General features: G+C 41.9%; 4 protein-coding genes and 1 long non-coding RNA gene across 10 annotated transcripts; 2 read left to right on the forward strand and 3 right to left on the reverse strand.

Annotated features, from left to right (window-relative positions):
- Positions 1–9,922: 9,922 nt before the first annotated feature.
- LOC148057243 (uncharacterized) lies at positions 9,923–15,149 on the forward strand. The gene is made up of 3 exons (XR_015701907.1): positions 9,923–10,419; positions 12,450–13,262; positions 14,170–15,149. It is a non-coding gene; the product is annotated as an uncharacterized LOC148057243 (long non-coding RNA).
- A 777-nt stretch (positions 15,150–15,926) lies between these two features.
- Positions 15,927–21,417, reverse strand: TRIB1 (tribbles pseudokinase 1). The gene is made up of 3 exons (XM_087746080.1): positions 20,979–21,417; positions 20,254–20,546; positions 15,927–18,171 (listed from the first exon to the last, which is right to left on the reverse strand). Exons 1-3 carry the CDS (start codon positions 21,279–21,281, stop codon positions 17,703–17,705), a joined length of 1,065 nt encoding a protein of 354 aa, XP_087602206.1. The 5' UTR covers positions 21,282–21,417; the 3' UTR covers positions 15,927–17,702.
- A 4,748-nt stretch (positions 21,418–26,165) lies between these two features.
- Positions 26,166–164,554, reverse strand: NSMCE2 (NSE2 SUMO ligase component of SMC5/6 complex). 3 transcript variants are annotated; one of them, XM_087746164.1, is made up of 9 exons: positions 164,307–164,554; positions 163,183–163,241; positions 161,046–161,193; positions 134,904–135,010; positions 101,091–101,244; positions 35,390–35,490; positions 34,963–35,069; positions 31,520–31,705; positions 26,166–27,889 (listed from the first exon to the last, which is right to left on the reverse strand). In XM_087746164.1, the coding sequence occupies exons 1-8, from the start codon at positions 164,422–164,424 to the stop codon at positions 31,546–31,548; spliced, it is 954 nt and encodes a 317-aa protein (XP_087602290.1). In that variant the 5' UTR covers positions 164,425–164,554; the 3' UTR covers positions 26,166–27,889; positions 31,520–31,545. The 3 variants fall into 3 exon arrangements, with proteins under 3 accessions (XP_087602290.1, XP_087602280.1, XP_087602300.1); XM_087746154.1 differs by lacking the exon at positions 26,166–27,889 and having other exon boundaries at positions 31,328–31,705; positions 164,307–164,553; XM_087746174.1 differs by lacking the exons at positions 26,166–27,889; positions 163,183–163,241 and having other exon boundaries at positions 31,328–31,705; positions 164,307–164,444.
- On the forward strand, positions 164,452–202,724 carry WASHC5 (WASH complex subunit 5). 4 transcript variants are annotated; one of them, XR_015701908.1, is made up of 31 exons: positions 164,452–164,583; positions 165,498–165,798; positions 168,098–168,243; positions 169,312–169,396; positions 169,668–169,768; positions 170,631–170,823; positions 172,824–172,976; positions 175,555–175,668; positions 176,777–176,948; positions 177,822–177,949; positions 178,804–178,933; positions 180,079–180,191; positions 180,827–180,993; positions 181,629–181,704; positions 182,404–182,514; positions 182,632–182,772; positions 184,284–184,364; positions 185,035–185,136; positions 185,773–185,952; positions 186,505–186,629; positions 187,034–187,196; positions 187,932–188,034; positions 188,145–188,224; positions 189,278–189,381; positions 189,860–189,989; positions 190,106–190,202; positions 190,610–190,763; positions 191,045–191,132; positions 192,410–192,515; positions 196,695–197,650; positions 200,370–202,724. XR_015701908.1 is itself a non-coding variant. In XM_087746115.1 (29 exons), exons 2-29 carry the CDS (start codon positions 165,613–165,615, stop codon positions 192,464–192,466), a joined length of 3,480 nt encoding a protein of 1,159 aa, XP_087602241.1. In that variant the 5' UTR covers positions 164,452–164,583; positions 165,498–165,612; the 3' UTR covers positions 192,467–192,817. The 4 variants fall into 4 exon arrangements, 2 of the variants coding, with proteins under 2 accessions (XP_087602241.1, XP_087602231.1); XM_087746115.1 differs by lacking the exons at positions 196,695–197,650; positions 200,370–202,724 and having other exon boundaries at positions 192,410–192,817; XM_087746105.1 differs by lacking the exons at positions 192,410–192,515; positions 196,695–197,650; positions 200,370–202,724 and adding an exon at positions 192,072–192,352.
- A 3,331-nt stretch (positions 202,725–206,055) lies between these two features.
- On the reverse strand, positions 206,056–224,800 carry SQLE (squalene epoxidase). Its single transcript, XM_087746138.1, has 11 exons — positions 223,769–224,800; positions 221,434–221,686; positions 220,964–221,144; positions 218,217–218,313; positions 214,346–214,459; positions 212,528–212,699; positions 212,143–212,238; positions 211,411–211,553; positions 210,203–210,299; positions 209,570–209,657; positions 206,056–207,932 (listed from the first exon to the last, which is right to left on the reverse strand). Exons 1-11 carry the CDS (start codon positions 224,051–224,053, stop codon positions 207,740–207,742), a joined length of 1,719 nt encoding a protein of 572 aa, XP_087602264.1. The 5' UTR covers positions 224,054–224,800; the 3' UTR covers positions 206,056–207,739.
- Positions 224,801–288,358: the final 63,558 nt, after the last annotated feature.

Genomic DNA, 288,358 nt, shown 5'->3' on the forward strand with positions numbered 1-288,358 from the left:
GATAGTCAGGCCAGATGATGTGAAAAATGTTTAATTTTAGCAGATGCTGCCTCACATCCTCCGTTGTTCCAGATGGTAAATGCTGTATTCCATCCGCAACATCATATGGGATGAATATCCCGCTCCTTTCCAAATGCAGAGCAGAAATAGCTATTGAACATTTCTGCCTTTTTTTTTTTTTTGCACCACTGTTTATGATTTTACCATCTGCATTTAGCAATTGATCTATACTGCCATGGGGATGGGTTTGGGAGAGGAGGCAGCATTGTTCCTGACATGATTTTTTTGAATGTTTTCTGCATTTATTTCACTCTGCTGGCTGTGGATAGTCTATCAATCCTTTGTTTTCCTTTTATCAATCACTTGCATTGTTTTAACTTGGAATTTATAATAATTGTCGTTCTATTTCCTGCGTTTTTTGCCTGCTTTATACATCGTTTCTTCATGTTATATTGATCTTGCTCCATCTTTTTTAAACAGGCTGTTTCTTACCCCGCATATCTATTTTCCATCTCCATGATATCATGGATTTTTGAACATCGAGTAGAATAGTCTTGGATAATTTCCAGTTTTCTTTAACAATTCGCATTTTACATTTATGTTTGCAGTCAACTATGCCAGCAACTGTTTTAAATATGTGCACACACATACACATACACGCACACATAAACACAGCGCAACCTTGAAAACTCAGACACAAGGAGACCACAAAAAAAATGGTCGTGTTAGCAATAATTTGTATGAAGTGGGAACACCAAAGAACAGACTTGGCAATGTGTTGTAATGACACCGAAGTGAGAGAGTGCATTTAACCCACCCTTGATATGGTGAGCAGGCCTTCAGTCATGTCATTACTAAAAAAAGTCAGTGATCTTTGTCTTCAGGATGGTGCTCTCTGCTGCTCCGTAGAGGTCTCAGTTCCATCAGTCACAGTGAAGTAATGTGATGTACCAGCCTGTGTCTCCAAGAAGTGATGAAGTTTGTCAATGTGTGCTTGGGCTTCTGACAATGATACATGTTCTTCAGGTCTGCTGACTTCAGCAAGGGCACCAGCATCACTTGGATTTTCTCCTGAAGAGGCTACAGCTAGAAATTTGACCACAAGGTCACAAGGGCTTAACTTGCCCCATGGCTACTAATGTTTCATTGGCAGAAACCCAATCCTCGATGCAATCTCTTCCAGCCTTACCAGGCCATATGCTTGTCTATGGCTTAACTGTTGTTCCACTACCACCACAAGCTTTGCCAAATCCTCCACCTCCAAGATACCATCTTTATGGACAAGCCCAGATGTCTGAAGCATCAAAAGCCATTGATGAAGTGGAGATTGTCCAGCACTACAGATGTGGAGATCCTCCTCCCCACACAGGGCAGCAATAACCTCCGCTTGGGTTTGGGGTTCAACCTTGTGTGTATTTCTGAATATAGAAACGAATGGGTGTTTACATTCACAGACGTGTGTGTGCACAGTGCATACATACACTGATAATTAGCGCTTTAATCTGCTTGCATGAGATAAATATAATTTGATTATGATCTGTGGTACAAAACAACTTCTAATTTTCAGATTGAGTGATTAGTCCTTCCATTTCCGTCAGAAAGAGGCTCTCTTTTGAGTTAGCCAGAGCTGTCTGAAGTTTAAGAAATGAACCCCTATTTTTTTTAAACTCTGGGGAACTGCTCTTGGCTGGATGAAGTGACCCAGCTAACGGTGAATTAAAATCCTGGTGGGGTTTCCTCCTCTGAGCTGTGAAGAGGTGACTGGAGGACTGAATGCCCTGTTCTCTTGCACAGTGAGGTGGTCTTTTCACAGCCACCCATCAGTATCTCATTTCCAGTTTTATTAAGTAGAACTTCACTCCATAAATCACATCTCATTACTTGCAGTACCAGAAGGAAGACATTTCCTGCTGGTACTGGGCACAAAAGCTGTGCAGGCTTTTAGAGCTTGGCAGCTGTACAGAGCCCAGTCCTGGTGCAGAAGCACAGAGGTCCTGGGTTTCCCAGGGCATCAGAAGGGGTCTGACTCTGCACCTCTATGGCTGATCTGAATAGGAAGCGTGAGTCGATGTGGATGATGTTCAATTGATTCAAATCAAGAGAGTAGGATGAGCTAATACCAGTATGAGAGGAGGACAACAGACAAGCTTCTCCGACATGCCTCATCTATGCACTTGCCTCAGTGCCCAGAACATCTATGTACCGTTTGGGGTTGGGTCTGTGTATGCTTTTCAGGTTGAACATTTACCTGTGCTTAACAACTGTGTGACAGTAGCTGCTGCATTCCCTAGTACAGCGTCCCAAACAGCCCCCTCAATAGTACAGTAAACAGTTGCTTTGTCTTTTGTCTTTATTAGTCCCACAGGAGACAATATTGCCTTTGCTTATGGCCCTGTGCTCTTGCTGGTACCGCTGTCTTCCTGCCAGAGCACGTATTAGTTCCTGAGCTCAGGGTGCGTACAATGTGTTTTGTTATGTGTTGACACAGACGCACACACGCTGGTTTACCCTAATGACGTGGGTGTCTCTGAAAACTGAGAGCTAAATTCCAGGCGGCCATGGGGGCTACGCAGGATCCAGAATATTACAGGATGTCTCCCTGCATGTCAGAGCTGATTTCAGAGGGACAGGGAGGCCAGAGCAGGGGGGAAAAACAAAAAAAAAAAAAAAAAAGAAAAGAAAAAAGATGATTTACAGGCCTAAACAGTCTTCTGGCATTGGTGGTCATGATCGAGCTTTGCCTTGCCAGAGGATGGACTTTGCCTAATTGAGCTGCCCATCCTGAGAGCACGAGGGTATCTGAGCTGCATTTGGGTCCTGCTCCAAATCCCTGGGTCGCGATGACACGGCCCCTGCACTCCGCTAGCTTTGGTTTCATCATTCCCCGCATCTCCTGGCGCAGGCAGGCATGGGCAAGCAATTCTTGGCAGCCGCCTCTGGAACCACATTAGTACTGTACTATAGGATCTACTGCCACCGAGATGTCCTCGTCTTCATCTGGCCCCGCCAAAGGGCAGCGCTGCCCTTCCTCCAGGAGGGGTTGCGGTGGTCAGCAGCGCAGCAGGTACAGAACACGAAGCCTAGCATCCGGAGGGGATACACATCTGCTGCAGCCGGGAAGCCTGGCTGTCTACAAAGCAGCTTAAAAGGTTATCCTAGGTAAAAGAAGGCAAACAAAGCAAACTTGTGGGCTTGTTTCCGTGGATACTTGCCTGGAAGTGGAGGCATCCTTTAGAAGTCTTCATAGCCTCAGTGCCACAGATTGTTATGAATCACTTGGGACAAATACATCCTCAAAGCAACAATGACTTTTTAATCCATTGTAAGTAGCTCATGTGTTGATGTTTTAGAAAATAACATTGCTTAATGTGTTTATACTTTCTGAAGGATGATGCAACAACATCTCTTTATAAGGTAACCAGCTCTTGTGGAAAGACCCATATGGCAGGTACAGCATCCACGGCACTATTATCCAGAGCATCCTGTTATCGTTTGCACAGTTTTTCTTTCTGGTGTTCAGACATATACTTTTCTCCCTGTTACTTTTTTTACTCCAGCAGATACGTGCATGGCACCCGTTTATAGCCCATTCCAATTTTGCTTGCCGCAGGGGCAAAACTTTTTTCAGAACCTCCAAAAAAATTTAGTAAACTCCCTTATGTGTGTTTATGTAGCCTTTCATCAAAGACTATAGAAAGAGGCCATGTGGTCTTGTGGCTAGATCAAAGCTAGAAAGCTCCTGAGATCTAATCTGGGTTGAGCCAATGACTCACTGGGTGGTTTTGGCAAGTCACATGATCTCAGTTTGCTTAAGTCTATCCAGCTGAAAAAAGCAGGCGAGAAATACATGCTGAATCCAATCTGAGCTTTCCGGCACAGATGTATTTACAGGAAAGAATCTAAATTGATATACCACACATGCAGGCTAGAGTTAATACTCCATAACAAAGATGCCAGGCTCTCGGTAATACGTATTGAATTTGGACCTACATCTCTTTCTTTGCATTTGCAGTTCTCAAACAACCCCAACCTATGCAGGATTACCTGAACAAAAGGCTGTATATATGCATGAATCCTTGGGATCTTGTGCTGCAGTCACACTTTTCACTCCATTCTTTAACCCACCTCCAATAGTGGGTATCTTATGTTGTCCACTTCACTGGCAAAGGAGTGTGCTCAGTTCTTTTTTCCATTATTTTATTACCATTTTACCAGATCTCTCAGGATGCAGCATGTGAGTGCACAGGCAATTACCATCATGCATGCATGCAACGGCATTTTTGCTTTGCACGGGCCTGCAGCGCGTAACGCTGCTCCCAGGCTACCTCAGAGTGGGAAAAGCCCAGCTCAGCAGCTGCCTGATCCCAATCTCCCATTAGTATTTATCCAACAATTCCTCCTGGAGAGATTCTCCACTGCCAAATAATTTCCCTCACGTGTTTTCCCCTTACACCTGTTTTGAGGCTGAGACCATTAGGAAGGCAATCCTGATCCTAATCTATATTGTAATCCTTTCAGCCAAGCATGGGATGGAGTGAGCAATCTGTTTGCCTGACAGTCGTAATATCTGGAGGATGATTGTGTGCCCAGAGTTATGCTGCCATGCGGCAATGGCGTTGAGTCACAGGCAGGGCGGCAGGGGGGAAAGTAAAAGGCTAAAAGTAATAAGTTCCTACACGAATCTGAGATTTTCACTATTACTGAAACACTCCTGTTCTCTGCTCACGCTTGCAAGCCCAGAGAGTGAGTCGAAGAGTGCTTCCTGGCTTTCAGTAGGCTGGCCGCAACCTCGGAGTCATCCAAACACGTGCCCCGCCACCTCCTTTTCTCCCCTCCCTGGTCTGAATAAGCCCAGAGGCCAAGCTGCAGTCGGTTATTGAGGCAAGGGGCAACGGGAGCAAAGGCCTGGCATCACCCACATACTTATAAAACATGACCAGCAGCCCAGGCACCCCTGGCGTCACCCACAAAATTCCCACTCTCAATTGCTCTGGTCCCAGATCTCCCCTCCACATCCACACTCTTCCTCCCCCTGCTGCCACAGCCCCCAGTCTCACCCTCATCCTCCTCTGTGTGCCCTGGCAGCCCGGGGCCCAGCGCCACGAGGGGCAAATTGCTTCACGAGCCAAAGGTTGCCCAGGCCTATGTTAAATGCACAACCAATGATGGGCATCACAAGGGAGAAGCCCCATTCCGACTCAAAGCACAGGTGGGTTCTCGAGCATACACCCACACAACACAATGCTTCCAGCACCAAAACATCTCAGAAAGCCGAGGTGGGGTGTCCCCATGCCTCTTAAACCTCCGTGGGCTAGTTTTACTGCCAAAATCACCGTTTTTTTCTCTTATTTTCACAGTCCTTTGCAAGTGAAGCCACAGCTGAAGAGCCCAGAGGGGTCTCATACGTGGAAGTGTTAAAAAAATTGAGCCAATCTTTGAAGAAGTTTTGGGAGGCAAAAAGAAATTCAGACCCTAAGTTTGAATCTCAAAAACTGTTTTGAAGCACTAAGGAACTACCTAGATTCATCTGCAGTAGAAGGGAAGGGGGATTTGAATCAGAACTAAGCAAAGCACTTAAACACATATTAAAACCCACTCCTAGTTAACACCCTGCAACTGGCCATCCTGCTGATTTTATTCTAAACCTGAAAGAAATGAGGCATGTATTTGCCCCAGGGGAAATAAAACCAGTTTTCCCTGAAAATACATTTGTTTTTTCCTAACGGGCCCAACAAGGCTGCGAGTGACTTCTCAGTGCCGGGCTCGTCCTTCCCATCGCAGCAGCTGCCGCCGCAGCCGGACACCCATCCCTGGCAGCTGCTGCCCGGGTCGGATCCACAGCCGTGGGACTGCCCCGTGCAGGGTCACAAGTCAGGATCTGAGGTGAAACAAAATGTCAGCAGGCTCCAATGGTGTTGGCATCCGTAGTGCTCTATTAAATATATTAACAAGTAATGGCATAGTAAACTCCAAGATGCAGCGGAGTAATTAAAACAATAAAATCTTAAAGGTTGAAATGATACCTTTTGTTGTGGGTGGAAGGTGAGCAAAAAAAAAAAGAGCTTTATATCTGCATCAGCTCTTTGAAAGAGATTCCTGAAAAGAGCCTGGGAAGTGGTACCCTTTCCCTGCATAGCAACAAGAAGGGACAGAGAGGGTGTGAGTCCCCAAGGTAAAGCTCATGCCCCTGCAAGGGTGTAAACTTCTGCTTCTTCCCATCTTCTTATCGCACCCCTCGGTCCCCCGCAAAGCCTCTCCAATAAACCTTCGACACTGGGACTGATTGGATCTGAGCAATGAGCAGTCCTTGCATTTTGCACGTGGCTGAATTTCACTCTGGTGAGTAAAAAAAAACCCAACGGTTGAATTTGGTAAAAGGAACTACCATGCCTGTGTGTTGAATATGGGAAGAGTCACAACTTCTGCCCCGGGTTCGTACAGCTCTGCCCTGGATGGCGAGCCCAGAGCAGCGCTTTACTTTGCACAAAGTGCTGACACCAACAAATACCATAATAGTGGAAGTAACTTTAACAAAACACTGCTGACTAGCACAGCACTTCTGAACCCCAGCCGCCTTTTTTTTTTTTAAAAGCTGTTTTGAAAGTTAATTGTTGAGCCTCACAAAAAAAAAAAAAAATTGGAATTGGGCAACTCTTTATGCCAAGGTTAAATTGGGTCAAATCCTGAAATCCTGACTTCAGGCCAGATTCTGCAGTTCCCATTGATTTACACAGGAATGTTGCATGCACTGGAGAATTTCTCCCTGGGTTGCTCCGCTGGGTGAACACTGAGTTCAGATCTCTAGGTTTGACCCAGCACGCAGCAAGCAGGCTGGCAATGCTCGGGCTGCTGGGCAGGCCAAGCCTGACTTTGCTCCAGATTACAGTGGTTGGGTTATAATTCATGCCAGAGCAAAACTCCTGAGTATATCCTGAATATAGTTGCATTATAGTTCATGTCAGAGCAAAATTTCTGGATCTACCCTTATGATCCAGCTGGAGATTTTCTGCATGTGGGATCTGTGGGACCAGATACCCCATGCACGGAAACTGGCTCATCCCTGCAGAAGACGCGGTGGGGCTGCCAGGGTTTAATTGCAGCTCTCTGCTTTCTCAGAGGCATCTGGTTTGAGTGAAGCCTTTCTAACTTGCACCAACGGGGTAGGACCCACAAGGGCTCACAGCAGACAACTCAGCGACGTGCTGGTCCTTCCCATCCATGGCTGTCTTTGCCTCCCTGGCATTTTTTGACACTTTGCTAGCAACTGGGATATGAGATGGCTCCATTGGTATCATGCTGTGTGTCCTTGTCACCAGGAGTATTCTCAGCTGGCCCATAAAGGAAAACTGCAGCTCCCTTAGGCTGCCCAGCATAGCAAGCAGATATGAGAAGAGAAGCTGTTCTTGTGTGTTTTCAGAGCATGCATTTTCTATACGCACAGAGAGTGATTTATTTCTCCTTACTATGAACTGCTGCAGCAGCCTGGATCATGGCTGTATCATTATCCACATACTTTTTTTGTTTTGCTTGATTGCTTCCCAGCTTAACTCCTCCCTATTAGGTCTTTAACTGAAGAATTTCTCCCTTTGCTTCTGAGGGCTACACACATCCTTCGGCGGCTGCAAACGTACCTGAGGAAAGCACATTATCCAGTGCATTGGTACATTGGCCTGTTGGGTGTGTTATGTGATGGTCACTGAAAGAATCTCAGTGCTGAACTGTACTTTGTCTATGTTTGGCATGTGGTGAGACTAAATAATCCTGTCTGTTACAAAGTCACTCCTGCTAGTTGTTTCCAAATGAATCAATAACCCTTTTAAAGCCACAGCTGCGGGACCGTGGTCCATCTACTGCTGGCTTTTGAACTGCCTACAGTCATACCCGGCATTTGTTACTCTATGCAAGTCATCCCATTGACTCCGAGAAGCGCTGGGGATGTTCAGGGCTTTGTGTTTAAGTGCCAAACCATGGACACGTTTCCACTCACCCGCTGCTGGGAGTCCATTGCAGCTGGAGTGCTTTCCAAAATGATTCATCTTGACCTTTGCTTGAAACACGGAACAGCTTCCTAGAAAAGATGAACCCGATTTCTGGAAGAACCACTCTAAGACTGCAGTGGAAAATTTCCAGAAATAATTAAATGCAATCATTTGCAGAGGGGTCAAAAGATCTGGACACCTGTTTCCCGGCAAGGCGGCAGGGGGGCCGGCTGGACCATCGCTCAGCTGTCCCAGTGCCTGAGCGAGATTAGCACCTGGGTAAAGAGCAGCTGACGGGTGCTGAAGATAGCAAGACCGAGGTCAAGCCGATGGGAAGAAGAGAGGTAAAGATTGTATTGCTTTTCCAGAGGCCTCTGCACAGCATAGAATCATAGAATGGTTTGGGTTGGAAGAGACCTTAAAGATCATCTGGTTCCAACCCCCCTGCCGTGGGCAGGGACGCCTTCCACTAGATCAGGTTGCTCAAAGCCTCGTCTGACCTGGCATTGAATACTTCCAGGGAGCGGGCATCCACAGCTTCTCCGGGCAACCTGTTCCAGTGTCTCACCACCCTCACAGCAAAGAATTTCTTCCTTTAATCTAAATCTACCCACTTTCAGTTTAAAACCATTACCCCTCCTCCTATCCCTACACTCCCTGATAAAGAGTCCCTCCGCATCTTTCCTGTAAGGCACGCTTTAAATACCGGAAGGCTGCTCTAAGGTCTCCCTGGAGCCTTCTCTTCTCCATGCTGAACAACCCCAACTCTCTCAGCCTGTCCTCATACGGGAGGTGCTCCAGCCCCCTGATCATCTTTGTGGCCCTCCTCTGGGCCCACTCCAACAGGTCCATGTCTTTCTTATGCTGGGGCCCCAGAGCTGAACACAGTACTCCAGGTGGGGTCTCACCAGAGCAGAGTAGAGGGGGATGGATGTGGATCTGCTCAGCCTTGCTGTGCCTTCTTGCTGCGGGAGATGGGCAGCGGCTTGGGATGTGCGTGCTGGGAGCTCCCGGCAATTCCTTCAGCTCTAAGGTATGCAGATGCCAAAAGGCAGGCTCTGAGCCGCCTCTACAAGCCCATCTCGTAGCATTTGCATTGAACCTCTGACAACATGATGGGAGACCTGGTTAGCTCCAAACCCCCTTCTCTGCACCACAGGTGCAGGGATTTTGCTGAGGGAGGCTGTCAGCAGTAATAAGCAATCATCTCCTCCATCAGCACGCAGCCCGAGCTCCCTGCGCCGCTCTGCCTGCAGCTGGGTGAGGCTTCTTCCTCTCGGGCTCTGACTCATGCCCACATGCGTGAGCAGGATGTGCATCACGGGCCAGCCCCGGGTCACCCGCTCAGCCCCCCGTGCCCTGCGCCAGCAGACCTGCCTGCGTCCAGCAGCCAAAGCCCTGCTGGCAACCCAAGCCATACCAGGCGCTGGGGACTGAAGCTGGATGCGACTCCAGCATCTTCCCTCCAGCACAGAAAGATGTCCCAGGGTGGACCATCTCCTGGTCATGGCTATGAACAGTGGTGCTCTCTCCAGCAAGCACGGCTTGCCCAACAAGCCTGCAGGCACGGGGGTCCCTCATGGGCGGAGCCCAGGTCCCATCCTGATGTGTCAAAAGCACTCTCCCTGCAAAACCAGCCTTGCCCCATGCTGGAGAGAGATTTTTCAGGGCTTTCGCTAAGGTTGGCACATGCACATGAAATGCCTGGGTCACAGCACGGCACGAAAAGGTGCTCCCCCTCCATCCGAACCACAAATCCTGCTTTTCCCCGTGCACCCAGAGAAAAAGAAGAAGAGGACATTGAGAAAAATGTTACCAAGTCAGGAAATCATTCTGGCGGAGGGGGAGCAGTTCCTCTAACCTCACACATGGGGAAAGAAAACTATGTGCTGACTTTGCCTTATTTTTTAATTTATTGTTTTGCCAGCTGCTCAGATAAAAGGACAAAGCTCTGCCTGCTGTAATGAGGCAGCCAGTCAAGCATGCCTTTGCAGCACAGAGCATCTGGCTGGGACACTGGTGACGAGCGGGGAGTAATCCAAAGAGTTCACAGGACACATCCTTTCAAATCCCTCTTTGCAACAGCAAGGACTGGACACTTACTCGTTCTTCCTCACATGAAAGTTTGAAATCTCCTGGAGATCATTAACTTCAGCAGACAGGGCTCTTACATATTAAAGATCACAAGACCCATGATAAAAAATCCCATACGTTCACTGATTAAGCCTTTCTGTCTGCTGGGCTTGAGTCCCCATCGCCCCAGGCACCGCTGCCGCCTCCAAAGGCCGCTGCCCTGCGTAGAGCATGGCTGCTCTGCGTCGCCTCCAGTCCCCACGGGGAGGGAGGGCAGCACAAAGTCCCTCCAAAACGGGGCCAGCTGGTCCTCTTCAGTGGTTCGTCGTACTCTTGTGTTTTGGAGCATATCCCCTTTCCAAGCAAGGTAATTGTCCTGTTTTCAGCTGGGATAGAGTTAATTTTCTTCCTAGTAGCTGCTATAGTGCTGTGTTTTGAATTTAGGATGAGGATAACGTTGATAACACACTGATGTTTTAGTTGTTGCTGAGCAGCACTTACACTAAGTCAAGGATTTTTCAGCTTTTCATACTGCCCTGCCAGCAAGGAGGCTGGAGGTGCACAAGAAGCTGGGAGGGGACACAGCCAGGACAGCTGACCCGAACTGGCCAAAGGGCTATTCCAGATCATATGACGTCATGCCGAACAAAAAAATCTGGGGGGAGTTGGCCAGGCAGGTGTGGCTGCTGCTCAGGAGCTGGCTGGGCATCAGTCAGCAGGTGGTGAGCGATTGCATTGTGCATCACTTGTTTTGTATATTCTTTTATTATTATTATTATTTTCCCTTCCTTTTCTGTCCTATTAAATTGCCTTTATCCTAATCCACGAGTTTTACCTTTTTTCTGATTCTCTCCTCCATCTTATTCAGAGGGCGTGAGCGAACGGCTGTGTAGTGTTTAGCTGCCTGCCAGGTTAAACCACGACAGTAATTTAATGGAACAGCACCAAGCTCTGCTCTGGAATTCACTGCTGCAGGATTTTGAGACCCCAGAGTACATATAGGGTCAAAGGCAGCCAAGCAACTGTTAGATAGGAAGGTCCTCGGAGAATGGTTAAACACCAAGCTGGGCATCAGGGGGCCACAGTGTCACAGAGTCATAGAATGGTTTGGGTTGGAAGAGACCTTAAAGATCATCTAGTTCCAATCCCTGTGGGCAGGGACACCTTCCACTAGACCAGGTTCCTCAAAGCCCCATCCAACCTGGCCTTGAACACTTCCAGGGATGGGGCATCCACAACTCCTCTGGGCAACCAGTTGCAGTGCCTCACCACTCTCACAGTGAAGAACTTCTTCCTAAAGAAGTTCTTCCTACTCTAAATCTACCCTCTTTCAATTTAAAACCATTACCCCTCATCCTATTACTACACTCCCTGGTCCCTCGCCATCTTTCCTGCAGGCCCCCTTTAAGTACTGTGTCCTTCTGCTGCAGCGGGGACATCACAGGGGGAACCGGATGGGCACCTGCCCTGCTGCCATGCACATCTGTAGGCATCTGCCAGTGCTTCTCCTGGGGCTGGGTGGACCTGTTGGCCCGACAGCATCCTGCCTCCCCCCAGATCCAGGCAGCTCGGGCACAGGCATGAGGGTGGAGAGGAGCAGGGCTCACCCCTACGCTTGCCAGCCAACAATTTCACACAAGCACCAGGGTTCGTTTTACCCTATCACCTGGTGTTTGAGGGCCGTTGCACCCCTGGTTTGCAACCAAGCCTGCCGGCTGACCTTTGTGAGCCTTATTCTGCTGCCTTTACTCACAGGGGGAAACACTTGCTCACACCAGGCATCCCACTGCCTATCTGCAAAGTCATTGTCATTGGGCATGAGAGTCTTGCGTGGCCTTTTGCCCCAAATTATGTTGTTATACTTTGCCCCTGGTTGCTAGCACGGCAAAGCAAACTCGCAGTATTAGAACCTCAGCAAGACTATGAATCTGACAAGTCGAGACTTGACGGGGATGTTATCACAGGGCCCAACAATGGTTTTACACTCAATTACATTTATGGTTTCTGTGATTCATCTAAATGTTTATGGCTTTGTCACTACCTGGAAGTTAAGAAAAGAAAAAAAAAAAAAGAAAAGGAAAAAAAAAGCCCTGTAATGAACAATTTGCTGGTGCAAGACGCTGGGTGACACAGGAGAAACTGAGCAACTACCTCAGGTGGTGGGGAAGAGTCATTTTCTGTGGTGACCAGAGCTATATTTGATTTCTTAGGCAATGTCAGCTTTTGCATGCTACATTCTTTGGCTAATCGCCAGCACGATGTGTAATACTTTAGCCACACTGTTGTTACTTAATCCTTTCCTAATCTGCAATTTGCGCAAGAGGAGTAAAATCTAAGCAAAGCCACTGAGAACATCTCCACTAATAATTTATCAAACTCGACTTTTGTTGTTGGCAGGAGATGGTAGTCGGTGGAGGTGAATGTTTTCCCACAACAGCACTGTATGATAAACACGGGGCAGCTGATTCATGCCGCACTTATTTTCTGTCATCCACCCTTCGTGTCACCCTGATATTTCTTCGAATGATAAGCCTGCGTGTGTGCTCACAACACACCGCTGAGGTCCCAGTTTCATCTCTTTCTGCAAATTACACATTAATTAACCATTAATAACAGTGGGAGTTGCATGCAGAAATCCACACCCGCCGTGATGAGACCGTGCCCTCGGTGAGCAAGTGCCGTATTAATCACCTGCATTTCAGCGCCGGGGCTGCCTCCGCAGCGCTGCGAGACGAACGTCCCTTGAGAGGAAAGCGCACGGGCGCTCGCCAGCCCTAATCCTGCCGTAAAGAAAAGCGTTACCTCTTGCTCTATGAATTTTATTTATTTTGGTCCTCTGGGCAGTGCTTGCTGTTGTTAGAAACATGATTGCTTCATACAGTTATGTTAATGTTTGCATTTGACAGAATGTAATTGATACTTCTGCTGCTCTGGCTTCAAAGCCAAATTAGGAAATGAAGTGCTGCACATTAGCTTGTTTAGCTGTTTAAATACTGTAAATAAATACATACAGTGCAATGAAAACTAATGAGTTTTCTTTAAGGCATTTTCTAAATAGCCGGCTTCATAAAAAAAATAAAAAAATGTTCCTGCTGTGAACTCATATCCTGAAGGATTTGTTGCTTTGCTGCAACAAAAATTGATCCTGGCTGAAATCTGAACTCGATTTCACCTGGAGACCAGGATTTTGCAAGTTATGGAGGAATCACGGTAAGAACTGTTGCAAATTTCACGGTACTTTTACCAACAATAGTTCTGAGAGATGTTGCATTTAACAAAGCCATTTTTTGCAAGGGATTAAGTCAGACCATGGTAATATGGCAAGCTATTCTTCTCAGCGCTCGCTAGGAAAACATTGTATTTGTAAGAAGCATTTGCATAGGATATTTCTTTGTGCTGCTAAATCTGTGCAGTGCTGTAACACTAAATGTTGGGATTTTTCACTGAGAGAATGCAACAGAGTGAAAAAAAGGGGGGAAAAAATCTACTTTTGTATAAAGAGATAATCTGAAGAGATTTGCTTGACAGAACGCACTCAGCACTGATTGAATACAACGTGCTTTTCAAGTTCTCTCTCAGGCCTACCCTCAGCGCATTAAAGCAGAGCTAATGAAGACCGTGCACAGGCTTTGCGATCCAGCCAAGCACAATGGATCTTCATCTTGCACATCCTTATAAAAAATTGCTCTTTTCCCCCTTTTCTTTCATAAATAATACAGTGATGAAGCGGTGCCTTTGACTGACTTGAAGGTGTTCTCCTAAAATCAGGGTACTTTTTAGCATAGGTAGAACTGAACCTCTACCATCTTAATTAACTGCGAATAACCTCAGCAATATCACCTGCTTGGCAAAGAGATGTTGACCTTAAACCTGAGCTTGCTGAGCTGGCTGTTTTACCTGGCGCTTTAAGAGGAAGCTGGCTTATAAATTCTGCTGTGCTACTTTAAAAAGAAAACTATTGAACTGATGCCTAAAATGCAGCCAAAGTATCAACAGTTGATAAAAATACGTAAATATATAGGATGTAAGCTCTATCCTGACTGGGAGGCGGTTTGATGCTGGTTTAGGATGGAGCCCAGGAGGTAGTGAAAAACCTCCTTTTTTTGTGTGTTTTCAGCAGCAAACAGAGGAGGACTGAAGGCTCCCAGCACTTTCCAGAGAGGCCAGCAATATCTTGCAACTTCAAGATGAAAATGGTGACCAGCTCTGAGAAATACGTAAGAGATTCAGACAGTCCTCATCCGAAAGGACCATTTAAAAATAGACAAATTATGACTCTCTCACAAAGAAATGTATGCATTGCATAAATCAAAGTTCTCACACCCACCATCAAAGTTTAATCACTTAATATGCTGGTTCTTTCAACACGCTCTGAAACTTTGTATACAATAATACAAACGATGGGGTTACGAAGCAATAGCAATTTATTCTGCTGTACAAACGGATGTTGCATTATAATCCCTAAAGCAACACAGAGGCTGTTTGCAGATGTTACTACAATTTGGCGTTTATTTTAATTGCTCTACAGTGTAGCTCATGTGAAATAAAGTCATGGGATGACCTACACATTCACCTACTCAGGGTGACTTAACTACACGGGAAAAAAAAAAAGGTGTTTTGAAAGTTTTCAAGGTTTCACCAAAGCACGAACCTCCTGCAGTTGTTTTAAAAGGATGCATCAGGGCTCCTGTCCAAGCCTGAAAGCATGGTAGGGCAGGGGGTAATTTAATCAGCCAGGCTATGTGGCACATGTATTTTTACAAGTCTTGCAAGAATAACATCAGTAAAGTAACTTGAGATATTTTGGTGTCTGACATTCACTCAGCAAGTGCTAAGAAAATATGCTTACTGCACAGATTGCTGGTTTCTCGGAGTGGGAGTCGAGGTGCCTAATGACCGTCAGCGCACTTTGCTTTTTCATTGACCAGGTCCCTGTTCCCTCCTTCTCTCTTTCCACTCCCTTTCTAAAAGCAGAGCCTATTTAAAAGTTGCTCCTGCTCAAAGAGCTGCCTGGAAGCAGTTGCTCTGGTGAACAGATTTCAAGCAAAAGGACAAAGTTAAACATGAGGCAAAGTATAAATAAAAATCAAGACTCTCTTCCTCCTCCTCTCTACTTGTGAGCGATGATCTCACCGCTCCGGGTGGATTACAAGGGTGGCTTGATCTCTTTCAGGAAAGCACATTCTCTAACCTCGATACTGCTGCTATTTATACTCCTCTCTTCTCGCCACAAAGAAAAGCAGCTCTAATAATCTCCCTTTTTTAACGGGCACGCTGGGTGGCCGCGGCACTGCCTCCCGGCAGCGGGGTCAAGCCCCTGCCCACTGGCTCCAGCTCCCCGTGCTCTCGAGAGCCTGTGCTCTCGACCGCTGCCTCTGCTTCTGGCTGCTCACTTTTAGACACCTGAGATGTGATTTTCCACTGGCTTGAGCATCACGTTGCCACGCACACAGGTGCAGGGTGACAGCCTTGTGGTGCCATAGCATTTTCCGCTCCTGGGGCACAGATGGAAATGAATGCACGTGCTGAAAGGCAATAGGGTTTCTAATGGTGAGAGGCAGAGCTGTAACTCCTCTCCCCCTTGTTTATCAGATGAATAGGACACTCCGTTTCACATAGCTCTGGGGACATCTCGGGCCCCTTCCACCTCCCAAGAGGCAGGAGCCATCCCCTGTCCCCACTCATCTCCATGGGGATTCAACCCCAGGCAGCGGTGGGGAGTCAGGGCTCAGCCCCCAGCGGCTCAGGCACGATGGAGCACACATAGGGACCGTAGATGAGCTGATCCTCTCTGAGGCCAAGCCCCATTTTTTCAGATTAAACCAAACATACTCAAGCTGCGTTCCCCTCAAGACACCGCAAGAAACAGGGACAAACATTATGAAACCAAGTTTATTAAAACTTTCTACAAGTCAGACTTTATCATCTAGGTTTCCACATACATATTTACAAGTTGGACATAGTGTTTTTAGCTTTTCTGGCAGAGTTTTCTACCAATATATACAAATGTACTGTTTTTCATAGAAGGGTTAAACTGTATCACAGATACAAATGTCAAGCAATCATGAGAGGTTTAGTGCAACGGAGAGCTGGAGCGCCCTGCTCTTAATGCTCATGATTCTGTCAAGTTAGTATTGCCAACAATAATTCACATTAAATTGCTCTTCGACACCTCTTATTGGGACAAAGTACAACAAAACAAGAAAACAAAACCCCAAACAGTAAGGTATGTACAAAGTACACAGTCCATGAGGTATACATGGTATTCTCGCAACGCGTGGTGGGACTGCAGCTTGCCGGGGGTTTACCCTTAACATGACTTCACTCAAACTGTGCCGTGTTGGGGCCGTAAGTTACCCAGCCCACGGCCATTTCAGAAGCCGCGCTCTCGCCTAAGGCGAATGGACATCTCTTTGCATAAGCCACTGGACACAAATGTGAAACAAAGCAGAAATTTTAGGCAGGACTAAGCTTTACTTACCCCCAACCGAGGAAGCTAATGATTTAGATATATTCATTATCCACGCACATTGGAAAGACTATGAATAATCATGCAAAAAAAAAATTTAAGGGGAAAAAAAAAATGTAGCCAGAGGCAAACAACATACCTGAATAATCAACTAAGGGCGTATGGAGATTTTACTCTTAAGACTAACATTTTGGGGAGTGGATCGGGGAAGAGGAGAGGGGATGTGATGTTTTTAAGAGTTGAGCCTGTAGGAAAACACGACTGTGTTTACATGTACTGTACAAGATATCCCTTATCGTTTTCCAAGGGAAGGCGCCCCAGCCGATAGTGTTACGGTTTGGTAAACGGATATGTTTTGGCACTCAGAGCCAACGAGACCTGCTACTTGACAAGCTCGCTGAGGGCATAAAGTTATATAGGCTACGCCATGGTAACACAAGGCTTAAGTCTATTTAAAACGCTTTCCCAGTCAGCCAATGGAATCGGAGGGGATCCGGCTGGGAGATCCACCAGCTTCTGCTTTGGAAAGAGCCACAGCAGTGATTTGTCCTACGGGTGGATCTAGGAGCTTCATGCCTCTGAAAGCAAGATCAGCTGGAGGAGCAGCAGCGAGCAGGCGGGTGGCCGTGGCGGGCGAAGACCTCCTTCCCTTATTAAAGTGCGCTTACAGTCAGAAAGCTACTTTGCAAGCCGGCCGGTGTGGCACGCCGAGTCGATTCCCCTTTTTACCCATTTCTGTCAGATTTGCTCAGTTAGAGGCGCACCTCGTGCCCCCCACCCCCTCAGCATCGCTGCCAGGGCTCCGCACCCCCGTAGCCACCGTGGGAAAGCAGAAGGGGCTGCCTTTCTGTCTCACACCTCACCAGCCATAAGACTCCGCAGCCAAGATGCGGCCAGTTACACCGGTGGAGGATGCGGGAGGCAGGAGAAAAGCCAGGCGGCTCTCGCAAAGCTGCTCGGGTCCTCCAGGGCCGGCGGGACGGACCTACCAGCAGAGCAAGAGGATGAAACTGAGTACGCTCAAGGGAGCGGAGATCTATGGGTTGGCGCTTATTTTAAACAAGGTCACTTTTCTGACCATACTGGCACTTTAAGATGCTGTTGAGTTTGCAAATGTGGAAAAATGAAACTCTACGAAGATGCTGGAGGTGAGAACCAATGAGTTTTTTGAGATTTTAGGGTTAGCAGAAGAAGGAACTAATATCGTCACTGTCTCCGTGGTATTCTGGAACGATTTGATCCGAAGTTCCCGTCTCCTGGTCTGTATATCCAGGCTCCAAGACTGCCTCGAACCAAGGGTGAAGCAAGATCTCTGGAGCAGTGAGTCTTTCAGAGGGCTCCCGCCGCAGGAGGCTGCGGATGAGGCATCGGGCTTTGGGGGAGACGTGGTCAGGAATACAGAACTGTCCACGCCGGATTTTGGAAAACAGAGTGCTAGGGTCCGAGTCGTGGAAGGGATAGCGTCCCACCAGCAGGGTATAGAGCATCACTCCCAAACTCCACACGTCGGCTGATTTTCCAGAGTAAGTCCCCGTCGTGTTTAGGATCTCAGGGCTGACGTACGCCGGGCAGCCGTGCTTGTCTGAGAGCGCATCGTCTTCACCTTTGATGATGTGCGTGTCTTCCAGGCTCTCCAGCCGCAGCTGAGTCCTAGGGAGAGCAGGGGAAGAAGCCACAGGTTAGAAATAGCAACGCCCAGGCACAAGCGAGCACGGTGAGCCCCCCGCCACGGCAATCCCCACTCCCCTTCTCACGCAGGCATAAAGAAAAGGAGAGGAAACACTTTTTAATTTGCAGCGAAGAAGTTGCCTGGACTCCTGGACCTGTGCAATGGAAGCACAGCTACGTGCATCGGGTAGGTGCTCAGCGATGCCAGCTTATTTTATTTACTGGGGATTTTAGCAACACAGAGGGCTCTCGAGGAACACCGGCAAGTTACCTTCTATCTACACAGGCTGCACTGCGACTGCAGGGGGTTAATCAGCTACAATGCATCGTACACGCCGCTATTTGCGGTTCAGGCTTTGAGCAAACAGCGTCCAGCTGCGTGATTTTGCAAACTGCAAAGTCCAGCTCCCTTCTGCGCTTGCGGGAATCATCGGCTCTCCTGAGTTTTGTATTTTATTTTCTAATTTTATGTTTTAATAATTATTCTTTTTGGCTTTCTGGAGGGTACCACCGCACCCTCCACCTCCCAGGTGGAGATGGGTCCACCCTGACCTCCCATTTTGGGGGGAAAGGGGAGCTTCGCATCAGCGAGGAAGCCACCGTCTCGCCCTGGAAGGGCTCTGCGCTGCCTTGCAGCCCGCTGGGGTGTAGATGCGTTGGCTGCAGCCTGTCCTCAGCGTGACCTCGTCAAATACCCATTGGTTCTGCAAACGGAAAATATGACTCAACGCGAACCGTGGGCCCAGGATTGGCTGTGGGAGCCCTGAAACTGCACCTGTGCCGGAGAGCCCGAGTCCGCCTGCCATTGCTTAACCCTCTTCTTGCCAAATGGGATGCATATGACACTCGCCTGTGCAACGCGTTATTTCCAAATGAGCGAGACTGTGTGCAATGTAACATTTCAACAAATGTTTCATCTTCTCATGGGCGGGAAAAGCTGCAATAGTTTCCTTCAAAGGAATTACTTTCTTTGCATGTCAACATATGGTTGTTTCTGTTTAAGAGGGGCAGTGCTGGTTAATTTTCTTATCACATTTATAAATGATATCCTGAAGAAGCGTTAGCCCAGTTAAAAAAAAAAAAAAACAAACCAAAACAAAACGTGTTTTCTTCTGCTTCAGTAATATTTCCTCCAGTTTCATCAGATTAAGCACAACTCCGCTACAGCCCTTACTTGTCCACGGGATAAGCAGCTAGTCAGTCAGTTTTGCTGATTAAAAATGTATTTCTGGCTCTGCCGCATGTGGTGGGGCACTACAAGAGCAGCAAACACTCCAGGGAAATACTGAATTATTTCCCTAATCTAAATTTAACAACTAGATTCTGGATCTCCTTTCTATAAACCTAGGCTTTAGGCTAAGTTTTACCCAAGTGCTTTTCTTCAGTGCAGGATTCCCAAGGCAATATTTAACTGCGTCCCACCTTCCCTCCTGTGCATGCCCACATCCGCAGGCACAGGGGGCACAGAAAGCACCACCGCCGGCAGCGGAGGAGGGATAAAAGCCTCGAAGGACACAGCCGGTCTTTCGTTAGCAGCATAACCCTGATCAGCAGGGGATTTCAGCGAGGAGACCCCTCCTGAGCACCCCTCTCCCGACGGTGGCTCTGCCGCAGGGCTGCTCTCCCGGGCGCGAGGAGGGACCAGAGCTCCGGCTCCTCGCACCTCCTGCTCCCTCAGACGGGCCGTTCCCCCTCCCCGGCCCGACGCCTCAGCCTCCCTCCTCTCCTCCTCTCTGCCTTTTATTCATTTTACACTGAATGAGTGGCACACATGACATCTTCTGGCGCTAACGAGCATCCAAACATTCATCCCTTTGTCTACCAGTGGGTTTCACTGAACTGGAGAGCTTCCTCCCTTTCATCCGTCGAGATCTAAGAGCCCCAGTGCGTACCGGTTAGATCCGTGACCTACTACGCATAGGTGACGGGGACCGACTCGGATCGCTCGCAGGTGATGCCCAGCTGACACGGCCGTTTCCACTCCCTGGGACGCTTTTTGTGTCTCTGGATGTGGCATTCCTCCCTCCCCACTCACCCCAGGGCTGACTGGTGACAACCGCTTACCTTTCTTCATTAGAGAAGACAAATTTCCTGAGCTTGAGGTCACCAAGTACGATGGCCGACTGGTGGCAGTGAGCTACAGCGGAGACGATCTGCTTGAACAGCCGGGCAGCCTCCTCTTCCCTCAGCCTCTTGCAGCTCCTCACGTAGGAGTGCATGTCCCCAAAGTCCTTTTCAAAGAACACATAGGCCTTGGTGTCCCCGAGGATGACTTCGACGACCCCGGTGATGTTTCTGTGCGACGGCAGCTGGATGTAAGGCCGAATCTTGTCCTGGTAGTGTTTGAGGGGAAACACCTGTAAAGAGGAAATTAAACCAAAATTCGTTCTCAAGGGCGTTGAAAGCAGCCGCTCGCATAGCAACTCTCCCCAAACAGTGACGAGGGAGCTGGAGGGGAGCCAGGGCTCGGCAGGACCGCCGTTCAAAGCGGTTACCGAGACCCTTCCTGGGCATTTTATATCGAAAAGGTGGGGAAAAAAAACCCACCAAACCACCATCCCCAAAGCCTTTGGGGGAAGGTCCTCCGAGGTGAGCCGGGGTTACAGGTTACTTCCAGCGCATGTAAATCCCCACCGGTGGCGGGCCGGGCGTTTCTGACCGGGGGGGCAGCGGGAGGATGTTTTGCAAGGCTCTGCCCGGGTCGAGCGCTCAGAAACAGCGGGAGGATCCCCCCCCCCCCCCCCCAGCTCCTCCGCTCCCCATCCGCGCCCGCGGAGCTCCGCGCTCACCTTGCAGCGCAGCTCCCGGCCGGAGCTAACGCTCAGCGCCCGGGACACCTGCTCCCGCTCGGCCAGCGGCAGCAGCAGGTACGAGGCGATCAGGCTGGGACCCGCCGCTCCCCCGCCGGCGGGAGAAGCGGGGGAACAAGGCGATCCGGGAGCGCTCAGGCAATCCGGGGGTCCGCAGTCGACCAGGCGAGGGCACTTGGAAGCCGGTGCTTCTTCGGCGGGGCCGTCGTGGAGAGGTTGGAGCCGCTTAGCCGGAGCGCTGCGGCAGCGGGCGGCCGGCAGGAGGGACGCGGGGCGGCTCATGGAGGGGAGCGGGAGCGGGCGCGGAGCTAGAGGCGGGCGGTACGCGCTTGGCGCATCCCTTCGTCGTTTTCCCCGCCGAAACCTCGGGCCGTGTCCACCATCTGCTGCCGACTCCGCGCTAAAGTAGTTGGAGGGTTTTTAAAAAAAAAAAAAAAAAAAAAAATTAAAAAAAAAAAAAAAAGTCGTTCTCCTCCTCTTCGCCGTGACGCACGGGGAAATGGGAGGAGGGAGGCTCGGACACGCCTGCTCCGCTCCTCCTGCTCCTCTCCGCGTCCCCGGGCCCAGCGGGGCGCGCAGCCAGGCGGGGCGGCGGGGACCCGCCGCCCCGCCTGGCTGCGTGCCCCGCTGGGCCCGGGGACGCGGCGGGACCCCCCCTCCCGTGGTCCTCAAACCGGTCTGGAGCAAGGACATCTCACGTCCGAGTCAGACTCCTGAGGAAGGCGGGGGGGGGGGTCACGCCTTGCTTTCGGGGTTCGCCCCTCGCAAGCCTTCAAGCCTCCGCCGCCCGCTCGTAAGCAGAAAAATAAATGCAAGGAGCGTTTGCTAGCAAAGCCAACCGATTAAAAAAAAAAAAAAAAAAAAAAAAGTCAGCGGCACCGAAGGATGAGTGTCTTTTCTGCAAAGGCAGCCCTGGAAATGGCAGCGGAGGGTTTATCCAGGACCGGCGTGCGCCGCTGGGAAACGGTGCCAGAAATTTCAAATGCCGCCGTGGTGCTTTCGAGACAGCATCGCCTCCTGCGATGTGTAAAAACAAAAAGTTAAGCCAGGCTGATTGCGGAGAGAAAGCGAGCCCGGCTCCATTCCCAGGAGCTTCTTTATGTATTTGCCACGCTTCTCCCCAGCCCCAATTCTTGCTTCTCGCTAATCACTAAATAACGATCGTTCATCCCAAGGTTGGGAGCATGAAGCTGTTGTGTATTTACCACCTTTGGTGTGAATTTTGAGGCTGTCCTACGCAGGGACAGGAGTTGGACTCAATGATCCTTGTGGCTCCCTTCCAACTCCGGACATTCTATGATTCTATGATTCGTTCACGAGCGTTCACGTGCACCGTCAGAAATACTTAGCATTGGGTGTTTCCCATGTTAAAACTATCTGCTCTCCGAAAAAGGAATAGCATCGAGAGCAAGCAGCAGCCAGCAGCTGCAGTGACCTGTGAGGAGCGGAGAGTCAAGCTCAACAGCCACCATCGGGCTCAGAAGTGGGGGTTTAAAGGAATAGTAAATAGATTTGCAGCTAGGACTGTTAGTAAACGGAAGGAAAATGAGAGAAAATGAGACAACAAATCATCCCTGGAAAAAATGCAGACAGCTGTAGTTTTGACAAGGGTGCTTCAGAAGGAAACTCTCCAGCTTCTCTGTTTACGTATATGCAAATTTTCTGTAATTCAGTGCTGAGGCTTCCCTAATAACACAGGGAGCCTGCCTTTTGTTGTTCCATAGGGTCAGGTCCTATCCCGGTTTGCTTTCCCCAGCCCCGGTCTGTTTAAGCAGCAGAGGGCCCAGGACGGGCCCCCCGGCTCCGAAGCCCGTGGTGCCACGCGTGCAGGTATTCGCTCAGATTCCTGGCAGATAACTGCACGGCAAACCCGTGCATGCCTTCAGCTACTTCTAGGGTATTTTAAGAAACACATGAAACTCTTGTGCGGGATGACTCATAGCATAGCAGTCCCATTAATGCATTTAAACATAAAATGCATATGCCATAAAGGGATATCCCAGGGCCCGCGTTTTCCTTTTCTTTTTTTTTTTTTTTCTTCCCAGAAATACAATTCCGTTAATGTCTGCAGATTGTTTCTGAGCGATTCACCACAGCTCTCAAAGCACGCTGTTTTATTTCGTTCCTCTCATAGGTAAAACATGCACGAGTATCCTTCAGGCCTTTGTTTTTCTTTTCCTTTCCTGGAAGTTTTATGATCGGGATGCCGCTGCCGGGGGAATTTCGCTGGTGGGATGCTGCATGTGTGGGCTGCTTCCTACCCCGAGAGAGCGCCAGGTGGGGAGGTGTCAGTGCTTTTGGGGACAGGGGAAGGGTGTAGACACATCAAAATAGCCATGGACCTACGTAAATGTACTCAACGGGCGTTATTAGCGGGGAACAGCATCCCCGTAGCTCGCTCAGAGTGAGATGCAGCGTGAGCAGGAGTGAAGGTGTCAGTGTAAAAACCAAGTGGTGCACCTGGGGTAAGTACCCGCCTTTGGTCCTCACCCTCCCGAAGATCCCCCTCTCCCAGCTCCTGTGCTCACTGTCCCCGCTGAGGAGAAGGGCCAAACTGAGGATCCATTTGCACACATTGTTGGAAGCCGTATCCTTCACCTTCCCAGCCTCCCACTCATTGAAAGCCTCTTAGAGGCCACGGCTGGTCACCTCACGCTGGCCCTATGCCACCAGGACCAGCACAGCTGCTTGGTTGAGGCTACTGGCAGCCAAATGGGGGATGGCACCCACTGGTCCTTAAGAAGGGCAAAAAGCCCCCCTCGTCATCCTGTCCCCCCAAAAAGCCATCTGGGGTGTGAGAGGAGAGCAGGGCACAGAGGCTTACACAGCATTGCACCCCGCAGTCCTGCCACAGGCTCCTGGTGTCTGGGCAGCCTCTTCCCACAGGGACTCCCCGGATTTCGTGCGCTGTGGGGGTGTCCCTGCTAACTGGAGCACCGAAACTGGGCCTGCAGTCCCCAAAGGCCAGGAAAAGATAACCCCTGGGCAATTCATCCCAGAAGTGCTGGTGGGTGCCCTCTCCCAGCCGACCGTACAGACCAAACTTGAGTTGTCTACATGACATGATGAACCCAAGCTTCAACCTCCCAGGTGTCAGGTCTTTGCAAAATGGGGGCAGTTCTTGGCAGCAGGAAACCTTCATTGCTTCTTTAAAATGCCTGGCATGCTTTCAGGTACTCAAAGCATTAATGTCATGAATAAACATATAGTAGCAATTATTAACCAAATTAATAATGCTCACTACCTTATTCTCAGTCTTATGTTTTGGGTATGGATTACAAGAAAAGGCCCACATCCAGATTCCTCTCCATCCCCACCAAATTCATGCCAACATGCAGAGCAGAGAAGTGATTCCCACTTTGGCTTTTCTGTTTTTTTCTAATTTTGGCTGATCCCCAAAATGCAAAAAAAAAGGGATGCCAAGGATGGTGTCTGATGACCTGCACGGCATGGTGCTTCTTGGAGGGCTGAAACTTGTCCTCCTTACCCATCTCCACCAGTGCCTGCATGCAAGCCTGGTTTGGTTATGAACCAGTGCAGAGAGCAGGAGGAACTCCAGGGAGAGATTTGTGAAGAACAGAACTGTTGGAGCATTTCAGTATTAGAAGATTTTTGCAGAATATGGGGCTACCACACTTGCCATAGCAGTCTCTTGTTCATTGTAGGTCACACCACAGGCATCCAGGCATATCTCCTGCATCAGTCTCCTCCTGAAATCAAAAGCCATTGGGGGTCTTCCTTCTATCCCCTGCACAAGCCTTCATCGTTCCATCTCCCCCTCCCCCAAAAAGAGATGTTTTGGGGGCTACCTGCTTAGTATACAGGAGATGAATACTAGCGTGGCAATTCTCAGCTGTGCTTGCGGCGAATTTGAGTCTGAATGGCTTTGCAGCCCTTCCAAATGAACCGAGGCAGTGTTAGGCGTCTCCGATGGCTAGCACTGTAAATCATTGTGGAGCACAGAGCAGTGCAGAATTATGCTTATAGACTTAACTTGGGGGTAAAACACTGACTCTATGGATGAGTCTTGCTACCCGAGTGCCAGAAAAATGAACCACTGTGAGCCAGCAAACCACAAGGAACCAGACACCCAGCGGTGGATGCTGTGACAGGGGCCTGGTACCAGTGAGGTGGGGCAGAATGTGACCTTTGGGAGTACAGATCAGAAGCCTTTGTGCTTGGCAAAGGACAGCAGCGTGCAACCAGCACCTTCCAAATGCTAAGGAAGTCTGAGGAGCTCCCAGTCAAAGGACATTACAAAATCATTACAAAAAATAGATCCTGCCTTGGAAAAGGATGGTCAAAGCAAGCAGGACTGCTCGCCATCGCCTCTTTTCCTGGAGTCCCAGCTGCTAGGCGAGGAGCTGGAACTGGAGCAGAAACAAGATCCCATGGGATGTGTATCACAGATCTGGCACGTCCCAGCAGAGGGAAGGGTCTTGCCCAGCACAGATTTGCCAGAGCTGTGGCAAGCTGAATGCTGCTCTTCATATATTTTTTCTCTTTTTTAAAACAGACAAGCAGCACTATTGCATCTGCTAGATGAAGATTTAAGAATCCAGAATTCCTGGTGGTCAGGCATTGACATTCCCTTTTCCTGGCATGTTATCTTATTTAAGGGGATTTTTGTTATGTGGTATTCAAGCACCCACCTGTCTCTCCCTCAGCCAGTGCCTACACTCACCTGATCAGCTGCTTTTCCTTAGATGCTCACAGAATTATCTCCGCTGCTCCAGTTCTCTGACCCTTTATCTTTCTAACTAGAACAGCCAGAGGCAATGAGAATTGTGTAACCATCTCCCCACTTCCCAAGTGCTTGGGACAGGTCTGGTAACTTTGATAATATGTCTCATGGGATACACAGAGTAAATCTCTATTAGATTAGGCCACTTATAAATAAACTGGCTGCTTGCTATGGGAAGAAATTAAAAAGTCTTCATTTTAGTTATCGGATGAGAAAGGCGTGACACACAAATACTTCAGCTAATATTAAACTATCAGGCAAATGATGAAAAATAAATACCTTTATTTTACAAATTATCTCAAGCCATGTAATGAAACTTAAACTACCGCTAGACTGAAAGCCAGCAATTTAAAACCAGCAGGTCATCCGTAATCTACTAGTGTACAGAATCACCCTGCACGGACAGACTCAAAGAGTAGTTGTGTGGCCAGGTAATAAAGAAAGAACTCAAAAGTAATGGTTTTTTATAGCAGGAGTGGCATCTGTGATAAACCCACAACCATCCTTAGACACTGTGGAACTCAGCGGCAGTTCGCTGTTAAGATATAAAACACATGACGAGCACGTAGTGACATCAAAAGGAGCGCAACGTAATGGTGTTCAGATGTCTCCCCTCAAGCCCGCACAGAAGCTGCTCTGAGCATTGCTGTTGCAAGGAACTCTAAATAATTCCCTTTTGATAAGCCAGTTGTTATCACATCCAAGGAGTCTCATGAGCAGCACCTCCTGACTTTGTTCCTTTGCAGACTAAAGAGCATGAAGGCTTCTTCTGTTGCTTGAAAGACGTGTGAAGGTTCAGGTTTTAAACCTCAAATCCTGTTTTTACTTCAGAAGTTGATTGCACAAGCGGACAGTGAATGAGCGTCTCTCCATTTCCCTTGCGGTCAGAGAAGATCCTATTCATACTGAGTTTACAAGCAAACACTTCCTTTGGTAAGCTTCCCATGCAATTCAATTCATGTGCGTACTTTCAAGCTCTGTCTTCGGGTCTGGACTATCATCAGAATAAGCGAGCGAGGCAGGCTCTCTTCTCAGCCCACCGCAACATTTTCTGCAGCATTTTGAAATGATGAAACACACTGTGTTTTCTGTTCGTTGCCACAGTCATGGTAAGTCGCTGAGATTACTCATGCATCAAGAGGCTAAGCACATACATGGGTATCTACTGTACGATGTACACGCATCCCAGAATTTTACTTGCTTAACAATCAACCTAATGTTTTTACTTCTTATAGTTACTGGCTGGCAGCCTAGAATCCGCTGGCACCTACACACAGGATTGTCCTCTGAGCATTGCTGTGACCACATTGTGTCTTTGAAATAATATGTATTAACAGTAAGTACTTTATGACCAGAAAATAAATCATTATTCATGAAAGACTTGGAATTTGCAGTCAGTACTAGTCTGTACTTGTAGTGAGGAGCCATCAGCTTAAGGCTTTGGCTGTAGCAAGAGAAAGGAAGACCTGTCCTTGGGATATTCTAACATTTTCCACTCCAGGAAGCCCCTTTCCTAGGTGCATCTTCTTCACTGTATAACAGAGCACTATCCGTTACGGAAATGTTCAGTTAATGGACCGCACAGTACCTCAGGATCCGTACATGGAGATTTTTAGGGAAGGCGGAGATTAACGTTCACTTGAAACAGCAGTGGAAGTTAATCAAGTTGCACAGTGAATTCTAAGCTAGTTTTGGCCACAATACCAGACCTATTCTTGAGAAAAACGTCATGAGGTACTTGTGACCACAGGTAGGTAAGACCTTTGTCATCAGCCGCTCATGAGGAAACATGAGTATGTCCAAGAGGACATTGTCTAAAATAAGGCAGTGTGTTGGCCTTGGCTGTTGAGTCATCGGTATCACTTCCTGCAGCCCCTGCTTTTGCTCCGGCTGTTTCTCAAGAGAGCACTGACTTAGCCTAGTCTTTTTGATTCTTCTAGAATGAATAAGATCACAGCTCCAGAGCAGTAATGATGAATATGTCCTTGATTCAGAGGAATGTGCGCTCCTTTTAGCACAAGTGTGCTAAATCTTCCATGAGATGCCTGCCTGATTAGTTTTTATCTTTACACGTCATGGCTCCACTGACTTGAAAACTTCAGAGTCTCTAGTTGTAAAACGGAGAATTCTGCTTCACGGGGAGAATCTGTTCAAGTGAGAGAGCTGTGTTAATGGCTCGTGCCTCGGGGTGCCACTGAAAGCTGTTGCGTATAGATCTCTCTTGCCTTTATTTTAATGTTTGATTAGACATTTCTTTAATCGCTCAAAATACTACGTGGAACTTCTGTTCTCTGGCAGAGACAGATTCTCGCCAGGTTTCAGTGACAGACCCTTATCAGCTACATTGAGGTTTGCTGCATTTGTAAAGCACCCCTTATGGAAAAGAAAAAACACCACCTCACCTCTGGGTTTCTTTCCTTAAATACTGTTGCAAAATTTCTGACGTCAAACAATGAGACACAAATTACCCTGTGAACTGTTAACATATGCCTGTTTACATATGATATCTTATAGCCAAAACAGATTAAGTTTTGAAGGTTTAACTGCTGTTGGGTTTCCACTTCTGTGAATCATACAGATCAGCTTATTCATCACAGACATTTATTTTTATTCTTTAACTCTTTCAAGCTACTTCTGTCCAGAGCGGAGTTTATAGGGGACACGGGACACATGGGAACAGAGAGGTCACAACAACCCCCAAACTTTGCAAATGAAAGAGCAAAAGAGCTGCCAGTAACTACAGCCACCCGAATGAATCAGTAGCGGATTATAACTTCCACCAGGTCAGCTGACAGGCACAGAAGCCTTCCCCAATTGCCGAGGCAAGTCTGTCCTTCCACCTAGTAAAGTGCCAGCTGCAATTCATGCTGATGACCCAGCCTGTAATCTTTCCATTTCAGAAGGAAAATTACTTGTACGAACCAACAACAAGAGAGAACCAGCCGTGAAAAATCAACAGGATGGCTCAAATCCCAGGTTCAGAGAAAAAAAAATTCACTCATCATACTAGGATTCCTTGGATGTTATGATATAGCTTAAATTCAGAAATGCGAAACATTTTGGGGAGTACTTCATTGATTGCAGTAAATACAGGCAGTTTTCTCTAGCAGTTGAATCTATGATGTGGTGCATCACTGATTTTGACGGGACTCAAGTACTCTCATCAGCAATCCTGACATAAGTGCATGAGTATCTGTCTTTTTCTGGATAATATGGCTGTGGCCATACTTGAAAAGAGGTCTCTCTGATGATAAAAGAAAGACACCTACCTCTATTTAAATACACATGCCTCTTCACCTCATATGCAATTGTTATTAAAGCTAAGCAGGTAAGTGCTGCCAAAAATCAGTCCATTTCTTTCAGCTGAAGACGGAGAAGGATTTCAGAATTTAGGCTGCACCTGCACTTGCTGTTGAGGCGCTCTGATTCACGGATGCTGCCTGGCTCAGGCTAGCAAAGGGGAGAAGGAAGATCGTGTCTTTTGAGGCAGGAATGTGAACATTCAAAAATACCTTTCCACTTAGAGTGGCAATGAGTGAGTGCTTGACTATTTGTTCTCTTCATTTAAAGCGTTGCTTCAGATTTGTTTGTTTTTTCTCCCAGCTGCATCATCTTAAGCAGGCAGTTCGCACTATTACCTGTGGATTAGCTAACACAGACGGATTGAGTGCAGCTTCCACTAGGGCCATCAGCACTGCTACGGGTCAAGCCTCTCTCTTTAACGTATGACAACAAGGTGTAACCAAGGCAGCAATCTCCCTTATGGCATTACTCACTGGACCATGAGGGTAATGACCATATCAGGAACTGTAGCTATCCAAGGGTATACCGGTACAAACACTGCACGTAGCAAACCAAGCCTGCTGCCAGCAGTTTGTCGGTATGAATTAATCTGTGTGTAATTCAGTATTTATAATGTTATGTGTTATTGGAAGGCACGCTCAATCATCCAGACACCTGCACGAACTAAATTTGAGGTGCAACACTGCGGCCGTGTAAAATGTGTGTACATCTTTGCATCTGAAAACTTGGGAGACTGATTACCACTAGGGATTGAATTAGATCCGTGAGGACAACATTAATGCACCCCTGTCAGAAACTGCAGGGATTGTTTAACTAACGCAAGTGTCTGTTTCTGAGTGTTCTGCTTATAAGTGGTGCTGGAGTAAATTTAACCACAAACTTAAAGATGAAACAAAAAACTATGAACAGTTTAGGACATTCCCTCCCCCGCCTTTTTTTTTTTCTTTTTGACAAATGCTATGGTTAACATCCTCCCTTGTGGTATTTAACTGAAAATCGGTGACCCATCTTAAAAACTATAGGTTTGAGACCTGAGGCGTCTTAAAAGGGACCTGATTTTTACACATAAAAACACAAACAAGTACATACTGCTCAACTCTTTTTCAGCTATTTCAGCTGGGCTTCCATAGACAGAAGCACTCATGATCACTGCTCAGTTTTGAAAAGACGGACCTTTGGGGTTAGACCACATTATGAAAATTACCCAGCTAATGCCCATGAAGTGTTTTGAACACAAAAGCTCAGTGCAAATAATAATGGTTCAGTTCCCTTTTTTACCTATGAAATCAGCTTGCAGATTAATATTCTTCAATTACAAAATAACAATTTCAGTTTGAAGTGGTTTGCACTCTTAAGTGCAATTGGGGTTAATAATGGTCTACGAAAGGAAAGCTGTTAGCAAACAGTAACCCAGAGTGAAAAGCTCAGCATTTAGGTACCTTAGCTACATTTTACTCTAAATGTCAGACTGTAAATTCAGAAAAATGACGTAGGAAAATGCCATCTAACCCGCTAAGGATCCCAAAGCTCAGAGAAACCTATATTTTCTGCTTCACATACGCCAAGAGATAATTGCCACCTGACCACCAAGGCAGCTCCTTTTACCTATGGCTATTTCTAATTCATATATGTAGTGCCTTATCTGCTAGATGTGTTCAAATCAATTTAGGTAATAGATACGGAGTGTCACAAAGCTTAACTAACTCCTTTGTTGGATCTGTGCCCAAATGCATAGATATCTCAAGCTTATATAAAATGAGATTAACTGCTTTTCAGTTCAAGGCATATGGATACAATGGATTTGTATTATCTACAAATTAGTTATTGGAATAAATTTATAAATAACTGTAGTCTCCTAACCTACAGTATTAAGGTAAAGCCCCCTGGGACTTCCAAACGCAAAAGCCTGAAACAAAAGCTTCTGAATCTCAAAAGAAAAGCATAGGTTAGGGTGTTCAATAATTATAAGAACAAGGGCAAGATCGTCAGAGGTGAGTGGTAATTTTGTGTGTCCACACACAGGGTGCAGATGTGCAGCCCTTCCTGCAAATTAAGCTCTATTAAAGTTTCTTGAGGTTTGCAATAAAACACAGACGTGCTCCCAAGCAGGGTATATGACTTGGGTGAGTCCTTGGTCAGAGTACCCTGCTCCGAGTATTCCCAGCAGTTACGGAGACAGTAACAGAACTATCTGCACTATTGAGCAAAGCACTCGCTATTACATGCTGGCAGAATCTGCACCTCTAATATGCTGAAAAAATTAGCACACTGACAAGGAAGGTTAAATGCTGCAAGACATGTTTTATTTATCAAACGCGAGCTTTCAGAATTTCAGGAAGGTTAAAAAAAACAAGATAAACTGGAATTCCTCATACTTGGCAGTTTAAAAAATTATTTCAGTTACAGCTGAGACCTTCAATTTTGCCTATAAATGAAACACTTTAAATAACAATCAGTTACACAACCTACTTACAATCAGCAGCTTATCTCACAAGACCTCTAATAACAAATTTCCTTTGTGGCAGCAGCGTATCCAGCTGACTTCTCCAGTGTTGACCAGCTTTGTTTATTCTGACTGTCAATCGCTCTTTTAAGTGCTTCATCTGGCACAAGATCTGATCCTTTTACATCAGCATGGCTACAGCCAATTTTAGGGCATCTGTTAAAAAGAAAAGAGAGACTCCATTAAATCGGAAGAATTGTATTTGTCAGATATAGGCCTTTACATAACATCTGCTGGTTTATTGTATTTATCTGGGATTCACTCTCTCTGTCAGTTCCTCGTTACCTCTTTCCTCTTCACTAGCTCTCTGTGGAGAAAAATAAATCCATTTATCTAAACTGGTGGGAATCAGCAGCTGAAGAAAGGAAGGAACACAGTGAGAGATGGAGCCTCTCACCTGTAGATCACTCCCTTGCTTCAGGTACACAAGCTGCCTGCATCAGTAATGATACTAGTGTTGCATGGACATGGTTCTGTGTTGTTTTCTCTCTTTGCAGACCTCTACAAACTGCAGGTAACTACCTCTTACCTTATTAATCTGCAGTGGAGAAGTATAATCTTTACTGATAGATAGATAAATAGGGAAAATTATTTCTAGGAAAATAGATAAAAGAGAATGAGACTTGCAAAGGCTGACTGGTGAATCAGTGGGCTATCTAGTTGGTGTAAAAATTTACCTGGCCTTTTATGAACTGAGAAAGCACAGAAAGGAGAGATGGGGTCAAATTAACAGCCTCTAAATGATAATCAAATACAAAAAGTCTTACAACTACTTGAAACAGCCAGATAAAGACAGCAGGGTGAAAGATATTCAAGGACCAAAGGTCATTTTCCTTTGGTGGTGGCCCAAACGTGCACTGATGGTATTCAGAAATAACGCTTTTCCTGAATTTTCTCTTTGATTAGGAGTAACTTTTGTCTGAGATGCTGAACTTATTTACACTCAGTACTCATAGCTTATACTCCAATTTGTCCACAGCTTACTGTGTTTGTCATGGATAAGTCACTTAATTGCTCTGTGCCTCAGTTTTCCCATTTATCACCTTATTAGAGCAATAGCTTGCCAGATTAATGAATAACAAGTGCTCAGAAAGTTTCCCACGTTTCCTGTAAGCATAAAGTATTAGTATGTCCTTCCAGGCAGTGGAAATAGTGAGCAAACCAAAACATGTAAGAATTGCCTAAAGGAGTCTATAGCAAGTCTATCAGCACAAAACCGGTGGCTGTGCGTACGTCGGCTGAAGAGCTGACATTCAGCCAGTGCACTGCCAAGGGCACCGAAGGGATCCTGTGGATTCAGACTGGAAAGTACGTGTGAGGAAACAGCCACTTCTGGAACTCCAGAGTGAGCAACAGCTTTGATTTCAGAATTGGGGATAGAGAGGATCCCCCTAACCACGACTCTGCTCTATCATGATACCTGCTTCCACTTGAATATTGCTGGCAGGAGTGCAGTCGAGTAGCAACACCACGAGAACAGGGTACTCAGATGGGGAACTTGTTGCATCAACACGCCTGTCTTCCCACCACAGCTGACTATGGTTTTTCAAAACTGACTGCATTTTCACGAGAAAGGTTAAAATTACAGCAGGTCAGTGAGATTGGGCAGAGAAAACCAAGCAGTCTTTCTCAACTTAGTTACAGAGAAGCCGAGTTATTGCTGTGCTTGTGCTTTTCTAGCATACTGGGATAACTGCTGTAAAAATGGTAAGGTTGAAAGCTAAAAGCTCAAAATTAAGAACTGCCAGGATTCAGACTGCACAAGTAACTTCAGTTTGGGTATAAGGTAGCTTTTAAAGCTAAACATTGTACAGCTTACATGATTTTTTTTTTACTCTATATTTTCTCTAAGTCTTTAATTTCTTAGAAGATAACATAAAAATTCAGTCATGTGACCCTATTAGTTTTTCAGCAGCGCTGAAACTTTTGATTCACCACAACAGTCTCTACTACCATGACATTTTCCTGATGGATTTAACAATACAGAGAATTATTTAGATATGTAGATAAATTCAGTTCTGTATTGCAGAAGGTATTTTTGTCATGGTTTTGGGCTGTTGAGCACATCCTTCCTATCCTGTCCCTATCTTCCAGAACTCTCACTTTCTTCTCTCCAACTTGTGAGCTGTTTCCCAACTCCTGTTCATTTTTCCAGCCAAGTTTCTGTCCATCCATGTTGCTGGTTTTGTTGTTATTCCCAGTACATTGCACCCACTCCACTTTTTCTCCCTAGACCTTATAACACAGGCAAGGTACTTTGGTCTTGTTCTTCAAGCCGTCTTGACACTGAGGTAGTGGCTGGGCATCCCAACTGATGCTTGATTTCATAGCAGTGCTTTTCTGTAGCCAGGAAGGAGCGTGGAATAAAAAGTCCCTCTCCACCTTTGTATCCCCGTGGCGGAGTATGCAGAGCCTAACAGAAACGCAAGAGCAACGGATGGAGGAAGTAATCTGCCTGGGGCATTATCTTTGGGGAAATCAGGTTGCTAGTCTCTGACGGACCTTCCTGAGCATGTGCAAACTGCACATTTATTAAAAAGTCCACAACTGGTAAGTTTCCATGAGGTCATCAACCCCAAAGCATGAGGCTCTAGCACATATGGTGTAAAAACAAACATGAAATTAATGATGAAGTGGTATGTCCTCTAAACTTACTCTAAAAAGAGTTTGAGCCCCTTTTCTTCTCCTTTTTTTTTTTTTTTTAATCAAAACCATCCTAAATTTGAAACTTACTGGCAAGAAGTTCAGGTTTAAAAATTCAACTGTTATATATTTTCACTAAAAAAAAAATGTCCTGTGTAGAAAGTGGCAGGCTGCTTTCACGATACAAAGTAAGAATTATTTAATTGCATTGTAGTAGGAACTGCACAATCCTGTCTGATCATTCTTAAAGCTCTCTCTGTCTGATCATTCTTGAACTCTGTACTACCTAAAGACTTGTGTTTTAATATTTCTCACTTCAACACTCATTTAAGTGTTTTAATATTTCTCAGTTGTACTGGAATATAACTGCAGAAGAGGATGCACAGAGGAGACTTTTTTTTTTCTTCCATTACATTCAGGGCTTGCTAAATAAGCAGTGGGAACAAAATGAGTAACTACATTTTAGGAAGCTGAAGTTTCTCTTTGTTGTTCATGGCTATACGAAATCTCTTTGCTTCTGTTGCGCAGGTACCACGAGTAGCTGTAACTTCCCCACACGCTTCCTGAGTATTTCCTTACACATTGTTTTCATTAAAAAGAAAAGCTCCTTCACGTGTACAGTACTAATGAGGAGACTGTGACTTGGGCAGACACTGAGGTATTACTTCCTGCAGCCTTGCCAATCCAAATACATTTCCTTGAACAAGTGGAATAAAATTCCACTTACACAGCAAAGCAAATAGCTTTTCCACACATTCTTATTAGCTTACCGGACTTTTTTCTTTTGCTGCTTTCGAGTCTGGATAATTTTTAGAATGGCGTCTTCTTCATAAGTATGTCCACAGATTTTGTTTCGAACTGGCCTCTTCATTTCCATCTGTAATCAATAAGGTTTGATTTAAAGGCACTGATAATGCCCATGAAAATGCTTCTTATGAGATTTTATGTAAAACAGCAGGAAGCATGTTTGCCATTCATACATGGCATTCCACTCAAATTACAGGGTCAGGTCCTGCATGGTAAACTGCATTCCTACTTACGTGGGTTTTTTTCTCAAGCAATGTTGTTCATCTCTGATAATGCTTGTGATTTATACTGCCTGATTTTTAACAAGTATTGCAGATTTGTAATGAACAATCCAATGAAGAATACGAAATAACTATTTCCCAATCGATTATCGTAGCAGTGATAGCATACCTGTGTAATGGGGCAAATAAAGTTCATCTGACTCTGAGTCACGGCTATGTCTTCATCGATTTGTTCAATGGCCTCATTATCATTATCTGATTGACGACAAACTATAATGGGAAACAAGACAATTTTCATTTCATATTTAATATAGATAGCCAATACTTAAAATAAGCAAATAAAATCCAGCATTTGCCAAGCATTATCTCACAATGCTATCTAAGATGCCACAACATATTTTTGTACCACTCCCTGAACAAGATACTGCAAAAAATACTGTACTATAGTCTCTGTTAGAAATTGTGGATTTTTAAATGGTAACCACTGTTTTGTGTGCGTGTGTGTGTGCCTATTTATAGCCAGTGCTAGAAAGGAGGGCTGGGAGAGAAAGCAAGCTGGCCTGAATATATGCAAAGCCTTTGGTATTCTCTGTTCAAGTTCACCAAAACCCAGGAATATGCAGATGAGTCCTCAAAATCTCACAAAGGACGAGGTGGAGCTTTTGCAGATTTGGCAGTCCTACCCTCAAGATCAGTTTGTGTTTGAATGTCATAAATGGGCTTGCTGTATAGCCTGCATACAGAGTGTATACTTTACAAGGAATTTGTACTATTTATCGTAATGCATGATTTGTAAAGTGATGCTGCTGTATTTTAACAAGACTATAATTAGTGAAAAACAAAAGCCAAGAAAGTGTTATTTGAGATGGACAATAGAAATGTTACTGAAGTAACCTTAAGGAGGAGGGGCAGAATGAAATACTGATCTCCCAGGGATCACCTGGTGGCCCAATGCCAGGGAATGAGGGGCGGACAAACAAGATTAAGCTAGAGAAGATGCAGGTCCCCGCCTTCACCAGAAGAAGAAGGCAAGGTGTAAGCAACTCTGCGTACCCAGGGGCACGCCAGCCCAGGATTCCATGCAGAGACTAATTAGCCAGAGTCAAAAGCTGAGACACAGGAGCAGCTAAGGAGGATATGTATTGCTAAGTATAACCTTAATAAATGTATACGTGTTGTTTTATCTTTTCCTAACTTTGTTCTGTTATTGTGAATCTAGGCTTTTAGTTGAATGTATTTGTTTATCTTTAAATCTTATCTGGTAATAATAGCAAGCTTAACACCTGCCTTAACTTTCCATTCCTTTGGGGTGGTTCTGCAATGTTTTTGCAGCAGTGCCCTGGGGTGTAGTCGTCAAGGAGTCCAAGCCGAACAGAACATTTTTCTCTCTAGCTGCACAAGCTAGTTTGCAATGTAGCAACACAAGGTTCAGAGAGGATGAAATCCTTCAGTGGCCTGCGTTGGCTTTGACTGCCAAGGGGGCAGTGAGAAACACAAGTGAACACGGAGGGTTTAGAGTCACTTCATGATTTGCTTTCTACAAAGTCTCAGCCTTGGTTGCCTTTGCTGCTATTGCACACTATCAGCCAATCTTTGCATCTTTGCATCCCTGCTATTCAGTCTTCCACATCTGTTAAGGACCAGTGTTTCCTAACGTATGGTCAGTCCTGCATGCCTGTATAATGCCATCACCTTCCGGATGATAACAGCAGACATCACTCTTGGAGCAATCACAATCTCTCACACCCAGTCTAGACTGAGCACACTGCCATGTGAGCCAGCACACCTCTGGTTGAGGTACTCTTGGCATCGGTATTGCAGCCATCGCTCCACCACGGCACCTCTCGGTATGCCGGTTTTATTTGCATGTTTTTCCTTCCTCCTTAACAGAGCTTGCCCTTCTCTCCATTCCAATATACCAAGAGTTTTCCAAGCATTCAGGAATGTTTCTGACCCAGGTACTCCTGCAAATACTTGGGCAATACTCAGGCAAGCATCAAGGGTATTTCTGTTTCTGAGGCCTCATTCAATCAATAGGGTGTGGATGCAGGGGGAAAAGGAGCTCAAATGTCCAATGTCAATAATAATTTTAAGGCTTTCATCTCCAAGAATATTAACATACCTTTATCAGATACTGACCCCCTAACAAAAGTAAACACACTTGCAAATCAGAAGGAAAAAGTGGGCACAATTTAACTGTAAATACCAAAACTGCAATGATATAGACATCAAAAAAAGACCTGCATCAGTTACCAGTTTTCAGAAAAGAAAGCCTTCTTAGATTGCTTTTATATAAGGTTTATTCTACCATAAACACATAGTATTTTGAAGAAAATACAACGTTTGGGGGAAAAAAGTGGGTTTTTTTAATGAAGCTTTTGAAATACAAAGCAATGGGTGAAATCCCACTGAGACAGCAAGGATAAACAATATTGCAAATATTGGTAGGTGCCAGCTTTGGCATGGGCTGCTTTATTTAAATACCATACTGATTTTTTTCCTATGAGTAATGCCAACAAAGAACAAGAGATTCAGAATTTCCTTAAATTCATGTATCTGCAAATTTTGACATACTGCAGCTCTAATCTTTCCTGCTGAAAACATCTGGAAACTCACATTTTTCTGTGTTGTACTTTGTTTCAACTCATGCGCTTGGCATGTAGCTCCAGCGTACCAGTGCATCACATCGGTCAGTGAAGTCAGAACGCAGCAGTACGAGCAAGATCTAGGAGAGGTGATTGTTTACAAAGGATGATTTTCTTTTTTTTTTTTATCAATATGTAAATGCCAAGGAAGGTGGGTAAAGTTTTAAAATGTGGGGCTGTGCCTGTGATTTTACTTTTAAAGCTCAGCACTCCAAGTTAGGCAGGTAAGTGGCCTCTTCTGGAAGAGTGTTCACCCCGTGCAGCACCTTCTGACTTTGCTAAGGCGTCACCACTTCACTCATCACTTCTGTGTGTGCTTACTTAGGTATCGACACAAGAATTTAGGAGAGTATGTTGAAGCATCCAAGTGTGAAAGTATGAGCTCAAGCTTGGGTACTGATGCTTGAGTCTCCCCTGAAGGCCTCGGGTCTCTAAATTATGTGAGCTGAATCACAGGCTGGGTTTACCTCCTTCTCATACTGGCTTTGGAGGTGATTTAGATGCCTCATGTTTAACCATTGAAATTCCATGATTTGAGACCCACTCCTTGTAGGTGGGATATAGTAATCTTCCTGGATTCAAATCATCCTCTTGCTGCAAGCTTATCTTAAACACTTCAGGTTGCACTTCATTTGCAATGATTTTGTATACAGTCTACCAGGGTGGGGCCCTGGTTTCAAGAGGTTATCACAGCACAAATGAATAATTATTTAAAATATTTCCCTTTCATAAACAGCTAATATTTTTAATAATAAATATGCAAGACTGGGATGATGCAAGTGATACCTCAAACATGTCAATAGCAAATTAGCATAAATCAGATAAACCACCCACAGATTTGTTGTTATTGCTTGATGTTCTAGATTACAGGAGGAGAGAGGAAAATAACTTTTTTCAATTACAGTAAATTTTGCAGAGATTACGCAAGACACACATACATCCTGGTCAGTAAGATGCTCTAAACTGTAGATCTATACCTGTAAAATCATACTGGAAGATGTTTTTATTAAGGTCAAAGGGATTTTTTACCAAATGAAATGTATAAAAGATTGGAGGATCTAACTTGCAAGTCTGACTGTTCTATAAAAAGAAGAAATAAAAACACCAACTCATACATATTTCAGCTAAGTCAGGTTACATTTCTGTAAAATTGAGTTTTCCTTGCAAATTAAAACCAGATGCAGAAATGCTAAGTTATTGTTCCTGAAATTCAGATATTGCCTTAAGTAACAGAAGTACATACATCTATTTTGGTAGTCTGAGAGATTACATTTTAAGAGCCTTAAGAGTTTCTAGCTTTCCATTCCAGCTAATTGAAACCTGTTAGGAGTATTAGCAGCACATTTTCTATCTGGCTATCTCAGCCATGATGTTTACATCTAATTAGTGCCCACTGTTGTAACAAAACTGCATTCTCATAAAGGTATCTATTTTTGGTAACACATGATAATGAATTTTGCAACTGCCAACTGTTTTTCACTTATTCAATTTTAATTAAAAGCTGGTAGTACTTTATATCTCTATCACTTTAATCTCTTGATAAAAATGTGACTAACATGCCTTAGCTCAGTTTTCACTGCTGAGAGAGACTGAGAACTTTTAAGCCAACTTTGAAAAGTAAGAAAACCATAGTGTGGTGACATTAACTGCTATATTGTGAATTATATTAAGCATCGGGAGTCTACGTATTAAAAAGGCATTAGAGGAAAGATCCTCTCCGTTGTCACTGTCACTTCTGTGACAGACAGACTGCTGTCTGCTCACTGCTTCCAGTGCCAACAACGTCCTCTACCTTTCTCTAACCTGGCCCTGAGTGAGTACATGTTGCAATGTAAACTTAATTGATTTCTTTCCTTTTGTGCTGCGCTGTTCTGCCTTCTCACCTGCCATCAGTCAGACGCTAATCCTGGAAATCAAAGGGTAACGTTAAGCATGCAGGATTGAGTCTTTGTAAGCCTGAGCCACTAGACAGACAAGGTCTTGGCTCCCAAGAGGGTCTATTGTACTGCTGACTCTATAGAAATAACAGCAACTCATCCAGGCTGGGAAAAATCCTATCTCTGAGAGCTCCAACAAAAACATGAATGTTATGAGGGCAAGTCAAATGCCAAGTGTTCCTGCCAGCAGGACTCAGAAAACAATGAAAGGTGGGGGAGGTGAAGGACATCCTCACTTCCAAGAGTTGTATGCGAAGAGTCAGGAGTCTAGCATTAGTGCTCTGAATTTGGGTTAGACTTCAGATCCGGAGATGCAGACCAGAGCAACTGCCCAGTGTCCTGCCCCCGGGACGGATCCGCAGTAAATGCAGTAGGAGGAGTGAAAGACGAGGGGAAGCACAGAGTAATACCTTCCTGGCAAACTTTCCCAGTCTCTAGCAATTTGTGGCCAAGGACTTCCTGAGTCAAAGGTAATATCTTTGTACTTAATAAGCCCTGGAGTTTTCCTCCAATGAATTTGTCTAAACTTGGAGAGGGGAATTTGGGTCTGGACTTTTCAGCTTGATTAGAGACAGTTATCTTTGCTAGAAATGTTAGCAACGGTTTAATTTTCCTTGAAACTTACCGCAGAGGCTGTAGGTTACAGTTTAATTTGATTTTTAAGAGGGAAAATAAGGTGTGCAAGCTACAGCTGCAGTCAAGAAGTTCAAAGGCTTTCTGCTTTTGCCAGAGGCATGCGATAGTTTAATTTGCCAACCAAGCCAAACTAGGCTTTGCATTAAAGTACATTACAATTTGATTACTTGCTGGTGTTGCAATGCACAAGTTGATCTGAGGAAGGTGGCCTCCAACATGTTGCTCCAGATTGCAATTGCAAACTTACTTGCTCCTGCCCAGGCCAAGCAATTTGCGGGTAATTTACTGACAAGTCCCTTGTATGTGCTGTTTTACACATACATGTGTGAGACGTACATAGACATGCATTTGATCAATCCAAAATAAAATGACAATTCTGTAAATATAAGCCATTCTGATTTTCCTGGAGTGTGAAAGGCAAATTAGATGAAGAAATTAGCAAATTGGTAGTTCCTTTACATACTAAGAGTGGGGAAGGAAAGGACAGTATCCTGCACTAAACAAGAATCCTCTAAAAACTCCTTTAATGCCATCAAATTCACAGCGCTTGCTTATTTTACAGTATTTTGTCCCACTAAGCTACAGGCCTTTTAAAATACACTGTTCCAAATGGAAATACTGTTCCCGTTTTACCCTTTCACTACAGGGTAGAGCTGGTTGATGCCAGTTTTCCAGAATGACCTTAAAATGAAGAGAGACTATGATTTGATGGAAATGTTATGGGACAGTCGTTACAGAAATTTAAGTACGTGAAGGAGACGGAAAGACACTTGAAGCGAGATACAATTTGCTGTTTAATGTATTAATAAATAAAATGTGACTGCAAATCCCACCTAGAAAAAAAAAAAAACCAAACAAATAAAACAAACGCCAGAGGTGCCCTGTGAAACCTTCAACTCATGCACTATTTGAAGTGAGAAGTAAGACATCTTTGCCTTTAGATTTTGGGAGATTCATACTGTTGTGCAGTGGGAGCTGTGTCCCTAGAAATGTGAACAGAAAGGATATCTTTGATTATAAACCACACAACTCGAACAGTTTGGTTGGCAAACACACAGAGGGAGCCTTTTTGCTCCCTCTGTTCTTGCAAACAAACATGAGAAATCCACACTTCAAAGTCCATGGATGACATTTCAAACAGCAGTTTCCTCATCACTGCAGTCTGGACTAGATCAGAAGAAGCTCCTGGGGGAGATGAAGCTTACCTAAAAAGATGTTACGAAGGCTCATCAGTAAGCTCAGAGGAGCCACTATTTCTGGAAAATCTAAGAAGGCCATATTCTTCCATCTTAACTATCATCTGCCAGGCCGTGTTCTTCCATCTTAACTATCATCTCCCACAATGGTGTGCAAACTTAAGAAGCAAGTTAAACACCAAAGGCTTGCTGAAAATAAACCTAACTGATAAACAGATTGCTTAAATGACCAGGAACCCTAGGTCTACATGAAAGCGTGCCAGGCATGTGACAACAGAGCAAAAGTGTTAGGGATGCCACAGTACAAGCAAAGCAAGACAAAAACTGGAGTATCTTAGGACAAAATATATCAGACACAAGCTACTAAAGTGCAAATATATGTAAAGAACATTTTTATTACTTGGATTTTCTCCTGCTCTTCAGAAGAAAAAAGGCTGAACAATCTCTGCTTCATACAGTATACTATATAAAGGCAATTTCCATGCTTAGAGAGCATTATTTCATGTATCAAAGATTAGAAGAATATCACACACATTTAAAAAATGAAGAAATTCACTTCAGACACATGAAAGAAAAAGTTGCAAAAGATGCAACCAGAAAAAAAAAAAAAGCCTACCATTTCATTAGAAGATGAACCACTTTCCATTACTAACATTGTGGTCAGAATCTGGGAATCTGGAATGTCACTGATGCAATGCTAACCATCAAATGACATGAACATGTAGGGCTTGCCTACACAGGGAAGCTGTTGCAAAATAAGCGAGGGTGTGAATGTAGAACGCATTAGCTACTTGGCATTAACTCACTGTGTGGACGCTCTTATTCTGCACTAGGAGTGCCTTTTGGCTGTTTAGCCTAATCTGCTTCCACAGTGGACTCAAGAAAGGCAGTGTTAATGCTGGACAGGAATAGCGAGAGGAAAGCCGTCGGTATTGACAGCAGTTTGGAGCCACGTCCATTTATGCATGAGTCTTTAGCAGTCTTTGAATGGTCTCTTCTGTAAATTTAATTCAAATTCCCTCAGAATTCCAAATATTCTCTACATATTAGCTCACAAGCAGAAACCATGCCTATGACATCTCCAAACAAAAAGTAATGGTGTCATGTATCTTGTCACCTACATGGTTGGAGGCCGCTTTGCCCATTTCAGTATGTCATTTGTGCATTCCTGTAGTCATTCACTTCTGAAAAGTTGAACTGGTGACAGATTTTCAGGTGCAACAAGCTTCTGCCAGAAAACACTCCCAGACAGAACTGTTCCAGGGTAAGAGAGGGGCAGAAAACAAAAAGAGCAGTGATCAGGCAAGTGGACCAGGCAGCGTAGCTTCCTAGCAGTCCATTCAACAGGCTGCTATGGAGTTAGTGAGCAGAAAAGCCCCTTGCTAGCCCAAATGATCACACCCCTAGAAGATTACCATTCTGATAATCATTTCAATCTGTCTCTTCACATCCTCCTCAAAAAACTTTTTGACAAAGACGTCACTGTACTTCTTTCCTAAGCAGATGTTGAAAAACATCTTTAAAAAGTCACCAAAATAATGCCCCCAGCCCCAGTGCCAGACGCACATAGTTTGCCATGTGTTGGGACATCGGTAGGAATATTTATGAGGTATAGGGTGAGAGGGCATAAAGCTATAATCCCTGAACATTAACCTCTTGATTTTGTGATTGGCGAGGATCGCACCGACTCAGCAGCTGTCGGAAACTGCAGAGAGCACAGGAAAGGGCAAACTCTCACCTTCGGGAATCGGCAGGTTTGTAGTACAGGAAAGCAGCTCCGCAGCCCCCTTCACCCAAAGGAAGCTGGAGAGACAGATCTGCCTCTTTTACCAGGAACAGACAGATGTACTGTATCGCTCTTGCATAAAGACATGAGTACAAATAAGAAAAAGTGAAACTGAAATGGTGGGGACACAATATTCTTTTCTCCACCCCCTGAAGCCCAATGTTGAAACACTTGAAAGAAACTTTTAGGCGAGATATTTTATTTCAAAATTAGTATTAATGAAGAGAGCAACATTTGCAATTCTGTTCTTAGTGATGCATTTCAATCCTTCAGAGCACTTTGTAAAACTCTTTTAACAACTTCAAAAATTAATTATTTACTTCATTTAAAAATGTATAACATCAAGTGATTACAATTCAATGTGCAGTGAAGCACTATATATACATATCCACCTAACTTATCGGAATTATATTATTAAGATGTATAAAGAGAGGAGTTGTGTTCATTTCGCAAACTTTTTCTGTAGAAATTAATTTCTTCTGTATTTTACATATAAACTTCACCACTCCAGTTATTCTGAATTCTGCAGCTTTGCACTGCCTGAAATGCCTCTGCTGAAACGGCCTCTGGGATGGGCAAGAAGCCTCAGCTGTCTGCATGTCATGGTCATTACTCCAGCACCATCTCGGAGCTTGTCCCTGCTGCAGTCACTGCTCGGGGCACTGCCTGGGTACCCGCTCGGGGCTGCATCTCCCACTCTGCTCCTGCCTTTGGTCATCAGCCTGCGGCCCCAACCACCTCCTCAGAAGAGGAATTTTCCTAAAGCAACGAATCGTTTGTGGAAGTAATAACACCTAATTCTTTCTTCTCTTGAACACAAAGCCCTATAAAGAAGGTCAGTTTTACTACCATGACCATTCCACTGGTGGAAAACTGAGGCACAGGGCAGGAATACGTCCAGAGCCACTAGCACATTCTGTGTGCTAAACCGTTGTCTTTCCCATTAGACCACACTGCCTTCCCCCTGAGTAACTAAGGCTATGAACAGTTTCCAAATACATTCTTAGTGAATGCATCAGTTCCATGCTAAAAGCAAAAAATACAATACAGAAACCAGTATCTTTTAGTAATTGCACAATATCTGGTTGTTTATTCTGAGAAAACTAACACTTGCACTGAAGAACACATGATCATTTTCTGGTAAGTCGTATATATAAAATAATGCTTCTTTGCTAAACTACATGAGAAAAGGAAAAAAATCCACATTTGATATCATATGGAAACAAGTCAAGAAGTAAAACTCAGTTTGTTTTTTTTTTAAGGAGAAACTTACAGCTCTGCCATTGCTCAATCGTAAAACTGCAAGGTTTTCATTTAGCTTAAGGCAGAGTGACATATTGCATGTGTGCGTACTAAGACATTCTGCATAAACTATGCTGTGCACACTGAGCAGATCTTCATTATAATAATCCTCGGTAAGCTGTTCCCTAAAAGAAATAAAAAATGTTGCTAATCCCAATTTGCACAGCGTCCTCCAAAACAATGTCACAGAGGGCTTGTGTGGCTGAACATAACGCACTCATCAGTTAGGAACAGCTGAACAGCTATTTCTCTCAACCTGTCCTGTGATGTAAGGTTAGGCTTCTTGAATGGCAGTCAGTAGAAAAAATCTAACGCTGAAGCCCTGAGCTATAAATAGTCATGGATTATAACTGCAGCAGCCTAGTAGCTTCTGATGGTAATTAGTAGTTAATTTTAAATCTGATCGATATTTATTTTAAATCTCTTTCTGCAGATTCTCATTTGCCAGGAGTGTAACTGGCAGAGTGCATCTTCATTAATGCTACATGCATCAGAAAATCATTACCATTCTATAGGTGTCATTTATGCAGCAACACATGCATTTCAGACTTCACCTTGACATTTTTGCCTGGTGCAGATAACAGACAATCTGGAAATGACTGTGCTTTATGGGAAATGTACTGGGGAGACTGAGGGGCTTAACTAAGGTCAAGCACGAGGCAAAGTCTTTTATACCCTCAAGGTCTCTCTATGTCTGCTTTCCCCTCCAGATCAGATTTAATAGGGTAGTGGAGCAGGACCGAGAAAGGACTTGAACGCCCTCAGCACAGATGCACACAGCAGCAGAAACAAGAATGGCTGAGCAGGACAAGCAGAGCAAGGGAAGCTGATGTTGAATTGATGGGACAGCAGTTGCAGTGTCACTTGTGCTTCATAATAAGGATAAGGAGCACATATAGCTAAATCACATGGCATTCTGCACAGTCTTCATCTTTCTAGCAAAGCAGTTAATGTTACGCTCGCTATTTCAATCTTATAGTTATTACCAGGATGGAGTAACATTATAGTTGTCCTCTTAAGAACTATTAACTTCCCTTGCACTCTTTGGGTGGCACATCAGCTCTTGCAGAAATACATACAATCCCCACATGTATGCTGAGAAAGATCACGATTTTACATCTCAAAATAAACAGCTTAATATAAGTGAAACAATCAAACTGCACTAATTAAGGAAGGAAAACAAAACAAAATACAACAGAGCTACACTAAGGAATCACCAGTTCAAAACAATGGAGATAAGGCACAGCCTGTTTTTGTCAATGCTTCTTTCACATCAGAAATCAAGCACAGCCCCGCAACCCAGAGTTTAGGTTAGGTCAGAGTTACTGAGACTTTCTGGTTTGTACAGGTAATTAAGAGTCCTCCTTTTCTACACATTTGGCTACAGCTAGTAAAAAGACGTGGGAACTGGGTTCAGTGACTGGAACGAATGGAAAACCTTTAAGGACAGAATCAATATATAAAGGGGGATCATAAGAAAGATGGAGAGAGACTTTTTACCAGGGTCTGCAGTGACAGGACAAGGGGAAATGGTTTTAAACTGGAACAGGATAGATTTAGATTGGATGTGAGGCATTCTTTACTATGAGGGTGGTGAGACACTGGAACAGAGAAGCTGTGGATGCCCCATCCTGGAAGTGTTGGACAGGGCTTTGAGCAACCTGATCTAGTGGAAGATGTCCCTGCCCGCGGCAGGGGGGTAGGACTAGATGATCTCTAAAGGTCCCTTGAACTCAAACCATTCTATAATATTTCCCTGATTCCAAGCTTTTATTTGCAGATTCCAGCACTGGCAGTTACAGCTCTTCCGGATCAAATACTACCTTGATATGGCGTGCATGCCAATACAAGAACATGTAACACAATTTAGGAAATTATTTGTTAGATTAAGAAGTTGAAAAGCGCTATTAGTGAAGACCATAAAGGGACTATATCATTAAAAAAATGCAACAATAAAATATGCTAGTCACAGACAAATGACACAGTTAAGCTCTCCCCATGACAAAACACACTCAGCCTTAACTGAAAAGTGGCTGCAACCAACCTTCCTAGAGGTGTCCTGCTAGTTTTTTCATTGCAAAGCTGATCATGGTACAGCATCCCATTTCATATAAAGGAAAAATATAAAGTATCAGAGGGAACATACTTGAATGATAAATAATTCTAGCCAAGGAGACAGGGGAATCTGGAAAACAGCAGTGAGTCGCATGCCAATTTTGTAAACATAGGAAATGATTGCTTCAAAACTTTCAGCTGCTTGAGGTGCTGTCCACCCATATATGACAAACCTAACAGGGAAGAGTCACCGTGTTAGTGACACCCACAGGTATGTGGAAAGGACAGTCATTTAGCAGTAAGCAGAGTTCCTTGGGAAGTGACAGTCTTTGCAATCACACATTCCTGGGTTACTACATTTGGCCTCTGGCTTGTACAGCACAGGAGCTCGATTATCACTGACAATGCTGATCTGGAATTTCAGGAATGGGTTGTAGTGGGTCCTGGGAAGCAAGCAGCATCTATGAAGCGAAGAAGCACTCTATACCTTTGCCAACAGAGAATGTTATGTTGCTCCGAGATGTTGCAAGAGCATACAAGCAGTGTGGGAAAAGTGCAAACAGAGCTGGTGCAGTAGGAACTACAAACGGCATCGCGTTATTTACCACGGGGGCAGGAAGGCGTATGGAATTCCACACCACTCGGCGCCCGAAAATATTCTTCAGCAAATTATTAAAAAATTTGACTGTAAGCAGCTAAAGGATAACAAGGTAGTAAGAGGCAGTCAATATGTTTCTTGCCAGATCAAATTACGTCAAACTGATCTAACCTGCTTCTCTGATAGATTAACTGTCCCTACTGGATGAGAGAAGTCAGCTAACATATATATGCTAATTGTAAATACAGTTTTTGATGTTCTCCAGATGACATTCTCCCAAGCAAACTAAAGAAATTAGTATAGATCTTCACCCAAGTCCGAGAAACAACATAATAATTAAGCTTTCTTCTGATTACAGCTTCTTTTTTTCTAAAACAGATCACTGGTGTAACAAACATTACAGTAATGCCTAAAAACCATAACAGACATCAAACAAGATTGTACAAGACACTATACGCATTCATGAAAAGACAATTTCTGGCCTTGCAGAGCTACAGTCTAAACAATCAGGACAGATGAGGAAAATATCTTACCAGCACTGTCAGAGATGGGAAACCGAGGCAGAAAAAGATTAAGAGCCCCATTTTCAAATGAGCTCAGCACATTTGTTGCTGAGCTCGCTTGAACTTCTGGCCACAATCAACATCATGGAAATCACTAGATATTGAGCTCCTTTGAAAACCAAACTTCAATATGAAAATTTGGCCCAGAGGTCTTTTGAAAATCTACATCAAGAGGCTTACCCAAGGTCACCCAGGAAGTCGGTGGCAGGGCTGGGAACTGAACTCACATCTTCTGACTCCCACTCTGGTGCATAACTAATGTCGCTCTGTGTTCTGTTTTAATTAGCTATGGGGAGATCTCAAACCAGAGAACGCTTTTGAAATGAAAGAAAAGAAAACGCTCGCAAGTGCATTCAGTTTCCTTGCAGAAGCATCAGCACAATGGGCTGCCAGCGACTCGCAAGCAGTAGCGATTTCTAGCTTCTTTAACAAGCTTCTGTTTTCCTTGGAGAAGATAAATTGATTGTTGTTTTCTTCTCACATATAAAGGCATTCATTGGAGAACTGTTCATTTTTTCTCTAATAGTTTTTTTTTACTTGCACTATGCCTCTGACCCATACAAATATTTTTCCAGTGACAAATGAGGATAGAAAAAGGAAGCCTGCAGAGTGCAAAGGCTCCTAAGGATTAGTAGACAACCTCTGGGGCAAGGAGTGGAGACTTATGCTATTGCTTATTATTACTACATTTTTCCTTAGGTAGAGAGAGTTGTTTGAAGTGGTTTCCTTGCTAATGCAGTGGCAGAGAAAACTATTTACTTCGCATGTATATGTGGTTGCTTCAGTACCTCTCTTGCTGTTCCTGTGGAACACCTAAGATGCACTCTTTTCAGCAGTCCACAAGTCCTTTCTGGAACATCTAGATTCTCCATATTTTCCCTGGCTTTGGCAGCATCCATAGCTCTCTAAGCATCTTCCCTGAGAAGTCTTTGTTGGAGAACTACTGCAGCCATCTCAAGAACAACAGAATATAGAAAATTGTAACAAAGGTGGAAAACAAGCCAAAGATAGAGTTGGTGTCTGTAGCAGCTTCTTTTAGCCCAACGCGCTTTGCTAAAACCTAGATGTGGCATTATTTTGTCAAAGACAGAATAATAGGTTAGCACTTCTATTCATATTTTTGCCATCAAAAGCTTTAGCCTACTTTCCTGTAAAAGACTATGCAGGTTGATACGTCGGAAGAGCTCTTCAAAAGGAGAAGCAGGTCATTTCCTCAGCTCTCTGACCCTGATACGCTGTCTGTGACCACAGGGGACTTCTGAATTCACTTTGTTGGACACTGGGAATCTCACTGATAAAAGCCGATGAGAATTTTGCCCAGTTTTCCTCAGACAGAAAGTTACTTGGTGGATAGAAAAGGAAATTCTGGCTCATGCTGACGGCTGGAGATTTCATAAAAGAGAAGCTGCTGGGTTCATTATTCCCAGATTTCTGTCAAAAGCAGAAAAATGGCTTTCTTTCTTCTTTCCAACTTTCAGTCTTCTTGTACCTCTTTGGTGCTATTTTCAAATCTGCTGCCTGCTTTGGGGTGTGTTTCCCTTGGGCTCAGAACAGTATCTTACTTCTCTGTCAAAAGCACCTTACACTTTTCTTCTTCATAATTTTCACTCCTACAAGTTTATGTGTCCAGCTGCAAAGCTGCGTAAGTTTAAAAACAACTTTATCTAGAAAAGTGAAGAAACACTTCACTAAAGACAAAACATATAGGCATGTGAAGCAAACAGATGGTGGAGTGAGAGAGACGGTGCACAGGCAGCATGTTTGCTTCTACAGATTAGCTGGGCACACAGTTTCTATTTCTAGAGCATTTTTCGTTTCTTTTAATCAGTAAAAAGATATTATTAGCTTTAGTTTAGCACTGGGTCAGGGATTACTAGTGTTTCTACAATGGAAGTCATTACAGGGAGGGAAGGGAAGGCAAATTTATTTTACAGGGCTCCCTTCCTTCTGGAGAGTGTTTCTCATGTAAGGCATGGCACAAGAAAAAGCAAAGGGACGCTTAGGGGAAAATAAGCGAAGCTGACAATGGAGGTCGGCAGCGCTGCGCAAGCAGAGGGGACGCGGGCGACTCCATCGAGTCGCACCGTGCGCAGCTGGGTGCGGCAGCAGGCTGAAGGTCCTCACGGGTGAAGCGTTCCCAGAGCCTGCTCCTGCAAGAGTCCTATCTGTCAGGTTCTTTTTTTCCATCTTATCTGGCTCTTGTTTTGCTCCACACCCTTTCTTGTATGGCTTTCTCATTGTCTTGTCTCACTTATCTTGGATCGCAAGCATTCTGGGGCAGGGAACGCATCTTTATATAGTAAAGAGGCAGTGCTCTTATGGCACTACACGCATAATTAATAATAATTTGTTCAGTATATAAAGTGAAACTTCTCAAATAAGCATTAAAAATCAGCTATGTACAAGAGGGGATCTCTTCAGTTAATGAAAAACATTACTGAAAATCTTGGGGTTAGCCTTAAAGTGTTTGCTTAAAACAAACCACGACCACTGTTAAACACGCAGGTTGCACATGTTCTGGAATGCTGATTGAGCAGGCTTATGTGGGATTGTCCAAAACCTTTGCAAGCTGATGAATCTGAATAATTAAGCTCTCCCTTATTACAGGTCTCCAAAGCACATAATCAGGTCTCCACAAGAGTAAAGTTCACTCCAGAGACAAGTATACATCTTTGACTAATTGGGTGTTTTGATCAGCTGGATTTGGTAACCTGAGGCTGCATTTGAGATACCAGTATTGACCATATACAATACTATATGCTGCCATATAAGTTATGCATTCTGCTGTCTGCATACTGACCCAGCAATAGATCTTACAATGTACCTTATTTTACTCTATCTCTTTTCACTTTTGAAAAGTATGAATTTCTAAGGACCTTTTGAAATACTTTCTCCTCTTCCAATAAAATCACAAATGGAGTCGGGTTTTTTTGGTTTGTTCTGTTCTTTTTAACTAGGGAATTTGACTCTATATTATGATCCTGACCATGAAATGAGGTCCACAAGGGCAGTACCAGCAGTCTTGTTAATCGCGTTGAACAGTCATCTTGTTGTCCCTAAGCTCACTGAAGGATGGAAATCCCTCTTTACATATGCTGCTGTCATGGCTATCATCCCGAGAAGAATTTTGTCTAGTCTGTTGATTGCACAAAATTTAGAATTTAAGTAAGTAACACTTAGACAAAGCATATCCATGCATGAAAAATCGAATACAATTACAAATATCAAATAATACAAAAATGCTTTTGAAGATGCAGGTGAAATTTTACTTGGAAGAACATAATTAGAATCCTGTTCACACTGATCTAAAACCCTGAAAAAGGAACAGAAATCAGGCAGCGCTAACATACTAAAACTGGTGTAAACCAGTAGCATTAGCACCGCCCCACTGCACTCTTGCTTTAATCCTGCAAACTTGTCTGGCATAGGTAGCCGCAGGCATCGTTGCTAATATGCAACATCATAAAGATCTAGTTATTGGGTGCTTGAACATTTAAAGTGGGTTGAGCATTATAATATTGTAAAAACAAGTTTCTAACTGAAATCTTAGTTAGCAGTACAACATCACTCGTTTCTTTCCAAAATGAATTAATTATCTTGAGATAATGCACAGCTTTAATGCTCTATGTAAAATTTTTTGAGATAGAGCACTTACTTAACCAACTAGAAGCAACTTATACCCAAATATGATTTGAAATAATGAAAACTTCCTTATCAGAGGCCAACATCAGATTTAATCCATTGAGCAATAGTTGTGATTAGTACACAAACAGATGGGTGGAAATGCAGAGAGTTATTAACATTTGAGAAATTAGGAAACCTTATAATCAAAACATTATTTTACAAATCTATTTAAATACAGAAGAGGAATATGTTCAGGCAGGTCTTCTATTTCAGACATTTTGTTTCCCTTTGAAACTTAAAAAAAAAGAAGAAGCAAAAGAAGACAACAGACATGTCAATGGCTGAACGGATGGGTGGGTCTTCCTGGGAAATGAATCATATTTTTCATTCACTTTTATGAAAGTCTTGCTTCAAGCATGCCTATAATTACTATTTGTTGCAATGGCACACCAGTCTGCCATGCAGTACAGTTTACAAGTTACTTGTTTTCTGAGTGTGCGAATCTGTTTTGGGGACACAAATAGCAACGTGGGTCCTTCCCTCAGCATGCACACATGGGCTGGGAGACCTGATAAAGAAATTTGAGTATAGGATGGTCCGGAAGGTTCTTTGTTACAATAGTCCGAATTGCTAACTGCAGATGTATAGTAATTATCAGTACAGACTGAGACAACTATCTAAATCCTGTGGCTGAAGTTAGCTCTGCCTCAGAAGCTGTTACTACAAGGACACTAAAACCAACCCAGATTATGGCCTGTCTTTGTCAGTCTTGATGTTTTATATAACTTTCTATTAATGCCTTGCTTGGGTACCTTCTATATAAATCAAAAGTGATTCTTTTACAAGCCATTCCACCAAAGATGCCCAGCCACTGTGCTGGCAGAGCGAGCACCGAGTTAGGTGCTAAAGAGTCTTAAATAGTGCTTCAGGAAAGTCAGCTAACTATAAAAGGGATCTACAACTACCACCAACCCTGAAACTGCTAAAGGTACCACACAGCACATGCTGGACCAGTGTGCAGCTGGAGCAATGAGTTGAAAATGAGAGCCAAAAATCCAGAGCATGACTTTACAGCTCCAAGAGCAGGGCATTCAACTGGGAAGGAGAAAGTTTTGAGCTTCTCCCTTAGCTCCCTGGTTATTTCTAGTATCTGTGCACATGCTGCCGAATGTAAAATGCAGTCCTCAGTATCTTGAGAGCAGTACCGGTGCCAACACTTAGCTGCATGCCCCAACCACTAAAATGCAAAAATATTCCTTTTTTCTTGGTCTCCTCCTGCCATCCCTGTTGTTTTTGAAGAGAAGAGGAAGACAGGGGTCTACACCCAAATAAACAAATGCAGCGTCTCAGTTCAGGCTTTTGGATTGCTCACTGGAGACATGGAAGTGTCTCTCACGGGAACAGTACATGGCACAACATACTAGCTGCATCCCTGAACAAGGTACCTGTGTCTAAAGGAAAGACACTGTTTCATCTCCATGTAGCAGTCCAGATCACTTACGTGTTCCAAGTATTCTGCTGCTTAAGCTTCTTATGTGTTGTAAATCCTATCCTTGAAGGTCTGTTTTCATTCATTGTACAGAATGTGTAGGTGCCTAACTCAGCATTAGGCATTCTACCACATAACTTCATCTTCTGATGTTTTTAAGAAACATATCTCTAAATCTACAAATGTCTCCCCAACCACTCTTTCTTTTTCATCTGACTCTTTCAGGATCTAAATCCTTAATGGACTTCATGGAGTCTATGGCATATCTCTCTTTTAGCATAGATCTGTGTGTTCGGTGGCAATCTCATTTAAAGTGCAGATTTTGTGTGCTCATTACAATGAAAAAAAAAAGAATGAGGGGAAAAGTAATAACAAAAAAGCTTATAATCCAAAACTACACTTGCTGAGAACCTAATTGTGGAAAAAATCCAACAGCTGAGCTATAGTGAACATTTTTTACCACGCTGACCGATTCATTCAATTATCCTTTTTCCTTTCTGCAACTACAAATGCTGGAACATACTTATTAAAAAAGATTTTTTCCTTTTTCAGGTTATCTGTGTTTTATATATTCAAAATGTATAAGCCATTTAATGTAAAGCTTTAACCCTTGTCTCCTTTTAGGCTGCTTCATTAGTATGCAAACAACGCTAGATCCTTTAGAGGTAGCCTGAAAAAAATGCAAGCCTTTCACAGACTGTATTTACATAACTCTGCTAATTTAACATTTCTGTGTCATAGAAAAAATTCCTGTCTTTTATTTTGTCACTATACTTTTATCAGTTAGTGACCTCAACCACTCACATAACTTCAACTACTATCTGCAGTTCATACATTTGTCTTTCCTTTTCTAACCTCCCTCTTTTCAGTTGGTCCTGTATCTTAAACCATCTCTCTCCCATCTCATTTCACATACCTCAACATTGAGATCAACACAGAAAGGGCAGAAATATAATTTTTAGGCCAGAATCTACTACTAGATTTGCGCAACAGCCTACAAAATGCAGAATAAGAAAGTAAAAAGTATTTAAGCTCTTTAGAGTCCAACACCAAACGTGAATTAGAGAACCCACGTTGTCTGCCTGATCTTGAAGAGGGCTGCCAATGATACCAATGGGCTATTCTAGAGCCTGGTGATGACGAGAACACAGGGATGCCTTTCCAGTGATGGTCCCTTACTTCCAAGAAAGTCACAGAAGTATCTATTAATTAGAACTCCTTAGAACTGGGAATCCAGTGAGTGAATGTTGGTTTTACACCACTGGAGAGAGAGTACCCCTTACATTTCTTCTTGAACCCCTATACGTCTTCTAGTACCTGCCTCTAGTCATGTCTACATTAGCATTGTCTTTGAAAACCTATTTTTCTATGGGCACATTAGCCTGAGCTGGGCTAAAAATCCTGTTATCAGTATTTGCACTACCCAGTTTAACAAACTGCTTCTGCCCCTGCTGCGGTCACAGCATACCATACTCACTTTGACAAAGCCAACATCTGTGTCTTTCAACTTTTTCTCTCAGCTGATGACAAAACTAATGGGAAAAGGGAAATAAAGATGAGAGATACCGTTCAACAAGAAAATATGGAATATAAACTCATTAGAGTCAGAAGTGTATAAATACAAAACCTGTAAGAAAATGAAAAGTATCTGTAAAAATAGAAAACCTATGGAAGAAAGACCAACACTGTGAAATTTGTCTAACATATTATTTGCAAACTGATTTTTAGGCACCTGAACAAAAATGTTCTGATTCTCGAGGTGCTCATTATGCATAATTCCTTTCACTTGGGCCTCAGTGTTTCTAAGAAATCAGGACACCTACTCACATGTCTAAACACTGGGTCAGTTTATGCCTGTAAATGCCATAACAGTGAATCGGCATCTCTTCTAAGAAACGGTATTGCTAGTTACCTCATGCATTGAATGAAACCTTATGTTAAAACTGGCCTTCAGATTAGAACATTAGTTATCTACAAGCTCAAAAGTATCTATCCATACATGATTTTCCTGTCTTCATACAAAATGTTTCAACAAAAGTAATTCTTTATCCACATATGAATGCAATTATTTACACAGGAGGAACACAAAGTCTGCTACCAAAAGACCTTCTTTACTTTCCAGAAGTCCACATTTTCTCAAGCACAAAACAAATCCCTTTGTGCTTATTTTTTTGGGCAAGAAATAAACACAAAGACTAGAAAATAGCAGTATTCTCTAAAGACATAATGAAGTCATACATGTCATTAAAGTTTAGTCAATCTGCTCGAAATCCTCTAAGGCAAATACATTCAAGGTTAACGCAGTCAGCTCTGCTCTTCTACTGATTATATGACTTGATGTCCTCTGAGAAATGTAGATTTGACCTTCAAATTCTGCAAGTAACTAGGAATTTCAAATTAAGCATACGTAGCTAGTTTTTGACACCAAGAAATCTTTTTCACCTTTTCAGTAAAGTAGCTGGGTAGAATGAAACAGACCCCCGGTCCTGCTTTTGTGTTTTCCCAACAGCAATTTTCAGTTATTTAAGTAGCTTTTAAAGCACCTTACCTCAGTGTTTATCCATCTTTCTCCCATAAGTCTGGAGCTGCTGACCTAATAAATCTGGCTTTTTAATATTTCTAGGCTAGAAATATACTATACTGTATCATACATTTTACTCCTTACATTGACCCTAATTTGTCTTGACCTTAATAATCAGACTGCAACAACTGTGCAAATACAAAAAATCAGAATAACTTACACAGTTCAATTTGCAAAATGAACACACACACAAAAAAAAGGATATGAGAGCTGTAAAGCTAATGGAAATGTATGAACTGTAACAAGGTACACAACTATTACAGAGTCCTGAATTCATCAAATCATTGCAAACACACTTCATGTTTTCAAGAAAGGCTTTTGGTTGAATAGCGGACTTTGAGACTCAGGGAATTCTGGCTTCAGCTCCTAATCCTACTATAGAATGGTTTTGACTTATTCAATAAATAATCAGTTTCTCTGAAACATTTTTTCCCCTAAGTAAAACTGGGGGCATAAAAGTTTCTTTCCTCACAGAACTGTTCTCCTGTTGGAGAGAAGTTTTGGGCATGAATGTGCTAAGTGTTGAGATCAAAAGCAAAAAGATTAGTTGTCCTCAGTTACAGAGAGGGGTATAGAATAAGTTTTAACAACCAGATCTTTAATAGCTTACTAATTCTAGTGTTACTGAGAATAAAACAAAATCTTTAAAAGTAAACAGTTACAGTTACCTAAGTATTTTTGCAGCGCAAGAGCAGATTAACAGAAACTACTGATCTCAGAGAGCTCAAGATCATTCCTAAAGTTCAAGGGAAAATGGCAAAGAAAGTTAAGTATCCCTGCCATATTTCTAATAGCACAGTTAAAAATGTTTGAACTTCTTCCTAGCTTTTAAATACTTTAGTTCGCAGCACAAATTAGCATTGTTTGCTCTTAATGATTTTCTCTCAGAGGATCTGCTCTCTTCCTCCTGCCAATTGTTTCTGGCGAAGCTCAGCAAGGCCATAGAGCAATCTTTCTTTGCCATTTGTGGAGGCCTGCCAGAAGAGGCCAAACAGGAGTTAAGACTTGATTTAAACAAGTCTCAGTTTCCGTACAGCTCCTTGATTAGCTCCTTTGGCTAGTTACCACCATAAATTATATCAGAGAATTATGCTCTGGAGTGGGCAAAGTGGGGGAATGGGAGGGGGGAAGGGTCACTATGTATTTTACCTGATAGATACATGAAGGATTTCAATTGCAGGACTAAAAGTGAATTCATTTGTCCTGCTCAGATTGTGAAAGGCCACTTCTCTAGAATTCCAGCAATTCCCTCTAAAACTCTCTGCCCCTCTAAACTCTCTGCCCTTCTAAAACTATTCAAGTAACAGATGACTTTGTAAGGGTTCCTGGACCTCCCTAAGACCTGAATACTTTTCAAGAATGATGCTTCATCTGAAATTAATTAAACCTCACACTATCACTTAAATTAGCTACCTTTCTTCCCAAATTATGTTTTCAAAATTTCATACCTTGAATCCTTTGCATCACTTCCCAACAGAAGGCAGGCTCTCTCATGATGTGAACATACTAACAGAAATTATGGGCAGAATGATAGCAATTTTCAGCAGATATAATGCTGTTGAATTTTAAGGGTTCAGACAGAAATTTTCTGAGCCAGCTGCCTGACTCCGGCTGATACATATGTTTTGATACCAAATGCAGCAAACATGGTACAAGTCTGTTATGAGATTAAATTAGGCCAAGACACACAGTAAGAATTACAAAGATTAGCAAAATTGTGTTGTAAATGATGATTTCAAGAATCTCCAGCATCAGATATTTGGCAATGAAACAGAGATTATCATGTCGTGGATTTGACAGTTGGCATCCCCACACAAAACTGGGCATGTTAAAAGCTTAGCAAAAAAAAATAATTCTGTGCATATCTTACTAAATTATTATTACCTAGGAAGTTAAAATTTCTAAGGATTTCCTCACAAGCAGGAGCTGACGTGTAGAAGGTTCCACTTCAAAGATTATTAAAGAAATTATGTTTCTGAGGGACTAAGGAAAGATGCTTTTATGTACTTAAAGTTGGAGAAGAGTCAGCAGTAGGATCAGTGATCCCTCCTAGGGATCCCTGCTGGAACCAATTTTATTCAACATTTTCACTAATGACCCAGAGAAATGAGAAGGTGGTGAAATCTCTGAGTGTGAGGATGCTGTTAAACTCTTTCAGGTAGTCAAGTGTTGCCCTGATAATGAGGAAATACATTAAGACTTTACAGAAGTAAGTGGCCAAAAAGATGACAGAAGAGCTTCAATGTAGACAAATGTAGGTGATTAATCTAGGGAAAAATAATCATCTAAACCATGCCTGCACAGTGCAGAACTCAGACCTTGTAGTTACAAATCAGGAAAGAGATCTTGGCGTTGCCACTACCAGTCCTGAAGCAGCTCAATGCACAGGACAAGTCAAGGAAGACAAGAAGCTTCTGGGCATCACCAGAAATGGCATTAAGAACATGACGCTGAGTGCATTCCTGCCTGGACATAAAACACTGGTGCTCCCACATTTAGGTTACTATGTGCAGTTCTGTTTTTTGCAACTCAAGGACAAAGTGGAGTTACAAAAGGTACAGCAAAGGGCAACTAGAATGATCAAGGAGAGGGACAAACTGCTTCACATGGAGAGACTAAAAATGCTGAAACTCTTCTGTAGCCTAGAATGTGAGTCTGCAGAGATTATGAGTGAATGAAAACAGGAAACTAGGAAAAGGAGCAGGAAGGGAAAGGGAGGCAGTTTTGTGTAACAAGTAAGATAAGTGGCAAGAATGCACAAAGAGGATGAATTGGGCAAGAATTAGGATGGTAAGATGAAAAATACAGTAGCAGCTGGGCTGAAGGAGAAGAGGTGGGAGTGACAGGCACAAGCAGGGGCTGGGTTGAAGAATGTCAGGAAAATCTGGAAAGGGTAGCAGGGAGAAATATAGAATCATAGAATTATTTAGATTGGAAAAGGCCTTTAAGATCATCAAGTTCAACCATTAACCTAGCACTGCCAAGTCCACCACTAAACCAGGTCCCTAAGCACCACATCTACCCATCTTTTAAATACTTCCAGGGACAGGGACTCAACCACTTCCCTGGGCAGCCTGTTCCAGTGCCTGACTGCCCTTTCGGTGAAGAAATTTTTGCTAATATCGAATCTAACCCTGCCCTGGCGCAACTTGAGGCTGTTTCCTCTCGTCCTATCGCTTGTTACTTGGGAAAAGAGACCAACCCCCACCTCGCTACAGCCTCCTTTCAGGTAGTTGTAGAGAGCAATAAGGTCTCCCCTCAGCCTCCTCTTCTCCAGGCTAAACAACCCCAGCTCCCTCAGCTGCTCCTCATAAGACTTGTGCTCTAGACCCTTCACCAACTTCGTTGCCCTTCTTTGGACACGCTCCAGCACCTCAATGTCCTTCCTGTAGTGAGGGGCCCACTACTGAACACAGTACTCGAGGTGCGGCCTCACCAGTGCCGAGTACAGGGGGAAATATCCAAGGCTGCAATAGGAGAGTTTCTAAAAATATAACATTTTTTCCTTGAGTCTGAAATTAAACTTGAAATTCCAGAACCTCAACACTGGGAAAATCTCTCACTAGTGGCTGGTCAGAAAACAGAACCATAAACTGTTGCTTCTGCTGGTATTTCTTTGCCTTAGTGGCAGGGGATACCATATACACAGATGTTCCAAATTAGCTGATAACACGCAGGCTCACTACAATGAAAATAAGTCAAATTTTCTAGTTTTCATTCTGAGTCAGAATAAAAAGTTCGATTTTTTGGCTCAACCAATTCTAATCTCAATACATCTGACATGAGATCAAAACCAATACAAAAAAAAACCCCAACCCCAAACCAAAAACCAAATAAAAAACTGCCAGCTCTTGTATTTCCTAAGTTTAAGTGCTAAAATTTTCATCTTGCAAGTCTTGTAAGAGTGGGGTAGGGTAGTGGGCTAGCAGAAGGTTGGTAGGTGGAAAAGAAGGGAGGAGTAAGGCATAACAATGAGACATATTTCTGAAATTTTATAAGGCTATTTCTGTGACATTTCAATGAATCATTTTCCAACATCAATAAAACTTACAAAATACTCAAGCCTGTTTATAAGCTGTTGCAATAATGGATAATAAACTAACAAGGGATTCGTTACATCCCTAAGAGGGAGTTGTCTAACTCCACATATGCTACTCAGTATACTGACTTCATGGAAATACAATAGCTTTTGTTCAATTTTAAAAAATGCAAATATTAAGACTTAAAAAAAAAACTTTTTTTGAAAGTATCTCCTTTTTCCAGTTGAAATACTAGTACCACTAGTGGGAAGCACTCCTTAACCCCTGTAGAAAAGTGGGAAGCTCTTTATAATTCTGATAAGATCAGTTTTACAAAAAAGTATGTTTACACACTGCTTACATGAAAGATGTCAGTTTACAGGAAAGAAAGGGAAATCCCTGCTGATGGAATTGCACAAGATGTACCAATTACAAGGTATAACGTTATGACATAAGGAGATGTTTTTATTTTGGTTTCTGATGACCATATGAACCGCAAAGACAAGACTTTAACAGGTTGCACTCCGCACATGTAACTGGTGTCAGGAGGCAATAAACTCACTACAGCCACCTTATACGGACAGATAGTTTTAGCATTGGTATGAAAAGAAATGGGTATTGAAAAAGAGAAAGAACACTTGTAAATATAAAATACAAAACACCAGACATAACATTACAGAATCGATCACTTTTTTTCTCATCAGAAAAACAGAAAACAGATTTACTCTGATGAAAACTGTGACAAATCTAGTTCTATGAGCTGCTTACGTAGTCTTTAATAAAAAACACTCCTAAATAGAAAATAACACTTTTGCTATAACATACATGGCTGAGAATTTTACTGAAAGCAAAATCAAAAAAGCATGGAAATTAAAAATGTTGAGCTATGTAAATATATTTGTGGTTTCTCTACACATTTAGAATTTACCCTTTTGACCTCATGTCTAAGTAAATAAATGTCTTCATTCAAGATATTATCAAACTAAAAATCTTCTAAGTTGATTAGCCACATCCAAATATAATTCCATTCATATTTATTCATATCTATAGTTTTGACTTGAATAATAAAATATTTCATAACAGCAAGTGTGACTAAATACTTCCACCTTGAAGTGCTGGAATTGTGCAATATTATTCAAAAAAAATCTTGCTAGAATATTCCTTGACACGACTTGTGTCTTGTCCTTTGTTTTAAAAACATGCAATTAAAAAAGTATTCATATAAATCTTCTTCCAGTCTTAACTGCCCCTGTATGTTCACTTAGAAAGACATTATCCACCTCAAGTAGCCAGCATAAACTCCTTTCTGTATATATTTCTCCTGAAATTATGGTTCATTATACTGCCTATCTTTGGATTTTGTATTACATTTTTGTAATACTTGGAAACCAAAGAAGAGAGTAGGAAATACCATATTATATCAAGAATATTCGTTAACAGGATAACTGTCTAAAGTATTTCATTTCTTTGTTAACTATTTCTACATTACATAAAACTCTAAGGCAGCAAGAGACATCTATTCTGTCGCTACAAAGAGAACGACAAAGTCAATTAACTGCTTCTTCCTGTGATTTTAATGACTACTCATCTAAAATTCAGTGATGTAAAACATCAAATAAATCTTAATAATAGCTGCACTGTATTCACTACATGAGAGTTCTCCAGTCCTCTGTTCCCATTACCGTCCAAGTATTTCACAACCATTTTGAATAGATGAATGGGAAGAGCTATCTAACTTTGACAAGGCTATCATCTCCTACGAGGATAGCTTAAGATCTGTTTAATGGTTTTGATGTTCTAAATGCCTTAGACATAACTTCATGCATCAGTTATTTCACAACTATCCTCTCAGGTTTTGTTTTGTTTCGGCTTTTTCATATTAAAGGCTTCTATGTAAGCTTATATTTTTTCATTAAGTCAACAATTTAACTTTTAGCCTTATTTTCTGCCTTATTTTAGCTTATTCCACTTATTTTAGCCTTATTTTACATTTCTTATTTATCTTTTCAGAAAAAAAATATTTGAGTTGTTCTTCCTGTAATGCACATTTTTTGTCTCTCTTTCCTGCACTGAGATTTTTTAAAATATAAAGCACAACAACATTAGACTACTTTAACACAATGAAAAAGAAACTCACTGATTTTACCATTCTACTTGCAGAATCTAAATTTGGGAGATTAGTACTTGTCCACAAATTCTCAAGGAAGTTATGAAAAGAGAGAAAGCTACAGAATCTCTACTACAAATTTATGGTTTTGCTCTTAAAAACCAAGTGCATTTGACCTTTGAACTTGAAGCTAAATGCATTTTTTATATTTGTTTTACAAATTTTGAATTGTTTTACTTGCATCTTCTAAAGAATCACAGTGGAGCACATCAGGAGTTACATGTTCACTTCTCAAAAATATTTTTAAAACATCACTCTTTCCTTAAGATAAGCTGTCACAAGTGCATTACAAAACAGCCCTTTAATTATACTGTTTCATACTGTAAAAAAAAATAAATACAGGGGGTGCCCGTGTTATTGGCAGCACAAGATAGCTGCAGAGCAATAAATAGATCAGTCTTTAACATTTCATTCTGTCATCATGAGTCAGAGTGTGGTTCAATGTCTCATTCACTAGAGCCATCAAAACCATAATTACAGAAAGATCCATTTCCTCCTAGGCCTTTCCATGCCATTGGCCTGTATTGCTGATGCTGCACTGACTGGTGGGGTGACCTTCAGAAAATCACTTTCCCTTTCAGTGTCTGAATTTCCTCATTTGAGACGCCTTTGTTGGTAAAACACATCCAGACCTGCTGATTAAAACCAAGGTATATATGCAGTAGTAATTAAATAAAAGCCAGTTATCTTGTACTTATGGTGCACAGGCCTGTAAAGTCATCAGCACACCCACCAGTCTTGACACAATGGTACTCATGATAATGACTATTGTTATTGTTAATACATGAATGTCAAAGAAGCTATTTTCTGTATAGATGCCAACAAATACTAGATTAAAGTGAGGAAATTCAACATCAGGTAAAGAAGGATACTAAAAGCAATGGACTTCTGCAAGTTCATTCATCATCTGCTATGTGCTCTCAGTGAATCTGCTGACAAGGAACTAATTTTACTAGCTTTTTCCTGTTCCCAGCCTTTCAAAGAAACTCCAAAATATATTCAACATATTTAATGGAGTTGTATGTCCAATCAAAAGAAAAAAATACAAACAGTAGCAGTGAAAGAAAATAACCAAGTAATGGGGTTTATTGCTGGTTCTCATCCTAAAAAGCCCATCAGTGCACGGAATCGCATAGTGGCAATAGTGATGGACAAAGGTGCAAGGGAGAATAGAAGAGCAGTAGCTTGTCCTGTTGCCACCCAGGGAAGATTTTACAGATGCCCTCCATTACACCCCTAGAGAAGATGATCTTTTTGCATTTAAATATATTCTGCAGTGCTAATACTTTCTGTACAGTAAAATGACAAAATTGCTGCTAGGAAAAGGCACTGCTGGATATTTAAGCATATCAAAGAGAGCCCATATTACAGAAGATGCAGAAAGGATGTGAAACCTCACTTCCAAGTATTTATGAAATAAAGCATGCTTAATGAAACTTCTGCTGAAAATGAGTAAAAGGCACATGATTACGCTTTGCTTCTCTATTTCAATATAAACTCTTCAATCTAACGAGTTGACTTCAACTGAGAAATTATTTCCGTGACCCTTAGTGTTCTGCCTTACAATTTCTTATAGGATACTTTTACTTGGTTAATTTAGATTTGGACCTTCCATTCACCATTTTCCACCTTGTTTTCAGAATATTACTTCAAAATAGGACTCAAAGTGTGTAATACTAATTACTTACAAAACCAAACAAAACCCATTTTCATCGCCTTCTCCTCCTCCAACCGTTACAAAGTAATAATAATGAAAAAAACCTCAAACAAAAAATTAGTGGAGGCCATCAATATTTCTCCCAAGGAGTGCCCCAAAGCAGGCACCAGTCTTGTTGCAAAGGAATAGTTCAGAACTCAGAAGATCTGAGCATTATCACATGCAATTTGGGGGATTTTGCTTCATAGAAATTAGGAATAGTACTGAATTTCTCAGTGTCTGTTCTGCATCTAGACTATAATCTAGTCTGAGCAGGGATTATTTCTTATTACAAGTATGTGTAGCACTCAGTCTGATGGGATACGCATCTCAATTAAGACGAATGGAATTTATTCCTGTGAAAATCATGAATGAATACATAAATATGAATGGTACAGCTATGGGAACAGATTGGTGGGTGGGGAGGAACTTGAAAGTAGACGCAATAGGAACAACAAAGCAATCACTCAGTAAAACCCTCCAACCAATACTGAAGATTTGCCTAATAACTATGCAGACTGCAAAATACAGGTAGGAGGCCTTAGTTTCTACAGAGTGGAAGTATAAATACGCACATGAACAGTGCAGTACACAGGGCTACTGACATTGCTCGCAGTATTTCTACAGCACAATATACACAGTGTTTGCAGATTTTACAGTAGAAATCAAGATATTGGATTATTTTCCGTTGTTTTTCATGTATAAGTTACATCCAATTTTTTAAAAGGACAAGGTTGTTTTTCTCTCTGTAACCCTCCAACAGTTCTCTTATTGCAGCAAACATCTACAAATGTCAGTTACAGGTTCACTTATTTCCCTGCTGATTTCCTGTAAAACTGGTGAGTCAGCATGTCGTCTGAACCTGTTACTTCGGGCACTGAGAGGACATCCAACACTTTTGCAACCGTGCTCCAGCTGCACACTTTCTACCTCTTTTTCTGTGAGCAACGTAGAAGTCATCGCTGAACTTGGGGTGTTCGTTACCCTGTTACTAAATTCAGCCCTGCACGTATGAATGCATGCACACACACCTTGCTAACTGTGCCTGAACTATTAGTCATCTTTATTCACTATAGCTGAAAATACTTTTTTCCCTATTCACTATAGAAGAATGCTTTTTTCTCTCAATAGTTCTGATGTTAACTACCCTTAGAACACGGTCCTCCAATAATTCTTTTTGAATGAGATCTACTTTTAAAAATGTAGCTTTCTTTTCAAATGCAACCCAGAATCATTCATGTGTTAATTTTTGAGCATTTACTAGAAATATTTGTAAGACTGTCCTTTTCACATATTTATGATGAACTCTTTCAGTCTGAATAGCTGACTATTTAGCATCACAGACTAAAATCATTACACCCTTAAAAAAACCCTTCTCACATGACTTCTTCCTATTTGGTCTTTGAATTTCTGTAAACGTTTGGCTTCTGGGTTTTCAGAATATCTTTTATTTCCTAATATAACTACATTGGTTTCTGGAAGCTACTTTTAAAGTTTTTTGGGTTTATTTGAGGAGGTATTCAAAATACATACTTTAATTCTTGTTTTTAATATTGAACTGCTCTAAGCTTCTGCATTTAAAATTAAGAGAGTGCTTCATTCGTCAGGTTTAAACAGAATCTACTTGAATACTGTAAAGCATATCTCTATCTGAAATAAGGAGTAAATTGTACTCTCTAATTTGTTTTCTTGGCATGATTCATCACTTTACGGGCCCCTCTTCCGTCATGTCATTTCCAGTCTAGATTTCTTCATACAACAAAGTTGTTTTGTGCCTTTAATAGTTTTTCCTGCCTCTCTCTGAATTTTACTTTAACTGCCTTCTCTTTGAAGATAAGATCCCTGCAGATGAATACAGCATTCATGGTGAGGATACATAATTTGTATATAATCTCTCAGTTTTCTCTATTCATTTTTAATATGATCCTTTTCCTCTTGCTGTACTGTGATGGGCCTGATTTTGGGGACCCAGAAAAGAAAGCACTCATTGTTTTGGGCCCTTCTTGTCCATTTGTTAGTAACAAAATAAGGCAACATCTAGCTGGAGAGGTTCAGGCTGAAATTATTTCTGCTTCTAAAGAGCTTGGGAGGAAAAGCCAGCAATCAAGAAGGCTTTATGCAAGGAAGCTAGTATGTTGCTGGGATCAGTTCCTGGGAAAGTCAGAGCTCTCCTTCACAGAGTGATTCTAAAGAACACAAGTGCAGAACAACAAAGCCATCTGACTGTAACATCTACTTAACCTCACGAGCCGAGTCTGTGGTTTGAAGTGTATTAGACACTGACTTAAGTAAGAAAATCCTTTACAGAAAAGAACTTAATTTCTCCTTCTGAAATGCCTTGATTTTCTGTACCAAGTCCTTTGGAAGAGGAGACTGCTGCCTGCCAAGCAGAAGCACCTTGTTCCACTCCTTGTGCTTGTGCCAGGCCGTGGGACCCGGGCCGACACTGCCCAGCTGTCCTTCGGGCAGCCAGAAGGTTTTGAGTCTAATCACACATATGCAGACTCACAGTTCTCCTTTCTGTCGGTATTACTCCTGAACTTATCTGTGCTAGCTTGAATTAATCTAAGGTAATGCTTACCATAGTTCACACAGTTTTTCTACCCTGGTCTAAGTTAATAATTTCTTTTTTACATTTACTCAATAAAATAAGCTATTGTGTTATGACCTTTTTTCTGAATGGACCCCTAAGTCACCTCAAACTGACTCTCCTCCATGACAAAATGTGTTACTTATTCCTGTTCTTTATTTTATCCTTATTCCGTAATTGCTTTTTGAAATAAAAGGCTTCTCATGTGCCATAGAAATGGACTTAATTTTTTCCAAATCTGATAAAGACTTTATTATCCACAACAATTTCAGATTTTGTGCCACGGGTCAGGAGACCAGACTAATTCCGTAGTTCAATAGTACTCTATTGAAATTATTCTCATGCTTAGAAAATTCAACAATGTTAACTTGTTCACCACCTGAACAGAAATACTTTAAAGGCTTTCTGAAAGCTTTACGGGTTCTGGCACTCTAATTCTGAAAATTATGTCTCTGTTCATTAGCGATAAATTTCATTTCCACAGCTTTACTCCTGGTGAGCAGGCATTTTACCAGGGCTCCTTGTGGCCGAAGATACCATGCAGCAAGCACTCTCCAGGTATATGTTCTGCTTTGAGGTGTGTATAGAGACAGACTGACAGGGAAAACAAGGAAAGATATGGTTGAGAAAGGATGATTTGGAAGAAAAAATATTTGCCTGTGACAGAAGAGAAGTGGATTCAACGCTCTGTTCTGACACACTTTCTGAAAGCTCCTGTACAAATCACTTCAACCCAGATCCACAAAGAGAACGATATGCCTAACTTCCACTGAAACCCCTGAGAGTTAAGTCCCCAAAAATGTTTTCGTGGAAATCAGTCTTGTTTTTCTGGGTCTCCAGTATCCATCTGCAAAACAGATATTACTACAAAACAGCATTTCTTCCGAAGCAGCTCACATATTCACCATTAGTATCCACAGTATAAAAGAATTTAAAGATGGTACTGACTGTGTGGGATATCACACAAACAGACAGGAGAAAAAGAGACCTAGAAAAATACATTTCAGTCCCAGAGCTGTACTTGTCTTTAAGATAAAGAGCCCAGTGTCTCAGCAGTCATGGTTTCTCTGACACACACTGCTGCGCTAGGAAGATTCCAGAATAGCAAAAACCTTAGTGGCTCTACTAGCATGGGAAAAAGATAACCAGCAAGAGTATAGCAACCTACCCTTCCTTTCAAAAATTAATAGAAAGAGGAAACATTTCTACATTTGAAACAGAATCAAAGATTTTCTGCCAAAATATTGTTGTCATTAAGTTGTTTCATGCATTTGATTTATTGCCACTTCCTGCTGTTCCTATTTAAACTCTCCAGCAGGTATGTATTCAAACTCATATGAAGTGTTCCAACAGCCTCTGTGTCATGGCTATTTATAGTAAATATTTACTGATAGATACTTTAAGAGAAAAATAAAGTCCTACACATTACAATTATTTGGAAAATACTGATCAAATTCAGTTGGAACAACACTTCAATATAGGATCTGAGGTTCAAGGCAGAATTAGACTGAGTCACATTTTGCTTATTTTTAGCACCTATTTCATATTGCCTCATTATGAATCTACAGTGCAGTTGCATCCTAGCATGTCACAGAGATGTGAAGCTAAGAGAGACATTTTTGCTGCATTGAGTTATCTCATTAGGTATGAAAAAAGTTTTCTCTATATGAACTCTCACACTGGTGAGTGCAGTTGTCATTTGCTCAACTTATTTACAATCTATTCTAATAGACAGTGTAAAATGGGTCTTAGGTTTGATGACAGCAAAAGTTTTTGAAAAGCCATACTTTGGAGTTTGGAGAGTTTGGAAATTCCATGTCCTGCTAGAAATTAAAATGTGTGTGTTATTCAGAAGTTCAGTAACATACAATAGAAATTACCGTGCACGGTGTTCAATAATCTGCTGAACAGCTGGAATTTTAAGGCTGCAAGATTGTAAATTAAAGAGCGCCCAAGCAATTTTTCAAAGAAACACATTAATACAGCAAGCTTGTGACAGTGCCAAAGCCCCTTGCTTTATGGCTTTTCAGGACTTACACCTCATTTCATAATTAAATTGTCAACTGAACGTATTTCATGCTAAGTATCTCAGTGCACTAGAATTGTGATCAAGCTGATGATTTAAGAAGACATCACAAGAGACTGCCTCAGTGGCAGGCAGCATGAGTACACATGCCTCCACAGATGAAGCTAACGAAGGTTTCATGTATTAGATATACTAATGTGAAGGTAACGGATACCAGTACAAAGGGTTCCAAAGAAACATACACTGCCAGAATCCGCTTCATTAAAAAGAAATGGTACAACTCTATGGTTAACCAGTTACTCTGGTAACGGTTAGTATAAAGAATCCAAACCCGAGTCATATATTTAAATGTGCGTGCAAACTGGTGAGCAGCTGTGTTGGTGAATCAACGAATTACGGGCAACAGAAAAGCCCATCTGTGAGCACTGATGCATAAGGTATACGCTGATGCAATTACAAGCAAAATAAACCACAGACAGCACAAACTGGGTAGTGAGAAAAAATACATCCTAATAATCCAACACAGAAGATTTTCTGTGAAAAGGGCATGGTCCTAAGAGATTCTGAGATCTTTAGCTTGGCTTTGTTACTTGTGAACACATAGCCTGGATAAACAGGGAGACAAAGGCAGAATGAACCTCCTTATATCAATGACCTTTACTCAGCAGCAGCACTTTAGTTTTCCCAGGGTTGAAAATAAGGTAGCTTTAACACAGCCAGCTGGCAATATCATCCACACATTACTTCACGGGAGGTGCTGAACTTTCAGGTTCTTCTGAGTAAAGAGAGACACGTCTGTATTTCACCAGCATACTGATGAGTCTCCTTTCTAAATTCTGAAGTGGTGGCTCTACAATCATATTAAACTACCTGGGAGGCAGAATATGGACTTAAGGGCTGCTATATTTCAAAACAGTTGATGATGACATACAGTTGTCTGCCAGTACCTGTTAAGCCCTTTCTCAAAAGTGCAGTGAAGAGCAAGAAGAATAGCCTCCAACATATCAGCAATGTCCCTCATTCACCAAAGCAATAAATCACAATCAAATATTCTTTTAGACATTCAGTAGAAATGTGATGATGAGGCAACCTAGATCTGAGAGTGAAGATTAATGCACAACCAATGCACCTAGTACAAAACACAGAGGAAAGCCAAACTTGGCCCAGAACCTTTCCAAATGCCATTGATAGGCAAATTCAAACTATTCTCTACTCGTTTTTTCCAAATGGATGAAATCTTGGTATTACTGAAGTCAAAAGCAAAACTCTCCATTTAACAGTGCCTGTAATTCATCTGCAGGAAATTAACTGTCAGGCTTTCAAGCATTTTTCCTCTTGGGTAATACTTGAAACATTCATCAGCTGTGCAGCAGTGCAGCATCTCTGTTTAGTTTTCCTCTTGGTAGATGAAGGTTGCAGCAGCTTCCATGTTGCTGCATTTATCAACATTTTGGGTAACAGAATAATAATCTTTCTACTTCCCCTATCAGGATGGCCTTTTTCCAGTCTGAGCTCTTCATGTTTCTTCATCTGCACCTGTTAGTAAGCGAAAAGCTGCTTTGGATCGCTTGAGTATTCTACCACTTTCTGCTTAAGAAACATGATTCTAGGAACAGACAAGTCAGCTGTCAAGAGATTATTTCACAGATGCACTTGGCATCATGTGAAGCCATTTTCAGCTGGCAATAGCTTGAATAAACATGTAACTCCACCACAGAAAAAAAGCAGGCTTAGGAAAAAGCGATGATGAAATCAAGAGTAAGCAATGTGCACTGCTGAACTGTTTTTTGATGTTCAGCATGCCCTTCCAGAAGTCAACGCATATCTCACTTTTGTTTAGCCCTAGAAGTCTGCGCTCCGTTTATGAGGCACCAAGAACAGAGGCAAAAGGAGAATTAACAGACCAAGGCAGGGAACTACGTAAGGGTATCAACAACCTAGGCAAGTGGCACAGCAAAGTATGTAGGTTTAGTGCCTTGTTTCACCTATCAAACTCCGTGTTTTATAAGGCAATAAAAATATTTCCTTGATTACATATAGTTGGACATTCAGCTTTGCTGCTTATGTCAGGAATATGCTTATGCTCTGATTTCTGTTGTGTTAACAAGTATGAGACTCACAAGCCTAGTAAGCGTAGAGAACACGGAGCATTTCACGTCGAACAGTCTATTGTCTTGCCAACCACAGTCTACACTACAGATCAAGTTTGATTACAGACAGGTGACATTTCTCACAAGGATGTTTTGTGTTTTGTGAGCTGAAATATTTTCTGATCACTCTGTGTAGCTGGAAGAGAATAAGAGAGATTACTATTTGTTACTTTCCAGGTTCATTTGTATTCAAGCAGCACCCAAACTGTGCAAGGTGTTTTACCTGGAATTTTTATTCGTGTTCTCCCAGAAGAGCTCCCAATCAAAGGAAACACAACAGAAGAAAGATCCAGCTTACAGAACATTCAATTAAGCGCTTTTGCTTCAAATAAGAGGCTTATTCACAGTGCTGTAAGAAGAGACTGAAAATGCATGCTACCCCATGTGGATACCGAATCCATAGCTAATCCTATATAAATGGACCAAAGCGAATATTCCAGAATTAACAAACAATGTGCATTTTCTCTTGCACATCACATTCCATTAAGTATTTGTACTGTAAGCTGCTTGGAGCAGGGACCTGTCATTGTGAATTAGTCCATAAGAACTATGTACATTAGGGACTGCATTTAAGACTTTTTCTTCTTTTCAAAGTTCCAAAGTGCAGATTTGATTTTACAGTTCTCCTACGGACTAGAGGCTAAGGGAAAGAAAGCAAAATCCCATTTTAAATAATGTAACTGACTACTTGGGTTTTATCCTATTTTTTTATTTTATTTATTTGTGATTTACATTAATGTAAATGATAGGACAGTAGTTTTTAGTGGTCACACCAAAAAATCTCCAGTCTCTTCCAGCTAGACTACCTGCATAATACCTAGAAAAGCTTTCAGAATCACATGTTCAGGACACATCCTGAGCTATATCTTACATTCACAATTCTTACAGTCATTAAGGGGTAAAAACATCTCTTAGATCAAAAGATTTTGTTGAATCAAATACTTGGTTGGGGACTACAGAAACAATAATTATTGGAAGGACACATTTTGGTGGAGTTTGGACTATATTTTTCTTTTTCTTAGAAAGTGAAGACAACATAAGAACAAACTTCCTTAAAACTCATGAAGAGGAAGTTAAAATCTTCCAGATGCCCAAATTCATAACTAACTTGAAAACTGATCTTTGAGGACAAATAATAAAAGTCATTAAAACATCAACAAAATCTTTTATGCCCTTATTGTTCCTCCCATACTGCTGACCGCACTGACTCTTTCAATATGCAACTCTGAAGAAGCCAATCCGAAAGGAAAATATTTCTGAAATGCAATTTAAAAAAAGAAAAGAGGAACCAGACTGGGCACACACATTTCAAAAAATCTGACCTTGCATGTAAGTTTTGAATCAAAATCTGTTGTTTAATAGCTTTCACATGAATTACTTCCATACCCAGAGCAGAAAACGCAACTGAAATGATCAAACTACGATGTGCCTTTGCCCAGATATTTTCTTCTGAGATGTGTAAGAGGATAAAATAGCATGTACCAAATGCAAAGTTCTTTGATGTACATGATTGCTTATCTTGTGAAATCAGCCGCTCGTGTAAATGCGAGTTTCCACACAGACATAGTTGCAGCAAATCAGACTCTGTTCTAATTTATGCAAAGAAAGGGTTCCCACTCCTGCAGCTCTAACCACGCTCCCTTTACACTTTCCAACCATTCCTTCTCAAGCAACTCCAGCGTTCATATCTCCTTTGATACCATTTGTTTGCCACAATTGCAGCATTTAAGTTAAGATTCAAACCCAAACACTCCCCAAAGGAGCTGAATACCCTGAATTCCTATGCATACACATATAGTTATGAATCCTTTACCTGAAAGGTTTTGGGCCAATACTATCACGAACAAAAGCATTTTTTAAGAAAGAGCTCAACTTTGAGTGTATTTTGCTGCACCTAGAACTACTGCAGGAGCAAATATTTTGAAGAACAGGTGTCTGCACACCTGGGAAGTTGACAGCCAAACCTTAGGCAATTAGCAAGTACGGAATGTAATTTTCCTTTAAAAATGTCAAAATACTAATTTGGACAATTAATCTTAAATATAATGGTCTTTTTACATATATCTGGTTATGCTGTGTAAAGCACTTGTGTATTTTTAAATTCGGAAAGTTCCCTCTGTAGTTTAGGTATGAGGGCATCAAGCAGAATTCTCCAGCATGTCTGCTGTCCTGCCAATACTGTCGGTGCCAATACCTGGATGGAATAGTTGCACAGATGAACAAATCATCTGAGACAGGACTAAATGTAACAGTCTTTACTGTTAAAATATGGATAAACTCTGACCTGTAATCTTTCCAAAGTTTGCTGTTAGACTCTTGCCAGTGCTACAAGAGGATCGACCCTAGAACACCCCATCCCAGAGGATAACAATATGCTGTATCAGCCCCAAGACTTTGCCTCTCCTGTGGATACTCAGGTTTTTCTGCTACTTTTCTGCTGTATCTGAGAAGAAGAAGCTAAAACACTCTATTGTATACAGTGCAATAATATAGTAGCAATTTAATTAAAGAAGATTAATTACTAAAGAAAGAGAGATCTATACAGTTCTTTCATGTCCCAGTGTAAAGCTATTTGACAAAGCTAGTATCAAGTAGATCGAATTAATGATATTTTGTTCTCAAACATACACACAAACGGACCACATTCAGCAGTTTTACTGGAAATAGCAGTGTTAGTAATACAGCAATATAGGGTTTATAATTTTGCTAAATGGTACCCACTGGGACTGAAACTGACTGACTGAATTTCAGTCAAAAAAGTGCATCCAGAGCACCAAAATCACAAAGCTGAGGAAAATTATGCAGGTTTACCTCCATAATTCTGACAATTTGTTCTTTGGACATCTCGAACGTCCCTTTGTGCTGAAGCACGTACCTGAAGTTAAGCTCACGTCATCTCTGTGTTGGGAATAAATTTTTGTCTTTCCTATAAGAATCTGTCCATTTTACCCAACAATAACTTTCTGAAAAGCTGAAATCTGCACATTCTCTTCTGGGCTTCTGGGCTTAGTAATATTGATATTTCATCTAGACTGGGCATGAGTCCAGAAATAAGAAAAGAAGATGATCATTCCCCTGCCTAAACTAAGTGGTCTAAGAGGAGGAAGAGGCTTTCTGATAAAACAGGGTAAGGCACAAGCCTTGGGGAGGAAAGAGGAAGATTGGGAAAAGCAGCCTGAAGGGGATGAAACGAATAGAAGACTGGTAGGGAAAGGAAAAGAGAAGTTAGGAAGGGAGTTTCCTTATTCCAAATTTAGAAAAGGAGTGATTCGAGATGACCTATAAAACCTGACGTAAGAGTGCAGTCTGCTTTGCATAATTGCTGAAGTCAGTGGGAACTGCGTGGCATATAACAACTCTGATAAACCAAGTCCTAGGCTTCTCAAAAGCTACCAAAAACATTTATGGTACTCTCTCTGAATTTCAGACTCCCATCTGTCAAGTGGGAATAATAACAATCCTCTCATATGGGTAATGTAAAAACAAATTCATTAATGCTTGCAGATACTGTAGTAATGAGTATCATAAAAAGGGCACAACAGAAGTACTAACTCTGCATTAAGAACGGGGTTTGATTAGTCTGCAGTAAACAATGAATGGGCCTTTTGTTCTCTGTCTATGTTTATATCTTAACAGAATGAAGTCTTGGTATTTAATAACTCATAGACTGTAAGCAATACCTGTAACAGAAGTAAGAAAAAGGCACTGACCATGTAGCCAACAAGGCAGAGAATACAAAATACTGAATCAGAACTGAGAGGAAAAAGTAAACTGTGACTGTGTAACTTAAAGGTTATCTGATTGCTTATGTGTGGGGGAAGGAGGAGGGGATAAAACAATAATTTTAATTCAGACACTTAGTCTGTAAGGTTGCCTTTGCAGCCTTCATAATCTCCTTTTGACTCCACATTATGTGTATGCACATATTGATGTTCATGCAGGCACTCACAAATCTTCCACGCTGACACTGTGTGTACACCTATATCTATATATTAAGGCATTTTCAGTTACACCAATAAAATATATCTAGAGCTAATATATTCAGTGTTACTGCATAATGACGTTAACAAATTCACTTATAGCATAAATTATTCATGTACAATAGCAGCTTGAAAATATATTTTTCAATTCTTTTGAACTTAGACTAATCTTAACACAACAAATGATGAAAGTTCAAACAAAAGCTAATTTTGTTTAATGAACTAACCAAGGAGGTATTGTGAAAGTATTGTGCAACCAAATGCTAAGCTAATTACTGTGAGATCAAATAACTGTTGCCATAGTTACTGGACAGTGTTTTCCATAACCACTTTTATCTCTTCAATAAATCTTTGTGACGCAACAAATACAGAAAGTTGACTGTAAAATGACTATTATGTTTTGAACAGCATTTAGTTATGACCGACCTGTCATTGTGCTTGCATTCCCGTGTTTGTCAGAGGATAATAAAAGACAAGTATCTGCTCAAGTTAACAGAGAAACAGTTATAGCTATAGCTTGGCTTGGGGACTGCAGTTCAGGTGGTTGCTTTTAGCATAAGACATTTTCTTTTGTGTATCAAACACATTTGTGTTGATTTGTTTGTCCTTACACTATAAAGTATCAAGAAGGCCAGCTTGTTGTCTCTTTTTTCCCCCACCGGAGTATTATTCTTTTATGTTAGTTCACATTAGATGATGCAGTGAACTCTACGGTAACTGAAAGCTAAAACCAAAATTTGGGTCATAAAAAAGCTGAATATGAAAGTCAACATCAAAAGAACATCAACATCACGGAAACAAACCCTGCTGCTCTGATTGAATGCCCATGTAAGGGAGTCTAGTCTGTATCATGTCATCGACTCAACAGCTGGCTTCTGAAAAACTGTCCTGAATGAATAAATACTTTACAGTATCTACATTTTTATGTACACAGTTATGCCAGGGGATTCATGACTAAATCTAATGCTTGGAATTACACAGGATGCTGTAGAAAGTCCCACAAGCCAGATGTGGCTCCAAATATGCTTCTGTCTTAAATTCATGAGCAACTCATTATCAACTAAAGCTAGTTCTACAAAAAAATCATCAACTCATTATCAACTAAAGAAATTCTACAATGAAAAACATGAAATTGACCAATTTCATATGTTTCAAGAAAACACTGTGGATTCATACACCTTTTTTCATGTCACCAGCATGTTTCTGATTTTCTGATGGGTTCCTGGGGGAAAAGGAACTTCTCCAAACACAAAACAGTCTCATTATACTAGATGTCCCAAAGTTCCTGCTGCGGACTCAGGAATCTGGCCATTGCAAGGCCCACAAGATCCTACTCTTGCCGAACTTTGTGGCAGTAAGAGGCAAGGAAGCCCAAAGGTCTAATTCAAAGGTGTGTTGCATGGGGGAGACTCTGTTGCCATCGTAGTTTCTCAGACTGCCCTAACAAGGGACTGTAGGTGTTCAAGAGTTGGAATACAGCAGGCCAGAGAAGCAGGAGGTAGGTCTTGCAAGAAGAGGCTGCGTTAGAGCAGTCTTAGGGTTCTTGAAGCTGGAAGTGCCATTCCTGCCAGTTTCATAGTAGTTACATAAACAAGAACACCACAGTTCAAGCCAACGCCGGTACACTGTGTATCATTTCAGAGCAACAACTTCTCCGTTTTTTCCCAGAAAGTCTGTTCAAAATTTTCAATACATAGGGAATTTTCTATTTTAATCAGTTCAATAAACGAAAATCCTGGGTTTTGCCTTTTTCACCATATCTGTCAAGCACAAGGAAAAAAGAAATCATAGAATCATGGAATTGTTTAGGTTGGAAAAGACCTTTAAGATCATCAAGTCCAACTGTTAACCTAGCACTGCCAAGTCCACCACTAAACCAGGTCCCTAAGCACCACATCTACCCATCTTTTAAATACCTCCAGGGATGGGGACTCAACCACTTCCCTGGGCAGCCCGTTCCAGTGCCTGACTACCCTTTCAGTGAAGAAATTTTTCTTAATATCGAACCTAAACCTCCCCTGGCGCAGCTTGAGGCTGTTTCCTCTTGTCCTATCGCTTGTTACTTGGGAGAAAAGACCGACACACCCCACCCCCCCCCCCGCTACAACCTCCTGTCAGGTAGTTGTAGAGAGCAATAAGGTCTCCCCTCAGCCTCCCTTCCTCCAGGCTAAACAACCCCAGTTCCCTCAGCCGCTCCTCATAAGACTTGTGCTCTAAAGATGGAATGAGACGGAATTTACAACCCAAAGAAATTCCAGTTCTAAAATAAGCTGTAAATAAAAAAAGTTACATGGATTTCTGTCAAGCTTAGATCTGTGCAGACTCCACAATGTTTTTTAAACTTTGCAGCTCATCTAATAAAGCTCAAACCACCACCATTCCTCTCTGAGGCACTCGGACGGCTCATAGAGGAGACGAGTGGCACGGGCCACCTTTGCATTCCCCTGGTATTTGCTGCTCCTATGGCCCCTCAACAGCCTCACGGCATCTGGGCAGTTCAGATCTGAGCCTAGAACTGGGAATCAAAACCCTGTGCCATTTGTCTTCTGTGACTGCCTCTCAGCTGAATCAGAATCTAATGTATTGTGTTAAATAAGACAAGAAAATAGATGTATAAAAAAGCATCTGATCAGATGGTTATCAGAGGAATGAGGTAACTGAGAAGGCACAGCATAGAAAATAATAGCTGATAAAATGAGATCTGAAAACAGCAAAGAACAAAGAGGACATCAGTTCTACTGAACTACAGAGGAGATTTTCATAGTGCTACAAGGGACTCTTAACGCTGAATTTTGGATCACAAGTAAATGATTCATGCATTGCTGGGTATTTTTTTCCTCAGTCTAGTAAGAAGCTTCATTATTAATTTACCTAAGTTTGAATGCTCAACTCAAGCTAACCTTTAGCATGCTTTTCAATGTTTCTGTAACGAAGCTGCCATCCCAATATCACATGCCTGCAATATAAACTGACACTTACTAAAACTCTTTTTCAGGTAGAAAATAAAACACTGCATGTGTTCCAAGGATAACTGTATAAAGAAAGAGACAAACTGGTTAGTTACATTCAAGTCACCTTGAAAGGATGAAATTTTAGAAAGCTAAAAAACGTTGAACAAATAAACAATAATACACCCTGTCAGCAGCCTAAATCCCCACAGTCCTTACTCAGGGCAGATGTATGCTTTGTTAGAGAAAGGATCAGGTTGCAAGAATTGTATCCACAGGAATTATAATATCAGCTAATTTTACAGCAATTCTATATAGTGGTGGAGAACGTTCATTTTTTTAATCTGGGGTATGCTGGAGATGGAGATACCTACTGCAGCCAATATTTTTTTTTTTTTAAATATTCTTCATCTGTTCATTTGACTAGAAGACTGTGCAGATCTAATGCTGTGATGGATTTTATCTTTGCTGATGTTAAATTGCAAAGTATTCCATTTTTTGAATTCAGTCAGAAATTTCACGAGGTGAAAAAATTTAGTCTGCAATCCCTGTTCATGGGAGCACATTTTGCTTTGTGAGCCGTGCTGCAGGTCTGAAGGTATTTCTGTACTTTTTGCTTCTTGCAACACCCAAACCCACAAAGGTACATAGACTTACACAGTGCATCTCAGAGACAGCATCTCTTTCTCTATGTATCCCAAAGACCTTGATTAAACTTTGAGCACCAGCTTTTAGGGCATTTTGGAACTTATTTCTCCAATAACTTGACAGAACAAACCCCTTACGAACCCAGATGATTAGACTGTATAACCTCTGACGATACAAGCCACTCCATGATGCCAGACAGCCCTAGAAAGCAGACAGCCTGTTTCAGGGAGCAAAAGAGGTGAAGTGAGGAAGAAAAGTTGAATAGTAGTTGAAAGAAGGAATTCAGACTTCAGTGGTTGGGGAGATTTTTAGATTTAGGTCAACAGCCCCACTCGGTGATTCCTAAGCTTTTCTTTCATAACCCCACTTCTAGGATTACAACCCTATTTTCACTGCAACTTTTGATAGTGTCCATACTTGCGAATCACTGCTCTTAATAGTAATTTTGAAGTTTTCATAAAATTATATGAAGTTATTCCAAAGCACTGGACACGAGAGAAACAAAATACACAACTCCTAACTCTCCACACACCTGCATCACTTGTTTAGCGGAGTTTCCCTTGAATTCTAGCAGTGTAAATGAAGGGGGGAGACAAGGTTATGCATCTCTCATATAAACAGAAAACATTCTTTGTACCATTACATAAAACTCATTTTGCAAAAGACTTTTTCCTAAAGCTTTTATACTCTTTTACTTATTTCCTCGCCTGATTAGCTTTTAACCAAATGTAGATGTTTTCCCTGACCTATTTTCAAAGCCAACTAATCCCTAAATCCCCCAGTTATGCAATCTTGAAGGATTAAATGTTTGTCATGAAAGAGTCTGGATTTGTTTAGACTGAATAAATTTCAGTGGTTTAAATACAGTTCATTGATTAAATTACATTCGTAGAATGCTGGCTCTTGTCACAGGGAGTCTGCCAAAGTAGCTCTATTTAGATGTATATGATATAAGCTTCTGCTCATAGTTAAGCCCACAAAATATTTGCGTGTGGTGCATCTTGGAAGAGAATGAGGCTCTTTTTATATAAAACACTTGTCCCATCTCCACAGAAGTATTACAATTATATAATATCTATAGTGCAGTAGCACCCGAATGCCAGCCTGGGCAGAGCAGCATTATACTAGGGAAAATGACAATCTCTGCTCTGAAGCATGCAACCTAAAAGGCAAGACAAACCAGGTGGAGGAGACAAACAAGTGGGTTGGTCTGGGGGTGGTGGCAAAGACGGGGTAACAAATAATCGGATGCACAGGATTTGCAGCCAATGAGGAAGAACAACCACAACATGCCATCTGCCCACCCGCAATTAGATTAGAGTTCTCTCTATGCAGTACAGCAGAGCAGTTTTGAAGAGACGCTTGGAGGAGGACAGGACTTTGTCTTGGAGCTTCTCCTCTGCTTAGTAAGGTGTCATGAGAGAAAGGATGAAGATGCCCAAGGAGAAGTGGAAGATTAAGACTAGCAACAAAGGCAGGTGTCAAGGACATAGTGAGATAACAGGTCACAGACAGAAAGGGCTAAGTGGTCGGAAAGGTATATTCTGCTTGTTTAGGTTTTGCTCACACAGTCAAAACATGCTTTAAAAGTCACCTTCACGGTGGTTTAAGCTAGCTGGTTTTACTTCTCATTTACAATGGACTGGGAACTGCTACTTCCAGTTACACTATCTTAGTTGAAAGGGTATAACCTCAACTTGTTGGCATTGAGCAGTTGCTTTGTACTTCTTAGAATGCACTAGGACCATTTGCAGTGAAATGAGGACTTCTTTATTGGAAGTGTGAACACCAAGAGAGTGATTTAAAAGAACTGAAAATTTATTTCTTCAGGGTTATATATGAACTTCTCTAAATGAGGAAGTCAAGAATATTTTTTTTTCCTTAGACATAATGATCCCTGCTCGGGTTTCTATTCTTTCTTCCAAAACAGTATGTCTGTCTCTCTCAGGACAGGAAAGGAAACCAGAATACACGAACTGCTTTCATGAACTGCTGCTTTCACCTATTCTAGCAAGCGCTATTTTAAACAGTTGAAATAGAATGGTCATACACAGTTCAGCTTCAAACCTTCTAAATCTGTAGATTCAGAACTTATTCAATGTATCTAGATTTGCGCCCTTCAATTCTGAAGTGAAGAACTTGAGATTTCATTTTCAATTCATCCCGATAAATCACTCCATTATGTGAGCAGCAACTATGGATCAAATTATGTGAGCAGCGACTATGGATCAAAAATAAGTCATGAAATTCAGGTTTAGCAAAAACAGTCATTATAGCATTGCAACATATCTACTGACTATAAAGATGCAAAATTAGTACTTTCCACGTTCCATGACATTTTCTGTAAATACAGTCTTTTACACAATTACATGGTCCCTTCTTTCTGGAAATGTAAGTCATTTTCAGTTTCTACTAGGACAGGAAAAACAGCTCACTGAACTTGAGGCCTCAGTATTGCAAAATTCTGTACGGATAAGCTAGCTCTTAAAAAGAAAGTCACACTACTTGCTCACATTATGGGTGGATACCCTGAGTGGCTGCAAAGTACGACTGCAACCACTACCCTGTAGCAAGCAACAGATAACCACAGCTTTACAATAGGTACTGACAGCAGCAGATTTGCTGTATTTAAGACAAAATCTGGGAGAAATTCACAGCTGTCACAGCTGTGTGTCTGTGTTTGTAGCACCACAAAACAAAAATACTGATCAAGGATGAAAAATAACTGAGTAAAACTGAAAGTAGAAAAATAAGACTACTTTTGAAAATAATGGAAATGAAGGAAATGAGGGCTTGAAAAATAAAAGGAACTATGTTAGTACATCTGTCTCGTGCTGGGCAGCCTCACCATGCAATCTCTGAACAGCTAATACTCATCAGAATATGGCTTAATCAAAACAAGTTAAAAAAATCATTAGTGGTGGTGAGCAAGCAGATTTAACACAAAATCTATTTCTAGCAGAATTAGTTCACAGAAGTAAATCAAGAATACAAGATTAATAAAAATAGCAGCAAAGACATTTTTTTGTATTTTATTTTCTTAAGTTTTAAAGCAGGTATTTTGAATCCACTGAGGTTTTTTTCTAAACCAATGCAGTCACAATACACTGTCAAAGCAGTTTGATTTATTTACTATTACACAAACGAGACCGCACATTAAACAGCTTTTACTGTAGGCTTCATACAGAAGAGTTAAAAAGCCTTGCTGGATTATCAGCTGAATTAGCAGAAATCACCCGGAGCACTCCTCCTGTTGTTCTTACTTCAACAGCAGGCAGGATTTAAGAGCAAGGTTATAGGACTTGTCATTAGAGATCTCTCAATGTAACTCAACGCTGATGCGTGACCCTCCATGTACCTGGTGACACACCACAAGGACAGTGGATATCTAGATCCTCAGTGAGGACAAACCAGATTGAACATCTAGAGAGGGCTCTGGCACCAGGCTGTTTCTCAAGGAAAAGACCTTCTAGGACAATCTTCTTAAGCTGGGATCTGGCTAGACAGCACTGCCACTGTGAGAGCAAAACTTCAGAACACATCCATCAGCCATTGACCAGAAAAGGAAAGACGGCAGGACTGTAAAGCAAAGAAGTGAGATACAGGCATTGCAAGGAAGCAGTGTGAGATCGGGCTCAAATCAGTGAATCCTCCATGGTTGGCACAATGCTTGACAGGAGTAGGTAGTGGGCACAGTTACAGAAGTCAATGTATACACAGCATGTAATATATACACGGTATCTTAAAAACATTGGTAAAAGGGGAAAATTCCTGCTTAAATTGACCACACTGATAACTATAAAAGACTATAAACACAAGTTTTAAGAATAATGGTGCTGGGTCAAGTCCCACTGTGGCCATGGGTACAGACCTACCTAGCTCATATATTTTGCATTCTTTAGTGTTTCTGGACAGACTTTCAAATAGTTGATAGTATGTTCAAACTTAATACATGTGTTTCTAACAGCACTTCAAGTACGTCGGTATTTCCTTTGATGTGTGCTTAAAATACTTATTTCTGAATGTAAAACTCATACATCCCATCCAGGAACAGCAAGCCATTTGTAGATCTACTCTCAGACCTCAGCAGAATATTGTACTTCTGCTAGATTTTGGAGAAAAAGCAGTCAAATAGCTTCCAGGTCAGCTCTTGATGTAAAACTAACCGAGAAGTAAAACGACTGTCAATGTCAATGGTTACAACAGGATATGTGGAAATGACATTGTCAATGGTTACAAAAGGATCCCCGCGCACAATGCCTAACCAGTTAGAAGATGCAATTTCTCAAGAACAAAGTGCACTAACATCTCTTTGCCACGTTTACAGTCATCAGGGTTCACTTAAATATTCATTTTCACCTGAAATAATGTTGAAACCAAGCATTAAACCAAATGTGTATGGAACTTTTGGAAAAAGTTCACTATAGAGTGGGGATGACATATGCTCAATGACGATGACCTGCATAAACTCTAGGCATATTTTATGATGGTGTGAAGTGCTTGCTATGGCACACATTTCCTGTAGTGTCTCCTAAGACTTAGTCCATGCAATATGCAAGGTTTTCCAGATTAAACTCTACTGCTCCATATATGAAACATCCCTTATTATTTAATTTTTGTTTATGAATCAATTTCTACAAGGGAATTACATTTTGGTGTTACAACACTACCATCAATTTATAGACAACTGCCTAGAAAAAGAGCAGAACAGAAAGCGTTATTTCAAGTTAGATCTTTTGTTCAAGTCTTTGGTTGCTTATTTTAAAGACAGTATCTAAAAACAATTTTTTGCCTAAAGACTGCCTTTCTATTTTAAGTCTTAAACAATCTGTTCCATGAACCACCTGGAAAAATTGTTGAAAAATAGCTGAAAAACATCCTTTCATTATAATTCCTGGAAAAACTGTGACAGTCATTATCTATCACGAGACTTTTGTATTTACAAAGAGTTAATTTAAATATCGTGTTGATCTCTCCTTCCTCCTCCAAGCAGTACTGAACAATCAGAATTCATTACGTTGCCTATTATAAATCAAATGCCATTATTTCTTGGTTTTATAATGAAGACAGACAGCAGAAAAACTACACCAGAGTAGAAAATATCACCTGGTAAAACTGAAATGACATTTTACATAAAAAACTCTTCTCTGTCATTTATACTTGGATCAGACCTGCAATACAGAGCACTAAATACTGCACTGCAGTTTTCATGATCCACTCTCAAAGGCTGACTGACCCAAAGAGATAGTATCAGGGGTTATATTACTCAGCCACACATCCTAATGAGAAACCTTCCCATTCCTGTACCCGCAACCGCTGACAGGTTGGCTCAGACACACCTTTCTATGCATCATCCAGGCAGGTCAATGAATTCTACAGATGGTCTGAGAATACCAATGCAGAGAAGTCAGGGAATACTGCAGCGCCTTACGTTTCAACATGGAGATGTTCTGCGCTTTTATGCAACTGCTTCTAAGGAGGTTAAGGAGCTGTAATTAGCATACATCACCTCTCTGTCAGTGGAGCTAATCAGGCTGAAAAATCCCAAGCGTCTCCACTCCTGAGCAGTCCTGCTTCTTGCAATGGAATTTTCAAGCTTTCTTGCTAATTGCTTACACTGCTTTCAGACTCGCTGGCACCACCGAAAGCTTCCTTCTGGTGTGGAAATCGCGGGGGGGGGGGGGGGGGGGGGCGTTCGTTATGGAAGTGACCTCTCTGCTAGGAGTCTCATTAGAACCATGGACTCTGCTCAAGACATCTATTGATACTAACAATACAGCCAACTTTGAAGCTAGTGTTATACATTCAATTTAATTCTCACTGAATTTCAGGGGTAATTCCTCCCCTCTGTCTATACTGGAAGGTCAACAGCTGTTTGAAAGCAAAGTATTCTAGGCGTCACAGCTGGTACCACGCTGCCAGCTGCCAGCACAGCTGTAGCTCGGGCTCAAAGCATCCAAATTACGATCACAAACAGCAGAGGTTATGTGATCTGCTGGTGGGTTGCGGTTGTGAGGTGCTCAAATCTGCTGGCACCTGATCAGATCAGACCACATGATTGACAGCTTGGGGTCAGGCTAGCAGCCTCAAGCTTGCTCTCTCTCAGGTTGTTGGATACTGTCTTCATTTATCAGCTTCAGAGCGATTTTTCATTGAAGTTATTTTGAAGATTACAGAACTGTTTCACACTATGAAGTAAGAGTGTACTTGTAGCAGAGTGCTTCATGTTATTAAAATTCAGACTCCAAAATAAGTCACTATGTAGGGAATGTCATGAGCACAAAATAAATTGTAACAACCAAGAACTAAATCAAATTTAGATGACTTTTTATATCCTTCTTATATCATATCATGTTAACATTATTTTACTTTTGCTTTGTAGCCATTTTTTCAACTGAATAATTTTTAGAAATTAGGGCTTCCTGAGTTCACCATGGGAAAAAAAAAAACACATACAAACTAAATGATAAATAATTTTGTTGTGTTGTTATGTCAGAAGGATGATACATAAGTTGCTACACCAGGAAAACATACTTTTAATGTTAGTCTCTCAATATCAGAAATTACTTTTTTTTACAGTTAACCGTATTGCCAATGTAAATGCAAACCTTAAGTAGATCCACACATTATAAGATTAATAAAATGGTAGAAAACACAAAAAGCTTCTGAATATTTTACTAGAGGACATAGTTTCAAAATGTCAAGGACAAAATTTGCTATGTAGAAGTAGGGCACTGCACTATATCCTCATTCAGTTTTTAAGTTAAAAAACAACAAAACAAACCAGCAATCTCCCTTCTTTATTGAAAGGTCACTGTAATGCAATAGGACAGAGTAAGCAGTTGTGAAATTAAGCCCTCCAGAACCTGGTTGCAGCTTTGGAATGTGACCATTGTTGTGCAACGGAGTTTGTCACCATCATATGAAAAAGCCATTGGGAAATAAATCTTTTGTTTACCTGCTCATCACAGATAACCATCGACTGATTCACATTCTGTAGTGTTTTACTAAGGTCTAAAACAATACCTGAATTGCAAACATGATCTTTTTCTTCAAACAACTCTATTCAAGCAATTTTGGAATAAGCTTCACACATCTGACATACAGAATGTTTTCTTTTTTTTTTTTGTCTTCCTCTTTAAAGAGAAGGTATGTCAACAGGTTCACAGCCTATTAGAAGCTTCTCAGTTCTTGCTACCTATTTTTACCTGCTTAAAAAAATACAATGATGATGCCGTGCTAGATATCCAGTGCAATATTAATCATGCTGATGTCTCAAGCAGAGGCTTGACCTCTGCTCAGGAGGAACAAGCAGTAAAAGCAAATTAACCCACATGTAGAGACATCTGTATAAGCAGAAGTATGAGCACATTGTTCTAATTACAATCTTCATTCTCTGGAATTTTGGAGAATCTGATGGCACATCTACATAAGTGGGTGTAAACAGAGCTCCTTCGCCCATTCCCTTGGGTGAACTGATGCAGACTAGTGCTGATTCAGAATTTGTATAGCCACATTTGCATGGCACTGAACCGGCTAGATGTAGAGACAACGCATGCAGAGGAACTCAGTATGTCTGCACATGTCTGTAGACACTCATCCTGACCTGCAGACTTTCCCCGATATACAGAGGGCAACATAATAAAGATGATAATCAAATATCTCAATCAGGGAGCTAAAGAGATACTCCAAGTTTACATATAAACTAAAAATATGGCTCCAGATTTAGATTCCTAAATGTGGATTTAGGAAATTAACTTTGTCATGTGCAGTGTTGATGCAGAAAGTTACCTTTCAGTATCTTAAAGTTCTCAGCTGGCACAGCTGATCTGAAATACACTAGCTAGTTATGCCTTCAAGTAGGAGTTTCTAACTTGCTTAATGAAAAGCATGTCTCTTCACTCCCATCATCTTTGGTGACTTGACTCCCCCAAGACTAAGGACTCTCATGACTTGGAAGACCTTTTCAATCGCAAACATCTGTGTGCAGTTGCTGATCTGTAGTTAATCTCAGGGCGAATTTGTCCACTAATACTTCACAAAACCACCTGCCACCATAAGTATAAATGGCTTGCCATAGATTTTAAGCATGGAAAAAACAAAAAACAGAAGCAGTGAAATCTGCTAGACTAATGGCTTTTGAAAAAGAAAAGAATTTGGCAGCTGTTTAGAAATGAGCAATTTAACATTCAGTCTCTTCTTCTCAAAAGGTGACAGTGATTAACAGTCAGTCCAATGACGCTACGGGATGTTGTATGACTATGCTTGTGAATCAACCTCAGACAAACTGCAGCAAAAAGGGCTATTTTTAAGATTAAAGGCTCACAGAACAACCTTAGTCAGTAAGGTTGGTTTTATAAGGGCACAGTCACAGAAAAAATAGTGCAACAGACAAAGAACAATTTTTTCTGACCATCTGTAGCTCAGCTATGCAAGTACTACATTTAATGGCAAATTTGCTTAGTAATAACTATATTATTCGCAACTCATGGGGAATAAGAAATTACATCCTAAGCATCCCATCCATTATATATGAAAAAGAGTTCCTCAGGTTAGATGTACCTGATAAAATCAACGTGAAGGGTGGGGGAAAAAAGCCTCCATTCTGCTGTTGAAAGCAGTGCTGAAACTGAATAGATCCACAGAACACAATTTGTTAGTCCAAAATTCCTATCACTTTTCTATTGACAGCTCACAGACATATTGGTTCCTGTACCTCAAACACACTTCAAGACCTAGGAGATGAATGCAACAAGATGGACGTCCTCACAGCCTGTAGTGGTTAAGTGGATATGAATTCTTTCAGCACTGTGCATGATTTCCAGCTTTGCATAATGTGTCCTGTTTGTTCTATCATATGAAAATATTAAAGATAATCATCTTGGATTCATAACTGGAACAGAAAGTGATTTAAGAACTGAGAGTTTCATCTGTCATTTTAGGATGCACATGTAACAGGATGTTGGTTTCACTTCAACAGAGTATTTCTTATGTATTTACGGAAAACCGTTAATACTTTGCAATGAAGTTCACATGCAGTGCTAGACTATTGTGCTCCTGTGTGCTTAATCTAGAGCTCAGCACATGGTCTTCTGATATGTCCTAAAGAGAAAGACTCCACGTCACCGCCCTGCCCACACTCTCTGTGTCAATATGTGTGAACGTGTACACAGAAACACACGCATATGTGAGGGGAATAATTTGCTATAGCTTAATACAGGCATTACTTACACGACGTGTACAGAGATGCCCAAGAGATATCATGCCTTAGGCAGCTTCAATCTTTCTGATGATCCTCAGAGCACAAAAACCTCCTACACAGAGCTGTCTTTTAAAAGGCATAGTCTTACTCCTAACATAAATTCTCATGTCTATATTCTGCATAACATGTCTGGAGGTGTGGCTGAGGTACAGCCTATTCAGTAGCTGTGAAGAGATTGCTAAAGAGCATATACCATGAGTAACTACTGAAACCATTTTAATAACAGTGATTTGGGGGTCACTGTCGAAGAGGTAACACAGAAAAAAATCAAAACCCTGTTCTACTTTACACTGTTTGATATAACACAATCATTTTTTTATTCCAGGTTTAGGTAGATAACATGCTATCATTTTTATATGATTGTTAGTCAGGAAAACTTAAAGAAAAACTACTTTAACCTTATTTTAGTTAAGTTTACTGAACAATTTTAAGTTTTAAACAGAAGAAGTCTCTTCAGTGCAGCTACGTCTGTACTTTTCTTCACAAATCTGTTTTGAAATAATGTAGAATAGTGCACATCAGGAAATGCATAGGATGCCACTGTTAAGCTTAATTAATCATTCTCATTTCTCTCTTGAGTCATCATAATGAAATTTTTTAATAGAGAAACGACTTCAAGAGGAATTTTTGAAGTTGGTATTCTAACAGATTAGACAGAGAAAATGCTTTAGCTTATAAAGATCCTGCAACAGCATGTATTATTAAATGCACAAATGAATCTACTGTACAGTCTCTATTTTCATCATCTGTAGTTAAAGGAAGAGATACATAGCAAGCTTTTTAACCGTACCCAGGTATGTGGGATTTTACTTTTGTAGATGTTTTGAACTTACATTATTAATATTTTAATTTGATTTGTCGTACCTCCTTTAAACACATGCAGAAGGTTGTATGCTGATAGCATAAGATTTTTCTTCAATTATTATATTTTTTTAAAAGTAGAAAAAATTACAGAAAATATTAAAGGATTTTGTTACCTATTGTTCTAAGAAGTGGCTTTTAGTTAGAAATGACATTTAGCTAGAACCAAAATTCTAGCATACTGAAGAGTGATATTTGGCCCTGCCAGTGCATTTCAGGATATCATTACATGGTTGCCTCAGCAAGTTGCTTTTGGTTTCAGCCCTCTCTCATTACCCCTTCCCATCTGACTGAAATCAGCTGATCTTTTATAGGCATTCCCACAGTCAGCCAGCAAGCAAGCTACTCGCTGTCAGATACAAAGCACCATATTTAGGGTGTGCCTTTTAAATACAGAGGCCAATAGGAATACAGTTGCCTCGTTTTGTCTGCCCCTTCAGAGCTGAACCGCCTTCCCCTCATAAAACCTTTGCCAACCAAAGCGAAAACGTTCTCAACCTACAGGCTTAGCTTTCTGATTCCACATATGCCTTTGCTGAAAATGCAAATAAATAAATAAAAAAAAAGAGATTTAAAAATGTTTAAAGTATATCTTACATAAACTGGAGAAAATGTAATTAACTTTTAGCATCCATGCAATCATTTTGTTATTGCAGCTAAAAAATAATTCTCAGAATACAGCTCTTCTAGAACCTCCAAGAAAAATACTCTTTGTTTCACCATTTTCTGATTCATTCGACTTTGGAAGCAAAATAAACACATTGCTGTGTTTAATATTGTTGCACAAGAGAATTCACAAGAATGAAATGTGTTCAAAGTTCCTAGAAAAAAATGTAGCAATGCAGGCTGCCAACTTGTTCAATGTCAAGCTCTAGGCAGTATAGCAGGACTAGCAGTAAATGACTCATAGTGAGTCACGCTTTAGCTATTTTTGCTTTTAAAGTAATGCCAGGCGCTGTGTTAATATTCAACCCAGAGTAAATTTAGCAATGCAAGAAAACAAGTGTTTCCATGGTTGCTCCTTCACAATGTTTATGGTATATACACAGCCATTAGGCACAGGAATTAAGCCAAATGAAGAATATGGAAATGTTCCTCTTTCATTTACAACTGAATTTTGCTACATTGGGTTTCGTGACTCACTCAGCTACTAGATTTTCCAACTCTAACAAAAATGTAAAGCTATAACTAGCACACCACCAACCGTACTGTTAGTGGTCAATAGCCACTACTTTCCTCCAAATTATGGCTTGTGCTGTGTACACAACTGAGCGGGAAGCATACTGGCGTATCAGGAACTGTGCAGTCAAAAGCAAGTGTAAATGAACCAAACAGTTTATCAAGATGATGAAGTTACGTATATTTTTTTCAGGACAAAAAAGACTGACATGAAGGCCTCACTAGTGAAACTAAGTACATCAATCGCAAGTAACATGTTCTGTGACACTTCTAAGGAGGAGCTGGCAGGGAGGAAAGCTGAAGAGGAGCACTGAAGGGAGGAAGGAGGTTGTGGCATCATGTGAAAAGGGAAAGCAGCTGCAGAACAACGAGGAAGGATGCTGATTCAGGCTGGGGAGCAGCTGGGTAAAATGAGAGAAGTGGTAAAGAGTACGACAGAGCTGGAAAATATCTGTCCGTGACATAGCTGTGATGTGACAAAACCCATATGCAGGCATGATTTCACTGGAGCTATCTGCACAGCCGTGTTTTCTTAGGTGAGCAGGTATTTGTGAAATTGAGGAATACGATCCCAACTATGTAGACATCTGACATGGCATAACAAAACTGTGCCGGAGAACAGGAAGGGAGAATTTAATCTGGGTTGTAGGGGGAAAAAAAAAAACACACACAAAAAATCCAAAGCAATGGATGCTGCAGCAAAGGTTAGGTGAATAACTTACTTTGCCCACACTAATAACAGAGCTGCCAAATGATTACGTATGATTGCTTGTTAAACTTTTTTGTTCACGTTTTAATACAGTGATTTATTCATTAGTCTTAAATTGCAGTAATTACTATTTTTACTCTAGAGGCTGATAAAGCAATCAGGAAGCTTTTACATTTTTTCCCCTCAAAGAAAACTCTTCTGCATGAAGTCGTCTTCCATGCTGCAATAATCATGGCTTTTTTTTCCCCTGTTTTCCTATCTGATTATAAACTAGCCACTTAGTTTATACTGGAAGTTTATAGATAGATTCTGATGAACAGCCTTCCTGGAAAGACTTCTTTTGATTTCATTAAGTCTTGGATTGACCCATAAACTTTCAAATAGGGAGTGAGGGAGAATACTTACGTTTGGGCCAGATCCAAAGAACTGAAGCAAACTACAGACTAACTAAAGTCCAAAATGATGAAAAATCCTGTTCAGTGGCCTCCTAACCCTGAAGGCATCTGACTCTGGTAAGCCCCTCCCAGCTTCTCCAGGGATCTGAAGTTCTGACTTCTGTACTTGCCCAGAGCTGCCCCAGCCTGAGTAACAAGGAATACGTTGTTTGTCCTGCGACCTCTTTGGCTCCTGCAAGTAGGCACAGCTCCATCCAAGTGGAAGAAGAGAAAGTGGTGATGGAGATGTAGAGAACCCAGTTTCCCATTCCTTGCTGAGTGAGTTAACTACTGGAGCACACAGTCATGCACCCTCTTTGCACCCTTCCTAGCCCCCTTCCATTTCCAGCTGCGCAGGGTGCAGATTTTGCTGCAGCTGAAGGGCTGAAGAGTGCCCTCTACAGATCAACCTACAGCCGAGGGGTTGCTGAAAAGCCTATGAGCAACTGTATACTGTCAGATATAAGGTCCATCCCATCCAACAGTCTTACTCTGATGATGAATAATAGCAAATCCCTATAGAGGGCATGAAGCAGGGGAAAGCCTACAGCGATGCTTTCCTGGTATTCTTGTCCAGCCTCCGGTAATCTGATCAGGGGCATTTGGAGGATCCAGAGAGGAGCCAAAAGTGAACATCTTCCCTGTAAGGGATTTTTCTTACATGCTTATTTGTGAATTTATTTGCATCACTTCCTGGGCAACTGCTGTAGACACAATGCTATGATATAAAACATAAGCACTCTCACCATCACTCCACTAACTGCTGCTCTCCCTCATGAGGTATTTTTGGTGCCTGCTGGAACACCTGTTAAGCAACTTGCCTTTAATCCTGAGATCATTCACAGCAAGTCTGGTAACACAACAAATCTACATCCATATTTGAGATGATAAGACATGATAAACCTATCCACACTTGTAAAGTCAGATGCTGTGTCTCAGAGAGCTAATAACAGCTGAAAGACGACAACTTAAACCACTCCTCAGTTGTGACAGAGCATCTGAATGCTCCAAGCCTGTTTTAGAGTAAGTGTAAATGCCATCGAAGGTGTTTGACTTCTTTGACTTTGTGCCAATGGTGACTGAAAGCAACATATCTTAGGTTACCCCTAAGAGACAGTACACACAATTACCACTTCACCTCCCTGATAACATCAGTAATCGTTTGAGCGCCTGAAATTCCCAGATCCACAGATTAGAGCCATGGTCCCTTTCCTCTCCAGCTACATAATACAAACATGTGCTCAATCTCACAGTAAAAGCCCTGATTCATTCCCTTTGCATTACTTTATAGTTGGCACATTTTTAGTCATCTTATGCAATACTGTGATTGACATATAGAGGTAAAGCACGCTATGCTGACAGAATAGATTCCTCACTGAACAAAGTTTTTCATGTAGATGTGCCCTAACCCTCCTTGTAGGAGCCAAGGCACTTACCTCTGGACTCTGGCATCCAGTCTGAGGTCCACAAACCTAAAAGATGGGTTCTGCAGTCCTTTAGCGCTTCTCTGGCTTTCTTCCTCCATTTCAGCTCAACTTATTTAACAGGTTTGGGGTAGTGTGAAGAAGATCTCCAGTACATTTAATGGCATAAAATTCAAGTTGGAAAGAAATCATGCTTTACTGTGAGGTCATTGGTACCTACAGCTTCTGAGAGGGAAATTAAACAATATGGATTTAAAAAATTATGGTAAGCAGCCAATGCACATGAACTTCTGATAAGGAATCAGAGGATGTTTATTAATCTTGCTGCACGTTACTAATTTGCATGTTACTGTATGTTGCAGGTATAAATCAGGGAAATTCCATTGATTTCAGAAGCTATACTGACGCTTACCAAACCAAGATCTAGCTCAACCTGCAGCTCTTCTGAAAGACACACCAAAGAGCTACACGGCAAGTAGTTTCAGGAACAAGAAAAACACCAAGTGTTCTCCTTTCTCTGAACTGGGATACTCTAAGTTACCATGCGGTGTGATATGCATTGATGGATTATTATTTAGTCAGCATTATCTCAGATCTACTTCCCTGTTCTTCCTCAAACGCTTTTTGTGCTGGCACTCAGTCCAAATGCATTACTTGGAGTAAAGTTCTACTTGAAGGAGCATTTCCTTTAATCCCGGTGCATACTGGTGGCACAAAGTCCCACGTACAAATGATTAAAATGAACATATAGGGTAAAAGGTAAAAGGGTAAAAAAGGGTAAAAGGGTAAAAAAGGTAAAAGGGTAAAAAACGGGCAAAAGGGTAAAAGGATAAGAAAAACCCTACTGTCCCTCCAGGAGTAAGATAAATACTCAAGTAACAGAAAAAAATGAGTAAATAAAACAAAGTTCCCTACGTTTAAAGCTCCACTGAGCTTTATTTTCCTCCTTCCTCCTCAATATCCTAACTTCAAAATGAGAACATGTCAACTGAAAAATTGTAAAACCGAGATGCTCTCCCTTTCCTCTTTCTTAGCTTTCTTCTCCTTGGACTGTTCTTCACTTGTTTTCCTGTGATCATACTTGAAGTTTAAGCTGTAAGCTCATGGCATAAGAATGGAATTCCTCCATCCGCTATCTTTTAAATTTGTCTGAATAGCATGCAAAAGACATAATGGCAAGTAAAATTGTACTGAGCTGGTAGAGGCAGTCCGTGCATTTTCACTGCTCAGATTTTTACAAGAAAAATAGTATGTATTATTACACCATGAAACAAATGAATGAAAACTCTTAGTGAAACCGTTCATGTTTTATTACCAGAAAGCAAATTTTCCGTATGGTATAATTCCTCTATTGAAGTTTTCAGAATTTCAGATACAGGCAAGCTTTAGCATCTATCTCTATGCGTCTTACTCATCCAAAATCTATAAAATGTTTCTGATGAGTTCAAATGTGGTCACAAGACATGAGATTTTATAAGTTTCCATGTTGCACAAATGGATTACAAGAAATACAGGAACTGACTGAATTGAACTAAACACCATTGAGGGAGAACATCTATATGAGCTCGGGCGCAGTGCTGGCACAAGTACAAATGAGCAAAAACTTGGTCAGACTTGCTTTGCCTGAAAATTTCTCACCATCTGAGCAAGGTTCTAAGGTTTTTCATCACTCTTTCAACAGAAGTAAAGGGGAAAAAATTAATGTATTTTAAGATAGCATTTTATTAGATAATGGGATTGACTGCAACATCAAGGGAACAGAATCAGCATCCAGAAGCTCCCTTCGTGACCTATATGTTCTTAAAAACAGTAAAAATGCCATGCTGGTAGCCATCAATGTGCTCATTTAAGAGAGAATTATCCCATGACAGTAACAATAAATTACCTAAAGTATTAGCCCTAAGTGTATAATAATAATAATAAAAAATTATTTCTATGAACACACCATTTCCTTTCTAGATTTTATATACTCAGTGCTGATCTGAAAGCCAGGCTGATATAAAAGCAAGAATTATATCTTGCAAAGACTTTTGCAATTGAATAAAATGTAGATCTTTTAAAAATACATGTATAGATCAGATGAGTGACACAGAAAGAGATAAAGAGTTTACCCTCAAGTATTCACTGATTGGAAGGGCAGATATTTATAACAAGAGAGACCTACATCTGATGCTCTTTCTGATTTAGACACCTCCCTCAGCTGAGTGCCTTTACCATAGGGCTAAAGGATCGGTTTCTCTCAGTATTTCCTTCTGCAGTTGTTTCCATTTTTATATATAGTTATATATTATATATATAGTTAAATACACACTGAACAGAGAGAGAGGGAGACTGATTCCAGACCTACAGGTCAATCACCTAGCAGGCCCAGAGTCAGTCACGTTCTGATTTTAAATTGCTGAGACTATAGGAGTCTCCTATGCTCCAGGTTACTCACAATGGAGAAGGGCTGTTTGAGGGGGTGGGTTGATTCCTCTTTCATTTTAACTATCAATTCCACGTCAGAGTTCTAAATGCCAAAGCAAGAACCTTCTTATTTTGATTAATCACATCAGAAAGGCAACCATTTCATCAAAGAAACCTTCACCAGATCCATTGGCAATTGATGTTCTTCATTAATCCACTAACAGAATTATTGTTAATGCAAGCTTCTGCCTGTTATCCTATCAACGTCGCTAATTTTTGACCCGGAAAAATTGTCCCAGATTGCAAAAGAAAAGTTCTGATGGTTTCATTCATTCTAGAGTTAGTCCTTCTTTGCAAATTAGCAAGGACACCAACTTTCCAATAACTCTGTGAAACAGAGGGTTTGGCTGTCAGACATGACCAGCACCACTTTAACTCATTCAGTTTCATTCCCAGGCCCTGATCTCCTAATCCTTCAAAACTACAGTGGGTAGCTCACTCCTGAGCAAGCCAACTAGTTCCTCCAGAAAATATCCAGACAGAACAGTCCCCAAAGGACAAAGCCATGCCAAATTTCTCTCTCATGGTAGTCCTTTAACCCTACCCAAAAATCAGATCTCATTCACACAAATGCCTCTAAACATATTCATGCCACTCCTCGGGGGCCGTAACTTGCTCCCTCAGCATCACGCCATGGAAACATTACTCTGGCAGACTGAAACACAGTTATGTTATTATTTCCAGCTCTTTGAACTGAAAAAATCACAAAAGATAATAATGATGTTCTAGGGACACAGGAGTGCCACAGGAGAAGCAGGGCAATTGAGTGTTTTGCAGTGCAGAGTGGACATGGCTACTTTGCTCCATAGGGTACTAGCCCGGAGCAGCATGGATATGAGCCAGTCCACATTCATTAGTCTCTCCCTGAACAGCCCACAAACACAATATATACATAGATGAATTTCAGACATAGGTATAAGGTTCAGACCCACAAAGATTTTAGGCACCTAGCTCCCAGTGATCTAATCTGAACCTAAATGACTTGATCTAATACAAGATGACTGTAAAAAAGCAAAGAACTAAACCGAGGTCTCCTAAACCGCAAGCGACCTTCCTAAGTCCTAGATCATCTTTCAGTTCTTTACTAGTCTCTCTATAAGGAATTTTACATAAATGAAAAGTGCATATCCCACACGCACCACTGAACTGTCATAACACCAATCCCACTTTCAGTTAGAATTTTCAACTTTTGTTCTGAAGTTGTTTTCCCATAATTAGTCAGCAAAGGGATTTTAAATTATTATTTTATATTAAAAAATACAAAGAAAAGTACACTGATGTTATTTTTCAGCTGATCCTCTGCCAACACATCTAAGTATAAAGATGAAAATAGACCATAAAAGAGGTTAGGTACTACTGAAGAGAAACTCAGATCTGTAAATCAGTTATGTGACTCTGCATAAGTAACTTCAGCTATTTACTCAAGTTTCACCTCTGTTATATGGTGAGGAATAAAATTAACCTGCCTACCTCAGTGTGATGTTGTGAGGATTAATTGGATGAAACTTGTCAAGCATTATACTACACAGTGTCCTGTTGCAGCTTGTTTTCTTATCCTATTAAAAGCAAATCAAAGACTTTAGTCTTTCCTGGAATCTCCAGATAGACTGTTTTATGACTTTAAAGAGAATTCTTTTCACAGTGTCGTTTTTTCTATCTCAAACTGCATCTAAAACAACACTGTTTTACATCATTATCTCTCAGCAAATGCATGACTTAAAATACATGTATCAACAGGGCATAATGGTGTCTACTTGAACATTAAATGTTAAATTTAAGAACTTCTCCTTTGCAAATATTTGCTTATTGATAATGACTATGAATCTCTCCTAGCAAAATGTTAAATCACGATACATACATTCTCCTTTCAAAACCTCTGAGACTTTTTTTCTTCAATGGAGAAGGCAAGGATGAGGCAACTGCAGTGCTGCTACCTTCCAAACTACATTACAGTGACTGGTTTCCTATGACAAAAAGTTGCCTAAACTACTATTGCGTCTCAAAATTATTTGCTCCCTATCAAAAAAATATTATCTTCCTTACATTCGCCAAATTCACTCCTTAAATTGTTTGGCATAACCAGCAATATTGTCATTCACTCAAATGTTAGCACTTTCTACAAAATGACTGCTGAAGCATGCATCTGCTGGGTGCTCGTACAGACCGTAGTTATCAAGGATTCCAAAGTGCATGTTATCAGCTGCTATAAAAGGGCTATGAAACCTGTCATCCTTTGTGCACCAAATGTGAAACTAAATAACCTTCAGCAAATACAGCAGTGGCAGCTAGGGTCACAGGAGTAGAGATTACACCTTCTGACTAGCTCTTTTCACAGAGTATCAGAACTTAAACTTATACATAGAGATTAAAGACAGCTCTTACTTTCATTTTGTGAAGGCAAAATTCTCATACTCAGTGCCAGAAGATGCCTTTGATATATATATACTGGCATGAAATAAAAAGACTTGGTAATACAACTTTAAACAGAAGGTGGGATTTTAAATTTACAGAAGATACAAAATGCAAAGTTACAATTCCTGCAGTAACCATGACTGAGTTCCTATGGGCTCAGCCCTGCAAGGTGCTGTACTGCGGTTACACTCCAGTGAGGAACTGAAACACGCCAGCAATCTCACTCATTTCAAAGGATCTACTCATGCAATTTAATTTAAGCAACTTGCTTAATCAAAAGGAGATCACTAGGCACTTTGCAGGTCTGGGACCCTTAAGTGTAAGGAGAGCATCAGTCACGCAGGGTTAAGGTCACAAAAAATTTTCCTTACAAACCGCACATGCAATTATTTAGAACTTTCTGATATTACCAGATTTAGTGAGTATCCTTCCAAGTGCTCAATTATTTGGAATAGACAACGTAGTCACTTTGGGGTACAAGAAATGGTTAAAAAAATTACAAAAAAAAAATTAATCAACACTTCTTTTCTACTGCTTACATTCTAAGCAGGTTTGAGTAGAAGAATTAAAACGTTTTCCATTAAAAATAAGAAGTGGGAACTTAGGAATGTAAGATAGTTCTGAAAACAGATTTCAGAAAAATCACTTGCTGTTCACATAAAACCTGTCTGACAGTGTTTTGACACATATCATCAGAGGTGGAGATTTTGCATCATTTCACACAAATTCCAGCTAAAGTAGCTGCATAATAAAGGCTCACAGATTGAGAGAAAATGCCCACAAACTGTCTGAAAGATGAGCAGAACAGACATTGCTCTGAAGCATGATATCATCCTTACTGCCACAGAGATGCACTTTCCCAATTTCATTTCTGCACCTTAGCTGCTGCTGAAGTTCAAAGCTAAGAAGGTCTCCTTCCTGCAGGACCGCCTAGAGAAGAGGACAATCTGAAGGCGATACAGCACCTTTCTCCTCCTTGAGTATTAGAGCTACCTACCGCACTGTGTGTCACCTGTCAGGTGACAGGAATAACCATGCAGCTCCCTTTCATCACTGTGGCAGCAAATATCAAGAGAGAAAATGTATTAGCTTTCTTAATTTTCCGTTAAAATAAGGTTATATTTAACTGCTTCACACTCTGCACTGTACCTAAAAACTTTGTGTCAAGAAAGTCTTTCTCCTTCAAATCCTAGTTAATTTCTAAGCAGCAAGACAACATGAGAATATAATGTTTTCTTGTTCAGCTATTCTAGAATAGAAATGTCAAACTCTGCATAAAAGAGATGTAATGATTAATGGTAACTCATCATGGAAGGCAAATCATTTTAGCATCTACCCCATCTGCGCCTTTAAGATCAAAAAGGCTGGGACAAAAGAAAACTCCAGGAAAGCTCCTCTGAGAAAACTTGGCTGGAGTTTTGGTATTTTATCTGATTTAGCAATAAAACCAAATCCCAGGAAAGAGGTAAAAATTGGACTGTACTTTATATGTGTGCTTGAAACAGGCCAGGAGTTATGCACTAAGTTGTGCCTAAACCTGGCAAGACTAATAGTGGAAAACAAAATATTAACCAGGTAGCTGTTGATGAAGTTATTGATATATGTAACTCACACCAAGTAGTTCCCAAGTGTGTCCCAAAATTTGCAGACACGTTATAATATGCCGTGTTATGGGACCTGTATTGTAGGACTCATGCTTTTGAAATCACAACTCATACAGGAGAGGCTAAAGAATACACAGATGACTTGACTTAAGCATGGCTGCTGAATACTTAACAGGGTGACCTTAATGTTCTCCTTATAAAACAAAAATAAACCAAGATGTACACAGAGTGTGCTATAAGGTAAATCACCAGTTTATTGAAACTGGTAGATGCCTTCTACAGATTTCATGAATCTTCAGTTCAGCTGGTATTGCAACCCAGAAATTCCTGCCTCTGAGCCCACTCTTTCTCTACAGAAACACTACTTTGTACGTGGCATGTGTGATATTTTAGATAATATTGACAGTGCTCAATTATACCCCTCAGCATAGTCATTTACTACGTAGAGCCCAACAATGAGAAGAGGTTTTTTGTACCAGATGGAGTACACGCATCAGTTTAGCCTCTCACAAAGATGTTAAGACCAGAGGCCCTGATCTTATAAGAATGTGGGGATTTGTCATTTTTAAGCTTGTGAATAAATTTGTGCTATTCAATTCTGTGGGTCTTTTTAAAGGCTAGCTATGAGTGAGAAAAACACAGAAAAGGAGAGAGGGAGGATAAGGGTAATGGCAAGATCACATAACTACAATAAATAGAGAAACTGGACAGTCTTATTGGTTCCAGGTCCCTGTATCATATAGAAGCAAATTTACATATGCAAATATAAACAGACTCCACTGATCTTCAGTCACCCATTATTACTCAAGAATTTCTGGGAGCCTTCCTGGTAAAAGAGCCTTTTGAAGAGGAAAGTAAAGTAGGAAAGTAAAAGGACTTTATGGTGGATCAACAGATTATTTAGGCAGAAGAGATAACACTGATGCAAGTTTGAGACAGCAGAATTGTGCTCGCTTTGAAAGATTTAACTTCGAATTTTCTACCTCTTTCCTATCTGCAGACCTGAGGTGGCATTTAGTTATCCACTTCAAAAGAAGGTGGGCTGAACCAGACTGTTTATTTGAATACACAATCATTATATTGCATCCAAGACTATGAAAGCTAACTAACGATTTTCCATTCAACCCTTTAAATTGCAATAAATGCTGCAATACGAGCAAATGTGATGGATTTACCTCAACAAAAACATCACGAGTTCTACAAAACCCAAGCTGACCCAGCTGATCAATAGTCCATGTACCGATCACAGCAGTGCATCCAACATCATCATGCATTTCGTTTTGGGCACAGTCTGACTTCCATGCATAACCAAAACAAAAGTCCAAGTGGCTAATAAGACAAATTCAGATTTGAGGCAGTAGTAGCAGAATGACATCCTCTTTTTTTTCTTTTTTCTTTTTTTTTTAAGAATAACTCTTATTGTGCTTATTTAATTTGTTTTTTTTTTTCCAACAGGTCTGCCAGTTAGAACTCAGTCCCATAGCCTGAGCTGAACATATTACTAGGGCATACACCCCTTCCTCAGGCAATTACAGGGTGAAAAGTAAATCCAAAGTCAGTTATCAAGATTTTATCTTCTCAGTTACAAACACGTGGAAATAAGGAATTACAACATAATGGTGGGGCAGTAATAATTTTATGGCCATGTAGGGAGTGAAAATTACACTGTTTTGTGGTCTGCAACTTAGTATTTTCATTCTTAGAGTAGTGCCAAGAGCCTATTAAACTCAGACATCAGTGCTAATATTCAAATCCAAAATCTTAAAAACCATAAAGATGGGAAACAAATATATTAAGCCCTCAAGCTCTAATCCTAGGGAGTCTTGAGATATCAAATCCAAAATTCACCTTGTCAAGCATGTCCTTACACTTCATAAATCTCTATGGGGAAGTAATCCAAAGTCCAGTGAAGTCAGCGGGAAAATTCTTTCTGCTAGTTTCAGCAGGTTTTGGATAGGGCTTCAAAAAAACAAAACTCAAGGAGAGCTACAAGAGAGCATCCAGAATACCATTTTCCAATGGTATAAATCATTAATCTATGACTCCTGAAGTTCCTGAGATACCAGTTTATGTTGAAATCAAAATGTAGAGTGGGAGGGAATAGGTACAGGGGTCAAGGGACAGCAAGCAGAATAATATGATTTCAAAACTTAATCATGATTGGGGAAGAACAGCACAAATAGTGTTAGACCCCATGAACTTTCCCGGCAATAGTAATCAGAGTGATACTTTAATGGCTGCTATATGTGCAGGGCAATAAAAGCACACAATTTTGTTGTGTGGCATAAATACTAGAACTGTTCACTCTCTGACTTTTCTGGTAATTCAAGCACAAATAGCTTAAAATTTTAACACTTGATAAATCACGTGAACTAAGAAAAACAGATTTTAATAAGTTGCAGTGTTACATTGTGCATGTATAGAAGCTGTAAACCTGAGAACAAGCACAGTAAGCATTTTCCAACAATATAGTTCTACGATTAAAGCAAAGGTCTTCTTAGAGTTGCAACACATCCTAAGTTGTGAAACAGGAGCAATTTGTTTAAGTGACAAATGAAAACAGCTTACCTAATCTTTTTAGAAGATCCTATCAATTAAGAAAAAAAATGAAAAAGTCTTCAAATGAAAAAGCCCACCTTACAAAAAAAAGTGAAGCAAGATTTCCATGACATTTGTATTCAAACACAGCAGGAACTATGGGAGTCTAAATAAAACTACAAAGGTAATTACATTGGCTTTTTTTCTACACAGATATCAATTTAAATAAGTTTTTAAATACGAACACTCACCTCAGTTTGAGCCATAACTGGCAGTTCTATATTTTAGGGCAGTTAGCCACCGTTTAGCATTCAAAGAATCTATTTTTTTTTAAATAAGACTTACATTGTTTTCTCATCTCTTTAAGTTGATCCTTAAAATACATATATTTTTCATTCCTTTGCAAATCTGAGTCACTGTTCTTGCTCTCCAGTGCAGTAAATTTTTCTTTTACTAAATATTTTAGATCTGGTATATTTTCTGGTTTTTCTCGTTTTATCTGTAAGGAATAAGAAATAGAATGTTATTTATTATGACACATATTTTAATACAAAGCAAAAGACATCAAGCAAAAATTCATAAGCATAATCTCAGTTTCTTCTGACTCCAGTTGAGTTTCCTGCTCTGAAACCATAACCTCCAGGTTATTATTTATTTCCGCAAAAGTAACTATAAAATGTAGTGTTTCAGTGTCATTTAACTCAGTTGCTGTATACAGGGTATTTTTCACACTACCAATAAGGAAAACTGAACCTCTGCAGTCAAACTTACTTTCGTGAGTGGTAAAGGTCAACATGTTAACAACAACCAGCATAATACTGAACATGAATGAAATCAAATATGACTTTGTCCAAAAAAGTGAGATGAGTGAAAAATAACTCTTTTAAGAGTTTTCAAAACCTCTACTCTCTCACCATTTCTGAATCAGCTTTTCAGAAGCCTATAATTTACATGGATGATTAGTGTGATAACACCACCAAAAGCAGTACAGAAAGCTAACGTAAAAGGAAACCACTTCAATTTACTTGTCCTGTGTGAACAAGAAGCATTATGCCACACAGGCAGGCAAAACCACAGTTTCTTGAAAAGCACTTGCTTACAGTAATTGTATCTGGAATGATCTGAAGAATAAACGACTGGAAATAAAAGGGAAGTCACCACATAGGCAATATTGAGCTACTCCAAGAATGCTAAAAGCACTTTGGGAACCCCCAAAAAACAATAATTAGAGTTTTTCCTTCTGTTTCTCAAGCCAGCATTAAATTCTAGGGAACTGTACCTTTGACAAGTCTTCATAAGAACTAGCTTACAGGTGGTGGGCTGGGGACCGTGCTGTGCAATGATGATCAGCAACAGCACAAACTCTGAAAGAAGGTGGACATCTGTCAAATCATAGAATCATAGAATCATAGAATGGTTTGGGTTGGAAGGGACCTTAAAGATCATCTACTTCCAACCCCGCTGCCATGGGCAGGGACACCTTCCACTAGACCAGGTTGCTCAAAGCCCCATCCAACCTGGCCTTGAACACTTCCAGGGATGAGGCATCCACAACTTCTCTGGGCAACCTGTTCCAGTGCCTCACCACCCTCACAGTGAAGAATTTCTTCCTTATATCTAATCTAAATCTGCCCTCTTTCAGTTTAAAGCCATTACCCTTTGTCCTATCCCTACGTGCCCTTGTAAAAAGTCCCTCTCCAGCTTTCTTGTAGGCCCCTTTAGGTCCTTAATGCTAAGCATTTTCCAAACCCGACAAAGGTTATTTCTAACCTAGCCTATCCCAAACATACGGCAAAACATGCCAACCTGGAAAACAGGAGGAAAGCACCATTTCTGCTGAGCCACTCTTCCCCTACCACACACATTAAAGTCTGCCACTCACCAGACCACTGTACTATTCATTGTGAAAGACAGGAAAAGAGCCTACTGAGAAAGAAATGGTCCACTTCTTCAAATTGTTTAAAGCTTTCAGAGTTTACAGAGACGTTGGAAATCCTACAGAATGTATTTTATTTCAGGAGCCAAAGAAATAATAAATGTTCATGTAAAAATGGACTTTGCAGATATATAAATTGCTACATAGCCAAGAAAACTTTACTTTTCTTTTAATCAAAGCAAAGCAATCCATAGAACAATTATTTCTTCCAAGAGCAAAGCCAGTTTGGCACATTACTTCAGGCAAATGTGAGTTGTGGCAAGAAAATAAGAAAAAAACATACAGTGCCAGGTGATAGCATGCAGTTTTCAAAGGCACCTGGAGATAAAAGATCACCTACCACAACATCCAGCTGTGAATGGGAAAGACTCAGGAATACCTTGGTACCAAAGGAGCACAGTCACTACAAAAGACCAACAGCAGGTCGTCACAGATGCTCACACTGCTGCATAAAGCCAAACAGTCAGTAGCATATAGTCCTCATCCTATGAAACTGGACAAAAGGAGCAAAGGAAAACAGAACATCCTGTGCCCAGGGCAATGGGGGCAATCACATGCACTCAAATGATTTGCCTGTGTCAGCATCACAGCAAACTGCTGCAAAAGAAGGCCTATCACTACCAAACCAACATTGTTCAGTACTCAGCTGGAGAAGAAACTTGGCCATCAGGTGTATGCAAGCACAAGAAAGCAGTTACTAAATCAAAATACATTTAAAATCCAACACATTATAAAATAATTCTTTGATTTGGACAACATGTAGTGCAAACATACTCCTTTCTGCAACTCCATCAGGCTGCTTTTAAAGACATTCTCTCTTTAACATTGAAAAAATATATAAACACAGGACCACACTCACAAGCATAGCCCAAATAACAACCCATCACTAAGGCCTGCCCCCATCACAAATGAGGGCACTATGGCCAGATACCACAGAGAAGATCCAGCTGTGTATAAAAAAAAAACAACCAAGTGCTTCTAAGTTGCTGATACTCACACAAGAGTAAAAGAAATGATGTGGACATTCATTACAGACATCCATCTGTAGCAAAGACAATGACAATAATCTTTTCATCTCCACGGGGACTATGTTACAGATTGATATAGTTACATCAGGCTCTTTTTATCTTTTTCTTGACTCATGGAAGATTTGAGTACAGAAATTCACCAACGTAGCACCTTCAGTCATACCCTCAGAGTGAGAGGCGAAGAGAAGGGCACAGCCAATGTTAGTTCAAACAGTGGCTCTCTCAACCCCAACTTCCAGAATTAAAGGACTTTACACGCGTGAGCAGAAAAAGAGCAGGAACTGTAACATACTGTTATGTTAGCAAAAAGGACAGATGTTTGAGAAGCTGCATTATATGCACACGAATAAGCTTTGCCCCTGTCACTGTGGAGCTACAAAAATTTGCATGTAGACATCTGTACTAACCTCAAGAGAACAATTATCCAAAACCCTCCCTTGGCTAGATAACTATAATCCCATGGCTTGCTGCCATATATCTAACAAAGTAAGAGCTAGCATGCTATTTGCTAAAGGCAACATGAACAATTCCACCAGTTATCAAGGAAAAAATAGTGGTTTTCACACCAGCTATTTTCCCAATAGCAATACATTACGTTGTGACGATAGTCCAGCAATGCAGTACATATGACATAGGCTCAGACAACCATCTAATGTAGAAACCTAAAGAGTCACATGAGAGAGATGCTTGAAGAATGCTCTTTCCTGTAGTTTAACTTCTTTCGCATTTACAATTTAAATTCAGTTTCTGTTCACCTCCAGATGATTGCTTTCATTAAAATGGTTAGTACAGACACCATCCCTGACCACACTCAATACTGTACCATCACGTATGCTATTACTGAAATGCCAGGTAGACCTTCTGGAAGGTCAACATGTCACAGGTGAATAATAAGGCATGTCCACCCACTATAATAACAGGTAAATACATTTGCTGTGCACAACCAATTTCTCTTTGGTGCTGCATATGCTATTGCATGAAGAGGGTTGAGAATGGTCTAACCCAACAACATAAATGAAAACAAATGAAAGAAAATGTGACATCAGTCCTAGTTCCTCGTGGTGGGACAGAATTGCAACATCTTATATACTGCATCAGCACAACACCCTTACAGGTACATTACAGCTTTCTTTAGTTCTCACCACCCACTCCTACTCTACAGATTCATGGTGGCTGTAGTGATGATGAGATCAGCATAACAAAATGTACGAGGGCAATACAAACATAGGATATGGCTAAGGGACAGGGCAAAATTATCAACATTCAGGGTAACAAGTTGGGGTCATCCTTCGTTTTGGTCTCAGCAGCATGTCAGACAGATGCTTACTAGCAAACCTGGAGCCATTGGCATGTTCAGTTTGTCAGTATAAGTTACTTCACATGGGGACCATGAAAGACATGTTAAGCAAACAACTGTTGGCTTAGTAGCACTGTCAGCCAAAACCAGCATGCTAAGTAACACCTTGCAGTCATTAGTCAATCCATTGAGAACTAGATTGATTTTGAAATGGGGTGGAGGCATACACACCCTACAAAGCATCCTGGAAATGACATATAACTATGAACTGGGAGTGTTCAGGACATATGGTGAAAAGAAGTATCAGTCACAACAGCTTGTTTACAGCAATCGAAAAAGCAAAAGCATCTGCTGTGACAGTCCCGCAGCAGCAAAGAACCACATGGGTATTTACATGGGAGCTCAGCAATAACAGGGAGAACAGACATGTTATATATGATAATTAATGATACTCCATACTTGATCTATCAGCAGTGCTGATAGGAAAACACATTTAGAAACACTAAAAAAATAATTGTTTAGAAAAACGTAGCTGTGGTTTACCTATCAAAAGATACGTTTGCTCATGGCAATGCACCACACCACCTGGTCACAGCTGATACGTGCAAAGAGTTTACCGCGTTTGATGGGCAACGCTTATGAAATAAGCCAGTTCATGGCAGGTCTTTGAGTTCTACCAATATCTATCTGTATGGATGAGCATTCCTTTTGTAGATTCTTTCACCAGCAGTGTGTCTATTCCATGCATAAACCATTAGACTATGCCTCCAAAAATCAGGCTTTTTGAAAGGCCAGCTTGCACAGCCTAAGATAACTATAAACTCAGCGTATTCTAAGGGGCAGTCTGGGGAAATTTTATTTCATCAATTACCATAACCACCAAATGGGAAATAAACTATGCTGTTCTAGACCAATCCCAGAACCAGTGAGGTCAAAGGTACCATAGACTAAAATCAGACCAAGCTTGCGGTATTAGTCTACAAAGAGTAAGGGATCAGTGTCTAAAAAGGCACTAACTAGCATAACTGCATGCAGCATTGCAACATTTAGTAATTTGTCCTTCCCAGTATTATGTCCCAAAACACTTTACAAACATTAAAGAATTTAGCCTCAAACGCCCATTGTGACATATGTACCATCAACTGTATTTTACAAGTGGGGAGACTGTGGCATGAAGAGATGAATAACTTGGCCTAAGGTTGCACAAGGAGACTATGGCAGAACCAAGAATAAATAAATCCCGGTTCTGTGCTTTGAGCACAAAGCCATCCTTTCACCTTCTCCTTTAGCTGAGGGAAAGTTCAAATTAACATGTGCATTTGGTTCACTGTCTACAAAGAGGCCTGAAACAGCTTGTGGCTGCTTGGCAAACTTTGTGATAAAAAAGCGGCATTCTGCATACCACAAAAATGCTCCACTGGACTTCGCATTGCAGTGGTTCAGCATGTGACACTCCATGGTTATTTTTTAGCCTTTTCTTTCTTCTCCCTGTACCACCGAAGTCCTTTAGCTGCATGTTTTGAATCCTGTCACTATTCCTAGGTACCCTTTCTCAGGGCTATCTTTGATGTCCCTCGGTTTTTGGGAGTTTGCCAGTGCCATCCATTTTATTTCTCAGAAATTTCTTGCCGCACTTGAACCACGTTGAGGTTTCCTCAAACCAGTGATGCAATCTGCAAAAGAACTATCTTTCCAAAGAATTCAGAATTCTCACCTTAATCTTTCAAACCACACATTATTTATTCCCTGTAATTTAATCCCTACAAAATATGGACTTTCAAAGTTTAATTTATGGGTATTATTGACACTTGGTTTTGTGAGGCAAAGAAACATTCCTGCTTGCTAATGACCCTTTTAATGACCAAGTCAGCTGACACGGCAGAATGTCTTCATTTTCCAGATTCTTTGTTGTTTCATTTATGAACAGGAGGCTGATTAGTCACTCAGTGCTAAGAAGCTCAGAGGTATGTAGTTACCTAGATACTTATATCCTTTTGGGACAACCTGAAAAAGGATACGCTGATGTCTCCAGCCAACTCTAAATTCATAGTAATTTAGACTGTATTTACACTACAGCCATGTGCCTGTGCATATGCTTATGGAACACTGATAGCAGCTGCAGCTTTTGAAGAAAAACTTATAGCTCCTGTTGGGAAAGAATTTCTTATCTCTGTGAATTTGATATTGTAAAGGAACTCAGTCATGATTTTTCAGACAGACAACTTCAGGTACTTCAGGACTTGGGCTGACCAGCCTAAGACATCCTACAAAGACCCAGTTTTCAGAACCTGAGTATCTCACACTTTCTGAATTGAGATCACTTTAAAATGTCTGACCCAGATGTGGACATATCTAAAACTACTTATTTCAGAGAACAAATGCCAAGAATTGGCTGGCTATAGCAGTAAGTACAGATGCTGTCAAACAGCTTCTCTGAGCATCTCCATCAGATAAAAATAACTATTCTTCCTTTATTTACATCTGCTATGCAACAAAATCAACCAAAAATGCATGTCACATTTCTTTCTTGTTTAACAATTCCTATGTCCTATTATTTCATCCTTACCTCACTAAATAATTTATTATTACAAATATGCAGCCTTTCAACATGCACATTTATTTTACCTCAGGGTAAGTCAAAGTTTGCTGTGATTATTTATTATAACCAATTTTTTTTTCACTGAGAGGGAAAATAACATGGGAGCTAAGTAAATTTGTGGGTTGAGTCACCCATACACTTTGTGAATCATGTGAGAACCAACTCTAAGTGAGTCACCACTGTAACTGAATCAGGCTGCAAAATTTCAGCTTAACCTAAACAGTCATTTATTCTTCTTCAATGGCTGGATTCAAACGCTTAGCAAATATCAGATCATTTGTTGATGCACAAATAAAACACAGCTCTTGGAAACATCTGCAAGGGTACTCCAAAAGGATGCCATCATTCAGCAGCAGGAGCTGCACTAGTGTGAACACAGCTCTGCTGTAGTCAGAATTGCCTAAGGGCCCACATCTGATTCAGGAGATTCAACACCTCTATACATCATGGCTGCAGGGCTGGGACTCCGGTTGAGCAACACTTTCGCAGACAATTGTGAAACGCCAAGAGAGGCATATTTATGAGGGCTGACCCATACTTATGACACATACTGCCTATTAAACTGGGCCAGCACAACAGAAAACGACTGTCAGCACGTTTCAAATATCCCAACAGATACTGCCAGAGTAACTGTCTGAAGGTGAGGCAGGGTTGCCATGGTTCAAAAGCAGCATGTCAATATGGTGGTTGTAGCTAAGGCATCCCCCATAATGAAACTGTTAGTAGCTTCCAGTTTCCCTTCCCTGCTTTGAATGCAGCTGGAGATACTTAACCTTTACAAAGAAAGTAAGCGCAGAGGGGCACACGCTGCTTCCATTTATACTGGGTTATATCCAAAACTAACCCCTCACAAGTTGTGGCATGTTAGATTCATTTTGGTAAGGCTAGAAATGGACTTTGGCCCACCCTGTTGGCCTTCTTTCTCCTGTTTAGAAAGGAACCATATATACGGAGTGGGATTAAAGTAAATGAGCACCAGGTGAAGAAACAAAATTGCCTGGTCGCAAATGCAAAGTTTATAGCCTGAACAGCATTTCCTGGGCTTCCCATCTGTTAGACGTTTCACCTCAGGTACAATGCTTCACTCTGCACATGTTTTAACAGAAAAAAAATGCTCTTTATAAATTTTCCCCAGTTACCCACTATGGCAGAGACAAGGCTGTGAACATCTTTTTGTTTCTCTCCAAGACCTCTTGTGCACTGCTTTGCAAAGTGCAAAGGGGTAAAAAGAAGCAATGAAAGGGGATCTTATTTAAATACCAGTAATGAAACTACTTGCTACCAATAGTGCAAAACTGGCTCATAAAGACAGCAATAAATGTGAGCGTTAGAGGTGAGGTTTTCCCAAGGTACCAAAGTGAAGAAAGTTAATGGATATTTAGCGCCTCAATCCCTTCAGCATTTCTGAAAGCCCAACTTGCCTGTGGTTTGCCGTGAGGGTTGAACTGAATTTTCTTAATGATTTCAACCAAACAAAGTCCGTCTTCATCTTGTTTCTCTGTAGTTTTACAATGTATGAAGTATGAATATGACAAAGGAAAAAACTCTCCAGTATTTAGGAGACATTTATGAAAACACCTAAAAAATATGGTTCAAGACACAGTGGAAGAGCACGTATATAAATTTACTAATGCCTTCTTCTCTATGTAAAGTTCTGCCACAGACATAGTTTACATGCAAGCTAATTTTGGTGCACTGGAGATACACAGCATCTTGTTCTAAGTAGTTTTGCCTGAGCACAGATTAAGGCCTATAACAGCAAAAATAACTATACTTATAAAAATGTTGCTTTGCTTTAACAGCATGGTAGAAACTGTGAGGCAGATGGTGCATCTGTTTTAGCAAAGTTGATTCAGCAAATGCATCAGGCTGTTGAACCAGTTTACCAAGCTGCTGATTAATTCACATATTTAGAAAATCCATTAACATGGATATTAGTGCTTTTTTTTTGTCTTTAATATCCCACTCAAACTGATGGGAATTTAGACATTGATTTCAGTGGGAGCAGAAGAAGGCCCTAAGGTGATTTCAGATTAACAACCTGTTTACTCTTGCATGGCTCTGCTTGATTGACTGAGATCACTGAAACCCATGTTTTCCATAGTGTGGAAATAAAGGGCTAAATCCTAAAACAAGTACAATTCAGCGTTATCTTCACCAGCTCCTACAAAACACTGTTGATTTATGCCAGCTGTGAAGCTGATCCCCGCTTAAATACAAAGTGTGACTTATCCTTTGGAGAACTGCATACAGTATGTATTGTTAAAATCAGCTGATTTTCCAGAGGGATGTTTTCCATATTCCTTGTGTATACCTCCAGTGAAAGCCAAGCAGACTTTTTCAAGTTTTACTCCACTCATTTTTTTTCTCCTTCATCTGATGAAATTCTTGTCCCCAAAAAGTTCTTCAGCACTGACAGCATTTCTTCTGCATACTTTCCAAAACAGCAATGTGAGTCATGTTGTCATTTTTCATTAAGACTAAATGTAACCTTTAAACTTTTGGGAAACAGCAACAACATTTCTAAGTACAAACTCATGCTTTATTTGAATTGTTATTACTTGAAAAACATATATCTTGGCTGACACTTACAGCCTAGACTCACCAAATTAATATATCTCTATTAATATATGGACAAAGATGGCGATACTTCCATCAGGGTCAGCTCCACCTTTAACACAGAACACTGAATTCAGTGATGGTGCAGAGCTGCACTAATCAGAAAAAAAAAAAAAAAAAAAGAGTGCAACTGCAGTACGCCCCCCAAATTTCCTTATAAGCAGGGAGGACCTACCTCACTTACACGGCAGTGGGTGCAAAACACCGCACCTGTATGACAGTCCCAGTCTGTGCCCTGTGGCAGAGCTGCCTTTTACTTTGCACTTTACTGCAAATGCCTTCGAGACAAGTGTCTTGTTTGAGCCTTTCCACATATCACATTCTTCAATCATTATTAGTGATGTTTTCTTATCCAGCTTCCTATTGGGACAACCCTCAATAGAGTTATCAGCCACTAAATCCCAGGTCTTATTTCCATTCTTATCCTTCTTGATTTACCAGTTCTGGCTGACAGCTTTTTATAGGCTCCCTGAAGGGAGGATATCATCTGACAGAGAAAGATATTTTCAACTGCAATTCTTTTCCTCCTCTTTGCTTATAGGTCCCATCTTTGTTATTAACGCAAACAACAGCAAAGCCTCAGAAACAGAGCTGTATCAGAAAATTAGCAAAGGGCCTTTGCTCCTAGTATGATAAATGAAGCTGGTTATGTGTTACTCTTTAGTCACCGATTTTTGCAAAGACAACATGTGCCGTTTAACAGCCTGGATTAATCTTGTCTACATTACCACCCTACACATCCTTCCCACCAACTTTCCAAAATCCTTGGAGTCTATCCCCGCCTTTCGGGTTATCAATCAGAGCATCAAGAGGCTGATTCTTGCCACTAGATACCTGATGATGCCAGTTCCTGTCACTCTACCTGTTTGGTTTTCGAAACAAATGCCTTCACACTTTCTCTCTCCTGGTCCTCCTGCTGTGGGAAAGCTCCTCATAAACATTTGGGAACATATCTTGAAATACTTCTTCAAAATCCTTGTTTAAAAACATCTTCCTTTACTATGATTCCCACAAACCCCTTCACATGGCAGCTGTGTGTCCTGCATGACTGAGCCCAGTTTCCTGATTCCAGAGCATCCCTTTTTATACAAAGCCTTGTAAAACTGTGTCCTGAGATTTTTGACAAAACCTAAACAGTTTTTTTGTTATAGGTCATTACACGGACTTCCACATCATAACTCAAAACCAACTTGCTTCGTACTCTCCACATTAAAGGAAACCTGAAAAACTGAATATAATAAGCTGTAATTAAACACAATATTAGCAATAGTAATATCTAACTGTAAGGTGGATACCGGATGCAATCTGACAGCTGACTGTAGAATAGAATGCACATAAGAAGAGTTTTTAAAAATTCAGACATTCGGTTTGCAACTGTCTTGCAATTTATATGCTTTTTTTAAATCTAAACATAAATTATCAGTCCAGGTTTAAAATTATGGCTAAAATGAAATCATATTCCAACTCTCCAGCCAGTACAGATTCCTCCATTTTATATAAGCCCTTGATTTTTACATGTTGTTGGAACTAATTAAAATCCAAATTTAATTTAAAACAGTTTTTAAATAGTTCATAGCTAAAATAACAATTTCTGTAAATAAGAATGGTGTGTGACAGCAGTATTAACTTACTCATGTCTGCAAAATGTGACAGCAGGGTGAGAAGAAACAGGGTAAAAATAAGAGTCCACAATTGCAGCTATAACGCTGAAGGAGACAGTTCTACCTAAGAGTTTGTCTGCATGGCAGTAGGAAAAAAAGCGTGCACGAAACAGAAGAATTCCTAAATGGGGGTACTCCTCACATATACTGATGAAATACTGTTTGTAAAAGCAAAATAAATTAAAAAACCTAGCCTCAAATTTAAATACACTTTTCTTAATATCGCCTCGGCTGACGAGAAAAGGTTATGGAGTAGAAACCTTGTCTCAATAAGAACTTACTCACACAGGAAGTCAAACTAGTACGAGTTTGGCCGTAATACTGAAAAAACTCAGTACTTTTTTGACTATATCAAGAACATTCCCATTATGCTGGCTGACAATCCCAGAAATGTGATGTTGTCTATGACTTGAAACTGTCGCTTACAGTAAGATTTAAAAGCATAAAAAAGAAGTCATTGTGTTCTAAACTTATCACTGTGCATGCAAGCATTTCCTTTCTGTTATTCTCAAACTCAATAGATAGATTTTTTTTCTTGTTCCTCAGTTTCCGCAACGCTATCAAATTTGTCGCCCCAAATTCTTTCAGGCTGCTAGCATAAACCCTATGCCAGCCAAATCTCTTGATCACACCTCCCCTGCCATTCGAACTTCTCCCTACATCTTCCTGAATTTACAGTCCTAGCTCTTATATTTAGTATTGGTTTTGAACATGTTCTTCCTCTTTCTCATATTACTTTGCTTTCCCTTTTTTAGCTTCTTTTGAAGCTCATCTCATCACCATTCATCACAATTTTTCAGTACCGCACTTTCCTTCTTATAACTCTATCAAACTCGCTTTTCCTTCATTTCTCTGACTCATTCACTGTATATCACATGCTAAACTGATTCCTCTCTTATTACTAGCCCTAATTATGGGATGCCTCCATTATTCCTTTTGTATATTACATTCTCACCAAACACCAGCTCCTGAGTCACTGGCAAAGGATTTAGGGAGCAGACGGAGTGAGTGACTGCCTCCCCTCCATGCATGGGTCGTGAGCCTCACAGGAACGGTAGGTTTCGCTGACCTCTCCGCGGGTTTTTGTAGTACGTGCTCTCCCAAGCGCACCCACTGGTACCTAGGAATATTTTATCCTGAGAGTGCTACTGCTGTGCACCTTCCTCAACTGTCAGTGACCTCCTTAAGTCACCTCACTACCAAGTGAAAATACACCATCCAAAGTGGAACAGTATAACTCACCGTAAGTAACTAACCCTTATAATTGCATCTCATGCTTCAACAGGATCTTCTCTATGAGTACACATCACAGGAAATTATTTAAATTTGACTTGATGCTACTCTGTAGTTCTTCACAATCAGATGAAATTTCAGCTACTTTTCACTTGCTATTTTGGCCAGTTCCTGTAGATTAACTATTATGAATCTCCACCATGATTGCTCCCCTTTGTTTTTGTCTTCTGCCATGCAATATACAGTCACATGATAATATTTCTTGCTCTTCCCCACCAACCTCACCAGCATATTCTCTTGTCCAAGGGACTTCAGTCTGGACAGCAGACAGCTAGTTTCTACAAAATACAGGGCAGTTGACATCTGCCTTTGTTTCTCAAGTTCATGACAGACTCCTGTGATGAGCAACGAGAAATGTCGTCTTGTTATATAAAATACTACATGCAAAAGAGCCCAAGAACAGGACAAGCAACTCCCCGAGAAAGTTATGGATTACAATCAGTGAACAGATGGATCATTCACTGGTCAACCGTTTCATTGTTCACATGACAGAGAGAATGAGACATGCCTATTGCAAAGCTGGGTAACAAAACTGAAAAAAAGAACACCCAACTCACTGGCAGAAGAAAAAAAGTCTTTTGCAGAGTCACTAACTCAAAATGGAATAATTAAAACTCCCACTTCAAAAGCTACCACTTTGAAGTGGAACTGCCGATCTCTATTTGCATATTAGGAATGCTTGTGTCGATTTCCATGCTCCATCTGGGCAGGAGATTGCAGATGAGGATGACAAGGCTCTGAATTAGGACAAATCAAATGGATGTGGACTCATTAAATCCTGCAGAGATAATTATGAGTCTCTCAAGATGATGTAATTAGTATATTAGCATGGTTTCCTCCTTTAGCAGTAAATACATTTTAACAATATGTAATTTCTTTATGTCTGCTATTTAATATGTCAGCCCTGCTAAAAGTCCTTCGCACCCTTCTGTTTGGTGTGTCAGCATCATTGTAAGCCCCTATTTTGTGGCAGACAACTAGATGCACAAAAAGACTATGTTGTAGCAAAGACGCAAATTAAAGCACTTAAGATTTAGAGATCCTACTACCTAATGCAATCCCCTCCCTAAATTAGCCAGTTAGACTTTTTATAAAATGGATGGAGAAAGCTAAGTGTCAAAAAACAGGAATCACAAAAGCCAGCTATCAAAGCAAAGATTGTCTGAGTGACAGGGAGTCCTGCTCCTCTAATGGCAATGGGTGCCTCCACCACAAACCCTTTCCTTGAGTTAGTTGCTTAAGCCAGGCAAATCCTTCCTCATAAACAATGATGAGAGAAATCCGCACACTATCAGATTTAATATCTTAGTGGTTAAAACAGTCATCAGTAAGGTGAGTGACCCGTTTTCAAATCTCTGCTTATCCCATATTAGTTGCCCTAGCCCATAGGCTATTGGGTGTTCAGGGGTAAGACATCTCGATCTCTCCTGTTTGAAGTTGTTCCACTTTGTATAACTAATTAAGAGATAATTGGAGCAAGTACTTGAACCTGACTCTCCCACATCCCAGGTTATTGCCTAACCATTCAGCTGCGGATTCAGTCTCTCATTTTCTTTCTGCAAGGTTTTTAAATGATGTAGGCACTTTTGAAAATCCTATTCTCTGTATTTTACATACAAATATTAACAGAGCAGAAAGGCGCATTCATTTCAGAATTACCACTACAAATAGCTCCCAATCTTCTCATATATAGTACCAGCTCTCTGTCTGAATGGTGAGATCTGGGTGTTTTGTTTGTTTGTTGGGGGGGAAGGTGTTCTTTTTCAAACACTTTGTCACAATGCAACCCATTTGTGCAAGCAGAAAACCAACTTTTTCTGTGGTTCTTAGTTTTGATTCCTCGCTTGGAGAAGGCAACGAGAAGCCTCAAACAGTAGTCATAGATAGCAGAATAAAGGGATATTGGTCTTTCACAATGACTGATGATCGTTCTTTGGATTCTAAAAATATGGTATGGGCTTCAGAAAGCACATGATGTGATGAACAGGTCTCTGCCCTAAAGAGCTCGCAAAGTAAATGACGGACCTGGCACACAAGCAAAGACGCAATATAAACCACACATCTGGAGAACCACAGATTACAAATCCAGGATAATGAAGCACAAGTGAAAGCTTGTAAGGTATTTCAAAATAAGGACAGCCTGGTATAACAGGCATTTGTTCAAGGACTATAAGGGCATTGTGAGCTGATAAGAGAAAGATAGCAGACTAGGGAAGAAGTAGTTCAAGAAGTAGTACACATGACAAAGTAATTCAAGGAAGGCTGTTCAACTGGTCTACACAAGCAATAAATGTTTACATTTATTTTACACTTATCCCAGTGTAAAACTTGCAGATCCTTTTATTTCATTCAGCATACATGTCCTATATGAGAGTTTAACAAATAAAACAAAAGAAAACCCCACCAAAAAAAAACACCACAAGAAGAGCAAAAAAACCCCACTCATCCCAGAGCAAGAATGCAGGGTACGCTGATGTAACTATTTCAGTTCTGTCACTAGCAAAACCTTCCCCATAAACAAAGCCTTAGTTTCAAAATGTGAAGTAACTACAGTCTGAGAAGAGATGAGGGAAAATTTTAGAAATGTTAGGTGAACAGTGGCTTAGGAAAAATAAAGAGTCCAGCAACAGTATTGTGAAATGTTAAATGGAACAACATTACACAGCAAGCAGGGGCAGATCTGATTCAAAAAAACAAAATTTTGGCTGTGCAAAACCACACTGGCTCATCTATGATTTCCAGAAATGTTTTTGCGATACAGCATTCTGTTAGTCTTCAGCTTACAGGAGTTCTTCCCCATAGCAGAGGCTTGTGGTGACATAATACAGGCATAAACCAACCCCCAGAACAAAAGGTTAAAGTCTTTTACAATATTTAATTTCTGTAGAGATTTAAACATTTAAATATGTCATTACAAAACAAAATGACTCAGTATAGATGTAATTCAGATGTACCAAAATGCATTAGTCATTCAATAAAACAGGCACTGAGGATTTACTAAAAATACCTTACAGAAAAAAATAACAACATATATTTACTTTACTGAATGGTTGTTGTGGAAAACACATAAAACCAAATCCTGCATAAATCACCTTAATTCGCCTACCCCGAAACTAGGACTGCTAGTCCTGGTCCTAAAGCAGCATGGCTAGCTCACATCCAGTTTCCAGCCCTTGTTTTGAACAGCAGTGCAAGAGGAGGCGATGTGCGATGCGATCACAAGGCAAGCGAACAGGGCAGGGACCTAACTAACTCACCGGCAGCACGAGGAGCTCCCTGCCAGGTGGGACTCTCACTGGGGGCAGAGTTAACTTGCATCAGCTTCCTACTCATCTAGAGATGAGATGGTGTTCCTTACGGAACGCCAGCAACAAGGAGCTCTGCCATCAGGACAGAAAACCAGAAGCGAAGCAGTTAATGCAGCAGTTGGACTGCAGGGAGCGTAAAGAAATCCTAGAGATGTCACCAACAGAAGCTGCTCCCAAATGGTAATAACACAGCACACGTCCCCAGTGCAGCCTTTCTGGTACTTTGGCAACCTCAGCCTCCATGGAAGGGCTGAGGGTACATTCTGCCATCCAGGGACTGGATGGCTCAGGCGCCCAGTGCTCCTCCCTGGGGCAGGGAGCCGAGGAGGTGCGTTCTGATCACGTCACTGCTCTGCTCAGTGAGGAGCTGCCAAGAGAGGTCAGTGGGCTTCACTGCAGCAGGGGTGCTGCACAGGAGACCGGTAGGATCTTTGAAGACACTTCTCTAAGACACAAGCTTAAACCCCATTGGGGTAAGAATTACCAGATGTCTGATGGAAATACAGTAAGTGGAGAGGAAACAGTCTAGGAGGTTCCTGGAGCACGTGAGGACAACTGCCTGACACAGCTGGTGAGGGAGCCAACCAGGGAAGGTGCCTGCTGGGCCTCTTGTTTATGAACACAGAAGGCCTGGTGGGTGATGTGATGGTTGGAGGCCACCTTGAGCATAGCGATCATGAAATGATAGTTTTCAGTTCTCAGAGAAGTAAGGAGGAACGTTAGCAGAACTGCTAGCTTGGACTTCTGGAGGGCAGACTTTGGCCTGTTCAGGAGCCTGGCTGACAGAGCCCCTTGGGAGGCAGTCCTGAAGGGCAAAGGAGCCCAGGAAGGCTGGACATTATTCAAGAAGGAAATCTTAAAGGCGCAGGAGCTGGCTGTCCCCATGTGTGGAAAGATGAGCCAGTGGGGAAGGAGACCAGCCTGGCTGAACAGAGAGCTTCGGCTGGAACTCAGGAAAAAAAGAGAGTTTATGGCCTTTGGAAGAAGGGGCAGGCAACTCAGGAGGACTACAAGGATGTCATGAGGTTATGCAGGGAGAAAATCAGAAGGGCCAAAGCCCAACTAGAACTTAATCTGGCTACTGCTGTAAAAGACAATAAAAAAATGTTTCTATAAATACATTAGCAACAAAAGGAGGGCTAAGGAGAATCTCCATCCTTTATTGGATGCAGGGGGAAACAGAGTGACCAAGGGTGAGGGAAAGACTGAGGTACTTAATGCCTTCTTTGCCTCAGTCTTTAATAGTCAGACCAGTTGTTCGTGGGCTACCTAGGCTCCTGAGCTGGAAGACAGGGATGGGGAGCAGAACGAAGCCCCCATAATCCAAGGGGAAATGGTTAGCGACCTGCTACACCACTTAGACACACACAAGTCTATGGGGCCGGATGGGATCCACCCAAGGGTACGGAGGGAGCTGGCGGAGGTGCTCACCAAGCCACTTTTCATCATTTATCAGCAGTCCTGGCTGACCGAGGAGGTCCAAGTTGACTGGAGGTTAGCAAATGTGACACCCATCTACAAGAAGGGACGGAAGGAGGAACCGGGGAACTACAGGCCTGTCAGCCTGACCTTGGTGCCGGAGAAGGTCATGGAGCAGATCATCTTGAGTGCCATCACACAGCACATACGGGACAACCAGCGGATCAGGCCCAGTCAGCACAGGTTTATGAAAGGCAGGTCCTGCTTGACCAACCTGATCTCTTTCTATGACAAGGTGATCCGCTTGGTGGATGAGGGAAAGGCTGTGGATGGTGTCTACCTAGACTTTAGTAAGGCCTTTGATACCATTTACCACAGCATTCTCCTGGAGAAGCTGGCTGCTCATGGCTTGGATGGGCATACTCTTCGCTGGGTAAAAAAATGGCTGGATGGCCGGGCCCAAAGAGTGAATGGAGTTAAATCCAGTTGGTGGCTGGTCACAAGTGGTGTTCCCCAGGGCACAGTACCGGGGCCAGTCCTGTTCAATATCTTTATCAACGATCTGGACAAGGGGATCAAGTGCACCCTCAGTAAGTTTGCAGACGACACCAAGTTGGGTGAGTGTTGATCTGCTGGAGGGTAGGAAGGCCCTACAGAGGGATCTGGACAGATAGGATCGATGGCCCGGGGCCAACTGTATGAGGTTCAACAAGGCTCAGTGCCGGGTCCTGCACCTGGGTCACAACAACCCCATGCAACGCTACAGGCTTGGGGAAGAGTGGCTGGAGAGCTGCCTGGCAGAAAAAGACCTGGGGGTGCTGGTTAACAGCTGGCTGAACATGAGCCAGCAGTGTGCTCAGGTGGCCAAGAAGGCCAATAGCATCCCGGCTTGTACCAGAAATAGTGTGGCCAGCAGGACTAGGGAAGTGATCGTCCCCCTGTACTCGGCACTGGTGAGGCCGCACCTTGAGTACTGTGTTTAGTTTTGGGCCCCTCACTCCAAGAAGGACATCGAGGTGCTGGAGCGTGTCCAGAGAAGGGCAACGAAGCTGGTGAAGGGTCTGGAGCACAAGTCTTCTGAGGAGCGGCTGAGGGAGCTGGGGTTGTTTAGTCTGGAGAAGAGGAGGCTGAGGGGAGACCTTATTGCTCTCTACAACTACCTGAAAGGAGGCTGTAGCGAGGTGGGGGCTGGCCTTTTCTCCCAAGTAACAAGCGATAGGACGAGAGGAAATGGCCTCAAGCTGCGCCAGGGGAGGTTTAGGTTGGATAATAGGAAAACCTTCTTCACCGAAAGGGTAGTCAGGCACTGGAACAGGCTGCCCAGGGAAGTGGCTGAGTCTCCATCCCTGGAGGAATTTAAAAGATGGGTAGATGTGGTGCTTAGGGACATGGTTTAGTGATGGACTTGGCACTGTTAGGTTAACAGTTGGACTCGATGATCTTAAGGATCTTTTCCAACCTAAACGATTCTATGATTCTAAGAAAGGTATGACTGAAGGACCAGGAAGAGGATACAAACTTGCAGAGGGTGGAAGCTGGAACCCTGTGACTTCAGGTAATAGGAATAAAGCTCTGTTTCCTCCTCTAGCTGTGCCTAGCTAACAATTTCAGGACCAGTAGGGGGTGTTTGGGGAGAAAATTCTGAGTGGGTATCTCAAATCTTTGGATTAGTACCAGTACTAAAGAAAGCATCGGTGTTAGTGGCTGATGATGCTCCCATGTGTGAAACAGAAGAATCCATCCCTATTATCCAGGTGAGTCTGTTGCTTGCTCAGAACCTAGATCATTGATGTTGCAGAGAAATTGTCAACACTCATTCAGCCTTCCAAATTCTACCTCTTTCTGCTAACCCTTGTGGGACAGAAGTAACACAGCCAAGGGAAACCTTGAACAGCTCAAATGGAACAGAGAGCTCAGAGCAAACATGAGAAGGCAGAAATCCCAGTGGTGCTCTCTTCAGTCCTTCTCGTCAATGGGGAGGCCTGGCTAGCAGATGTGACCAGCAGACTGATGCCTGGTTGTACAGCTGCTGTCACCAGCAAGACTTTGGTTTCTGTGATTACAATGCCTCATTCAATGAAGATGGACTGCTACGAAGATATAGAAGCCACCTGACAAAGAGAAAAACATCTCTGTGAAGAGATTTGCTGTTCTAGTGAGGATGGCTTTAAACTAAATTCACTGAGGAGTGGGTACTTGGCCCAGACGTAAGGGAAGGGAGGAGAAAGTATGTGTGAAAAAGGTCACAAGGGAAAGTTACACATTTCTACTTGGAGGGAGGGCGTGCAGAGGCTTACCTCAGATGTCTGGATATTAACGCACAGAGCTTGGCCAACAAACAAGATGAACTGGAAGTCTATGCACAGTCAAAGAGTTCTGATGTGATCAGGATCACAAAGATTAAATGGGCTAGCAACCATGACTGGAACAGTGTCTTGGAGGCTGTTCAAAGAGAACAAGCAGTGAAGAAGAATGGCCGTTGCACTTTCTTACAAAACACCTCCTTAGCTATGCAGAGGTCCAGTGTGAAACCAGAGACGTATCTGACAGGAATCTTCTGGTCAAAAGCAAAGGCAAAAGCAACATTGGCCATGCAGCAGTGGGGGCCTGTTACACACCACCTGCCCAAGGGGACGAAGTGGGTAAAAGTCTGTCTACAAACAACTGCCAAAAGCAACCCGATTACCAGCCTTGGTCCTCATTAGGGATTTCAACCATGTGGGCACCATGGCATTGTGCAAGCAATCCAGGATATTTCTAGACAGCACTGGTGATAACTTTTTAATGCAAATGCTAGAGAGACCAAACAAAGGTAACACTCTATGTGACCTCTGTGCACAAACAAGGAAGAACAAGTGGCAAATGTGGTCACAGATAGTACCCTGGGAGCAGTGACCACAAGCTGATTCCATTCAGGATCCGGAAGAAGATTGGGAAGGTAACCAGAACAATTAGGACTCAGGATTTTATGCAAGTGGGCTTTGGGTTTTTAAGGAGATGGCTCAGCAGAATGTCCCAGGAAGTTGATGTAAATGGTGCCTAGGATAGCTGGTAAATTTCTATAGAAAACTTATTGAGAGGTCAGGAACGAATAATCCTGTTGTACAAGAAGACTGGAAATTTCAGTAGAAGACCCGCTTGACCAAGCAAGGAGCTTCTTAATTAACTGTAATGCAAAAAGACAGCATACAGCAAACAAGAACAGGCAACAAAAAAGGAGTACAAAAGGACTACTTTGGCACTTAAGAACAAAACTGGGAAAAGTATATTTAGAATTAAAACAAGTGAGGGATATAAAGAGCAGCAAGAGGGAATTGTGTAAGTTCAGAAGAAATGTAGGGATGTTACTGAATGGGGGAGACAACCTAGTGGTTGTGCAGATGGAAAAGGATGAAGTACTTAATACATTTTTGCCTCAGTCTTTACAGGCAAAGATTACTCTTAGATTTCCAGGTGTATCAGGATGGTTTGAGAAGGAACAGGTTAGGGACAACAAGTTAGGAATGAGTTAGAGCAGCTGGATGTATTCAAATCTATGAGGACAGTCAAGGTCAATCTGAAAGTGCTGAAAGACTTGGCTGATGTGACTCCAAGAGTCCTGTCTGTCATCTCCAAAAAAACCCATGATCACTGCTGGTCCCTGAAAACTGGAAAAAGGCCAGCACTATGCCTGTCTTTAAAAAAGGCATAAGAAAAATAACTCAGGCAACTACAGACCGGTTAGCCGCACCTCAATCCATGGAAAGATTACATACCACATCCTTTTGGAATCCACCTCCAAACATGCAGAGAACAAAAAGGAAATCAGCAACAATCAACATGGACTTACAAAGGGCAGTTCATGCTTGATCAAACTGATTGCCTTATGAGATGAACTGACCTGAAATGCAGATGTGGGGAGAGTGGTGGATGTAATCAAATGGTCTGGTGGGCAGATTGAAAATTACTGGGACAGCAGGGCTCAGAGGGTGACACTCACAGTAAACATTAGTTTGATATCCAACTGGTAGCCAGTACCGAGCAGAGTATTATAGTGTGAACAGAAGGGCTGAAAATGTTCAATATCCTTACCAACGACCTAGATGATGAAACACAATGCACTCTCAGCAATCTTCTAGACAATACTAACCTAGTGGCGCCTGACACATCAAGCAGTAGAGCTTTAATCAAGAAAGACCTTGAGGAAATTCAGGACTGGAAGTATCAAGTTCAACAAGAAAAGTTCTGCAGCTTTTCTAGGGGCAGGGTAACCCCATGCATCAGTGCATGCTAGGAACTGACTGGCTTTGTAGCAGCTCTGTGGAAAAGGACAGGGAGGTTATGGTAGATGCTAAGCGAAATGTGAGGAAACGTTCTCACTGGTAATAAGGCAGATTGGATACCGGCTACATTAGGAGCAGCGTGGCCAGCAGGACAAAGGAAGTTACTCTCCCCTATATGAAGCATTGATTAGGCGATAGCTGAAATACTGCATCCGGTATCAGACTCCCCAGTTCAAGAGGTATGTGGAGAAACTGGAGTCTGGGGAGGGGCCATGGGCTCATGACTGACAGAAGTTGAAGCAGCTGGGTTTTTTTAGTCTGATAAACAGGAGGCTACGAGAGGCAAAATTACTTGAAGAAGAGTTACAAAAATGGTGAAGCCAAGCTTTCCTCAAGTAATGAAAGCGCATGTAAAATCACAATGTTTTTCTGACAGTGCTATCAACTTAGTGCTTCCTTTTTTAAAAATAAGACATGCTTTGTTGTCTCTTATTCAGTATCTCCTTTAATAAGCAGCCCATAGTCACAACTTAGTTGACCACATAATCCCAGTTGACCATATAATCCCAGTTGGACCACTCTTCTAGTTTATAACACCGTTGATGGCAATATAAAAGGCATTTTTATGTTCACTGATGCAGTAATCTCAAGGACTGATCTTAAAACTTTCAGATTCTGATCTATTAAAATACATAAAAAACCTACATTGTATGGTACCTAACCATCCAGGAAAACATTTCATCCCATTTGGTGTGGTTTAGATCAGAGCAGGTACTTACATTGGAATTTCATCAAATTTATAAGAAGGGGTCCCAACAGATGTACCCAGAGCTGTAGTTCACCTCCTCCCATCAATACTACAAGCAAGATTTGTTATTTAGAACAAGTTATTAAGTTTTTCTTGGGCATTAAGGGACAAAACTGGCTGCAAGACAAGGATCTACCTGAAGATTCCTTCCTTCTTTGGTCCAAGTGGGTGTAGCTCTGCTAACTTCAAGCTGGATTTTATCTGCTAGTACCTAATTATTAAATGGTTTATGTGGTTTTATACGATATAGATTTGAAGTGAGCTTTGAGATTAAGAATTTTTCAATTATGTAACAATGCCCAGAGCAGGAGCTGTTCATTTACTTATTTTTTAAATCATCAAATGTATGAGTAAGAACACAGAGATAAATTATTAGATACCCTGCAGACTTTCCAAATATTAAAATTATGGAGGTGAAAGGTAGTTTTTAGATAGAACTACATTCCAAAATAGGTTTGAAACAGAGTATAAATGCTACTTGTCTAAAGCTACGTAGCCGGTCAACATAAATTTCAGGATGCAGTAGTGCTTGTGGACTCTGTATTTTCTATGTAGTTTGTTTTCTGCTGCATAAAGATGTGAGTACTGCATCAGACCAAAGATCCATCCAGCATATTCCCTTGTCTTTGACAGAGGCAGAAGCAAAAAGCTGGAGTAGGAGTATAACAAGAGCACCAAACAGAAAGATCTTCCCCTGTTTCCCACCATATACTTTCCCTACTTCTAGCAACTTGCAGTTTAGGGATTTCCCAAGACAGTGACTGCATTTGAATCTTTACATCTAATAGCTGTCAATGAGTTTTTCTTCCATTAATTTGTCCAGTAGCTTTTTGAACCTAGTAATGCTTCTAGTCTCCATAACATCCTGTGGCAATTAATTCCACAATGTAATTATTTACTGTGTAAAAAGTTACTTCCTTTTGTTCGTTTAAAACCTGCTGCTGGATAATTTCATTAAATGGCTCTTTGTTTTTATGTGACACATTGTGAACAAGCACTTCTGTTCCATCCATGACTGTACACACTGCTATTATAGTCATCTCTTATCTGAATTAACCTAGAGTTTCTCCTTGAACAGAAGTAAAGCCACACCTGTGATCCTCTATAGGTGCTTTTTGCTTTAGCTAGATTTTCTCCTTACCATAAAACACTGCCCTTCTTTTAAAAATTTAACAGACAAATAAGTACTGAAAAGAACTAGTATAAGGAGAGACTAATATAAGAAGTTTGGGTTTGAGTTTTATGGGGTTTTGAAATTGCTGAGTGTAAACTCACTTTGAGCTGTAATACACATTACAACTATAATTATCTATGCTGTGCATATAAACCTGGTTGATGGGATTTGTCTGAGACACGTTTATAAGCCTGACTGATGAAGGAGGCCAGGCATATGCAAACCTAACTGGTAGATTAAGGAGGATGACTAGCTATACTCAGGTCTAACTAGCTCATAGAGGGTTAGCAGAGACATATATCGTTATAATTGATGGGGCAGCGCTGTGCAAATCCAACTGATGGGCCAGATTCTCTTGAGACACTGTTCAACAGGATCTCTACTGTTCCGTCAGATTTTGTCTGCCAAGAGATATAACGCACTGCTGTGGATGGGAGAAAAGGCAATGCTTCTGTAAGTCTTCTCCAAGTGCATGCCACCAACTAACAACAGCCAACTCTGGGTTTGGTCAAAAGAAGACGAGAAAGGGATTCTAAAGCCTAAGCAGGCTGTAAGAGGGGAAGCAAGGGGAGAGGAAGAGCAGCTGCCCACCAAACTGAACATGATCAACGTGACTCCGAGGAGAAGAGGTGGTGATGAGGGCTGTGGATCCAGTAGTTAGTGGAATTTAACAGACACCAGTGGGGAAGGTGGGCTTGTTTTGTGGGGTGTAAGGGCATACAGTGGGGTTGTTAATAGCTAATTCCAGAAACGCCCTGTTTCAATAGGCAGTTTTACTGAACTGGACCAAACTGCCTCTAGTGCAGCCCAGCCTTTACCTGGATCCCTTGATCACCTCCAACTAAGCATAAAAATATCCATGGAGAAACATTTCATCTACAGCCCACACTTCATCATTACAACAATTATCACACACCACAAAACCACACCCCATAAGTTTTCCCTACTAGAGTTGCCATCTTCCCAGCAACCCTTGTAAACTCACCATTGCATCCAAGCCCTTATTATCCTATCCTCTCCCCACACAACAGACTGCTGGGGAAAAAAATAGCATCATAACAGCTTTGAACAGAAGATGAGTATCTAGTTGAATACGCACTGAATTGTTCACACAAAAGCAGTGGCAATGCAGTAAGGCACCAACATTTGAAAAGAGCCAGAAGAGTTAACAGCAGCAACATCATTGAGCTTTTCAATTCTCTGTTTTTGTGGAATTTATCAGGCATAGTATGTGTGAGTACATGTTAACGTGGGAACTTCACACTTTACAAGAAACTTTTGAGTGTATCTGACGTACACACTTATTTTCTTAAGTCTTTTTAAATATTTCTCATTCACTGTCAGTATTAACACACGTGTCTAAGGACAAAAGAAATGCTTCAGCTGGTTAAATCAGCTTACTCAGGCTATGCACTTAGCTCAGTTAAATAAGATGAGAGCCCAGAAATTAGTCCAACTTGCCAACCCTTATTATCAAGCACAGTGTTTGTAACTCACAGTAGGTTATCAACAATGGGGCCACATTTGGGAGATACCGTGACATCTGGTATTGATTTCTGGCAGGATTTAGGTCTTTTTTGAAACCTCTACCTCACGTGGGAAAGATAATAAAATGCGTATGTACTATTAAGCAGATTTTTTTATTATCTTAGTAGGCATTAAAACAGGTATAGTTACATACTGCAGCAAATCACAAACACAAAGAAGTCATGCTTCTTCTTTTAAATCAAAACACTAGCTTCCATCAACAGGAGCAATATGGAAGGTGAGAAAGAAAGACAATTCGACATTTGCAGAACAGGTTGAGTGCATGTGTTAAAAATCATGAGAAACCCATCATATAATCTAATGAAATAAATGTCAAAAAGCTGCTCTTAACTCCCAACATCAAAAAATAAAACAAAGAAATGCTCCACAAATGTTCAGTTCTTTCCATTTTAACAAAGGCCCTACATATGCAGTTCTGTAAAAGTTTAAACATTCAGAACAAGCCATATTATGAGGGCACAAGAATTTGGTACATGTAACGTTGCATGCACACTCCTGCTTACACCCAGTACTGCAAAGCTCAACGAGAAGTCCCAAATAATATCATTTATGAGGAAGCTAGGAATGAGAGTAGCAACTTCTACTAACTTGTTCTTAACTGAAATTCTTCAACAAAAACAAATTCATGGTAGCAGCAGCCACAAAAAAGTGTGATCTAGTTAATGCTGTAAGCAACATTTTATCTGTGATTCATTATAAAGCTGCTAAGAATTTTGCAGAGGGAAAATCTGCATAACTGAGTAATTTTATTGATAAGGTCCGCTGAAAAACATACTAGGGGAAAGAGTAAATATTTTTAAATGAGTGGCCTAACATTTAAACTTTGGGGGGAGGAATATTAAAATACCCAACATACACATATAATTTCTGGAAACAATTACAGTAATTAAAACAACACTGAACATTTGGAGAGAGACATTTTGTGGAAGGCATTCCAGAACTGCCTCCCCAAAGACACTGGTCAAGTTGGGTGTGTACAATTAACGGGAGAATTTAATTTCAAGTCAAAACCCCTGCTGCTGAGAATCATCCAGCCTTTAGTGCCCCCCCCCCCCCCCCCCCAGCCCCAGCATTTAAATCCTTGGACTGTCAGCAGGATCTTTCTAGATGAGATGGTTAATTTGAAAGACTATTTTCACTACTGATCAACTGAAACTACAATGCCAGTGTTCCCAGTAGTAAGTTAATTTGAAAGACTATTTTCACTACTGATCAACTGAAACTACAATGCCAGTGTTCCCAGTAGTAAGTTTCATCAACAACAACAACAAAAAAACAATCCATGATTTCAGATGAAGATGGCCTTTTAATTTGCACTGGCTATCTACCTCAACACCTACCAATTTCATTACATTTCATAATTTTATCTTTTTCCTCTAGGCTAAGCTAAGCCAGATGGAGTTAACTCATGTTAACTCTGAAGTGCAGACATTGCCTAGAAAAGCAGGGATCCAAATCACAGAGACTTTCAAGTGCTCTCTGTTGTGACCTTCTGGAATTCCAGAAACAACTCAGACTGCCAATTACAATCCTTAGTATTAAAATAAAATCATTAAAAAACTGAATTCAAATTGCTTTGAAATCTTCAGATAGAAAAAAAATAAATCTCTACAGACAGAGACATGGGATGCTGTCCACATGACTGAGATCGTGGTTCAACTAGATAGTAAATTCAGTTTCAGTATGTCTAGTACAAGATCAAAAACACCACAGCTGCACGACGCACTGATTAAGTGCAACCCACTCTGCCAATTCTAATTTTGCACAGAGTTATGCTCCATCAGGTAGTGTCTGTCCTTCTGCCACCGGCATACAGCCAGGATAAACGTGGTATCATGTGATCTGCCTTATTTGATGAGAACGTGCTGCCAGGTGATTTGGTAGGGCACAAAAGTGGTATTAATGAACATGGGACCATAGCCCAAGGCACAGAGCGAAACAATTTGCCAAGGTCAACCACACAGGCTGCTGGTAATCTGAAAACAGTATCCAGTCCTCCTTAATCCCAGGCTAGTTTGCTACCTGCTGGGCAGCACTGCTGCCCAACATAACAAAAATTACGATGGGGTTCTGAGGACTTCTTTGGCCCATTTGTTCTAAATACTATCCCTGCTGCCACCCTGTCTACAGAGCTTCCAGTTTCATGGGATCGTCCTAGGTCCAGAACATTTCTTTTCACCTAAATCCTCACTCCACTAACCAGCTGTGGCCCCCACTGCCCCAGCCCTAGCCACACAAGCCAAGGGCCATTTCAGCAATGGCAGTGTTGACACTGCAAATATTTAGGAAAATCTTTAGCTTGACAAATGTAAGTAACCGCAGTGAAGTCAAATAAACCTGTGTTCATGTGCAAGGGCTTCCAGGGTTTAGTCTCCAAAAAGCAGGACACGTTTTCATGCTTGCTATGAGACACTCAGACACACTACTGAGGATGTGCTATATAACCCACATAGAATCAAACGCTACTCCTACTTCTTTATATACCGCTTACTAAAAAAATATTTTTATTGCAGTTCATCAAATGTGGACTCTACACGTTATTGTGGTGAACTATACACATAGCTTACTAATTCTGGGAAAATAAAAAAGCGGCTTCCATCAAATGGTTAGCCCAACACATACAGAGAGAGACACAAAAAAGTAAAGTAAATATTAGAAAGTAAATATTAGAAATGTGTTGAAATGCGTCTTTGCCCCAGTTTCTGCAGGAAATGGAGTACATGCCTGCAACAGTGCAATATTGTTTGAATTACTGTTTGGAGACAGCAGTAGGGCAGAGCAAGCATTGCACTATTGATTATAAATTATATCAAAGAAATGGCACTGAAGAAACTTTAAAATGTTAAAGAACTCCACAGCTAGCAAATGCCAGAATTACGTTTGCCTGTAAAAGCTTTATTAAGCCCTATGGCATTATATATATGCAGAGGCATAACTATAGAGTCACATATTATTTTCCTCTACCATCCTGCCCGAGTCATGATAGGGATTTGATGCAATGTCCATATTTTGCTTATTCTGTAAGATTAATTATCAGTCTGAAGTGGCTTCATTAGTTGATAGCAAGTAAACATGCAGTAAAGAGCAATTCAAGAATCAAGAAACACTCATGCACTGCACGTATCAGAGAAACTGCACTGAACTCAGCTGGGACAGTAAAGGTCACAGTTGCAGATATGGATATCATCAGTGGATTTTGCCCTAAAACACGCTGTTATGACAGTCCAGCAAGAAGAAAAAGAAGAGCAAACTGCTCATTAAGAAAGCATCAGCACCAAACAAGGCTGTTGTTCTATGAAACTAGATAGTTCCATATCAAAAATTGTTTCACCGACAACACTGTAACGGGTATCACAGTGCCAGTCACTGGCAGAGAGTCCTGAAGCAATTAAAACAGATGAATACCGTGGGATTCATAGTCTTCCTGTTACTTAGCTCTACAGAAAACTAAGTGATAATCTGATTTTGAAGCACAGCCCTCTCTCTACCAGGCAGCAGAGGTCACTGATGACACTGTCAGTGCCTGCCACACAGAATGGACTTGGTCATCACATCAGTTCTGCTGTCATAGCCGTGCCACCAAGGAGGACAGGAGCTGGGTGGAATCACATCCCCTGGTTGACCTTGCTATTCCTTCAAAACCCACACTGCAGGTGGAGCTGCCACTACAGAAAGTGTTGTGTTGGTTTAGTTTCCTTTGTCAAAAGAGATGACTCGGATATATTGGCAGAACCTTCTCCAACAGGACCAACAGCCAACACAGCTATGCTGGCAGAGCCAGGTAACAAAGATGTTATCTTTAAGTCCTTTTCTTTTTCTGAGGCCAAGGAAGACTTTCCATGTCGCTAGAGCATTATATTATGAGTTTTAAGTGAAGAAACGGGAATTCTTCTAAATAGTTTGCAAGTCAAACATAGCCCATGGACTTTCCTGTACAGCAGCTTTAAATAGGATCCTTTCCTTTTCTGCAGATGCTCCTTAGATCACTCACAAGCTGCACGCTTGGAATGAATATGACCTACATCACTATAGGAAATTATTCCTCTGCAGGATTAAAACCTACACGCTTGGCCTTGCAGACAACAGACCCCAATACTAAGTAATCTGCTCTAAATTACTGAGAAAGTGAACAAACTCCCCCTCCTATCCCCTGCCCAATGAACTTACTGCTCTAAAGGGAACTATTATCAAAAATACAAAACAAATGTAAGAGCAGTTCCTGTATATTCTGTAGAGGCAAAGCCGCTCTTGTGTAAGGAACATGGTGCACTCCTCACCTTTGCCAAAGGATGACTGAACACTTGGCAAGGTGTGAAGTCACACAGGCATGAATGACCGACGCATCCAGACTTCAACCCCTATACAAGACACACACCTGCATCAGTTGTACACACTTTTACAGATAAAACCCGAAAAAGAACATGTTTAGTTTCACTTCCCATGTTCAAACTATAATTACCTTTCATCTAATTTACAGTTATAATTGCTCAAATCTGTTTCCATGCAGGACAATCAGAAAACAAAGATGTCAGCAGCCACTGACATGGTGACAGAAATGACTCAGCTAGAACAACATGGGAAAGCTGTAGCAGAAGAAGGGATAAAATCCAAGCATCAATGCAACTTCTAATATTTCCAGCTTTTTCTTCCAGCTCAACACCCCCTCCTTCCTAGCACTCTTTCAACCCGTCTCTTCCCCATCTGTCTACATGACCTCATGACTTCCCAAGCCCATGTCCTTTACCTTTCCATTTGCCTCTTCCCACTCTCAGTCCTTCCTTAACATGGCTCTTAACATTTTTCTTAAACAAGTCTCCTATGTTTTTCTTGCACCTCACTCAGGTTTAGATTTTATCCTCCCTCACAGTGCTCAGGCTTAGCAAAAGGCAGACACAGCTCAAGCAAGATAGACTGACGTTTGGCAAAGCAGTAACTTCTAAGAGGAAGTACTAAGCAATCTTTGCCAGAGATGCTACTACCACATTCAATGCTTTGCTCTCACCTGCAAAAGAAACAAAATAGCCCAGGTTCTCTTTCTCTGCAGAAGAAGAAAAGAGAGGTGGGAATAATGCAACATTAGAAAGCTAATTATGTCTTTCTTGTTCTCTAGATAGACCTACAATACATTGTGATTCATTTTATTTAGAGAAGTCTGGGGACTTCAGAAAATTTACCCCAGCTTTTAGAGTCCCAAACAAGCCAAATGCTTGAAAAGCTGAGATAGTGATCAGAGTCCGCTGCCAACACCCCTGCTAATCTAGAGAGCAGAGTGGGAGAGAGAGAACAGGCATAATACGCTGGCACTGGCCGCTTGAGAGCTCTCCCAGAGGAGGGGGCACTTGAACTGGCTAAATCAGCCTGGGTCCCAATCACTTGGGTCCACTTCAAAAGCGTAAAGAAGTCTGCAAGAGATACTCCAGCTCCATCAGTCTTTTGTTGTTGTTACACTAAAAATAAGAGTGCTGTCCGGACTTTGCATGGAAAGGACCCAAATATTGGCTAATTTCTTTTAAAAATACCCGTTAAAAATGAAAAAAGAAGCAGGAGTAGGAGTCCAGTCATTACATAGGTACAAGAAAATCCAGTGGCACAGGGAGTTTCCACAGACAAAGGATTTCCCACAGACTATTGTTGGAAACACTGTGATTCAATTGCTCATTTCTTGCTCAACAGGCTGCTGATTCAACCAGAAGAGGATGCTGACATATTTCACCTTCTGCATTCCACCTACTGAAGCCTAAGTCAATAAAAAAATTGGCTTTTAAAAACTTGTGACTATATCTCATGCTAGTTCCTAGTTATTTACATAACATACGTTTGTGGTACAATATCATCTTTTTGTCAATGTCATTTAAAGGTAAACATAATAAAATAGTATATCAGGAATTTTAACTGTCGCTGTCTGCTTATCTTGCTAACTCCTAGTTGGACATTCACTACAAGCAGGTGGTTAGAAGGTGAAACACAGAATATAACATACTTTCAGATTCACTGCTCTATGAAGACACTATAGACCACAAAAAATGACAACATACAAACTCACAGAATAATCAGCTAAAATGTGTTTTGCGGCTTGAGACAAATACTGTTAACACTGTACATGAAAAACAGTCTGCTTGTGAAAATGAATGGCCTGCTGCAACTCCCCAGAGAAAGCCCTCAGGTAAGGAAGTCGGAGGGAACCAGGGAGCAAGCCAGTGGAGGCTATTTGAAACCCAAACCTTTCTACAGCTACCTCCAGGTGCAGTCCTAAATTCAGCAACAGTATCTGTTTCCCAGAAGCAGATTTTAAGCTGTCTCTGACAGGTAACTGGAGATATGCTGTGCAGTTCTAGAGGCACGGCGTGTAGCTAGCCTCCAAAACAAAGCACTAGCTGTTATTTTTTAGACAATAGATTGTATCTCTGTTCTACTGCAGAAGCTTATGTACATTTCTTTCTCTTACTCAGAAAGGTTTGTTTGGGATGCTGGCAGTGGAAAGTACAGAAAATTCCCTAGAGGGAGGTAGGAAACAGATAGGAGAAGTGTGGCTAGAGGCTAATAGATGAGCCATTACTGACTTTATAATCCACATAGACTCTTGAATGCGTTAAATGTCTTGGAGCTGCATTTTTAAAACCTTAGGAAGGAAAGAACAGGGAAGGAGCTTGTTTTAGCAAAGCAAGGAGGAGTCTCTGACACAACATAAATGAACTACATTAGGGAAAAAATCAGGAAAAATGAAAACCGACCCTCCCAGGACTTCATTTTCTTTGCACACAAACATAGATATGCACACAATGGATGCTGCTGAATCTTAAAAATCATGAATGTATCGTTGCTCTACCTAAACCCAGAAAAATATCTTCACTTCAGTCAAGCAGCTAAACCTCTGCTTAACTTAAAAGATCACGAGTGAATGCATCTGAAATAAACAGAATTTGAGTGCTTTGTTGGTGAAGGCACAGGCTTACTCTTTATATTCCTAAGGATGAAGAAAGTGTTTTGCTGATACACAGGAATAATGAAAGAAGTTACGTTGTTGAAAATGACTTGAAATTCATATTATAACAATAACACATCAATTAGTTAATAGCTTACAATCAAAATATAAACCTACTATGTTTCACTCAAGTCTGGATATACGTCATTAATCCCTAATGATGTGAGAACTATGTTATGTTTTACTAGGAAAGCTTTAAAAATCATAAATATTCCAAATAAAAGGAAAAAGTTATGATCCATCCAGTTTCTGACAAATATAAACTAGGAGGTCTGCAATTATGGTGACATCTGAATTGAAATGTATATTTAAAGACTGTATGGGGAACAGCGACTGTATTTAATGCTGTCCAACATTTGCTGATGTAGACATAGTTTTCAACTCTTTTTAAACATGTAATATTTAGTTATTTGAATGCAGATTTTTCAGTTAAGCATCTGACTCAGGATGATTTTAAAACTTTACTAAAGGAAAACCTTTCTACAAAATAAAAAACATGTAGGCATTTCTCAGAATAGAACTAGTGGAAAATGCATTACTTTGCTCTCCCCTTTTGGTTTTAAAAGTAGCAAAAAACAATAGCAAGATAATAGCAAGACAGGTTTAATTGATAAGCTCTACTACCTTCATGCTTTGAAACACAGATTTCACATCTTGAAGGGAAATCAGGGATGTGCTTTTTGCCTTTTCTAGAGAAATCCATACAAACCTGACACCTAAAAGTCTATTTGCAGACGCTAAGATAGGTTACTTAGAAAGTTGAGTTCTCCAAGCATGACGTGGCCCAAAAATGAAGCGATCAAGTACGGACTGCACTGAAATTGACTCTTTCAATGTCTGGATCTGCCGTGGAGCCTATGCTTTCAATACCTTGCTTGCTAATGGGGAGGCTCGATGATGAGAAAAGAGAAAACTAAGGAGCTGTTTAAAGAGAGCGGCCAGGCACGGCCTGAGAGAACGCAGGAAAAGCAGCCGTGCCCTGGAACCGGGGTAGCAAGGTTACAGAGCTGACCCGACTACGCAGAGCCCAAGAGCCAGGGACAGAGAATCAAAGGGGGCTGACAGGACGCTAACGAGGAGGCAACGTGAGCTAACGGCGGAGCGGGACGGGCCGGCAGAGCGGGAGCCGCGGCGCAGGCGGCGGAGCCCCCCCGGCCCCGGCCCCGGCCCCGGCCCCGGCCCCGGCCGCCGCACAGCGCGGCCCGCGGGCAGCGCCACCGCGGCGCCCCCTGGCGGCCAGCGCCGCCGCCGCGCCTCGGCCCCGCCCGGCCCCGGCGCCGCGCTCCGGCCCTCGGGGCGCAGCGGGGAGAGGCGAGGGATTTTGTTCGACGTCGCCTTCTGCCCGCGAAAGGCAGGGAGGGAGAAGTCCCCCGAAAGCCGGTGTTCAGCTGCCTGACCCACGGCGTCCGCCGTCGAGCCCGGTTTGCTCAGGAACAGGAGCTTACGCAACCCGCGCTGGCTGCGTTTGCCCCGAACAGCCCGGCACCTGTTGGGCAACGGCGGTCGCGCTCAGCGCCAAGCCAGAAACCCCCGAGCGTGCTGAAATGCGACAGCTCTTGCAAAAATGAGTGGTCAGGTAGCAAATGAGACCCTGCTTAACTGAGTGAACAATTAACGAGCTCACTCTTTATTAAGCACCAGCAAATTCACATGGTAGGCAGACACTGGAAACCAGACTTCATCCATTCCCCGCTGCCACAACCACTTGTTGATTCCTGAAATCAGCTGCCTCATTCATTACGCAGCTTCCATCTTCCGCAATACGAGAAGCAGGTATCATCTGAGACTACGGTGCCTTAACTACACACTCCTCAGTCATTCCCAAAGCACTATTCATGCCATAGAATCACAGAATCATAGAATCATTAAGGTTGCAAAAGATCCTTAAGATCATCGAGTCCAACCGTTAACCTATCACTGCCAAGGCCACCACTAAACCATGTCCTCAAGCACCACGTCTGCCCGTCTTTTAAATACCTCCAGGGATGGAGACTCATATTCCAACTGGCGCAAGAGTTTGGTGGGCAGGAATTAGAAACTGTGTCGCACTGCATGCAAGCTAGGAAGAAAAACTAAGAGTTGTACTGGCAACTTCAGTATTTTATACCTGTCAAAGATCTATCTTTCCAACTATGTATTGTTTTAATGTAAGATTTGTATCTATTAAAAGATAATATTTAAATAAGGACATATTTTCATAACTTTGATAGAAGTGACAGTTTACCTGATTTACCGTTTCTTCAATTGCTCTCATATAATGATTAAGTTCTCTGTCCATTGCAGCATATTCTAACATGACATTTTCGATACTGTTAACATCCTCTACATCATCTGCAAAACAGAAGATTTTGTACATGGGTGATCAGTTGTCTTATTTTCAGGCAGCATTTTTTCTTTACAGATATGAAGACAAATATTAACACTGTGAATTTCTAAAGCATCTGTAAGGCACAGCAGGTGTTTTCAGGCTCCTCAAACATATACTTTTTTCCTATTTTGCAATTGTAAACCTTGACATTTCTTGGGTAACTTGAACAAACAGCTTACTCAGAAAGACACTTCCCTGGTTTCATGTGAACAAGAGAGAGTGTGTGTAATTTCATCTACCAACACCTAGTCATTAGGCAATCAGGATATTTTCTGCAAAAGTTATATTTCATGACTCATCACATTGCCTCAGAAATAGTCAGAAGAAACTTAAATGCTCTCTCAGTACAGTATAGTTCAGAGCTATAATTAGACCCCTTATCCCCAATAAACATAGCTACTGCAAAATCAAAACAGAGCCAGCATTTTATAACACAGGAAATAATGGAAGATTCAATAGCATTCGTGAATCAAGCAGTAAAATTTTAATTGCCAGTGAAAATCAATGAATACAGGACGTGTGCTTAGTAATTCACATCCACTTTTTTTCTCTCCTGCATTCTTCCTAATTTCACTCCTTTCATCTCTAAGTACACCTCTGCTTTCCCATTCTAACGTTGCTGCGCATCAGCTTAGCTGGATAAGGGCTCCACAGACGCTACAGGGCTGAACAGCCACGGCTGTATCTCCTGACACAGGTGCACGTACCACACCAAACGCTGCCAGCGGCGGGAGGACAGCCAGCCACGAGCCCCTAACCCATTTAGGAAATAAAGAAATCAGGAAACCTAAGTTTCCACTTCTCCTACTCCCATTTATTCCTACCCTGCAGTTTGCAGGTATAGAGAAAACAGCTGGAAGCAGCTGGAAGCTGCAAAAGAGCCCCAAAGTCTGCCGTGCAGCATTAGGGGTTGCTATTTAATGGAGTATTCTTCTTTACAAGCAGTTTAAGTAGCCAATCTGCGCTGTTATTTTTAGGAAGAAAATCATGGTATAGCTTTTTAAATTACTTTCTTTGTGAAGAAAGGAAAATGTCTTCTGATCTGGCAAGCTAGTGCACTTCCTAAGTTGCTAACTATATTAGTACGTTAGAGCACAAAAATCTGTCTCTGCAGAAAGCTAACATAAAGCATTGTATACGACCGTCTTAGCTTGAGAGCAAAACCTGCAACTGTTGCTGAAACACATCACTCAGGGATAGGAGCTTCGTACCATATGAAACAGTGATGGATCCAGGAGACAGAAAGAAAAGCGCTAAGATATATTTACACAAAAAAGTTACATAATAAGCCATACTATTTTGTGAACGTGGCAATTACAGTCATGATGTTTCCCTTAATTATATATAAGCTTGGTATGTATCCATTTTTCATTAAGTAGATGAATGGATATTGCAGACAGAATCTTGGCATTCCCGCAACTTTCTTCTGAAGAATCAGCATTTCCCTCTCCCCTTTCCCTTCCCTCCCACCCAATTTCCATATCCGATCTGGGAACTATGATCATGCTCTTTTTCCTTCCTGCTAGGAAGCATATGAAGTGCCTCCTTCAAGGCTGACACAAATGGCACTCCATGAATCACAGGAAAGGTTTGTGTAGCAAGTAACTGTCATTCTCCTCCCATGGCCAAAATGAATCATATCCACGACATAAAGAAACTGCAGTGGCCTAAATCTTTTTTTTTTTTAGGGGAAGAGAAGTGCATTGTTAAACGCCAAGTGAGCTGTACTAATGCCGTCTTTCCTAAAAGTTAAAAAAGCTTTAGATGAAGAATAATAGTATTGCAGCTTGAGAGCTGCATTAAAATAAAGCTCAAACAAAGAGGTGGAACACAGCTGAGGCAAGAAGGACATTACCTGTAACTACATCCTGCCCTGCATTCTTCATGTACCGACCGCTCCACCCATCCACCAGCCTGTTTTAAGTCTCAGTGATGTTCACTGCTGTTTTCCTGTTGCTGTTCTTTCATGCACATGAAGTATGTTATCTATACTGGGAAATCGCTGAATGCATCACTAATGCATGACTGTAGCCTGCCCTTGAAGGCATTATGGACACGAAGACAGATCTGAAGGACTGTATACAGGTCGGTTGCTGTCCGTCCCCTATTTCTGCTCTTTGACGGATACTAGAGTCCATTTTCTATCTGCAGTTCAATCCATAGTCCAAGGTGCTGAGAGCTAAGAGGAAATCTCCTGTGTTGTTCCCAGCCACTCATCTCCCCATCTCCTAAACAAGATTTAAAAGAAAACTTACACTATAGGCTATTCTATTTGCCTTTAAAAAACTCTTGTCGTCCCACATGACACACTGCAATAACCTGCTGTGCATGGCTCCTCTGCTCCCGCCACACTCTCCCTTCCCCTGATGAGCAAAGAGCACTTCTGCCCCTCCCTGGTAAGGAGCAGATGCAGAGCAGAGCTTGGGTACACATGATGAGAAGCTGTGGGTGACTGTATGGGGATGTAAAGTTTTATAGCTCACCAAGGCAGGGATCCCAGCACCTTCACTGTATCCTTACAACAGACTCCACCATAGACTAATCAGAACACACCAGTTGACCGGATCTTACTAGGGAACAAGAAATTAGAAAAGACAGACTTATCTCCTCTCACCACCATCCCACAACTCACTCTCCCAAATCCCACCAACCTGATAGTTTAACAGCGCTGTAATATGAAGAAGAATCAAAATCTAATAATTGTATCAGGCTTTTGAAAGATTCAAAAGGCATTGTCCATTATCCACTCTGCAAGCCCCACTGCTACTTTTATTTCAGTTGTGAGGAAGGCAGTAGAAATCCATGGTGAAGGGATTCAAGGCACTGTCTCTCTTCCAGCAGACCGTCACCACGTTATCTGCTGAACACCCTCCAGCCAGACTTCAGCTACAAAGCCAGCTAACTCTCCAAAGTACTCAAACCTTTCACTCTGCAGGCCAGCAACCTAGCTCAACACCAAAATCGAATGCTTTGCAAGTGCTGGATCAGTGCCTTTCTGTTATCTAATCAAAATTTATCCTAATCTTGTTCTAATTCATATCTAAGGAATGCATTCCAAACTCTCTGCATATGCTTTTAGCTACTGCCACAAAATACCATCGAAGTTGCATACTGTAGTTAAGTCTCCTTGTTATCTAGGCTAAATATGTTGAGTTTAGCAAGCATTTCTCCAGAAGTCCTTACCCTCACCACCCAGAGATTATACATTTTGCAATATTACATCTTTTACTCACAGAAAGTCCAGTTCAAGGCCATACTTTTCATTTTCAAAGGCCCATGTGCATCATGTTAAAATGAGCTGGCTGAATATGCACACTTTATGATTATGAATTCCAGCTCGCATGACTTTATGAACTCTTTTTATAATGGAAATAGGGATATTATTCTGAAAAGTCTCCCTAAATATTAAAGAACAAAATTACATAAAGAGACTAGCAAGAGTTCAATTTCTCACTTCTAGTAAGAGACCAAACTGATCATGCTCAGGTGCCTTGCTGCTGATTCAAACTGTAATCAATCAGGGCTGGGTTACGTATCATGAACCCCACAGTGTTAAAACAGAAGTTGCAGTAACAGGATAGAGTCAAGTCAGCGCTGGTCTAATACTTCCTATATTAACACTCAGCTAAAATGCCACCCATTTATCCAAAACTTGCATTTCCTTCTAACATCTGAGTTCATGCTTACTTTAGTTCCCTGTACACATCCACAAGTTAGCAACATTTCTAAAGATTTTTCACAACTACCTCTTTTTCTGTGCAAAAGTTACAACATCAGTATTTGCTTCTGTAGGTTATTACATCTGTCCTGCAGCCAATACACAGCAATTCAAATAAGCATTCACTTCCACCACAGACTATCTGAAACACAAAATAGTCTGGAATACCATGAAATTACAGGAAGGCTCTAAACCTACAAATACAACAGTACTTAAAATGAATGCTTAAGCACAACAACATGGATTAACATACGTATATATATACTCTCCTATCTATAGTATTGGCTAACAAAAGTCAAACTTTCAATTTAAAGAAAACAGGACATTATCAGTTCTACCTCTGGCACTACGTATTAGATTGCTTTGAATTTCAAGGCTACACACTTTTTTTTTCTGTCAAGCTCTCCCAACATTCAAGGCAGCAGAGGAACAGTATACCATTGCCCACAGATTTTGACAATAGATTGCAGACTTTTAAAACACACGTAGCACAAACATCTGTCACTTGAGCCAATAGCAACAGCAGTAGTAGGCAGTTGTCTTCCTATGCACCAGCAACAGATAAAATGCACACTTTGCCAGCAGGTTTCAAGTTACGGCTGACAGCAGAGGAACACAAGCTCCCCAACTCCTTCATTTAGTTCCATCTTCTGGAGGAGAATGCACATTCTCCATTCAGGATACAGCTAAGCATTTTGTTGTTGGTTTTAGCAAGTACTTCATCTTCAAAACCAAAAGACACCCACCTGCGCCCCCAATTTTGGTATACTCAACGCCGTTCGTAATTCAAGTTAGACAATACATCTTGAAAAAACACTATCAACCAATCCACACTCTTTAAAAATAGATTCACAAAACACTTGGAGAAGACAGTAGCAAGATGTCCCTCTACTGTCTAGATGCTCGGTAGTGAGAGGAAACAGACCTATGTAGAAGACCACTGTCTTATTTCCCTCTTCTGTCTATATATACTTGAACCCTGCCATGGTCCTCCAGACTATGCAGACCAAGAGGAACTTAAACAGAAGACTGATTGCTTCTGCAGCACTGAGGGTCCTCCTTCACTTTTTCTCCTGCAGATACATGGACAGCTCCTCAGAAAACTCTCAGCGAATGAGATTTCTTTCCAAATCTCATCTCCCTGACCTGTAACGTTTTATCTATTAGGCTGCAAAAAGAGCAGAATGCTAGTACAGAAAATTCTAAACTAAAAGAAATTAGAAGCAATAAAAAGGAACAGCAAAAGACAGGAGAAAACCAGTTTGATCTCCTGAATGCAGGTGTTCTCGCATTAAAACCAAAGAAATGGTTGAAAGTGGAATGCCCAAAAATCTCCACGGAGCCTTTTGGATAGGGAACTAACCACTGCAATTCGTAAGAGAAGAAAAATTATTGCTGATTAGAGGGCCAACAACCATACGGGGAATGGCAATTGGTGGAGTAAAGGGGAACTCAGGGCAGTAATTGCAAAATTTCCCTCCATGTAACAGTCAGAAGCTACTTACTGCTGAAGCTGGTCCTAAAGAAACCCCCAACTTCTCAGGAAATGCCTTAACTGGGCTGTAGAGTCTTTCGAGCTGGATTTCCCTTACTGTCCCCTAATGAAGCCATTCTGCCTGCATAGAAAGCTTTCATATACAGAGTTAGAGACCGAGTGTTCATGAGTGATTGATTTTACAGACCAATACCTTCACCTAGATATCAGCAGTCCAGTGAAAAGCCCGTATGTCTTACAAAATGCAATTACATTAATGAGAGAAAGAGAAACCTACTGTAGGTGGCACTGCTTGGGCAGGGGGGTTGGGCAAGATGACCTCCAGAGGTCCCTTCCAACCTCAACCATGCTGTGATTCTATAATATTCCTCAATATCCAACGTCGTCTCTAAACCATTCTTCTGGAAGATGGTTGAAAGTGAGTTCAAGTTCAAGTCCTCTCAAGCAAAGAAGGAAGTTGAATCTGAGTTTCCTATATTCTATCAAAGAAAAAATCTGAGTAGAAGGAATAAAAGTGAGAGGAGTGTGGGAGACAGGACTAATAGAACTTGTAAAGGAAAGACCAAGCACAGAAAAACACCGTTAGTTGACTGTGCCCACAGCTGCACCAGAACTATCGCTTGTAAATGATTTCTAAATTTTCATCTTATTTTCTTTTCAGCTTCTGTTAAGAAATTGCAAATCAAACTACAATACTTGGATTCAGGTCAAGCATTTTGCTGTACCTGAGTAAAGTCTTCTGAGGTTTTATTTTGGAAAGGAAAGGGCAGTGCTTTTCAGTCTGGATTTAAACATTTGTTTTATTCAGCAAGTAACTGAAAAAAATCTTCAATTATCCATTTCTCCCTGCTTAATTTTTCTTTTTAAAGTAAGATGAGCCAAGAGTGTCTGTTAGATTACAGACTACTCCTGACAAAAAAAATTCATCTTGTGTTACAAGCCATTTCCCTGTAGGCTAATACAGCCTGAAATAGGAAGAGACAAGATTCAGTGACCCAGGAGGCTCCTGCCAATCCCACGGAAATGAAACCCAAGTACATTATATTGTAGAGAGAGTCAGAATTTCAACAGAAACAGACCATGCAGGGTCTGAATGCCCACTTTGAAACATCTCAATTGCTGAATGCCCAGTTTGAAACATCTCAAGGGGCCAGCATTTCCAGCGAGCGGGTGTTGCACACGTTCTGAAAACAGAGTCATCTCAGAATGGGCACAGAGAAGCTGAGGCACCCAGTATTACTAACCACTTTTGAAAATAACTTACTATATTATTCTATAATAAAGTAATCATGAAACTTTTGCTCAACATGAAACTCTCTTCAACTCCATTGCCAGCAGAACTAGGCCAACAGTGCTTATGAAAACAACTTCCTTACAGTACTTCTTTTTCTTCAAGACTACCAGGGGAAGGCTAAAAAGTCATCATGATCCCAGTTTAGACTTGAGAGCAGTAACAAAGATCTATCTTAACAGATATTTCTGCCGCAGTATCCAAACAGACTGCAAGGTAAAGACGGGCAATAGCTCTGAACACCTATTGACAGCGTGGTAATACCTAAGGAAATAAACAGGGTTCTCACAGAGAGTTTGATTTAGGAAAACACTCCAACATGTGCTGACGTGCTTTGCTCTATAAAATCCAAAGTAAAATACTATTCAACACAAATAGAGATGGTTTAATTTAGGCTACATATTTTTTGCTACTGTAACCTCTATGTTTGGTGCCATACATACAGCACCAGACATGAATCAGGTAGTGTGTACACACTTCCCCAAATAAAAATGGATGCTTGCTTGACTAAATATTGAGGCCCATACAATTCCCAGGCTACTTCCCTCCCTTCAGACAAAAGAGACCACCACCTGACCAGCACCTCTTTTCTCCTTACTAAATTCCAAGGTCATGGTGAGGTTAATCTTTATTTTACCAATTAACACCTACTTAATTTTGCAGAAAGACCAATTTAAAGTTAACAAAGACAGTGTAACTAGTAGGCGGGAGCACTGGAAGGAAGATAAAGCATTTACAAGATGCAACAGTTTTGAGAAGCAACCCAACTCCTCCTCTGTCATAATTCTGCATCAGTTTCCTGGAATTATGGTGATATCCATCCAGAGCTACTGTGCTCTGTTCGACAAATGAGTAAATCAGCATTTCTCAACACTATCTACATCCACAGGCCCAAGAAGAACAGAAACACAAGTTACGTTGACAGACAAGCAGCAAGGAAACATCAAGGCTGAGGTTCATGTACCTTTTCTTTGGCAACAAAGGGAGTTTCACAGGTCATTTCCCCAGGCAGTCATCCTTGCTGTTCCTCTGCCCTCTTCCTCTCCTGCCTCTCAGCTAGGGATAATATAACTTTTCACATGCTTATACTATAAATTGGATTAATGAAACAATCCAAGCTAAAAATAGCATTCTGTCCTCCAAAACCAAACCAAACCAAAAAAACTCAAACCATGGTATTCCAGTAATTGAATCTGAAGTGCAAATACACAAACAGTGGTACCAGTACAATTGAGGGGGTGGCAAACTGTAGCAGGGTGGAGTTGGGGGGGAATAACTTCCTAAGCCAATTTATTTGCCAAGAAAAAAGTAGAGGAACCACACCTGTATTTTCTAAGCAAGAACAAGGCATATGTTATCTTCACACAGAAATCTGAGCAATCTCTCATAAAATAAATAACAAAACCCTCTCTATTTTCCTAGGTATATATAGAGAGACATCCCTCTCTTCTCAGTGGATTTCAACATATGATGAAATTAAGGCTGAAACCAACATTCACTAATAATTTTAATGGGAAAGGATTTTCCTATGACTAACAAGCTTCTCGCCTGTGGAGGCGTGGGCATGTCTACACCACACAATAGAGCATGGCTCAGAGCCCCGAGCTGCTGCTGACCTTGCCTTCCTCAGAATGAGTGGTGGGAGGGCTGGGAATATTTAAAAAGAAGGGGGCTACTGCTGTCCTCCTTCTACCCGCTTTCTCCTCTCAGAACTTGATATGGTAACATTAGAATTTGGGCAAAAATTTTCTTGAAATATTTTCCCTCAGAAGGAACAGTGAAATATTTGTTGAGGTGTTGTAATTGCTACTCTTTGATCCCTCAGAACACTTTCTAAAACTGCTATTTCAAATGAAGTATATTCAATATTTCAAAACTTTTAATGAGCACTTACATTTTCCATAAAAGGTTCACAGGCTGCTTTATCTATGATTTCCACTGGAAAGGAATACTAGCAAAATAATTTTTTTATGATTTTTTTTATGATTCCAACAAGTTCATTTCCAGCTTGTGAGAATTTTTTTTAAGCAGCACAATTTCTTCTGTATTACACAAGATCTCTACTTGCATCTTATGAATTCTACAGAGCTAATCCACCCATTTTGTTTACAAATCAACAGTGTTAATGCTTTCTGTTGTCAATAACCAATTCTTCTCTTATTTTAACTTGCATTGACAGGTGGAAGATAAATATTTTAGTGTGAAGTGCAAGTCTGCCTCTAATAAAAGGCATGACTGTTATTATCCAGCAGTAAACAATACCATTAGGTTTTTCACAAAAAATCTTTGCTTGTGTTAACGAACCTGTTTTATTTCTCATCTCAGAGAAGCTCATTCAAAGTGCACCTTCATTAAACTAAATGCAGTAGTTACTTAGAATTTCCTCCATTTGGGGGAAACAGGAAATGGGTTGGAAAGATATTTCAGTAAAAAAAAAATCAGTGAAGATGATAGGAAAATAAACCCTTTTCACCCAAGACCTTCAAAATTCTCAGAAATGTTGCTTCTCTGTCCAGAACTGGAGGCAGCCTAGCTCAGAGACTAAGCTAACAAGCCCTCATCAGAGCTTATTTAATCAGGTATAATGTTTCACTAAATGCAACTATCTTGGTTCTGGGCTCAAGCTACCATAATATCCAACTCTGGTGCAGATATATAAGATTCGAAATCTAATTGCACAGACTAGACATGCTGCATGTGGCACCACAAGAAACAGGAGTCACAGGGGGCATCATCAATGGCCTGGCCAGAAAACAGGGCCATGACGCAGGACAGAAGCACGGGAGAGTCGCCTGGCAGGGACTGAGAGTGCAGTTTCAGTATAAGGGCAGTCTCGCTCTCAGTCCCTTGTTGCATAGTGCCTTCATGCTTCACAGGTGTCAGTGCTTGTGCATGAACTGCTCAACAAACTGGTCCCACTGAAACTGAGAGAGCTGTTCTTTCAAGCAAAGCCCAATTACCAGACTGCAGTGTGCATGACCTCTAGCACAAGTCAAAGCAGTAGACCACGTACCAAACAGGAAGGTAAGACCAAGACAATGCTTCACTTCAAGACAATCCAGCACCAACTTATTTCGGCTCAGTTCAGTGGTCATGGTTATATTCCCCCACAAAATGAACACAGAAGCCAAACTAAGCTTCCACAACTGACAGCAACAGCTTCATGCAGACACAAATGAATGTGCTTCCAGCACTGAAATTTTAATATTATTGACCTAAAATGAAACAGCTGGGGAAAGAAAAATGCCAGAATATGTCTGGTTTTTAAATGTCAAATATTTTGATTAGATACTTCCAAACATAACTTTTTTTTTTCTCTGAACCCACACAGTCTCCCATTCTAAGTTTTTATATTTCTGCTTCTACAACCCTTGGCACTACTGACTTCAGAATCTAGAGAAGTTAATCAGTAGCCCCAGACAGAGCAAGGCTGGACTTCAGCTAACTAGCTGGGGGGCTAGCCGTACTGCAGCTGCAGCAGCAAGCAGCTCAGGGTGGAAAACCAATCCAGTTTTATAGTCAGTTTTTTAGACAAATCTGGCTGGCAGGCAACTCCACGTTCTACGCCACTGTGGACAGAGCAGTGATGTGTCTTACAACAGAGCTGACACTGGTCCACATACATAAAGGAATAAACAAAAGATAAATCAGATTCATAATATACAGCTAACAATGGAAAGTTTTGGGTTTTTAAATCAGAAACATTGATCTGTTAGATTAGCAGAAATGGGAAGGTTAGTAAAAATAGATATGAGTATCATCTCCGAAGTTAATTGTTTGTTGAAAATGTAGATACTTCTATATGCTTTGGATATTTTCCAGTTTCTGTTGAAGGCAGCTAACAGAACAGAACACAACCCAGGTTAAACTAAGGGAGTCTAGAAAACCAATGTCTCTTGCAAGCAAAGGGCAAGTGATGTTCCCCACACAAAACATCCAATTCAGCATGAATCACATATTGATATGGTACTTGAAGTGCTAACCATGCAGCAACACTGAAGCTAGGACTTTCAGAGCCCATAATTCCTCAATATGACCAAAAAAAAAAAAAAACCCAACGCAAAAAAACCAACCCACAGCCTAATCCTCTTACACAGACAAGGAAAAGGCAAAGGCAAAGACTGCACACAAACTGCAAGCATAATGAAAACCAGCAATTCATTCTGCCTCTAGCAGGCCGCCTTGCATAAAACCTCTTCTGTGAATTGGCAGATCTCCCCTTTTTGGCATCAGTCGCTGGTATGTGGCATTCATTCTGTTGCTTGCATACTGGTAAGTGACAGAGCTAAATCTTTCCATTGCTGGAATTTCATTTCCCACAAACTTCATACAAAAATTTCTCCTACTATGAGGAGCTGCTACTTTTGTTATCATGTGGAAAATGCACATCTCTGTGCAAAAAAGGGCAATGCAATTCTGTATTGCCTGGGTCTCTCACATATGCACAAATATTTATGATTTTGAGAGGAAACAGGAATTTGTTTGATGGCTTACAGTACACCACAGATGATGGTCTCTCAGCATGTTTTTTAGATAACGCTGTTATCCTTGTCCATAGTAGGAAAGAAGTAGCTTTATGGGGGCCTCATGGCATTTAAAGGGGCAGTTTTGAAAAAACAGGAATATAAATTGAAACCGAGTGTGGAAATGTTCTGTGACTAGATAGGAAGAAGTAGAAGGCTCCCTCTGTTCAGTACTTAAACAGGACTGGTAAACTGTCACATAGCTATCAGACATTGTGTTATTAAAATAAATTAAATTCAGAACCATATGACTATGCTTGAGATTTGTGTAGCTGACACGTACTAGTTGAGAGAATTTTCTCCCCTTTATACTGATATGCTTTTGAATTTTGTTCAATTTAAAATCTGGTTTTCTATAAAAGTGCCTGGGCCAAATCTGTGCACTAAAGTACATAAGTTCAGTGGAGGAGAAGTCTTGATTACCTTGAGATTACCTTGAGACATCAGGACAGACTACACACCTCCAACAAAGCATGGCTAAAAGATTAATCTAAAAATACTGAAGAAATACAGAATTTGAATGAGTGATGACATACCTAATTCACTCAAAAAACAGCTGTGAATTAGATCCACACCCACAAGTAATAAACTTTAAAAAAAAAAGTCTTGTGAAAATGTCACATTAATCTACCCATACAGTAAAAAGTCTACTCACCCACTGCTTACTGAGATGATTAGTAAGGAAATCACAAGTTAAACTTTATTCATCTGCTTAAGAAAAATAGGAAAGAGTTTGCAAGGTTGATTTAACTCAGAAGATATTATTGTCACTTGACATTTACATGCAATGTATAATTCCATTCCCACTTACAGTCTGGGGAAAGCCTGTTAAAATACTTCCTTAATGTGTGAACACTTCTTTGAATTGTGTTCTTTTCATCTGCCACCTTCTCCTTAAGCCAGCTGGCTCCTTTTGTTAAGTCTTTTTTAATAAGAAAGTTCATTATATGCAATTTATGGAGCAGTTTGAGATTGTCACCTTCTATTGAGTGCTACAGCACATGCATATTTCAGAGCACTCTATAGAATTTGTTGATAATGTCAAAAAAGTAAGGAGGTTCACACACATATATCCTGAACAACTCCAGTGTGAGACTAATCAGAAAGACCACATCTCTCTTCTCATTTTCAGCCACATGAATCAGTCCTCCTTCTATTTCTATGCCAGACTACTCTTCCCATTTGCAAAAGCTACCACCTTTGTGGAAACTACCGGAGTTGCTTACATGGGAAACATCATTAGGAAGGCATTTAAATATCTTTTGTCATCTAGAGCACGATCAGTGTACTATCCTGCTTAATCCTTTTGCTGTGGCTTTCTTATTTCTTACCTCTCCTTCTCCTTCATTACACGTTCCTTTACCACTTGCTCCTCTCCCCTTCTCTTCCTCCTCAACCAGTTCCTCCATTCCTGCTCTTTTTTTCCCTGAGCACTTGCTAGCCTGCTTTTTGATTCTTTCTCTATTAGCGAGTGATATCTTCCTGGTGATGACAATCTTTGGGGGTTGCCTCCTGCTTTCTCCCGTCCTTTTATATAATAGCAGCTCTAACAGACTCATGGCTGTTGATTTTCTTTCATTGACATAAAGGTCCATTAACACACAAAAAACCCCAAACTAAAACAACAATAACAAAAAAGACATAAGCTCACCAGTCATTAACAGTAACTGCTATGCAGTGCACAGTTTGGGAACTAACCTGGTGCAGACAATGCTTGAAAGGGTGGCGGGGGCAGCAATGCGAGGAATGGCAGGTTACCCGGCTATTACTGCATGCCCTACACAGAAGGCTGTGCTGCATGATGAATGCCAGACCCTTGTTCAACGTGGAAAGAGGGGTACAGGGATTGTTCTAATTTTTTTTTTTTTTAAAAAAGGGGCTGATAGTATGCTGACAATTTTACAGATGAGGCCCTATCTTTATATGGCACATAGTGTATAATTTGGGCAAAGGCTCTTTCTAGACCAACAAGCATGAGACTAAATCCTGCTAATTGCATTTTCCTTCAGCAAGCTCTTTCAGTATTTCAAAGAAAGAGCAACACAAATTACTCAACACCTGGAAAGTGTGACTTACATCAAGACTAAAGCAGCTCAACTTGCGAAGTTTAGGAGATGCAAAAGGTGACTTGCTCATGATCTACCGCTACCATCCTGAAGATTTCTGAACATATTAGGCTTTTTGATTATCAGACAGAAACATAAGATCCAGTGCCTGAAAACTGAAACAAAGCTAATGAAGAAAGAAAACACAAGGTTCTCTGTCAAACAGAATTGAACTGTTTATTCAGAGATGGGATGGATTCTCTATCACTTCAGTTGACTTTTTGCTGGACTGTGGGTTTCACTGGTAAATTTTCTTTCCATAAGCAGTTTTAGTAGCACATTTTTTGAATCAGTGTAATATTTTCTCTCTTCACATAGTATTATTTATTGACCCACTAATAAATGTCAGACTATCCTCCTGTAGACATGGCTGAAGGATCCACTCATAAATTTCATCTAAGTGCAAATCTTCACGTAGTGCATATTTTAGTAGTTCAAACCATTTCATATCACCTATAATGGTTCTTGGAGATGTGATACTTCCTATTTGTTAATTCACAAAAGGTAAAGATCTTTGCTAGGCCATTGTTTTCTGCTGTCTTTTATTTTCCCTGCACACATATTTTTCCTGGCTACCTATTTCCTACCTTTTCCAATCACCTACCACCATTACAGACAACTCAAATTATTTCTAGACTCTTGCAACATAATTTCTACAAGCACAGAAGACACAAGCAACAACAGAATTGAATATCTACACAGGAGTTTAAGATATTCAAATATTCGTACATCTTCTCAAAACACTCCTAACACCTCTTTTTATAGAAGGGAAACCAATGCCTAGTGAACTTTCATGACTTGCCCAAGGCCACACAGTGGCAATGCCAGTTTGAAAGCACAGTTGTTCCTAGCCTCAAGGCTTCAGCAAAATCAGGCTTGGAGCATCTCAGTTGTTTTCTCTCTTTCATATAATGCTATTATGAATTCCCTGTTCTTCTTGAGAGAAAATGGGAAAGAAAATGAGAAGGGAAGAAAAAAAAAAATCTATGAAAATTACAATAAAAAATATTCTAAATCTCCAGTTCGGACAACCAACCTCTGCCTGTCCTCCAAAGGTCTCAGTGTCAGCCATCATAAGGAAAACACAAGTCTTATGTGTGATTCTGACTAATAAAGCAAACATCCCCATTTAAATTCTTGGAATTTGATCCGTACATATTATAATCTTCATTCTTCACTACGGCATCAGTGTGCTATATAATATTGGTGAAAATGGAAACATGTCATAAAACCTGGATTTGAGTCAGAATGCATTTTAAAGTTTTCTGGTTTTAATTATTTTTAGCTGAAAGTATGAAAAACCTCTCATAATTAATTCTACATGCACTGACAAAAAAGTTATTTGAGTATCAAAAAAAAGAAAGGTAAAAAAACAGTCACAAGTTCTTGAATTGTTGAAGAGAAGAACAAAGAAGCGAAAGGAAAAGAAAGGAAAAAAAAAAAAAAGGAAAAAAAAAAGAGATGAGTGTCCTGTGTCTGTTGGCAGGGGATCAGGATGAAGGTTTCAGCATGATCATGTCTACATAAGGGCTTCTTTCTTACATAAGGACCAAACATTGAGAACATGTCAGCACAATGCTTACTTCTAACCCAGATAAATCTTTCCCTAATGGAAAGAATCAAGAAAAGAAATACAATTGCTTTATATTCTTAATCTTTCTGTATGCTGCCAACCCCAGATTTTTTTCTACTTTTGTGGGTTCCTCCTCCCTCCCTAGTTATTTAGGCACACAATTAGATCACTGAAAGCTAAATACTGATCTACTCAAATTGATAAAAATTAAAGCCTTCAGAGTGGGTTCTTCAAAGCCCACACTACTTTCTATATATACTGTATGCCTCTACATTTAAACAGGAGTTAGCGGTATTTTCTTATTGCCACACTTCTGTGGCAGAAATATGACGATAAGAAAATGACAGATTAATATACTACAGAGAATATTTTCATACAGTAAATTATTCAGATAAAATATTCCTCTCTGGCTTTTGTTCAAAGAGGTTGATTTATCTTTGTGCTAAAGAGCCCACGCAAGACCTCTGCAGTACTTCATAGTATTTTGAAGCTGGAACAGACCATTAGGATCATCTATTCTGATCTCATGCATAGTAGAGGCCAAAGAACCTCACCCAGCAATTTCAAGCCTATAACTTACAGCTGTAAGCTCACTCATTCTCTCAAGGTTAACATCACTAGCGTGCAGAGGGTCTGCAAAAAGGTCTATACAGCATTTAAATCTCACTTATGATCTATTTTGAAGACTGCTGAGAATTTATGAGATACAGGACACAGAGAAATTTACAGTGACTATGGGTACATGAGGTAACCCAGCAGGTGACTGCAAACCTTCCTAACTCATAATGACCTTTGGGGGAGAAAATCATCCAGTTCCTTAGGAAAATACAAAAGATAAAAATATACACACATACATATGTACGTATGTATGCATGTATTTGAAATCAGACACTATGTGAATACCACCTACCGAAACCTGAGAAATAAAAATTGTGCAGTTTTCATCTGAGCACTCACAAGAGTTCTGACAAAAAACGAGACTGTCCAGAGTACGACCTCCTGTTCAGGTGCAAGCTGTCAGTACATTTTCATGAGAATGCACTAAAGACAGTTATTCAGCAAGCTGGCTTTAAATCAAGACTGAATTTCACTCTGAATGATACTCTCTAGTTCAACCACAACATACCAGCTTCATGAAAGAATAATTGTACGAAATGCAATGATCTGTATTATGCAGGAAGTCAAAGCAGTAGATCGTGCTGGTCCCGAACAGCTTCAAAAATCTATGATCTGGTAATATGAATTTTCTTTCTCCACTATTAATCTTAATCCTCCATCTGTATTTTAGTGTTACTAAATGCAAGAGTACTGTGATATGGCCCCAACATCTCTAACTCCATTCTAGGAGTGAGTTACAGTAGTGCCACAGCAGCTGACCCCAGCAGGGGAAGGAGTACGGGCACAAGCTGCAGGAAAGCCTTTGCTGCCACCTAATGGGTTTTTCTTTCCTTCGAGAACTGCAAAAGTTGAGGGACAAAGACACTTGGAGGCACCCAGCTTACTGTGTACCCAAAACGAAAAAGAGCCAGCAGAACAAAAGCATGCTGCTTAATATAGCTGCTTTCCCCTCGCTGCACTGTGTTCTTTTTGCAGTCAAAATTCCAGCTAGGAAATAATAACAACCCCACATATTTGTTTCTTTCCACTTTGTAAGATTACAGACTATAGTCAGGGTGGTTTTTGGATAAATATAAAAGAACACAAATCTTTCATTACAAGTCATATTTTTCCAGATTTTGAAACAAGGCACATTTTCAAATTCTCATTTTTCAGACAGCTTCTTTGAAGAACAGCCTTCAGAACCAACCAGTGTATTCCAGCAACGGGCTCATCAGTGCTGGCTATAAATGTTGTAAGTAATTTTTACACTGTAATTACTGAAGCACAAAGGTAGGACAAAAAATTAATCCAACCCTCTCTTCTCAAAATTTTGGTATTGACTGAAGAGCATAATGCACAAATGTCATTTTTTTGTCTTCAGAAAAGCATTTCACAAGAACCCAACCAGCCCTTTTTGCTTCAAAAAATAAAATTACTTGAAGAAGAAATACTTAAAGTGTGACACCATTTACCTACCTACTTCAAGAAAACAACATTTCTTCCTCATGGTTAGTTGAAAGGTTAGATCCTATAAAACAACCCAGGAAGCAGAACATAATAGAGGACAAGCATAAGTTAAGATAAAAAAGAACATCTTTCCTAAAAGGATGAATCTTAAGCAAGGGATTTGAAGGAAAGAAAAATTAGTGTTTTGAGAAAGGGAATCTGAAACGTTTTATCTCACATACCCCAAAAATACAAGTTTACTTGAAACGACAGGAAAAGAACCCTCCCAAGAAGAAAGATGTAATTTTGGTGCCTACACTAAGTTTGTGCATGCCACTGATTAGTACCACAGACATTGGTGTAGCAACAAAGCAGACCAGTTAACATAGAGCTTCAGGCAGCTTCTGCCTGGGGTCAGAAAGAAACTTCCTCTGTGAACAGCTTGGTGTCATGAGGGAATTCTTGCAGCTTCACAGGAAGCATCTGGTAGCAGCTAGCACAGAAGGGTAACTCAATGGATCACTGGTCTCTCTTCGTTTTCTGCAGTACCTTCTCTCATAGCTAGAAAACATTTTTGTACAGCAAGCATCTGTGAAAAGCCATTTATCTCCAGGATGGACTTTGACATTCTACACTTACATTCTCCAACATGAAAAAAGAAAAAAAGTATCCTGCCACCCTTACTTGGAATTTACTCTAACCTAAAGACAAAGTAAATTCTGAGAGACTGAGGCACATTCGGGGATTTCAAATCCAGGAAAGATTGTTCCCTCATGTCCATAAAGAAGTAATGGATTGCTCAATTCTAATGCTATTCCTACACTACGTATAAAACTGTTTGCTATTTGCTTCACATGAGACCCTTCACAGATGTATGGGCTCACAAGGGAAAAACAAGGTCTGATTCCTCATGCAGGGTCCCTACAACAGAGGACACAGCTTTGTCCATTATAAGGCCACTATGAGGTGGAGAGCGACCTAACAAAACCACAATTCATATGCGAAGGAAGGTAGGATGTGCAAGAAAACATCTTGACACAGCTTATCTTCCCTGGACAAGAAGAGGATAGCAAGTCAAAGTTTAGTCCTGCTCATTTCCTCAGTCAGTGGACCTTCATGCTACCTCTTACTCAAGCACGTACACTATATACTATAGTACACTGGATATACTATAGCCTGTTCTCAGGACAACTACCTTATGTTTTGATTATTTTTATGAAGCACAATGATCTCTAACACCATGGGAACTAACAGAGCATGAGAATTTTAGAAGCACAGGTGTCAGCAGGTTCATTTCTGGATCCCAAAACAATCACATCATGGTCATTTCATGCACAAGAACTTTGCCAATGTTTGGATTCATGTTATATTATGCAGGAATCCCACATTTGACTTTTTAATTAAAAATAAACTAGGAAAAAGAAAAAGAACAAAGGAAACAAATTAACCAAACCATTTTGTGTTCAAACACAGCTACAGAGCCCATCCTTACACTGGAGTTTGCACCATTCCAAGTAGGAGAAGTTTTAGGTCAATGACAGTGAAACTTCCATGGAAAGGTCCCCTGCTCTCAGTAATGACCGAACTTATGATCTTCAATGCTGACTGTTTGTTATAGGCTGCTGCCATGTGTTTAGAAAGCCACTGGATGCAAGAATAGTGGATATTCCATAGAAACTCATGAACCAACTGTCTATGAAGAGGCTGCCAATAATTTCATAAAACTAGGCTGACCGCCGTGTCTATATTCTCTACACTCTTTCCTATGTCAACAAGGGTCAGCAATGTTTAGTGCAATTCCTGTTTAGCACCATTTTAAGAGAGCAGTGAGAGAAATCAAAGCGCTGTGGATAATCTCACAGAGCTAAATACACATTGAAAAAAGATTCTACATTACCAACTGCTGTTTGGCTAGTATTTAACAGGCATCATGACACAAGTGATGTCTCCAAGCAATCTGGAGAATAGAAAGCAATCAGTAAAGGGAGGACATTGCACATGTGAGATGCAGCGCAGCACACATGAAGAAAAGCGCAGAGACAGCTCTGAGGCAAGGGGAACAGAGAAATGGGATAAGCAGCCGGAATTGAGGTAAGCTCTGCTGGCAGAGAGAGCAGCTTATGCAACAGGGAACGAGCAGAGAAGCAGGAAAAGCCAGAGCTGTAAAGGGCTAACAATCTGGGGCAGATGCCAAAGAATCGTATCGCTAACACTCTGTAAGACCCACGGGCCTACCCTGTACATACTGGTGAGCAGAAAAATCCTTCGAAGTGTGGAGGAAGAGAGGAGGAATTCTCATGCAGACCCTGATATTGCTACAGGAGGATCACTGCTATGTAATACAGATGGCAAGCAGCCATGGGTAGCAGCTAACCGTGACATTTTAGGGCAAGTTTTTGAAGAAAAAGAAAAGCAGATAATTATTTTCCCCCCAGATAAGATTAGAGTTCAGGTGCAATAACTGCTTTCCACCCAGCTATTCCACCCAGCCCACTCCGGGGCCTCTACATCTCACAGTGGGATTGTGATGTGTGGTTGGAAGAAAGTCCCAGACATCAAGGAAGCATCTTGCTCTCTAATTGAAAACCTGTTCAACGAATTGGAAAACCCCCTCTCTGTTAATGCTTTAAAATGCTTTTCAGAAGTTTTATGTTAAGAAATTCTTACCATCTTGTCTGTAGTTAGCATACTCTTCAGCCCTCCCTATCATTTCCCATTTGTACTGGGAAATTCCTTCCAGTCCCACACAGCTTTGGCTCCAGCCCAGAGACAAAAGCAACAGCCCCTCTAAGGAGCAAGTTGCTGGGCTGGAAGCCTGGAGATGACCATGAGTTAGTCCTCTTCATTCCAGTATCTACAACTCTCCGTACTTCACAGTCCCATATTCTCGAAAAAGTTCTGCTGCTTTGCCCTGAGGAGTTAGATGAAAACTGCCATCCTCAGCAAGCTGACAGAATTCACATTTGGTAACTTTGAGCAGAGCTGGGAATGGATGCCTGTTTTGGATACGGCAGACCTAGACTGGGCCAGCATATTCACCTCATTATCGGCACATCAGTCAACACACGTGGCAGGTTAGACTAATTCCGAAAACAGAGGATAAGACTTATCCTTCAGGTGTTTCATATGATGCCCAGCAGTCCTTTCTAGCTCTATAGACCTACTTTAAGTAGTTTAAGTAAAGATGGTTCAGCAACTAAGAGAAGTTAAATTAGCAGTGCAAACAGCAGTTTCCCAGTGTGTGAAGGTGTTGGTATGGGGCTTGAAGTTCAATATTAGGAGCATTACATTGAGAGACACTGCCAAACAAGTACTGACTTAGTGAATTCTTTTTCCAATCACACTATTAAAGCTCAAACAATGGATTGAGGCTAAATTTAGGAAGATGCAAGTTACAATAGAACTTAGATGATTTTACTTGCATTATAACTGATTTCAAACAGCGTCACCTTCAAATTCACACATCTATTAGGACTCCAATCCAGCAAGGCATATAAGCATGTGTTTAAGCTTTAAAATATACAGACCACTCTGAAAGTTGGTGGGCGACTCAAGAATTTCAATGTGTCCTTTCCTTCAGTATTTTGCTAGGCTGGGCCACAGAACATCCAAGAGTATTTTGAGCGTGGGGAGGACATACTGAAACCAACCGTATACAGTCTGGTTTTCTGCTTACATGTTTTTTAATATAGTAACATTTTAAAATGTTTCTCTACCACAATGGTATTCTTGAAAGAAGAGACAAATACGACCTTTAGACAATGTCAATACCTAAAGATAATCAGCAGAAAGACTAAGATGGACATAAAACTTATCTTTCTTTTTAACTCATTAAATAAAATGAGCTTTTAAATTGGCTGTTTCCCTTTGACAGTCAGTGTGCTGAAACTAGTTTTCACCTCTAGATACAGATCCTTAATCCCTTACAGGATCTTTTAAAATTTTGTCTCTTTGCCAGCACATGCTCACAACACAACACCATGAAGACGATCAATGCTAAAAGTCTGCAGATTCTCAATGGACCAGGAGGTCTTAATTGACAATTTAACTTCATAGACATCAACAAAGTTATTTGAAAAATAAAAGGTTTTCAGGATCAGATGCGTGAAAATTATTCTTCACCTAAATTAACAGGAGTTAACAGAAACTGCCTTGTTTTGCTAGAGGTCGTACATGTTCGTAAATGAGCAATGCCTGACCTGAATATTTAACACTAGTAATTTATTTTCATAAATCTATACAGGTCTAGAACAAAATGGACGTAAATGTATTAGTGGACTAAGCAATAGAATCACTGATGAAACTAAGACTTGGTTAAGTGCAGTTTTGGCAATGAACCTTACAGTAGCCTAAGTATCTCACCCTTACGGCACACTGTGAACAGTGGATTCCTTAGAGGAAAGAGACTTGGGAATCACTGTGGTTAGAGCTAACTTAAGATTTATCTCTAGAGTGCAGCAGCAGTTAACAAGATGCTAGAAGGCACAAAAGAAAGGGGAGGTAGTACAAAGCTGGGAACAGATTCTGAGTGTTTATATCATTAGAGGCCTCACAGACATTTCAGACTGTTTTAATTCTACTGTGAAATATTTTCCTTTTGACTTCTTCATGTGAGGTACGTTATTATTTACAACTCCATAATAAAAGTCCATAGTTCCATATTATCTCTTACTAGGATTCCCAAAACATCTCACAGCATTAAATAAAGCTTAAATGGACAGGAATAATTTTAAATTTACTATTGTGGACTGCAAACAGATGTCAAGAGAACTATATGCGTAAGTAGAGATGAACGTGAATCTGCGTAGAAATATTGGGTATTAAATCTTTCCATTATTCATATGAAATGGGAAAGCATTGTTTTTATTAGTATTATTATTTGCAGAAAGTAGTAAAATGAACTTGTTCAAGGTCATGGAGAATTAGATTAATTGGTACATTCTGTCCTACATTTCAAAATGTGGGGCCATGTGGTGAGAGGCTATAAATCTTTAGATCTTCAAAGTAATCTGAATTGCAATTTATACCCATGAAACTGATTCCCTCACTTTTCCAGATTTCTCTGACCACTATTTATTGCAGAGCTACAATGTTTAATTATTTAATCGAACACTTTCTCCCCCATCAATTTCTCTAACAGTTGTTTATACTCCTCGGAATAGCTGTGTCCAGTGAGATTACTTTATCTTTCCAGAACAGAAAGTCAAAAGCTATAGGGGAAAATACCAAGTTAATAGGAAGTTCTGAGCACAATTAATGTGTAGGAGAAAAAAAAGAAAACCAAAGAACCCCAAACCTGAGAACTGTACCCAAACTAAAAGCCTCTGTTGTTATTGCCAGAAAGTAACGGGTAAGTTAACTATGGAGAGCAGAAGTGTTCATTTTTAAGAATATAATGAAGAGATGCACATAGGGCTCTTAGGACAGAATAAATGTACCTACAGCAGGACAGTAATGAACAGTAGGCACAGTAATCAATGGTAGCATCAGTACGTGCACTGGCTTGCAGCCATGCTGCCTTTACCCAGAAACAGATAGATTCCATTTAAGCAGGACTGAAGTGAGTCAGTGGGTAGACAGCAGCTTCCTAAAAGGAATTATGGTGCTGACAGAAAGGATAGTCTCAATTCAACAGGAAGCATTCTCCACATGAAATTACTGTTAAATGAAAATCCAGTGTTTGATTTACTTTCAAACATTATGTCAAAATGAAGGTGTGAAAGATATATTGTAATATTTATTCATGAGTAAGCAATTTAATTTGATGTCCCTGATGTCCAACTCAAAAACCTCTATCTGTCCTCTCTAATAAAGTTTTCTCAGTTGTTTCAGTCAGTTGGAGGAAATTTTATTTTTCTCTTTTGGATTATGATACAATGTTTCTATATAGCAGCCATTATTCACCCAAAAGAGTTTCATTTCAGTGGTGGCGAAGTAAGTAATCCCTGTAACCATTATTTACCTGCCGGAGTTGAGAGGCTTAGCCAGTGTTTGCCAAGCATCTGAGATGTCTGAAGAAAGGTTACAATAGGTCACAAGGTTACTATAAATCATGGAATATCCTGAGCCAATTCCTGCCCACAAGTCTGGTACCTCTTCCTATCGGCAGCCCCCTGGTTTCACAATCAAACGAGTTTTATTCCCTCTTTATTCTATGTAACACTACCACCGTCTGTTTACAAAGCTTAAATTCAAAATCATTCTGAGAAGATTTTATAGCTTCCATAACCAGTGTAAGAGTTCCTTGTTCTCTGGGTGGTTTAACTGGAGAGGACTTCAGGCTACTCAAGGGTCATGGCCAGATCAACAGACAGCTAAAGAGGCCAGTTTCTTTGCAATGCCTTTTTTAACGGAAATGGAAGTACTGCTTACTTCCTATCTTCTTCTGCCCCCTAGTGAGCTTTGATTTTCACTCCACCTGAACAATCGTGGCTGCTTTATAACTTAACATGCACACAGAAGTGCTGAACCACCAAACTCGTTTCTTTTTACATCCTTTAGAAGCATTCTTCGTATCATTCTCCACTAAACACGTCAGAAACCAAAGAGCCTTTTCTAGCCCTACAGTGCTAATATGCAGGAAATGATTTTTACTGAACAGGGAAACACCCACAAAATCGGCATTCCATAAAATCCCTTTAAACACGACAAAGAAAACTTATATTTGCTAATTTATATTTCTCTGCTTTACTAGAGCTCTGAAGTTAGAAAAATCACACACAGATTCTTTCACAAATCACTGTTTAGTTGTTTTAAAACAAAACCAAAAACTATGGCGTTTGCTGCCTAGAAAGCATCTCAAATACAGCATCAGAGCAAAACCACTGCCATACCTACGAAAGTAGGGAAAAGTGATTCAGTTAGATCTTTTGATCTAACTTACCATCAGGTACGTTTATGGGAAGTCCCTCCATGATACTGCATTAAACAGTAGCCAGTCCAGCCAACACTACTGTGTACTATTTAATAAACATGCTTACCAGTAAATGTTTTCAGGATTGGGCTTGTGGAGAATAGCAACTAAGAGAGGAAACAGACATCACTTACTGCGCTATTTTTGCCTGCCTTTTCAGTTATCTTCAGATGTAAATGTAACTTCTCTCATGCACTGGCTATGAAAATTTTTGGTACTATTCCCAAAAAACAGCGTTGTCCAATATGAAAGTCCAAAGGAACAAAATAAAAGTTAGATTTTGTAAAGGAAATTAAAACAAATTGTAAATGGGACAGGAATAAGAATGCAGAAACATATGCGCTAACACTGGCTCAAAATTAAACTAATATTTTGCCTCAGAACATGAAGGCAAAGTAGGATAGAGGAGTAACAATTCTAGAAGTAAAAATCGCCACATATGAGTTGGAGGCAAGAGCTGAACAGTTAACTATGGCAGATCAGATGGTGCTAATTTCAAAACACCAGAAGTATTTGTTTACCAAACGTATGTCATGCCACGGAAACCCTGTATCCTTCTTGATGGCATTGTATAATGAACTTAAGAACCTGAAGTCCAAGTAGAGTAGTCAGGGGAGTGAAAAACCAAACCTTATAAAAGTGAGGAGCTGCACTCATGTTTGTTCCATATACACATGTACATACATCTGCAAGGAGAAGTGTAGGAGTGAAGAAGACAACTATTTTAAGTAAAAAGCTAACACCGTAACACCAGAACAAAAAGGTATAAACTACAAATCCAAGTCTGGAATAGCTTTTCTGTAGAGCAATGGGATGGACTATGTTAAAAGGTGGTGCTTGATAAATCTATAACTATGATTCTACAGAAAAGTTGGCCCTGCTAAAATAAAATGAGTGTTATGGTCTAGGAGCTGTTTTCCAGTGACGTGATATAACTTCACTGTAACAACGACCATAAGTATTTCATGAAGAGTAATCTCCTCTCAGGACAGAATGCTCAATATGGTTCTTTTGGTTACTGAATGAAATGGACAAAATAATTTCAAGGTTGTAATTAAAGATTAATGTGTCAGAAGCAGGTGAGGAAGATAATAACATTTCCTAGCAGTATAATGCACAGAATTCCAGCTGCAGACCTGCACAGTGAAGTTAAGTTGCCTTTCACCCCTCCAAATAGGAATGCAACAGGGATTTCTATTGAAAGGTGAAATTAATCCAAGGCTTTTAACTTTCGTACCAATAACTAATTTCTGTGGATCATTCTGTGGTCTTGGGACTGAAAGAATTCAATACATTGAGTGTATTTTCATGTATTGCTTATGGCAAAGTAGGAGAGATGGTGACTGCAAAAGCAGAGGGGAAACAGAACTGGTTATACCAGTTTTACCTCAAAGGGAATCCCCAGCTGACTGTTCAGACAAGCTTTCCATTTCCTCTACCCCCACTAGAAATGGCATGTCAATTGTTTCTGACAGCAGTATGGATAAAAAGGTCAGAGGAGAGAAAACTATCACACTAGACAAAGAGAAAAGCATTCATCTTCATTGTACATAAACCTTAGCTTAATTGAGTGCAAGACTTATAATGAACAGCAAAACTTTTGTTTCAGAGGATTTTTCCTCTCCACTCATAATTAAAACTAACTGTTAGAGCTTTAAAGTTTTTTATTTTTTCCTAGTGAAAATGTTATCATAGATCTAAGAAGACAGAGAAATGGGATGCCTAATATTTGTCTTTGAAAAGTAGCTTTGCAGTGCACCTGTTATTGTGAAATAGCAATGACGAGACTGTTAGAAGTGATTACAGATTTAAGGTACCCCACTTTGCAAGTGTCCAAATTGAAGCACCGTAAAAGGGCCTGACTTGCAGCAGAGAAAGAGACAGCATTTAAAAAAACTGCACCCCCAACAGGCGTCTCAAGCTTTGTACTCAAAATCATTAGCATTATTTTAATATGTCTTGCCCTAAACATCAAATAAAACACACAAGGAAGCAGTATTAGAATGAAAAGTCATTTTATTCACCCACTTAAGAGGCCTTCTCCATCTCATTCGGCAACATTAAAGTTTTTACAAAGCTGTAGGGTAACAACCACTGGAACACAGTCAGTCTTGGGTGTTAAAAAAGCTGCGACAATGTTTGCCTGGGATTTACATTTTCACTGAATTTATCATTTAAGACAATGAAGTGACTGCAACGAAAACACCCTGATCTAGCCAGAAGAGCTACAGTTCCTACAATGAAGACAGATATTGACAGTAACTAAGTCAAAATGTATAGGCTTAGGACTCATCTGTCAGATTCAGGATGCAATACAAGAGAGAATATACTTACTGAAGCTTTCCACAAGGTCAAGGGCAATGTGAGTAGCAATATCCATTCCAGTATTTATGTAAGACTGGCAGTTTTTCAGAGATGAAAGACAGGAATCCACACAGTTGAATGAGATTCTTGCACCGCCTGGCATCTTGAAATGCTTACTCTAGAAATAACAGATACAACATTTTGAATGCAGTTTACACCCAAAGAATTTGGGAGAGAAAACAGAAGTAGAGGTAGCTAACCATAAAGCACTGCCAACAGAACCACTGAAACATCAGAGAGCAGGGATGAAATCTTAGCTCCCAAGATGTCAGTAATTTCAGTGGAACTGCAATTCACCAGAGGTTTTTAATGCACCTTCTATGCAATATTAAGCAAAACTACACCACAAAAAGCAGCTTGCAGTTTTCATCTGCTCATTCCTATTGCTAAACCGCAATGAGGTTCAAACTCAATGATTATGTTTGCTTGGAAATTATGGCTCTATTACAGATCCAAAGAAGCCCACATGCCCAAACACTTGTCTGTGTTTTCTAGGCATATTATCAATTAGGCTAGAAAGAAATACGACTTCTCACATCCAGTTCAGCCTCACCAACTACAACCCTGTTTCAACAGCTAGCCCTTGGAAAAAAATGATCTCATAAAGGGGAACTGTTCCAAGAATGTATTTAACAGTAAATCATCTAGCATAATTTTTAAATAAAAGCTCACCTTAGAAACGGTGCCTAATTCCCCCAAAGATGTCACAAATTTTTAGCACCAACATTCCATTAGCACAGAATAATGTCGCACAGGAATCATGTTTATCTACTTTACCACCATCTTCCTTTCCCATACAGATGCACAACCTACAGCTTTGCAAGGTTTAACTGCTTCTCCTCTGTCATTAATACAAACTCCAAGTGGGTTTGCTTACACTGTGCCTATGCACACTGTTCACATCAGTTGGTTTCTTCTCAAAAATTCCAACTTCTGCTCTTCCTTCTTCATGCTTTTCCATAACTTGCTCGAACATGTAGCTATTATAAGAAACATGAACCTGGTGTGCAGAATTTTATACTTTTAAGTTGCAGGAGATAAGAAAAATTCTGCTCAGCTTTAGATACACAGTTGTTCACCAAAAAAACCCATAGAAGTCTCGGACAGACAGAAATACTGCATTAGTCCATGTAAAAAGTAACTGGTATGTTCAAGGATATACTGAGATCATATTGGGGGAGGGAGAGAATGGAATCCACAGCCAAATTTGGGGTATACCAGAAGTTTTATCTGAATCATACACAAAATAACAAGGGGACAAGTTGTTCTACCAACAATAGCCTTTGACAGGCTATAATCCAACAGAAATCTGGAAAATATCTAAATAGAAAGCACAAAGCTTTGCCCAAGCTTTGCATACCTAAGGCTGTATCTCCCTCTGCTACTTTTCCTGGGATTCCAGAACTACATCTTGTGCTCATCCTAACCTGAACAATGTCGCCACATTCCTCGTGAATATCCTGCAGACTATGAGACCTGAATACCTGCTGTCACGCTCTCTTCTCTCCTAATGTTTTCTTTCATATCTGTTTTCTTTTTTTCCATTTAAAAAATGTGCTTGGCCACTCAAGACTATCTTTTATGACACCATTTTTAGGTCATGTGCTTTCAACATTTTAACAACAGTTCAAGTTCATCACTTGAACTTCTGAATTACATACAAATTGCCTTGCTCTCTATCCCCTTCTAAAGGTGCATCGTGCCACAGAGGAGCCACTGGTCTTCAACGACAGCTCCAGTTATGTCAGCTCATGCTCTCCCCACCAAAAGACAGTGATTGCTCTCTTTAGAAATCTTTAGAGGCTACCAAACTAACAACAGAAGACAAGGAAAAAGTTCGTTACAGAACTCCTTGAAAGTAAAGGAAAAGGATGCTCTTAAAGATTTAATAACCAATGCTTTCAGCTCTTACATTAAACTTTTTTTTTAAACATCTGTTCGCTATCTTAGCAAGACTGTTTGTATAGAACCTCTGTGATCCAAATATACACTATTAAATAGTCACATAAAATCATGTTAGCAGCTTTATGTTTCTGGGCTCATTTAGTGTATCAAAGTTAACAGTGAGAACCTAATTCCCTTCTTGAACTTGGTAAATCTCACTCACTGAGAAAGCCTGCTGTTCTTTTGGAAATTTCACAGATACACACTGTGAAAGGCAGGAATCTGAAAAAAACAACAGTGAAGAGTTAAAAAGGCTTCTTCAGTCTCTTGACATTTGTGGAAGCACTGAGCAAACTCCGCAGGAACAGAAGTTATTGTTTACAATATTAAATCACACTATTGCATTGGCAGTTTCATCTCAATTTGTCTTTTGGAAAGTAATTAAAGTACTCCTGGACAAATTTTCCTTTTTTTTTTTTTTAAATAAAAGATTATTTTTCTTAGAAACTGTTTGTGCTCCCAAGCAAAGATTTCACTCTTGAATTTTCTAAGTGAATTCTTCAACTTCAGCTTGCAGCTGTCCATTACGCCTTCAGAGGAAAAGCCACATTCCTCACTGGAATTGGTTTCACAGCAGTGTTTTTAAGGCACTCTTTCTTGACAGGAAGGTCTTCAATAGGTGCAATCAATGAAGCACTTAAAATTTGCAACTCTGACCCCTCAACCCCCTCACTTCTGGAAAACACAACCAGTAAAATCAGAGTTGAAAAGGAGATCAAGGGAGACTACCGAGGCAGGTTTTTTTCTGTCAACAATAAGTGATCAAATGGTCCAGACAGGATTACCAAGCAGCAAACTTAAGTTACAGTTTCTGTTCTGCCACTTATTTTAAACATTTAAGCAAATTACCCAATTTCTCTATGCTTCAACATCCCAAACTATGAAGCAGAGATATGAAAAAAAAAGAGTTACTTCTGTAACACAAGAGCTATAGGTGACAAGTGCTCACTGGCTACCAGGATTAGTGTCTACCTCCTGGATTCGCTCGGTGACTATCTGGCGAAGGGAGACGTTACTTCCCTGCCACGAAGGCCGGGAGCAGAGCCCACCGGGCAGGCAGCTCCGCTCTGCCAGCCCTCCGCCGTACTCCCCTGCCCCGTCCACGACGAGCCAGGGCAGCCGGCCCGGCTCACCCTGCCCCTTGCCAGTCAGCACGGCGGGCAACGGCCTCACATCCCCTCCCCGCTCCCTCGGCCGGGAGAGCGGGGCCGCGCACCCCCCCAGCACCCTCCCCAGAGGGGAAGGCGGCGGCGGAGGCTGCCGCTCTCACCGGCGGCTACTGCTCACCTGGTCCCGGCCCCCGAGGCCCGGAGGCGGCCCCCGCACCGACCCTCTCGGCGGCAGGAGCAGGCGGGCGAGCGGAGCCCGGGGTAGGCGGTCCAGGCGGGCGGCGGAACCGCCTCATCAGCCGGCGCCTCTCCACATGACGGCGCCGTCATGTGACGGGAGAGCCCGGCCGCGCTGCTCGGAGGGCCGCCGCCACCTCCTTCCCTGCCTCCTGCTGCCTGCGGGAGCGGAGCACCCTCCTTGCCACCGCCACTCACCGCACCGCCGGCGGCGGAGGGTGAGCGGGGAGGCCGCTGGCAGAGGGGACGCGGCGGGAGCGGGGAGCGGAGGGGGGGGGGCCGCGGCCGCTGCCGCCCTGAGGCGGTTGGTCTCGCGCCGCGGCGGTTACCCCGAGGCGGGGTTCAAACCGTGAGGGGAGAGCGTTGGCGGGAGGGAGGCGGGACCGTTCAAAGGGCCCGGGGACCGGCGCTGGTGGGGAGCGGGGGATGTGGTTTAAAGCCCGGTCCGGCTGCTGTGGGGTCCGGGGCCCGCGCTGGGAGCTTGCCGCGGCGGTAGGAACGCCCTGCCTCTCCCCCGAGGGGAAGGTCGGACTCCTGGTTCTCGTTTGGGGGTAGAAGAGGCACTGTCATCTTAAATTTATCTCAGTGGTTTGGAAGGTTATTGGTGAAAAGTAAAGTCAGCTCATAACGTCCCATAAATATTTCTAAACATAAAAGCTTATTTTTAGCAGTGCTGCGCTCTGTATCTTGCAGGAAATATGTCAATAAATAAAACCATGAGCAGGAAATGCAGCCACAGCACAGAAGCTAACCCTTCAGCAATAAATAAAGGAACGGAGCTGTGTTGTTTCCATTTGCTATAAAAGTTTTCCTTGTTGCTAGAGCCTATTACAATCGCTTTAGTTGTATTTTTAAAGTGGCTATTATAAACACATCTTTTAACATGTTTTTGCTTTCCTTGCTGCCATCTCCGTGTCTGGTTTCAATTGCTTCACTGTTTGTGATCGTTGAGTCAAACACAGGGTATGTGCTGAAGATGGATTCAGTGCATTTTATTCATTTTACAAAGCTGTGGATAATTTAGATTTCATAAACTGAAAGATTTGAGAGCATACTTAAAAATCCACATAGATTAAATGATCAAAAATATGTATACGAACCACGCTGAATGTGTCTGGTTTTGTTTTTACAGGTTATTAATGGAGCAACTAGTTTTCTCATCAGACTTTCTTCTTCAAATAACCTAAAGACTAACGATCAGAATCTGACTGCAGGACTTCTGCTGCTCTGTCACGTCCAGCTCCACAATGGTTGATTTTCTAGCTGAAAACAATCTTTGTGGTCAGGCAATTCTTCGGATTGTCTCCTGTGGAAATGCCATTATTGCAGAACTTCTGAGACTTTCCGAATTTATTCCTGGTGTTTTCAGGCTAAAGGACAAGGGTGATCAACAGAAGTACGGGGATATCATATTTGATTTCAGTTATTTTAAGGTAAATCCTTTTATTGTTAAACTTCTTCTTAAAGCATTGCTGTCCTGCGTGAGGATGCTCAGGTTGTGAAACAGCCATTCCTGACTATTGTGTTTATTACTAGCATTCTTCAGAGTTGACTGTCATGACTTCCTACTTGCTTAGTTTTTACCAAAAATTCACCAAATGAAGATAGCAACTGGGATATGCTCGCTTGCTAGCGTTCTGCTTCTGGGCTGTCTTGTATTTTATATACTTCTGATCATACTCAGCCTCATCTTACTCATTTCAGTGCGCAGAAACAGTCTAGGGAAGGTTCTGTGCTTAGGCCCCTAGGCAGAATATAACTGGTACCTGCCCTGAGAGTATCAGGGCAAGAGGGAGGAGGCAATTTTAAGTGCATCCATACAAGAGCAGTTCCAGCTGCGCATTTCAAAATGTTTGATGAGTCATCTGGCCTGTGAACTTTGGTGGATATTGATACTGAAGACTTCAGTATTGGATTCTGCTTTTTTTTTTTTAATTATTATTTCCTGCAGAAACTTTAAATTATACTTTCATCAGCAGGTTCTGAGCCTGTGCAGTTGGTTGTTTTCCTTTGGAGCAGTACTGTGGGCAGTATGCCCATCTTCCTTTGGTTATCTGTAGCTTATTCTTTGCAGCCATGAAAACTGCTTTCCGCTTTCCTGTTTGACAATGCTGTGATTGTTCATTCAGCGGACTTGTCACATGCGCTGAATAAACAAATAAATCAAAGAGTAGTGTCCATGAAAAGCCCTTGTTTCCCTTACAAAATTAAGCTTCTTGCAGTACCTATTTCCCTCTGCCATTCTCCAGCATGATTAAGAAGGAACTACAGAGACTGTCTAATCTGACTTTATCTGGATTGTGCAATTCAAGAAGTGTTCGTAGTAAAGCAAGGGGTTTTTTTTGTTTTGGGTTTTTTTGTTTTGTTTTGGTTTTTTTAAGTCAGAGTTGTAAATTTCAAGCACTAACTGTAAGCCTTGGACACTGAAAACCCTGAGCACAAGTAACTTCTGAGATACCTTTAGATCTAAGTGTTTGTTAGAAGTCTTTTTTTTTTTTTTTTTTTTTTTTTTTTTTTTTTTTACAAAAATTACTTGAAAACTTAAAGGCAGATAGGTGTGATTGCTGAGAAATACAATTATCCTTGAAATTGTAAGATTTTTTAATGTTAAGGAGGCACAACAGTGCTGCTGCTTTTCAGAGCACCAAAATCCATAAAAGCCATACTTGTAAAGTGGAGATTAGTGAATGTACCGATATTTTCATAGCAAATGCACCATTCCTGTATTCATGATTCTTAGAATTACCTAATGAGAAGAGATTTGAGATATTGAAAACTGACACTGTTTACTTCGTGCATTTGAACATCATAGGCGGTTCGGGGCCTGCTTTTATCCTTCGTTTTATGTAGGTATTTTGCACAAAAAGAGAAACGAGCATTTTTAAAACCACACAAAAATTGTCAGCTGGGTATTAAGCTTGATATTTTATTTTAACTCTATTTTAAGTTATTTTTATGGCATTCACGTTGACTAAATACTTTTAAGCAATGATCTCATACTGTGGAAGTGGTCTGTGGAATGGCATATTTTCAATTAAGTGTTAATAATATTTTCAATTAAACTAACAATATTTTCATTTAGATGGTGGTGGTAAGACCAAATGATGGTTGTGAGAAATGCTGACAGTGGTAAATGGTTAAAAAAGTTTATACCATTGCTTTAAGGAAGTCAGGCTCTTCAACCCAACCCTTTTCCCCCATGATTGTTAATGACATAGTTTCTGCATTAGTTTGGGGGGCTAGCACTGAGCTACATCCAGAGCCTGTAAAAAAATTCTCTAATACTTTCAAGCAGTTTAAGTGTATGAGAAGGTACTAAGCTCACAACTGTTTCTGAGGCCTCAATGTTATGGTTTCTAGCTAAGAAATCACTCAGATAAGTGTGTAAAGGAAAAAATTCCAGCAGGGAGATAGCTCTACAAAAAGCACGCAGTGGCTTTAGATGCACTGGGGCTTCACCCAAAGCATTAACTATTCTTTTCCATTGAGTACGTAGGATATATTGTATTTAAAATCATTGCAGATTGTAACAAAGTGTAAAACTCATCTTTATGGAATCCCTGTTCAATCATAAAGTAGCTTGGAAAACTGCAGACCGTTGTTTTAGTAAGAAATGTTAATTCTGGTGTTGTGTGCACAGTGGTGGTTGTACGTCTTCTGTGTTGTACTGAAGAGACGTCAAACAGAGGTCAAAGTCAAATATTGTCTCTAAAGATGAATTTTTTTCCTTAGGGACCCGAGACATGTGAAGGCAAACTGGAAGCCAAACCTGAGTTACTGGATTTAGATGAAGAATTTCGTGAAAACAACATTGAAATTTTGACAAGATTTTATCTAGCTTTTCAGAGTGTACATAAATACATTGTAGATTTAAACAGGTATGGTATCTTAAATACAGATGGATTTTCTTGAAGACTAAATTACTGTTTAGTCTTAATAAAGAGAAGCTTTTTTTCTTAGAGACCCAATACATTCCCTGTTGAAGCATATTCATGTGCACCTGGAAACCTGGATTGCTGGAGCGAACACTAACTTTTACTCCTACTGTTGCTTACCAGCTTAATATATGACTTGAAACCATTTAACCTCTCTACCTCATTTCCTCAATTGTATGTTAGAGCTAATTTTTCTTCTTTATCTTGGAGATTGTCTTGAAGACTTTTTAAATTTTTTTAAGTTTTTTGTGGTCTTGCAAAACAGAATATCAGATAGGTTTTTTTCTTTAACTTTCATTGGCATTATTTTCCTGAACTTAATTTTTCAGTGGTGCTGCAATTTTCTCAAGTTTGCTACTCTTACCTATAAAAAACGGTATGAAAGGCTCATGAAATACTCTAAGAAAAAGTTCCAGAGAATCTTAAGCATAAGAATTGTTTTTGTTATTGATCTTATATGAAAAGATTAATTAAAGATTAAATGCTTAACATTACTTATTAATAAGTAGTGTTACTGGAAAATCCTTTAATAGGAAGAAATCTTCTGTTAATTGAGATGAACATACTCTATTTCTAGGTCTATCTTCCAAATTGCAATTGACATAAATTTATGGTACTTCCCGGAGATATTTTTGAGGTAACTTGAAAATGACAGTTTTACTAAATTTTGGAGTAGAAGCCTTCTCAGTACTGTTGTCTGTTGTCCATCCATAAGAAGATTAAGAGGCTGTTAGCTGTAAGTTACAGAGTATCCTCTAGCGTCTTTCACATACACCACCAGGATACGGAAGGAGGCTCTTGCCAACTGGTTGGCTCTAGCTAGGAGTTCTAGCCTCTCATTTCATAGTAGAGCATCTCTTCTTCTTTGTCTGAAAAACTCCATGTTGCTTGTACTAGGGAAATGTTCTGATGTGTCTGTTGACTTTTGGAGAAAATTGGCCAATTGATTTCTGAGGACATACGTTTTGACAACAAAATAGTCAATGACCAACTCTTTGTTATGATCCCTAGATATTTAGATGACCTCAATGAAGGAATTTACATTCAGCAAACATTAGAAACGGTTCTCCTTAATGAAGATGGAAAACAGCTTCTAGTAAGTATTGAACAGTTCTGTAATAGTAGAAAATGAACCAACTAGTTTAGTGCCAAACTAGACAAAGATTTAAATTTACCGAATGCATGGAAATGCTATGACTCACTTTTAGGAGGACAAAGACCGAAAACACACAGCCCGCCATTTTTCATATTGTATTGACTACATAGTTGACGTTGGGTTAATTTGCCAGTACATGTTTGTCTTTGCATGGTACTACAAAATTGTATTTATGTGACTTCTTCCCTTCGTTCTTCCTTTTTCTAAACAGTGTGAAGCGCTCTATTTATATGGAGTCATGCTACTGGTCATTGACCAGAAGATTGAAGGAGAAGTCAGAGAAAGAATGTTGGTTTCCTACTACAGATACAGGTAATATATATTGGTTTTGAGAAGCGCTCGAGGCTGAAAGGATGTAACATGCGGTATATTCGGTTAACTAGCTTATTGGATTAATATAAATGGGAATATCAGCAACTTTTTGACTGTCTGACCATACAGATAGACACCAATAATTCTGCAGAGCTCTCTGCGTGTCAGTAGAACTCCTTGCATTAGCTGGTTTTGCAGGTCTAGCTGCAAAACTGGAGCAACAGATTTTTCATGCTGTCACAATAGAAATTTGAAGTCCACTGACAATTAAACTTTCAGCTAAAGCTTTAACATTGCAAGTGCCAGCTATGAAAGTATTGGAGGTTCTCAAATGTGTGAGCAAATCTTGGTGAAAAGTCCTGAGTATCTGGATGACGAATGTATTGCAAGTCAGGCTTCTTGTAATTACAGTGCTTGATTAGTCAAATCAATAATGAGTTTCCAGGGTAGGTGGACGGCATCATTGTATGACAGTTAGGGTCTCAAAGGGTATCATCCTCTGCAAATCCTTTCACACATATGAAAAAGGGGGTATCCTGTTCCTATGCTTCTTTGACTATGTTTGTGCCTCTCAGTCTATAATGAATATACTCTGAATATAAAGCTACTTGTTTCTGTTCCTGAATAAAGGTAATTTTTCTGTTTGTGCTTTGTGTGCTTACCTGGGATTCCAGTATGGACATTTATCAGTGTCCTGCTATAATATGGTGAAAGTTATGTTCGTGGAGTAAACAACCAAAAATCTCCCAGACCTTAGTATCTGATCATTTTCTTGGAGGAAAGGCATGGTTACGAGGGGAGGGAGAAGAGGAAATGGTTAGGTCATACAGCTCAATTTTTGTTCTTTTCTTTTGTAAAACAGTGCAGCCCGATCCTCTGCTGATTCCAATTTAGATGATATCTGTAAATTGCTTCGAAGCACTGGATACTCAAGCCAACCCGGAGCTAAAAGACCTCCAAACTACCCCGAGAGTTACTTCAGCAGGGTACCCATAAGTGAAACATTCATTAGCATGGTTATTGGCCGCTTACGGTCAGATGACATTTATAACCAGGTAAGTTACTGTGTGATAAAAGAGGGATTTAAAACTGAAAATAAAATGGTTTCTCAGGTTAGTTACTCAACCATGAAACCCAGAAAAAAATAAATCACGGAATCACAGACGTTGGAAGGGACCTCTTGAGATCAGCTAGTCAAACCCCCTGGCGCAAGCAGGGTCAGCTAGAGCAGATTGCACAGGACTGCGTCCAGTTGGGTTTTGAGTGTCTCCAGAGGTGCAGACTGCAGAACCTGTCTGGGCAGCCTGCTCCAGTGTTTGGCCAATCCCGCAGTAAAAAAACCTTTTTTATTTAATGTCTTTAAATCATAAATGAGTGGCCACTCTTAATAACTCTAATTCCTTTGGAGATTCACATTCTTTTAGTTACTGCAAAGAGATTCATCATCCCTTAGTAGACAGTGTGTTTAAAAAGAAACATTAATATCACACTTCTTAACTATGACAATTCTGTTAATGAAGGAAAAGAACAAAAATTGAATCAAAGTATGAGTAATGGCTGCTATATTTACAGTCTCAGAATCTAATATGACTCCTTTGGGAGATCTTTAACAAAGCATTTGCTTTTGAGCAGGTTTCAGTCTTTAGCACGGACAAGCAATCTTATTTCTGTAATTATTGGCACACTTTTAGTGAGTCCTGGAAGACTGAAGCAGTTTACAGATGCAGGAAAATGAGCATTTGAAAATTTATGAATGACTGTAAGAAATAAACAAAGGCTTAAGTCTTTAGGCAGGAGTAATAATTTAAAAGTAGGAACCTTATTGAAAACGCTTTCATACTATGGACAGACATATTAACCTTCAAAGGGGAAAAAATGCCTTTTCAGGTACTGTACTGTCAGAATTTTTTAAGTTGTGCAGAGTTCTAGAAACGAAAAAAAAGAGAACTTAGCAAGTTGTGAAGAGAGCCCATTTTATGACATAATCTATGTCTCTGATAGGAAGCTGCGAAGCGTTTGTGAGACTATGCTTGTAAAGTCCTTAACCTAGAAATCTTACTTAAATCAGCTGATATTTTGTATCAAAATTACTTTCCCTCTTTTTTTATATAATATTGTCCATTTATTGCCTTTGCATTAAAATAATACTACAATTTGTGATTTTTATTTCATAGTGCTTACAGTTGATAATGGAAAACATTAATGTTTCTATACAAAGCATGATTATAACCTATGTACTTTTTCCAAATGTAGTACAAAAAGTAGAGTAGAAACCTTCAGCTCAACCCAAACTGAACACAGCCTGTTTTACTAAGTTATGTTATGTCTGAGGCGTTATCTCCTTTGATACTTGCAGCTTATTCTTGACCGCGGTGGGCAGAACCCTCCTGGTTTTTGTTGCTAGACTGAACACTTAACCTAATAAAATAACCAAACAAAATTAAAGAAAAATAGAATGTTACAAATAAAAGCAGAGGACTGTTTTCCTAATGACAAATCATTATGTCTTGTTGAATATGATTTTGATGCCAACTTTTTTGTTAGCATGGAGGTCTTTTATTGTATTATCCTATGTATTTTTCAAGTGAAAATTCAGCTGATAATTAGAATCTTTTTGATCTTGCTGGTACATGGAGAATTGGTGAATAATTAAAGTATCTGCACCCTGATTGCCTCTTACTTCAGTTAAATTAATACTTGTTTCTACCTGAGATGAACTAAACATACCCAGTTGTTATGAAGTACTTACTTCTAACTCTGCTTCTTTCAACTCATCCTAAGCTCTTTGGTTCATCCCTCCTTTGGCTCATTTACAGCATAGTAATATCTTACTATAGCCTGTTAAAGTTAGCAGGCATCTACACAGTCAACTTTCACATTCTGTAAAATATGTCTGGTAAATACGCTGCATGTGTAAGCATATCCAGCTTACCCACATATCCTCCTTGCATCCTAGTATCTATATACCAAACTCTTCAATGTGCCCCATGATGTTTGCACGTGGTTTATGTTGCATTATATTATGTTCTGTTTTCCTTTGTTCCCTTTTTCCTAGGTTTCTGCATATCCGTTACCAGAACACCGCAGCACTGCCCTGGCTACTCAGGCTGCTATGCTCTATGTGATACTGTATTTTGACCCTTCTGTTCTTCACACTCAACAAGCAAAAATGAGAGAGATAGTGGATAAATACTTTCCAGATAATTGGGTAAAAAATAATTCTATTTTAAAACTCTTCCCTGAATTTAATATTATAGGAACAATTTACTTTCTTTTTACAGCAAGCATTATAGAAAATAATAATGTCCTGAAACTAGAATAGCTTCTTCTCTGGGGAAATTTTACTTTGTTCAGAATGAAGCGGTCTGAGTCAAACCTTCTGGATAAGTGTGGAAAGCTATCCTTTAAAAATACTAGTTATTGTCTAAAATACTTAAACCAACCACTCTTGATACCATCGTGGTAAAATGAATCATAGAAAAATGTAGGCTGGAAGGTAATATAGGCATCTTTTAGTTCCACCTTTTCCTCAAAGCAGGGCTAGCTTCAAAGTTAAATAAGGCTGCTTGGGCTTTGTCCAGTTGTCTTGAAAATATCTAAAATATCTACAGCCTCTGTGGGCACACGTGGCTGTGCTTAATCACTCTCATGGTGAAGAATTTCTGCCTTCTGTAAAACTGGAATTTCCCTTGTTGTAGCTTGTGACTGTTGCCTCTTGTCTTTTCACTGTGCACGTCTGAGATGGGTCCGGCTCTGTCTTATTCATAACTTCCCCTGAAGGTAATGGAAGACTGCAGTCAGATCCCTTAGTCATCTTTCTTCCAGCTTAAGCAAATCTGCTGCCTCAGCCTCTGCTTTCATAGTGGGTCCCCATAAGTGTCTTAGTGACCTTCTATTAGATTCATTCCAGTTTGTCCATGTCTGTCTCATACTGAGGAGCCTGAATCTGGACACATTACTCTAAATGGGACCTCATGAGAGCTGAGTAGAATAATCACTTCCCTCAATCTGCTGGCTACAGTGTGACTGACATAGCCTAGTGCATGGTTAGTCTTTGTTATCATAAGGCTGCACGTCTGATTCATGTTCAGTTTGTCCACCAGGACGCTTAGGTCCTCTTCTGCAGAATTGTTACATAGGCAGCCAGTTCCCAGATTGTGCTGTTGCAAGGGTTAGGTTTTGTCCCAAGTGCAGGACTTCGTATTTATCAGTATTGAACTTCATGTGGTTTCTGCTGGTGAATTCTACCAGCTTGTCAAGAGCGCTTTGGGTGGCAGTCTTGCTCTCCAACAAATCCCCCCATACTGATGTTATCTGAAAACTTGTTTACGGATTCATTCCATGCCATTGTCCAAATAACTTAGAAGCAAAACCTGTCACTCTGTGTCATTCTATAGACTTTTTTAGATGCAGTGATCAAAATGGATCAGGTAATACTACATGTCTCAGTACTGAGATTTAGGATTTCCATCCAGAAGCCCTAGTCTGCAAAAAATGCTACTGAAATAGGCTGGCATATGACAACAGAGTCCCCATGTAGTCTATATCAAAGGGAATCAGACTTAACAAAGGAACTATAAATTAATTTGTGTATCTCTTTTGGTTTCAAATTGTATTCTTCTGTAACATAAGTGAAACAGTGAAGAAAGGAGGGAACAAACTAATAGCTGGCTATTCCAATAACATTAGAAGCCATCAGTTTCTGAAAAACTGCAAGCTTATTTTAGAAATGAGAACTTGACATTGTGAATTTTTGATTATGCCAGCATTTTTTTTTACTTGACTTCATAGTACAAACTGTTATTTTAAGACAACACTTATCTTCTTATGATCAGGTATGGATGAGTTAGCTGCATCATACAGAATACTTGACTCTCAGGCTGGTTTCAAATCATTGTTAGCAGTTGAAGTGTAGCCTTTTGAGGAACTGTCGTCTACAGGAAATGATGAGCTTCATTTCAAAAATGTAAAAGGGGTCCTCATATGAGCAGAGAAATGTCTCATTTGCCTTTACTGGCTTGCTTTTTGACACTGTCAGAAGAGCTCAAAGGCTGACGACAGTGTCCCCCTACATGTTATCACTCCAGGATGGAGGAATATTGGAGCAATAGTGTGACGAAGCTCATGATGCCACAGCTCTATATATCCTTCGTCTGTCAGTAACCCAAGACTTCCATTTTAATCAGGTATCTTACAAACACTTGTAAGTCGGTCACAATTCTGTGTTTTTAATCACACTCAAACTTGGGCTAGGGGTCTGAAATCAGTTCCTCTTTGCTCCCTAAAAATCACAGAGTGGAATCATAGTTTCCTTCTGTTTGCGTTCACCGTAGAAGATGCATTACATTTCATTTTTGTCCTTTGGGCATTCTTAGAGTAGGATTAATTCGGATTTTTTTTTTTCCCTGTTGTAGTCATTTCCCCGGTTGCTTTGATTGTCAGTCTCCTGTACAGCATCATGGAAATGAAAAAGAAGTCATAAGTTCATGGGGGGGGGGGGGGGCGGGGCAGAATAGAGGCCAAGGATCATACATAGTGACTGAAAGAACTGTCAGCTTGTTTTCAGAACTAAGCCTCTAGTTAACTGTGTGCCTTTTATTTCAAAGTCGTCTTGCTCCTTTATTTCCAAAGGTGATGGAGCAAAAAGTACAACTACTAAAAAAGTTTAGTTGTCTCATATTTATACCCCCAGCATATCGCTTTCTACTTATATTGCTAAATGAAAAGTATGTCTTTTTCTTAATAAAATATAAGTGCAGCTTCTTCTTTTCTGCTTTCAATCTTAGGTTATTAGCATTTACATGGGAATCACTGTAAATCTAGCAGAAGCGTGGGAACCCTACAAAGCTGCTAAAACTGCCCTCAACTACACGCTGGATCTTTCAAATGTCAAAGAGCAGGTACATAAGCCAGAGTTAAGTATTTCTAGCAAGATTCAAGCTGTGTGGGCATCTCAGGAATATTATATGATATCAATAATGCATGGGTCTTTTTTTTCTTGCATACAATTATTTGTATTACGTTCAAGTACAATACTTTGAGTACGTAACTTTGAGTTAAAAATACTTCAAAGTTTCAAAACCTGGTCTTCACAGCACTGCTTGTTTTACTTCCTCTTGCAGTGTTTGCTTGTCCTAAAAATTTCAGGGTTGTGACTTGACTGAACAGATGCTAGCACTCATTGCCATGTTGTTCAGTATTGGGATGTCTTAAGCTGACTATAGTGTTTGGTCTTTCATAGATAACAGTTTTAGAAGTTACACATTTATGCTGACAGTGTGTGGCAGCCTCACAAATTAAATAAACAATAATCTGGAAAAAGCATCTGATTTAAAAGAATGATACCAGAATGTTGTATGATGTGATGCAGTTAGTTCTTTTTATGTGAAATCATTTTTTTTCATGCCTAAAAAACAGTGAGTAATATTGAATTGGTTGATTGTTTGCCCAATCAACAAATGAGTTGACTGATGGTAGCTAAACGCCTCCTTAGAATCTGCCCCCGGTGCTCAGGAAAGAACATGCAGAAGTGTCTAATTAGGAGAACTGTACTATATACTGTCTAGTAAACTTAGGGGATATGAGCAGACATTTTTCCTTAGTCTTTAGGGAAGAAGTTTACTAAGTAGAACTGACATTTAATTCATAACAAGTATTTCCATTCTGGAATAGATTCTTGTTGTTGTTCTTTCACATTAGGCAATAAAATATTAGTACTATTTTTTAGGAATGATTCTAGAGAGTACATAAATGAATACAGGAAGTTTACAACTCTGCAGTTTTGAAACATTATGCTTCCTGTTAGGCTTTTTGCTTTAAAATTTAGCTGGCATCCTTTGTCATGCAGTTGCAGTGTATGATATTGCCTACTAGTAATGATAATAATTTTCATAGTGCTTTTTTTGGTCTGTGTGCCTTTTAAGTTCTTCAGAAGCCACAGTCACGTTGTAAATGATATATTCCATTTGAGGCAAGGATTTTATTGATGCAAGCTTTGTATATTCTAAGGCAAGCAGATATGCTGCAGTCACTGAGCGAGTGCATACTCAGGTGCAGCAGTTTCTCAAAGAAGGCTGTCTAAGGGAAGAGCTGGTGCTGGACAATATTCCCAAGCTGCTGAATTGCCTGAGAGACTGCAATGTAGCAATCCGCTGGCTGATGCTTCACACTGCAGACACAGGTAAGACTTCATGCTAGACTTTTATTACAGAGCTGTCAATCCTGCTGTACCGGTGCTTCACGTTACATCCCGATGGAAGTTCAGTGTGTGCTGCTGATGAAGTCAGCAGAGTTTCAGAGTTTGAGCTGTTCTTTTGCTAGCAGTCTCCCAAAATCTTCGGCTGAAACAGCACACGTGCATTTTCTTAATTCTTCTGAGCTAGACACAGGTATAAAAAGTGATAGGAGAAGTCATGATCCTGTTGATTAATACTCTGCAGAAAAAGTCTGGGAACTCTATCTTCTTCTGCCTTATCACTTAAAGCATCATTCTGAAAGTTTTACCTAGCACCAAAAGGAAAGCTGTAGCCAACTTCTTAATATCTTAGTAATTAATAGTTTAAAACCAAGGTTTTTATTCTGATGAACTGAAATTCAGCTGAAACTGTTGACTAATGTCTCTGTCGTGAGTTTTGGTCTGTAAACTTATCTATTTTGACATACTCTTAGTTGAATGCTTGTGCTGTCTTTGCAGCTTCTTGGTATGTGAGAGGGCTCCTGTTACACCTCCATGCATTTTCTGTAACAGTTTCGGAAATGTTGATTTCTGGGCCTCTCAGTCAGGTGTACTGAATTCGCATTTAGTTTGCAGAAGCCAGCAGAAGACTTTTAAGAAGGCTGAAGCACCACAGAAACCTTAATTATTTCCTATTCTAAGGAAGGGTTGTACAAGGGTGGTGAGACCCATGTAAATGGAGAACAAGTAGGGACTTACATATCAGAGCAAAATGGTTTTGCTTTCAAGCTATTAAAAAAAAAAAGAGTCTATTTACAAAGATTGAAAAGCTTGGCCAAATTCTGTAACAGTGGAGAAATGTTGTCTTTCCATTTTCAGCTTGTGATCCAAATAACAAACGTCTCCGCCAGATAAAAGATCAAATTCTCACAGACTCAAGGTACAATCCCAGGATCCTTTTCCAGCTTCTTCTGGATACAGCTCAGTTTGAATTCATTTTGAAAGAGGTAACATGCCACTGCCTTCTTCAGCATTTTCCCCTGAATGGCAGAACAGAGCTGAAGCCTTGAGTAGTAGTGGTACATTTGCCACACAGTCCACTTACATAAAGAATGACTATTTTGATTTGTTAATTGTGAGTTTTCTGTAGAAAATTACAAACTACTGTTGCTTGGAAGTGACTTTTGCAGTCTTCTCAATAATTGGCAGTTGTAATTCTTACCCAACCTATTTATATTTACTCAGAATTTTCCATGAACATCCTGATAACAGGCATAATAAAATCTGAGGAAGCTGTGTAAATTTTTATCCTGCCATACTTCTCTTTTTTAGGCTTTCTTTTAAACAGAGACAAAAGCCTATGTATGTTGAGAATAAGCTGCTAAGAAAACTCTTACACCTATGTATGAAGTTCTGCCATTTCTGAAAGATTCCCCATTAATGCTCTGATACTAACCCGGTAGAATATATAAGAGTATGCTTAACTTCAAGTACATGCTTTTTTGAATTGGATTTCTCTGCATAGGCTGAGATGACTCTGTGAAGTATAAGTCAACATTAGACCAGTCTTCCAGGGTGTCTAAGCTAAAAAAGTCACTGAATATCTTTATAAGTGACTAAAAATCAACAATATCTGCATTATACTGTTTTTTTAAAATTCAGTTGATTTCTGTCACTGTATGTCCATCACACTGGCTGTATTTCTTATTATTTTTAATTCTGTATTTAATATTGTGGCAAGATCTTGAAGTTATGTAGTCATCACTGTCAGTCAGTTCCATCTGTTTTCAGTATTTTATATTATTTATTGTAGTATGCCTGCTTGCCAGTTTTGTAAACCAAATGCTTTGTTTTTCAATAGATGTTCAAGCAGATGCTGTCAGAAAAACAGACAAAATGGGAGAACTATAAAAAAGAGGGATCTGAAAGGATGACTGAGCTTGCCGATGTCTTCTCGGGAGTTAAACCTCTTACTAGAGTGGAGAAAAATGGTAATTATTAAAAACTAAACTGGGGGGAAAAAGTAATTTTATTTTTTATTTCTAAGCTGGTACCAAAAGAAAATACATGAGGCTAATACTGATAAGAAGAAAAATTTTCATGTCCCTCAGCTGCCGCAGAGGTCTCTTACATGCTGTCTTATTTAGGTTTCTGCATATCTTCCATATGTAAGTCATATTTAGGTGCCTAATATTTAGATGACCATGTTTTTAAAAATATTTTTATCACTTTATTTAGATATGCCAGGTAAGATGGTGAAATGCCAGTTCACTTTTCTGTGTATAATGGAGTTCATGTCACTGAGTTCTGTGTATGAAGAAGTGCGAAGACAATGCCCGTTAAATATGGGGCTAGTTTAACCTCTCCTCTCATTTTTTCCCTAGCTGTAACCTGGATTTCTGTTGTATCAGCATTTTTTCAAACCTTCTTTTACTTCTTATCTGCACTTAGTGGTATTCTTCAAGTTCTCCAAGGACTTAAAGGCATTGAATCCGTATTTCTTTCCAAATTTCTTGATCTGTTTTTTGAAATATCGTGTTGGTGTTTTTTCTATTTTTTTTTCTTTTCTTGAACTGGTGTAAGAATAAGAATTCTAAATCACTCTCTCATTTGATCAGGAGGACTGCATAAAGTGTCAATGTAAGGGCAATATTTGTGATCAATCCAAAACAACAAAACTTATAACACAGGCAATTTTCTCACTCACTTCCACTTAAAAGCAGGATTACCTTACTGAAATATTTCCCTTTATCTTTTTTATGTCAGCAAACTTGTAGCTAAAACATAGCAATTGCAACTGTCAAGGCAACTAACAGTTCATAAAACACAAATTTATGATTTAAAGGGCTTTATCATCTTAATATAGATTTTATAATGACCATTTGCATTGGTACTTGTTGTTGTTGGTTTTTTTTTTATGTTGTATGTGAAACTTACCTGAGCATTTGCCACTTTACAAGTCTGCATGTTGAAAGATTAGAAATGTAAGAGTAAGATGAAAACTTTTAAAACAATTTTCTATATGTATAGCTTTTTTGTTTGGTTGGTTTGGTTTGGTTTGGTTTGACTAGCAAGTTCCCTGTGTCTTTGTTGTTTATCATACATGCAAAGATTTGATGAAATTTTTCTTACATAGAAAATCTTCAGGCTTGGTTCAGAGAAATCTCCAAGCAAATAATGTCTCTAAACTACGATGATTCGACTGCAGCAGGCAGAAAAACCGTGCAGCTAATACAGGCACTGGAGGAGGTATGGCAAAGAAATTTTGAGATAAATGACCTCATCCTTTTGAAAAATAGCATTTGATACACATGCACTGACTTTCAGTAGATGAGTTACAAAACAGATCTGCACTTTAACAATTGTTTAAGTCTGTAGATCTTTGCAGTTTTATATATACAGGCAGCAGGACTTGTTTATAGACCTTGTGATTGTAAAATAAGGGATATAGCATGAAAAATCATGCCACCTACAGCTGTGGATTAGTAGGGTTTTTCAAAGAAATTAATTCAGTATTAAACATTATTTGGCAATATTATTCATTTTATTAGAAATGCTGAAAATAAATTCATTTGAAGCTAGAGAGAGTAATTTGAAAGGCAAAATAAAAATATCCGTACTTGTGTGTACGTTTCTTCTGCTTCCAGGGTATAAAAGAATACTCAGTATGGTGTTTCACAGTACACCTCCTCGAGTAACTTTGTGAAATTTATTATTTAATGCACTCTAAAGTAAGCCAGGATTTGTTAAGTGTCTTACTCTAATAACATCCTGAAGAAATATGTCAGTTTACTGATTCTATTTGTATTGCTGTCCTTAAAGATTAACAGAAAAAAAAAAAGGCATTGTTTTATGGGGTTGGTTTGTTTGTTTTTTAAATATAGGTCCAAGAGTTTCACCAGCTGGAAACTAACCTGCAAGTTTGCCAGTTTCTGGCTGACACCCGCAAATTTCTCCATCAGATGATCCGAACTATCAACATTAAAGAAGAGGTCTTGATCACTATGCAGATAGTTGGTGATCTTTCTTATGCTTGGCAATTAATTGACAGGTATCTTAGCAGGAGCTTTTTCTTCTAAATCAGTCATCATTCGCGAAACTTGTGGGAAATAACATGCCTAAATATTATTACTATAAACTTTCCGATTTAAAAACGATCTTGAAGCCTTGTTCCATGAGTTGTTGAATCTTTTTAACTCTCATCAACTTGAATAAGACTTAACAGCCATCCTTGTCATGTTGTTAGCTGCAGGTTAAGTGATACTGTAACTTTTTACTGTCTATCCTATTCTAACTACAACAATTTTGTTAAACTTCTGTCTCCAGCCTTTAGTCTAATTAAGCATTCTCCAAAATACTGGGTTTCCTGTTTCAACCAAGAACAAACAAGGAAAGAAATATTAGAGAACATCTTTTCCATGGCGTGATTTTTGCTGAGCTGCTGCTTCATCACCTTGGCTGTTACCGCTCCCCGATGCCCTCTTCTTTTGCCCCACCTGCCCCTTTATCTTACAGGTTTTTCCTAGCCAATATCTCTTCAGACCAAAATCTTCCTTTAGTGAAGTTCTTTAGTGATCTCCTGTGCCACTTCTAGATTACACTGGTGCTGGTGACATATGATTTAAGAGCTGAAAATAAGAGTTTCAGGGGAAGAAGCTGATTTGTTTTATTTGTTTCCTACCCCAGCTTTACATCTATTATGCAGGAAAGCATAAGAGTCAGTCCGTCTATGGTAACTAAACTCAGAGCCACTTTCCTAAAGGTAAGTATGAACAACAGTAAATGTACTTGAACGCTGCAGATCGACCAAGCATTTGTTAAATAGGCCTTAAGGCTGTGAAGTCACAAAAGAGTCAAAACTTCCTTTTACCAACATTTTCTATATCCAGATTTTTTAGACTGTATTAAATTAGCTGAAGGTTAGTTTTAAAGAAAATTAAAGCAAGTTATGCATGTTTTTTTATGCAACCAATTATATTGCTGCTGTTAGGCAAATAAATCTCATCATCCAGCCTCTAACCATTCCAGCTATTTGCCAGAGACATTGGTGCATAGATGGGATCCTTTGCACATGTGTCAGAGGAGGCTGAAGGAATTACAAAAGTTGTGTTGGCTATGCCCTTTGTCTGTCATGATGAAGATCTGGCATCAGATGAAAATATTTTCTGTAGAAATAAGAATGGGAAATAGCATGGGGAGGAGTGTAAAATTACAACAAAAAAATATCTCACACAACTGGTAAGATTTAAAAAAAATGAATAAGGGGAGCGTAGCATTATAGACTGTTGGACTTTCTTGACTTCTAAGAATTTTTTTTTTTTTCCTGTTGGCAAACCTGCTCTTTAGGAAGAATCTAGTGCTTTGAGTTGTAGGTTAAGAGCCTGAGCAAGAAAGTTCAAGTGTATGTGCAATTTATATGAGAAAAACAGACGTGGATTTAAAGTGTTGACTTCATTTCTAGCTTGCTTCTGCTCTTGACTTGCCACTTCTCCGCATCAATCAAGCAAACAGTCCCGATCTTCTCAGTGTATCGCAGTATTATTCTGGCGAATTGGTTTCCTATGTTAGAAAGGTAGGCATTTAAAGAAACGTAATTGTCTTGTTCTCTAATTACTTTTCCTTAATTGAAGATTTATTAATTGTAATGAGAATATACTGACTATGTTTGTTTCTTCTCTCATTTACAAAGGTTCTACAGATAATTCCAGAAAGCATGTTTACATCTCTTCTCAAAATTATAAAGCTTCAGACTCATGATATTATTGAAGTGCCTACTCGCCTTGATAAGGACAAGCTACGAGATTATGCTCAGCTTGGACCACGATACGAGGTGCAGTTAAAATAGGGAATTCTGAAAAAGCATATCTCGTAGGTGGCCAACTTCAACCTAAGTTTAAATAGGTACAGCTCCATAGAGTTATACTTTAACGGTGAAATTGGATTTGTTGACTGAGTAAGAACTAAAATTGACAGTGGTTTCCTGAGGATAGATGAGTAACTTTTGCTCTTCTGTTTGTAAAAGTTTAAACTTTTGACCTTGTAGAAAAGGGGAGGAAAACTAAATGTATTTATAAATGAGGGTAAAGATTTTTGGATTAATTCAGGTAGGAGGGAAGAAAAAAACTAAAAACCCAAGTCTGAAATGAAGCTCTCCACATTTGGAATGCTTGTTCCAGGAAAAGAAGGTTGAAGACTGAATAAGCCAGCAGGGTTAAGCTTTTTGCTGCCCTCAAATGTGAAGACAGGATGGAGGCATGTTGATTTCATCAGATAAAGCTGCTATTGCTCATTGGCTTTTCGTAGGTTTTTTTCCTGCATCATTGGCTTTTTGTAGGTTTTTTTTCTGCACCGTTATCAGTCTGGAAGAGTGAGCAAACATTAATATTATTTGGTTTTATTTTTAATAGAGGAAGATGAGGAGCAAAACCCTGAGTAGACCAGTAACTTTCCCTCAAAGAATGTATCTTTTAGCTCTCCAATTATCCACTAAGGTGCCAGCTTTTTCCAGCAGTTTTTGCCAAAGTGCTCACTTGTTAGGAGTTTTATCCAAACAGGCTGTGGTCTCGGATTAAGCTGACGTTCAGACCTAAACACTAGGTTTAGACTCCCCCATTAAACTTTGTAAAGATAGGGTTGTTTGGGTTTGTTGTTTTTTGGGTTTTTTTTTTTTGGGGGGGGGGGGAAGCAGGGATGGAGGAGGAGGCATATTCAGTAATATTTCTTTGATTTTGAGGAGGTAGAGGGGAAACTAATCATCTCACACAAAAGCTTTTCACTTTTGATTTCTGTAGAATTATAAGTCTGAACTATGTTGTCCCTATTTATGTTGTAAATGTCTTAAAGGCAAAAGACTGGCTTGTCTGAACTCTGAGCTTAAAGATGCTCACCTAATAATTTAAAACTAAGTGAATGTGCTACTGTATTAAATCAGTGGAAGTATTGAAGTGGACTCATTTCTGGCAGCAGGCTTTATTATGGAATAACTACCAGGCTGTGTCCCTAGTCTGCTCAAAGGGACCAAGTTAGAGTTTTATCCATGATGTTTTGTACACACATGATATAGCCAGCTAGGTCTTTCCTCCTGTAATCTCTGTAAAGCCTCTGAGAGTTACCTGTTCTTTCTTACTGGTAACATACCTATACTGATCTAATGAAAAGAAAGATTATTATTGTACTATGTGCTATAAGTAAGTCTAGAACAAGATGTAAAATTGAAAATGTATCAGTGCAAATTACTTTAAAATAGGAAGCTACCACTGGGAAAGATGTATATCCTTTTACAGTAATTATTTGAATCTACTGAATCACTTCAATAAATTGTATTTTCTCTTTCTGTTAAAGGTTGCCAAGCTAACCCATGCAATTTCAATCTTCACTGAAGGTATCCTCATGATGAAAACTACTTTAGTTGGTATCATCAAGGTAATGTTCCGTTATTCCAGTAGGAGAAAGTCACTCAGTAGCAATTAGCACTTTATCACAGATATTTCAGCACATTAGGCAAGACCTTGAGGAAAGATAAAAAGAAAAAATAAGTTTGCATACAAATTTTCAAATGGCGACGCCTAACTTGGCATTCCGATAAGAACTGTGTTATTTAAGGTTGTTAAGAACCCACAGTCCTCATTGTGAATGAGGACATTCATCAACCTTCAATGACACTTTTTTTTTTTTTTCTTTCCTACTGGAAAAATGACTGCAAGGTTTTCTGAAGAGCTGTTTCTTCCATTGGCAAAGAGTGCTCTTCCTACATTAAGATACCTCTTTCAGGACCAGAAGCAAGTATTCTTGAAGAAGTATACACTTCTTAATGCATATTGGCTTCTTAGAATTGTACGACGTTCTCAGTGGATCATTAACAAAGGTTGAATATGGGAACTACAAACCTTTGCTGTTCAACTTAAAGGAATCATTTATTATGCAGAAGTATTTCAATATTTATTCTTTGGACAAGCACTGGTGGGAAAATGCATCTGTTAGCAGTGCTTTCCAATTCATCATAAGTATTTAATATCTGTCTTGGTACAAACGAAATCCTTCATATCTTTTTATACCTTTCTGACTTTAAGAAAAAAATGTTTCTTCTACTTAGGTGGACCCAAAACAGTTACTAGAGGATGGAATAAGGAAGGAGCTAGTAAAACGGGTAGCCCTGGCCCTTCACAGGGGACTCATCTTTAATCCTAGAGCCAAGGTGTGTAACAGCTTGATTTGATTTTTTTTATGTATCTTGGGTTTGCTGGGACCTATTTTATTATACTATCTTCTAGAAAATAATTCATATTTTTCTGTGCAGATTTCCTTTTTGTAAAGAAGTACACTTTTTGACCTTCTTAAAGGTTATTTGGAATGCCTTATTTGATGTTAAAATAAGTTTATAAACTGCTAAGAGTACATAGAATTCAATTATTCTATTGCCAAGTGTCCAATCAGTTCTGAGTTCACAGTTTTGTCTTTGTCTGTGATGACTGATGACAGCACAGGCTATGTATAAGCCAGGTAAACATAGAAAGGCAACGACAGAATAGGGAGTGTGACTCCTTATTTTGAGCCTGTCCGGATTCTTGAGTGTCCCAGATCAATCAATAGTATACCAATACCACTGAAGCCTAAAATAAACGTTAAAAGCAGGAGGAAAAAATATTTAGTAAGAAGAATTACTTCAGATATCAAACAACCTTTGATAAATTTCTCGGTGCTTTTCAGTTCTGGGTGGAGCATACTGAAATCCTCTAGAGGTTGCTGTGTAAAAGCATTTAGAAGCCTTTTACATTTTCTTTGTATTCTACCTGTTCACAGTTTTGTTTTTATCTTTTTTTTTCATTTGTAGCCAAGTGAACTGATGCCCAAACTGAAAGAAATGGCAGCTACAATGGATGGGTTCCATCGATCATTTGAATATATCCAGGATTATGTCAACATATATGGTTTAAAAATTTGGCAAGAGGAAGTGTCTCGTATTATTAACTACAATGTGGAACAGGAGTGCAATAACTTCTTAAGAACAAAGGTGCTAGTAAAAACCAAGAATGAGTAAAAAGTTGATAAATGTCTTTATATTTGGATGTTAACACTTTTTATTTATTTAAATATCTCTTGCCAGTAAACAATACCCTTCCTCTCTTTCTCAAAGAAAACAGAAGGTAACTACTGAATCACAGTAGTCCTCTCTGTATCTGTTGTTAGCCATAAGAATGCAGGCTTAGAAAGATTGCAGTAGTTACTAGCTCTTTTTGTGATATTTCACAAGTGGTGGAGTGAATAGATCTTAAATTTAGCTAACAAAATGGTGGCTAGTCTTACTGCAGAAAGGAGCAGATGGAATTCTCACCAGGAGGGTAATTAGTTCTCTCAGCCTCCACACTTATCTTCTGCTTGCTCTTTGTCATAAGACTTATTCTTCTCTTTGCTTTATTCTGTTTTTATGGTGTTCTGCTGTGTGTAATTTACAATATTGTTTTATGGTGTACTACTGTTAAATTAAAAAAAAAGGAATAAAATTTCTAAGCGAATTAAAAACATGCAATAGTAACAGTGCAAATTACTCAAACTTATTTTTCAGATTCAAGACTGGCAAAGCATATACCAGTCTACCCATATTCCTATACCAAAATTCACACCTGTGGATGAATCTGTAACATTTATTGGTCGGCTTTGTAGAGAAATCCTGAGGATCACAGACCCAAAGTAAGTACTGCGTGTCACGAGCTTGTGTTACAGCACCATGCATTGGATTGCTCCAATTGCACCATATACAAGCAAAATATAAAACAAATAGTTTTTCCGTAGCTGTCATATCACTATCTTTATCTAAAACCAAATTTACCCAATCTGTCCTGTACATTTTAAATATTAGTCTAGAAAAGTTGTGATTTTAGTCTAAGAAGGAAAACTGTGTTACACAAATAGAGGAGAGAGAAACCAGGGAAGGGTGACAGAACCGTTGCGGAGAGAGGAGTAACTAAACATCACCTGAGATACTTAGAGAGTCTTTCTAATCTCTGCCCAAATAAGACAACACATTACTCAGATTATCACAGGAACTGTCTGCGGCTTATTCTGAAGTAGTTGTTTGTTTAATTTTTCCTCAGAATCACATGTTACATTGACCAAATGAACACCTGGTATGATGTCAAAACTCATCAGGAAGTAACCAATAGTTGTCTCTTCTCAGAGATCCAAGATACTTTAGGTACCTTTGGTCTCAACGGTTTAGACAGGCTGCTGTGTTTCATGATTGTAAAGGAACTGCAGGTAAGTTTTGAACTTCGGTTTCTCAAGGTCACAATGCTTTTATTCTAGTGAAATAAAAAAATCTGTTAATTTTTGAAATGGTAAATTGAAATCAAAAGCATTTGAAAAATGGGTGTTCAAACCCAAAGGTAAGAATTTCAGTTACAGATACAATAATGAAAGTTGATACTCTTGAATAAATGGTGCTGTGTAACACCAGGCTATGCGTTGCATTAAACGGTGGTTTGCAAGGACTGCCTTTTGAAGATGTACACTTTGTGTACATTTAAATGTTGATCTCAGGTCAACTTCTATTTTTGTCTCTAGATATCAACAAAGAATTAGATTCTTTGAGTCTACCATGATATGAATAAGGTGTCAGTTCTATGTAACGAGTTTTTCCCTAATACCTCTATGTGAAACCAAGTTTTTTTTGTTTTCTGAGAAGAATCCAGTCCTGGCCTGGTTAAAGATTTTAAGGAAAATAAGTATTGATGAAGACAGTTCTTCCTCAAAAATTGAATTAATAGTTGTCTACAGTGGGTATTACATATTGAGGAGGGGGATCTGCTAATTGTCCTAACACTGATTAGCATAACTCAGAAAAGCACAAAGTCTAACTACAGAATTCCTCAGCTCTTCATCTGTGGAAATTTTCTTTCCCTGCTGTTAAAAAAATGTGGCTCTTGTACTACCAAGATTAAGCATAGAGTTCATGTGTGAGGATTTTACTTACTTTTTTTTTCTTTTATTTAGAATTTCCTCAGTATGTTTCAGAAAAATATATTGCGTGACAGGACAGTACAGGATACTTTAAAGGCACTTATGAATGCTGTCAGTCCTCTCAAAGGAATTATAGGTAAGTGCTTACCAGTTAAGATGGAAGAAAGCCATTGTCTTTGTACACTTGCATTTATTTCTCTTCTTACTTGTTCTTTTTTTAATGCCTCACCCTTCTTCTGTTCTCAGCAAATTCAAACAAGGTTTATTCTGCAGCAATTGCAAAAACTCAGAAGATCTGGACAGCATATTTAGACTCCATAATGAAGGTAGGTTTATGTGACTTTGTGATACACACAGAATTCACTCCAGGCTCTTTGGTTATATACGTTAATCTGCTTATTTTACAATGTTGTATTATGTTGACCTGGAATTCTGTAACATCACAAGTGAAGCAGGCCAGGATTTGTGAGAGCTCTTGAGCTTCATTTGTATAGACAGCTCACACTCAACAAAGTGTTTAGCGCTGAGATTCATATGTGATAGTTTGCCAAAAATGGAGTCTGGCACTAGAGATCTGATCTGAGAAGACCAAGTTCTCAAGTCTCAGAAGGAGCTCTGAGACTCCCTGAGGTGCTTTGTGAACGTAATGTACCTAAGGCTAAAGTTTGGAGCAGTAGCATTTCCTGAACTTGTCTTGTTCATGCAGCAGGCAGTCTACCATGCTGAAAATTTAAGCAAGCTATCCCATTAACGTGTCTCTTTGTCTTGTCTTCGTAACGATATTTTGCGACCCGTGTTTTCCAGAGTGCTGTGAATGTTTGTTTATGTTACTGAAGAGGAAAGGTCAGGGAAGGAAGGGGAAGGTTGACTGTGACAAGCCTCTCTGTTGGTTTTTATCCCTGGCATTTTGGCATATTTGCTGACCCTAAGGTCTAGGGAGAGGTGGGGAAAAGACTACAGGCATTTTCACTGGCCACTGAAAAAAAAGCAAGGAACTGGGGTTTTATACTTGTTACCTTTTTAGTTCCCTTTTCACACTGCCTGTATTTGCTACCGTGAACTGTGCGTAAATCTTGAGCGCTGTGAATACGCCTCTCCTTTGACTGCACTGCACAGTTGGGGTCTGTCAGTTCTGGCTGCAGGCACTGTGGATCAGTGCTGTGTTACCAAAATGAGGAAGTAGCTCCAACCACTATGTGTGTCCCTGCTTTGGGCAGTCCTACAGAGTCCGTTAGGTGTAATGGGGACTTTGTGTAATCTATTTAACTGTAAATTGTTACTCATTAAGCTTTTCCGTAGTTTGACTTTACTCTTAGTTCATTGCGTTCAGTATAACACCTCACCCTTTTGTTTGTTTGTTTGTTTGTTTGTTTCAACAGGTTGGTCAGATGCAGATTTTAAGACGACAGATTACCAATGAATTAAATTATTCCTGCAGGTTTGACTCCAAGCATTTGGCTGCTGCTTTGGAAAATCTCAATAAGTAAGAACCAAAATGTGCTGAAGGGCTGCGTGTATCACTGTGGTGTAATTATTATCAGCTCAGCAATCGTTAAAATCTAAATTATGGCAAAATATGGAGTCCGAGTGTATTCAGGTTTTTGTTGATGAGTATTTGAATTTGAACCCCACAAAAACATTAAAAATAAATAATTTGACAAGTAATTTGTATGAACATGCTAGTGGACAAGGCAGCTTCTAATTGCATTTGATTATACCTGGATTTGAGGTCATATTTGGATGAGAAGCAAGAACAGTAAAAGTGTGTGGTGCTGATTTTGAAATAAATATGATGTTTGTAAAAAGATATTCCAAAAAAGGTGATTTACTCTTGCTTGTAACCGTTTATAGGTTTTGTGTCTTTGAAGTTTTTAAATTAATATGACATGTGGTATCACATAGGGTTTATTTGGGGATAATTTAAATAAGTATTTAATATAATCAATTTATTTTCTTTGTAGAGCAATACTGGCTGACATTGAAGCACATTATCAGAACCCATCATTACCTTATCCTAAAGAAGACAACACTCTTCTGTATGAAATCACAGCTTACCTGGAAGCTGCTGGCATTCACAATCCATTAAATAAGGTCAGGCTTACATTCTGGTGCTTGGTACAGTTTGCTTTTTCTATTTTATTGATTATTAACTGAGAAAAAAAAATAATGTGTGGAAAAACTGTATTCCTATTTTTCCCCCCCCTCAGATCTACATAACAACAAAACGTCTGCCATATTTTCCCACTGTCAACTTCCTGTTTCTCATTTCCCAGTTTCCGAAACTTCAGTACAACAGAAATTTAGGTATTGTATAAGTTGTTGTTTGTCTAAATCTAATGAAAACCTACGTGAAATTATCTGTAGAGAAGATAGTAAAATTATCCGCATAGGAAATACTTGGTTTCTGACTTTAGTCCATCATGTCCAGGCAGGTTTGTTATAATATTGAAGCCAAATAACAATGGAGTAGGAAACAGAATCCAAACTCCCAACTTTCTCATTCCATCCTATGCCTTAGTTAATATCATTAAGCCATTTGCTGTGGAAGAAATGCAGTCGCTACGTTAGTTTTTCATTTTTATGTGTGGGCAAGCAGAAGGGGAGGCACAGCAAAAAACCTCATGAGAGTATATTACGTAAGGTTACTTCTGCTATAAAGAATATGTTCTGTTTTATAAACGTGTTGTTTTGGTTTTTTTTTCTCTGTGCAGGAGTGGTGTGCAAGCGGCCAGCTGATCAAATTGACTGGCTTCCTTTGGTTCTGGGACTCCTTACCCTGTTGAAACAGTTTCACTCAAGATACACAGAACAATTTCTGGCTCTGATCGGTCAGTTTATTCGTTCAACGATGGAACAGTGCACAAGGTATCCGTGTTTTACTTTTTCCCAAAGTACCACCTCTGTGAAGAGGGCTTCAGTAGTATTATCACTGCTTTTTTAGTATGTTTTTCTAGCAGAGTATATTTGACATAGTAATAACAATATATTTGACTAAATATAAGATTAAAATCCTGTTTCTTTTTGTAATGGAATCACATGGTACCTAGTGGGAACGGTGTTACTTAAAGGTTGGCATTTTCATGTAATTTTATCCAAATAACTGATGGGCTAGTAAGAGTATGGTCTTCATGGTGGTTTAATTTTAGCCAGAAGATACCAGAAATGCCTGCTGATGTAGTGGGTGCCCTCATGTTCCTGGAAGATTACATTCGCTACACAAAGTTACCAAGAAAGGTAAGAAAGAATTCCATGTCTTCTCACTGAGGAGAAGTCCTGTTCAGATGAGCTAGCTCTTGGTTTATGCTGTGGTTATGTACTAGCAGTTTGATCACACGTATCTACTCTGGAACATGGCATCATCTGTAAACAAAGATCCAAAATAATGGACTTGTTAACCTTGTCCAAAAAGAAGTATTGACCCTTTTCAGACATCTGTAAAAGATTGCCAAAAGGAAACACAGATGAAAAATCTGTTACCCTATAACAATAGGTCATAATGAATTCTATTACCCTGTATGAACTACAAATTGTGTTACTCGCATACTTTGTGTAACTATTCCTATACTCATCATAGTATCCTTACGGAAAAATTTTCTAGAAAATACGGAGGAGATACAAAATATAGAAAGGATTTCAACTTTGAGTGGATTTAAAAAGAGTCTGTTCCGTTTAATCTTCAGAGAGCCTGTACATTGCTGGGGGGCTTTTGGGAACAGAAGAAATAAAATAGAAGTTCTGAGATGTTGCAGAATTGAGTAATAATAAACTTGCAGTACGCTAAGTGCAGGGCAAAAAGCTAATTAGCAAGTCTAAATTTTGGTGAAACACCATCTCCAGTCCTTCATTTCCTTCCCTTCCTGCCAAAGCATGGCTTCCCAGGCAGCTTGTTTATTTCACATGCAAGGGAAGTTCTGGAAGTCTGGGTTTGTAGAGAGACTTTATTTTAGGGTTAAATGCAACTTAACTGCATTTGATGATGATATATTATTTATATGTGGTATTAAAAATAAGTCATTATCCTATTTGCTATAAGCTGTACCTCAGTGATTCTTGAAGAAGCCATTTCCCAGCTAATACTCGCAAATAGAAGAGAGAGATTCTTCCAGTTTCTCTCTTGTTCCCAGCCCACAGCGCAATGTACTAGAAAGTCCCCATGTCTCACCCCCCTTGCAGCTCGTGTATCTGGTACCTGTGCCAGCTTCCACTTCAGCCTGGTGCTGTGTGGAGAAACAGCAGAGAGGGTGTCAGTGTTCCTCCAGTCTTACACAATACCGGTGGTCACGGCAATTCCTGACAGGCCGGGGCTTGCCTTACCTGCTTGACACAGTGTTCCTTCCTTGCTTTGCACACAAGCAAGAACACACCCAGGAGCGCATCCTAAAGCTGGGCTGGTTCAGGTCAGTAGCGTTGTGTGCTTGATTCAGAGACTAGATGTGCTTGTTAATGGATGAAGAGAGCATACCAATGAATAATGAAGAAAATACCTGACTGTGCCTTCCTGTTTGCCTTAGGTTGTTGAAGCACATGTGCCTAGCTTCATTTTTGATGAATTCAGAACTGTTCTATGAATATGGAGAAGGACCTGAAATGGGGAGTTGGGGACTGAGGATGAGACAGGTACAGCTTTTCAGACTGTATCTTTTCTGTGCTTTAAGGCAGTACCTACGAGTGTCTCTATGAAATGTAACCATCAGCACTAGTCTATATAATTAACATGTGTTGAAATCTTGGCATGATACGCAATTGTGTCTCATCCAAATAGTGTACCTTTTGTACTGCACATTATAAATGCTGTATGTAATTGTTTATGTATAAATCATCTAGTTTTTTGTTCTGAAGAGCTATTTGTGGAGGTTTGACTTTTGTATCACAAATGAACAATGCAATTGGAAATAAAGGTGTTGGATAGTTTGCCAGGACTGATGATTCCAAAGTGTCAATTTTCCTGTTAAAGGAACCATTAGTGAGACTGAATATACAGTGAAAAGAGGTCTGTTGTCTGCCCCTGTACTACAAGAAGTTAGTTTTCCTCTATAGAGGACAGAAAAATAATTAAATAGCCATAGCTGAAAAGTCCTGTCACGCTATTTAAAGGCACAAATATTTCTTCCAGTGCAACTGTAACATGACTAATGTTGGGGGCAAGGTGTTTATTCATGTAACTTTCAGTCTTGGTATAGAGCCTTTTATACCTGGCATAATATTCTTGCTAGGGGCTGCTGTCAGAAAGCCAGTGGGGGATGTTACTCTAGCACTGGGACAGCTTGGTGATTATCAGACTGGAAAAGAGGCATATGCAACAGCTGAAGGGAAAGGTTATTCAGAAAGAGGCGTTCATGGCACTAAGGCAGGCTGGAGTGGCTAGGTGGCAAATGGACTCCTTAAGAAAGGAAGAGCAAAGGAGAAGGGGCAAAGGGAAGTGCAGAGCCCCAGGACACTGGTCCCATCTGCGTCACCCTCCGTTTGCAGTGAAAATGAGTCTTCTTCACCTGCCCCTAACTACCCCAACTTTTTTCCCTGGAAACAAGAACAGGGAGTGTGCGGTCCCCCTTCACTACAGCTGGTGAAGGGATCGGGCCAGGGAGAAGACTGTCCACCCCTTCTGTTTGTACTATAGTTTTGGGCCCCTCAGTACAAGAAGGACATCGAGGTGCTGGAGCGTGTCCAGAGAAGGGCAACGAAGCTGGTGAAGGGTCTGGAGCACAAGTCTTATGAGGAGCGGCTGAGGGAGCTGGGGTTGTTTAGTCTGGAGAAGAGGAGGCTGAGGGGAGACCTTATTGCTCTCTACAGCTACCTGAAAGGAGGCTGTAGCGAGGTGGGGGTCGGCCTCTTCTCCCTGGTAACAAGCGATAGGACAAGAGGAACCGGCCTCAAGCTGCGCCAGGGGAGGTTTAGGTGGGATATTAGGAAAAATTTCTTCACCGAAGGGGTGGTCAGGCACTGGAACGGGCTGCCCAGGGAAGTGGTTGAGTCCCCATCCCTGGAGGTATTTAAAAGACGGGTAGACGTGGTGCTTGAGGACATGGTATAGTGGTGGCCTTGGCAGTGCTGGGTTAACGGTTGGACTCGATGATCTTAAGGGTCTTTTCCAATCTTAACGATTCTATGATTCTATGTATTGGAGCCAGCATAAGAAATAACAGGTTAGGGCCCTGCTGGTTATGGGTGCAGAAGCAGCCCTAATTCATAGAAATCAGTCCCATCACCAGAAGAATAAACAGATGAATACTAATGAATTTGGAAAGGAGGAAGGGTTGGATCAAGAAGATTTTGTAATCTTGTAACTAGCAGGGCACCCCCAGTTTCTGGATCAAGGGAGGAGTATGGGAGTGTCTGAACGTATCACGGGGCACGATCTGTTAACAGATTGTCCCCTACTAGGGGAAAATATTCCATCGGTACCTAACCAGCTTGGACCCCGGAGCTTGTGCCAGGGAGGACTGTGGCTCCCACCATTGTGCCGATCCCCCTGACACGCCTGTAACCCTCAAACAGCACCAGCTGCTGCCTCAGGGATACCTGCACAGCCCCACGGTCCGTCACGGGGTTGTGGCTCAGTCCTTGGAGGAGTGCAGCCTGTCCCCAGTGTGTCACCCACACTGTTATGTTGGCGACATCCTGCTGACTGGACCTACCCAGCAGGATCTCGGGGAAGCACCGAGCAGTGTCATGGGCACCATCTGAGGGCAGGGGTGGGAAATGAGGACGAGGACCAGCAAATGAAGTACAATTTTTAGGCATCATCTGGCAAGGAGCCTGCTGGATTACGGAAACGAACAAAACTTGATACAGCTGAGCCCCAAAACAAGGTTGATGTGCAGCACTTTGTACGATTACTGGGGTACTGGTGCCAGTTTATCCCATGCTAAGCACAGGTTTTAAGGCCCCTGTATAATGCAGCAAGAAAGAGGAACCAGTTTGTATGTGGAAAAGATGAAAAAAGAGCTTTCAAACAAGCCCAGCATACTGTCTGCCCTGTGGTTGCGCTGGGACCTAAGCAGCCTTGCAGACCTTTTCAGCTGGATGTCCTCATTTTGGGAGATGATCTTGCACGTTGGATCTTGAGGCTAAAAGGTGAAGGAAGGCAGCCCCCCCCCTGCCTGGGCTCAGGCAGCCCTGCCACACGCGCAGACACACATACCCACACCCCACCTCCCCTCCCAGCAAAGTATGTGAAGGGGGTGAGGTGGTGGAAGGAGCTGCCTGTCATCCAGCCAAGCAAAGCTTGCTCAGCAAGATGGGGGTAGCAGCCAGTGTGCAGGACTAACAGCCATGCTCTTGGTATTAGAAGAGACCCCCACCACCACTCCTGAGTTACATACTGCCTTCTGGTGGTATATAAGGCATTAACTGCATGGGTTAGTGTTAAGCGAGCAGCTGGACAACACACGGGAAACCACAGTGGGGGTCAGGATTTATGGAAGGCCTTAACCCAGAAATACATGAATTTACACTGGTGGGTTTGACATGCTGATGCTCCTCTCACCGGAGTGTCGGGAAAGCGAGGAGCACAGCGCCACAGCTGATCAATCGGGTCAAATTCATGGCGCTTCTTCCTGATATGCCGTCCCTTGATGCTCTGCCGCCCAATGACGAAGCTCTCACTAAGTGGGCCCAGAAAACATTTGAGCACCTGGGTGTCAATGGCATCTACAGGTACATCCCACATACCCCGATGCCACTCGGGAGCCAGTGCAGCGGGGTGCTGGCTGTACGGTGCTGAAGGCTGAAGTTCCTTAGCAGCCTTATGGGCATCTCCGACAAGGGCTGGCGAGCAGCCGGGGACTGAATGGCGTTGTGCAATGGTAGCAATTCAAGAACGGACACCACTGTACTCAGCTTGCTTCAGGTCCCTGGAATTAACATTAATTTTTATTGGCTTTTTATTACATTTGTAAATTAAATTCTACAATACTGTGAGCAGACTGGCACAGCCAGCACTCTCGGTGCTTTTGCATGTAAGAGCTTGAAAGCCTCAGGAGGAAAACCACTAGAAAAAGAAGTGGGACTGAATTCTTTCTTTGATGGTTTCCTGTTTAGCTGATCCCTGTCTATGCTTCGCAGTGCTGGGCTGTACCCTTCTTGTCTCCACAGCTTTGAAATTAAGTCAGAAGTCCCCGTTGGGACTGTCCAGGCCACCCTCCTGCCCAGAGCAGGGCAGCCAGCACGGAGCGCTCAGGGTCAAGGCCAGGTGCGTTTTGAGTATTTCCAGGCATGGAGACTCCACAGCCTCTCTGGGTGACCTGCCCAGGTGTTTGACCACCTGAACAGTGAAAAAAGTTTTTTCTTATGTTTAAATGGAATTTCCTGTGTCTCAGTTCATGACCATTGTCTCTTGTCCTGTCACTGGGCACCACTCAGAAGACTCCAGCTCCGTTTTCTTTACTTCCTCCATCCATCAGATGTTTATCCACATGAATAAGATCCCCCTGAGCCTTCTCTTCTCCAGGCTGAGCAGTCCCAGCTCTCTCAGCCTCTCCTTGTCTGACAGATGCTCCAAACTATTAATCATCTTCATGGCCCTTCACTCCAGTACGTCCATGTCTCTCTTGTTGGGGAGCCCAGCACTGGACGCAGCACCCAGAGCTGTCTCACCAGTGCTGAGCAGAGGGAAGGATCACCTCCCTTGGTCTGGTGGCAACACCTGGGGCACACCACTAGTGACTGGCCTCCAGCTGGACGTTGTGCCGCTGATCACAGCCCCCTGGGCACAGCTGTTCAGCCAGTTGGTTAAGCTTGGTTTTCCCTTCATAAATTGATGCTGGCTACTCCCCGTCACCTTCTTGTCCTTTGTAGGTTTGGGAACAGTTTCCAGGTCTACTTGCCTCCATCACCTTCCCAGGGATCGTGGTGAGGCTGGCCGTCCTGCAGCTTCCCTCATCCTCCTCCTTGCTGTTCCTGAAAACAGGAGTGATGTTCGCTGTCGTCCAGGCCCCAGGATCACCACCACCGTTCACGAGTTGAGAGTGGCCTCGTGCTGACACCTGCCACCCACATTGTTTAAATGTTCCCCGACCTGGTCCTCCTCTGCTGAGGGACCGAGTACTGATCTGTAGGGTTCAGCGCTGCCAAGCATTGTTGTTTCACCTATTCCCAACTCAACCTTTGCAAAAGCTGAACCTGTGTCACGGTAACTTGGCTTTCAGGGGGAAGGATTTTAACTCCTGCCTTCTGCACCAGCAGCTGCCTTCGTTGGGAGTACAGCCCTTCCCTCTCCAGCAGGCAGAAGCTTGCCCAACGCCCATCTCCCTGCCCATGCAAGAGCTTTGGCATGTTCATACCAGTCGAGATAGAGCGTAGCCTTCCCCACCGGCAGCTGGTGCCCTTCTGGCCTCCACGTCTCCCTCCAAGTGTGATGGATGCCCCCACCGAGTGAGCAAACAGCACTTTGGTTCAGGCATCACCGACAAGAAGGCCTGACTGAAATAGGCCCTGCTGGGCAAACCTTGAGAATTGTGCTAGGATGCATCTTCTCGGGAACGAAGGAGTCTAGGCCACAGCTTACCAGGAGCTAAGAGCATCAGCCTGGGCTGAGACTAGACATAATTAAAACTGCTACAGCTGTGGTCCTGCACATGCACCAATGGGGGGTTTGACTGAGTCAATCGCGTTATGCTATAAAAATCTGCAGCCCCTCCGAGCCCGTTGCACTCTCCTGTGCGGCCATGATCTCCCCTTGGGCAGGGATGGCTCTGAAGGTTACTCCTCAAGGCTGAGAGATGCCTTCCCTGGCATCTGGTATCTATAATGAGGTAAGTGACATTTTACATTAGGTCTAAAGGTATATTGTTTGCTAGCAACGTTTATATATCCAGCTATTATTAGAGGTGTAGTAAGTAGTAGAGTGTTTGACTACTGTCTAATCACCATCTAACCCATCCTCTAAATCACTGTTTAACATTCAATTACTGCTTAATCACCATTTGATTACCATCTGATTTTCATTGTCATCAATTAATTATCAGTTGATCATCATTTGATCATTAATAAAACCCCAGTAATGATGGCTTCTCTTAATAATTCACCTGTGACACCAGATAAGCAAATGGAGATGTACAGCAGGAGAAAGATCTTATCACGCAATAATAAGATTGCAGAGAAAAAAAGGATAGGGTGAAATGGGGGAGGAGGAGAGTAGGTACCACCCAGCTTTAATAACCTGAAGCCTGTAATATCTAGCCCATGCTAGAACTGCGTAATCCTATTTTAGTGGGTAGGAAAGCCAAGAGCAACAAGGGAAGAATACAAACTAGTGTCAAACCATTTTTTCCCTATTTTAATTTATTTTTAAGCTTTTCCTTTAGAAAACTCTAAACTTCCCCAAAACAAATGCAAATATCCCGCCCCCACCACAAAAGTGCGGTTTCCTAAAGTTAGTTAAGTTAAAACACACAGACAACTCTTAACACATTAGGGCTTTTGTTATTAATGCAATTATTTATGATTAAGCTTCAAGTTTTAGGTCCTGTTTAAGAGTTACACTGGACCCTGGGGGAAAAGCAGATCTTGAGGGGCAGTTCAAGGGCAGTGTAAATTACTGCTGAGACTCAGCAAGCAGAAAAATCAATAATGATTTTTATTATTAAGAAAAACTAGGGGTCACAGCCTAGAAAAAAACTCTGGAAAAATACTTGTAATTAGTTTCTGCAGCTGAAGTAGCCCATAAAGATCAGCAGGCATCTTCCCGGTGCTCTCGTTCATCACAGTATGCCTCAGCAGGGAATATATCCCTGCATCTCTGTTGTTTTAAAACATTATATTACGGCCAAAGTCTCAATAGTGCTTTATGAAGACCTGACTCTGGACTCCTCTGCTTTGGGACGTATCCACGATGCCAGAGTGAACCGGCATCCTTCCCTGGAAATTACCATCTCGTGCTTTATTCAGGTATAAACCACCAGCACAGGGATTCCCTTTCACTTCAAGTGGGCACAAACCGACCGGTACATAGTGTGCCATGGAAGTTAGAACGTAATTTATGCCATTTTTAATTATGATGCTTAATTTTAACTCCTGTGGCTCCTCAAGACAAAAACAGAAAAATTAATACTTAGAATAATTATAGGGGTATGATTCCAGCAGACATCTATTGGTTATACCCATGATATTTTCTCCTCCTTCCACATAATCAAAATAAGTAGAAATCCACAGAAAACAAGGCTTCCAGCTTTCACATTCTGTATTTTTAACAATAACAACAAATAAGGCATTAATGAAAATCTAATTATATACAAATGAAGAAACATCAACTAATATCCTCCGCCTTCAAATTCTCCATCTATAAGTCTTTGTCTTCTATAAGCATCAGCCAAAAAGAAAAACAAATTAAGCTCTTGTCTCCCAAAACCCCCCCGCCCTGGAGCAGGGCTTCAGGACCGAGCTGCTGCTCTGCGCGGAGGGTGCCGGTTGCTCCGCGCCACTGCGAACCCCGTCCCCGGGGCGGCCGGCAACAGCGGCGGGAGCCTCCCCGCGAGGGGTCACGTCCCACCGCTGCCCAGAAACCAGAGCTGCCGCGGCCGCAGCTCACCCTGCAGCCAGCTCCACCGCAAGCTGTTTGGTTCCCATCAGCGTTGGTGGGAATTAAGAGCAAGTTAGTAGTAGTATGTTTAAAATATAATTCTCCGTTTACATTCCAGCATGAAACAAAAGACCCAGTGTATTGCTTTTACCTTTACGTTTGACAGTGGCAGACAGCGCTGTCTCCCAGCACCATCATCCACTGCTTAATTGGGTCACCAGGCCCAGGGAAGCTCATCAGCTGCCTTCAGATAAGATTGAGTACAAGGCTCACACCCAGCTCTGCCCACTGCAACGCTTCCAGCGTTACAAAAGACACGTGGCCCGGTGCAGGACTCCCTCCCGGCCACGCTCCCCAGCGCTGCAGCGGCTGTACCAGGATAAAAGATTTTGAAGCCTCAAGCATCTCACTGGCTGAACCACGCAGGGCTTTTAAAGACAGTATCATACACCCGGCTAATGCAGATGCAATCGCATTTCCGCATGCTCGTGTCTTTTAAACCTTTGAATGCTGTGTTCTTCTCCGTTTTGCATTTGGCAAATAAGCACCTTCATTTACTTGTCCAAATATAACTGAATAAAATCAAGATAATCCTTTCTACAGGTATGCCGGTCCTTCAGTGCAGGTTATAAGGGTATTTTTAAGGTGTGCAGCTCCCCAGCGTATTGTTCCAGGGCATCGGAAGAGTCGTCATAGCAGCAGCGGGCAGGGATGACTGGTAATGCAGAAGCCTGAGATGAGAAATGCCTTCCCATTACAGGCTTTAATTTATCGGATTATAAAGATGGTATGTGACAAATACAGTAGCCGACAGGTACTGTGTAGGTACTGTACGGCGCAGAATGGCGCCAGGTCATGCTGATGTGATCAGACACATGAAACCAAGAGACCTCTTATTTAAATGCCCCAAGCTGGGCTTGCAAATAACGTCTATATGCACTATCTGTTTCCAGATGTCATTTGCAGGAGAAAATAGCTCTTAACAAGACCAAAAACGCAGACACCAAATACGCTGAGAGACAGAGCGGCTCTGTGTATGCTCTACAGTAATTAGCAAGTGTACTCTGTGTGCAAAGGAAACCAAGGTAAGTCAAGGTAAGTCAACATCCAGTTTCCACCACCGTGTAATTACCTGTGGTTATCGAGTTACCATATGGCCAAACCTGAGCCACGGCGCTGCCGCTTTATTGCTCACATCTGACAGAGATAAAGGCAACTGGAGTTGAAAACTTGGGTACTGGATCTGATTCCTGCCTGGTGATGGCAGGAGAGACGGAGACCTTGGACACTGTCGTGGTTTAACCTCAGCTGGCAACTAAGCACCACGCAGCCGCTCGCTCACTCCCCCCCCGGTGGGATGGGGCAGAGAATCAGAAGAGTAAAAGTGGGAAAACTCATGGGTTGAGATAAAGACAGTTTAATGGGTAAAGCAAAAGCCACGCACACAAGCAAAGCAAAGCAAGGAATTCATTCACTGCTTCCCATCGGCAGGCAGCTGTTCAGCCATCTCCAGGAAAGCAGGGCTCCATCACGCACAACGGTGACTTGGGAAGACCAACACCATCACTCCAAACATCCCCCCACTTCCTTCGTCTTGCCCCAGTTTATACACTGGGCATGACGCCATACAGTATGGAATAGCCCTGTGGCCAGTCTGGGTCAGCCCCCCTGGCTGTGCCCCCTCCCAGCTCCTTGTGCACCCGGCAGAGCACGGGAAGCTGAAAAGTCCTTGACTGGTGTAAACTCTGCTCAGCAAGAACCAAAACATCAGTGTGTTATCAACAGTATTCTCATCCTAAATCCAAAACCCAGCCCCATACCGGCTACTAAGAAGCAAATGAACTCTATCCCAGCAGAAACCAGGACAGACATAAATGCAACGTAGGCAGCAGTCATTAGTCAGCAAAGCTTTCTGGTGTGGGGCAAGGTACCGGGGAGCACAAGTGACCCCAGGCATCCCCAGGCAGCCTGGGGCAGAAGCTTCTCCCGCCTCCTGTTGATTCTCAGCTGAAAGAGAAAACTTGCCTAGAAAAAGTGGTATAAGGCTCGAGGTTAACAGAATCGCTTCCGACCACGGGAGGTGGCAATAAGGACCCGCGAGACGATGGAGGCAGGGACAGCCAAGGCGGTTTCCTGCCCATGGTGGTATCTCATCTCAATGCCGGAGGGGTTTAGTGCCCGCAACAGGGTGCGCATCAAAATGTGAGGGTCGTCAACAAAATGCATTTCAATCCACCGTTTCAATCCACATTTCAAAAAGCAAAGCAAAAATGAGCCAAGGTCAAAGCACATCCACCACATTCTCAAAGTAGCAACCAATTTCTTGCTACCAGTGTCCTCTTCTTGCAAGAGTTTCCTCCAGCAGACACAAGGACAAAGCACTTGATAAAACGACCACTGTCCTGGCACAGAAAATCCAGAGGCAGCAAATATATCCAGTCATAAGGAAGGTGGTAAAGTTTCCTAACCTAAAACCTCAGTAGCAAGTTTTTATTTATGTTGAAATATAGGTGAGGGACCTGTTGATGCCATACTTCCCACACAAGCAGTATATGCACCAGTTATCACTGGGCTCAGCACCGTGCCCAGGAGGCCCCGTGGACATTTGCATCCAGGACCCGGGTATTCACAGCCTCACAAAATGTATCAGGACCCATCCCGTGGCGTAGGAACCTGCTGGCACAGCACGGCTCACGCCCACAGCAGGGCAGCCTGGTCCGCCCAGGGCTGGCAGTGATCCCTGCTCCGGGCTGCTCCCCTTCCCCTCCAAACCATGCTCAGGAGCCCAAGCTGGCCCCTGCCGAGCCCGCTGGGGACAGAGCAGCCCCAGTGCAGGGGACGGCCAGCCGTGGCCCCGGCCTGTCTCCCGGTGTAGACGAAGCCTTCAGGCCAACAGGCTGCAGCTGGGACTGTGGGCTCTCCCCCCTCTGGTGCCAGCCTCCCCTTCCTCTCCGGCCCTTAGAGAATCCAGTCTCGGAGCCAGAAGAACCCATGAAGTCAAACCCACACCAACAGCGCTGCCGTAAGCGCACAGGCAGCAGTTAGACATTGGAACTTGTACAGAAACGTCTGTATACTTTTACTAGACAGTGTGAATTCTCAGGACCGCGTACGTATCAGCCCCTCTATTAGGGCTACCAAAAACCACACCTGGGAAGACAGCGCTAAGATGCCATTGCCTGAAGAGCGCGAATCTGCATCTGCAGGAAATGGCTGCAGCACAGAAAGCTGAAAAAGCAGCAGCTGCCTGAGAGTGACCCACAGGTAAACAAGGTGTTGGGCTGAGGGAAACGTTCCCATGGAAAAATAAATTTGAAAATATATATAAAAATAGATATATTAAAAACATATATAATATATATAAATATATATATAAATAAAAAACTAAATTAGGCAGTGCAATAGCACAGGTGGAACCATTTAAAATCGTATATGAGAACACACCACATCCCACTAAGTCTTCTCCAGCATCGCTCACTGTGTATGTGCCTATCGCCTTAACACTAACAAGTACTTCGGCAGCGGCCCCGCGGTGCTGTTTGGGCTTGGCTGGCCTGGTGACCCGTGCCCGAAGACCAGCTCGAAAACCTGGCTGCGATACCAGAAGCCCCTCCTTCCGTGGCTCTTCCCGCTCTCTGTACCTGCGGAACCCGATACCAGCGGAGGCCCAAAGCCTCGCTCTGCCGTCTCTCGTCACCCTGCCCGAAGCACGCCGAGCTCCTGCTCTGCCACGCATCGGGCGGTGCAAAGGTTCATTTCATGCAGAATTGTGGTTTTTTGCTTTAGCCCGTCACTGACAATTCCCGGCAGCCTGTTTACCTTTTTGACTGCCGCGGCGAACAGAGTGGAAGCTTGGAGAGGACCGGTCATGGTGATTCCCGGACGCTCAGATGGGCTCCACCACCAGGATTATTTTTCCTATTTATGTTACTTTGCTTATATTAACAGTGGACTTCAGTTACTCTTTAAAATACCCCGTCAGCTTGTATTTTCAGTACCTTGAATAACTTTATCTCAGCAAACTCTGTCACGCTGCTGTTGGCTACGCACAGTACAGGAGCTTGCGCAGCTCTTTGCAGCTCCACAGGGACCAATTCGGGAACTGCTGACGCTGTTTGCCATGCGGTCATGTCATGCTGAGCAAGCCAGACTTTCAGGATGCATAATTTATCAACTGCCCATATTTATTCCGGATTGAATGGGTTTTGCTTTTGTCCAGAATACACAAGGTGGTTCCAGAGAGCAATATGCGTGAGCCAACCGTAAATGCCTGCCCTGCTGACACCGCCAACTGGCGTGCATCAGCAGTATCACAGTAAACACCAACACAGAGGGGTTGGGAGATGCGAGCAGCCTTTGAAGTAGCACAGGTCACAGCTTCCACGTGGGAAACCAGGACAGGCAACGCGGCCAACGCCCCGTCCTAACAAGCCTTTCTGCAGTGCAGCGACCGAGTCCGATACTGCAGCACGCTTCTGGCTGTGAATGCAGAGCAAGGACCGGAAAACTGAGCGGCAGAAGGCAGAGAGCAGGCGTATGACACGAGCACGAGGGAGAAAGACGCCACAGAAAGTGGCATTATCAGGGAAGGAGCAATCTATTTTAATTATCCCCTTTTTTCAGCTTTCCACAGATGTCTGGAAACCCGAGCAACAGCACTGATGTTGCACAGACTTTGGAACAGCTGGACGACCACCAAACTCAAGGGTGGTTCTTCAAAACCAAGTCGTTGTTCAACTGAAACAGAGCTGGGGCGACACGGATGAGGAGCGGCATGCGTTCCTTGTTCCTGGCTGTTGGTTTCCCCCCCCGAGCGTACTGCAGGTATCAACCTGACGGTTTTAAGTGTGAAGTCTTCCAAGTGCTATTCAGACATCATTAACGAACCATTTACCTCTACAGAAACCGATGCGCTCCTCTTTCCTTCAGCTGCGAAGAGACTATTTAAGCCCCTATTCATACGCTTCCCCAGAGAGGAGCTGTAATTGTGCTGGAGATCTCTAGCATCACATTATGCTACCACTGTCTCAGAAGCACAATCCAGTCATAAATAACAAAATCCATCAGCTGATCCAGGACTAACCCAGTGCTTTCTTCGTTCCAGGTGATTAAAGTGGAGGTGGGAGGAAAACTACCACCACTCTGCCTTTTACTGGCTTGCGCTGGAGCTAGAGGAGGCATTATACACGCGCACAGACCAAGCAAGCATCACGCCTCACGTGAAATCCAACACCGCGTGCCAGCACCAGCAGGCGTTTCAAAGCTGTAATAAAAAACCCTCTCATTGCCCCATAAATATATGGCCAGTAAAGGGCTCGTTCAAAACACAACAAACGCCAAAAAACGGAAGACCAAGAACACTTAACCTCCATGATACAATTTCTCAAACAAGCTCTGAGAGCTGTGCCGCTTGCATGCACACACGGGCTCCCCAGCTGTGAAGGAGCCTCCAGACCACTCCCTAGCAGAGAAGGAATTGCAGTTTCCTCTTTCCCCCCCACCACTAGCAAGTTTTCGTACTCCTGCACCACGTCACGAGCTACAATCTCATCGCTACTTTTCTCAGCTGCTTTTCTTGTTCCTTCTGCTCTCTGTTAGCTGTAGCTGTCACCAGTCCTGGAACACAGGGATAACCCCATATGCACGATGCGGGTCTCGCGTGCCTGCAACACGTACCAAAGCACACTGCTAAGGGCACAGGAGGATATTAAATTTTGCAGTCGACAAATTCTCTATATATGATGCAACCTGTGAGCTGTCTGTGTGTGCATTGTGCTCCTGATTCTGAATCATGCCTGTGACACATCTTTCCTGGCGTTATCGCTTCCCTTTGCTGCCTATCACTTTGTCCTATCGCTCCCAAGTAACAAGTGATAAAAGATCAAGGGTCTTTGCCAACCTTAACGATTCCATGATTCTATACAGATGTAGAAAATGAAAACCAGGACTCTTACAGACTGCCTGCTGCGTACTCTGGCTAGCGTTAGCTGTTGTTAGATTCCATTTCACCTATAGACATCGCCCACTCGCTGCCAACTTTACTCTTCTCTCATTTGGCTCAAGAACCGCTTCTTTCACGACTTTCCCCCCGCCCCCCAGCCTCCTTCTGTGTCCCTGAGGAAAACACCACAGCCAGGGACTACGGAACAGAGCTGGAAATTCCGCCCTGCGACTTTCCCTCGCTAGGGCACAGCACTGCTGCGTGCCACCCACGCGCTGGAGCAGGAGCCCACCAACGCTGTCAGACGCTACCCAAGACCCTCTCATCAGCCATTTCAGTTAGAAGCCCACACCCTGTGTTGTCCTGTGCCCAAATGATCCTACTCTGTGCGATACTTCAAAGCCAGTCCTTCATCTCGTCCTGCGGACAAGGCACGTAACCGTGTCACCAGTCGTATTTTCAGGTTGCTCTTCCTTACATATCCGTGCAAGATTTTTCTCTCCCTCACAGTAATTTCCAACACGTGATCGTTACCCCGATCATCAAGACACTTCACCAGGCACTGAGTTCAAGAAAAGAAAAGAAAAAAGGAGCTTAAACATAATATGTAAATTTAAGCACACTGGTACTTCCTGATAAATCAGGACCTAACAAAACTCATTAACCAGAGATACACAACCAAAAAAAAAAAAAAAATCTACAGGTATCATAACGTTTTATTTAAGTTAGCTGAGGATGCGTATTTGGCTCAGGACTGTTTATCCTTGACTTTAAAGAGACTGGCTGCAAATAATATAAAAAAAATAGACAATGTAAAATTAATCAGTATTTTCAAAATGGTCACAAATTTTGAAAACACTTGTATAAATTCTGCAAACTTTGTATACCGTTAAAGGGGCATCGTTTAGTTACCACATATAATGATATCTGAAAATATTAGTACTTTACCCTAAAGTTTAAACATAGACATATTCATGATGCGTGTAATTTCAGGAAGGTATCAAAACTGATATGGTTAGAAAAATATACATACTTTTGCTTCTGGAAAAGAACAGGTCATTTGAAATATCCGTCAAATCAAATACTAAAAAAGCCTCTCCACAGATTTTTTTTTTCACAGTCCAACGTAAAATGTGTGTTTCTGTACAGCTTAAGCAATTGGTCATTTTCAAAAGAAATAGTCAAAGTTTCACCGGTACAGGAAAACGTAATCTGTTACTGCTCTCTAACCTGTTGGCTGCACTGACGTGTGATTGTTTAGGCAAGCCGAAACAGGAGAGCCATACAGCGAGACACAAAGCAATCATAAGAAAGGTCAGGAAAATGAAAATGCACAAGAACAAAGGAAAGCATATTGATAAAGATAACAGAGAGGAATAGTGACCAACAGTAAAAGACATGAACTCTTTAGTAGCATGCAGTAACTTCTACAGGAAAAAAAAAAAACATATTCCAAGTATTAAAAGGACACTTCTGTGGTACTTGTCGTGAATTTTAAGAAGTATTATTAAAGATTACTTTACCGTCTGCTGGAAATAGCCTGGGCTGAATTTGTTTCAGTGGATAGTTTGTTGCTGTGCTTCAGTTCGTGGCAGTGTTAAACTTCAATTGCACACACACCAAGTGCACCAAAACCAACCCCCTAAGTTTTTAAAAGGCAGTGAGAGAGGAAGAAAGGTTGAAACCCATGTGCTTTCAGTACCTGAGGGCGATGCAGTAGCCAACATAACTACGGTTTGATTATTACTTGCTTAAATTAATTCTGGTGTAAAGAATGATTTCAGAAGAGCAACACGGCACTTGCAACAGTGACTGAAGTTAAAAATACGGTGACACTTCAAGATCTGAAATCCTTTACAGTGTCCTTTTAAGTGCCAGTAGGCTCGTATCTTAGCTGCAAATGAAAAAGAAGAGGCAAATCCTAATGAAATAACCCAAATCAAGAGTGTTCTTACAATATTTCACAGTAATGAAGAAACAGTGTATGGAACTACTGAACAGAAAGAAGCATGAAGGATAGTAGCAGCGTATGGTTTACAGTTTTCACTTTTCAGTTTATTAATATTAGCGGTGCACTCGGCAATGGATAAAGCAAGGAATGAAATTCTGACAAAACTGGCAATTATCTACCACATGTCCACACTTCATTATGGCCCTTGTAAACAGCTAACTCCTTTTTGAATTTTAATTGCAAAGAAAAGAATATTTACATATAATATATATGTATATAACCACAAAACCAAAATTAAGTCAAATCCTTATCAAGGAAATCGCATTTTGAAGAGAAGAAAACATAATACAATATTAAATAGTACATGTCCAAAGATTTTGAAGGCATCACGATTTTCATGTTTTCCTCCTCCAGTCATTTGCCCCCGGATGTTAATAGACTAAATACTTCATTTCAGAGTAAATAAGTGGAAATATTATAGAGCAACTCCGGTAAAGAATAGCTCCACTACTGAAAAATGCTCGAGGCGTGGTGATCCATGACTCTGACTTAAAGCAAAAATAAACAGCGTATAATGCCACAGCAAAGAAGTGACCAATCAGTACCATTGGTTTAGGAGATAACCTGTATTAAAAACAAATAGATAAAACATGTAAATAAACAGAATCAGAAAGCACTGACAAATTTGCATTGTACAAATAGACACCCCCCCCCAAGACTACACACAGTCTGGTCCTGCCATCTCAACTCCAAATATGAACTCGGTGGTCTCGGAGCTGCCAGACACCCTGTGTTCCTTCCTACAGTACAGCCAACACACACCGCTGCTTTCTCTTCACTTCCAGTAGCGGGTGTCTGCCTTCAGCAACCCCCAGGGGATGATTCGCAACAGGCTTTATCAGTTTTAGCTCTCCAAAAGGGAGAAATATAAATGCACAGATTCTGACGTGTTCAAAGCAGTATGATTTATTGTGCATTCAGCAGTTCCGAGGGGCCATTCAAAACACCTTGACAGTTACCAATTTCCTTATGTTCTTTCCTGGAAGACCTCATCCTTTACTATTCTCAACCTGTCAAGCATGAAACATCTCCACCAGCTCCTCTGCTAGTCTGGACCACTCCATATCATTCAAACTCCCAGGTCACCTACATTAACCTCCAGCTTTTAGTGGCATTTTTTACGAAGGAAAAAAAAGAGTCAGCATTTAAAGACATAGCTTTTCATAAAGCTCCAACCTTTAGTATAATCCTAACAATATAGGCTCATTTGGACCATTGCAGATGACACCAAGTTGGGCGGGAGTGTCGATCTGCTGGAGGGTAGGAAGGCCCTACAGAGGGACCTGGACAGGCTGGATCGTTGGGCCGGGGCCAACGGCATGAGGTTCAACAAGGCTCAGTGTCGGGTCCTGCACTTGGGTCACAACAACCCCATGCAACGCTACAGGCTGGGGGAGGAGTGGCTGGAGAGCTGCCCAGCAGAAAAGGACCTGGGGGTGTTGGCTGACAGCCGGCTGAACATGAGCCAGCAGTGTGCTCAGGTGGCCAAGAGGGCCAATGGCATCCTGGCTTGTATCAGGAATAGTGTGGCCAGCAGGACCAGGGAGGTGATAGTGCCCCTGTACTCGGCACTGGTGAGGCCACACCTCGAGTCCTGTGTTTAGTTTTGGGCCCCTCACTACAAGAAGGACATCAAGGTGCTGGAGTGTGTCCAAAGAAGGGCAATGAAGCTGGTGCAGGGTCTGGAGCACAAGTCTTATGGGGAGCGGCTGAGGGAGCTGGGGTTGTTTAGTCTGGAGAAGAGGAGGCTGAGGGGAGACCTTATCGCTCTCTACAACTACCTGAAAGGAGGTTGTAGTGAGGTGGGGGTCAGTTTCTTCTCCCAAGTAACAAGCGATAGGATGAGAGGAAACGGCCTCAAGCTGCACCAGGGGAGGTTTAGGTTGGGTATTAGGAAAAACTTCTTCACCAAAAGGGTAGTCAGGCATTGGAACAGGCTGCCCAGGAAAGTGGCTGAGTCCCCATCCCTGGAGGTATTTAAAAGACGGGCAGACGTGGTGCTTAGGGACATGGTTTAGTGGTGGCCTTGGCAGTGCTGGGTTAACGGTTGGACTTGATGATCTTAAAGGTCCTTTCCAACCCAAACGATTCTATGATTCAACCTGTGCAGAGCCAACCAGTAGGGAGCAAAGCAGATCCTCACAGAGGCTCACAATGCTCGACCCGGTTCACATTAACTATTACCAGCACACTGCACTTACACAGACAGCAATCCAACAGGACCCGAGACACATTCTCCACCAAGTCTGAAGTAATGGAAACAGGCTTGCTTTAGCTGATGCAAGGAATCTACAAAATGAATTAAAACAACTCAACAAATATATTCAACACATACCAAAAATTTTTTCAGCGTAAACAACAGTGATATAAAATCCAGGACTTTGGTACTTTGGTAGCTGTTGTTCTGTTAAATTCAGCTGGATTTTGAGCTAGTTTTATTTAACTAAAGCATAGTCTTATAGAATATCTACATATTCTTGCATAGTAACTGACACATGAACAAGTGTTTTCTGTTTTTTCTTTGTGGGGTTTTTCTTTGGTTTTGTTTTTTTCAATACTAACTCCAGACTTGCCTTCACATTGCTCAAACTCGTAACGCTAGCTTACCTAACACTAGAACTAAACAACTAGGCAGAGAACACAAGCTAACTCATTACAATCCTTTGACTGATATATTTTTAATATATATCAATATACATATATACAGACACATATATATAAATATATGCACATAAACACACGGACATATGCTCATACGCATACACATCCCCTCCCCAGGCATATTTATTTACCAAGTTGTAATTACTCAGAAGTTATCTTTAAAATATATTTACCATCTGTGGCAGCAAAGAGTTCATAAAGTGCCTGGGCAAGAACATTCACTACAAAAGAATGAGATTTTTTTCTTGACCAGTAAAATGTTCTTTTTGCCTGAAAAAGGAAAAAACAATTATTTCTGTCAGTAAACACAGAAGGACATTCGAAAGATTCCCAAAGAGGTGGTAAGAGTCATACTCTTGAAGTGTAGAGTGGATTTAATGACACACTGGATCGGTTCCAAGCTAGGTCATTAAGGAACTTTGGAAACTTGTCAAACCAGTTATCTAGGATCATGTTACTCTAAGAATAGAAAAAAAAAAAGATAGTTCCAGGGTGTGGTTCATCTCATCCTAGAGCAAATGGGTAGAGTAGGTCAGAAACTTGAAGGATAACACTGACCTAGTTCTCTCTGACTGAGAACAAGTAGGAAATAACTGAAAGTCTGAGGTGCCTAGCTGAGATGTAAGTATCTGCATTTGGTCAGGTAAATCCTATATTGTCCTGACATTCAGGGTCCCTCTAAGTGCTTCTGAATTTTCAAATGCACTTTTTGAATCATTTACTTGCAGTCTATAATTATTCTAGCTGTAATTTAGCCAAGACCATATGCCTAACCTGATTAAAAGCAGTAAAGAAATGAGGAAGAGATCTTATTAAATCTACTCCTCAGAATTTTGGGTATAAATCTCACTGAAAAAACCCCCAGCATCAACACTGATGATGCTGAATCCTGGGAAAGAGGGATGTCTTCTACCTTCCCACTCCGAGATTAATGCAGCAGTCAAGAGGCTAGTGGAGCATGGAGATGCATCTTGAAAAACTCGGTACAGATGCTCATTATTCTCTAAGTACCACTCACACAAGTATAATGTTCCAATCCCACCCCACTGAAGATCAATCTATGTTACAAATACACCACTAATACAGGAATATCAGGTTATATTAGCAAAATATGCTGACTAGACACAGCACACCAGTCCCCTTAAGCAAAACACGACAGCTCAGTAAGCACAGTTTCGAATCTGCCTTTTGCCACACAGCCATAGCACTCACAAAGCACAGCTCTGCTTACTGGTGAATGCCTACGACTTATCTACCCAAAGCTTTGAAAACAGCTGTGCTTCACTAATAACTTGCATGTCCCCAAGTCGCATAAAACTTAAAAGTGTGTCACTAAATTGCAGCAAAAGCTGCCTAAAATAAGTCCAAAATAAAGCTTTACCATAAGAACGTCAGAATCTTCATAAAGGTCTGGAATATCCTGGAGCAAACTTCTCCATATTTTAACATCGTTTAAAACAACACTCATTCCTCCACCAGTCAGAGGGTGTCTTATATTATATGCATCTCCTAAAAGAAGAACACCTAGGTAGAAGAGAAAAATTAATGGGATACTGCATGACCATTACATAATCTTAGACCTCAAATCCTCTATTTTCTTAAAAATCAAACTTACTAAGAATTCATTCCCACCAGAAAATAAAGATGAACAACAACTAGAAATTAAAAAAGAAAGGGAAAAAAAAAAAGGATGTCTTGAAATTCACAGGCTTAAAAAGGCTTTAAGATGATCAAGGTAAAAATATTTTTTTCTCTATAGGTATGCGTGTGTGTGTGTGTCAAAGAACACAAACGCACACACACACATACTTTTCAAGGTAATTTCTTTCCTTTCTTGACCAAGTTTTGCTTAAAAAGGCCACACTTGTATGAGCTTGAGCAAGTGAGTGATTTAAACTTAAAAATAAAGCAGGAACTGATTTGAAGTCTGGTGTCAATATAAACATTCCAGTTAAACTATGCTCAAGGTACACATTTTCAAAATATTATTTTTCATAGAAGAATTATGAGACAGTTGGATTGAACAACAAACATATGTCTATGACAACAAAGTCTTAAGCCCCAGAAGAAGTTTATAATGCCTTTTTCCCTCCTTTTATTTCAGAATACATACCTTTTTTGTTAACAGCTGAAGGAGGCAAGAAGCTGGCTGGCATAGTCCTTAAACGATCATTCTGAACTGCTATTAAGAATGGTTCCTTTAAGTGATCTGCAATAACCAAATTTTTTAGTTACACTACTTAGATAGAGTCTAAAATAACTTGCACACAACCCATTTTAACCTATTCTTAGAGGTATAATCCTTCTGAACTGCTGACCTCACAGATGTGAGCTGAACAAACTGCTATTTGATGTGGAATCGAAGAAGGATGAATGGTTACTGAAACAGTAACTGCGCACATGGAAAGAGCCCACACCGTTCAAGGGATTCAAGGACATGTGCCTTTTTTGGCACGTTTAATTGTGGCAGTTATGGATGGAAATCTTTCTAGACTTACCGGGTAGCTGTGGATGAATGTTCTCAATCATGTATTCTTTTACATTTTTTGGCATTTCCCCTCGAATATCAACCAGGACCCGAGTCTCAGTTGAAGAAATCTGATAGATTAGCACTGGACTAGTTTTAGCTAAAACAAGTTCAGCATAATTGGCTTTAAACTGTGATGCATTCTTAAAAAGAAAAGAAGGGGGAGAAAGATTGAGACTGATTAATGAAAGGATATTAAACTTCAGATACACAAAATCATTTTCTGAAATACTTTGAAATAAAATCCCATATCATGTTATGTTTGTGTTATTTTTCTCTTTAAATGAACAAGAGAAGTGTTTTCAAAAAGAAAGTTCTGAGCCTCAGTGTAGTTACAATTCTTTGGGCGATACATTTTAATACTTACTAGAATGTATGTTAAGCTATACATTTCATTTGAACACCTCACTAATATTTAATACATGCCATTGAAAACCTGTAATGTAATCAACGTAGTAGTTTTCCATAAGATCATTTTGTTTTCTTTTCATAAAGAAGGTGGTGGGAGGGAAAGAAATACCCTGGTCTGTATACGACTACACGGCGACAGCAACTGAGGAAGAATCATAGGGTCCTATCTAACCAGGTCTTAAACAAGTTTCCAAAAGTAAAGAAACAGGAGGCACTTGGGCCGTGGTAACCGTAGGGGTAGGGACCCAAGAACTGCGAAAGTTCCCCCAAGCCAGTGTGTCCAGACCAGTGAAAGTTCTGCAGTTTTGGTTCCTTCTCCCTTCGTTATTTCTGCTGTTAATCCAATGGTTATTGCAGCAGCCACGGAGGGCAAGACCCAGCCAGGATTCCTACCCGAGGGCTCCAACCACCCAGCTACCAACAGAGACTCTCACTTTCTCTCTTAAAAGTTGATAGGTCCCGAAGGTATATATGTACCTGGTTACAAGGTACCCCACCTTCAGGCAGGAGCACAGTTTGGGTATTCTTCTGGAGTATAAAACATAGGTGGTTTGACCCACAGCTGCTAGGATGATCTAAAACTCAAGATTTCCACTCCCTGAACAAGTGCCGTAAGTATTGTGAAAAAATGAGTGTCGCCATCTTAGCTACCAATATCTTAACATAAACCAGTCAAAGCACCTATATCCAGGGAAATAATTTTACAAATCGGGTTCCAGCTTTACAATGGTGCCTACCTGTAATCCAGAGATTAGTGCTATGTAAGATATAGCACTAAGAGCACACATAGCACTACCTTATATGAGATGCTGCAACTTTTTTTTCTTAAAAAAAGAACTAAAAAAAATAGTATTTTCTATGAACTGGGCTAGTGAGTCCAGTGCTCAATTTCAACTAGCTATGTTGAATCTTAATCCAACTTTTTTTAAACCCTCCCTTGTTCAACTATATGATTAAGATTAACACTGTACTCTACTCTTAAAACCAGAAATCTAACTTCTAACAACAATATCCACTTTAAGAAAAACAAAACAAAACAAAAAAACTGGCTCACGGTTACTTAAAAGTGTTTTAAGAGTTGAAAATCTGATCTGTAACTGTACCAAATATGTCAAGTCTGACATAGCAAGTTCAGCTATCCTAGACCTGGGATGGAGCATGCATCAATAATTTAAGAGTTAAAAACATAGACCAAAATTTCCAAGTGCTCCTCAGAGGGACACAGAAACTGACAGAACAGCTGGATAAATATCTAAAAGCATAGTTCTAATTGATTCTGTTGGAAAAGATAATGAACAACAACAAAGTCAGTGAAATTCACACCCACACTAAGAAGCGGTAGCATACTGGCTTATATAATGTTGTACATAAAAGTTACCTTCAAAATGCAACCAACAAAATGGGATGAAACAGTAACTTTGCTGGAGACCAAGTTTTTTCTAAACTTGGAGAAAAGTCCATCAGCTACAACAGTAAGTGGTGCATGAAGTTCCTGCAGCATAAAGGAAAAAAAGATAACGGCATTTTCCATTTTGCCTCACAACAGTGGGAAACAACTCCCCAGCTCTTTTTCAATTGCACATCAGATGTTCTACAAAACAATAAACATGTAAGAGGATCACAGACCATATTTATAATATATGTATTAAGAAATACAGTATTTTTTTCTGTCCTCATATTCATTTTTAACTCTATTTCCTCTAAAAGTTGATCTAACAATATACTCCAGCTTTTTTAGACATGCAATCAGATAACATAGCTATGGGGACTGCATAGGAACTTGGATTAAAAAAAGACAAGAAAGTAGAGTAAGTGCTCCCTTCAGCCTATAATGCTCAACAGGAGAAAAAAAGAAAACAAAGAAGAAATTTTAAATTAACGAACCATGCATAAGCAACTAAACAAAAATAAACCGAAGTGTAACAAACTAAAATGCAGGAAGCATGCCAAGATCTTCTTTAAAAGACCAAGCAGTGAACTCTGAGCAGTTCCTAGTATACTTAGGAACTATAAGAACAAATAGTGTATATGGACAGAATAAAATCTGAGTAAACTGATCAGGTTCAGCCTGAACGTGTGCACAAATTCCTAATGTTTAACACATACATTGTTCTCCAACATAAGCATAAAATATATTTTTAAGCATTTTACTGTTATGGTAATGTAACAACATTATTATATTAGAAAGCATTTAAAGGTAGATGTTTCTTTCTAACTACAGCTTTGTCAATGTCTGTATAGTCAGCGATTTAACTGCAGTTGACTATAGATTTATATTGAGCATTAGTATGAGATTATTGAAGGCCAAGGACATTTGGCATGAGCTGAAAAAAAATTGTTTTCCTTTTAAGCTTTCAGGATGTAAGTAACAAGGCAAAAAAGCACACCGCGTTTCATTAGAACTCCTGGAAAATATTTTACTATTGGATGGAAGCGTCTGGCGAGCCAGAACGTGAATGGGTTCCTCTACAAGCTGTTCTCTCCTGCACAGGAATGGACTCAGTCACTTGCGTCACACAATCCTTACATTTGTTGCTGTGTGAAGGGAAGTGGGACAAAATCAGATGAGAGTAGAGCTGAGTAAAATAATAGACGTTTATGGTGTCTGAGCTTATAGAAGTGAGCTCCTGAGTAGAGCTAACAAAACCTCTTTCTTTGGATTCCTGTCTCAGACAGTTGCAAGCTCTAATTACTCCTGCAATTAGAGCAAGGTCACGTGCCCATACGGCTTCCCTGGTGTCTAATGATCTGAATGTTCACGCTACAGTTTTTCCACAGTCAACATACTAAGACCTTTATTCAGTTGCCTGGTTTTGATAAATTTTATAAGTTGATTTTTAGCATACTGGCTAATTTCAACCTCATTTAAGAGAATAAAAATCTCAAAAGGTAATGTGGTGGACAATGGGGACAGAGAGAACAGAAAAACACAGACAGTCAACACAGATCAGCGGCCTTTCTTTATGAAAGCAGGCTAAGGAATGTAAACAGGCTTTGGTTTTGTCGGGTTTTTTTTCCCTATAAAAAGCTGTAAAAAGTCACAGGTAGAGAAACACAGTTAAGAAGAAATGTTTAGTGGAAATTTCTTACACTACATTTCTACAACCAAAGGAGATCTAGGCCAGCAAATGAAACAGCTCTTTCCAGCCACAGAACTTCAGCATTCAGAGCAAAACGTGAATTTGCTTATCCCCATTATACAGACAGGAAACTCAAAGCCTTAAGAACAACATCTATGCTCTCAGGAAAGATGCAGGCTAAAACACTGGTCACCCTACTGCTGGTCAGATCAGTCTCACTTAAAATTACGACAACATCCATAAATGTGTAAAGCTTAAAAACAAATCTCAAAGCAAAATACGCCCTATCCCACTCCACCCCCCAAGCAAAACAAAACAAAACAAAACAAAAAAACCCCTTCTACATTCCTGGATGATAAAGCAAATTGGATTTAGAACAGCACTTGGAACTCCCCCTTCCTTCCCCTCTTCCTTCCAACCGTATGAAGTTTAACAAGGGCAAGTGCTGGATTTTGCACCTGGGACATGGCAACCCTGGATGTACAGACAGACTGGGGAATGAGAGGCTGGAGAGCAGCCCCATGGAGAGGGATCTGGGGGTTCTGGTCGATGACAAGTTGAACATGAACCAGCAGTGTGCCCTGGCAGCCAAGAGGCCAACCATGTCCTGGGGTGCATCAAGCACTGCGTTGCCAGCCGGTCGAAGGAGGTGATGGTCCCGCTCTACTCTGCACTGGTGTGGCCTCATCTCAAGTACTGTGCGCAGTTCTGGGCACCACAGTCCAAAAAGGATACGAAGCTACTAGAGAGTGTCCAGAGGAGAGCCATGAAGATGGTGAAGGGTTTAGAGGGGAAGCCATACGAGGAAGGGCTGAAGTCACTTGGTCTGTTCAGCCTGGAGAAGCGGAGACTGAGGGGAGACCTCATCATGGTTTACAGCTTCCTCATGAGGAGAAGAGGAGGGCAGGCACTGATCTCTTCTCCCTGGTGACCAGTGATAGGACCCGAGGAAACGGCAGGAAGATATGCCAGGGGAGGTTTAGGTTGGACATTAGGAAAATGTTCTTCACCCAGAGGGTGGTGGAGCACTGGAACAGGCTCCCCTGGGAGGCAGTCACGGCACCAAGCCTGACAACATTTAAGAAGCATTTGGACAACGGCCTCAGACATATGGTGTGAATTCTGGGGTTGTCCTGTGCAGGGACAGGAGCTGGACTCAATGATCCTTGTGGCTCCCTTCCAACTCAGGACATTCTATGATTCCCCCAGCTACCTCAAGAGGGCCCAAGGATGTTGTTTCCACTCAGCTCTCTTACAGCTTCCTACTTACAGCACTTTGCCATAAAGTGGGCTGAAATGCCCCCAAGGAGGGTCTAAAACCAGCTCTCCTACATCTTGGGCAAGTACTTTTAAAAGGTTCTGTTACATATGGTTTTATACCACCATTTCCATTTCAAAATGACCTAAAGAGGAGAGATTTTGTTAGTAATGCTCTGAGCAGGATCTTCCAGCCGCTCAGGAACTTTCTCAATCTTGTATGGAGGGCAGCAGAGCGCAGACAGGAGATTCCCATCTTCCCCACCAGAGCACATCAAACACACTGGCTACATAACTTCAGGCAGCAAAGCAATTTTAAAGCCAACAAATGGGGAGATTTCAAGTTGGGCTCTTCTAGAGAATAGGCAGTATATCCAGAACCTCAGCACATAGATTCTACCTACACTATTCTCTCCTAAACTTTTTATTATAAGTTCATACGGCTTCATAGCATTTAGCCAACAGTTTAGCATTATTTGAGGCAAAGAACATTAATCAAAGCAGTGATGCAATTAAAATAGGCCAGAACTCTGGTGGAAGTGTACGTGGAAATGTAGACCGTTACACACAGGCAAAGCATAACTCTTAATATATTGTTTTTTCCACCAGTAACTCTCAAAAGATTTCAAACTCCAGACATATGAATATTGAAATAAATAATGAACTGAATTCTCCAGAGACACTGAAATCAGAAGCTGCACAAGAAGTTGTAACAAGAATTCCCATATGCTGGGATTGTATCCACTGGAAAGTTAAGCTCCCTTTATTAAAGCTTTCACTTTCTTGACACTTGCATTATGTCTGTACCAGTGCTCTGACATACAGGTTTTGTAAAAGTTTTTTTTATATATATATACCAACCCTTGATTTTCTCAATAGTTTAACAAAGATTGCAACAGAAAACTGTCTTACCTTAGTGTCTCCAGTTTCTTTGTCCTTGTACTGAACACCCACGACACAGTCATCTTCCTCAAGCAATTGTAACACAGTCCCCTCAATGAATTTTGCACTGAAATAAAATAGAGGGGTTAGAACAGAAGGAAAGAGGATTAATGATACCAACATTTCAAGGCACTAGACACAGAAGGAAAACTAGATTTTCACTAATCTTGTCTCTGCCAGCACAAACACTTTGTTTAAATTTGATGACAAAGATGTGTTCTTGACCACCTTCAGAAGCCACATTGAATGTCAAAAAGTGCTCGTCATTAATTTCAGTACTACACTACCATCTGGTTTGACACTTGAGAGTATTCTAAAACTGCAGTGCTTATCTTAAACACCCTAACACTTAGCAGAATCCCCAGTTGTGCTTCAGGTGCTCCATGGCCATGTGAGAGATGCAGAGAGGAGTTTCACCCTAATAATGGTCAGAAATCAGGCAGCTACTGAGTCACCCCTGCTGAATGGTGGGGAACGCTGACAGTGTGTGTAAGACCTAATTCCAAGCAGAATTCAGGAGCAAGATCCGAAGTAGCACTTCAACACTTAACATGTACACTAGGTAAAAGTGAGATACCTAGTTCTCAGAGTAGTCCAAAATAATCTAACCAACCTGTTTCGGACAGAGACATCTAGCTCTTCACCTCAGGAATACAGGATACACTTTTTTATTGGCTATTTATGCTTTTAAAGTTCTGCTAATGCTTACGTTTGGAGTTTGAACTGAGCATCCTCAACTTCAACCTCCCAACCAGGGCTATTTGAGTTTCACAAATTAAAGCTCTGTAAACTTAAATCCCTCATTGGGTCTGAGCTGTTAGACCTGATCCCAGCAGTTCAGATTTAGCAGCTCAAAATGGACACTCTCTCTCCCCCTCACAAATATTCTCACATCTAGATGGAATTCCACAACTTGGAGAAATGAGCTGAAGGTCCACGTGAGAATACAACAGCTTGATATTTTAGGCTCTCAGAGGGAACAGGAGGAATTGAATTCATGCCTTTTTCTACATGTCAGCCAGCACAGAAATTTCAGAGCAGATCGTGACTGGCTTAAGTTGCCAGGCAACCTGCAGGTTGGCTGTACCAAAATATGAAGGGTTATGTGTAAGCACACTAACAGAAACTTGAACAGCAAGGGAGGGCAGCAACATGTCAGGCTAACAGCAGGTGAATCAGAGTTCTGCAGATCCTACCATCAGCTTTAAATTCCTTTTATAGTTGTCATTTCAGTTATCTAAGGAAGTGCTTACTTCTTTTTCTGGTTCTCATCCACTATAAAAATAATTAACTACCTACCTCTTTCCTCTGCAAAATTATTTTATTCATCTGAAATGAATTCATATTGCCTAGTACTTATAAAAAGGATGTATTAATCAGTAATAATTATCCCCTATATTTTCACAAGTTATGAGATGAAAAACAAAACCTCATGGCACTATTAAGAGTTCCTGATCTCTCCTGCACCTTAATTTAACACGCAGTTTTCTATGCTACAATTAAAATGGAAAGCAAACATACACAAAATTAACATTAAAGACAGTGTGGAAAAAGGTGAAAGAATTGAATTCAGGTCACAAATGTTAGCTTTTGTAAATTTCTGCTTCAAAGACTGTGTACAGCTACTGGAGTTTTCTCATAAGTTGAGCCAACAGGTGCCCAAATTTCACTGAACTTGAAGCCTCAACAACAAAGCTTTAGCTTTTATAGCTACTAACCACAGTTGTCATTAATTTTAACTACAGAGCTGCTATCTTTTAGTGCTACTTTTAATAATTCATATAACAGGTATGATAGCAGAATGCAATTTTCCAGTTCAGAATACAGACATGTAAGGTAAAAAGATGATAAAGCCCTGTTTCTCTTGTAAGCATTACTTAGGGTGGAAAAAAAGACAAGACAAAAAAACACCCCACAGAAAACAGCACCTAGAATCTATTCTGTTTCAATGGAAGTTTCTTTCTCATCTCGTGTATAAAAGCAAGCAATCAGTTAAAGAGGAAATACCAAACACTAATTTTTATTTCATTAGGAAGAGAAGATATCTTCAAGATTCTGAAAAACAGAGGTTAATAACTGGAAAGAGCTACTTCCATTTATTGCTCCTTTCTAGCTATTTTGCTTCACTTCTTGTTATCAGAAAAAGCAGAACAACATGCAAATGTAAAAGAAGCTTGATTTCTGGCATGACACATAGCACCAGTGGAAGAAAGAAACGGCCCTGCTCATTGCAGGAGGGTTGGACTAGATGACCTTTAAAGGTCCCTTCCAATGCAAACCATTCTATGATTCTAAGAAATTATACCAGAATTGCCACTTGTTTCTTTACCAAAGGAGTTCTACACATTGCTCACTAAGAAGAGGTCACTGTGCCTGGTAAAATGCCAAACCCAAAAATCAGTAGAAGAGAATCAACTCTTTACCCTTGAACTGTTCTCTCACACAGGTGGGCCAGTACCTTGCCTAATATTTAAAGCTTATATTCCCGTAGTTTAAAGATTAACTTGTCCCAAAGGCTAACGTATGATGTATATGCAACTCATGAACATGTCTACTAAAATCACAGCAAATAACTATAGCTGTTACATTCTCTCAGTCTTGTTCATTGCACCCTTCTGTGTTGGGACAGAGTGAAGTGGCTAAGGAATCTCACGGATGCTGGGAACAGTGCTTCTGAATCTCTGGATCCCAACTGTGATGTTTACAAGGTGACTCACTTGGGCTCTGCCATCGCTGCCCTTCGGAGACCCATGATGAACTGGCCATGATGAAAAGACCTTCCACTGGCCACGCGGCCATCCTCATACATTGGATAAGGAATTTCAACCTCCGACTTGCTCTCTCTGTCATGAATTATGTAACCGTTTACTATTTGTGAATCAATACCTTCTACTGTATCTGCAAAATACAAGCCAATAGATGAGTTAAAAAAAGGTTTTAAGAAAGTTTAATTATGTATGAAAAGTATTTCTTTACATAGAGTCCGATTTTCTTACACAAAACACACATATTGAAGGACAAATATTTTCAAAATGGCAGACTGGAAATACACAAGCAACTTTAATTCAAATATTAAGTGTAGATAATCTATTTCTTCATTTTCCCTGTAGGCGTGCTTTTTCTAAAAACATAATTGAGTGTAGTAACTTTTGTGTTATAGATATATTTACATTTTAAATGCACTCACCTTCAAGACCCAAGTCTCTAAGTGCATTAAAACCACCAGGTTGCAACAATTCTCCAACTATCCTGTCAGGTTCTTTCAGATCCCTCTCTATCACAGTCACCTTTCTTCCATCCCTCGAGAGCACCGTGGCCAAGGAAGAACCAAGGACGCCTGATCCCACAATGATAATTTCTGGATCATACTGGGGCGATAATGTTGTATTTGGAGCAGTCTCTGTCAGATACACGTCTGAGAAGTTTACTTCTCTTTTACCCTTTAGAAAAGAAAGACAACAAAGTTACATGTGCCAATGTATCTGTACCATAACCTTGTCAGAGGGCTGACTTTGGACTAGTTCTACTTTGACCCAGGGGACAGAGTGCATCAGTAGTTGGAGAGCATCTTCCAGTTTAGTTTTGTCCAAAATGAAATCAGTTGTACTCTACAATGCAACAAAAACACAACAAGCAGAGAAAAGAAAAAACGTCCCCCCAAACAAAATCAATTGCTTCAAACTGCCCCACTGATCAAAGACAAACCACTAACAGAGTCTCAGAGAGCCTAAAAGTCAAGTTACTGTAAAAAGCAGTAAGCCATGGCTGTCCCATATTCTTGATCTATAAAGTAACACACCAATGCCTTCATACCAGTGAGCCACTACTACACGGAGGCCATAGCACTTTGCAATGAAAAAGGTTATCAGATTCACTGGACAATGTATTTCTCTTTAATTTTACTGTAAGTGAACCTGCCTACCAAAATAACAGCTTATGGCAATACTCAGCATGGAAAAGTGTCAGCAGAAGCAGCTACCCGGGAAATGTTATAAAGAAGTGGTCCTGAAGTGAAAACTCATCAGGTAGTCAAAAGTAAAGGCAAAATTACCATTCACCTACATTTAAAACATCAGATTACATTATCAGTTAGTTAACACATAAACTGGTACCTGAAGACCAGCTGTGTTACTATAGTATCTTCCCAACAGCATCTAATCACATACACTTCAAAGTGAAAAAAAGTTGTAAGAGAAATTCTAGCGCAAACCTGCAAGTCATTTCTCCAGCTGGTAGAATAGAGTCCAGTTCACTCTTTCACTAGTGCTGACAGTGGGAAAAATATGATTGCATCAGTGAAACAAATGCCCAGAACAACACTGACACTAGGATTTCTAGTGGCATAGTGTCATGTTTATATCTACAACGCAGCAAGGGTGTGCAAAACTTAACTATCTGAATTCAGGTAATGCAAGAAATTGGGGTAAAGGCAAGCTTTACGAGAAAAACAAAATAAAAATCCAGAACCTTTGACTTGCAGCCAAAAATAGTTTCAAGGTCTTTTTTGCAAGGGGTCAGTGCCCAGCTGAAAATGCCCAGAAGCACACAGGAAAGTAGCCAAACAGTGCCGACCCACAGGTGTACTGAATATGCACGTCCAGTCAGTAGTCTTAGATGGCAGGACTCCAGCTAAGCTCCAGCCACAGAACTACAGCTCTCTCCACTGTCTCGCAGCAAGTCTCAGGCTGACTCAGTGGAACAGACTGACTACCTGAGCCCAGGTCCTGTAGCTACTGTACAAGCAATATTTAGCAATAATTTTCAAATAACTGTATCTGCAGTTGTCTAGACAAATGTGTTTTATACAGAAGTATTAGCAAGCTGATCACAGAATAGCTGAGGTTGGAAGGGACCTCTGGAGGTAATATGGTCCAAAGGCCCCCTGCTCAAGCAGGGCCAGTTAGAGCAGATTGCCCAGGACCGCATCCTGTTGGGTTTTGAGTATCTCCAAGGATGGAGACTCCACCACCTCTCTGGGCAACTTGTTCCAGTTCTCCGTCACCCTCATGCTGAAAAACTGTTTCCTGATGTTCAGAGGGAAGCTCCTGTGTTTCAGTTTGTGCCCACTGCCTCTTGTCCTGCCACTGGGCATCGCTGAAAAGAGCCTGGCTCCATCCTCTTTGTACCCTCCCTTCAGGTATTTACATACATTGATGAGATTCCCCCTCTTCTCCAGGCTGAACAGTCCCAGCTCTCTCAGCCTCTCCTCACAGGAGAGATGCTCCAGTCCTTCATCTCCACAACAGACTGCCATTGAAGATAATTTTCTGCTAGTATAATAATCCTTTACTACAAATCTTTCTTCAAACTCATTTGATTTTTCTCTACAAAACCCCTTAAATAAGTTTCACTATTTCTTTTGTCATCTAAAACTAACACAGAACATGACAAATCAGACATCCAGCATCTAAGACAAACCCTCTCAAACCCCTTCTTAGCTCCTTTCCCTCACCAGGGCAGAGGGTCTGAGAGAACAGCAGGAGGACATTGCACCCCATGTGCCACATCTGAATTGAACCTACCTTTCTGGATTTGGGCTGTTCAATTTGACGAGATCCTGGGGTGGGTTTTGCCCAAAAGAAGCCAACAAGCGGTAAAGCTGAAAGAACATCAGAGAGCATCCCCGCATGGGTCTTCCGCTGCTGCTGCTGCTTGGGCCCCCTGAAGTGGTACCTGTACGATAGCAGCAAGCCGAGGGAGAAAAACACTAACACGGAGAGTAGCACCTCCTTATTAGCGTAAGTCATGAGGTCTCCACACTTTTTATACACGTAGATGAAGGAGGCGATACCCAGAAAGGTCCACATCGTGAGGGGACTGGTCACTGTTCCTGGATGCTTCCTCCAAAGGCTTCCCGTCGACGGATGCTGCCCAAAACGGGGTTTTGTGGGAGGTATGAAAAAATATACGTACAGAAACGCAAAGGCTTCCTTTGCGATGGAAGGGAGGGAGATCTCAATGAAAAAACAAGGAGCTCCACAAAACCCTGTCGAGGAACAAGCCCCACCTCGCTGGGCTGCCACAGGAGCCCGGAAAGAGGTCCCAAAAACGCCAAAAAAACCCCAATATAAAGCGTCTTTTAAAAATCACCGACCTCCGCACAGCACCTTAAGGAATCGCCCGCCGCCACACGCGATGCTGGCGGAGCCGGAGCCCGTCCCCGCGGCGGCCCGGGCGCTCCCTCCCCACCGCCTCCGGGGTCACCCCTCCGCCGCGCCCAGCCCCGCCTCGGCTGCCGGCAGGGATGCGCAGCCGTTGGCGGCGATGCGGCCGCAACCCCCACGCCCGCTGAGTGAGGTGGCGGCGCTGCCGAGGGGCCGCCCCTGACGCACCCGGGCGGGCGCCTCGGCCGGAGGAAGGCTGACGCCCCGGCGGGGGCGCGGCTGATGCTCTACCTGCTCGCGTCAGGGCCCCCCGCAGCCGCCTCACGGCGGGAGGATGCGGCGCTGCCTCCTCCTCCTCCCCCCGGCCCGGGCTCCCGCCCCGCCGCCGGGCAACCCCCCCCCGGCGCCCCGGGCCCCGGCGGCGCCTCCGGGCGAGCACCCCGCGAGGGCGAGGGGCGGGGGGGGAGCGGGCTGGCCGCCGGGGGAGGGGCTATGCTAATGACCAACGACCTCCACCTCCCTCGAGGTACCGCGCGCCCCGTGCCTCAGCGGCGTCTGGCCAATCGGCGGTGCTATGCCGAGATGGCGCTATGGCCGGGCGGCCAATCCGAGCGGGGGGAAGGCGGGGCTTGCGCCGGCAGGGCTCCTAGGGCGATGTGACGACGGGGAGGGCGGGGTGGGGGCGCGGCGGTTGCCGTGGTGACGGGATGAGGGGCGGCTGCGCGCCGCGGCGGAGCGGTCCCTGCCGCGCGCCCTTCCCGCCGCCGGCGGCGCGGCTGCCTGAGGGCGGCCGGGGGGCTGAGGGCAGCCCCGGCAGCCGGGCGGCGGCACCGCGGTCTCCCGTGCTCGGTTCGGCGCCTGCCGGGCTGCGGGGGGGGGCAGGAGGCTGAGGGCGAACAGCGGGAAGAAGGAGGGGGCGGCGGCGGCGGCGGCGTTGGTCCCTGCGCTGGTCAGTCCTGAAGGACGGCACCGTCCTGCAGCCTGAGGAGATTTAAAAAGATTTTCCAAGGGCAAGGCGTGAGGGTGGGGCTGCAGGACAGCCGGAGGGGCAGGGGCAGCCTGGCAGCCGCTCAGCCGCGAACAGGGCCCAGAGACGCAAAACCCGTGGGAGAAATGGGGGGAAAGATAAGAAAGAGCCTGCTGTGCCCCAGCCTTACCGATGGGAAGGGGAATGTGGGGATTTGCATGGCTGGACAGAACAAACAACACAGAAATAATCCTTTTTTAGCAGTGAGCTCTGCAGCAGCACGCACCTGGGGTCCTCTCTTTTCTCTGAGGGACCTTTCCTGGGCCACGGGCTTGTCGCAGCTCAACAATATCCAACATGTCTCTCTATCGCAGTGTGATAACGCTTAAAAGTGATGAAGCTATGAAACACATCAGGACCCTGCTCCAAGCAGAACTGATAAAACAGTGAGCAAAACCCATCATGCAAATGGAGTGAAAGGAGACAAGGTCCTTGCAGTGGTAAAATGGGGTGGATTTTGAAGAGGGGGAAAAACGTTCAGTAGTTTCTCATGCAGGAGAGTGAAAACAAATGCGCAGACTTGAATGAATACAGGTGAAAACAGGAGCCAGCAAGAGATGGGGTTTTGGTTCGTTTAGGCTAAAAGTAAAGATCCTGTGAGATAAAGAGGTCAAACACAGGTTTTTCTGTATGGTAAAGACACGGGTCTCATCCAGCGATGATCGTTATTCCCTCGATGATGAAATGAACTCTGGTGCAGCAGAGTGTCACGGAGGTACACTAAAACTAACCCAAACGACGGACAAGCTCAAACGACTTTATTTCACAAAACAGCCAAAACCAAACAACAGAAACCAAGGAGAAACAGGGGTAAACCCAAATCAATCAACACTCCGATAACATTTAACACTTCACAGGTTCGAGGTGTCAGTCGGGGTATGGTCACTACACGTCAATACACACGAGAGTGATGACCCAAAGTGCGCGCACACTCGCTCGCTCACAAGGGGGGAAACTCTCCCTCTCTCGTGGGTACCCAGGAGATGCAATCGCTCACCCGGGAATGGCCGAGGGCTCGCTCAAGGACATACCCAGAAGCAATCACTCACCCAAAGGAGGTGAGGGCACTCGATCCCGGGAAGTTTCCTCAGGAAGCATCCCAGCCCAAGAGGAGAGGTTTCAAACACGTACGTGCTGCTCTGAGAAGACCCAAGGGGGTCTCTGGTGGCACCCCATGTATACCCTGGGTGGGATCTGAGCTGTGGTCATCATTGGTTATGATCCAGAAGCTTCTCTGAAGCCCTGGTGTGTGCGGGATGGTCGGCCCTTGGCCTGCTGCAGGCACAGGAGAGCATAAAAGGCGCGAAAATGAGGTGTGCAAAGCCGGTGATCACCGTGTTAAATGCCCCGATCTTCATCGGCAGGGGCAGAGTGTACCTGTCACACAGAGGCATGCATAATCACAGGCATCTACCTGTAAAAACGTGTTCACAGCAGGAGCTGCTTTTCCCCAGTTTGAACAAGGGTTATTACAGCTGTCAGCAAGTTTTATATTTAAACCACTTGAGACTGAACCTCTTAAATACATCTGCGCTTGACTTCCTGTGTTCAGTTTAGTAATGTTCCCTGTGCCTGCTAAAAATGCCTTTTTTATGGACTGAGCTCCACCGAATCACTCACTACATTGTAAGACCAAACTAAAGCATGGGTAACCCTTCTGGGCATTTCATGGTAGAGACCAAACATAAGAAGAACCATAGCCTTTAGATTACTGAAACCAATGCAAACTTTCTAAAGACTAAGAAATGTCAATTGTCGTACATGAACCAGCAACTACTGAAAATAATACCAGAGTAATGCAAGTGCATAGTCAGAGCCGTACCAAGGACCAGAGCAAGCCTAAGTGGCTGATAGGAAGAAGAATGGTGTTTAAGAAAACAGACTGAAGTAGAATTATGTGAATGAAGATAATGGTATGATGATTTTAAGATTAAAGTAAAATTTCATCTTCTGCTTTACAGTAAACTACCAAAACCCCCTCTTCACCCGCTGTGAATCCTGCTTTATGCAGCTGTAAGGTTACTTGTGTTGACTCGGTGACAACACGTAAAGGTAACCCACTACAGAGCATCAACTTTCTGTCTCGTCCAAGTCACTGTGTAGCCATTGTGTCTGAGCCAGAGGAGAGGGCAGTAATACGTGACTGGTACGTGGGTGTCTCTTTGGCTGCAGGCTGTAATTAGGTCTCATTATGTGACCAACAAAAGTGCTTGCTTGTTCTCCTTCCACCCCAAGAAATCACCTTCTGTTGATGAAATACTCAGGCAAAATGTCTTTCAGGATTAGGTAACTCATGAGCCATTTTTCTTCATACTCATATTTGGAGTAGTTAGCGCTGGGAACTGTAGCAATTACAGAATTCTGGTTTTGAATTCACCGCTCACAGAGGCATCTGGTTGAGGCTCAGGTGTCCTCAGAACATTTCCGTATTTCCAGCCAAGACATCAAAAGTGGATGGCTCCCCACTACCTCTTCATTTGGCTCTCACTGCCCCGGAAGCTTGACATTTCTTTGTTCTTGATAAAAGCTATCTTTTGTTGCTTACATATTATTGTAAATAAGAAGTTATGTCTGTAGATAGTTAGGCAGAGCTACCGATTTTTTGCTATGGCCTTATTTTCCAACTTTACCAAACAACCTGGTTTTTTCTGTTTTGTATTTATGCTCATTCTTGAACTTTGTTAAGAGTTTTCTTTCTAGAATACGAAACTGCTTGCTTCACTTGTGAATCACTGTCAAGATGACTACTATGAGACATCATCTAATGATTGAATTCTCACAGTGGCAAATATGAACAGGCTGAAACAAGAATTTCTAAAATTCCATAACAACTTCACAGCCAGGAAATGAAGGCAGCTGAGAAGAGGTTGGAGTTGCGCAGACTTTTCTCTTAGCCCTTCTCCAGAAGCAGCTTCACTCAGCGAAATGCTGTTTTCAGGCTGAGACAACCAGCAGTTGGCAGGGCAGCAGTGTGAAATTGGAATAACCAGAAATGGTTGGCTGAGCTCCAGGGTATAAAAAATAAATCACTTGATGAAGACTTTGCCAGTTGTGCGGAAGCAGACATCGTATGTATGCCATCTTAAGATGCAGACCCATAAAACACAAGACAGGCCTCTAGTCTGCGGTCACGACTACTGGTATTGAGGTATCAGACCTATTCCTTATACGCGGCACAACGGACCAACATGTACTGTATGAGACTGAGCCTCGCTGTCCGTGGACATGCTACCCGTGATGTAGAGCCTGGTCTCACTGCGCACCCGATTCATGGTCACCTACCGTCACGGGTAGATAGAGAGAGAAAGTCCACTGTGTAGACTAAAAGATGAAAGAAAAATATCTACCCTTATGTTTCACTAATCATCATGAGAACAAGCAGAGCCTGGTAAATGTTTGGAAGAGGAAGGTGGTAGCGTTCCTGAAAAATGAGAAGGGTGATTATATGAAACTGCAATCATTCAAAATTAGAGATGCTTTGAGCTTTGAAGCAAGAGGCCAGTTACATAAAAAGCTGTAATCATTGTTGCGTATATATCAGCGGGGGTGTGACGGGGTACAAACCTGTTATCCTTCATGTGAGGATTTTATTATTTTGAGAAGCTGGGTGGTTTAATTAATGTTTCTAACAAATAGTGCAGTGCAGTTGGATATTTTCAAGATTGATCACAATGAAGAACTCTGCAGATGTTTCCAGTATGTTTTAAATAAATGTCAAAAAACAGCTTAATCTGAGCAACAGCAAAAACATTATCAAATATATATGTAATGCATGAATTGGAAATCCACTAAGAAGTTTTAAATATTATGCAGCACATCATGAAAGTTCATCCTGATGACATACTGTATTTATAAAGTGTTCAAAGGGATGCTCTGCAATATTTTCTCTCTATCCCAGCAGGAAGACTGTAAATTAATTTGTCTCTTATTAATGCATAATTAGGGAATTAAAGCCGGCAGCTATTATGTTCTTTGCAGTCTGATAGTACAGAATATTTAAGAGGGCTCCTCTCTGGGGGCAAAGCTGTAATGCCGGGGGAGTCCAGGCTGTAATTTGAAGTTATTTGGACTTGAGGAATACAGGGAACGTACAGGCTGTGGTATAGCCAGTGGCCACATGCCCCCGGTGTCAGCCCCAACAGCTACACCTGTAAGCACTCGCCCCCTTCTTGGTTCTGTTTTCCCTGTAAGGTTGGAATTATGCTGTCCATTTTTCTATCATTTTACCTCTTAGATTGCATATCGCGATTTTTAAATATATTATCGATGTGTTTACCTCTTTTTCTTACTATATAGAGTGGGGGAGAGTTCAGTCAATGATATCCATAATCACAAGTCAGCTGACTGGGACGGACGGAAGGAAAGGGGAAAGGCTAAGTCATTATTTTAAAAATTACAATCCTCACACCAGCAGTGACAGAGTTCTGTGTTTCCTCAGGCTTGCGGTGTGAAGGTGGCGATGTGGGAATAGGGTTAATAGATAGCAGACAAACTACAGATACTGAGAAAGGAAAAAGAGGTTAAAGAACCAGAAGACAGAGGTAGGGTAGAGCAGCGTATCAATGTTCTAATGGCATTTATTGTAAAAGTCTTTCTTTTTGTGCAGTTATGCAGCATTTAACAGAAATGCAGCCTCTGTAATGTCTCTCTCCACACGTAATCCAAATGATTCCTTCTCTTTATGGCAGACCTTGCTTGGATCCCAGAGGCCACTTCTCCCCATCGTTTGCTCAGTGAGCAGTTTGTTTCTGCACAGCTGGAGCTCACATTCACCCAGAAGACAATCGAGTCTTCAAGTTCAGTATGGAGCAATGCTGAAGCAAGAGGTGCACTAGCTCTATAAATAGAAAAGCAGCTCACATTTGTGTATTCCCATGAGCTGGAATTGCAAATTACACATCAACAATAATCCATCCATGCACTAGAATTTCAGAACAGGTGAGCTCTCGAGGGCAGATAGAAAGGACAAGCCAGACAACCAGAAGGGAACAGCAGACAGAGCTCAGCAAATACAAAAAAAATCTTTTGAGGCAGGAATTAATCCACATCAACTTTGCTGTGAGTGAACTTTTCCTGCTGTGGAGCAAACTTACTTCCCAAGAGGACTAATTGCAACATACTAAATTCCCCGTGACTTCATAACAAAAAATACTGCTTGCCAATAAAAGTGTTTTACATATAAATCATTTGACATCTATAAATGTCAAGGATAGGTAAAGTTTATGACTGAAAATTATGGGTTGGAAATGTCAGTAAAAATGGGACGGCCTGAAATTACAGTCTCTGGAGGGACACGTTACAGCAAGATGCCTGACCTACAAAACTTGGTGGAGAGAATCCACACAGCTGGCAAGTTCCATTTAGCAGTTTTTTTGGTTGTTTGGTTGGTTGTTTTATAAACCAAAGATTGTCTCTTTAGACTATAGGAGCATGTGGTAAAAACTTCTGAAAATTCATCATCTCAAGATGCAGAGAAGTTCTTCCACTCTGTTCTGTATATTTTCCCTGCCATCCATCTTCCCTGTTTCTTTTCAGTTTTTTCTGCATTTACTCTAATTTTTCATTAGGCAGTGCAATTGCTTCTTAATCTTAAAAAACTGGAAAAAGCACTCCTAGACAAAATACTCTTTTGGATCAGAGAACTGATTATTTTCCTCTGAAGTCCAAGCTTAATTTAGTGGCACTTCTAATCTCTTATTTCACCTCCTTGAGGATACTGATTTTTATAGTGATTCACCCTGACCACCTGAGGATATCAGAGGCCACTTTCATAGAATCATAAAATCATAGAATCATAGAATGGTTTGGGTTGGAAGGGAGCTTAAAGATCATCTGGTTCCAACCCCCCTGCCATGGGCAGGGATGCCTTCCACTAGACCAGGTTGCTCAAAGCCCCATCCAACCTGGCCTTGAATGCTTCCAGGGATGGGGCATTCACAACTTCTCTGGGCAACCTGTTCCAGTGCCTCACCACCCTCACAGTGAAGAATTTCTTCCTTCTATCTAATCTAAATCTGCCCTCTTTCAGTTTAGAGCCATTACCCCTTGTCCTATCCCTACGTGCCCTTGTAAAAAGTCCCTCTTTGGCTTTCTTGTAGGCCCCTTTCACGTAATGGAAATCTGCTATAAGGTCTCCCTGGAGCCTTCTCTTCTCCAGGCTGAACAACCCCAACTCGCTCAGCCTGTCCTCATAGGAGAGGTGCTCCAGCCCACGGATCATTTTTATGGTCCTCCTCTGGACTCACTCCAACAGGTCCATGTCCTTCTGATGTTGGGGGTCCCAGAGCTGAACGCAGCACCCCAGGTGGGGTCTTACCAGCATCGAGTAGAGGGGGAGAATCACCTCCCTCGACCTGCTGGCCATGCTTCTTTTGATACAGCCCAGGATACCGTTGGCCTTCTGGGCTGCAAGTGAACATTGCCAGGTCATGTTGAGTTTGTCATCAACCAACACCCCAAGTCCTTCTCCTCAGGGCTGTGTTCAGGTAACTTACTGCTTAAGCAAAAACTCTTCAGGCAGGATAAACACAAGTAAAGAGCAAACCCCAAGAATTTGTTGGCCAAAACACACAACAAATACAGAGCTAGACCTAATGAGCTACTGGGCTAAGCATATGCTTACTGCCCTAGGTGAGATGCCCTATGGCTGTTTGCTCTTCAGAAGAACATCGGTCAAGTGGGGAGAGGCTGACTCCATTGCTCTGTGGAGCAGAGACATCCTCAATGTTGCTGAGTTGCTGTCTTCTGATCTCCTGATTTGTTTTTTAGGATTTTATACTTTTCATCTCAGAATTCTCCTCTAATCCTTATGCTGCTGTTACTATTTCAACAGCTTCACTTCTGTTTTTTATTTTTCTTATCTGGCAAGAGTTTAGTTCATGTATTTTTTCACATCTTAACAATTTTCGTGATAAAAGTGACTGAAATTCACTCAGCTCTGCTACATCGAACTTGGCTGTGGATGAAAGACAGAGGAACCCCTAGATAAAAGGTTGCACTGACTTCTAACTTACTGTTCCTCCATCGGCGGGGTGTTACCTGTACCTCAAAGGACGCTCACTATGTAGTCCCTCTATGATGGGACTCTTCAGGTACCCACAACCATGGCTCAAGCCTGTTTCACTGCTACAATTATAAATGGACAGCTGCTGAAACTGCTGCCTATCTCTGCCCTTCTTGTCCGCCTCACCATCTCTTAGTGGTGACTGCTGAATGCCCCGCTCTAGCTCTACCCCTGCTCTAGCTTCTTCCACATGTTTTTGTTAATGCCAAGTCCATGTCCCATGGATTCTGTCTCCCCTAGCTTAGGGCAGGTCCGTGGCTCCCAAATTTGTTCTTCTGCATTTAAGACCAGGCTGATTTTTAAGAATGCCAGCCTCTTTCAGCTCAGTCGAGGCTGATGAGCAGAATCAGGCTTGCTGATGGTCCTTCCTGGCCTGCTTCTTCCTCTAGGGAGCGGCTGGGTCCCTGACAAACGGTGTGCAGGGCAGACGATGGACATCCTCCGTACAGCCATTGAGGAGGGAAGGCTCTGTAGAGCTGCTGTCTGTATTCCAGCTGGCCAATACAACTAGCCACAAACACAGGCACTGGGGACTGGTGGAAGGCCAAGAGGACTCACACGCTAGTTGGGTAATCTTCCTTCCCTGGCTCGATCACTGAGAGCGAGGAGAAAAACACAGTGGTTAGCAGGTACACAGCAAGGACTGGTGGGGATGAGCAGCGTCTCCAGAAGTGTTCTACCCATGGTAGAGCGTGGTCACTCTCTAGATGCTCTCAAGCTCTTCTGTCAAAGTGTAGATGAATATATCTGTATGAAACCCTTGTAGGAAGCCCTTAAACAGCATTTGTGGCCTCCTACAGGACTCCCTACTTGCGTGTGATGAGCTGATAGTCACTTCTAGTGGGACAACAGCCCATGTCCCTTTCCTCCAGACCAGTTTAGGCTGCGGTTACTGCATTTCCCACTGAAATCTCTTGTAATAGGTCTGAGTTACAACAGCTGCGGGTTGGCTTAATCACCAGGACAACAGCAGTGGTAACCAGCAATCAGGTAGCTTTCAAAAGGAGAAAGGAGTCCATAATGAGTACAAATGTATTGCAGGGGAAACATAAACATCGAGAAACATAAACACACAGAATTTACCTGAAATTACACGTTTCCCCAAAGGTTCTTTCAGGTACAATCTCAAGTTTGTTTTTCTTAGCTAAAACTGGGATGATTTTCAAGAACGCTGGTTTCTTTCAGCTTCTATCAGTGCTGGAGAAATTTATACGTGCTGGATTGTCTGGAAATGAGCCCAACAGGACCCTAAGGTTGAGCTTTTTCTTCTGCAGATATGCAGCTATCACAGTGTCCTGATCACAGAAGTACTTCTCTACTAAGCATGCAGCATTGAAAAAAAGTGAATGGAGCTGCATTGAAAATCAACATGTAAACCTCAGATTTTACAAGACTCGAGTTTGAGAGTTTCTTATTTCAAACTCTCAAGTTTGGAAAAAAACCCACCCAAAGTTATCTGGGGCCAAAAGGTAAGAAAAGGGGCTAAATATGGATAGAGATACTGTTCTGTATGGTGCTGTGATATGTGAACAGTGCTGGCTTAAATTAGATCTGTAGTTTTGACTCAGTAAGGTTCCCTGTAAAAAAGGGATATCAGTGGGTTTTTTTCCTTTCTTATAAAGTCACGGGAGCAAATTCTGCTGTTAAGTGCGGCTGTATTTCTTTCTAGAGTCAGAGTTTGTTTCCTAGTATGTCAAAAGCTGAAGTGACTGATAGGATAGTTTCAATCAACGTTTACTTCAGCACATGTAATTATCAACTATTTTATACAGAAAGTATTTCAGCTGCTTTAGAATCCTGAAGTAGCTGAGGTAGGGCTCTCTAGGCAGCAGCCACCCTGGGGCTGGGTCTCCATCTCCAAGGAGCCCCCAGGAGCGCTGCCATCTAAGTTAAGTCTCCCTGCAAAACCCTCAGCAGAGCAACCCGGTCAGACCACGGTCGCATTTTCAGAGCAGGCTTGGCTTGTGGCTAGTACCCCCCTCTTGTGGAGTTCTGCTAAATTACATGCCAAAGCTCTCCCATGTTTTGTCTCTGAATCAGGGTCTGATTGCAGTGCCTGCAGCACTGCTGTGCAATACAAATGGGCCAAAGCTAGACGGGAGGCCATTCCAGTAGAGGAATTTAACTTATTTTCAATTTAATCACTAATTTCTGCTTATTAGGCCTTCTCAGTTTGTGTCTTTAGCTTTTTCTGCTTTTTAGTTTTCGTTTAACTGCTTGATGCAGAGTTTTTTGAAAAACTAATGGCTACTTGAGGCTCATCTCATGCTTTATTTATTTTTAGGGTCACAGGTCTTCAAAGCTCTCTTGACACTTCAGTCAATATAAAATGAGGGACTGTGCCATGGAAAGAAGCAACGGTGAAAAATCACTAAACAGGCACATCCATGACAGTGCTGTAGCAAGAGGTATTAAAGTTAGTAATCTTTGGATGTGTAAATGGACAGAGTGAGTAGGAAAAGTAAAATTATTTTTACTGCGGTATATGGCATTGCTGACAATGATACCAGAATGCCCTGTGGGAATTTGTGTTCTCAATGGCAAAAATCAACCTTAAAAATTGGAAAAAAAGGTAAGCAAAAGAGCACCACGCCTGATTTTTTAGACCGGAGAAAATGCATTTCTGGAGGACATATAAGAAATTCAGTGTGATGAATTTGTCAAATAAATGACTGAGAAGTGACTGGATTATAGCAGAGAAACACCTTCAGGTAAAAAAAAAAAATCCCGTGTGCCAATGGGTGCTTTAATCAAACAGCAGTGGCTCAAAAGCCATGGCTGCCAACAGATCCAGAGTCATTCAAATGAGGGATAAGGCTGAAATGTTTAATGCTGAGTGTGATTAATGCCTGGCACAGGCTCCCAGGAGAGATGATAGGGCCATCTCTTTATATCTGTAAATTAGGTGTCACCTTGTACATATTTTAGCCAACCACAAGCTATGCTTTTATTCAACAGAAGTAATTGGGTTAAATAGAGAGGTAACTGGTTGGCACAAGATGGGTTGTATTACCTGTGACAGTTTAAATGACTGTGTCCCCTCCTGGAACTTCATTCTATGAATTTGTATTCTCTTGTGGTTTCAAAACCAGTTGTTTACCAGTGTGAAAGGAAAGTACTTAATGAAGGAGGGAGTTCTCCTCATGCTCCTGAGATACCCTGTGGGCATCTATAAAATGCCAAGGGATACTGATTAAATGAAATATTAGGAAAAATCCCAAACCTAAGTACTTGACTGTAGCAGAGACACCTGTAAATGTCAGATTTGCTGCTACATGCAGAATAGCAGGTGAGCGTTACAACAGCCTATTTGAAAATGCTAGCTGGCAACCTTAAAGCAAAATGCAGCTTTACCGCTCAGAGGAAAAGTGAGTGGTTACTTCTTGATAGCTGACATAATGAAATGAAGATGAGTACATCTCTACCAGTAGAGTATCTGGGAAAAGGGGAGGACTGCTTCCTCCATGAGCAGCTAGCTTAGCTGAGCTTGTAAAGAGAACTCCCAAACATACAGTAACTGCAAGAAGATGAGAAAAGCCAAGGCAACTCTGAAGCAAATCCATTGGAGGGACAAAGAAGAGCCTAGAAAAAGGGGACCTCTTCTATTTTATTGGCTACAGCAGTTCCCTTTTACTAACATCTGTTTTCCATCTACTCTCTACTGCTATAGTCTGGGCTTGGATGTGAAGAATCATAGAATCATACAATAGATCATCTAGTCCACCCTCCCCACCGTTGACAGGGACATCTTGCACTGGGTCAGGTTGACCAAAGCCGCATCCAACCTGACTTTGAACACTTCCAATGGTGGGGCATCCACAACTTCTCCAGACAACATGTTCCAGTGTCTCACCACCCTCATCATAAAACATTTCTTCCTTATGTCCAATCTAATTCTTTTATTTTAAAACCATTGTCCTTTGTCCTGTCGCTATGGGCTTTGGTAAACATTCTTTCTCAGTCTTTCTTATAAGTACCCTTGAAAAGCCGCAAGAAGGTCTCCCCAGAGCCTTCTCTACTACTCCAGGCTGAACAACCTCAACTCTCTCAGCCCTCTGATCATTTTTATGGCCCTCCTCTGGACCCGCTCCAACAGGTCCATGTCCTTCCTGTGCTGAGGACCCCAGAGCTGGATGCAGTGCTCCAGGTGGGGTCTCACCAGAGTGGAGCAGAGGGGCAGAATCCCCTCCCTCGCCCTGCTGGCCACGCTGCTTTTGATGCAGCCCAGGATACAGTTGGCTCTCTGGGCTGCAAGTGCACATTGCTGGCTCATGTCCAGTTTTTCATCCACCAGTATCCCCAAATCTTTCTCCGCAGGGCTGCTCTGAATCCGTTCATCCCCCAGCCTGTATTGATATCAGGGATTGCCCCGGCTCAGGTGCAGAACCTTGCACTTCGCCTTGTTGAACTTCATGGGGTTTGCATAGGCCTACTCCTCAAGCCTGCCCAGGTCAAGAAGATGCCCAGACTCTGTTACCCACACCGCCTCTAGCCCTGTTGACTGGTGGCTGGGATGCTTCAAGAGTGAAAGCAAGCGATGTGTTGCTGGACAACAGCTTCTGTGCCAAAGCTGTAGTGCTAAAAGTCGGTATCAGTGAGATGAGCCTCATCCTTCGCTATTTACCAAAGGGCCAAATGCAGACATCAGGAGGGACTCAGAGAGGGGCTCAGGGTGCTCTGACAGGAGAGCCAGTGGTAGTAGGACTGAACAAGTAGGGGTCATAGAGCCTGCGCCTCAGGGAAGTGGACATAGGATGCTCCCTGCTGCCCGAGCAGCCTGTCCTATGCACAGTGCCTGCTGCACTGCTGACTGAGCTTTCCCTATGGTCTTGGTTGTTCCTCAGTCTTGCCAGACCTCGGTAAGCTGATTTACTCACAGCCTGAACTCAGACCACATTCTGGCATTTGAGGAATCCTGGTCTGTAATTGCCTAATGGGCTGTAGCAATGCAAATATTCCTGGGAGATCTGGTCTGAGAAAACAGTGCTGGGACTTTACTGAGAAAGTAGCAAAGACAAAACATGGTCATTAGAGTCAAGTCAAGTGTGGTCTGTCCATTAACTTCCCCTGTGTGGAACACCAGCAGGCATTCTTGTTGTTTGGAGCCAGAGCCAAAGAGAAGGTCCCACAGAAGTCCTGATTTCACATTCAAAACCACGCAAGGGATTGTAATGGCAAGCAGACTGTGCAGGGAGTGCCTGAATCAGTGGGCAGTTCTGCTATGAAAGCAGTCATTAGCTAAGGTCAAAATGGTTTTGGCCACATTCATGCTACGGTGCTATAAAGAGAAAGAATTAGCTGCTCGAATAAGGGTATTTCTTGTTTCCTCTACATCCTGTTCCAAGATACAGGTGATGGGCTAAGCAGTTAAAGATACATCAATACCTTTTACAGAACTGATCTCACCCACAAACTTCAGCTTTTCTGGCTTGTGCTTTCAGTATGTTTTTCCTCACAGATCAGACTGAACAGTTTTTCTCAAGTTTGTCTTGTCCAATGACATTTCTTGGCTGAAGTTTCCTCTCCTCTGGCAGCAGCAGAACTGTACTTCATGCTTGAACACAATGTGATGGCAGATTAGAATTGATGGCAGATTCAGCCCACCCCACATATGTGCCTCACCCTGCCGTGGGATAAGCAAATGGCAAGCGAAGCAGCTTTTGGACCGCCGCGGTTTTCAGGCTACTGTGATAAGGCAAGTTGTGTTTACGGTTAGTTCGCTTTGGGGTTTTAGATTTAAAACACGGTGGCATTAGCTCTGCCATAAGGGTTCGGCAGACAGCCAGAGACAGAACAATTTCAGCCAACCAGATTTAATCTGTCACTGTGTATGTGTCAGAGACCTAAAGGTGAATCTGCAGCTGCCAGAAAATCCTGCTTTAATCTGATTTATTGTCATCTATGAAAACTTTGTATCAGTCCTTTTTTCTGAAGTAAATCGGTGCTTCATTTTATTAGCTTCCCACAGTTTTAAATTTTCCGTCTATAAGTAGACCATATGTGTATACACACACAAGTATATATTTGCCTTCAAAAAAAGATTTCTCTTTCAGTGTCTCACAAGTTTTGATATTCATAAATGCCAAGAATTCGGAAATTTGGTTGCCTAAAATTTTCTTTTGCATTTCCAATTAGCTCTGTAGAAGTTCCCATTATGTAAAGTCCTGCCTTCACTGTAGCGGTACCAAACGTGTTTGAGCTTTCTAGTCCATTTTCAGACTTTCTGCCGATTCTCATTTGTTGCTTTCCCAAATCTTTTCAGTTTCTTTCCTTGTCTGCTGTGTCCAGATTTGCCTGCTTTGGAGATCACTTTGAGCAATTCTCCTTTCAGTCTTGTATTATTGTGCATAATCACACACATTGTTCTTCAGTATTTGAGAAAAAACAGGAGCGTAATCTGATGTTTTAGTTGCTTTGTGACTGTCGCAGAACAAAATGCTAACTAAAAGTCAACTCTCCAGAGCATTTCAAGGTCTATTGAAGAGTTTTGCATTTGAGATGTTATTGAATAATGTTGCCCTTTTCACTCAAGTGGATCATCAAATTGCAAGGCCTTGCAAGGATTTTTTTCCTACTTGAACAAAAATTGCTGATACGAATTAGGTATGTTCTTAGTGTAATCTTGTTTATTTGCAAAAAAACGTGCATAAATCATATTTCTGAGTATGCAGAAGAAGCAAACATTGGTAGGAAGTTTCATTGCCCATAAAAGTGGGTGTGTGTGACTCCAGGGCCTGGACCCATAAAGACCATCTTTCAGCTTCTCACGATCACGCCCTTTCCCCTGCCTTTCTGTTGTTAATGTTCATAGCTTACAGGCTCTACTCCACCCTCTTTTTTCAGCCACTAAAACCTTTCTTAGTTTATCTTCCTTAGCTCTGGCTACATAAGTTCCTGTTCAATTGAAAGCAGATCTGGACCGAGGGGCTGTTCAAGCCGATCATCTCAGGGAGGTAGTCTGGAACTTCTGATGCTTTAAATTTAAAACAGCATGGAGAAGACACTATTTGAGATGAATTTAGTAATTTTTTAATCACAAATTCATATTATTCAGTATGTTCCCTTTGTACTGACAGTAGTCTTTTGATAAAACTTGTGTTGGAGACGTCACATTACAAAAATAATCGTTGCATGTTTCAGCAAAAATTTCAGAAAGGACAAAAAATTCAATCTATGGCTCTTACATAAATCCAAAAGCTACCACTGGAAAGACAACCTTTTCATCAGACTTTTACATGCTTTTCTGACTGGCAGTCTTTTTAATCCTTCATTGCAAAATTAAAGCAAGTGTTACAGCCCTCCGTGGGGCAATAAAATAGGTGGCAGATCCCAAAAATTTCATCACCACTACATCAGACCTGAATAATGAAACATGCAGTCAGTAAGGCTGTGCTGGCAGAGGTAGTTTGAAACAGAAAGCAAACAATAGGGAGAAAAATAAGGAGCAAATGTAAGGAGAAGTTAGGCATTCACAAAGTCTCATATAAGTTAGTAAGTTTTCCAGTCTTTAATTTTGGGGCTTTCAAAAAAATTCTAAGTGATATAGGGAAAAAAAATCCAAGTTGTTCCGTAAGAACCTTTGTAATTTTTTTTTTTCCCAGCTGTCAAATCAGCCCCATCTCAGCTGCAAAAATGGCAACATTCTCAGTGTGGAAATAATATAAGCCAAAATCCAATTTTTAAAGTTCATGGAAGACATTGAGTACCTTTTTTGCATCATAACAACCAAATGAATCAGCCTTTTCCTGCTGTATAGAGGCAACCTGAAACTTGTCTGAAGACAAGATCAGCTCCCGCAAGAACTTCACTTGCCTTTGATTCTCACCTGCAACGTGAGTCAGATAAACAGCAGTAGGCAGAGCTGTAACAAGGTTGAATGCATCCTGGATAAAATCTTGAGGTGGTGACCCTTCCCAGGAATGGGAATAAACTGGTACTCTCTGGCGTTAATATATGTGATGGAGAGCAGCGTGAGTATGCGTCAGGAGGCGTGCGTGTGAGCAGGGAGCGCTGCTCTTCATTACATGGTGATGTTTGTGCGTGCAGGGCTGCTGCTCATCACATGCCAGGTCTCAGGAAGACATTGGTACAGCTTAGCCATTCTCCCTACACATATGTGCTGTGAAGCTGTCTTCTTATTGCTGGAGACCTGTGGCAGGTGTCTCCTATGAGCTGTTTCTGCAGTGGCCCTTCCTTAAGTGAGCCAGAGTTTTGGGGAATGCTCACTATTCAATTAAATTGTTAGATAAGGCCCAGCTGCTGCTTATTGCATTCATGGCTGTCCTGAATCACTGTCATTTTTCTATGAAGTCTGAGGTTTATTTTAGCAAAAATTGGGAGACCTTCCCTTATGATCAGAATTAAAGCACTCAATTTAGATAAGGTTTCAGCCTTTTATCTCACTTACTTTTAACACTGCCTGGCCAAACAGGACAGCTTGATGACTTCAAAAAACATTTTTCCTTGGATGAAACTCCAAAGAACCACTCTTAAGTATGCCTTTTATACCTAATTAGATCTACCTCCTTTGCTCAAGCATTTCCCGTTTCATGTTTTGTTCACGCTGCAGTGTCCCCTGCAGGCTCTGAGGAGTGTAACTTTGAATTTGGCCTAGCTTTGATGGGGGAGTTGGACTAACCTACCTCCAGAGGTCCTTCCAAACTAAATTATCATATGACTCTGATTCTTACATGCTGAAAAATCACTCAGTTGCATTTCTATCACTTTTACTTCAGCAGTTATCATCTCACCAGTGTGATTATCCTCTTATTCCATTTTAACCTTGCACTTGCTCATTGACACAAATTTTAGTCAACAAGGTGAACTTAAGAAAAATATCATGTCAGTGTTTTCTTTGCTAATCAGCAAATAAGATCACTATGACTTTCACAGATAATTGGGTCCCTTATGAATATTAATATGTGTTCAATAATTAATTTATGTCAAGCAGTCTTCTCAGACTGAAACTTTCCTGCTTGTATTTCTGCAGAGCTCTTAAAGCACCATGAGAAAAACTCTCCAACAGACGCAACAACACAGTTCCTAGTAAATTTAACAGGCTTTGGATTATATTATGAACAAAAACTGTGTAAGAAAAAGATGCAATACAGAGCAAGTCATAGGTAACCTCACAGCTAAATACTACTCTTGAGCTGTTGCTGGAAGAACCAATGAATTTTTTTATCTGCCAAATTTACTACATAAAACTAATGTAACTTGCATTTTAATTATCCCCTGCTAAAGTTCTTGCCGGGTGGTTCTAAGGAGCTAAAAGGAGCAGGTCTTCTCTACAGCTTAATAATAAGGCTTTCATGAACAAAAAATGGCTAGGGAGCAAGAGAAAAGGGAGACCTTTTTGTGGTCATTCATAAAAGATTAATTATCTAGTTACAAGACTTTATCAATGGGAGCTTTACTGTACCTCCTGTTTTCTAACCGTTTGCACTTGGGGTTCTGATTCTGCACATACTGAGGTGTAATTCTCCTCTTGGGAAGAACTCCTCTGAGATTGAATGAAGGTCATCAGCCCTTTCAAAGGAGAGCCAGGAATTGAGCGTGTACCTAAATGCTGAGGGTAACTATTTAGCTGCCCGGGTAAGGCACCCAGGAGGTGGGACACCAAAGGCCAAGTGCCATTATTCTGGAGAAGGTTTACATCCAGAGCTCCCTCCTCTTTGCTGTCACTCTACCCATCTGCTGCAGGATATTCTGGTCCCCTGTGGAAGTTCAGCTTTGTATGGCATACCTGAATATTCAGCAGGACAAGGAAAGCAAATGAGTATGATACTACAATATGGTCATCAGAGCATTCACGAAGTGGTTGTTGTGCCCAACTCTTGTTAGTATTTAAGCATTTTATGGAAAGCAGTTTAGAACTTCTCCCCTGAATAGGTGGGTGATTATAGCACTTACCTAGCCACTTCCAACGTCCTAGGGTAAAAAGTGGAGAAGAATTAGGTCTAGATGAATGCTTCACTTCTGAGCTATTACGGAAAAAAGGCAGACTCTTTCAGCCATGGCTGTATGGAATTGCATGTCAGCATATACATCATATCAAATCCTGCAGGTGAAATAGGAGGGGCAAAAAATCTGTCCCCTGAATCCCAGTGGGGTTTCGTCTAAATTCAAAGTATCTGGCTGCTGTAATGACATAGATGTTGGTATCAAGGCATGATAAACGTCTTCAGGTTTTGGCTACATCTAAGTAACTGTCACTAATTTTCTCTTTTTTTAAAATGCATTTATTTATTTATTACAATGAATAACACCTGTACTTCGGTCAAAAACACCTACAATTACATAGAATCACTTGAATCCCAGTTGTGTAACTTCAACATTCTGTAATGTCTTAAAAATTTACAGAATTGAGTCCTAATAAACCAAGAGTAATCATTTCTCAGATCCTTCTCAAAAGAGAAGTTAGGAACCTCAGTGAAGAAGAATTCATAAGTTAAGAAATACATGAAGGTAATACTTGTACAACTCTGAAGTGTTGAAGTTTCCTTAAAAAAAGAAACTAAAATAATCAAAAGAATCTTATTGAGTCTAGCTGTCAGATAACTTAGGTTTTTTTCTTTTCTTAAGCCAAGACATTCAACATGTGAAAAGCTTCAGTCCAATCTGTGGTATCTTGCACAACTACTGTCAAACCTGGACCCAGAAATACAACATTCTCAGGCAGATAATACCTCTGCCTCTGATACCACATTTCAGCATTGCAGCTGTATGGTCATACTGTCCTGTTACTAAAATACTTTTTTTCTTCCTTGTAATTCTAGGAAAGAATCTCACAAACACATACTAATTTTCCAAGAAACCTGAAGATATGTCATGAACAATTAAAGACAGCTAGAGGGGAAGACTTGATATGGCATACAAACATAAAAAGAGCAGAAAGAAGACAGTGAAAACAAGAAAATCATCCCTTTAGCCAATTAGGACAGCACTGATAGTTTGCTCATCCCTACATTTTTTTATTCACAGAAGTGAATTCCTGGGAAGGTTTGAGTGTAACAAAGAGATGCCTGGTGAATAGCTTTGGGAATAATATTGTAAGTACACCTTCTGCCAAATGGTATCAGCAGTAAGAGGGAGCTAAATTTAAATATCAAAGACATTAAAATTGACACACACACTGGCTGCTGGCCAGAGAGCTAGGAAAAGCTGTGTTGTTGGGTTTGTTTTTTAATGAGTTCCTTTTTTGGATCTCAGTAAGCTTGGTAGCAAGCTGTCTGTCAGGATGTAGCACTATGGAGGCAGTGAGATGCGAAACCAATGTGCAGAAGATCAGCAGTAGATAAGTATTTTAAAGGTAGCTGGCACAGAGGTAATAATTACATCCACATCAGCAGAAGAGGTCACCCAAGGACAGAGAACTGAGGGTGGGGGGGAAGGGACACCAGGGAGTTTTGAGGGGGCTACACTTTGAGGTGGGAGGAAAAGCTTTGGGGACAGATGCTTGAGAGGAAGTCTAGACTGAGTGGAAAAGAGCATAGAAAAGTCGTGATGTCCAATGTGACAAGGTAGTAGTGACAGTAGTGTCAGGGACAACAGATACATCAGAGTGGATGAGGATGACGTGCAGGCTTGAACCTTCGTTAGGAAGTAGACTTCCAGTGGTATTACGAGGAGGATATCTGCGGAGGGGAGCCGGCAGGAGCAGACTGAAACTGGTCTGAGATTCCAGATCACAGCCATCTTTTTTATTTCCTTATTGCCACCACAGTCAGTTTGTTCATCCATTTCATTTTTGTAACAGTCTTAGTGAGAACTCTAGGACAAGGTGTTCCAGTTTTATTCATTTGGATAGCACCAAAGGCCAGAGATGTGAAGGGAAACATAATGGGCCAGGAAGATGTATTTTTCCTAGCAAAAAATTAAATTAACAGGGTAACTGAGGGGTTAATGCACTGAGCAGGGGAATAGGAAAGGAATGCCACAGTCAGGAACACAGGAAGGGAAAAAACAAAAGATGTTGATTAGAATAGTAAATTGAGGTTAGTAGGCCCAATTAACATTTGCTACCTTTGCTGGGTTTGTTTATGAAACCTGTAACATTACTACAGAAAGTTGCATGTTAATTTAAAACAAATCAAGAAACACAGATAATATCTTTTATTGCTAAAATCAAAGCAGTCACTTACTGGCTTATCTTGATAAGGCCTTGCTGAAGCAGGATGGCATCTTATCCACGGACAGCAAGCTGAAGGAGCCTCTCAGGAACCACTCCCTTAAGCATGCCTTCCTATGCCTTATTTTATTTAGTTTGCATATCATTTTCTAAGCACTTCTTAATTGATTAACATCTTTTAAAATACATTAGGATATAGCTAATACTGGCTATGCAAATCCATTTAATCAAAGTACAACCCGCAGCTCATCTACAATACATTGAATTTATGTCAGGTTTCTTAGGCCTGCCTTTTCCTGCTTGCACTCCTGCAAAGCTAAATTCAGCAGTAGGGAAGGACAGAGGGTGAAATGATTTCTAGGGACTCCTCATATACTTCCTAACAGGGTGCAGCACATCTTATCTCCCAGCCTCTCCTTCCTTGGGGAATTTCTTTCCATCTCAAGAAACACCAGCAAGTATCAAACTGTGTAGGCAAGAATGGGGTCGGACAAGAGCCCATCCCAATAATGATGCTGAGAGACCTTGAACCTTCACCTGACTTACTTCCAAGTAGTCTCTGCTGCATAATGGGCATAATTATACTAATCTACTTTGCAAAACTGCAATGTTTTCATTAGGTAATACGCGCTAAGTGTCTGGAAGTAACTCTTGGCTTGTCTAAAAGAGAGAGGGAATGTATATAAAAAAAGAGAACACAAAGGCAATAAAGATCTCAAAAGATCTGTTCAAAACAAGAACTTGCTCTCAAATTAAATAGGTGAAATTTGTTTAAAAAGACATTGGTGGTATGAAAGGTTGACACCCAATCTTCTCCTTGTGCCTTGCAGGAGCTAGTGCCGAAACCTCCAGGATGTAGGAGCAAGCCAGCAGATGGCTGTAGACGCCAGCAGGTGCCCCGGAGCGGGGCAGGCTCCCAGGATGCCTTCTGCCAGAGGAAGCCCCAAGCAGGTTCACTGAAGTGATTAACACCAGGTACCTTTACAAGCAGCCTTATGGCAACGTCCGGTCCTTAGTTATCCGTGCCCCAAGTAGGCTCAGCCAAAATTAGTTTCCCCTGTTCCTGCTCCATGCAGGGTTTTGAAGTCCAAGCCACTCACACCAGGGAATTTATACTTCAGAAGTGCCTACTACTGAGTAAATGGTTACTCTGCACCAAGTAAAAGGCCGTGGCAAATCATACATATGTTTAGGAAGGCCCTTCCTGACTCAGTGAGCCCATACACATCAATCCTTAACTCGTTCACTTACACCACCCTTTAATCTTGGCAGGCTCTGGATCAGAAACTTTGATCCTGCAGCCTACCAACCACACTCGCCTTGTTATGGCAAGTGGGATTTCAAGGAGAAGTGGCTGCACAGCACTCTCTCCAATCTCACCAAGTGGGTATCAAAAGTCAGGAATCTTACAGATTTTCCTTAGAAAGTGATTGGGCAAGATTTTGCATTGGTCTGCCTGTTGGACTCCCACGCGCTGGGATTTCACAACAAAGTAGTGCTTTTGGGGGTCTGTGTGTCAGAGCGCTCCCACGCCAAAGGATGAAGAAATCACCAGGACCAGTGGAAGCATTAGAGAAGGGAACAGAGTGGAGCCTTTCGTAGCTACGCAAACCAGTGCTAAAACAAGAGAATTACACAAGCATTGCACAAGGGAGGCTTCACTGGAAGTGTTGCCTCTGGCTCACATTACTTTTAAGCTGTTATAAAACTTTAAATATAATTAATAAATAACCAGACCTCTCAAACAGAGATGAGTCCAAAGCTCTGTCCCCTGCATGAACCGAGTTTGTTATTTCAGCTCTTGATATAAAAGTACAGCATATCACCATGAGCTATAATGAGACTCAGCTGCAGGCTTGCCAGTTGAGGTCAGCCAGACTGGCCAGGCTGCATTACTGCTGCAAGGGAAACATAAACCCAGGCAGCTTAAATAGGTATGGTAGGCTAAACCAGAGACCTAATTCCAAGGCGGGATGAAGGTACCTCCTGGCAGCTGCTGTTTGGATACAGGGTGAGGAAGGCTGTGTCTTCCCCTTGCTGCTACCCCACCTGACATCAGGGTGCTTTCCTCCTCCTCCCCTCCCTTCCCCTTGCAACATCAGCAGTGGCTGAGAGCTCTGTGCTCACGGGGCTGGGAGGTCAGTGTGGCACTTGCAGCCTTCATCTCCGTGTCCTGCAGTAACAGGAGGAGGGCCAGGGTGGCAGGGACGGCCGAGGAGCCACTACAGCAAAGGAAAAAACCTCCACATCTTAGCTTCGTGACGGGAAGGAGTCTTCACCTCTCCCACCTTGTCCTCCAGGCAATTCTCTAAGACTTCCCCTTCTTTCTTTTGTTTATCAGCCTTTACAAAGCTATTGGTTGGCTCTAGAACTAAAACATTCTCAAATTCTTCAAGCATGTAAAGAACATTTCTTAGCGCCGTGTTACAGTTTGGTATTTTTATCCACTCACATTCATTTCTAAGCTATTAGGCATCTGTTCTCTGAGATACTGGTTGCAATTCATTTATTGGTATGACCTGGATTGTGGTGTCCCTTTGGCCACTGCTGTGAAATATTAATCCCAAGCTTAAGAACCACTTTTCTAATGTAACAGACTGTTTAATGGGAGTGTCTGGGCCAAACTGGTACCGGTAAAAGTGGTATGAGCAGACACAAATACACAAGAGTCAATATAGACTATTGTTTCTATTTGCTAATTAGGCATGCTAATAATCACTCTTCATTGATTTCAGCTGGGAATTTATTGGGTTTTTTATGTTTCTAAAAATCAGATCACTTTTATCTAAGGGTATAAATAATGGATTTAAGAGTGCAGCTTCTGACAGCTTTGAAAACATTTGCTATGGTTGCTGGTCTGTAGCTGAGACAACATTGACTCAACAATTCCCAGAGCTGGGAAAATCTCTGTGGGTGTCAAATACCACACAGAAGGTTAAAGAATGAATATCATAATTGCATGCTTTATATTGTAGTATTTTTCCTAGTAAGTGCAGACTAACAAATTCAAAGTATAAGACAAAATAAGCACCGAGTACCAAATATTCAGCAGCCAGATGCTTACAGGTAGAGCAGAAGAACAGGAATATTACTATAGCTTTACAAAAGGTTTAGCTGCTATGAAGTAATAATTAATATCAGGTCTTGTTTAGACTTGTAAATTAATGATGCATGACAAACTGCAGCTCAAAATTGACCCAATGAGTGCATTAAAATTAACTGTAAAACATTTTCCAGGATTATCACAGAAGATAAAGCCCACAGAGTACATTAGATGGCTAATTTGTGACCTCTGGTTGATGATCCATGATTTCAAGACTAACTCTTGTAGCAATATATTCTTATAATAAAGTAATGTAATATTTTACCATGTGTAAAATGGTGAAAGGCACCTTATAATCTACTAAGAACCTACTTGCAAACTTTGGCTTTGAATTTGGAAACGTGAGTATACTAAAAGAATCCATTAAATTACATATTTTACCTAAGAATAAGATACAGTAAAAGTCAGGAAGATCAGAGAAAGAAGAGTCAGGAACAGTAAGGAGGGTTTATACCAAGGATGATGGTGTAGTTACTCAGCTAGTGCATTTACATATCATGAGACAATAGACTTGTTGGTTGTTGCAGATTTTCCTTGTCTTCAATGCAGATATGATTTAAGTGTCATTGTTGACTCATATCGTGGGGCATCTAAGAAGAACTGAGACAGTGGTTGGAATAGGAACAAAGAGAGGATGCTGGTTTAGGAGATTCGTGTACTTCTTAAAACATATCTGTAGCATCCAATATAAAGTACTTTAAAAAAAAAAAAAAGTGCTGCATAGGTAAGTCCTATGGATGATATTAAATTGCCTTCTCTGCTGTTCTCTCTATTTAATAAGAGGCTCTGTGAAGCTTGGATGACCACAGAGAACATTTCAGAAACACTCTGTACAGGTTTTGTAACACTGCTGATAATCCCTATTGTGTCCAGGAAAGATGAAAAAATTTCAAATAGAAATATTGTTCTGCTCTTTCTAAAAAGTAACAAAGAAATGACTAATTTTGCTAACAAGCTTTTAAAAAAAAAAAAAAAAAAGAAAAACAGAAAAAAGAAGAGACCCTTAAGGCCATATACAGCAATTCTTTATCAACAATATTCTCTGTGGGAAAACCCTGATGTACTTTTGAGGAGACAGGAAAAGGTTGCCCCCTTCTTCTTCATGTTTGCTAGCAACCTCTTGCTGTCCTTCCCTGAGAGCATCTAGCTACAAGACAAGTTGCATAAGCTCTGGAAGGTTTCTGCTAGCCATGTTTCCAAACAAAAGTGGCAGTTGTCATAGGAAGAAAAGGATGTTATAGGTGTTCATTAAGTGAGGACAGTAACTAGATCAGGACCTTCAGGAAATGGAGGTAGGGGGACGATTTGACTGTAGAGCTTGACTGGTGACGTGGTTTAACCCCTGCCAGCAACTAAGCCCCACACAGCCGCTTGCTCACTTCCCCCAGGTGGGATGGGGGAGACAAGCAGAAAAGCAAAAGTGAGAAAACTTGTGGGGTGAGATAAAGACAGTTTAATGAGCAAAGCAAAAGCCACACACGCAAGCAAAGCAAAACAAGGAATTAATGCACTGCTTCCCACTGGCAGGCAGGTGTTCAGCCATCTCCAGGAAAGCAGGGCTCCATCACATGTAATGGTTACTTGGGAAGACAAATGCCGTCACTCCAAATGTCCCCCCCCTTCCTCCTTCTTCCCCAGCTTTATGCTGAGCATGACATCATATGGTATGGGATATCCCTGTGGTCAGTTGGGGTCAGCTGTCCCAGCTCTGTCCCCTCCCAACTTCTCGTGCACCCCCAGCCTGCTCACTGGTGGGGTGGGGTGAGGAGCAGAAAAGGCCTTGACCCTGTGTAAGCGCTGCTCAGCAGTGACTAAAACATCCCTGTGTTACCAACACTGTTTCCAGCACAAATCCAAAACATAGCCCCATACTAGCTACTGTGAAGAAAATTAACTCTATCCCAGTCAAAACCAGCACATTCTCTACCCTTTATTTCGAACCATTTACATCATGCTCATGCCTCACGCTATCCAATACATTCTCATTACCCATCACTCCTCTTCCCATCCATTGATATAATACACAGGTATCATTCCCTTAGTCTATGGACCACCCCTGTAAAATGTCCATAAATGTCCACAAAATGTTCATTGAGTTCATTTAGTCCATGACTTCGGGCTCCATCTCTTATGGTGGTCACTCAGGACAGGAGAGGTGGTGTGTTGCGTGGAGTTACTGGGCACCAAAGCTAACTCGGGTTGGGTCGCTGCTGCACTTGCACTGCTTCTTGTAAGGCTTCTCCTCCATTGGTTCAGGTGGTTCCTGCTATAGTAATTCCCATAACATGCAACTCAAATCATGGGTTACAACAATTTAAAGGTATTTCCATTACAATCTCCACCCCTGGTCTCTTCGGGCCAGGTTATAGGGTTTAACATTGCAATGAACTCCTCCCCTTGTTCCTAGCTTGGGTAGCAGCAAGGGGTTCCTGCTATAGTAATTCCCATAAAATGTAATTCAAATCCCAGGTTACAACAATTTAAAGGTATTTCCATTACAGTCTCCACCCCTGGTCCCTTTGGACCAGACCATAGGATTTAGCATTGCAATGAACTCCTCCCCTTGCACCTGCTCCGGCTTGGATTTATCCACAGACTGCAGTCCCTTAGGGGTGTACCTGCTCTAAGTGGAGCCTCATCTATGAGCCACAGTCTCTCCAGGGGTATACGTGCTGCGGCGTAGACTTATCCACAGCCACAGTTGCTTTGAGGTGTTACTGTTTCAGCGTGGCCTTCTCCATGGGCCACAATGCCTTCAGAGATAGACCTGCTCCAGTGTGGCCTTAGACACAGGTCACGGTCCCTTCGACTCACGCTGGTGTTCCAGCCTGTCCAGTACAGCAGCACAGAAACAGCAGCGATGCCCTGGCCATCTGCCAGCCCAGGCACATTGCCTTTGCTGTTATCAAAATGTTCCCAGGCACAGCAGGGTAAGATGATAAGCAGCACAGCAGTACAGCAAGCAGCGAAAGCAAAAAGCAGCCACTAACAAGCACTAGACTCTAACATACAGTAAGGCAAGGAAGCCCCATGGCAAGCACAGAGCCTGCCAATTAATAGCTAAACAGCAATAACAGCTATAAATTCAATCTAGCACATTCCAATCAAATCTGTCATTATCTCAAACCCTTCAAGCCCCACATTGGATGCCAAAAAGGACGGTCGTGGTTGTCCTGGTTTTGGCTGCCAAGGCAGCTAAGCGATATGCCACAACTGATATTGCTAATGCGTTTTTCTCAGTCCCTTTGGCAGCAGAGTGCAGGCCACGGTTTGCTTTCACCCAGAGGGGCGTCCAGTACACCTGGAACTGACTGCCCCAGGGGTGGAAACACAGCCCTACCATTTGCCATGGACTGATCCAGACTACATTGGAACAGGGTGAGGCTCCTGAACACCTGCAATACATTGATGACATCATCATGTGGGGCAACACAACAGAAGAGGTTTTTGAGAAAGGGAAGAAAACAGTCCAAATCCTTCTGAAGGCTGGTTTTGCCATAAAAAAAAGTAAGGTCAAGGGACCTGCACAGGAGATCCAGTTTTTAGGAATAAAATGGCAAGATGGACGTTGTCAGATCCCAATGGATGTGATCAACAACATAACCGTCATGTCTCCACCAATCAGCAAAAAGGAAACACAGGCTTTCTTGGGCGTTGTGGGTTTCTGGAGAATGCAAATTCCAAATAGCAATGAATGTAAGCCCTCTCTATCAAGTGACCCAGAAGAAGAATGATTTCAAATGGGGCACCAAGCAACTACAAGCCTTTGAACAAATTAAACAGGAGATAGTCCATGCAGTAGCCCTTGGGCCAGTCCGGGCAGGACAAGATGTTAAAAATGTGCTCTACACCGCAGCCGGGGAGAACGGCCCTAACTGGAGCCTCTGCAAGAAAGCACCAGAGGAGACTCGAGGTCAACTCCTATGGTTTTGGAGTCGAGGATACAGAGCATCCAAGGCCCACTATACTCCAACTGAGAAAGAGATACTGGGAGCATATGAAGGGATCTGAGCTGCTTCAGAAGTGGTTGGTACTGAAGCACAGCTCCTCTTGGCACCCCGACTGCGGTGCTGGGCTGGATGTTCAAAGGGAGGGTCCCCTCTACACATCATGCAACTGATGCCATGTGGAGTAAGTGGGTTGCACTGATCACACAACGGGCTCGAATAGGAAGCCCCAGTCGCCCGGGAATCTTGGAAGTGATCACGGACTGGCCAGAAGTCAAAGATTTCAGAATATTGCCAGAGGAGGAGGTGACGTGTGCTGAAGAGGCTCCAGTGTAAGCATGATATCACATGGTATGGAATAGCCCTTTGGTCAGTTGGGGTCAGCTGTCCCCGCTGCGTCCCCTCCCAACTCCTTGTGCACCCCCAGCCTGCTCGCTGCTGGGGTGGGGTGAGGAGCAGAAAAGGCCTTGACTCTGTGTAAGCCCTGCTCAGCAGTCACAAAAACATCCCTGTGTTATCAACACTGTTTCCAGCACAAATCCAACACTTATAGCTGCATACTAGCTACTATGAAGAAAATTAACTCTATCCCAGACAAAACCAGGACAACTGGTGTTTCTGAGCAGGCCCAGAAGCAGAACTTTAAGTTGCTGGGAAAATTTATGAGTGAAAGTTCAGATGTCTACAGACTTCATATGGCTGTAGTGCTAAGTGGAATTTTTGAGATTTGCGTATTTTGAAGTCAGTACCCAAGTCTAACTTAAGGTATTCACAGCCCTTCACAGATCCAACCCAACGGGCTCAAACAGAGAGATTTAGAGGGAAGATCATAAACCAGGTAAACGTCAACATCTATAATACACAGACATTTTATGTGTCAAAAATATTCGAGAAGCTCAGTCTTTCCAATTCTAGATCAGTTGCCCTCACATCTTCACAACTGATTTTACTGTGACCCACCTGCAAAAGCCAAGAAACTAAATAAATTTCTATGGGCTTTTTAATATTTTCATCCACGAGACTATCAGCTTCTGATTAAATGATCTGTTTTGGAGGAGGAGGCAGTAAATCATTATATTCAGTTTAACAGAGAGCCAGAAAATAAATGAAAACACAGTTGCCATTCTTTCAGCATTTCTTTAAAATGACTTGAATGGAAGAAGACAATATATATTTTACACTTCTCAAAAATACCAGAACATAATCCTGATAATTCTTTCCGAAGGTGGTTATATGCTGAAGAGTGGCTGTAAAAACATTTACAGTATATGTTTTTTTTCACACATTATTTGAACACCATAAAACATGATTCTCCCATGTGTTATTGGAAGTCTGAGCTGGTGATGTGGAGGATGTTGGGTTTCAGTGGACAAACTCCCATTACCCTATTGTAATAATTTGAAAGGACGGTCCACAAGGATTATTTTTCTTTTGGTCTTTTTGCACTTGTCTGTATAACGTTGTATCTTAAAAAACCACCATTAAACGACAGTAGTCTGCAGCAGTGTGATGGACAGAAAACTGATCAGGGAACGGAGAGACAAGGATTTTCTTCCCACTGACCTCTTGGCTGGCAGAGTATGTCCTTCAGTTCTCTGTCTACCAGCTTCCCAATTGTTTTTCCATAGTATTGATTTCCCTTTAAGCGTGCTTTATGATCTGAGCATACCAGTGAAAAACACTTCATAAGAGCAGATCTTATCACTTGATGACGCATGATATCATTCGTGTGTTTTAACTTTGGTGTCTATCCAAGCAGGTGCTTTATCTTTCTTATGAACAACCTTCATGATTAGAATTCGTTCACTATTTGCATGTCGCTAATAACAAAAAAGCCCCTTCTTCTACTTAATGACTGGATACTGTTCACTACGGAGTAACTATTCTTATAGGCACTGCTACCAAACCAAGGAAGTCTTTTTTTTCTGTTAAATCATCACAGACATCGAAACAGAGTTGTACTACAGATGTACAGGTATCCCGGCTGCTCAGACATAGAAATGTATTGAATGACAAAGGGGTTGTTTTTTTTTTTCTTCCACTTACAAAGAAGAAATAATTCAATAAAATGGGAAGAAGAGAGGTTTATCCACCTTATGCTATACTTGGTATCAAAAAAGGAGATGATGTAACCTCAGGCATTTTCACTCACACCTCAGCTGTGGATCACTACCAAACACAAAAGACTGGCTTCAATGCACCAAGAAGCTGAGCCAACGTTGCAGTCTTTGATGAGAGCACCTGATCTCACTGGCTAATTAGAGACACTTGAAATGGATTTTGTCTGAAAACCAGCCACAGCTGGTACATTCAAACCTGCATGGAGCAACCCTGCTGTACATAACTGCCCCGACTGAGAACTGATAAACCCCCTAGAAAAATGAGTCTGTAAGGTGTCAGTGCTTTTTGAGGTGCTACAGTAATGTGCTGTTTTAGTGGAGCCTCTAAGCTATAATAGAATAGTATCTGGGAATATTGCAAACCCAGTAATAGTAATTTATGCAGAAAAAACTAGAGCTGATGAGACTTCACTGCCTAGAAGAGCATATTTTTCTCTGTAGCTATGCAGCAAAGCTACTTCTATTCTGTATTGCCTTGCGCTTTTGACATTGGGGCAAATTGTCAGCCTGCCCTTGATATAAGGATGTCTTCAGGAAAAACAGAGAAAAAACTTTTTTATTCTCTTCCCCTCCACCCTTCTTCAGTGTCCATGCTGTCTTACTACATAATCTTGCCTATTGCTGGTTATTCAGGTAATGTAGATATTTACAGTTTGTCATTACAGAGGTATGAGATTAGATATTGTAAAGACTTAACTTTTCTTATATAATCAAACACTGATTTATAGCAGCCTTATTGTTTTCCACTGCTGATTAGCCTTTGATGAGGGCTGGTAGCAGCGTTGGCTTACATAACCTACCTGAACCCTCTTGCTTTGCTTTGAGATTTGCCCGTGTTGTTGAGAGCAGAATTAGGCCTGTTATTTATTAGCTCTCTAAACACAGTGTAACTTCTCATGTCTTAGAACTGAAAGAAACAGCACGAGAAGATGTGAGATTTCTAAATCATTAGAATTTGCTCAAAGGCAAATAAATTCCTTTTCATTTTGGCTTGGGTTACTACTTGCTTTTGTTGTGTGTATCGGCCCAAAACACTGACTGCTCCTGTGATACCATGTCTCTGTAAATGAAAAGGCTAAAAATTCACTAGTGTAACTGTGCTTGTAGTTAAGGGCATGTGTAAAGCCATTTACCTCAAAATATCTTTAGCTACTTTTTTATTTATATCTATCTTAGAATGCAGCCGTTGTAACTATTAAGATATATATATGAGTTCATAGTGAAGAACTGTGTGAAGAGTATAATTATGTGTTCATCGTTAACCCAGATCTTAACTCTAAGGAAAAAAGATTCCTTATATAAGAAATAGAGGAACAAAAAAGACTACTGGGTCTATTCTATTAAAGCTCAATCCATTCAGAAAACATTTCCCTGCGGTCAGAATCTAATTGCTTTCTGAATAACCATTATGTATTCGCCTTTGCCCACTGGGCCATTCCAAACGTGACATTCCTTAGAGGGGGAAAAAATGACGTCCAGCTGTCTGGTTTGAATTTCTTTTTTGCTAGCATATACTGATACTTCATCCAAGAAGCTATATTAGAAGAAAATTGAATTACAAGCACACTACTCTGAAGGTAAGTGTTAGAATTAACATTTGCCACGTTACCTTAGTTTATACCCTTTCTGTGTGTCACGATACAGGGTTTTACTGCATGTCTACATGCTGTGTTTTCCATATGATGCTTGCTTTGTTCAGTGCAAGAGGGACGATGTCTGCTGAATGATCGGCTTTAACAGTTTCACTGTGTAGCTTGGGACTGTGTTCCAGTGGGTTCTGTTTAATACTACATCGAAGTCACAAATGTTAATTTCTTAACAGGCTCTTCCGTGGTCCTCAGAACTAGCACTAATATTATTGAATTCATTTTCATACCTTTCTGGAGAAGAGTTTAATTCCTTTGGTTATTAAGGGAGAGCTGAAGTTCAGATAGCAAAGATATTGAGTTGGTTTGGATTTCCATTTTGAGGCCATGAGAAGACTAAGTTTCTTCGGATTACTTTACATGTTCTGTAGATAGGAACATATTACTGTGGAGAAAACCTGGAAATGAGCTGAAAAGTGGCAAATTGTCTTTCCAGTACAGCCCCATCACAGTTGCTTTTCTTTGCATAGTCCCATGCTGTCTGAACCCTTCCATCTGCTGCCCAAGTCACCCAAATACTATTTTCCTTGACTGTCAAGGTCAAGTCACCCCACTGGTGTTCTGGTCTTCCTTCTGCTCGGTCTCTTCTAATTCAACATCACAGGATACGTCCGAAATAATTGCCAGGATGAGGTACGCTGCTAGCAGCATGGGGAAGGGAAGTATCCCAGTGTCAAGACTGCAGTTACGGCAGCCCTTGAAGATCCTGGTGTTTGGATGGTAGCTGGTATCATTTGTATGGGAGGCACGAGAGGGACGTGAAGCACCAGCAGAAATAGCAAGTATAAAGTGAAGAGGTGACTGGTGCATGAGTCAGACCAGGAGTGGTGCCGGAAGAAAGCAAGGAACTGCAATGTTTGGTTTTTATTTGGTTTTGTACTAGCAGTCTGAGCCTTAATGAAATAGCAGCAATAGAGGGGGGCAGGTAGGCGGGCGATAACAGCAGCAGTCCCAATGGTAAGCAGATAGGGCTAAGACAGCAGTAGCTGTGTTGTGACCCTTGAGCCACACGTGGCTTTCCAGCAGTTCCTATGTTACTCCTGTAATGACACAGTGTCCAGGGCCAGCACAACCTTGCTGCTGAAGCAAGGCTTCAGCTGCTGAGGTTGGTATCATCAGATCATCCAGAGGCCAGGTGGGTACCTAAGACAGGTTTGTCCGGCCAGGAAGGGGCGAGGTCCTTGGGGATCCACTGTTTTCTTCTCCAGGCAAAATCCATTGGAGTTCACCATCCTTCATCTCCCTGTAGTGTCTTCATATGGCTGATGGAGACAATTTCTCAACAGATACCTGAGTAAGGTTAGGAAGTTTGGGTTCCCTGGACCTGGAAGACAGGCTGTGGTGGTGATAGCTGGAGTCCTGTTAAAGGAGAACTAATCTGTGTGTCAAGCTCGATTGCTGTCTTCCAATGAATCCTGCAATCTGAGATGGGGCACACCTGTGAGATGAGGGGCTGTGTTTTAGCATTTTTATCGCTGAATATCCAGCCACTGTATCCATTCTGATAACTGCTGAGGTCTTTTGAGGCTTTCTTTTCCATGTATCTTCTAAGGCTGTGGCTCCTCACTTGCAAGCAGAACCTGGGCCCTGTTGGATCAGACTAGTGTGTGGGCTGTGAATGTGCCTAGCGAAGGCTCCCAAGAAGAAGTTTTTGCTGGTTTTGGCGAGCTACAGGAGAATAGACAGCATGCAGTGCAGCATACTGCTTACCCCTGCCACGTTAATCTATAAAAATGTTTTTGATAAAAAAGAATGAGCAAATTGAGGGGGTTTTATTGAACCAGTGTTTGTCACGATGTGTGCATGATATTTGAGATGCAGTACTAGGACCTCAAACACAGACTTTAGCATCTCATGAAATTGTAGTCTGGGTTGTACTAAAGCAATCCCACTGAGTTTAGCTTGAGAAGTATAGGTAAATAAATAAAAGTCTGCCATTTTATGATAGAATTTGGTGACCTCTTTTTCTTTCTCTTGCAACAGATGATATGTTTCTTTATAATGTACAAATTTTTCACCTGAAATATAAGTAGCTACAAAAATAAGGTATGTAAAAATATCAGCAGGAGATTGACCTTTTTGAAACTTCTAAATAGCTATTCTAACTTTAAATCTATTTTTCTGAAGATATAGGTCTAAGTTTAAATGCTGGCTCCAGGCAAACTGTTTGAATTGTTCAACCATCTAAAAATATACTTAAAAGCTGCATATGAAGAGACAAGAAGCTGATGTAGAAGCAAAGGAAGAGACAGAATGTCAGGGCCTTCAGGAAGCCGTAGCACAAAGACTTCACAGATGTTCCTTTCAAAGAATCCCTCGTCTCCCTGCTCTTAGTGCAGATATCCTTGTGGAAGGAGCATGCCGAATTCTTCCATGGAAGTTACATAAAGAGAAGTAGGCTAAAAATAAAACTTTGTGACCAGGAGACCTAGAAGCAATGAAGACCAGAAAGATACAAAATATTAGAATTAGAGAAGGTATTTTGTTTCAGGCAATCTTTCTAGTAAGCAACTAGGGGCAAAAGAACAGTGCTGTTTGACATAGCCCCTAAGCACAGAAGACCTTGCAAGCTCCTTAAATTTTTCCTTGCAAACACGCGATAGCAGACAGTAGCAAGACTCGTTTTCTTGGACGCTGGGTCTGCCAGATCACGAACTGAGGAAGATAAAAGCAGAAGGTTGCAGCAGTGACCGAAGGGGCAAGGCTGATGAAATGGGCTCTTGAATTTTGTTCTCTGAGGCGAAGAAGATTTTGCAAGGCAGATCACCTGATTCCTTGCTCCATGCAATCTCTTTTCATTCAGTCACAGGAGGACGGAGATAGTTTATGTTTCTTTATAAACGGCTTTGAAAGATTTCTGATCTGCCTTTAATTGGGTTACCATCCTGTCTTTCCCTGCTGTTCTGCGTGAAATGTTGCTTTGTGACATACATTTCCTCTTCCTTTCTGTACAAAAGCAAAAGATGAAGATCAAGTTATTTCTGAATAACAATGTCTAGACTTTATCACTGGACTCTGTCCAAAAATGTTTAAACAGGTCATAGCTTAAGCTGGTGTAAACTGGCACAGCCGCATTGGCTTTGTTCTAGTTATTCTGACTAAGGCAGGTGAGGATGTAGCACATGTTAACCTACGCCTGCCTTCGTCCCTGTGCTCTGACAAAGACTTTTCTGAGCTTTACTCAGGCTTATTCATTTTGGGGTACACTGAGTGATGGTTTAATGTGAGAAATTATGAATAGGCTTTAAGTGCATGACCCAGTGTCTAGACTATTGCTCGCACTTAATCTTCTGCCTTCCATGTAGGTACTGGTTTTGTACTTTTTTTTTTTAATGTTTTACTCCTGTTCCTACCTGTGTGTTGGACTGCGTGCTCATTTGTATGTGCAACTTAAGGAATGCACGTAGGGGTGGCTCAGGATTGCAGAGAGATTGCTGCAAGTGCACCGCGTTACTTCTTCGTGCCTTCTCTTTTCTTCCTTCTTCCTCCTGTCACCATCCTCGACAACCTTTGGTTTGGAGACAATGGCATCAACAAGGAGTTACGAATCATCCAATCTGAGAAGAAATACTTCAATTGCTTTTCATAGTCACCTCTTCTCTCATCACTAACGACAGAAGAAACAAAATACTGTCAAGGTTTACCTCCACGCTCTTGTAAACAATCTGGTGTTGCTGTTTGTCTGCTGTTGAAATAATGAGGTACGCATCAGGCTGCAGAGAGATGGGCCCAACCCCTTTGCCCAGAGTTTTACAATGACTCCTCTCATCTTAATACGTGTTCCTTGCCAGCATCGTACAGGTCTCGGCTTGCAGCACTTCATCACAACCTTGCTAACTCTACTTCAATCAGAGGAAGAAATCCTTTCCTTGTTAGCTTTGGAAAGATTTGGGTTCTGTTTAAATGCATTTCATATGAAAACAAAACAAAAATATGGAGAGGGTGAGACAAAATTGTTGCTGACACAGAGCTGAAAATGAGTGTGTTATCTCAAGATACCTAAAGGCATTTTGTTCAGAAAGACACAAAATGTAGATTTCCTAATCTTGATTGTGTTCCGGATGATGGCCCTGGTTAAGCAACTGAGTATCTATTTTTTAACTCTGCAAACTGCTGAAAATACAGGAAATAAAAAGAGCATGGGCCAGCAGCTGCCTTGTTGCACGGGGCATGAAGTGGGAAAAGACCCACCTGTGGCCTTACTGCTTGAGACCGAAAAGCGTGACGCTGCAGGGTGGCACGTGCACATTTCTGATGTGGGGGCTGTGGAAGTGGGCCATGGTGGCCATGTGGCAGGGGTGTGCCGCTGCTGCTGCTGCACAGAGAAGGAGATGACCAGGTTACCATTGCCTGGGCAGGTTTAGTTATGCAGGTTTCTCTCTCTTTTTAATGTCTAATTTAGCAAAACAGCATCTGAGGGCCAAGGCACCCCCAGAAAAACTTGCCCCTCTATTAATGGATTTAGGGTTTTTGGCATTTGAATACTTAACTCTTTTATTGGAAGGAGAAATGTTGTTTGGAGAGTCGGTGATCATTTGGACCATTTGAGTTAATACTTCTGATCACAGATGAGCCTTGTGCAGGCAGGGAAATGATGGATCCCCCTCTCTGTGCTTCCTTATAGCCTAATAGATAATGTGATGGAACTTGAGGGTGTTTTTTTTTTTTTTAAAATGTTTATAAATGATAATGCCTGGAAAGAGGAATTTGAGACATGGTCTGTAGTTTAACTGCTGATACTTTTATAGCAAGGTATAAAAAAAGATTTTGAGTCCACTTTGTTCCCCATCAACCACCACCATTGCCAGATCATCCCGCTCTCTACAACTACCTGAAACGAGGTTGTAGCGAGGTGGGGGTCGGTCTCTTCTCCCAAGTGACAAGTGATAGGATGAGAGGAAATGGCCTCAAGTTGCACCGGGGGGGTTTAGGTTGGATATTGGGAAAAACTTCTTCACCGAAAGGGTGGTCAGGCACTGGAACAGGCTGCCCAGGGAAGTGCTTGAGTCCCCATCCCTGGAGGTATTTAAAAGACGGGTAGATGTGGTGCTTAGGGCCATGGTTTAGTGGTGGCCTTGGCAGTGCTGGGTTAATGGTTGGACTTGATGATCTTAAAGGTCTTTTCCAACCTAGACAATTTCTGATTCTCTTCAAAGCACTAACCTTTAGAAGGTATTCGCTCACATGGGTTCCTGCCTTGAATTTCCTCTCTCTGCTGTATCTCAGGAGGCCTTACTCCTCCCTGGTGCCACCACGCAGTGTGGACAGGAGGCTAGAACCTGCATCTCACTGTGCATCACCCTGTTTGAACTTCATACCCTTGCTACAGCTGGGCCTGCCCGGTCTTGCTGCTGCCAGCCTACTCACCTTGCCTTTGTCCCAGTCCTCTCCTCCCCTACCTCTGAGCTGCCTTCTCCTGTCACACATACAGCTACTCGAGTGTGCTGGCGGCCTCGGTCTGTATTTTATAGTCAGGAGGTTGAGACTTGGGTTTCTTCAGGGCTTCCCTGCCTCACAAAGGGGATGGGGCAAAAGGATTGTGCGGGACTTCCCAGCGACATGGGAGAAGCATGAAGCAGTGCCTGGACCTTCCCCAGAAGGCAGAAGCCCTCTGCATCCTGGCTTTCAGGGGAGGGCAACTCGTGTGGCTCTGGTTCAGTGGCTGCTGCGTGTTCCTTTCAGCCCACCAGCCTGCAGATGGACAGGAAAAAAAAAAAAGTCTTTGAACTGCTCTGCCTGCCCCTGCAGGCGATGATTTTTCATGACGGTACAGCTCACTTCTCTCTACAGAGCAACCCCTTGTCTTCTGGTATTAAAGGACTGGGAGATGTTTCGCTCTAGCTGGGATAAAAATCAAGTGTTTGGGGGCATCTGTGGCACAGTTCAAGCTATGGCTTCTGTCAATTTTTTTACAGAGTAACTTTATTACTTGTAAGTTGTTCATGGGTAGATGACATTTTTCTGCACTTTGTTCTTTGTTTTGATTAAATATTTTCTACCAAATCTTTCCTTGATATTTGTGAAAAATTGATTAGAAGCATTTAGTAGTCAACATTTGAGCTGCTCCTATTGAACTACCCTAGACTTAAATTCCACCTAGTCATGACTTGAGATACTTAATTCGAGGCTTTATTCAGGCTGTTCATGTGCCCTCGAAAGTTAAGTGAACCTTAAAATCAATTGATGGTTGAAAATGGAGACATTGAGTTGCCTGGGAGCCCAGGCCAGTGCTCCCCTTCATTCCCAAAGGTATTGATAGGAAATCAAATACACTCAAATCTATGTCTGATGTACCTGGGCAGCAGTGATGTTTGGGGAGAGGAGGAAGAGTCTCCCTTTTAGCCTAAGGCAACCCGAGAGGGTACGAACCCAGAGCTCCCACTTTCTTGACAAGTGTCCTAACGGTCCCCATGTATACGCAAAGAAGGCTGTTTTTCAGGTGTTTGCTTTGGCAGGATGCCGGCTTTTGATTTTGTAATACTCCGCAATATATACAGAAAACTTTCTGTAGATGCTCCTGACAAACAAACCCGTGTGCGAGAATATCCTTAGCAAGTAAAAACATCTTCTGGTGAGGAGACTGGGTGTTAAAAATGTGGTCAGAAATGCCAGCATTTATGCTGAGACAGTTTCAAATAAGATCATATATGGTCTATACATAGGTCAAGCAATGAGCTTCAAAGTGGTATAATAAACTATTGGATCATGTTTGTAGTTGAAGACCAGCTGCTGAATTTAATTTATAATATTTGTCTATTTTCTATGGAGGCATTCCTTCACAGTGTTTTGTTCATAATTTAAGGTTATGTCTGTAACCAGGAATTAGCATGAATGCTCTCACTGGTCACAGATTTAAAGACCAAGGAGGATACCTGATTTGCATGCATGGTAGGTGTTTGTGTGCTTACACTGGCTTATGGAAATGTGCTTACCTTGGAAAAGCTCTCTAGAGAAGGACAGTTACCACTGGGTAGTCAGTATTGTGGAGAGCAGATGTGAAGCAGGTCTCACAACTGCTTTTTTTCCTCCTCCCAGGAATGGAAAGAGATCACTGCAAAGCGATCATAAAAGCTCTATGTGCACTCTTGCAAGGGTCCTCTCTCGTTGCTCTTCAGTTCTTTCTACTCTTTGTGCAGCTCCTGGCATAATGGGATGTGGGTCTATAGTCAATACTCCACGTGAATATGATGCTATGTATGTACCAAAGATGTATCTTCTCATCATCCTGCACCAGGAATAGCCTGTTACTGCACTGACACACTGCGTGTGTATTGAAGAAACAGAGAGCTGGGTCTGGGAAATAATTCTGTTGGGTGTTAGATGAAATTGTACAAGAGTTTTACAGTAAAGCCTATAAAGTATAGCAAAAAAAAATGCTCGTTGTCTGAACTGACCACTATATTCTCAGTATTTTTATATGTTTTATATAGAATTCTACATGGTGGGTTCAAAGTGTAATTCTTTTTGCTTCAGTTTCTTAAGTTTAATTTCTCCCTTTACTTTCTCAGCAAAGTAATTGCCTGAACACTCTTCCCACACACATGGAAAGCGTGGCTTTATAGGCACTGTCCGTTTGCTGGCTAAATGCCATGGTATGAAGGAGTGGTGCGTAGTGGGATTTTTGAAAGGTGACTAACACCTAATTGCCATGGAAATTGATGGAATTTAAACACTATTGAAAATCTCTCCCCAGGACCTGTCTACCTCTGCAGTGAGCTCAATGCTTCTTAAAACCTGGCCTGTCACCTCTGCACAGTGCCATCGTATTCTTCCATGGGGGTATTGCCATTTGTGGCTCATCAGGAGAGCACGGCAGGAAGAGGGAGACTTTTTCAGCAGCTGCACTGTAACATCTGCACTTATTTCCAAGCTCCCAGTTTGGAGACACCGGCAGGATGAAAGGCATTGAAACCTCTCCCTGGCGCTTACTCCCTGATTGTAATGATAAGGTTTCAGATTGCGAGGGAAGCGGGATGGTTTCTTGGGGGGAAATTGCAGGGTGTAAGATGCCTCCCACCCCTCTGCTTTCTGCGAGTTTGGGACTTCCTACGCTAGGAAGAGGATGACCACGTTCCCTCCAAGACAAGCCATCACGGTGGAGGCAGCACGTAGGAGTAGGAGGTGCAGATGGAGGTGCAGTTTTGGCTGGTGTCCTTCAGCAAGCCCCTCTAGGAGACCTCCCACTGCAGCAGGCAAAGGCTGCAAACAACTCATTAGCCCCTTGCTTGTGTTTCCACTCCTGCCGGAGTGCAAATTCCTTTTGCCCTGACCCGGGATAAACACACCTGTGTTCTCTTCTTGCCTTAGCGTTTTATTTTGCCCCAGTGAATAACAGCAAAACAGAAGAGAGAGCTTTGTGGTTCAGGAAGCTGACAGTTATTAAAAGTAAATTTTACAAGAAGGCAAGACGGAGGAAGGGGAATTCTGACTAATCCCTGATATGTATGGAATGTTTTTTTATACGGGAATAAAGCAGAGTTCAGAGTTTCTTCAATTACATTTTAGGAGTTCTGTTGTTTGAAAATAATTGTTTGTAGTTTCTTTATTTTTCCTGAGCCAGGGCAATTTTGATTGACATAACTGGAACAAACAGGATTGCATAAGTCTGCAGAGGTTTCCTGGTACGCTGGCCAGCTACAGGCTTTGTACTGATTTTTATCGGAACTGTGAAGTTCTCACCTGACATCTGTACTAGCACATCATGTCGTTTGCAGTAATGCTAACGTAAGGCATTCCCGCAGAATGATCTCCAGCACGCCACTGTGGAAGGGTGGCATGCAGCCGCCGTGAGCTTCTGCTGGCCCACGGACACAGCAACAAGAAAAATAACACCTCTGATTTAGCAAAAAAAAAATCCACAAAGGCCGGTCTACTTCTTCAGGTCTACTAAAATGGTTCGACTTAGATGAAATTTCTTTTATATCACTTTTGAATTTAATTCTACAGTCTTGTCATTTTGATGTGGAAGCAGTGCGGGCAGATGCGACTGAATGAAACTACCAGCTCAATGGGTCTTTCTAATTTTTTTTAATATTACCTGGTGCTCGTATTTATAACTAAGTAAAAAATTTCTGTTCTATTCACTGCTTTTGGATGACTGTAGGGTTTCGTATCAGAAGAACTCTTTGGAGGACAAAATGCAATGTTCTGCTGGAGGCAAGCTGAATACGTGAAATGCTTTTTGTACCTGAGAGAAAGCCTTTGCTCCCAGGTTTAGAGAAACACATGATAAACTGACATCCTGAATGTTGGCAGTAAGAATAGAGATGACATCTGTGCTTAAGATGTCCTGTGACCATGGTGGCAATAATTCATTATGAATGATTGGGAGCTGCAGAAGATCTTCTAAGGAGGACCATTTGTGGTGACAGAAATCTCCTGACATTGACCCTGGAGTGGTCCCCTTGCAGGTAATATGAAAGCCCTTTGGGACACCAACTTGCATTTATAAGACAGATTTACAGAAGCCCAGAGGGCTGTTTTTCAGCCTCCATCTGACACCCTCTTGTTTCTGCCTGGAATGGTATTTAATGCTGGTCACACAGTAACGGAGAGAGGAAAGACTGCACGGTTATGCAGGACTGCCCCTGTGCAACAGTACTTCATAGGAATTCCTAGAAAAGTACTGTTCTGGCCTGATGGAGGCATCTAGCCACCATGTATGTTGGTATCAAGATGATTTCACCTTTAAAGGTCCCTTCCAAGCCAAACTAGTCTATGATTCTACGATTTGCAGGCTGTAACTGATGGCAGATCTTTCTCAGGAATGGTTGGGCTTTTGGACAGGCAGACAAATAGCTATAGATTTGGGGTAAACTTTTCAAAACCAGCAAAGACCAGACACAGAAAAAAGTTCTTAGCTGTATAATTACAAACGGTGCTTTGGTCCTACTGATGTGTTTCACAATGCCATACTAGAACAGCTAAGTACTCCAAAAAAAAAAAAAAAAAAAAATCACTTTGGTGTCCCCGTTCCATTTCTTATTGGTGAAACTCAAGCTCTTGGCCCAGATCCTCAAAAGTATTTGGGCATGTTGAATCTTACAGAGCCCTGTGATCAGGTAACTTGGCTGCAGCTGCGTGGGAGACATGAGCTCAAGGGCTTCCTGTTACTTTTGAGAAAGATTCACACTTTTAAGAATTTTACCCATTATTTATGGAAACAAAGAACCCTTTCAAAAGAGAAGCATCTAATTCCTCAGCATGGGGCCAGCTCTGCCATCATTCCCTGGGGTGAGGGCTGTTCTCGCTGCGCTGGGAGCAGCACCGAGCTCTGCTCAGCAGGACACCGGTGCCGAGGGCTCCTTCCATGGCTGACCTGCGGCAACCCCGAATCGAGGTTGGACTTTGGCACTTGAGTTATTGTAGGAGATACCTGCCTGAGGTAACAACTGATGTTTTTGTTCCTCATTCCTGCCTACTTAGAAAGCAGAAATAGTGATAAGCTTTAAAACAATTCCAAGAAGTTCATATTCACAAACAAGCTGTGGGAACTCTGATTTAAGTCCATTTTTTTTTTTTCCACAGAACATATGGCTGTTTACACCAGGAAACTAATAACCATACTGTCAACAACAGCCATCGGAATAATTCTTTGGGATTTGAAGGGCAGTTTGTAACTTCATGCAGTGACTGGATTCATTCCCTTTTCCTCCTGTGTAAATCTGAGAGATGAGGGTCTCTGAAACAGCAAGTGGGAGCTGTGTCTTTACGTTTGGAGTCTTACGGCTTTTTATTTCATTCTTCTCCATAAGCTTGGTATAAGCGTGTCACTGGCCTTTAGTAAAGAATAAATAAGCGGTAATAGCTTGTGTGGTGCCAAAACTATACAAATGACTGACGTTAGTGGGAGCTGCCAGTGCTCATGAGATACTTAGAAATGGGAGCCCCAATGTGTACGACCCAATGAATGATATTTTATGTTTTCTCTGATAGTACAAAATCCTTAAGTCCACACATTATTTTTTAGGGGCTGTAGCTCAGTTAAAATTCTTGTGGAAAGTACAGGCAATGATAGGACTGGATAACAACTTCGTGATCTGGACTCCTGCTGCGTAAGGAACATCTCACTTTTTTTCCTCAGTTCCCTTGGGATGTCCTATGATGTTGCTGTTCCTTTCTTCTGAGAATAACATTCAGATTTTTTTCTATTTTAGAAGGTCCAAAGCCTCACAATGCTTCTATAAAAAAATATAGAACTGCTTTGTACACAATAGGAATAACGTAGTCTGATTTTGCCCTTTATTTGGGTCCCCATTTGTTTGGGTCCTATGACTGGATTTCCAGTGTCTAAGAAGGGTTGAGTAGCTCCTGCATCCCACTGTCCTGTTGTGTGTCTGTCCGTCCACCCCTTCCTCCCACCTATGGAGACATGTTTCCATGAAAAATGTAGTAGGAACTTCACATGCTTGAGATGACAGATATTTCTCTGAAATCAACTAGAAGATTCAGAAGTTATGAGGGTGTGAGAACTTCATGCGAAAGAACAGTGGGAGTGCATGCAGCTTTGCCTAGGGAGAGGTGAGGAGCCAGCTGAGAGCTTATGGGTCAGGAAGAAAGTGCAGATCAATGTGAGCAACTGGTGGGTGTCTGCTACAGGTCACCCGATTGGGAAGAAGCAGTAGACAACTGGAAGAAGCCTCATGTTTGCCGGTCCTGGTTCTTGAACCACCCTCATATCTATTGGAAGGACAAAACAGTGGGGCTCAAGCAATGAAGGCTGTTCCTGGAGTGCGTTCATGGTAACCCACCTCCTGACGAGGTGATGGGGGAGCCAGCAAAAGGAAGAGCTCTGCTTCCTGACACTCACCAATAAGGGAGAACTGGTCAGCGGTGTGAAGGTCAGGGTAGCCTTGGTTGCAGTGGTGATGAGAATGTGGCGGGCAAAATGGTGACAGAGGACACAGAAAAGGTCAAAGTACTTAGTGCCTTCTTTCCCTTGTTTTTTACTGGCAAGATTTGCCTACAGGAATCCCAGATTCCTGAAACCAGCAGGGCAGTCTGGAGCAAGGAATACTTAACCTTGACGGATGATGATTAATTTAGGGAATGTTTAGCCAGACTAGACATATACAAGTCCATGGGACCTGATGGGATGCACCCATTGGTGCTGAGGGAGCTGGCCAATGTCGTTGCGAGGCCGCTCTCAATTATCTTTGAAAGGTTGTGGTAACTGGAAGAGATTCCTGAGGCCTGGTAGAAAGTAAATGTGACTCCTGTCTTTAACATGGGCAAGAAGGAGAATTTGAGGAACTACAGGCTCGTCAGCCTCCTCATGATTCCTGGGAAAGTGATGGAGCAAATAATCCCAAGTAATTGGGTGTAGTCATCATGAACTTAGAAAAGTCAAATCATGCTTGACCAACCCAATAGCTTTCTACAATGAGATGACGGGCTCATTGGATGAGAGGAGAGCAGTGGATGTTGTTTATCTTGACTTCAGCAAGGCTCTTGACATTGTCTCCCATACTATCCTCAAGACAAAATGTGGAAACACAGCCTAGATAAGTGGACAGTGAGGTGGATTGAAAACTGGCTGAACTGGGCTCAGAGGGTTGGGATCAGCAGCTCAAAGCCCAGCTGGAGGCCAGTCACCATTCAGGTACCCCGGGGGGTTGATACTGGGGCCACTACTGTTTAATCTCTTCATTAGTGACCTGAAAAATGAGGCCACATGCACCCTCAGCATGTTTGCAGATGATAAAAACCTGGGAGGAGTGACACATGAGCCAGCAACGTGCCCTTGTGGCAAAGGTGGCCAGCAGCCTCCTGGGCTGGATTAGGCAAAGTATTGCCAGCAGGTCAAGGGAGGGGATCCTTCCCCTCCGCTCAGCCTGCTGAGACACATCTGGAGTGCTGTGTCCAGTGCTGGGCTCCCCAGTAGAGGAGAGGCATGGACATGCTGGAGTGAGTCCAGCAAAAGGCCACAAAGATGATTAAGGGACTGGATCATCTGTCATACAAGCAGAGGCTGAGAGAGCTGGGATTATTCAGCCTGGAGAAGAGAAAGCTGCAGGGGACCTTACCAATGTGTATAAATACCTGACTGGAGGGGAGAGGAGGAGTAAGGAAGATGGGCCAGACACTTCTCAGTGGTGGTGCCCAGTGACACCACCAGAGAGGCAATGGGCATAAATAGAAATATAGGAAATTCTGTGTGAACGTAAGAAATAACTTTTTTACCGGTCAGTAGTTAAACACTGGAGCAGGTTGCCCAGAGAGGTTGTAGAGTCTCCGTCCTTGGAGATATTCAAAACCCAACTGGATGCAGCCCTGAGCAAGCTGTTCTAATTGCCCCTGCTTTGACCAGGGGTTGGACCAGATGGTGCCCAAAAGTGCCTTCCAGGTTCAACTGTTCTGTGACTCTGCGGGGTGGGCACATCTGTACATATACACATGTGAACACACAGACAACTTGACTGCATAAACTCTTCAGAAAATCAGGCTTACAGAGATAACAGAAATACCGTGATGCTTGTTTCAGAAGGAGTTAAAAAGTTTGGTGCTCATGTACAGAGCATTTTTTAATCAGTCTATGTTTAGGTTTGGGTCTTCTGTGCAATACAGGCCACAGACCTTTTAGCATATAATATCTACAGGTGTATTCAATGTATTTTGGTGCAAATCCTTCAAAACTAGTAGAAAATGCACGTTAAATGCAACACCTTGTATGTCAGATAAGCAGGTCGGACCAGGTTTTGGTTGCCTTACAGTGTCCCTCAGCAACTCATGGTTCTAGCTCTGTGGGATCTTGGGCCACCCATTCTGCCTAGCCCATGTTTATTCAGCATAGGGAACCATACTTCCATTCAGGACCACTCAGAACTGGCAAAGAAATATTGGGAACAACCTTCCTGCTTAATGTCTATCCAGTGCTATAATTTAAAAAAAAAAAAACCTTCCACTTTTTGTTCCTTTCTCTGTTGACTAGGCACCAGCATCTTGCTTGCTTCCATTGCTGCTTCTCTCCTCTGACAGTGTTTAAGCCTTTTTGAACAGCAGCTCATGGAAGGGGATGGGTGGACAGATTGTCTACTAAAACAGATAAGTCATTTATTGTGCAATAAATAATTCACCACAGATCATAAAGTCTAGCTAGTCTGTTACTTTGAATGTCTTTAAATCTACACATCCTATATTTTATTTTTCGATCAGCTGCAAAGATGATGCAGAACACAGCAGAACAAGATCAAAGGCTGCATATTATTTCACTGTGTGAGTCTATAATGGAGATACAAAGGAAAACAATTTCTGCTCTTCAGTCTATCATGTCATTTTATGTCAAGGATAGTAAATGAAGGCTCCTCTCTTGCTGGTTTAACACAAAACCCTTGAGCTGAGGACAAGGCAGAGCTGGCACTGGGATTGCCCGTTCTGGGGAAGTGCTCTTGCTCTCCATCACCTTCCAGGGTCTGCTGTCAATCTCCAGGAGGAGCTTGGATCTTGAATCCAGTCTTGTTTTGGGCCAATTAGTGCAGCTGAGTCAGATAAGCTTGGACGGTCAGGGGAAACATGGATGTTATAATTGTTTTCTTGATGAGTTCCTATGACTCACTCAGTTTTTATTATCTGTATTATGGTGGTTAGGGTCTGAGTCAAGGAAACATTTGACCCTGAGCTTTGTTCACTCCTACTCAGGAGGGCATTTTAGAGCTCTGTGCACTTAAGCATTTTCCTGGAGCGTGGTGGTTTTCTGAGGTAATGTCTGTAGCCATCCCACTGGAGTTAATGGAGAAAGATCCTGTTGACTCTTGGAGGCTTGGATTCAGCTTTCTCTTTAGTAATGTTGGCAATGCTGAAAAAAATCAGGGATCGTCTAACAGGCATCACCGGTAGTATGTAGCCCTGGAAGGCGACAGGGTGAGTTAAGCCACCTCTGTTATTTTCACTTGGACTGTCCTGGAGCTGCAGAGATCGAGACCATTTGAATGTTTCAGAGGACCGATAGTGAAGAATGAATGACAGTTCAGACAGCTGTGGAGGAGGTAAAAGTTTCTTTCTCTCTGCTCTCTAGCTGAAAGCAAGCTCATATTACAGTGGACGGGGTGACTTTATGCAACAGTGAGGACTAAAAAGATGAGACTGGAAGAGATGAGATCCCTAGTGCAAGTCATTTCTTCACCCCCTTCTTTTTCCCTCTACCCGGTACCTGCCAGAGCATAACAGAGCAAGCACTTTGCTGGGGAGGGGGAAGACACCCTGGGCTGGAGGAAGAGGACCACTGCCATGGCAGGGAGCCCGCGCAGGTAGCACTGTCCCAGCTCTGGACGGGAGCACAGTGAGGGGAGAGAGAGGCTCAGCGAGGCCAGGCAATGCAGACCTGCAGTACTGTTGCTGCATCTCGAGCTGCAGTATTGCCAGCAGAGCTCCTGGCGTCACTTCTGCAGTCCTAGGACCTACCTAAGGGGTGGCAGCGCCAGCCGCCAGGCTCTTTGCAGAAACAGCATCCCTGCCACCAGGATGCCCCATTTCTCAGAAAGCGGCTTTATAGATGGTCCACAGCAGTCCTGCCCTACTTAGGAGCAAGGCTTTTAATCACCCCCGACACCACTCTGGCCTTTCTACACTGTATGAAGTTCTGTATCAAGTTCACCATCTCGCCTGTGTGTGTATTGCTGCTCAAACCAAGAAACCCAGTCAGTAACACACAGCCAGGACCAGCCGTGGTAACAGGGGACGTACAGTGACCTACTTCTAACACAGCTTATGTAGCCTTTCTTGCTGCTTTATGCTTGAATGGCAGAATTTGCAACAAAAGGTCAATTTATGGCAGCCTTTTATTGCAAGGTTCTTTTGCTATAGTCCAAAGTTATAACGACAAAATGCTCCGCTGAGTACAATGAGGACTGCAAAAATCAGCCCCGCTTTTTATGTAAGGCTTTAAACTTTATCTGTTTTAAACAGCTTTTGGTGCTAAGCTCTTTTTTTTTTGTTTTGTTTTCTTGCTTATGAAGAGAGCTTTATTACTTGCGTGAAGAGCAACAGAAGAACACGTCTGAATATGAATAGAAAGGCTTGGCAATGGACGGTTTAAGTAAAATCATAAGAAATATTTCTAAAGCTCAGTGAACTGCCCCCCTGTATGGAGGGAGAAGAGTCTAAACCACAGCAGCCCAGAAAAGTGAAAGCTGCATAGCAAAAATGAAACGGGAACCTGGCTCCTGCTAAGGGAAGGCACAAAGCGAATCTGATGTGACCCAACCACGCAGGGTCATCAACAAGCCGAGACAAGTGCAGGAGGAAGGACACTGTGACAGTAGTTTGCCCAGAGGGCTGAGACACATGGCTGAGTTCTTACATGTCAGCTGCGTTGCAATAGCTGCCTGATTCATACACTTCGCCTACGGCAGCCATGAGGTAAAACACATTATGTTAAGCCTCAGTGGAAGAGGGTTCGACGAACGTGCTTTCCTTGCTACTTGCAGAGGGGTGAGAGCGCGTACGTGAACAGCTACTACAGCTCAGCTAACGTGCGGGCATCCACCGCCGCTCTGAGCGTCCGCTGGGCTCCCGTTCTGAAAAGACCCCAACCCCTGCGGTGTGTGTTAGCGTAAACCTTTTTTGCCGCCAGCTCAGGGTAAGCAAATGATGAAGCAGGGGGTTCCCAATGCCATGCGGTGCCTCCTAAGGCTTTAGTAAGTCCATAGCCCATCCGAACCTTTAGCAGGGCCATGCCGTTGTACACGGGGAGATGCCCTAAGCCTGTACAGAGACTTGTTGAGCTGAAAGGGTGGCTTCTCATAAATCCTGGGTGATGGCAGCCTGTGTCAAGCTCTCCTAGCAGGATGCCAAGGACCATGCCCCCAGTATGGGCAGAGCCTTGTTTTCCTCTCTGCTCAGCTTTCTGCCAGATAGCAAAAGCAGCCTTGCCAAGGTTGCTCTACAGCTTCTACTGCTGCCAGTAATCTGGGTAGTCTCTTATCTCTCCTTATTTCACTGTTTATAGCCATGACAGCCGAACCCTAGACAATGTGTAATGGGTGAGTTATGTTAGACGTCGTTGAGCCAATAATGATTCTGGAGCAAGGGCATTGCTAGCTGCACACTAGAGCTCAAAGCACCAGGGGTGGAAATCAGTAATGGCAAGCGATTTGAGAAATTGCTGTGTCCCAGCTTCAGTTTAGTCATTCACTGCACCGTCTGCTCTTTGGGACTGATGGAGGGGTTTGCCTAGAGGCAGTTGAGTGTTACTGGTTACGAGACGCTCGGCCACAATTTCAAGTGAAAGGCTTGTTAGTCATCTTCCCTTCTATCTCATGTATCATCATGGCTAATAAACATCTCGCAGCTGTCTCCCAGGACGCTGGGAAGTTAGACTCTTCAGTTTGAGCCTCCTCTGTCTCCGAGCATTCCCAGTGCTTTGTCTGGGTTTGCGCTGGTTAGGACTCTGGCTGAAGTGAATCTCCAACAGCAGTTGGAAAAGATACAAAGAAATCATATCTTTCTTAGCTGGATTGACTCCTGAGTTTTGGCAGGACTAAGGAACTCTTCAGCCAGAATTGAAGCTGATGATACAATCAGATACTCCACACAGAGCATCATCTTTTGCATGCAAACGTATTTGTACAGTCCTTTCCTGAGTCTTAATTACCAGGTGAGTCTAAAGATAAAGGTGATTAAAAAACCTCATAATTCATGAACTGACATCATTGTTTGCACCAAGGAAGTAGGTCCATGCTTCTGTAACATCATGAAATCTTAACACAAGCCATCACTGTATAATTGGCAATGCTGATAGTCTTTTTTATAATAAATAGGGGGACAAAGTTTCTTTTAAAGACCTGATCTTAAGTTGGGCTGAACATCTCACAAGTCCTTTCCTGGAAAGTGCTCAGTACATTTCTGAATCAGCCTGGCTGAAAGAACGATGAACTATGAAGACAAGTGCCTAGATGTATGAGTTTTCTCAGATATAGTCATAACCACATCGCCATGTTTGCAATCACCTTATCAAACAGCACTTGCTGTTACCAGCCTATCAGTGACAACAAGGCACAAGTGTTAAAGTAGAGAGAGAGATAAGGGAAAAGGAAAATTCTCTGAGCGGCCAGCTGGGAAGACAACTGATGGGGCCCCCCAGTTCAGTGTCCTCTCCAGCGTAGGAGGGTCCCCCCATCATAATGTTCCATAATACCTACACAGTTTTCATCAGGAACTGTTTGGGGGGAATTTGTGTGCTATTCCTGCTTGCGATGCCACTGGGAGCACACTTGGATGAGGGTGGGCGTTGCACGCCGGCTGGTTGTTAATCTTTGTGTATTGCTGGGTCCCCTCATTGAAAGCTACCACCAAGGGGAAAGGAAAGGGTAGGTGTGAGTCTCACCCCGGTGGCAATTGCTCTCCACGAGAACCCACCTTAACAACAGTATCAGGGTTTGCAGGTTCAAGGCCATGAGAATAACAGCATGAAAACAACAGCGGGAGAACAACCGGGGAAAACAACTGACAACAGAGGAAAATGACTGCCCCAGAAGCTCTGGAAAACACTCCTGTGGCAGCTTGGGAGAAAGGGTACAAAGCCACAAGTGAAAGGCAGGCTACAGAATGGCACCTAGGAGGCCCTTAGCATTAAATGGGCTAAGGTACCTACGGCACTGACACAATGAGGAGAGCTGGTGGCCCAGAATGGGGCCCACAACACTGAGGGTGCTGAGCAGGACATTGCTAAGACAGTCTGAAATGTGAAGAAGTCAATCTTGAAAATGCCACCTTTCTCTTGGACTTCGGTATTTACCTGAAAGCCCAGATTAGGTGTCAGCTTGTACCTTGGGACATCCAGCTGTCTGGCTGCAGAATACTGATGATCCACAATTCACCTTTGTAGTCCTCCATACAGCCAAGCCAGGACCTGGATGGGATGGGTCGTGACTTCTGTGGGCCCACGGCTCCTTTCCATGGAAGCCGGAGAGTGGAAGCGAGTGGAAGGTTGCTGCGCACCTGGGTGTCCCCGGGCACGCAGTCAGGAAGTGGCAAGGGCAATTGTCCAGACTGGGGATTTGCAGAGCACTCCCATGCATAACCATAATCCTCCCCTTGGGTAGAGATTACCAGCTAGCTTTTTTTTTTTTCGCCCCGAACATGACTGGAACAGATAATTCCTTCTTTTTGTATAAAAGCCTGCTAGTTCAAGCACTTGCCCAGAAACGGTGAGACCTGGGTTTCATACCCTCAACCTGAGAGATGTCAAAGCCACTGCATCCCTTTCCACATGAGCATCGTCACAGGTTTGCTGGAGGTCAGTGAGAGAAGGAAATGTTCCCTACACTCCACATCCCTAACTGTAGCTGGGCTATTGTGCAAAAAGGAGTGCAGGCTTTGGCTCTGCAAGAGAAGGCAGGCAAAAGAAATCCTGCCTCTGTGGCATGTTGTTTGGGCTCTTCTGGGGTGGGGAATGAGGGATGATGTTTGGTCCTTGCACCAGGGACTTCTCTGGTCCTGTTTCATGGTACCAAACGTATAACTAGCACTAGGAGTGAGGAGCAGAGCTCTAGGCTTGCTCCTCGGCAGGGAGTGCCAGTGGCTACTCACCAGTGAGAGACCTCTTCCTTGGTCTTTCTTCGTGTAGGGTTTGGCTCCAACGGAAAGGGTAGAGAAGAGTCCACTTTGTCATCAGCCTGTAGTTAGGGTGCTCCCGAGGCTGGCAGCTGTGGACTTTCCGTTCCAGTCTTCTCTCTTGAGTTGTAAACTTTTCTAGACAAAGCTCAGATTTGTGTGATGTGTCTATACAGCAGCTAGAATAACACTGCCAAGAACCTCGCTGTTATCTTGCTACTGTAATTAATTACTCAATTAAAGCTGGTCATGATATGTTAATGATGAGCCTTAGCCTGATTTCTGAGGAGAACGGAAAATTGGGTTAGTTTTCCTAGCTCTGGTCTCATTAAAGCATCATGTCATTCTCATTATAATGTGATTTTCATGACTTAATCCATTATTTACTGCAGGGGAAATCTGAAATGCACAGAACATATTTACAATGTGAAAAGGCTACTTGGATACTAGTCTTTGAACCAATTTTTTTACAAGGAATTGTTTTACAGTCTGTCTCGTGGCTACTTTTAAAAATAATACTGTTTAAAATAGACGTTTAAGGGATGAGTAACAAGTCTTGGCTTTGCAAGTGCAGACATTAGATCACAGTGACCCTCTGCCTCCTGGGGACAACAACTTCCCTCTCACTTCCAAGCCATCAGATAATGTGTGCTGAGTAAAGCGAGCTTAGGTCAGAGAGCTGCTCACATACGCTGCTAATTGGTGAACTCCTCATTTAGTGTTTTAAGGGATCTGACACCGGGTAATGCTTCAGTCTTTCTCCCCACAGGACTTCTTGATCCAGCAGAGCTCTTTCTTTTATTATTTTTTATTTTAAATAGCAATGTTTTCTCCCCAAAAGCTTTAATATCTGCGAATCCACGGTGTGTTTTTCTGTTTCATTCAGAACACGGTACCTTGACAAGGACTGTGTTTCCCCATGTCCGTCGATAGGTTCGGTGGTGACTCAGAGTGAGACATGCCGAACAGTCAGCGCCGCTCCCCGCAGTGTCTGCCCATTCACAGAACTCCCTCACCACCCGTACGTCTTTGTGGTTTGCGAGGTCTGACAAGATTGCCATCAAAAGTGGAAAATTCGGGAAAGCCCAAGTCTATTTCGACATTATTGGTTTAAAAGGCCAAAGCACAGAGGAAGCAAAACCACGAAGATATGGGAACTGCAATGCAACCGTTGTCAAGGTAAATGCAAACAACATAAAGCTGTGAAACGTGGTCTTTGTAAGCTGAGGCTACAACTAGATATATTTCAGTTTTTTGCCTTCCAGTCTATCAGGACCTATATTCATGAGGACGCTGGAGGCAAAATGGCACAAGAGTTCCCTTCCTCGTGTGTATGCAGTGGATGGTCCACAAAGAGCTACCTCTCTTGCACGCAGGAGGAGGAAAGTCTGTCATGCCCAAGAGAGATGGAAGACGCAGGAAGAATGTCAGCCTCTCCATGGAGCGGGTCCTTGGGGGACAGATGAGCAGGCTTGAAGGCTTTCAACAGTGTTAATGAGCATGCCTCTTCACGGCCATTATACTCTCCTGCTACTTGGCATCTATGGTTAAATCTGTGGATGTCTGACCTGCTCAGCACTGAACAGGAAGAGTTAAACAGTCTGATTTCTCCAAAGAAAAAAAAAAATAGTCCCTTGTCTTCAAGGTGTCACATATTTTCAGGTGTTTCCACACTTGAATATCCACCTGGAAGCCTTTTGGGTCTGGTGCTTAGTGCCCCTGAAATTCACAGCTCTAAACGGTGTTATGAAGCACTGTGGCTATTCAGTGTTTTGGGAGAAGCAGATGCCCAGAGTTGAAACATGCCATTTGAAGCAGCCTTTTGAAATACAGTGGAAATGCAGTCAGCTGTTGTCCTTAAATAAAGGGAATAGGAGAAAGCAGACTGAATCATGTCTGGTCTTTGTCTTCAAATCCAGCCATTCATGATGCCTTCTTTTTACTCGAAACCCAGCATGCCTTGAGATTTTGCCATCTGCTCTCTTTCCTCTGAGGAGAAGTCTGCTTCATTTTACCTCCCTTGCAAAAATTAATATCATAACAGGGAAAGCACTTTGCTGTACTGCTTTGCAGTACGCTCTGAGGCAAAATGACCCACAAGTCCATGTCCTTGACCAAATTTGCCAGTCTCTTGGCATCTATGTATTTATAGCCTCTAAAAGGTATCCACACCAAGTGGTACGTGAGCTGGAGCAGCACTGCCGGAAAGCCACCGCTCTGTGCTGAAGGGTCCTTTTTCCAGAGGGAGTCGGTACTGTAGGCTTTTTAGTGTGGGAATATTAATAACTGCACATTGTTAAATCTCGACTCATTGCCTGTAGCCAGGTTCGCGTTGTTTTAGCTTTCTGCAGGAGATGAGTGTTGTAAGCCTCTGTACCCCAGCCAGCTCCAGCACAGGCATTGCTGTTCTACTTGCCGAGCGCTCTCTGCCACTGCAGCAGAAGATGCTCGTCGCGGGCTCTGCTAACCTGTTCCCCTGCTGAAGAAAAGCCTCTGTGATCGCAGCCCCAAGTGCCTTACTAATCCACAGCACTCGCCATCCACAGAGGCTGTTAGTCCACAGAAAGGTTCCTCCAAGCAGCCATGGGAGATGATGCTTGTATTGGGTATCCTAAAGCAGCTGCCTCTCTGGAGGAAGAGGGGATGACTTCTCCCCATCCGTGGAAATCCCACGCATGGAATAACACCAGGAGCAGTCCCAGGTTACGTGCTGAATGCCTGGATGTCCCCATCTGGCCCACAGGTCTGCCAAAGGTTTTAAAGAGGCTGTATCCTAGCGGTATTTTGGACAGGATCCACAGCACGGTGTAGACTGGCAAGGTTATAATTGCACCCATTTGGCTGAGGATGCCATGAAATGAAGCATGGCAGCTAAGAGAAAGAGGAAAGTAAATGCCGATGCGGAGACAACCCTTCACCACCTGCTTCTTTACCCAAAATACAACAGCAAGGTGATTTCTGGTAGTACTCATACCATAGGACTACTCACAGCTAGGAGTTCTCCAACAGCGGAAAACAAACCCCTGCACTGAGGGAGCTGAAAATGTAAGTTGAAGCAGGGGTAGATGAGGAAAAATAGGGTGGCACAGTCATGGTCAGACATAGCCCAGAATACGGCGGCGGCTCTCAAGCTGCTGCCCAAGCAGGGCACAGGGGTCAGCAAATTTATCGGGAACAACCGGATGGGGCTAAGTTTTCAAGAAGGATTTGAATCTCAGCTGAGTTGTTGAGGTAAAGATCATGGAGACATCACTTCATGCTTCAAGTGAACTAGAGAGAACTTACTGAGATATTTGTACGGGATCGTGCCAAATGTCCTCTACAGGACAAGATTAACCCCACTGCCAGCAGGACGAGGAAATCTATCGGTAAAGAGATGTTAAAATGCTCCACGCCAGCCTTTGCGAAAGTGAACTGGCATCAGGTGCAGTAAAAGACAACCAAAGGTTAGTGCAAATGGAACCTGAGTGTCTCTTTGTAGGGCCCAGTCTGGTACTGCTTTGATATAAGAAAAGGGAGGGAAAGGAAAAAAGAAGAAAAAGAAATAGTGTTTGATTTCCTGATTGAAACTGGGCTCTGTTTGTTTTGGATGAAAATTTTCTCTGTACAACGATGACTCACAAGCTGCAAATCAAAGAAGAAAAGAAGAAATAATCACCAGGGAAGGGAAACACAAACACAAACCCAAAAAACCCAGAAGTGCCGCATCTCTGTGGGGCCGAGAGAAGGAGTGTGTATCCTGTGATGCGCTTGGCCGTACGACAGTGGTTTTCCTCCTGCGTTTCCGTCTCAGTAAAATTAGAGGTTGGAGCTCTGGGGATGCGAGTTCAGCTTCTGATTCTGCAAAGCTTCCTGTGAGGCACGGGACGAAGTCTCAAATCTCGCTGGGTCTCACCTGTAAAACAGTAATAACATTCTTTGTCTGTTTAAATTACTGCTTCTTCCTATGAGTTTCTACCAGGCCTAGGGTAACAGGGCCCTAATGTATCATTAGACTCTCTAGCTGCCACTGTGCTATGAATAATAATGTTTATTAATCATAATAAACACGTCAGCGCTGTCAGAGAGTGTGCACGGAGCAAGCAGAGCAGTGTCTGACAATCGCATCCTGCCATGTAAAGCCTGAGGTGGAAAATGAGACTCATGCCGCAGCTAACATAAAACCCAGGGATGGCCAAACTCTTCCTGTAGGCAATATCGGAGGAAAAGAGAAAAGGTGAGTTTTGTTCTAAACAATAATGCAGTAATATCCCGTGTGGTGTGCCCCTCTCTAATGTGCTAAGACAGCTCCTGACATTTACAGACCGCAGTAGTGGGGGGCGTCGGAGTAGTGTGTGTCCAGTCCAAAATATGTGTAATAACATAGTAACAGTAGCAAACCTTAACTTTAACTTATATACTGAAATTACCTAAATTTACTCATTAAGTCTTCCCCCAGTTGCTCTCCTCTTCTTCTTTCTTCATCCAAGTCACCATTTTGGTTAAGAGGTGATAAAGGGCAGAATTTAGGTCACTCAATCTGATGATCTCGGTTACTCATCCCTCCACCTGTGTGCCAGCAAGGGATGGACCACGTCCTATTTATGAATCATTGTGCTGAGAGAAAGGTGGGACGGCAGCCCACCAAGGGGAACCTCATACTTTGAATGCTCAAAGCTGATCTTATGGTAAGGCACAACTCAAAGTGGTTCAGGTTACCCCAGATCGGACCTCGTTTGCCAGAGTGGTGTATGAAATGGAGATCATTCCAAAACCAGCTGTGGTAGGATCCACTCTTGCCCATATAACAGAATTGCTGCTGCATGCAGCAAGGAGGTCAGTTCAGATTTTGAACTATTTGTACTTATACAAGACAAATAAATCCTTTGAAGGTACTGGAGTGACTTGAGACTTCATCTGGCGTAAAGGCAGCCAAAACCTGCTTCTGAGTCCTTTGGTTGAATCTTATTGCTTGATCTATGCTGGAGACACTTGTCACAGAGTTAGTCATCCTTGTGTCCCGAAGAGACCTCACAGCCACTTTCTATTTAATCAGAATTACCTGCTGGGAGGAATGGTCTGACGAACTACAGGGCTGGATTTGGGAACAAATAAGAGGGAAATTCTGTATATTGAGAGAGGAGCTAATCAAACCAAAACCTTCAGAAAACAGATGGTTTGCTGTGCAATCAGGAAACAGTTTCCCTCCTTGCCTGATTGCCTCTGGGTAATTACAGGTGGTTGATTTATCCTCCTCTGGAGCACACCTGATCCTTTGCTCTGGTGTAATCCATTCCTGGCTGCTCCTGCCAGCCCCACCGGCGTGGGAGCCAGTCTGGAGCAGGGCCCTTGGCCATTGCCACACTGCAACTCCCAACACCAGCCTCCGACTTTCTCTGACAACATCTCCTCGACTCCGCAGCCCAAGCCAGGAATCATCGGCCTGAACCAAAGAAAGTGCATTAATGCCCACTTTTTTATTAAATTCATATCAAGTTTTTGTTATTTTAAATGCTGAAAGGAGTTGGGCACTCAGACCCCCCTGAATATCTGTGGGATCTGAAGACCCAGTTCTCTTCTGTTCTTCCGCAAACCCGAGCTCCGGAGGTGTCCCGGCGTGTGAACTCAGCTGACCATGGCACGCGTGAGCGCCTTCGGAATTTTCCCATTGTGGCACTGCCGATACCTTTGTGCGTTTCAATCACTCCCTCTTTGTTTCGAAACAAAACAAACGTTATTTGCAAAGCGTGTCCGCTCAAAGCAATTCTCCGAACTGTTCACGTTGCGTGCATCACCTGTGCCAGGAAAATGTGTATATCTCCATGTAAAAACCATTTGTGCCCCCTGCCTTCATAAATCTCCCATACTCGGCCCATACTTATGTCAGAGGACAGTGATGATGCATTCACTGCTGCGTTCCCGTTGCTGCTGACAGACAGCAACAGCCCTGATGAAAAAAAAAAGCACAATTATTTAACACATGCCCTTGCAGCAAACAGTCCCTGGAATTTCCAGCTGCAGCCACGCTGTGCCAGGCTCTCGGTACACCTTGCTAATCTCCCAGCACGAGCATTTCTGTAAGGGGAGGAAATACTGTTTAGTTCAGGCAGGAGAACAGCGAGGCAGAAAAACAAAGCCTTGCCCTAAGCCACCATTTCAAATCCATGGTGGAGACTGTAACAAATGCCAGGAGATTCCCAGTCCCTTATTTCAGCCACGAGGCAAATCCTATTTTTGCAGCGACTTCAGTAGCTCACTAAGCCCAATTGACTGTAGCATCCAATTCATTTTTACAAGCTTTGTGGCACGACGGTTTGCCGGGGATCCCAGAGTGCAAAGTAATTTTCATTTTAACCATTTTTTAGCTGCGGAAATTAAAGACATAGGTGGATTGAAATAACCCCACATGGTGCATCTGTCATTTTTCCACATTTTTCCTTGTCTTTGGTGTGGGAGCTGGACCACTGTGTCCTCCATGTCAGTACATCATCTCATATGTTGTTTAAAGAATTGCTGTAATGTCAATACTAAAGGGTAAAAACATGTCAGCTTATGTTTTATCCAGAGTCAGAGCGCAAATGCTTACCCTGCACTGCCTTCGGGAGAAGCAGCCATGCCCAGGAACAAAGCTTTGGTGCCAGCCAAACCACGTCTGATCCGGAGATGTCACCCTTGACGTACAGGTTCAGGGATGCTACCTCCCAAGCACAAATGTCAAAATCATGGCACTCGTTCAAAAATCAGCCCCTGCTGTTGCTAAACATATGAAATACCTGTGAACGGGTTTAGAAGCAGGCCAAGTCCTTTACAGTAGGCTTTAAAACAGAAAATCTGGGGTAGCAAGGAAAGAATTTAGAAAGAGATGAAGAGGGCTGAGAGGGGGAGAAACCGCCCCGCCAGCTGTGCCAGCGGTTATGTGTTAATATGGTATCACCACGAGACGAGCTTTCTTCCTAAAACAGCCTTATTTGGGGATTAGCGTTGAAACAATGTCATCTGCTGTTGATCCTTTCCAACCTCGCTCAGCTGCCATTTGGCTCCTGCTCCCTACACGATAAGGGCCTCCGAGAGCCACGCAGGCGGAGCGGGAGCATTAACATCGGCGCCTCGTTACAGACCATGTTACCAGGGACAATTAATGCCCAACAGCACATAAACCGTCGTTTCAGCAACATGAGCCCTCTTCCTTTCAGTTCTTCACCACAGCATGTAACAAGAAAACACCAGACATCCCTGACATCCTTCTAAATATTGCGGACGGAGAGTCTGTTCCTAAAGCCCTTGCAGATCCCAGCTTCCCCCCCAAATGAATAAGGCACATGAAGCACTGGCTTAGCTCCCCTCCTCTTGGAAGCATCACCCCACTTGGCCAGCAGAATGGATGGACCTAATAAAATCTATTTTGGATAATCTGTATGACAATATGGAACATTTCCTTTTTTTTTTATTTTTTTCCTTTTTATTTGTTTGCTGGATGAGATTGCTTCTGGGATGCTTCTGTAGCTTTCGGCTCTGGCTAAGTAGCAGGAGAACTCCCAGCAGCAGGAGTCAAAAGGATCTTCCATATGACCATGCTCCTGTGCACTCATGAATGGAAAATTGTGTGTATTCATAAGTCACAGGAATATCAAGACGGTATGTCATGTGCAGAGCTCCCACATATCCACACGAGAGTGGGTCAGTGCTAGCCAAGAAATCTGAAAGCAGAATTATCTGTATTATGTGTTTTACTTTGCTCTAATACTGAACAGAAGTGGAGAGGGGAAGAGAAAAGACACAAATAAAAGAGAATGTCAAGAATAATGAAAAAAATGTATGTTCCAGGCTCAGAGAAATTATTTTGACACCAGCTTTCACATTTTTTCATTGTCACCCCTTTGGGCAAAGTCATTCAAAAGGACAAACAGAAAATCATACCGCAGACTAAGATACAGAACTGCCTCTCTTAGCAGACTGGATGTGACAGATAAAATAAGACCCCAGGATCCAGCCATGTTAGAAAATAAAAAGCTTGTTTTAAAATATTGTTGTTTTAGTAAGTGGGGAGATTGGTGAACCCTGTATTACGAAGAGGGTTACCCTAATTTTTCCCCAGTGTTAATATAGGCAGATTGAAAGCCATAACCTGAATGTGATGAGCACCTGCCAGGGGCTGCTCCAGGACCCACCAGAGCTGTCCCTAATGAGACCTGCTTTGCCCTTGGGTGTCTCTGTCCCCCGCGGACGCTGGAGAGCTGCCCACAGTCTGTGCAGAGGGGGCTCTTGTGTCCGGAGCTACACGTGCTATTTCTCGTCTTCACGGGAGTATCCACCAAGCTAGAGTTAGCAAAGATTGGGTGGACTTCCCTTTACAGCAGCTCTTTGCAGACGACATGGGGCGGACCTGGCCTTCCTCGCTCTTTTCCCTTGCTCTCCCCGTGCTGCCGGTGCGCTGCCCCCCCAGCCCTCTCTCGAGCAGCAAACCTCTGCAAGCCCTCCCGGCCCCTGCCTGGTGCCGGGGCCTCCTTGTCCCTATCGGCCCCTCCTTAACAAGGTCCTACTTTGAGCTTGCCAAGGACAACAGACAAATGCCCATTTTCTTCTGCTGCTCCATGTTTTACTCACCCTTGCTCTTTTCCAGGATTAATTTTTTTTCCACCTTTTCAGGTGTATCACTGTCATGGAAGTTGTTTTACTCACCTTTGAGTTGTAATACACGAACACACATACAATTAAGGCGTTTGGACTATTGAATTAGCATTCTGCTGTCCTATGGGGCTCCTTCTTTTCCCTTGAGACTGGTTTTCTGACTGCTTTTGGAGCTATGACCCTGGCCTATATGAACTAAGGTTGGTCCTGTGTGTTATTACAGAGGGAAGAAAATTTAAAGGACATAAAGGCCCCATCAACTATTAAATTTGAGAAAAATGCACTCCAGGAGCTGCCGTGCTAGCCTGTGACTTGGAAGAGCTGTTTCCACACGCTGTTCAGACTGTCCTCATGACCTTTAGTGAGCTGTTTAGGACCTGATCCTCCAGGCTCTTCAAACCTTGGAAGGCCTGGGGCATAGGATGTGTCCACCTTGCAGAAATACCAGCTGGCTGTGCAGCCTGGGATTCGGCAGGGGTTGGTTTATCTTGCTGCAAAGAAGTGCTGAATTATGATTTATGATTACTTTAAACTGGAGATTTCTGTTCCATCTCTACAAGACTGCTGCCACTTTTTAATTGTAGCAAAGACATGCACTTAGCGTCGCTACAGATCTGCCAAGGGGACACGTGCACTGAAAACTGGGAGACAATGAGGGGATTCACAGGAATTAGCACCAACCAAGCAGGGATAAAAATCCTTCATGTTTGGGAATAAGATATTGCTAAACCACTAAGCAAGTCAGCTTTGGCATGAACAGTACCGGAGACCAGGCTCAGACACTGGAACATCAACACTGTGAAGCTGTTGGAGTGGTCTCGGGCACGATTATGGCCCAGGGTAAGCCACACTCTCCTGAGGAAAGGTTCAGGAGTTAGGCTGGACCAGGGAATACTGACAGTAGGAAGACTGCAAACTTGTTTTGGAAGCTAAGAGAAGCTAAAAGTAGAGACATGGCCAGACGATGCCAGCTGGCCTCAGGACCAAAGGGCGGGCACTGGCACCAGTTCACTGGTACAGGTGTAGCCAGAGGAGTCGCCAACAGGCCCGAGAGCCGTCAGCGACTTGGCACCCACGACTGATATTCATCAGCAACTTGGCCCCGTTCTGGGCCATAATTTTTTTATGCCCTAAAGAGCAGCTGGCACCTCCACAGAGCCAACAGGTCTCTGCTCCAGAGTCTCTGTTCAGCTGTAACGGAGGTGTAGCTGGGCCAAAGATGGAGGATGAGACACAGGAGGATATCACGAATCTCTGAACACTCAGTCTAAATGTCGGCACATTTCAGGTGAAGTAAAAGTGGTGAGGCACATGGTGTGGACAAAGACTGTAAACACAGCCCAGTCAACACAACGAGGAAGAATCTATGAATTTAAAGAATCTCAGTGAGCTTTTCTGCCAAGTCCATCATGGTTTCAAAGTGACTGTTCCCTGCACAAATAGACTGAAGGAGTAGAAGGATAAGAGGGTTTTTAATCCAGCTCATTACCTGAGCTGTGAGAAGACCAACCAGGTCAAGCTCTGCACAGGAGTAGAAGAAAGCCTTTGTGGAACCTGACGAGGTTTAGACATGCACTTGATGTCTACAGAGATGTTTCTGGTCTCACCCCCAAGTCATACCTCATGGTGCCCTAAAGAACTGTGATTCTAGCTCCTCTCCTCCCCCCTTTACCCCACTTACTATCTAAAATCGCTGTGTCCCCATTTTATCACCATGTTACACTCCCTCACCCAGAAGGTACCTAAGACAACAAGATGCACTTGAATTCTCAGAGCTGAGGCCTGATATTTTGACTTGAATTAAACCGTCCTTCATAAATAAAGCAATTTTTGCCATATTTTCTAGGGGACATCTCACGGAGGTGTGTCTTTTAGGCTTTATCCAGGTCCAAGGGGAGCACATCTATGTAATACAGAGGTCCTGCTCTCACAGCGCTGCCCAAGCATGGCCAGCACTCTTCAGAATGCGGCTTCTGATCTGCAGGTCAATGATTGCTCAGGGAAAACAAAACAAAGGACTTTGAGACCTTTGCCAAGGCCCACAGTAAAGATTCAATGAGAAGGATGATTCACAGCAAGAAGAAACTTTGCAGAGCAAATCAACCCTTCCACCAAAAGACACTTTTTGGGAGAACGTGGGCTTGAAGTTTAAAGAAAATACCTTGTGAAAAATGGTTACAAAAGGGTATGTCTAGTGTTTGAAATATCTGGCCTTGCTGTGCTTTCACCAACTGTCGGGCTGTATCAGGGGCAGGTGGATGGCTTTGCTTGGTTAAGTCAACGTGATCGTCCTTGTAACACTGGCCTGACTGTACGGAAAGAAACTGCAAACAGGCGCCCATCACAGCCGAGCTTTCGCGACCAGCAGCAAAGCGGCACTTGGAGCTGAAGGGTGAGAGGGAAACGGGAAAAATCTGAATTCGGGGATATAAAAGCCATGGTAAGCTTATGTGGCTGCATTCTCAGTTTGATTCCTGTTTGGGGGTAGTCATTTTTAACTCGTTCCTGATTTCTCTGGGTGGAGACACGATCCAGAAGAAAAATTCTGGTTTTGAAGCGCATTTCCATGAGTAATGCATGAACTTTCCAACTTAGCACCGGTTTTCGAACGCTAACTACAAGTTTGCAGTTTTTCAACAGAACCAAAGGTAAAGAAAAAAACATAATTTGCACAAAAATACTTAAGTTGTCACTGTAGAGCAGGACTAGGATGGAGCTCCTGAGCACTGCACTCTGATGCTCACATTACATTAATAGTTAAGAGAAATGAAGAAATAAGGAAAAAATATTCTCTCTGCATCAGTGTGTAACTGTGCTATATTTTATAGCTGAGTGATAATGCTTAATGGCTTCAGAATAAAGAGAGGAGCTCGAGGTCTCCATTGAATGTCACCTTTGAGTACTGTAGTGGTATATTTTTGATATAATGCGAATCTGTGAAGGTCTAATTCACTCATGCTTCAGCCTCTGAAGTGAGGAGGTGCGTGAGTGGGGTCACAGACAGAGTAAGAGCAAGTCAGTGAATTTAAAAGAAAAATAACGTTAGTAGATCTGAACATGGTGCCAGTCTGAGACCCTCAAGGACGGCTCCTCTCTCTGCTGCACTCGGGTTGAGAGTGGCTTAGTGAATTCATAGCTGTAAACCCCTTTGAGATTCCTACGGGAGAGGAAAGCAGGTGTCAAACATTATTATTTACACTAAGTAACTGCGTAAAGAAAATCCCAGAATTGGATCTTTGTTCTACATTTGCAAATGTATTCCCTTAATGATCTCTTTTCAAGCCTTTCAAGCTATAAATAGGTTTGTAAGTTTAAGAGCTGGAAATAAGCCACCAGCACTATTGTGAGAAGGTTTTATTAATCTGGGGTTGGGGGAAGGGGCTAGGTTAAATCAGAGTGGGGCAGAGAGGGCTGAAACCAGCCTGTGCCCGTTTGGGAGGAGACCACGGGCTGGGATCCACCGAGGAGAGGAGGCAAGCAATGAAGGGAAAAGGGAAGAAAAGCAACACAAAATCAGTGGGACCAATACGATACGTGCCAAATGTTAAGGTTTTTGAAAATAAGCAGAGATAACTATAAAAGGTCTGTGCCTAGATAGATAAAAATAGTTATAGGTTATGTACACAGAGGAAAAGCACACGCAAATAGACTTATGCTGCAGGAATTTCTTTATGCAAGTGGCAAGGGTCCGTGTTTCTCCAAGCAGAAAACGTTACACCGCCAGGCGCTGTCTTTGCGATAAAGGGCCAGCATGGCCAACAGCAGCGGCACGTGAGGAGTGAGCGGCTGTGATGGAAATCAGCAAGTCCATAGTAAAACCCATGACACCAGCTGGAAACGAGGCAGGACACAGTTCTGGTTGCGGGACTGCTGAATTAGGATCTCTTCCCTTCCCAGCAATCTGGAAATGCTCTGCTTACCTTGTCAACTACACAGACTCCAGGTACTGAACTGAGGATGACATCTGCTTGGAGCAAGACAGCATCTGGAAGGAACACAGGGGAGTGCTGAAGCACACGGCATCCCACCGGTGCTTCTTACAGCAGTGGAGGCCAGTCTTTAGGCTTTACATCCTTTTAGCCCTATTTGACAAAACCTTTGAGGCTTCTCGAGGCCACAGCTTTGGTGCTACCCATTGGGAATTCAGTACAGACAAACCAGCCTTTCTCTATTTACAGAGAAATGCTTATTTTCACATTATAACTCAAAGAACAAAGAACTGAGCAACTGTATCACTAAGGACATTTCTTAGAAAACCGTGCTAGCAAAAATAATTCTAAACATCTGTAGTATCTTGGACAAGCACCGTTCTCTGGCCAAAAATTGTCCAAAAGGGAGTTTAAAGCCATCGTCCTCCAGGACTGCTCTCAAGAGTAGAAGATTGAGGTTACAAAATGGCCCAGACTCTGTGCCCAGTCTGACTCCTGCTGAAGACACCGAAGTCGCTCTAGTGACTTCTGCAGGACACGCTCCGTGCTAGCCCTCGGTTCATCATCCACCTCCTCTGTCTTTCACCAATATTTCTAATTAAATTTGCTCTTAACAACAGCTGCCCAATAGGGTTCCCTGTGCATTGCACCGGGATTCTGTCTCTTGGTGGGATGATCAAGTTTTTCGCTTGTGCTAAGTGAGATACAAGGGCCCAGAGGCAGGCAGAGGTTGGGGGAATTAGGTGGCAGCAGAGCCACTGAATTCTACGTGCTCAAGTGACATTTTTATCAAATGTTGTTTTTACAGACAGGACAAGGCAAGTGAAAGAGGTTTTTTCCAGCTTATTTTTTCTCTTCCTTTTCTGGCAATGATCAGTTAATAAG

The sequence above is a fragment of the Nipponia nippon genome, unplaced genomic scaffold (genome assembly GCF_047370975.1).
Source record: "Nipponia nippon isolate SJK-2023a ecotype South Korea unplaced genomic scaffold, ASM4737097v1 scaffold_1, whole genome shotgun sequence".
In the NCBI taxonomy this organism is placed as follows: Eukaryota; Metazoa; Chordata; class Aves; order Pelecaniformes; family Threskiornithidae; genus Nipponia; species Nipponia nippon.

Bases quoted from the DNA above. Each gene is read 5' to 3' on its own strand.
- NSMCE2 (XM_087746164.1), bottom strand. From the start codon at position 164,424: ATGAGGCGGTTCCGCCGCCCGCCTGGACCGCCTACCCCGGGCTCCGCT. The intron at 35,491-101,090 runs GTAAGTCTTATT...TTCCCATTATAG, and splicing joins TAAAGAGATGAGAAAACAAT to TTTGTCGTCAATCAGATAAT. The intron at 31,706-34,962 runs GTAAGCTAATAA...TCTTTTTAACAG, and splicing joins CAGCAAAAGAAAAAAGTCCG to ATGCCCTAAAATTGGCTGTA.
- SQLE (XM_087746138.1), bottom strand. From the start codon at position 224,053: ATGTGGACCTTTCTGGGTATCGCCTCCTTCATCTACGTGTATAAAAAG. The intron at 212,700-214,345 runs GTAACTTTTATG...TTTCTTTTTAAG, and splicing joins TTGTTGGTTGCATTTTGAAG to AATGCATCACAGTTTAAAGC. The intron at 210,300-211,410 runs GTAAAGCTTTAT...TTCCTTTTTCAG, and splicing joins AAGATTCTGACGTTCTTATG to GCAAAAAGAACATTTTACTG.
- WASHC5 (XM_087746105.1), top strand. From the start codon at position 165,613: ATGGTTGATTTTCTAGCTGAAAACAATCTTTGTGGTCAGGCAATTCTT. The intron at 170,824-172,823 runs GTAAGTTACTGT...CCTTTTTCCTAG, and splicing joins CAGATGACATTTATAACCAG to GTTTCTGCATATCCGTTACC. The intron at 187,197-187,931 runs GTAAGTTTTGAA...TCTTTTATTTAG, and splicing joins TGATTGTAAAGGAACTGCAG to AATTTCCTCAGTATGTTTCA.
- TRIB1 (XM_087746080.1), bottom strand. From the start codon at position 21,281: ATGAGCCGCCCCGCGTCCCTCCTGCCGGCCGCCCGCTGCCGCAGCGCT. The intron at 20,547-20,978 runs GTGAGCGCGGAG...TCCTCTTTACAG, and splicing joins GCCGGGAGCTGCGCTGCAAG to GTGTTTCCCCTCAAACACTA. The intron at 18,172-20,253 runs GTAAGCGGTTGT...TGCTCTCCCTAG, and splicing joins GTCTTCTCTAATGAAGAAAG to GACTCAGCTGCGGCTGGAGA.